We start from the raw sequence: 286,448 nt of genomic DNA, 5'->3' as shown, positions 1-286,448 counted from the left end.
TTAGTTAAAAAGCTTCAAGAATTTTCACATGAGAAATTCGGAGGCATTACTTATCAGGACGCCCTCTAAATGGCCTGACACGGCCTGTGGGCGGAGCTTTAGCTCTTGTGTAGTAGTACTGTAAGCTGTAGACATTAAAATAAGTATGGGAATTATGATTAATTGATCAACGGACGAACGGAAGTATAGTAAAAGTTATAAGCCACAGTGGTTTTAGTGGATGTGATCAAAGAGTGAGTCACTGAACATTAACGTGACACTGGATGCGAAATTTTAAGGCAAAGTATTCCGAAATACTGATGAATCCTAAAAGGGCATGAATCTCTAATGTATCAGCTAGTGTAGTCACAATGTGAGCAGCTGGAAGGCAGTATGTGACACAAAGTTATTTTGCAAATCTGAACTACAGTGTGTGACAAAACAGTGAAGAGCGGCGAAGACATGGTCGGATTTCCATGTAATTTCGTATAGGTATGCACCATCAATGAGTATGTTAATGATTACAGTTAGAATTCTCTGTGATAGGGAGAGTGGACACCAGAGTGCATCAATGTTGTTTGTGTTTGGGCGTGGCAAGGTATGAAACAGGCGTGAACAGCGTCAGATAACTGTGAAGGACACGGTGATGTATGAAGAAGAGAGAAATTAATGTTAATGGGAGAGTAAGTCAAATCCAACATTGCTTGCATACTACAAAAAACACTGTAGTGAAGTCATTACAATGTCCAGAAGTACGCATGTCCTGACAGACACAAATAATGCGGATAATAAGATTACCACTATATGGGATATTATCAAACAGGAGATAAGACAGTAAGTCAGTGTACAAGATTCCATAACAATTAGACCAAACGACAATGTTGTGACTGGTAATCCACAGGTTGCAAGTACTTTTAAGAATTCTTTTCTACACTTATCAGTAAATATACGATTAGATGGTTCTGTTGAAGAAGCAAGAGAATATATTGAAAATACCATTTAACAGAACTTTAAGCAACTAGAAGTAGTACCAACATCCTTCTCCATAATTAATAAAATTATAACAATACTAAAAAGCAAAAGCTCTTGAAGACATTTCACATAGAATTCCGGAAAGTTATTCCAACTTAATAAGTAATATCCTTAGTGATATATGCAGTGCGTCACTGGCACAGGGACGTTTTCTAGGCAGGTTAAAATATGCATTTATTAAAACACTCCATAAGAAAAGTTGCTAGACAGATTTCAACAATTATCGTCCACTGTCCTTGCTGACATCTTTTTCCGAAATACGCGAGAACGTAATGTACTCTAGAGTAGTCGCACACTTAAGTTGCAACAATTTACTTAGCATATCACAGTTTGGATTCCAGTAATGTTGATTGACTAAGAATGTTATTTATACATTCACTCATTAAACAGTACAAGGCTTAAATAATAATGTATGGCCAGTTGGTATTTTTTGTGATCTCTCCAGGGCCTTCGATACTATAGATCATGACACTCTCCTAGGAAAACTCAAGTTTTACAGAATGCAAGAGTTTGTGCTGAACAATTCATAAAATATCAGAAAGGTAGAAAATTTCAGTGAGTGGTGTAAAGTCACAAAGTGAGTCACACAGGGTTCAATTTTGGGTCCATTCCTAGTCCTTATATATGTGAATGACCTTCCACTTAATATTCAACAAGCAAAACTGATACTTTCTTGCAGACGATACTACTGGTATGATAAATCCCATTAGAGAGAAAGCTACGGAAGAGTTAACAAATGATATTCTCTTAAGAATTATTAAGTGATTCTCTGAAAATGGACTGGCCCTAAATTTTGAAAAAAAGAAAACATTGCATTCAGTTCTGTACGACAAATAGTCATACCAGTAACTGATGCAGCATATGAGCAGGAGTCAGTAAGTGGGATAGAATGCTCCAAATTGTAGGATGTAGATATTAATGAAAACTAGAACTGGGAGAAGTAAATTACTGAGCTTCTCAAACAATTAAGTTCAGCTACTTTTGCTCTTCGAATAATTGCCAATCTTGGAAACAAACATACCATGCTTCTGACATATCTTGTATATTTCCACTCAATAATGTCGCAGAGAATAAATTTTTCTGGAGTAACTCATCGCTAAGAAAGAAAGTACTGATTGCCAAAAAGCGAGCGGTAAGAATAATATGTGGTGTTTGCCCACCGTCGCCATGTAGGTGCCTCTTCAAGTGACAGGGGATTTCAGGTGCAGAGTCAAAATACATATTTTCGCTAACGAAATCCGTTATAAATAATCCATCACAGTTTGAGAAGAATAGTGATGTACATATTTTTATTACCCATTGTTAAACCAATCAGTGGCTCAGAGTGGGGTTCAATATGCAGCAGTAAAAATTTTTGATCATTTGTCCAATAACATAAAATATATGACAGGTAGCGAAGCCAGTTTTAAATCCAATTTGAAATAATTTCTCCTTGACAACCTCTTCCATTCAGTTGACAAATTTCTACTTAAAACTGGTAGCCCGTAAAAACTAAATCAAAAATAAGCAAAGAACTCGTTTTTAAGTGTAGATGCATGATTGGAAATACAATGATAATGTGCTGATTACTGGTTAACACTGACCATGCGTACATATCCTGTAAACTGACTCGTTCCACATCATTTCGATAAAACAATCGTTCAAATGGTCTATGGAACATGTAACTGACTAAGTTACCGTCCCACGCCTAAGCGACACCAGCACCACAGAAAGACTGCGTCTGGAGTTGTGCTCTGAATGGGAAGCGTAGACTGCTGGTGAATGGGGCTGCATTTTGTTCATCGGTGATCGCGATTCTGCGCTACCCTGGATAACCCATCGTGTGCGAGACTGGCAGCGACATGGGGAGAGGTTTCATTGTGACCGTGTTTTGGAGAGGCACAGCTGTGTCCGTCCTGTCGTCATGGCGTCGACCTGTCGGGGACGACTTCAGTTCCTGGTTGGTAGTGAATAAGGGATTTCTGACAACAGAACCGTACGCCACGGACACCTTTTGCCCTCATGCGTTACCTTGATGCGATATTATCGTGGTTCCATTTTTCACCCTGCAAAAGCCCACCCACACGAGATACATGTCTCTATGATCTTCACGCGTTATGTTGAGGTACTTCCGTGGTCAGAAAGACCCACAGAGCTAGTGCGGGATCAAGTCGAACGTAACTCCGTCCCAATGCTAGTATCCAGGATATCAATGACCAATCACAAAAGTTGTGGGCCAGCTTGCCTCAGGACGGGATGCAACAGCCTTCCGAATTGAAACAATGGATGTATCCAAACCAGAGGGGTGAAACAACATATTCATGAGTGAACTTCTCCTGCCAAGTTCTTTCTAAATGTGACTCGATATTGTAATCACTGCAGTAACATGAAATACACCACTGGCCATTAAAATTGCTACACCAAGAACAAATGCAGATGATAAACGAGTACTCATTGGACAAATATATTATAGTAGAACTGACATGTGATTACGTTTTCACGCAATCTGGGTGCATAGATGCTGAGAAATCAGTATCCAGAACAACCACCTTTGGCTGTAATAACGGCCTTGATACGCCTGGGCATTGAGTCAAACAGAGCTTGGATGGCGTGTACAGGTACAACTGGCCATGCACCTTCAACACGATACCACAGCTCATCAAAAGTAGTGACTGGCGTATTCTGACGAGCCAGTTGCTCGGCCACCATTGACCAGATGTTTGCAGTTGGCGAGAGATCTGGAGAATGTGCTGGCCAGGGCAGCAGACGAACATTTTCTGTATCCAGAAAGGAACATACACACCTGCAACATGCGGTCGTGCATTATCCTGCTGAAATGTAGGGTTTCGCAGGGATCGAATGAAGGGTAGAGCCACGGGTCGTAACACATCTGAAATGTAACATCCACTGTTGAAAGTGCCGTCCATGCGAACAAGAGGTGGCCGGGACGTGTAACCAATGGCACCCCATACCATCATGCGGGTGATATGCCAGTATGGCGATGACGAATACACGCTTCCAATATGCGTTCACCGCGATGTCGCCAAACACGGATGCGACCATCATGCTGCTGTGAGCAGAACCTGGATTCATCCGAAAAAATGACGTTTTGCCTTTCGTGCACCGAGGTTCGTCGTTGAGTACACCATCGCAGCCTCTACTGTCTGTGATGCAGCGTCAAGGGTAACAGCAGCTATGGTGTCAGAGGTGATAGTCCATGCTGCTGCAAACATCGTCGAACTGTTCGTGCAGATAGTTGTTGTTTTGAAAACATCCCCATCTGTTGACTCAGGGATCGAGACGTGGCTGCAAGATCCGTTACAGCTATGCGGATAAGATGCCTGTCATCTCGACTGGCCGTTGGGATCCAGCACGGCTTTCAGTATTTCCCTCCTGAACCCACCGATTGAATATTCTGCTAACAATCATTGGATCTCGACCAACGCGAGCAGAAATGTCGATAACGATAAACGGCAATCGCAATAGGCTACAATCCGACTTTTATCAAAGTCGGAAACGTGATGGTAGGCATTTCTCGTCCTTACAGAAGGCATCACAACGTTTCACCAGGCAACGCCGGACAACTGCTGTTAGTGTACGAGAAATCGGTTGGAAACTTTCCTCATGTCAGCACGTTGTAGGTGTCGCCACCGGCGCCAGCCGTGTGTGAATGCTCTGAAAAGCTGATCATTTGCATATCACAGCATATTCTTCTTGTCGGTTAAATTTAGCGTCTGTAGCACGTCATTTTCGTGGTGCAGCAATTGTAATGGCCTGTGTACCTTGCAACCCGTGAGGTTTCATATCGTGTGCTCCTTCCCTTGTGGGAACTTCATCTTTTTTCTTCTCGAGCAGTGTACTATGCCTGAAGCGTGATGCTGTGTAAGCAGCCGTAACGTGTATGACCATTATACACTCCTGGAAATGGAAAAAAGAATACATTGACACCGGTGTGTCAGACCCACCATACTTGCTCCGGACACTGCGAGAGGGCTGTACAAGCAATGATCACACGCACGGCACAGCGGACACACCAGGAACCTTGGTGTTGGCCGTCGAATGGCGCTAGCTGCGCAGCATTTGTGCACCGCCGCCGTCAGTGTCAGCCAGTTTGCCGTGGCATACGGAGCTCCATCGCAGTCTTTAACACTGGTAGCATGCCGCGACAGCGTGGACGTGAACCGTATGTGCAGTTGACGGACTTTGAGCGAGGGCGTATAGTGGGCATGCGGGAGGCCGGGTGGACGTACCGCCGAATTGATCAACACGTGGGGCGTGAGGTCTCCACAGTACATCGATGTTGTCGCCAGTGGTCGGCGGAAGGTGCACGTGCCCGTCGACCTGGGACCGGACCGCAGCGACGCACGGATGCACGCCGAGACCGTAGGATCCTACGCAGTGCCGTAGGGGACCGCACCGCCACTTCCCAGCAAATTAGGGACACTGTTGCTCCTGGGGTATCGGCGAGGACGATTCGCAGCCGTCTCCATGAAGCTGGGCTACGGTCCCGCACACCGTTAGGCCGTCTTCCGCTCACGCCCCAACATCGTGCAGCCCGCCTCCAGTGGTGTCGCGAGAGGCGTGAATGGAGGGACGAATGGAGACGTGTCGTCTTCAGCGATGAGAGTCGCTTCTGCCTTGGTGCCAATGATGGTCGTATGCGTGTTTGGCGCCGTGCAGGTGAGCGCCACAATCAGGACTGCATACGACCGAGGCACACAGGGCCAACACCCGGCATCATGGTGTGGGGAGCGATCTCCTACAATGGCCGTACACCACTGGTGATCGTCGAGGGGACACTGAATAGTGCACGGTACATCCAAACCGTCATCGAACCCATCGTTCTACCATTCCTAGACCGGCAAGGGAACTTGCTGTTCCAACAGGACAATGCACGTCCGCATGTATCCCGTGCCACCCAACGTGCTCTAGAAGGTGTAAGTCAACTACCCTGGCCAGCAAGATCTCCGGATCTGTCCCCCATTGAGCATGTTTGGGACTGGATGAAGCGTCGTCTCACGCGGTCTGCACGTCCAGCACGAACGCTGGTCCAACTGAGGCGCCAGGTGGAAATGGCATGGCAAGCCGTTCCACAGGACTACATCCAGCATCTCTACGATCGTCTCCATGGGAGAAATAGCAGCCTGCATTGCTGCGAAAGGTGGATATACACTGTACTAGTGCCGACATTGTGCATGCTCTGTTGCCTGTGTCTATGTGCCTGTGGTTCTGTCAGTGTGATCATGTGATGTATGTGACCCCAGGAATGTGTCAATAAAGTTTCCCCTCCCTGGGACAATGAATTCACGGTGTTCTTATTTCAATTTCCAGGAGTGTATGTGGAAACAATGCGTTACGCGCTGTAGATGTCGTAAGTGAAAGCGCGCGAGGACGCTCCGCGACGCGGCAAATCGCCAGCAGAAGGAGGTGTGCACGCCGCGCGTGACGGCCGCCGCCCGTGTTTCGAGACGGAGGACTCACCCGGCGCCGGCGCGTCTGCTGCTGCGGCTGCTGCTGTTGGTGGCGCGCCGCGTCCATGGCGTGCTGTGGTGCGGCGAGCTGTGTGGGCGGGCAGCGGGCACTGGGGCAACAGGTGCGGCGCGCCGCCTTATGAAGTCAGCGTCGGTTAGGGGGGGGGGGGGGGAGGTGGAGGCAGCGGCGCTAGGCCGTCCGTCCAAGCCGCGTGGGCCCCTGCGCTGCCCAACTGTGCCAAGTGCGACCACCTCACACCGTCCGACCAGTGTTGTCACCGTGGCGCCAGAGGCCGACAAAGCACTTGCCGATCTTAACGTGAGATACGACCGAGGAGAACAGCAAGGGCTTGCTGTTCTGCTGGTCTTCAGTCCGAGGACTGGTCCCGTGTGATGTCTCCGCGCTAGCCAAGCCTGCCCAACTCTCCTCGTACCTGCATAACTTCTGCATTCTACGGCTTTTAAACCGTGCTATTGTAATCAATCCTTGATCTCCCACTATTGTTTTAACCTCCCCTACCCACCCCCATTCATTTCTCTCCATTATCAAATGACGATTCCGTCGTACCTCGAGCTCGTCCTGTCAGCAGATAACTTATTTTAGGCAAGTAGCTGCGGCTGATCCCGGCGGGGGTTCGAGTCCTCCCTCGGGCATGGGTGTGTGTGTTTGTCCTTAGGATAATTTAGATTAACTAGAGTGCAAGCTTAGGGACTTATGACCTTAGCAGTTTGAAACGTCCCCTTTGGACAATTTATACAAGACTGTGCTTATAAACCTCTTACACTATTTGCTTTTCAAACAGCTGAGCAAAACTGAACGTACTCAAACATTCACTAAAGTGACACACAATATTTTTAGCGCAACGCAATCTATCAACAATCCCTACAAAAGAATGTCTCTGACAAACATTAAACTCACTGCACACGTTTCTGTTGGTCATAGTATATGGACAATATGTGAGAAGTAGGGACTGTTAGTGTTTGCACGTGTGTTGATAATTCAGCAAGGGACTGGATAACAGCATTGCTGGTTCTAAGGACAATTCCAAAAACTTTGTGAGTGCACAAGTGGTGGTTATGGACTTGCTATATTCTCCGCAAGACTCTTCGATGGTGATTGTACACCTGCACAGTCGCAGCAGATGGCTGCTGGCCATCTCTACAAGGACTACAGTGGGTCAACACCTTTGATGACTCACCAATACCATTATTTCTACAAGGACTGCAGTGGGTCTACACCTCTGGTGGCCCACCAATACCACAATCTCTACCAGGACTACAGTGGGTCTGCTCTGTGATGACCTACCTACGAATATTCTTCAAAACTTCGACTGACTCTGCTGTGGGTTTGCTCTGTTGTGGCCCATTACCTGTCAGCATGTCAAGAGTCAGCACTGTCTTTCCGTTGGAAGGACACCACTACTTCTTCAAGACTGCATGGAAATCCACTACTTCTGTGTTCAATTTTTTTACTAATGAGACTTTGTTAAAAAAAACTGTAATTACTATTATGATGAATGATCAGGACTGTCTTTATGGACTGTGAGAAAATTTTAGCTTTTGACCAACATTGTATTAATAAGTGTGTGCATTGGATATCTTTGTTAGTGTAATTACGAAAAATTTTATCAAATCATTATTGGCCACTGCCCAAAAATATTTTGTAAAATTTTTTTTTTGGGGAGCATGGGGGCTATGTAAGTAGGCTGTTTATGTTTTCTTATTGGCAACGTTACGTAGCGCTCTATATGAAAATCACTGGCTGTGCTGTGTGCAGTCTGTGGCTAATTTGCATTGTTGTCTGCCATTGTAGTGTTAGGCAGCGGCAGCTGGATGTGAACAGCGCGTAGCGTTGCGCAGTTGGAGGTGAGCCGCCAGCAGTGGTGGATGTGGGGAGAGAGATGGCGGAGTTTTGAAAAATGTCATGAACTGCTGTATATATTATGAATATTGAGGTAAATACATTGTTTATTCTCTATTAGAATCTTTCATTTGCTAAGACTATCAATAGTTAGTGCCTTCAGTAGTTTGAATCTTTTATTTAGCTGGCAGTAGTGGCGCTCGCTGTATTGCAGTAGCTTGAGTAACGAAGATTTTTGTGAGGTAAGTGATTTGTGAAAGGTATAGTTTAATGTTTTGTCAGAGCCATTCTTTTGTAGGGATTTTTGATAGATTGCGTTGCGCTAAAAATATTGTGTGTCACTTTAGTGAATGTTTGAGTACGTTCAGTTTTGCTCAGCTGTTTGAAAAGCAAATATTGTAAGAGGTTTATAAGCACAGTCTTGTATAAATTGTTCAAAGGGGACGTTTCAAGTTAAGTCCCATGTGATTTCACACACATTTGAACATTTTTTAGGCAAGTGGTGGCATAACTTTCCTTCCTCCTCAGTTTGAATAAGAACCCAATCTACTCATATTACCTTTAGCATTTCCCGCGTTTCACTTCCCTACAGGAAAACTTCCAGACAAGCAATTTATTCAGAAAAAATTTCCTAATCTAGAAATTTCTATTCGATTATTAGCGAGACTGTTCGTTTCAGAAATGGTTTTATATCTTCCTCGCTCGGGTATCCCCACTTATTTACGCTGCCACTGTAACAAACTAATTTAGGACAGAAAGAGGAACCGGCCGCTGTGGCCGAGCGGTTCAAGGTGCCGCAGTCCGGAACTACGCTGCTGCTACGGTCGCAGGTTCGAATCCTGCCTCGGGTATAGATGTTTGTGATGTCCTTAGGTTTAAGTAGTTCTAAGTTCTAGGGGACTGATGACCTCCGATGTTAAGTCCCACAGTGCTCAGAGCCATTTGAACCATTTTCGAACAGAAAGAGGGTTAGCGTCAGTCGTAATATCATCTCTTTTTTACTGCAGATTTAGATTTTAGCTGACAGTGCGGCAATCATCAGTGCGTTATAGGTAGTCACAATGTCTCAACGTAATTACAACACTTATTCCAATTTAACTTAGGGTTATACAAGCATAAATCCAACACGATGAAAGGTCGTCTATTTTTAGCGATTATTTTCTTATTTAATTTCATAAGCACTACTTGATTTATTTCTACGACACTACATTACCCTTACTTTTTTTTAATCTCCGTATTCACCAACTAGGATCACGAAACAACTCCAGTTCCTCTTCTGCCTCTTCTGTTTCCTATCTGTTCCAGTACTCTTTCATCTTCTCCCAATATTGTCTTTTCCAGTTCATGTAGCTTCCAATTTTTTTCTTCCGCATTTAAAGCCCTCTAATTCTTCTATTTTATTTTTAAAAAGATTTTTTTGTCATTTTCCATTGTTTGATTTTTCTTATTTGTGTTTCTTACGCCCGTGGTACACGTTATCATCGAATTATCTTTCCATAAATACAATACTATTTGCTTCGTTAGTGTGTTCTCATTCACTGAGTGGAGGTGTGCAAAGACGATTACTTCTAATACTTTCTCTGTATTTTTGTATTCTGGCAAATATCTTCCTTACTTCACACTTTCGAACCGACTGTAGTTTGTATTGCACCCATTATTTTTGTAATAATCCGTCTTTTTGTCTGTTCTGTGCAGCTTGCAGTCCATCATTTAGCATTCGCATTCATTACCCTTGTTTCACTGATTATGATGTTCATCTTACGTCATTTCGAGATACTGCCCATTACGTTCCACCGATGCTCCAAATCCTGTCATCCCGAACAGAATTGCAATGGAGGTGGAAAACCGCAAACTTTTAATTCATCATTCCATTCATAAAGCTGTTGCACTTAGTGAATGATATGCTGACTTGTAAATTATAGATTGCAGCGGTCAGTCGTCCTTTTTAAATTTTACTGGCCAGATCTAGATTTCGGCTAGAAGCTAGCCATTCTCAATGCTAAGTATGCAAGAAATACATAGTTAGATGATGTCCTAAAAAGTTACAAGTAATGGCTTAACTCATATGGTTTGTATATTACATAACACTATTATTTTTCGCTCAGTGCATGTAATGCCCTGTCGGTCGGGCTTCATCCACAGTTCATTGAATACTACTATTCTGACCGATATCTAGATCTGGACAATAAAATTTAAAAAGGACAACTGATCGCTGCAATATATAATTTACAAACTTTTAATTTCTTCTTGCTGAATTTATATTCCCCATCTGTATCCCTCACTGCTTTCTTAAAGTTCACAGTGAATAACAGCGGGGACGGCCTACAGCCCCATCCCAATCCCTTCTTGACTGCTTATTCCCTTTCACGACCTTCGACTCTTACAACCGCAGTCTGGTTTCTGTAGAAGTTGTAAAAAGCCTTTCGCATCCTGCATTTCATTCATGCTGCCATCATAATTACAATTATTTTTTGGAATCAATTCTGTCAAAAGCTTTAATCTAAATTTACAAATGTTATAAACGTAGGCTTACTTTTTGCCTTACGCTTTAGTAGACATTTCCAGAACCAAAATCGATCTTGGGTAAAATGGTTTGCAGAAAATTTGGAAACACAGAGTCCCCCAAGGTTCTGTATTAGCCACTTTGTTATTCGTTGCATTTACACGTGATGTGATATCACACTAACCACCATCAGAGGCATTATTGTTTACAGGTCATAAAAACAATTTTACTAAAGAACACTGAAACTGGTCGATAGTTAAAGACGGCTTGAATTTATTTTATGATACATGTATGTATGAGGTGCAGATACACAAAAAACAAAATCAATACGTTGTTGGGATTAGGACTTCAGTATTCTAGAGCCACGTTTCAGTGATCATTTCCGATGGGAGCAACGCTTGTAACTATTCATCATAAGACACGAAATTTTCTTGACAGCAATATGTGTTAAGATAAGTTGCACTGTTATACAGAAATACAATACTTGCTGATCAATCATTCATATGAGAATAAAAATCAGTAACTACGATTGAGTGATTTTGCAGGGAAATAGTGAAAGAAAACTATTAAAGAATGTTGGATCTTTATTATATTTATGTGAATAGTAAATTTTCTAAGACCGCAGAGAAAAGTCTCATCTTTTCAGTTTTCCATTTCAGAATTATGAAATGAAATAGGAATGATTCGCATAGAGAGGTGTATAGCAAGTTTCTTACTGGAGTCGTTAGTGTAATCCAAATTTAGTAAAACACATGAGAGAAAGTCATTTAAGAAAAGATAGGAAACAAGTAGTATCTAATAGCACATATGAAAACATGAATTTCTATCAGTGATACAAAGCTGCTGTATTGCCAAAGATTGTTTTCTTTGTGTGTTAGTGTAAGAACGTAGATTGAGGAGTTCCTAGATAACAGGACGCAGCATGTCATTCTCAATGGAGAGAAGTCTTCCGAAGTAAGAGTGATTTCAGGTGTGCCGCAGGGGAGTGTCATAGGACCGTTGCTATTCACAATATACATAAATGACCTGGTGGATGACATCGGAAGTTGACTGAGGCTTTTTGCAGATGATGCTGTGGTGTATCGAGAGGTTGTAACAATGGAAAATTGTACTGAAATGCAGGAGAATCTGCAGCGAATTGACGCATGGTGCAGGGAATGGCAATTGAATCTCAATGTAGACAAGTGTAATGTGCTGCGAATACACAGAAAGATAGATCCTTTATCATTTAGCTACAAAATAGCAGGTCAGCAACTGGAAGCAGTTAATACCATAAATTATCTGGGAGTACGCATTAGGAGTGATTTAAAATGGAATGATCATATAATGTTGATCGTCGGTAAAGCAGATGCCAGACTGAGATTCATTGGAAGAATCCTAAGGAAATGCAATCCGAAAACAAAGGAAGTAGGTTACAGTACGCTTGTTCGCCCACTGCTTGAATACTGCTCAGCAGTGTGGGATCCGTACCAGGTAGGGTTGATAGAAGATATAGAGAAGATCCAACGGAGAGCAGCGCGCTTCGTTACAGGATCATTTAGTAATCGCGAAAGCGTTACGGAGATGATAGATAAACTCCAGTGGAAGACTCTGCAGGAGAGACGCTCAGTAGCTCGGTACGGCCTTTTGTCAAAGTTTCGAGAACATACCTTCACCGAAGAGTCAAGCAGTATATTGCTCCCTCCTACGTATATCTCGCGAAGAGACAATGAGGATAAAATCAGAGAGATTAGAGCCCACACAGAGGCATACCGACAATCCTTCTTTCCACGAACAATACGAGACTGGAATAGAAGGGAGAACCGATAGAGGTACTTAAGGTACCCTCCGCCACACACCGTCAGGTGGGTTGCGGAGTACGGATGTAGATGTAGATGTAGAACGTCCCTACTTCTGTTTTTCGTATTTGTCTATGTCCATACAAGATTCACACTAACTTGAAGCAGGTGAAGTGAGTCTGGCGGAGGAAGAAACTGAACTGAACTAAGTTAAAAATGAATTAATTAATACGTTAATCGAACTTCCTGCATAAATGCACATACAATGAACATATGAAGGGCTTATTTCAATAGTGGTACAAGTCCATTACCTCCACTGACATTAATGGCCCAAACAAACAGAAAGAAAGGGTCATCTCTAGCAAGAAGCCATATGCTTGAATATTTCTGGTATCTCAACTGCAGTTTTTTCAGCACTCATTTAACTTCAGGACTCTGTATCTCAGAATGAACAAAAATGGACTTGTACCACTATTGAAATAAGCCCTTCATATAATGCCAGTCCGTATGTATGGTGCTACATTTTTCCGTTGGTTCCTCAGTATAAGGTAGGAAGGAATAAGAGAAGAATACGGTTTAATGTACCGTCTACATCGAGGTCATTAGAGGTGGGCCACATGCTCGGAATGTTTCAAACGAAATCGGCTGTGCCGCTTTCAAAGGAACCATCACGGCAATTGGGTGGAGCGATTTAGGGAAACCATGGAAAACCAGAATGTGGAAAGCTGTACTAGAATTTGAAGCGTCGTCCAGTCTGGTGTGCTGACCACTGCACCATGTAACTCGGACGCTCAGTGTAGCAAATAACTGAGCACTGTGAGAGGCTCTGTTGCGAAAGCTGTCGTATTTTCTGCTGATTACCTTTGCCATCTTGTGACTGTACATCTCGCATGTATAATTGCATAGAGCGCCTACTTCTAATGGATGCATGTAAGGTGAAGTGTCGGCGTATGGACGAGCTTTGGAAAAAAGACAATTGCGATGACGACACATAGATTCGGCGGGTAACTTGCATCACACCAGTTGACGTACGGATTAGTGTGAAGATGGTGAATAATGATCGGGATTTTGTATTCAGTACAGCGTCACTGCATCTGCTGGGCAGCTGTTTCGTCTTCTCTCCTTCACTTCTGCTCTGAATATCTACCGTGCTCTGCATTCGGATGAGCTACGTTCAGTTTGAGTGCTTCGGGATCGTCGTGTCTTAGCGATCTCGACTGCAGATGCGAGGCGATGAGTAAGGCGCTGAAAACGCTACGCCGTAGCACAGCGTTTCCAGTCTTTGGGAAGCGGCCTGCTTGCTCTGCGGTTGTCAGACACATCGTGTGGCAGCGTTTGCATAACACGGCTTTTTGCTGCTGCAGGAGGCGGGGCAATGCCGGGAAGACCGCGGAATCACGAGTTGTCCGTCAAGGGCGCTCCCAAGACCGACGGACTCTGCTCGCGTTCCAGCGCAGGGGGAAGGCGGCTCCGACTGACGTCAAGTGGCTGGCGATCGCTGCGACACAGAGAGCGGTTGCAGGATACACTGTACAGCTGTGTGGCAGGGCGAGGGCAGGAGGCAGTGTCGAGCGACAAGAGTCTCACAGTCTAGTGTGTGTTGTGGGACTCAGCTCTCCAAACTGACGTTTTCCAGTCAGGAAAGGACTCCTAGAATAGGGCAGAACATGGCAGTCGTAATTGGAAGATTCACCAGAGCCTTGAGACATGCTGATCAATTAGGAAACTGTCGTATAGTCTCCCGCGTCCTCAGGCGTTTGTTACAGCCGTCCTTATGGAAACGCCTCTTCATTTGTATAAAATCGAAAAGTAATGGAATGTGAGACAGCAGAACGATTTTGTTTCCATCGAGCAAGCAGAAAATTCAATGTAGTTTAAAGAGTATGAATGTGACTTATGAACTTTTTCTGCAAGGTTCGCTGGAGAGCTCCTGTAAAGTTTAGAAGGTAGGAGACGAGGTACTGGCAGAAGTAAAGCTGTGAGTACCGGCCGTGAGCAGTGCTTCGGTAGCTCAGATGGTAGAGCACTTGCCCGCGAAAGGCGAAGGTCCCGAGTTCGTGTCTCGGTCGGGCACACAGTTTTAATCTGCCAGGAAGTTTCATATCAGCGCACACTCCGCTGCAGAGTGAAAATCTCATTCTGGAAACATCCCCCAGGCTGTGGCTAAGCCATGTCTCCGCTATATCCTTTCTTTCAGGAGTGCTAGTTCTGCAAGGTCCGCAGGAGAGCTCCTGTAAAGTTTGGAAGGTAGGAGACGAGGTACTGGCAGAAGTAAAGCTGTGAGTACCGGGCGTGAGTCGTGCTTCGGTAGCTCAGTTGGTAGAGCACTTGCCCGCGAAAGGCAAAGGTCACGAATTCGAGTCTCGGTCGGGCACACAGTTTTAATCTGCCAGGAAGTTTCATATCAGCGCACACTCCGCTGCAGAGTGAAAATCTCATTCTGGAAACATCCCCAGGCTGTGGCTAAGCCATGTCTCCGCTATATCCTTTCTTTCAGGAGTGCTAGTTCTGCAAGGTCCGCAGGAGAGCTTCTGTAAAGTTTGGAAGGTAGGAGACGAGGTACTGGCAGAAGTAAAGCTGTGAGTACCGCGCGTGAGTCGTGCTTCGGTAGCTCAGTTGGTAGAGCACTTGCCAGCGAAAAGCAAAGGTCCCGAGCTCGAGTCTCGGTCGGGCACACAGTTTTAATCTGCTAGGAAGTTTCATATCAGCGCACACTCCGCTGCAGAGTGAAAATCTCATTCTGGAAACTTTTTCAGCGTTTTCCCATTAGAAACAACATATACTATGATAGTACATAACGAACTTGTTTCAGACATCGTCGTCATTTTGTATCGTCATCCTAAATTGGTTCACCCAAAATATACTATTTGATCAAAAGTGTCAGAACCCCCCTATGATTAGATTAGATTAGTACTTGTTCCATAGATTGTGAATATGACACTTCGAAACGTGCAACGTGTCAGGTTAATAAAAGGTGTCCATACAAGATATTACGTTACACAAAATATTACATGACACTTAATATTTATAATTTTTTTTGGTTGGGGGGGGGGGGGGATTACCCACTTACTATGTCCAAAAATTCATGTAATGAGTAGAAGGAGTTGCCATTCAGAAATCCTTTTAATTTCCTTTTAAATGCTGTATGGCTATCTGTCAGACTTTTGATGCTATTAGGTAAATGACCAAAGACTTTTGTGGCAGCATAATTTACCCATTTCTGAGCCAAAATTAGATTTAACCTTGAGTAGTGAAGATCCTTTCTCCTAGTGTTGTAGCCATGTACACTGTATTACTTTTGAATTCGTTCGGATTGTTAAAAACAAATTTCATAAGTGAATATATAATATTGTGAGGCTACAGTGAAGATCCCTAGCCATTTAAATAAGAGTCTGCAGGATGCTGTTGGATGAGCTCCAGCAATTGAACTGATTACGCGCTTTTGTGCAATGAACACTCTTTTACTCAACGATGAGTTACCTCAGAATATGATGACATACGAAAGCAGACAATGAAAATAGGCGTGGTAAGCTAATTTGCTGAGATATATATCGCCAAAATTTGCAATGACCATAATAGCATAAGTAGCTGAACTCAAACGTTTCAGCAGATCTTCAGTGTGTTTCTTCCAGTTCAACCCCTCATCAATACATACACAGAAGTTTTGAATATTCTACCTTAGCCACCGATTTCTGATCGAAGTCTATATTTATTAATGGTGTCATTCTATTTACTGCGTGGAAATGTATATACTGTGTTTTGTCAAAAGTTTAATTAGACCCCATTTGCAGAGAACCACTTAATGATTTTCTGAAAAACATCGTTTAGAATTTCACCAGTTAATTCTTGTCTGTTGGGTGTGATAGCTATACTTGTATCATCGGCAAAAAGTACCAGCTTTGCATCTTCGTAGCGCAGAACTGACCACTACGTCTCATGGAAGACGGACCCGCCAGTACAGAGTGAAATTTGTCGTACTGTGTCGTACTGTGCCGTCAGTAGAGATGCAGTAATAGAAGAGGGGTCTTACGACGTCGCCCGAGTAACAGATCGAACGGGAGGAATTCAACCTTTCTAAAACTACACAAGTGTACTATTGGTGATGTGATTATGAAGTAAAAACGCGAAGGAACAACCACTGCTCCACCAAGGGCGGTTGGGCTTCATGGTCTGACAGACAAGGATCATCGGACATTGCGGAGGATGGTTGTAAAGAAAAATGGCGCGAAATGAACAGCACGAACCGCCTGTGAGTTGCAAAGTGATGTCAGCAGTTCAGCTCGCACAATGATGGTGTGTAGGGAGATAAGAAGACTGGGGCTTAATGGTCGAGCAGATCCTTATAAGCCACATATTTCTGTACTCAAAGCTAAGCGGCCCTTGTGGTGATGTAAAGAGCGGCGCAGCTGGAAGCAAACGACTGGAGACAACTGGTGTGAAGCGATGAATCATGCTGAACCTCTGTGGTTATCGGATGGAACCGTTTGGGTTTCTCGAATGCCTGGAAAACTTTACTTGATCATGTGTTGTGCCAACAATGAAGTATTGAGGAGGCAGTGTTACAGTACAGTGGAACCTCGTTTAACGAACACCTCCGATAACGCTCAATTCGCATAACGAGCAAAACAAATAGTAAAAAAATGACTCGCTTAACGAGCAATGTTTCGCATAACGAGTGACGACGATACAGTGTGGCGTCACCAGACGTTCGCACGCGGCGGGGGAAATGTTCAGCAAAATGAACACCTCTCATTGTCGGCAGCGGTATATCCACAATCTCTTTAGTACGTACTGCAGTCTGGGTTTAGCGCTCTTTCTGCTACCATCTTAGTGCAGCTAGTGATCACACATTTTTCTAAAATTGTGTTCACACAATGTTTTTTTTTTTTGCGTGCAAATTTTACTGTCCTTCGTAGAAATGTCCCTGAAGATAAAGTCGTAAGAGAGCACTTGCCCGCGAAAGGCAAAGGTCCCGAGTTCGAGTCTCGGTCCGGCACACAGTTTTAATGTGCCAGGAATTTTCATATCAGCGCACACTCCCCTGCAGAGAGAAAATCTCATTCTGGAAACGTAAAATCATTGAGAAACGGGAACCTGATGCGAGCCTTGCCGATTCAGCACACACATACAATCGGTGCACATCAACTATTTGCGCTGTTCTCAAGGACGAGGACAGGAGATATTCAAAGTGAGTGACAAGGGTATCTAAACAACGGTTTCGTATCCTGGACTACGTCGAAAGGTTGCTCCTTATATGGATAAGTGCAAAACAATTGCAAAACGACCCTATTAACGAGAACATCGTTCGTGAGAAGGCGAGAATGATTTTGTCGACGTCGTTAAGAAGACGCAAGGATCATCAGCGGCCGAAGAAGTGCTTAAGGGAAGCCGTGAATGGTTCGAGAGTTTTAAGAGGAAGACCGCCATCCAGAGCGTTGTGAGGCACGGCGAAGCAGCCAGTTCCGACGCGAAGGCAGCAGGGAGCTTCGTCAGAAACTTCAAGATGTTCGTAGATTCTGAGGGTTGCTACTGCAACAGATTTTTAGTTGTAACAAGACGGGACTATTCTGGAAAAAGATGCCGAAACATACCTTTATAGCAGCAGAGGATAATGCATTGCCCAGACACAAACCAATTAAAGACCGTCTCACGCTACTATTCTGTGTCAGTACAAGCGGCGATTCGAAAATTAAACCGTCGCTTGTTCACCATTCAGGAACTCCACGAGCCTTCCAGTAGTGTAAAGGTCAGAAGACCTCGTTAAATGTGGAGGTTCAACAACAAGGCTTGGGTGGCACGTGAACTTTCTTGTGATTGGATCAATGAAGAGTTTGGGCCTTCGATGAAAAAATATTTGTTTGAGATGAATCTGCTACGCCATGTCTCGCTTCTTATGAACAACGCTCCTGCCCATTCTCCAGGCCTACAAGACCACCTCCTTGAAGAATTTCAGTTAATCAAGATCCAGTTTCTGCCTCGTGACACCACTCCGTTACTCCAGCCTATGAACCAGCAGATTATTTCTAAGTTTGAGAAGCGTTACACTAAACCACTCGTTGAGCATTGCTTTGAGTTGACTAAAGCTACCGACCTCCTTCTCGGAGAGTTTTGGAAATATCACTTCAACATCGTTACCTGCATCAAGAAGCTTTAGCCGGAGTGCGTTGTCGAATGTGACTCTGAGTCATTAGAGTGAGTTAAGAATTTTTAACACGTTGCAGCCCTGTCAGCAACTGTGATAAATTAGTATGTCAAAAATCCGCCTCAGTTGCAAAATGTTACTGGTCTTCCCCAGGTTTCAGCTGGAGTAGTCTTCTTCAGAAGCTGAAACCTGGGTAAGACCAATAACATTTTGCAACTGAGGCGGATTTTTGACATATCAATTCGAGTGAGTACCTATGCAGTCTGTAGTCAACGAGAGTGTGTCTTTGGCCAAGAGGATGGGACCAGAAGTGTGTAACAACGACATTGATGAGCTTTTGTAACATCACAGCCAAGAAATGACCACCGAAGATCTTACGGAGTTGCAGTGTGTTTCATACCAGGAAGTTGTGGAGTGGAGTTCTTCAGAGGAGGTGGAGGAGGAGGTAACAGCAAACCAGCAATCTTCTGGCGCAACAAGGGAAATGCTGAAACGATGGTAATCGGCTCCATCGTACACTGAATACCATCACCCCAACAAAGCATGGCTACTCGCGCTACAAATTTGTTTGACGATAATGCTACGAGCCACATTCTCGCTAAGTGTTGAAGTGTCGACAGAAATAAACGATTATAGATTCGTAGCAAAAAAAGAGTTATCTGTCGTGGATAATAAAGTACGTAATACTGTATGTATTGTTTTCTTTGAATAAATGGCATGAATAAGATAAAAGTTTTTGTACTTTTTCTGCATGGAACGCATTATCGTATTTTACATTAATTTATGCGGGATTAATTGTTTCGCTTAACGAGTGTTTCGCACTACGAGTAAGATTCTGGAACGAGTTGTGCTCTCTATGCGAGGTTCCATTGATGGGGATGTTTTTCGTTTTTGGGGAGTGGTCCCCTTATTGCGGTTAAGAAAACGCTAAACGCGGAACGATGGGAACACATTCTTAGGCATTGTACAGAGAAGCAGTTCGGTGACTCGTGTCAGCATGACAATGCACTTTGTCATAAAGCAGCATGTGTCAGGAAATAGTCTGCAGACAAAAACATTCCTGGAATGGACTGGCCTGCCTAGAACTGCGACCTGAATGAAATGGAACACTTTTGCTTTGAGTTAAAACGTCGACTTTACTCCAGATCCCAGCCCCAAACAGCAATACATTCTCTGGTTTCTTCTTCAGATATTCAGTCATATTACTGAAAGTGCTTCCACTAGAGGCCAAGCCGTCATAAAGGCGAAGAGTGGATACACCCCAAATTAATTTCCTCCAACAGATGTCGAGATATTTTTAATGAGACAGTTTACCTTCATAAATTACTTGTTCTACAAACCACTACTCCAAGCCGCCATTTAGTCCAAAGTCTTCTCTGCAAAATTTCTTCTTCATCCTCAATTATACAAATTTTACGGTATACCCTCAAATAATTCTTCGAAGAAACAGTTTGTTATGCACTTTTCCTGCGGAAATGAAGGATATTGGGTCATTACATTACGACACATTCAATAGCAATGCCACTGCGCACAATTTGTACTGTATGTTTCTTAAGTGAATTACAAACATTTACGCTGCTGCTCAGTGTATATACATTAGTTATTAGGATATTGCTCGTTAGATACCTCATTTGTGATTACGTCGAACTTCGTCTTAGCAACTCTGTTAACCTATGACATACACTCCTGGAAATTGAAAGAAGAACACCGTGAATTCATTGTCCCAGGAAGGGGAAACTTTATTGACACATTCCTGGGGTCAGATACATCACATGATCACACTGACAGAACCACAGGCACATAGACACAGGCAACAGAGCATGCACAATGTCGGCACTAGTACAGTGTATATCCACCTTTCGCAGCAATGCAGGCTGCTATTCTCCCATGGAGACGATCGTAGAGATACTGGATGTAGTCCTGTGGAACGGCTTGCCATGCCATTTCCACCTGGCGCCTCAGTTGGACCAGCGTTCGTGCTGGACGTGCAGACCGCGTGAGACGACGCTTCATCCAGTCCCAAACATGCTCAATGGGGGACAGATCCGGAGATCTTGCTGGCCAGGGTAGTTGACTTACACCTTCTAGAGCACGTTGGGTGGCACGGGATACATGCGGACGTGCATTGTCCTATTGGAACAGCAAGTTCCCTTGCCGGTCTAGGAATGGTAGAACGATGGGTTCGATGACGGTTTGGATGTACCGTGCACTATTCAGTGTCCCCTCGACGATCACCAGTGGTGTACGGCCATTGTAGGAGATCGCTCCCCACACCATGATGCCGGGTGTTGGCCCTGTGTGCCTCGGTCGTATGCAGTCCTGATTGTGGCGCTCACCTGCACGGCGCCAAACACGCATACGACCATCATTGGCACCAAGGCAGAAGCGACTCTCATCGCTGAAGACGACACGTCTCCATTCGTCCCTCCATTCACGCATGTCGCGACACCACTGGAGGCGGGCTGCACGATGTTGGGGCGTGAGCGGAAGACGGCCTAACGGTGTGCGGGACCGTAGCCCAGCTTCATGGAGACGGTTGCGAATGGTCCTCGCCGATACCCCAGGAGCAACAGTGTCCCTAATTTGCTGGGAAGTGGCGGTGCGGTCCCCTACGGCACTGCGTAGGATCCTACGGTCTTGGCGTGCATCCGTGCGTCGCTGCGGTCCGGTCCCAGGTCGACGGGCACGTGCACCTTCCGCCGACCACTGGCGACAACATCGATGTACTGTGGAGACCTCACGCCCCACGTGTTGAGCAATTCGGCGGTACGTCCGCCCGGCCTCCCGCATGCCCACTATACGCCCTCGCTCAAAGTCCGTCAACTGCACATACGGTTCACGTCCACGCTGTCGCGGCATGCTACCAGTGTTAAAGACTGCGATGGAGCTCCGTATGCCACGGCAAACTGGCTGACACTGACGGCGGCGGTGCACAAATGCTGCGCAGCTAGCGCCATTCGACGGCCAACACTGCGGTTCCTGGTGTGTCCGCTGTGCCGTGCGTGTGATCATTGCTTGTACAGCCCTCTCGCAGTGTCCGGAGCAAGTATGGTGGGTCTGACACACCGGTGTCAATGTGTTCTTTTTTCCATTTCCAGGAGTGTAAATAATTATGGACATTCTCAACGACTTAGCAGCAGGGCAATGTCTACGGCTTAATGTCTTTATAGTTAAGCTGCAGATCTTTCTCTGTTATTTGGATACATAAACCTATACGGCATTTTGATCAGGCAAAGTTGTGGAGGTTTTTCTTCAGCAAGAGCTGAAAGATTGTGAAATTTTCGGTTAACGTAAACACAGCCACAACTGTAATCTAATGGGATTAAAGTTACTCATTTATGAAAATATTTGCTTTTCTATTTAGGTCACAGAGAAAGCTTTTTGGTTCGACACCATGGTTGTCCGGTATTTAGCTGTATAGTGGCCGTTAAGTATAACGAGACCTTGCTCGTGTTTTGCTTGCGTTGTTGGTTTGCAAATTGTTTTGGGGTGTTCCGAGCAATATGTGTGGGGAGCGCCTTGAGTGTTGTCCGAAACAAAATAGAGAAAACTTTCTGTCCATCACCAGCACGACATCAACAAGCAAATTCTAGCTGATGAACTCGTATGGCGTCTTCTGCCAAAGCTGACTGAATACTGGGCAACATAGCTCCTTCGACTGCTAGTTTTGGATCACCATTTTGATAATATATATCATCATATATCATACTTGGTAAATATGTAACAGATCGATAAAAGGTTGAATATTTTTTGTATGGTTTTGTTGTTGTAGGGTATGTTCACTGATTCGAAAATTATTCACGGTAGTTACAGAGAAGAGGTTCAAATGGCTCAGAGCACTATGGGACTTAACATCTATGGTCATCAGTCCCCTAGAACTTAGAACTAAATCAAATGGCTCTGAGCACTATGGGACTCAACTGCTGTGGTCATAAGTTCCCTAGAACTTAGAACTACTTAAACCTAACTAACCTACGGACAGCACACAACACCCAGTCATCACGAGGCAGAGAAAATCCCTGACCCCGCCGGGAATCGAACCCGGGAACCCGGGCGTGGGAAGCGAGAACGCTACCGCACGACCACAGAGAAGAGGAACGCCATCTGATTTAATGTAATGCTTTTTCTATTGATCACAGCGTGAGGTGTACGTTAGACTCGCAATGGAAAAAGAACAAGGATAACTGTTAAACAACTCATGTTGCAGCGTCTGGACTGAATTGTATGTTTGAACAAGTTTCTGATTTCATGTAGGAAGTAATTTACACTTTTCCTCATGTGGAATTTTTTGAGGACTGTAAATTACGTACCGATATTTAGTATCGACTCTGATCATTGGTGGCTCTTGTTAGAATTCTATGGAATTAAATGATGTATGTATTAATTATGACACTGAAGTTTCTTACCTTAAACGAAACAAATGAATGTTAAAAACATCTATGTCTATGAGATAACATTATTTTGTTCTGTCAGATAAGTGTTCCTTACGACACAAACTTTACGAATCTTGTAGACTGTGTAGATACGTACGAAATCTGCTAAGTGCACTACCATACCACAGCGCAGATTGTTGGCATTTGTGGTTATCCTGTTGATTCATTGTTGGATACCACAATCTGAGTTGAGTGAGGATCGTAGTGCATTGTGGAGCTCTGTGGGTCGCAAGACGAGAGCGAAATCTGATAATTACCACAAATAGTTCTTTGCCTGTATAGGTTGATATTGGCTGTGAGCTCTGACGTTACTTCCCACCCAAACAAACGGAGTGGAATAATGCATAAAAATGAAATAACTTTGCTAATAACGTAATGTCTATTGGACTTACGACAGAATCAGAATCCTAGGGCTAAAACCGTTGGACAGTCGTAACTGACGTAATTACTTATTCTGACTCTGAAGTAGTGAAGTGGACCGTCTCTAATTCTGACATTGCTCCTTGCAATCGGGACAGACATCCACCAGAGAAAAAGAAATCATCTTCTGCAGTGTGTACTTCCCCGGCATCTAATAACACGTTTCTGTACTTCTATGAAGCGAGATTTCTTTATGCAGAGAATTAGTAGACAGCACACTGCTTGATATACACTCCTGGAAATTGAAATAAGAACACCGTGAATTCATTGTCCCAGGAAGGGGAAACTTTATTGACACATTCCTGGGGTCAGATACATCACATGATCACACTGACAGAACCACAGGCACATAGACACAGGCAACAGACCATGCACAATGTCGGCACTAGTACAGTGTATATCCACCTTTCGCAGCAATGCAGGCTGCTATTCTCCCATGCAGACGATCGTACAGATGCTGGATGTAGTCCTGAGGAACGGCTTGCCATGCCATTTCCACCTGGCGCCTCAGTTGGACCAGCGTTCGTGCTGGACGTGCAGACCGCGTGAGACGACGCTTCATCCAGTCCCAAACATGCTCAATGGGGGACAGATCCGGAGATATTGCTGGCCAGGGTAGTTGACTTACACCTTCTAGAGCACGTTGGGTGGCACGGGATACATGCGGACGTGCATTGTCCTGTTGGAACAGCAAGTTCCCTTGCCGGTCTAGGAATGGTAGAACGATGGGTTCGATGACGGTTTGGATGTACCGTGCACTATTCAGTGTCCCCTCGACGATCACCAGTGGTGTACGGCCAGTGTAGGAGATCGCTCCCCACACAATGATGCCGTGTGTTGGCCCGGTGTGCCTCGGTCGTATGCAGTCCTGATTGTGGCGCTCACCTGCACGGCGCCAAACACGCATACGACCATCATTGGCACCAAGGCAGAAGCGACTCTCATCGCTGAAGACGACACGTCTCCATTCGTCCCTCCATTCACGCCTGTCGCGACACCACTGGAGGCGGGCTGCACGATGTTGGGGCGTGAGCGGAAGACGGCCTAACGGTGTGCGGGACCGTAGCCCAGCTTCATGGAGACGGTTGCGAATGGTCCTCGCCGATACCCCAGGAGCAACAGTGTCCCTAATTTGCTGGGAAGTGGCGGTGCGGTCCCCTACGGCACTGCGTAGGATCCTACGGTCTTGGCGTGCATCCGTGCGTCGCTGCGGTCCGGTCCCAGGTCGACGGGCACGTGCACCTTCCGCCGACCACTGGCGACAACATCGATGTACTGTGGAGACCTCACGCCCCACGTGTTGAGCAATTCGGCGGTACGTCCACCCGGCCTCCCGCATGCCCACTATACGCCCTCACTCAAAGCCCGTCAACTGCACATACGGTTCACGTCCACGCTGTCGCGGCATGCTACCAGTGTTAAAGACTGCGATGGAGCTCCGTATGCCACGGCAAACTGGCTGGCACTGACGGCGGCGGTGCACAAATGCTGCGCAGCTAGCGCCATTCGACGGCCAACACCGCGGTTCCTGGTGTGTCCGCTGTGCCGTGCGTGTGATCATTGCTTGTACAGCCCTCTCGCAGTGTCCGGAGCAGGTATGGTGGGTCTGACACACCGGTGTCAATGTGTTCTTTTTTCCATTTCCAGGAGTGTATAAAAAAAGATCAAATAGGGTACTGTCAACTAATTCTCTGCATAATGTTTTAAGTGGCATAATACAGTATATGCTGCAAGTCCTACAGTAAAGAAATGAGATTTCTTTGTTAGTAATACACCCACGAAAAAAGTTTTGACTCGCCCCGGTTCCCAGAACTCCTGAAGATAGACGTTAACTGTGGATACTGTATCAGAGATACAGCCCCATTGAATGTTCACACGGCCAAAGACGTAAACAACCATGTCTGAGGAGCGCCTATTAGACGGAGGGCGTCCGACAGCCGATCAGTTCCAGTCATTCCACCATGAAGGAGGTACACGGCTCGTGTTGTCGGTACGAGGTGCGTTCATGTTCTAAGGCATCCGATTTTTTTTCTCCGGACTGGAAAGAGATCGAAACATGCGCATTGTTTTAAAATGAGGCCGTGTTCATTGTCAATACGTCCCAGAGATGGCAGCACCGTACGACAGATGGAATTTTACCGCCAGCGGCGAGAATGAGAACTGTTTTAAATACTTAAAATGGCGACGTTTTCCTTACTCGAACAGCGTGCAATCATTCGTTTTCTGAATTTGCGTGGTGTGAAACCGATTGAAATTCATCGACAGTTGAAGGAGACATGTGGTGATGGAGTTATGGATGTGTCGAAAGTGCGTTCGTGGGTGCGACAGTTTAATGAAGGCAGAACATCGTGTCACAACAAACCGAAACAACCTCGGGCTCGCACAAGCTGGTCTGACGACATGATCGAGAAAGTGGAGAGAATTGTTTTGGGCGATCGCCGAATGACTGTTGAACAGATTGCCTCCAGAGTTGGCATTTCTGTGGGTTCTGTGCACACGATCCTGCATGACGACCTGAAAATGCGAAAAGTGTCATCCAGGTGGGTGCCACGAATGCTGACGGACGACCACACGGCTGCCTGTGTGGCATGTTGCCAAGCAATGTTGACGCGCAACGACAGCATGAATGGGACTTTCTTTTCGTCGGTTGTGACAGTGGATGAGACGTGGATGCCATTTTCCAATCCAGAAACAAAGCGCCAGTCAGCTCAACGGAAGCACACAGATTCACCGCCACCAAGAAAATTTCGGGTAACCGCCAGTGCTTAAAAAATGATGGTGTCCATGTTCTGGGACAGCGAGGGCGTAATCCTTACCCATTGGGTTCCAAAGGGCACTACGGTAACAGGTGCATCCTACGAAAATGTTTTGAACAATAAATTCCTTCCTCCACTGCAACAAAAATGTCCGGGAAGGGCTGCGTGTGCGCTGTTTCACCAAGACAACGCACCTGCACATCGAGCTAACGTTACGCAACAGTTTCTTCGTGAAAACAACTTTGAAGTGATTCCTCATGCTCCCTACTCACCTGACCTGGCTCCTAGTGACTTTTTGCTTTTCCAACAATGAAAGACACTCTCCGTGGCCGCACATTCACCAGCCGTGCTGCTATTGCCTCAGCGATTTTCCAGTGGTCAAAACAGACTCCTAAAGAAGCCTTCGCCGCTGCCATGGAATCATGGCGTCAGCGTTGTGAAAAATGTGTACGTCTGCAAGGCGATTACGTCGAGAATTAACGCCAGTTTCATCGATTTCGGGTGAGTAAATTAGAAAAAAAATTGGAGACCTTAGAAGTTGAATGCACCTCGTAGTTCAACCATGACTAGACGGCCAGTACCGCGGTTCAGTCGCGTCCGCATTGTTACTTCGTGCCAGGAAGGCTTTTAACAAGGAAATAACCAGGCGCTTCGCAGTGAACCAAAGCGATGTTGTTCGGACATGGAAGAGATACAGAGAGAGAAGAACTATCGGTGTCATGACTCGCTCAGGCCGCCCAAGGGCTCCTACTGCAGTGGATGACGGCTACCTACGGATTATGGCTCGGAGGAACCCTGACAGCAACACCACCACGTTGAATAATGCTTTTCGCGTAGGCACAGGACGACTCAAACTGTGCGCAATAGGCTACATCACGCTCAACTTCACCTCCGACGTCCATGGCGAGGTCTACCTTTGCAAACCCGATACCATTCAGCGCGGTACAGATCGTCCCAACAACATGCCGAATGGACCGCTCAGGAGTCGCAACTTTCTCTTTTCATCGATGAGTGTCGCATATGCCTTCAACCAGACAATCGTCGGAGACGTGTTCGGACACAACCCGATCAGGGTGAACGTCTTAGACACACTCTCCAGCAAGTGCAGCAAGGTGGAGGTTCCCTGCTGTTTTATCTACATCTACATTTATACTCCACAAGCCACCCAACGGTGTGTGGCGGAGGGCACTTTACGTGCCACTGTCATTACCTCCCTTTCCTGTTCCAGTCGCGTATGGTTCGCGGGAAGAACGACTGTCTGAAAGCGTCTGTGCGCGCTCTAATCTCTCTTATTTTACATTCGTGATCTCCTCGGGAGGTATAAGTAGGGGGAAGCAATATATTCGATACCTCATCCAGAAACGCACCCTCTCGAAACCTGGCGAGCAAGCTACACCGCGATGCAGAGCGCCTCTCTTGCAGAGTCTGCCACTTGAGTTTGTAAAACATCTCCGTAACGCTATCACGGTTGCCAAATAACCCTGTGACGAAACGCGCCGCTCTTCTTTGGATCTTCTCTATCTCCTCCGTCAACCCGATCTGGTACGGATCCCACACTGACGAGCAATACTCAAGTATAGGTCGAACGAGTGTTTTGTAAGCCACCTCATTTGTTGATGGACTACATTTTCTAAGGACTCTCCCTATGAATCTCAACCTGGTACCCGCCTTACCAACAATTAATTTTATATGATCATTCCACTTCAAATCGTTCCGCACGCATACTCCCAGATATTTTACAGAAGTAACTGCTACCAGTGTTTGTTCCGCTATCATATAATCATACAATAAAGGATCCTTCTTTCTATGTATTCGCAATACATTTCATTTGTCTACGTTAAGGGTCAGTTGCCACTCCCTGCACCAAGTGCCTATCCGCTGCAGATCTTCCTGCATTTCGCTACAATTTTCTAATGCTGCAACTTCTCTGTATACTACAGCATCATCCGCGAAAAGTCGCATGGAACTTCCGACACTATCTACTAGGTCATTTATATATATTGTGAAAAACAATGGTCCCACAACACTCCCCTGTGGTACGCCAGAGGTTACTTTAACGTCTTTAGACGTCTCTCCGTTGATAACAACATGCTGTGTTCTGTTTGCTAAAAACTCTTCAATCCAGCCACACACCTGGTCTGATATTCCGTAGGCTCTTACTTTGTTTATCAGGTGACAGTGCGGAACTGTATCGAACGCCTTCCGGAAGTCAAGAAAAATAGCATCTACCTGGGAGCCTGTATCTAATATTTTCTGGGTCTCATGAACAAATAAAGCGAGTTGGGTCTCACACGATCGCTGTTTCCGGAATCCATGTTGATTCCTACAGAGTAGATTCTGAGTTTCCAAAAACGACATGATACTCGAGCAAAAAACATGTTCTAAAATTCTACAACAGATCGACGTCAGAGATATAGGTCTATAGTTTTGCGCATCTGTACGACGACCCTTCTTGAAGACTGGGACTACCTGTGCTCTTTTCCAATCATTTAGAACCTTCCGTTCCTCTAGAGACTTGCGGTACACGGCTGTTAGAAGGGGGGCAAGTTCTTTCGCGTACTCTGTGTAGAATCGAATTGGTATCTCGTCAGGTCCAGTGGACTTTCCTCTGTTGAGTGATTCCAGTTGCTTTTCTATTCCTTGGACACTTATTTCGATGTCAGCCATTTTTTCGTTTGTGCGAGGATTTAGAGAAGAAACTGCAGTGCGGTCTTCCTCTGTGAAACAGCTTTAGAAAAAGATGTTTAGTATTTCAGCTTTACGCGTGTCATTCTCTGTTTCAATGCCATCATCATCCCGGAGTGTCTGGACCTGTTTCGAGCCACTTACAGGTTTACCGTAAGACCAGAACTTCCTAGGATTTTCTAGCAAGTCGGTACCTAGTATTTTACTTTCGAATTCACTGAACGCTTCACGCGTAGCCCAACTTACGCTAACTTTGACATCGTTTAGCTTGTGTTTGTCTGAGAGGTTTTGGCTGCGTTTAAACTTGGAGTGAAGCTCTCTTTGCTTTCGCAGTAGTTTCCTAACTTTGTTGTTGTACCACGGTGGGTTTTTCCCGTCCCTCACAGTTTTACTCGGCACGTACCTGTCTAAAACGCATTTTACGATTGCCTTGAACTTCTTCCATAAACACTCAACATTGTCAGTGTCGGAACTGAAATTTTCGTTTTGATCTGTTAGGTAGTCTGAAATCTGCCTTCTATTACTCTTGCTAAACAGATAAACCTTCCTCCCTTTTTTTATATTCCTATTTACTTCCATTTTCTTATGATCACTGATTCCCTGTTCTGCACTTACAGAGTCGAAAAGTTCGGGTCTGTTTGTTATCAGTAGGTCCAAGATGTTATCTCCTCGAGTCGGTTCTCTGTTTAATTGCTCGAGGTAATTTTCGGATAGTGCACTCAGTATAATGTCACTCGATGCTCTGTCCCTACCACCCGTCCTAAACATCTGAGTGTCCCAGTCTATATCTGGTAAATTGAAATCTCCACCTAAGACTATAACATGCTGAGAAAATTTATGTGAAATGTATTCCAAATTTTCTCTCAGTTGTTCTGCCACTAATGTTGCTGAGTCGAGAGGTCGGTAAAAGGAGCCAATTATTAACCTAGCTCGGTTGTTGAGTGTAACCTCCACCCATAGTAATTCACAGGAACTATCCACATCTACTTCACTACAGGATAAACTACTACTAACAGCGACGAACACTCCACCACCGGTTGCATGCAGCTAAACAGATAAACCTTCCTCCCTTTTTTTATATTCCTATTTACTATTTACTATTTACTATTTTCAGGGATGCTGCAACGGCCTTATGATCACTGATTCCCTGTTCTGCGCTTACAGAGTCGAAAAGTTCGGGTCTGTTTGTTATCAGTAGGTCCAAGATGTTATCTCCACGGGTCGGTTCTCTGTTTAATTGCTCGAGGTAATTTTCGGATAGTGCACTCAGTATAATGTCACTCGATGCTCTGTCCCTACCACCCGTCCTAAACATCTGAGTGTCCCAGTCTATATCTGGTAAATTGAAATCTCCACCTAAGACTATAACATGCTGAGAAAATTTATGTGAAATGTATTCCAAATTTTCTCTCAGTTGTTCTGCCACTAATGCTGCTGAGTCGGGAGGTCGGTAAAAGGAGCCAATTATTAACCTAGCTCGGTTGTTGAGTGTAACCTCCACCCATAATAATTCACAGGAACTATCCACATCTACTTCACTGCAGGATAAACTACTACTAACAGCGACGAACACTCCACCACCGGTTGCATGCAATCTATCCTTTCTAAACACCGTCTGTACCTTTGTAAAAATTTCGGCAGAATTTATCTCTGGCTTCAGCCAGCTTTCTGTACCTATAACGATTTCAGCTTCGGTGCTTTTTATCAGCGCTTGAAGTTCCGGTACTTTACCAACGCAGCTTCGACAGTTTACAATTACGATACCGATTGCTGCTTGGTCCCCGCATGTCCTGACTTTGCCCCGCACCCGTTGAGGCTGTTGCCCTTTCTGTACTTGCCCAAGGCCATCTAACCTAAAAAACCGCCCAGCCCACGCCACACAACCCCTGCTACCCGTGTAGCCGCTTGTTGCGTGTAGTGGACTCCTGACCTATCCAGCGGAACCCGAAACCCCACCACCCTATGGCGCAAGTCGAGGAATCTGCAGCCCACACGGTCGCAGAACCGTCTCAGCCTCTGATTCAGACCCTCCACTCGGCTCTGTACCAAAGGTCCGCAGTCAGTCCTGTCGACGATGCTGCAGATGGTGAGCTCTGCTTTCATTCCGCTAGCGAGACTGGCAGTCTTCACCAAATCAGATAGCCGCTGGAAGCCAGAGAGGATTTCCTCCTATCCATAGCGACACACATCATTGGTGCCGACATGAGCGACCACCTGCAGATGGGTGCACCCTGTACCCTTCATGGCATCCGGAAGGACCCTTTCCACATCTGGAATGACTCCCCCCGGTATGCACAAGGAGTGCACTTTGGTTTTCTTCCCCTCCCTTGCTGCCATATCCCTAAGGGGCCCCATTACGCGCCTGACGTTGGAGCTCCCAACTACCAGTAAGCCCACCCTCTGCGACTGCCCGGATCTTGCAGACTGAGGGGCAACCTCTGGAACAGGACAAGCAGTCATGTTAGGCCGAAGATCAGTATCAGCCTGAGACAGAGCCTGAAACCGGTTCGTCAGACAAACTGGATAGGCCTTCCGTTCAGCCCTCCGGAATGTCTTTCGCCCCCTGCCACACCTTGAGACGACCTCCCACTCTACCACAGGTGAGGGATCAGCCTCAATGCGGGCAGTATCCCGGGCAACCACAGTCGTAGTCCGATCGGGGGATGCGTGGGACGGGCTGGCCGTCCCCGACAAACCCCCATCCGGGCCCCCACAGTGATGCCCATTGGCAACAGCCTCAAGCTGTGTGACCGAAGCCTGAAGCTGGGAGCGAAGGGATGCCAACTCAGCCTGCATCCGAACACAGCAGTTGCAGTCCCTATCCATGCTAAAAACTGTTGTGCAAAGAACGTCTGAACTATTCTACAGAGAGCGCAAACAAATCGACACAAAATTTAAACGGTTATTAAAATACAAGATTGCCTAGTTAATGCAGTAATGCTGCCACTTGTGCACTGCTGACACACTTTCGGGTGGCATTATGTGGGGCCGACGTACGCCGCTGGTTATCATGGAAGGCGCCATAACGGCTGTTAGGTACGTGAATGTGATCCTCCGACCGATAGTGCAACCATATTGGCAGCATATTGGCGAGCCATTCGTCTTCATAGACGATAGTTCGCTCGCCCATCGTCTACATCTTGTGAATGACTTCTTTCAGGATAACGAAAGTGGCCAGTATGTTTTTCAGACATGAACCCTATCGAACATGCCTGAGATAGCTTGAAAAGGACTGTTTACGAACGACGTGATCCACCAGACACTCTGAGGGATCTACCCCGAATCCCTGTTGAGGAGTGGGAAAATCTGGACCAACAGTGCCCTGTATAGTATGCCACGATGCATTAATGCAAGAGGACGTGCTACTGGGTATTAGACGTACCGGTGCAGTCTAAACCACCACCTCTGAAGGTCTCGCTGTATGGTGATACAACATGCAATGTGTGATTTTGATGGGCAATAAAAAGGGCGGAAATATTATAAAAACGACAAAAACAATAAAATCTCAACAATGGGTTGCTTCTGTGTTTATTTGAAGTTAAAATGTAGTTTCAGCATATTGCTTCGTATTCACATTTCCTGTATTTACACTTTTTTCGGGAAAGAGAATTTCAGCTTATTAAGAAATAAGCTTACAGGCAATTTTTGTATGAAATTATAATCTGTCTTTCCCTATTTCATAATCGCAACTGCCATGTAGGTAACTACATTGAAAACGAAGGAGGTATGGGAAACAAGGGGAAACTACTGACGTAATTTTTCCCTAGGGCACGCAGCTTTACTGTATGGTTAAATGATGATGGCGTCCTCTTGGGTAAAATATTCTGGAGGTAAAATAGTCCCCCATTCGGATCTCCGGGCGGGGACTACTCAGGAGGACGTTGTTATCACGAGAAAGAGAAAACTGGTGTTCTACGGGTCGGAGCGTGGAATGTCAGATCCCTTAATCGGACTGGTAGGTTAGAAAATTTAAAAAGGGAAATGGATAGGTTAATGTTAGATGTAGTAGGAATTAGTGAAGTTCGGTGGCAGGATGAACAAGACTTCTGGTCAGGTGAATACAGGGTTATAAATACAAAATCAAATAGGGGTAATGCAGAAGTTGGTTTAATAATGAATAAAAACTAGGAATGCGGGTAAACTACTAACCTAAGGATATCCCGACTAGCTCCGTAGATGACGAAGAGATTGATAAAATGTATGACGAGATAAAAGAAATTATTCAGATAGTGAAGGGACACGAAAATTTAATTGTCATGGGTGACTGGAATTCGATAGTAGGAAAAGGAAGAGAAGGAAACGTAGTAGGTGAATATGGAATGGGGGTAAGGAATGAAAGAGGAAGCCGCCTGGTAGAATTTTGCACAGAGCATAACTTAATCATAGGTTGGTTCAAGAATCCTAAAAGAAGGTTCAAAAATGGCTCTGAGCACTATGGGACTCAACTGCTGAGGTCATTAGTCCCCTAGAACTTAGAACTAGTTAAACCTAACTAACCTAAGGATATCACAAACATCCATGCCCGAGGCAGGATTCGAACCTGCGACAGTAGCGGTCTTGCGGTTCCAGACTGCAGCACCTTTAACCGCACGGCCACTTCGGCCGGCAAAGAAGGTTGTATACATAGAAGAAGCCTGGAGATACTGACAGGTTGCAGATAGGTTATATAATGGTAAGACAGATTTAGGAACCAGGTTTTAAATTGTAAGACATTTCCAGGGGTAGATGTGGACTCTGACCCAATCTATTGGTTATGAATTGTAGATTAAAACTAAAGAAACTGCAAAAAGGTGGGAATTTAAGGAGATGGGACCTTGATAAACTGAAAGAACCAGAGGTTGTAGAGAGTTTCAGGGAGAGCATTAGGGAACGATTGACAAGAATGGGGGAAAGAAATACAGTAGAAGAAGAACGGGTAGCTTTGAGAGATGAAATAGTGAAGGCAGCAGAGGATCAAGTAGGTAAAAAGACGAGTGCTAATGGAAATCCTTGGGTAACCGAAGAGATACTGAATTTTGTTGATGAAAGGAGAAAATACAAAAATGCAGTACATGAAGCAGGCAAAAAGGAATGCAAACGTCTAAAAAATGAGATCGATAGGAAGTGCAAAATGGTGAAGCAGGTATGGCTAGAGGACAAATGTAAGGATGTAGAGGCGTATATCACTAGGGGATACTGCCTACAGGTAAATTAAAGAGACCTTTGGAGAACAGAGAACCACTTGCATGAATATCAACAGCTCAGATGGAAACCCAGTTCTTAGCAAAGAAGGGAAAGCAGAAAGTTGGAGGGAGTATATAGAGGGTCTATACAAGGGCGATGTTGTTGAGGACAATATTATGGAAATGGAAGAGGATGTAGATGAAGATGAAATGGGTGATACGATACTGCATGAAGAGTTTGACAGAGCACTGAAAGACCTGAGTCGAAACAAGGCCCCGGGAGTAGACAGCATTCCATTAGAACTACTGACAAAACTCTACCAACTGGTGAGCAAGATGTATGAGACCGGCTTAATACCCTCAGACTTCAGTTTAAAAATCTACGGCTGCAAAATACTAACACGAATTCTTTACAGACGAATGGAAAAACTGGTAGAAGCCGACCTCGGGGAAGATCAGTTTGGATGTTGCAATACGTGAGAGGCAATACTGACCCTTCGACGTATCTTAGAAAACAGATTAAGGAAAGGCAAACCTAAGTTTCTAGCATTTGTAGACTCAGAGAGAGCTTTTGACAATGTTGATTGGAATATTCTCTTTTAAATTCTGAAGGTGGCAGGAGTAAAATACAGGGAGCGAAAAGCTATTTACAATTTGTACAGAAACTAGATGGCAGTTATAAGAGTCGATGGGCATCAAAGGGGAGCAGTAGTTGAGAAGAGAGTGAGACAGGATTGTAGCCTTTCCTCGATGTTATTCAATCTGTATATTGAACAAGCAGTAAAGGAAACAAAAGAAAAAATCGGTGTAGGTATTAAAGTCCATGGAGAAGAAATAAAAACTTTGAGGATCTCTGATTACATTGTAATTCTGTCAAAGACAGCAAAGGGCTTGCAAGAGCAGTTGAACGGAATTATCGGCAGAGCTTAGCCATCTCCGCTGTGTGTTTGCCCAGAACGGGTACTCCGAGAAGCAGATCCGGAACGCATTTCGACCAGCACGCTCCAAACCTCAAGAACAGCCTGAAGAAGCAGAGAACACGACGGGGTTGGTTTCTCTACCGTATGTCGGTGGCGTGTCTTTTAAGATGGGCAGAATTTTCAAGAAATACCGGATTAAATGTGTTTTGCGGCCTCCAGCAAAAGTGCAATCAATGCTGGGTTCTGTTAAAGACAACCTCGGCCTGAGGAGACCAGGAATATACAAAATCCCATGCAAATGTGGGAAATCTTGTATTGGCCAGACGTGTCGTACGGTCAAAGACAGATGCGACGAACATAAAACGTCACACGAGGTTGGGTCAGCCAGAGAAATTGAGGTTGCTGAACACTGCTTTGACACGGGACACGGCATGAAGTATGAAGAAACCTAGATCCTTTCGCATGCTTCCACTTACTGGGACTCCATCATCAAAGAGGCGGTCGAAATACGTGTAAGCAGTGACCTAATAAACAGAGACACGGGGTTTCACCTGAGCAAAGCCTGGGAGCCATCCTTGGCGGCACTAAGGAATCGTCAGCCACAGATTAGCAACCGCACCGGGTCAACGCAGATGGGAAGCCTTAGCGCAAATGGTTAAATCGCGCGAACGAGGTCCGTCGCTCCCGGCCGCATTTTCCCGCGCCGCGGCGCGCTTCCGCAGACCGCGACCCGTTTCTCCAGCAGAGGGCTCTGGTATTCGACGCTGTCTACGATTGGTCTTCGATGACATTATGCCCCGCTGGCGCCTGCACTGTTGTAGAAAGCCAGCATATAAATTGGCGAGATTCTCAGCGACGCGATATCGTCCTATCTGTCTCACATCGGTGATCAGCAAGCTCTTGGAATCTATCCTTTCCCGGCGCATCCATCACCACCTCCGCCAAAACCACCTCCTCCCAAACACCCAATGTGGCTTTCGACCTTCCTTCTCTGCCGATGACCAACTCCTCCGCCTCACTCATCTCCTCTCCCTCCAGCTTAACTCCCGTCGCTCCGCCATTTTTGTCTCCCTTGACCTCGGAAAGGCCTACGACCGTGTCTGGCATCCCGGTCTCCTGTTTAAACTCCAAACCTACGCCCTTCCTATCAACCCAGGCAATCATCGTAGGTCGTACCACTCGCTCCTTCCGGCTCCTGGATTTCTCCCTTACTGTCTGCGCACGTCCTGTCCGCCTCACCCCCACCCTCACCTACCTTGGCCTCACCATTGACCATCACCTCACCTAGATCCCTCATCTCCGCTCCATCCAATCCAAAGCCCACAACCGCCTCTGACCTCAAACTCCCCTCTGGCCGGACATGGGGGTTGCACCCCTCTACCATCCTCCACACCTACAAATCCTTAATCTGTCCCATCCTCTGTTATGCCAGTCCTGCTTGGATATCTGCCTCCCCCCCCCCCCAAATTCTATAAGTCCCTCCAGATCCTTGAGTGTCATGCATTCCGCCTCGCCTTCCATATACACCTCTCATCCCCCATGCGGATCCTCTATGATCTCATTCCTTTCCCCCATCTGCTCCTATTCCTCGAACATATCCGCATCCTCTACAACTCCCGCCGCCTTGAACCCCCTCTCCCCCTGGTTGCTCCTCTCCTCTCCCATCCTCACCCCCTGCCACGTCTTCACTGTTGTGTCCCCCCTACCCTCCATCTCTACACCCTACATCTCCTTTCCCAAGGTGGCTTCCAATAACTCCCCCTCCAAGATGATTCCCTCTCTCCATTTATCCCTCCTATCCGCACTCCCCCCTCCTTTCCTCTGTCCTTTACCTGGGCTCCCTTTCCCCCCCCCTTCCATCCTCTTTCTTCCCAACCTCCACTCTCTTTGCCCCCTTCTCTCCCCCGAGTCCTTTTACATTTCCCTCCTCTGCCTCTTCTCATTCCCTCTCGCGTCTGCCCTTCTCCCCCTTTATTAGTCCTCCTTGGTTGCCCCCCTTTTCTTCGTTTTTTCCTTCCTCCCTCCTTGTTCCTCCCCCTCCTCCAGGTCCCGCCCCCCCTATCTGCCTTTGACTCGGGAGTGTCATCTTTGTGTCGCCACTTTCGTGCAGTGTTCTACAGCGAGTGTTCTACAGTGAGCGTTCTACAGTGAGTGTTCCGTGAAGTGTTTCTTGGGAAGTGTTGCGAACGGCCATCATACTGTCGCTGGGTGTGCCTTTTATCTCTTGCGAACAGAAACCAGACTGTCGACGTGTTTTTTTTTTAATTGTGTGTGTACTATGTTACTTGTCTGATTCCTGTGTCTTTTATTAACGTTGCCAACCCCTTTTGCTTTCTGTTTTAACTTTCCGCATTTTTCCGCCATTTTACACTTGACGTCACCGTTTTATCGTCTGTTTCTCTTGTTTCTTTTCTTCTTCCGTTTTTTTTTAAATAAAAGTCTGTAGGCTGTAGAGCAGCGTACTAAGCTGCTGCCAGCCCGCCCCCTTCGGGGGCATTGAAAATCAATAAAGGAAAAAAAAAAAAAAAAAAAAGCAGCGACGCGACAGTAGCACCTGAAGATGGCGTGCAGTTGTCTCGCTGAAATATTGTGCGGTTTCTACAATATTATCCTGCGTAATTCCCGGGAACCTATCAAGCACATGCAGCGCCGGGAAAGCCTCAAACAGCACAAAAACTTGTATTATTTGCAGTAAACAAAGAAAAGTGCGTAAGTTCTTGAAAGTCAGAATGCGGACATGATCCAGTTTTTTTACTCAACCCTCCTTTTTACTTCGACGATTCCCTTCTACTTTAACATCCTGTGTCACTAATAGGTGATATTTCTCTAAAAAAAAAAAAACAGTACTTATGTTCCTGCTCGTTTCTTCTCAAAACTAGGGCTCACAAGGAACCCCTTGAATGTGAAGATATTGTCTACCATGCAACCACAATATTGACTGCTAACGGCAACAGGGAGCGGGACTGGAGATATCTAATGGTGAGTGCAACATGAGGCTACGGAGCGTAGTTGAACCGCTTTGTCGACGAGTAACTCACAACAGCGCTACAGTGTTCGTGGTGACGATACAGAGCAGAGCAAGGGCAACGATGTACACTCCTGGAAATGGAAAAAAGAACACATTGACACCGGTGTGTCAGACCCACCATACTTGCTCCGGACACTGCGAGAGGGCTGTAAAAGCAATGATCACACGCACGGCACAGCGGACACACCAGGAACCGCGGTGTTGGCCGTCGAATGGCGCTAGCTGCGCAGCATTTGTGCACCGCCGCCGTCAGTGTCAGCCAGTTTGCCGTGGCATACGGAGCTCCATCGCAGTCTTTAACACTGGTAGCATGCCGCGACAGCGAGGACGTGAACCGTATGTGCAGTTGACGGACTTTGAGCGAGAGCGTATAGTGGGCATGCGGGAGGCCGGGTGGACGTACCGCCGAATTGCTCAACACGTGGGGCGTGAGGTCTCCACAGTACATCGATGTTGTCGCCAGTGGTCGGCGGAAGGTGCACGTGCCCGTCGACCTGGGACCGGACCGCAGCGACGCACGGATGCACGCCAAGACCGTAGGATCCTACGCAGTGCCGACACCCGGCATCATGGTGTGGGGAGCGATCTCCTACACTGGCCGTACACCACTGGTGATCGTCGAGGGGACACTGAATAGTGCACGGTACAACCAAATCGTCATCGAACCCATCGTTCTACCATTCCTAGACCGGCAAGGGAACTTGCTGTTCCAACAGGACAATGCACGTCCGCATGTATCCCGTGCCACCCAACGTGCTCTAGAAGGTGTAAGTCAACTACCCTGGCCAGCAAGATCTCCGGATCTGTCCCCCATTGAGCATGTTTGGGACTGGATGAAGCGTCGTCTCACGCGGTCTGCACGTCCAGCACGAACGCTGGTCCAACTGAGGCGCCAGGTGGAAATGTCATGGCAAGCCGTTCCACAGGACTACATCCAGCATCTCTACGATCGTCTCCATGGGAGAATAGCAGCCTGCATTGCTGCGAAAGGTGGATATACACTGTACTAGTGCCGACATTGTGCATGCTCTGTTGCCTGTGTCTATGTGCCTGTGGTTCTGTCAGTGTGATCATGTGCTGTATCTGACCCCAGGAATGTGTCAATAAAGTTTCCCCTTCCTGGGACAATGAATTCACGGTGTTCTTATTTCAATTTCCAGGAGTGTATTAGCGTTTCTGCAAGATGAGTCAGCGGAATGTGTGGTGTCGTACTCGCTCGGCTGGGGGGACAATGTACATGAGAAGGAAAATGGTAACGAAACGTGCTGAACATGTGAAAGTGATACTGAAACAGGTGTCGTTATTCTTGTAGGACAGAGAACCACAAATCCCGTCTCCAGTGAAACGTAGCAAACGACAATCACTGTTCAAGGAGAGTTTGTGTGTATTGTGTATTGAATCAGGGACGTAGAAACGATGGAGAGTGTTAGTCACGCCGTAGCCTTCAGTTGACCACAACCCCACAACAGGCCACAGCAGTCCACCCACCTCACCGCAACCCCACACTGAACCCATGGTAATTTTGCAGTTCGGCCCCCAGTGGACACCCCCCCCCTGCCCCCGGGAACGTCTCATACCAGACGAGTGTAACTCCAAATGTTTGCGTGGTACAGTAATTGTCAGTAATTGTGATGTACGCGTACATGGAGACAGTCTTTGCCCAGTAATCGCCGACATTGTGTAACTGAGGCGTAATAAGGGGAACCAGCCCGCATTCTCCGAGGCAGATGGAAAACCGCCTTAAAAACCATCCACAGGCTGCCCGGCACACCGGACCTGGACACTGATCCGCCGGGCGGATTCGTGCCGGGGACCGGCACGCCTTCCCGCTCGGGAAGCAGTGCGTTAGACCGCACGGCTAGCCAGGCGGGCTAAGGAGAGCGTACTAAACATAACTGCGTACATGGAAGACCATCCGCAGCATAAAAAAAGAAAAAAATATTAACAGATTTCGAATAAGTCCGCAATAATATGACCGTATAGCGTATAAGAAAAACTCTGGATATTCCAGGGGAATAAGGCGCACTTGTTACAAAAACTGGTGTTCGCGTGTTTCAAGGATGGTTGATACATTTTACAGGATGTGCATGGTAGGAACCTACTATGTTATGCACATCAAATAGCGCGCGATATACACTCCTGGAAATTGAAATAAGAACACCGTGAATTCATTGTCCCAGGAAGGGGAAACTTTATTGACACATTCCTGGGGTCAGATACATCACATGATCACACTGACAGAACCACAGGCACATAGACACAGGCAACAGAGCATGCACAATGTCGGCACTAGTACAGTGTATATCCACCTTTCACAGCAATGCAGGCTGCTATTCTCCCATGGAGACGATCGTAGAGATGCTGGATGTAGTCCTGTGGAACGGCTTGCCATGCCATTTCCACCTGGCGCCTCAGTTGGACCAGCGTTCGTGCTGGACGTGCAGACCGCGTGAGACGACGCTTCATCAAGTCCCAAACATGCTCAATGGGGGACAGATACGGAGATCTTGCTGGCCAGGGTAGTTGACTTACACCTTCTAGAGCACGTTGGGTGGCACGTGATACATGCGGACGTGCATTGTCCTGTTGGAACAGCAAGTTCCCTTGCCGGTCTAGGAATGGTAGAACGATGGGTTCGATGTCGGTTTGGATGTACCGTGCACTATTCAGTGTCCCCTCGACGATCACCAGTGGTGTACGGCCAGTGTAGGAGATCGCTCCCCACACCATGATGCCGGGTGTTGGCCCTGTGTGCCTCGGTCGTATGCAGTCCAGATTGTGGTGCTCACCTGCACGGCGCCAAACACGCATACGACCATCATTGGCACCAAGGCAGAAGCGACTCTCATCGCTGAAGACGACACGTCTCCATTCGTCCCTCCATTCACGCCTGTCGCGACACCACTGGAGGCGGGCTGCACGATGTTGGGGCGTGAGCGGAAGACGGCCTAACGGTGTGCGGGACCGTAGCCCAGGTTCATGGAGACGGTTGCGAATGGTCCTCGCCGATACCCCAGGAGCAACAGTGTCCCTAATTTGCTGGGAAGTGGCGGTGCGGTCCCCTACGGCACTGCGTAGGATCCTACGGTCTTGGCGTGCATCCGTGCGTCGCTGCGGTCCGGTCCCAGGTCGACGGGCACGTGCACCTTCCGCCGACCACTGGCGACAACATCGATGTACTGTGGAGACCTCATGCCACACGTGTTGAGCAATTCGGCGGTACGTCCACCCGGCCTCTCGCATGCCCACTATACGCCCTCGCTCAAAGTCCGTCAACTGCACATATGGTTCACGTCCACGCTGTCGCGGCATGCTACCAGTGTTAAAGACTGCGATGGAGCTCCGTATGCCACGGCAAACTGGCTGCAACTGACGGCGGCGGTGCACAAATGCTGCGCAGCTAGCGCCATTCGACGGCCAACACTGCGGTTCCTGGTGTGTCCGCTGTGCCGTGCGTGTGATCATTGCTTGTACAGCCCTCTCGCTGTGTCCGGAGCAAGTATGGTGGGTCTGACACACCGGTGTCAATGTGTTCTTTTTTCCATTTCCAGGAGTGTATATATACAGTGATTTCAAAGGAAGGAGTGGATACTTGCATAACTACAAACAGTGCTACAGAACTGGAAGACGTTAAGACAACGAAAATTCAAACGCTTCAACTTGATGAAGCACAGAAAACTGCCGAATCGGGCCAAAAATTTATAGATCAGATAAATTTGTTTTCAACTCCGACCATTCGGGGTTTGGAAAGAAAATGCATATGAAAGGAACCCTCGAAATTAGACGTACCAAGGCAGTTTTATCTGGATCAATTAACGTCAGTACCCTAACGCATTCGTTTACAGTTACGCCGCTTGTTACTCTACACGGTAAATTGGTTGGGAAGTTACTTATTGTGCTACGAGAAGTTGGAGATGCTCTGTCCCTACGATTCTTTCTTGTGTGCGTGGTCTTGCAATGGCAGTAGGAATGGTGACATTGGTGTAAGAGAACTACCACTTAGGTATGAGCACTGCGTTAGCCAATAGCTGATAAAAATAGCTTGGCTTTGCTTGATTCCTGGTCTCTGAATAAAAATTGTATTCCTTTAGAGGAAACTATCGCTTCTGAAAAGTGTGTGAGATTGCAATTCATACCACCTACAACCGCTAGACAAGTACAGCCTCTGGATTTTTGGTTTTCCGTGAGCATGAAAAACACGTATTATCGCAGTATCTGCAGCTACGCCTTTAAGGACAGCCAGTTTTATCATAAGCTCCACAACAGACTGTTTCGAATTCGGTTGCCTACATCATTCCATTAGTTCTCATCAGCCCGTTACGCCTATATAAATTTACATGCGTTCTGTACGACAACATACCTAACTGGATGTCCTGGACGGTTTGTAACTCGCAAGGAGTTCGCCTTCGATCTTGAGGATGAGAACGTTTATGATCACTGTGGGCGCCATTTGTCATTCGGTGTCCATGATGCAAGTCAATGGTTCGTTTTTAACATAGCTAATATTGTTCCTGCCATAACTGTTAACACAACACTTTCAAATGAGTCTCACTACAGAACGCACTAGCGACCTCGCACTGAAGTGGTTCCTTGTCGCATTTCTGTGTTCTTAAAGTCAGGAAATTATTTCTTTTCTATTTCTTACATCCACACAATACCGAAGACGGCAAGAGCTGACAAGTGCGAGAATTATCGCACAATCAGCTTAACAGCTCATGCATCGAAGCTGCTTGCAAGAATAATATACAGAAGAATGGGAAAGAAAATTGAGAATGCGGTAGGTGACGATCAGTTTGGCTTTAGGAAAAGTAAAGGGACGAGAGGGGCAATTCTGACGTTACGGCTAATAATGGAAGCAAGGCTAAAGAAAAATCAAGACACTTTCATAGGATTTGTCGACCTGGAAAAAGCGTTCGAGAATATAAAATGGTGCAAGCTGTTCGAGATTCTGAAAAAATTATGGGTATGCTATAGGGAGAGACGGGTCATATACAATATGTACAACAGCCAAGAGGGAATAATAAGAGTGGACGATCAAGAACGAAGTGCTCGTATTAAGAAGGGTGTAAGACAAGGCTGTAGCCTTTCGCCCCTACTCTTCAATCTGTACGTCGAGGAAGCAATGATGAAATAAAAGAAAGGTTCAGGAGTGGAATTAAAATACAAGGTGAAAGGATATCAGTGATACGATTCGCTGATGACATTGCTATCCTGAGTGAAAGTGAAGAAGAATTAAATGATCTGCTGAACGGAATGAACAGTCTAATGAGTACACAGTATGGTTTGAGAGTAAATCGGAGAAAGACGAAGGTAATGAGAAGTAGTAGAAATGAGAACAGCGAGAAACTTAACATCAGGATTGACGGTCACGAAGTCAGTGAAGTTAAGGAATTCTGCTACCTAGGCAGTAAAATAACCAATGACGGACGGAGCAAGGAGGGCATCAAAAGCAGACTCGCTATGGCAAAAAAGGCATTTCCGGCCAAGAGAAGTCTACTAATACCAAATACCGGCCTTAATTTGAGGAAGAAATTTCTGAGGATGTGCGTCTGGAGTACACCATTGTATGGTAGTGAAACATGGACTGTTGGAAAACCGGAACAGAAGAGAATCGAAACATTTGAGATGTGGTGCTATAGACGAATGTTGAAAATTAGGTGGACTGATAAGGTAAGGAATGAGGAGGTTCTACGCAGAATCGGAGAGGAAAGGAATATGTGGAAAACACTGATAAGGAGAGGGGACAGGATGATAGGACATCTGCTAAGACATGAGGGAAGGACTTCCATGGTACTAGAGGGAGCTGTAGAGTGCAAAAACTGTAGAGGAAGACAGAGATTGGAATACGTCAAGCAAATAATTGAGGACGTAGGTTGCAAGTGCTACTCTGAGATGAAGAGGGTAGCACAGGAAAGGGATTCGTGGCGTGCCGCATCAAACCAGTCAGTAGACTGATGACAAAAAAAAAGTCTTACAAATAATTGAAACTTTTGATAAGAATGTAAAATATTTAACAATAATACGTTTTATTTATATGAGTCTGAACAGATGTAATACTAGTGAATGCAGTTTGTATTGTGCCTCACTGATTGCTGAAGAATTACAGTGCACAGTGAGATGCATCCAGATCACAGGTAACTGAAGATTACCTAGAAACGTTGCCTCATACTGGGAAAATGAGCACCCCATGCAAAGAAAAAATGTCAGTGTGGAACATTTCTAGCCGGACACATCGCTGAAACTCATCCTCATCCTGAAGGCCACCTAAAACTTTCGAAACTATGCACATAGTTTGAAACCCACTATCGTTTTCAAACATATGTCTGGACGGATTTTGTAACATTTGTGCTGCAGATTCACGAACACTGTAAAGTTCTCTTTCGACGTCGTGAACAATCTGAACTGCGGCTGACAGAAGAATCCCTCCCTTAAGAACTTTGCCAATTTTCGTGCTAAGGAATACAAGTTAACAAATGTATATGCTGATCCATTTTTAACACTGTGTCATTTAACATTTCTGAAGGATCACAACCGACAATTCGTCATCTTTGTCCAGCACACTAACTACTGAGGCAAAAACATCAATTTCTTCTGGACTGCAGCAAACCAACTCACCCATCGCGTTATTACAGGAGTGGGTGACGGTAGTAGTTGGGAGTTTTAGTCATGATTGTGCGAATTTATCTCGGCGACTCAATCGACACTCTGTTCCCATAATAAATCAATTTATTCAAGTTACGATGTACTACTCTAAATCTCTCAAATAGTCTATGTAAACCATATGCTCTGAATGTAACATGCATCATTTTAGGATATCATGTAACACGACCTGCTGATACCTACTTCATATATGCTGCAGCAACTGTTATTGACAGCAAAACACTGTCACACTTGGCACCGACCGGTCACAAAATTTACATTGTAACGTCAAATAATCTTACAACCGCCACTTGGTTCCCAGTAGTCATTTACTGGCTTGTTAGCACAAGGCAGTGTTGGCTTCGGTCACACAGCTTGAGGCTGTTGCCGATGGGCATCACTGTGGGGGTCCGGATGGGGGTTTGTCGGGGACGGCCAGCTCGTCCCACGCATCCCCCGATCGGACTACGACTGTGGTTGCCCGGGATACTGCCCACATTGAGGCTGATCCCTCACCTGTGGTAGAGTGGGAGGTCGTCTCAAGGTGTGGCAGGGGGCGAAAGACATTCCGGAGGGCTGAACGGAAGGCCTCTCCAGTTTGTCTGACGAACCGGTTTCAGGCTCTGTCTCAGGCTGATACTGATCTTCGGCCTGACATGGCTGCTTGTCCTGTTCCAGAGGTTGCCCCTCAGTCTGCAAGATCCGGGCAGTCGCAGAGGGTGGGCTTACTGGTAGTTGGGAGCTCCAACGTCAGGCGCGTAATGGGGCCCCTTAGGGATATGGCAGCAAGGGAGGGGAAGAAAACCAAAGTGCACTCCTTGTGCATACCGGGGGGAGTCATTCCAGATGTGGAAAGGGTCCTTCCGGATGCCATGAAGGGTACAGGGTGCACCCATCTGCAGGTGGTCGCTCATGTCGGCACCAATGATGTGTGTCGCTATGGATCGGAGGAAATCCTCTCTGGCTTCCGGCGGCTATCTGATTTGGTGAAGACTGACAGTCTCGCTAGCGGGATGAAAGCAGAGCTCACCATCTGCAGCATCGTCGACAGGACTGACTGCGGACCTTTGGTACAGAGCCGAGTGGAGGGTCTGAATCAGAGGCTGAGATGGTTCTGCGACCGTGTGGGCTGCAGACTCCTCGACTTGCGCCATAGGGTGGTGGGGTTTCGGGTTCCGCTGGATAGGTCAGGAGTCCACTACACGTAACAAGCGGCTGCACGGGTAGCAGGGGTTGTTTGGCGTGGGCTGGGCGGTTTTTTAGGTTAGATGGCCTTGGGCAAGTACAGAAAGGGCAACAGCCTCAACGGGTGCGGGGCAAAGTCAGGACATGCGGGGACCAAGCAGCAATCGGTATCGTAATTGTAAACTGTCGAAGCTGCGTTGGTAAAGTATCGGAACTTCAAGCGCTGATAAAAAGCACCGAAGCTGAAATCGTTATAGGTACAGAAAGCTGGCTGAAGCCAGAGATAAATTCTGCCGAAATTTTTACAAAGGTACAGACGGTGTTTAGAAAGGATAGATTGCATGCAACCGGTGGTGGAGTGTTCGTCGCTGTTAGTAGTAGTTTATCCTGTAGTGAAGTAGAAGTGGATAGTTCCTGTGAATTATTATGGGTGGAGGTTATACTCGACAACCGAGCTAGGTTAATAATTGGCTCCTTTTACCGACCCCCCGACTCAGCAGCATTAATGGCAGAACAACTGAGAGAAAATTTGGAATACATTTCACATAAATTTTCTCAGCATGTTATGGTCTTAGGTGGAGATTTCAATTTACCAGATATAGACTGGGACACTCAGATGTTTAGGACGGGTGGTAGGGACAGAGCATCGAGTGACATTATACTGAGTGCACTATCCGAAAATTACCTCGAGCAATTAAACAGAGAACCGACGTGGAGATAACATCTTGGACCTACTGATAACAAACAGACCCGAACTTTTCGACTCTGTAAGTGCAGAACAGGGAATCAGTGATCATAAGGCCGTTGCAGCATCCCTGAATATGGAAGTTAATAGGAATATAAAAAAAGGGAGGAAGGTTTATCTGTTTAGCAAGAGTAATAGAAGGCAGATTTCAGACTACCTGACAGATCAAAACGAAAATTTCTGTTCCGACACTGACAATGTTGAGTGTTTATGGAAAAAGTTCAAGGCAATCGTAAAATGCGTTTTAGACAGGTACGTGCCGAGTAAAACTGTGAGGGACGGGAAAAACCCACCGTGGTACAACAACAAAGTTAGGAAACTACTGCGAAAGCAAAGAGAGCTTCACTCCAAGTTTAAACGCAGCCAAAACCTCTCAGACAAACAGAAGCTAAACGGTGTCAAAGTTAGCGTAAGGAGGGCTATGCGTGAAGCGTTCAGTGAATTCGAAAGTAAAATACTAGGTACCGACTTGACAGAAAATCCTAGGAAGTTCTGGTCTTACGTTAAAGCAGTAAGTGGCTCGAAACATCATGTCCAGACACTCCGGGATGATGATGGCATTGAAACAGAGGATGACAAGCGTAAAGCTGAAATACTAAACACTTTTTCCAAAGCTGTTTCACAGAGGAAGACCGCACTGCAGTTCCTTCTCTAAATCCTCGCACCAACGAAAAAATGGCTGACATCGAAATAAGTGTCCAAAGAATAGAAAAGCAACTGGAATCACTCAACAGAGGAAAGTCCACTGGACCTGACGGGATACCAATTCGATTCTACACAGAGTACGCGAAAGAACTTGCCCCCCTTCTAACAGCCGTGTACCGCAAGTCTCTAGAGGAACAGAAGGTTCCAAATGATTGGAAAAGAGCACAGGTAGTCCCAGTCTTCAAGAAGGGTCGTCGAGCAGACGCGCAAAACTATAGACCTATATCTCTGACGTCGATCTGTTGTAGAATTTTAGAACATGTGTTTTGCTCGAGTATCATGTCGTTTTTGGAAACTCAGAATCTACTATGTAGGAATCAACATGGATTCCGGAAACGGCGATCGTGTGAAACCCAACTCGCTTTATTTGTTCATGAGACCCAGAAAATATTAGATACAGGCTCCCAGGTAGATGCTATTTTTCTTGACTTCCGGAAGGCGTTCGATACAGTTCCGCACTGTCGCCTGATAAACAAAGTAAGAGCCTACGGAATATCAGACCAGCTGTGTGGCTGGATTGAAGAGTTTTTAGCAAACAGAACACAGCATGTTGTTATCAACGGAGAGACGTCTACAGACATTAAAGTAACCTCTCGTGTGCCACAGGGGAGTGTTATGGGACCATTGCTTTTCACAATATATATAAATTACTTAGTAGATAGTGTCGGAAGTTCCATGCGGCTTTTCGCGGATGATGCTGTAGTATACAGAGAAGTTGCAGCATTAGAAAATTGTAGCGAAATGCAGGAAGATCTGCAGCGGATAGGCACTTGATGCAGGGAGTGGCAACTGACCCTTAACATAGACAAATGTAATGTATTGCGAATACATAGAAAGAAGGATCCTTTATTGTATGATTATATGATAACGGAACAAACACTGGTAGCAGTTACTTCTGTAAAATATCTGGGAGTATGCGTGCGGAACGATTTGAAGTGGAATGATCATATAAAATTAATTGTTGGTAAGGCGGGTACCAGGTTGAGATTCATTGGGAGAGTCCTTAGAAAATGTAGTCCATCAACAAAGGAGGTGGCTTACAAAACACTCGTTCGACCTATACTTGAGTGTTGCTCATCAGTGTGGGATCCGTACCAGATCGGGTTGACGGAGGAGATAGAGAAGATCCAAAGAAGAGCGGCGCGTTTCGTCACAGGGTTATTTGGTAACCGTGATAGCGTTACGGAGATGTTTAACAAACTCAAGTGGCAGACTCTGCAAGAGAGGCGCTCTGCATCGCGGTGTAGCTTGCTCGCCAGGTTTCGAGAGGGTGCGTTTCTGGATGAGGTATCGAATATATTGCTTCCCCCTACTTATACCTCCCGAGGAGATCACGAATGTAAAATTAGAGAGATTAGAGCGCGCACAGAGGCTTTCAGACAGTCGTTCTTCCCGCGAACCATACGCGACTGGAACAGGAAAGGGAGGTAATGACAGTGGCACGTAAAGTGCCCTCCACCACACACCGTTGGGTGGCTTGCGGAGTATAAATGTAGATGTAGATGTAGATGAAAATATCTCTTGGAAATCACTTCGTCCTCTTTTAATACCTCAACAATGACATTTCCAACTTTCTTGCCAGCGGAGTCTTAAGCTTCCTATAACGTAACCCAGATTTTCTCATTTTCACACACGCAACGGAGCTGTGGTAGAGTTTGTTAGTACCACTCTGGAAGACACTTTCCTCTCAACGTTGATCCTTCAGGAGGAAGATTTGAATATTCGGAGAGTAAAAATTTCAGGACACTCGGTTGTTTATCTTAGACAGAGGCATGTCGCCTGACATAAATGCTTTGCGTAAGTCTTCACAATGAACAGAAAATGTATCTGGTCCTGGAGAACCTGAAACTGCATCAATAATTAGCGGATGTTTCTTCAGCAGTAGCGAAACTGCATCCGTACATTTTTAACCTCCCCATCACCCCCATTCCCCCACAACCAGCTGTTGTGTAAATTGAGATCGCTGTTCAGCTTTTCTGCCTTCCCACGTGGTTGACAGAACAGGATGCGCCCATCTGAACCAAAATTATCCTTAGATTCTGCAGCATTATGCTGCAGGTGGTAATTAGTTGTTGCTTTTACTTTAGGAATTGTGGTATTGCCTTGCATTCCACACCACCGGAAATGAAGACCATGTGAGTGAGTTGGAAAGGCGAGTCCGTGGTCCAGTGTAGCTACGAACAACAAATTTTCACGCTTCTATGATGAGTGCGACTGATAAGGTGATAAACACACAACTGTAAGCCGATACAGAGAAACAAAATAACATAAACTCCACAATTAAGGCAGCCGAGCTTTATAATAAGACTAAGTAGCTCACAAATTCTTCCTTGTTTAAGTAACACAAAACAGAAATGAAATAAACTGAAAGATCTAGTACATTGATAAAAAACGTAAATATTGTTTGTTAGTAACTGAAAAAAAAGAATTTGTGTAGCTATTGACAAGTATTTAAAATATGTATTTGCGTAGAAAAGTATTTCCCTCCCTGAACCACGAACCTTGCTGTGGAGGGGTGGCTTTCGTGCCTCAGCGATACAGACAGCCGTACCGTAGGTGCAACCACAAAAAAGGGCTCTGAGCACTATGGGACTGAACTGCTGAGGTAATCAGTCCCCTAAAACTTAGAACTACTTAAACCTAACTAACCTAAGGACATCACACACATCGAAGCCCGAGGCAGTGTAACAACACTAACGTTATCCTACTGTATATGTAATAAAATTTTGTCTTCTGAATTTCGATAAATTAGTATAATCGATATTCTGGTTTCATTTCTTTTTTGTTTCATGACATTATGTTGAAAAAGCTATAAACAAATTTCGATGTAAATTTTAATATTTATGTCAAATTTCAAGTAATGTTGTAATCGAAGGGAAGTGTACCTAATGTTGAAACTATTGTAAGATGTGAAAGTTGTATTTGTACGCCTGGTCCATACGTAGGCAATGTATTAGACTATGTGGAATGTAAAACCTTTGGTGAATACCCTGTCTGTAGGGGAGCAGGAAAAGGTGGAGGCAGGCGAGCGCGGGAAAATGCACACGGGCGCTGCATGGCATAACGGGCTCAGCAGAGTTAGTCGGAGTTGGGCATCGATCTGAGAAACACGTGCTAGGTCGAGGAGGCTCTCCTGGAAAAAGTGGTTTCGTTGAGGCTCGGATGCGCTGTTTCCGACGCCTATACAGCATGACAATATTCCATAGGCACTAAATGGAAAAGCATTGCGACGCCAAGAAGAAGTAAAGTGCCGATATTTCATGAGCCATTGCTGTAATTGCACATGTGCTTTGTGCCTCGCCGTCTCGCCACCTGCCGACCGCCTCATCGATACGAACAGGTTGAAACTTTCAGTACTGTATTCGTGTGGACCAGTGTTACTTTTGCTACGTACTGTTCAATAACAGCTTAAATTTTACCAGAACTGTCCTATCAATTAATTATCCTCACAACTAACCTGGACAGGGTCCTTTTCACATGTTGTGCAATCCGAGTATCCCAAGATGATGATTTAAAGTCTATGTTAATAATAATTACCTGCAGACCTATCTATGTTAGGATGATGTTTAAAGAACTTTGTTGTTAATGAAATCCTGGACGAATAATATAGGTCTGACCAAGTTGGAAGATAATTTTGAAATTGGTTTAGTAATGAAGTTTATTTAAATTGAGACAAAAACAACAATAGTTAAAGGAGCAGGAAATAAGACAAAAAGAGTGGTAAATCATATATTGGAAATCTAGAATGCTTAAGGCTCTCAATGATTAAACTTTCACTACAGTGATCATAACAGTTTCAGGGTCCCCCCTCCCCACCCCGCCCTTCTCCTTTCTTTGTTTTCTATTCATTTGAATCCTGAAGTGTACTGAACTGCTTTGACCAGCAAAGTAAAAGTCAATATAAAACCTAAATTTATCAGTGTTTTACCCTTCTTAAAATTGACATTGTATGTGTGTTTCAAAAGTGCCGTTTCTAGGGTAACCTATGCCCGATTTCAGTCGGATCAATAGACAAAACGCAGTTTGTAGTAATCATAATAGTGTAATGCTGTGTATATATAGCTTGTCCAAATTAGTACAGAAAGTGAAAATATTAGTTCAGTAGATTTTTCTGGTTCTAAAATTTACCATATAATGCAGTATTACTACGTGTTGTTATGCTTGTACGTACATCCACTTGTACAAGGAAAAAACTCACTTAATGCCTAATTAGGCTGGCGACCGTATTATTATTAATTGGTAGCATCTACTGTGTATGTTTCTTGCCCGTCCTAACGTGTAGTTGCACTTTAGGCTTGCTTGACGTATCATTGTTGTTACTGAGTGGGTGTAAGTCTGATTTTGCCTCCATTCAGGTACACGCGGTCAACATATTTACTAAAATCCTTTCTTACAAGGTGAGGCCCGTCAACTTACCATAGTACAGGCTTTAAAGCGTTAACGTGCGCGAGAGCGGACACGTTACAGCAGGATTCGAACTTGCGACCGCAGTGGTCGCGCGGTTCCAGACTGTAGCGCCTAGAACCGCTCAGCCACTCCGGCCGGCGGTGCAACCACAACGGACGGGTATCTGTTGAGAGGCCAGACAAACGTGTTTTCCCTGAAGAGGGGCAGCAGCCTTTTCAGTAGTTGCAGGGGCAACAGTCTGGATGACTGGCTGATCAGCCTTGTAACATCAGCGAATGTGGCCATGCAGTGCTGGTACTGCGAATGACGGAAAGAAATGGTGAACTACAGTGGGCATTTTTCGCGAGGGCATGCATCTCTGCTATATGGGTAAATGATGATGGCATCCTCCTGGGTAAAAAAATATTCCGGATGGAAACTAGTTTCTCACTTGGATCTCCCAGAGGACGGCGTCATCAGCAGAAAAAGTTATTCGAGATGAAGAGGCTTGGACAGTACAGAGTAGCATGGAGGGCTGTATCAAAAACCAGACAACAACAAAAACAAAAAATATATTTTTACCTGAAAATCCTAACGCCACACGTAAGCTTATTCTAAATTATCAATCTTTGTTTCTTCATCAGACGCGTAGCAGCAACGATAAAATTTTTACCCCTGCACGCCCCTCCCCCCCCCCCACCACCAATCCCCGCTGAGACTGTGTCTCTTAGTGAGTAAACTATGTCATACATTAAATTATTAAATCCGGTCAATAACTAAATGAAAAACTGAAAATCAAGTTTTAATTCTCACTGGAGCTCGTTATGTAGCCAGTCTGGGACCAGGTGACTTTATGAGCGTCTTAGTCGCTTTATAATATACACTCCTGGAAATTGAAATAACAACACCGTGAATTCATTGTCCCAGGAAGGGGAAACTTTATTGACACATTCCTGGGGTCAGATACATCACATGATCACACTGACAGAACCACAGGCACATAGACACAGGCAACAGAGCATGCACAATGTCGGCACTAGTACAGTGTATATCCACCTTTCGCAGCAATGCAGGCTGCTATTCTCCCATGGAGACGATCGTAGAGATGCTGGATGTAGTCCTGTGGAACGGCTTGCCATGCCATTTCCACCTGGCGCCTCAGTTGGACCAGCGTTCGTGCTGGACGTGCAGACCGCGTGAGACGACGCTTCATCCAGTCCCAAACATGCTCAATGGGGGACAGATCCGGAGATCTTGCTGGCCAGGGTAGTTGACTTACACCTTCTAGAGCACGTTGGGTGGCACGGGATACATGCGGACGTGCATTGTCCTGTTGGAACAGCAAGTTCCCTTGCCGGTCTAGGAATGGTAGAACGATGGGTTCGATGACGGTTTGGATGTACCGTGCACTATTCAGTGTCCCCTCGACGATCACCAGTGGTGTACGGCCAGTGTAGGAGATCGCTCCCCACACCATGATGCCGGGTGTTGGCCCTGTGTGCCTCGGTCGTATGCAGTCCTGATTGTGGCGCTCACCTGCACGGCGCCAAACACGCATACGACCATCATTGGCACCAAGGCAGAAGCGACTCTCATCGCTGAAGACGACACGTCTCCATTCGTCCCTCCATTCACGCCTGTCGCGACACCACTGGAAGCGGGCTGCACGATGTTGGGGCGTGAGCGGAAGACGGCCTAACGGTGTGCGGGACCGTAGCCCAGTTTCATGGAGACGGTTGCGAATGGTCCTCGCCGATACCCCAGGAGCAACAGTGTCCCTAATTAGCTGGGAAGTGGCGGTGCGGTCCCCTACGGCACTGCGTAGGATCCTACGGTCTTGGCGTGCATCCGTGCGTCGCTGCGGTCCGGTCCCAGGTCGACGGGCACGTGCACCTTCCGCCGACCACTGGCGACAACATCGATGTACTGTGGAGACCTCACGCCCCACGTGTTGAGCAATTCGGCGGCACGTCCACCCGGCCTCCCGCATGCCCACTATACGCCCTCGCTCAAAGTCTGTCAACTGCACATACGGTTCACGTCCACGCTGTCGCGGCATGCTACCAGTGTTAAAGACTGCGATGGAGCTCCGTATGCCACGGCAAACTGGCTGACACTGACGGCGGCGGTGCACAAATGCTGCGCAGCTAGCGCCATTCGACGGCCAACACCGCGGTTCCTGGTGTGTCCGCTGTGCCGTGCGTGTGATCATTGCTTGTACAGCCCTCTCGCAGTGTCCGGAGCAAGTATGGTGGGTCTGATACACCGGTGTCAATGTGTTCTTTTTTCCATTTCCAGGAGTGTATGTTCGATAGGAATCATGACAGGCGATCTGGGTGGCCAAATCATTGGCTTGAATTGCCCAGAGTGTTGCTGAATCACGAACAAATTTGGTCCGGTGTCATGGCGCACTGTTATTCATAAAAAATGTATCGTTGTTTAGGAACATGACGTCCATGAGTGGCTGTAAATGGTATCCAAGTTACCGAACATACAGAGGACCCGATTCATTCCATCTCAAGTCTTTTCACACCATGATGGAGCCACCAACAGCTTGCACAGTACCTTGTTGAAAAAAATTGGATTCATGGCTTTGTGGGGTTTGCGCCACACTCGAACCCAAGCATCATCTTTTACCAACTGAAATCAGAACTCATCTGAAGAGGCCACGTAAGTTCCAGTCATCCAGCGTCCAACCGGTTTGGTTAAGTCCACGAGAGGCGCTGCAGGCGACGCCGGGCTGCTAGCACAGGTACTTGTGTCGATCGTCTGCTGCCATACCTCGTTAACGTCAGATTTCGTCGCACTATGCTAACGGACACGGTCGTCGTAAATCCCATGTCGATCTCTGCAGTTTTTTCATGCAATGTTGCTCTGCCTTGCTGCGAAAGGTGGATATACACTGTACTAGTGCCGACATTGTGCATGCTCTGTTGTCTGTGTCTATGTGCCTGTGGTTCTGTCAGTGTGATGATGTGATGTATCTGACCCCAGGAATGTGTCAATAAAGTTTCCCCTTCCTGGGACAATGAATTCACGGTGTTCTTATTTCAATTTCCATGAGTGTATATGGGACGTAGCGAAAAGGTCATTTCGTGCACAAAATCCTGCACCGGTAACGCTTTCGCAGTTATGGACTGCTTTAGAGGCAGCATGGCACAGTGTTTCTGCAGGGAACTTCCAACAACTTACTCAGTCCATGCCACGTCGAGCTAATGCACATCGCACATCGCACATCGCACATCGCGGTCCGACTCGATATCATGACGTATCGCATGACTTTTGTCAGCTCAGTGTAGATATGGCAGGAAAGTCCCCAAACTAGGTGAACGTTGCATACTGAGGTTGATGTTGGACGTTAGTTGCGTACTGATGAAAACTTAATCATTAATAAACATTATGTGATGGACACCTCCAAAGAGTTTCGTAGATATCGAAATGGTGACTTACGGGCTAACACATTCTATTGTCGTCTGTGTATTTAGAAGAAACCGAATGCAAATAACTAAAAAAGATTTAATTACTAATTGAAAGTGTTACTACACAGAATAAACTGAATTAATTGATTGATGTGCCAAAATTTTTGCATAATCCGTAATCATTTACCCGTCACAATTCAAAATTCTGATAAACGATTTATTCACTTTTCTTACTTTATTTTGATAGAATGTGTAATTTTTTCTAACTTCCATTTCAATAGCTTTGGTGATATTTTGTCTCAATTTCGTTCAGATGAATTGTCAAACGATCACGAACGGTGGATGGCTGGAATCTGAGTAGTGTGTATGACATCACTTCCTAAATTTCATCCAGTTTTAAGAGGCATATAGCGTACAAGGAACGTATGCATGATAACAAAAGTGGTAATGAGTTTTTACTATCACCTTAGCGAACACGATACACACAAAGCAACGTTTTAATTTGACTGAGGATGATCTCAATTGGCGCTTGGGTAATAACCGAAATTTCAGTTTTTGCAAGAAGTTACACATCTCCATGGTGAACAAACTTTTTAGAGCCAATATCACATAAGCTAATATTGATTACAGTTGACACTGTCATCTTCTAACCTTAAAAAAACTTTTGCTTCGGAATCGTGTTCTACTTCGTTTTCATTATTCATGCCATTTCGTTATTATAATGGAGGATATACTGCACATTATACACAGGTTTGTTAACAGTAAAACGGCATCCATATAAAACGCGTCTTGTGCTAATGGGCATGCTCACACACGTAATACTCCGCTCAGGATTGTTAGTTCTTACAATGCACGATATATAGTAAAAATCTAGATACACAGAAATATTTACGTTTTCATGGCATGTTGTATACATCATGGATACATCTCAGTCGAAGAATACGGTGCTAAATTGCAATCTGCACACAGTTCAGTGCTCTGTTACAGTTTTTAAAAAAATGAAGCGGTGTCTTTTGTCAACATTATAACTTTTCCCTACAAAGTTAACTGAAACGCACTGCTGTTTCCCTCTACCAAGCAGCAAAGCTGATGCTCATGTTTTCTTCCAATTACATTTCTTTTTCTTTTCCTTTTTCATTGAGTAACGCCACTTTCTTGTCATCTTTTTCCACGTGTTCTATCACTTTCCCCATTCTTTTTCTATTCCACTCCATGAACCTCCCCCCCTCCCCGCCCTCTCACCCCGCCATTTCCCTTATGTCCATTACTCCCAGTGCCCACAGTTTATATTTTCCTGCCTGAAATAATTTATATCTATTATTCTACTTTTCACAAACACGTATAAATTTTAAGTGTAGGCTTCCGGGGCCGTTGTCACTGTCAGTAAAATTCTCCTGGGATGTTGACCGCTTCGTCAGTATTAAAAAAAAAAACATTCTGTTTCATTCAGCAGTCAGCTCAGCTCAAAGCCGTGAGGAAGGCCACTTGCAATAGTAACTGAAACATCGAACAATTTTATATATTGACAATGCGGTCAATGGTGCAGAAGAATTTTGTTGACAAATATAATTTGTGTTTTTTCTTCTTCCTTAGCTACTGCTGTTTCCATAATACACTCCTGGAAATTGAAATAAGAACACCGTGAATTCATTGTCCCAGGAAGGGGAAACTTTATTGACACATTCCTGGGATCAGATACATCACATGATCACACTGACAGAACCACAGGCACATAGACACAGGCAACAGAGCATGCACAATGTCGGCATGAGTACAGTGTATATCCACCTTTCGCAGCAATGCAGGCTGCTATTCTCCCATGGAGACGATCGTAGAGATGCTGGATGTAGTCCTGTGGAACGGCTTGCCATGCCATTTCCACCTGGCGCCTCAGTTGGACCAGCGTTCGTGCTGGACGTGCAGACCGCGTGAGACGACGCTTCATCCAGTCCCAAACATGCTCAATGGGGGACAGATCCGGAGATCTTGCTGGCCAGGGTAGTTGACTTACACCTTCTAGAGCACGTTGGGTGGCACGGGATACATGCGGACGTGCATTGTCCTGTTGGAACAGCAAGTTCCCTTGCCGGTCTAGGAATGGTAGAACGATGGGTTCGATGACGGTTTGGATGTACCGTGCACTATTCAGTGTCCCCTCGACGATCACCAGTGGTGTACGGCCAGTGTAGGAGATCGCTCCCCACACCATGATGCCGGGTGTTGGCCCTGTGTGCCTCGGTCGTATGCAGTCCCGATTGTGGCGCTCACCTGCACGGCGCCAAACACGCATACGACCATCATTGGCACCAAGGCAGAAGCGACTCTCATCGCTGAAGACGACACGTCTCCATTCGTCCCTCCATTCACGCCTGTCGCGACACCACTGGAGGCGGGCTGCACGATGTTGGGGCGTGAGCGGAAGACGGCCTAACGGTGTGCGGGACCGTAGCCCAGCTTCATGGAGACGGTTGCGAATGGTCCTCGTCGATACCCCAGGAGCAACAGTGTCCCTAATTTGCTGGGAAGTGGCGGTGCGGTCCCCTACGGCACTGCGTAGGATCCTACGGTCTTGGCGTGCATCCGTGCGTCGCTGCGGTCCGGTCCCAGGTCGACGGGCACGTGCACCTTCCGCCGACCACTGGCGACAATATCGATGTACTGTGGAGACCTCACGCCCCACGTGTTGAGCAATTCGGCGGTACGTCCACCCGACCTCCCGCATGCCCACTATACGCCCTCGCTCAAAGTCCGTCAACTGCACATACGGTTCACGTCCACGCTGTCGCGGCATGCTACCAGTGTTAAAGACTGCGATGGAGCTCCGTATGCCACGGCAAACTGGCTGACACTGACGGCGGCGGTGCACAAATGCTGCGCAGCTAGCGCCATTCGACGGTCAACACCGCGGTTCCTGGTGTGTCCGCTGTGCCGTGCGTGTGATCATTGCTTGTACAGCCCTCTCGTAGTGTCCGGAGCAAGTATGGTGGGTCTGACACACCGGTTTCAATGTGTTCTTTTTTCCATTTCCAGGAGTGTATATGTGATAACTGTTTAAATGTATTGATTTACGTATTAGATGGACGGTGTCTTATAACGTACATATCGTATCGAATTGAATGCAAAATGAGAAGACTCAAGAGAGAGTCGTATAGTCCTAATCTTGCCAGGGTAAATAAGTAAATAAACTTTGAAAAAGCGTGTCTTGATCATCAGTCGTTACTCTTAATGATACAGTGTATCAAGTTGTCATCGCTGGGAACTGTAAATTTTCTGCAATCCATCACTTAACGGTAGTAATTTGTATCCGGGTTCGTCCCTTGGAGGAATTTAGTCATGTCAAAAGCATTGTAGCATTCGTTAGTACATGCAAAATGGTTCAAATGGCTCTGAGCACTATGGGACTTAACGTCTGAGGTCATCAGTCCCCTAGAACTTAGAACTACTTAAACCTAACTAACCTAAGGAGATCACACACATCCACGCCGGAGGCAGGATTCGAACCTGCGACCGTAGCAGGAGCTCGGTTCCGGACTGAAGCGCCTAGAACCGCTCGGCCACTCCGGCCGGCTTAGTACATGCATTTTGATGCGGTCCTGTCATGCAGGCTCCCGATCATCTTCTAAAAGCTTCGTAAAATGAAGCCACTGCGGCGAACAGAATAAGAGCTTGTGGAACACATATATGCCTTTCGCGTGTGCGGGTCTTCTGGGTAAGGCAGCAGTGAGCGGTAATTACATATATACGCTCGCTTGTGAGCAAAAACTTTTGACAGTTCTGCAGTATCTTATAATTTGGTCGTACCATAGTAATCCAGGGGAAAGAAAATCTTCTTACGATGATACTGACAGACCAAACCACATAAATTCCTATCCCGTTGGTAAATACCCACAACATATGAAAGTCATTATGAATACACAGAACATTTCCATTAATTACCAGGTGTTAAAGTAAGAAACCGGAATTACCCTAAAGATGGTGCTAGCCGTCAGTGTAGGGCCCATGAGACCGTGTCTGCAGCGCCATCTGCTTCCTGTAACGGCTGACGACGAATGTTGACACACAGTAACCCATGTTCCATAGGTCGGTATCTGTTTCAAACCCCTAAACATGTCGAGTTTTGTGCCTACGAGCTACGACTTGCGGACAGCATTGGTTTTCTGTTATCGTTTGAAGAAATATGCTGCAGAATCTCATCGAATGTTCGTCGAAGCATTCGGCAAACGTGCTCTTGGTAAAACACAGTATTTCGAGTGGTTCAAAAAATTCAAAAGTGGTGATTCTGACCTGAGAAAAGACGAGCGCGGGAAACCACCGAAAAATTTCAGAAACAACGAACTGCAGGCCTTATTGATGAAGACGATACTAAAACTCAACAGGAACTCTCGGAACAATTGAAAGCAGATGATCGATTTAAATCGAGCAATACGCGAAAAACGACCGGAGAATGGAAAAAGGCAACACAAAGTCAGATTGGTCCATGTTAACGCCCCAACGCACACAGCAAAACGGGTCAGGGGACAGTTCGAGGCGCTCAGTTGGGAAATACCAGGGCAAGCTGGCTTATTCTCCAGACTTGGCTCCCTCCGATTATCATCTATTTGCATCACTGGGACACGGTCTCGCTGAGTAACGCTTCATTTCGTATGAAAATGTACGAAAATGGCTCCCTGACTGGTTCGCTTCAAAAGAATAACTGTTTTTCTTTTTGGGATGGCGTTCATAGCCTGCCGGTGGGAGAAATGTGTAAATAGACGTGGAGATTATTTTAAATAAAATATTCTTATCAGTTTCAAACAACAGACGTGTAATGCTTACAACCAGATTCCTGTGTCATACTTATAACCTGGTATTTTTTGGCATCCTGTTTTCAGACATAGTTATTTCTGCTTAGGGCCAAAGAGTAACTAAGTATATAAAATTTAATAAAAATTCTCGATGAACGTCATATGTAATCTCTTCATTGTTTCGCGTGTATTCACTATTTTCTCAGTAGGAAAGAGGCTATGGGTTTATATTGTTTAGCCCACTTATGTCTTAGGAGATGCTATTCTACATCTGCTTGTTAATGAAAAATTTAAGAGCGTAACTGATTTTATCACTACTAGAGTAAGATATGTATAATTTATCCCACAGTTTCTAGCATTGTGTAAATGCTTATTACAAAGTATAGGATTATTTTTGAGTATATTAACTGTTGAAAATTGCAGGGTACTATTTAAATCAGTGTCAAGTGAAGAGTAACACATTAAAAAATTGTGAGTAAATATACACTGTAATAAACACACGGATGTCCAGGCTGGTGGTGGAATGTTTAACATATAGCCAAACAATGATTTGCAGTCAGCTCAAGATGGCAATAGCACACCACACCACGGTGAGTGTTTTGTTTGCAAGAAGAGCAAAAGGAATTTCAAACACAGAACATCACTTTCAGAACTGGTAGCAGTGTATTATTTATGATAAAAGCAATAACACAGATTACGGGCGGACAGTTCACGGTTCAATGACGAAGGCCCTCGACCATTCACCTGTCCGCACCGTGCTGACACAATACAAAAGCAACAACTATACAAATAAATAGACAAAAATCAAAAACAAACAAATAACAACGAGAAGTGGCTATAGGAAAACTGTAGGCCTAATCAATATTCATAAGAATAAGTACAGTTGTTTGGAGTACAGTTACTGTGTTTCGTTAACGCTCTTTGTAGTAGCTAGTTTGGGAAAACACGTCTAAAACTGAAAAAGTGCTGATTTGTCGAGTACGACAAAAATTTCCCAGTAAACAAAAACAAAAGGGTACAATATCACAAGTACATTCTCGGGAGAGCAATGGTGTATAAATAACTACATGTATTAACAACTGATTTCGCTGAACCTTCGATAGCGACTGCAAGGAAAGTTGCATTTGATGTAAACATATTTTATGGTTTGTAAATATGAAGATTTTATACACAATCGTATGTAACCAGTGGTGGTTACAATCGCCTGATTTTCTGCTCATTGATAACCAAGTTTCATATCGTATCAAGTCACTATAATTACAACTTCACATACGGCCTTGTTACATTTCGGTATATGGTATGTAGCTCGCGGGAGACGATAAGTTGCCGCTGGAATGGGTACTTGTACGAGTAAACTTGTGTTACTGTCGTTCCGCGTTGTGAGTCGAAATTAGCTCTACTGGATACTAAGCTTAAATCAAGCTCCCGAAATTTTATACTTTTGGTAGTTGAACGTGACACTGAAACGAACTGAAGCTCGTTTTATCCTCGACATTGTTTAGTTCACTACCTCAAGAAGGAATTGTTGTTGATGAGGGCTGTTGAAGATCAGGGTGCATTTCATGTCCATACAATTCTTTAAATGCTACGAGACAGTCGGCGCAATTGATGAATTTGAGACAGAAGACGTAAAGTCCAGTTACAGTATCTTTCTGATATTAAAAACCACATTGATTAACAAATTAGTGAAACAAAAATGTTGATCTGATAGCAACTCTCTGACGCTTTGTTGTCACGTTCACTCACTCAGAGTCTCTAAATTTTCAGGAGTAAAGAAATGTAAAGTCAGAAAGTGAGGTACAGAAGTTAATGACAGCAGAGTTATTCATATTTGTAAGCTACTGATAAATTCCTTTTCCGTGAATGACAGCGTCCTTGCAATACATTTCGTGCGATATCTCAACTGTCCGACAAGCTGTGTCCATAAAAAAAATTGAGATATTTGCTTAGAGTTCCAGTTTAGCCACTCCTCTATCAGGCGAATTGCTCGTGAGCGTTCTCTGCGTTGTACCTTGGATAGTATCTCGAGATTATATTCCAAAACACTGTCTTCTTTCTCTGCATAAGTTTACTGTGCAAGTTCTATGCCTGGAGGCGTATTAGAGCAAAGCAAATTTAAGCTGACTGTACGACTAGAGTCCACGAGCAATTTGCCTGCGTAATGGGTGTAACAAGTGAGATTGTCACCAATTCCATAACAGATAACTGGGATGTACGATGCCTGGTGTGTCTTTGTGGCCTAACTGTGTTTAACACTATGTCAAACTAATTTTTTTTTTCAAACATTCTTTTGTTCGTTCAGTATTGTGGAGAGTGGGAGAGGGAGAGAGGGGGAGAGGTCTTCAGAGGGCGAGCATCTGGGCCACGGCGCAGGCGAGCAGGCTGGCTGCCGCGGTGGCGACGGCCGCTCCGCTGCTGACCACCTGGTCCAGGTCGTTGGCGCTCGTCTCGTACTTGGTGCCGGCGCCGAGCCCGTTGCTGTTTCCGTTGCCGTTGCCGAAGGCAAAGTGGAAGCCGCCGGTCGGCTTGACGCCCTTCTCCACCCCGAAGGCGTGGTGGTCGAACGACTCCTGGCGGCGGAGGTTGGTCGACACCTGGTAGGTGCGCAGTACGTCGGCCTCGCCGCCGTTTCCACCACCACCACCACCACCGCCTCCACCATCAGCACCGGCACCTCCATGTTGGTGCGGTGGTGAGCCCGAGCTGCCTCCACTCACATCCTTGAAGTTGATGAAATTGTCGACTCCGCCGCCGCTTCCGTACCTGCAATGAAAATAAACATCTCATGAGACGCGGCACATTTCCTGTTTTTCGACAGCTGTGGACAAAGTATTAATCGTCCTCTCGTAAGAGCTCAGTGGACGCTGAAAGGGTCCTGTAGCCATCTTTCATTAGTCCGGTAGCCCATCTTCACTACCATTTCTCTTTCTCTTCGTTCTTTCTCTTTTCTCATAACTCTCATAGTGGTGTGTTTGAATGAATGTGTTCGTGTGTCACGTTGCTAGACGGTGGCGTAGTCTGCTGCAGAAAGTCTGCGATAGTCATACAGATTCAGCAGCAGTTGTGCAGAATAGCCAACTCTTGTAGCGGTCAAGTAGGCAAAGAGGTTTGCGCTACTTGTGGGAAATCCACCTGCGTTAGGTTGGTAGTAGAAATGGCATCTTCGGGTTTCCCGGGCCACGCAGAGTGTGGAAGAGGCTGGAGATAAAAAAGGGAGGCAGTCTGCCGCCGGTACTGGAAGCGTCCACAGCTGTGCTCCAGTCGAAGAAGGGCGAGCTAGACTGACCGCGTGGCGCGCTGTTACTTGGCGAGGGGAGAGCTGTTAGCTTTTGGTCTCGCTTTTCAACTCTGAAAGATTGCTTTGCCTTGTCGCAGCGAGGAATGCAAAACTTTGGCAGATTTTTCTTTTAGTAAATTTCTATAGCAGACTTGGATCCGCCGGAAGAGCGCCACACAAAGATGTCGCACCTATAAGAAGTGAGTACTCGCTTCTGTATGAATGTCTGTTTGCCTTCAGCTGTGCCTGTATAAGCTTTCATTTTTCTAAATGTTAATAGCTTTGCTTTCTCGTAAATTTTCCTGGCTTTTTGTATCTTTCGTCTGTGGGAACCCAACCACGTTGTTGAACATTACAGTTTGTTATGTTACCGTCATCACTAACTGTCTGATCTCATGTTTGTTTTTAAGGAATGTTAACTGTCCATGATTGCGTGATGTGATATTGTTGCAACTTGGCCACGATACCTAGAAATCGCGTCTCCACAAACCACGCCGGTAGCCCAATAAACTCTAATGTTCAACCGTGTGGTTGGCTTCCCACGGACGAAAGATACATAAAGCCAGGAAAATTTACGAGAAGACAAAGCTATTAACATTTAGAAAAATGAAAGCTTATACAGGCACAGCTGAAGGCAAACAGACATTCATACAGAAGCGAGTACTCACTTCTTATCGACACCTTTGTGTGGCGCTCTTCCAGCGGATCCAAGTCTGCTATAGAAATTTACTAAAAGAAAAATCTGCCAAAGTTTTGCATTCCTCGCTGCGACAAGGCAAAGCAATCTTTCAGAGTTGAAAAGTTAGAGCAAAAGCTAACAGCTCTCCTCTCGCCAAGTAACAACGCGCCACGCGGTCAGTCTAACTCACCCTTCTTCGACTGGAGCACAGCTGTGGACGCTTCCCGTACCGGCGGCAAACTGCCTCCCTTTTTCATCTCCAGCCTCTTCCACGCTCTGTGTGGCCCGGAAAACCCAAAGATGCCATTTCCGCCACCAACCTAACGGAGGTGGATTTCCCACAAGTAGCGCAAATCTCTTTGCCTACTTAACCACTGCGAGAGTTGGCAATTCTGTACAACTGCTGCTGAATCTGTATGGCTATCGCAGACTTTCTGCAGCAGACTACTCCACTGTCTAGCAACGTGACACACGACCACATTCATTCAATCACGCCACTATGACAGTTATGAGAAAAGAGAAACAAGGAAAACAAAGAGAAATGGCAGTGAAAATGGGCTACTGGACTAATGAAAGGTGGCTACAGGACCCTTTCAACGCTTCGGAACAATGAAAATGGCGTAGAACTGGTACCGAGTGGTCATGTGACCCGCCACACCTGACATAAGTCTCTACATTGAAATGGTGGGTGTCCGCCGCACGGTTGTAAGGAAACAGTGCAATAGTACAGTAATGAAATGAAATGATGGTAAGGGCTTATTGGTCGGAAGACCCAGTCAGGGGTTGTTCTGCCACCTAGTCAAGTCGTCTTATTTAACGCAACTTTGCAGACTTCGATGGTAATGAAATGATGATGAGGACAACGAAACACCCAGTCCCCGAGTGGATGATATCTCCGACGTGGCCTGGAATCGAACCACCCGCCCCCACTCTCAATATACGACAGTCAGATACAGAAGATGCATCGACGTGTGACAGAAGGGCAGAATGGAGCTATGGTGCCCATGCCCACACGACGATTGTTGGCAGAGCTGTTGTTGTATCAACTCAGACTCCCCAATGTCTCACCAACGACGGAGGTATCAGCACAGGTAAGAACGGTAGGGATAAGAAATTTCTAGCCGGCAGGTGCTGCAGGCGAGGATCACGTTTTCAAACACAGAGGGAGTTGCTGCTGACCCTGAATACAGGTCCATTTCAAGCTGTTTCCCAGCGAAAGTTTGAACGAATCTTTAGACTGGGGTAGCTCAGAAAAGGCCTTTGCTTGCAACAGCACGCAAAGCTGTACAACACTGAATCTCGACAATAGTTCACATGAGTTTTGTATTGTGGTTCGAAGGCGCGAACTTGCCGCTTGTAAGGAAATAAAGTGCAGCGACGGCTCAAATGAAGCGCTCAACCCGCAGTGTGTGGACGGTGTGGTTCATACTGTAGTTGGTTCTGTGATGTTCTGGGAGTGATTTTCGTACCATGACTTGGCCACAACCATTCACGTTACTGTGAACATGAAGATGGACGCTTATTTCAGCATTTTCAGCGACTAGGTGTTGTCCTTCCTGCTCTACGGAATCTGGTCACAAATGAGTGGCTTCAGCTGAATATAGTGTATCCAGGGAAATTCGTGGACTCTCTTTCTCATCAAATTGAGGCAATTATCGTCGTTAGAGGCGATGTTACACGGTATTAGTGTGATGCCTCCGGGGGAGACTAACGATTTTGGTCCAGTGTGCTTATCAGAATCGGAAAAATAAAGATTTATCCTATATCCATTATCAAACACGCAATAAAAATTAAAACTCTGGAAGTGACTTAATAGCAATAGTGTCTACGCTCTCTTTGTAGGTTTGATCAAGTATACTGTTGTCCTAAAATGTGAACGAGTACATGATTGAGCCTAGAAGAAACCATGTGCATTTTTAATGAGCACTAAGAAAAGGTGTTCAGTAATTCCGAAAGTCTGTTTCGTAACCATTAATCACGGACGTACAGCTGCGGCAAATGTTATAAAAATACTGTTTACGTGGAGGTGACGTTTTGTCACAGGAAAGGTCAGAGCTCACGTTTTACTAATTTATGAACAAAAGATTGTAGATCGTGGTCTTGCTTTAGTTTCATGAAAGATTACAGGCGAAACATGGTGTCATCACATCAAAGACTAGAGCGGAGAGAATAAAATAATTAGTTATTTATAATAATTAGTTATTTGTCATAATAATAATATAACAAAATAATTAGTAATTAATGTTGTATGGCATGAATGGCTGGGAGAACACGAAGGGCAGCTTCAGTCACATGATTGGAAAGGTATTCCTCATCCATCGTGGCAGCAGGCACCATCCCTTTGAGAGTTGAGTGCGTAAGTGTATCTGTGAAGTGTAGGCTACTGTAATGGTGTGTACGTAATGTAGTGTCTTGCTCGTGTTGGACAAATGGTTCAAACGGCCCTGACCACTATGGGACTTAACATCTGAGGTCATCAGTCCCCTAGAACTCAGAACTACATAAACCGAACTAACCTAAGGACATAACACACATCCATGCCCGAGGCATGGATGTCTTTTTCCAAAGTTGTTTCACAGAGTAAGATTGCACTGTAGTTCCTTCTCTAGATTGTCGCACAGATGACAAAATGGTAGATATCGAAGTAGACGACAGAGGGATAGAGAAACAATTAAAATCGCTCAAAAGAGGAAAGGCCTCTGGACCTGATGGGATACCAGTTCAATTTTACACAGAGTACGCGAAGGAACTTGCCCCCTTTCTTGCAGCGGTGTACCGTAGGTCTCTAGAAGAGCGTAGCGTTCCAAAGGATTGGAAAAGGGCACAGGTCATCCCCGTTTTCAAGAAGGGACGTCGAACAGATGTGCAGAACTATAGACCTATATCTCTAACGTCGATCAGTTGTAGAATTTTGGAACACGTATTGTGTTCGAGTATAATGACTTTTCTGGAGACTAGAAATCTACTCTGTAGGAATCAGCATGGGTTTAGAAAAAGACGGTCATGTGAAACCCAGCTCGCGCTATTCGTCCACGAGACTCAGAGGGCCATAGACACGGGTTCACAGGTAGATGCCGTGTTTCTTGACTTCCGCAAGGCGTTCGATACAGTTCCCCACAGTCGTTTATTGAACAAAGTAAGAGCATATGGACTATCAGACCAATTGTGTGATTGGATTGAGGAGTTCCTAGATAACAGGACGCAGCATGTTATTCTCAATGGAGAGAAGTCTTCCGAAGTAAGAGTAATTTCAGGTGTGCCGCAGGGGAGTGTCATAGGACCGTTGCTATTCACAATATACATAAATGACCTGGTGGATGACATCGGAAGTTCACTGAGGCTTTTTGCAGATGATGCTGTGGTGTATCGAGAGGTTGTAACAATGGAAAATTGTACTGAAATGCAGGAGGATCTGCAGCGAATTGACGCATGGTGCAGGGAATGGCAACTGAATCTCAATGTAGACAAGTGTAATGTGCTGCGAATACACAGAAAGAAAGATCCTTTATCATTTAGGTACAAAGTAGCAGGTCAGCAACTGGAAGCAGTTAATACCATAAATTATCTGGGAGTACGCATTAGGAGTGATTTAAAATGGAATGATCATATAATGTTGATTGTCGGTAAAGCAGATGCCAGACTGAGATTCATTGGAAGAATCCTAAGGAAATGCAATCCGAAAACAAAGGAAGTAGGTTACAGTACGCTTGTTCGCCCACTGCTTGAATACTGCTCAGCAGTGTGGGATCCGTACCAGATAGGGTTGATACAAGACATAGAGAAGATCCAACGGAGAGCAGCGCGCTTCGTTACAGGATCATTTAGTAATCGCGAAAGCGTTACGGAGATGATAGATAAACTCCAGTGGAAGACTCTGCAGGAGAGACGCTCAGTAGCTCGGTATGGGCTTTTGTCAAAGTTTCGAGAACATACCTTCACCGAAGAGTCAAGCAGTATATTGCTCCCTCCTACGTATATCTCGCGAAGAGACCATGAGGATAAAATCAGAGAGATTAGAGCCCACACAGAGGCATACCGACAATCCTTCTTTCCACGAACAATACGAGACTGGAATAGAAGGGAGAACCGATAGAGGTACTGAAGTTACTCTCCGCCACACACCGTCAGGCGGCTTGCGGAGTATGGATGTAGATGTAGATGTAGATGTAGGCAGGATTCGCGCCTGCGACCGAAGCGTCGCCATTCGACTGATGGATCACTGTCAGCAGTGTCACACGCCCTCATTTCATGGAGATGCCTGGAATTTAATGTAGGACATTGGCACGAGGAGTGCGTGACCAGGGGCTTTATGCTACCACTCTCAGGTCCACTCTGGTGTAAAGGCAAGGCGAAAATTGTCACTGGCCCACAGCGCGCCGGCTGGTGTGCCCGAGCCTCTCTAGGCGCCACAGTCTGGAACCGCGCGACCGCTACGGTCACAGGTTCGGATCCTGCCTCGGGCATGGATGTGTGTGATGTCCTTAGGTTAGTTAGGTTTATGTAGTTCTGAGTTCTAGGGGACTGATGACCTCAGATGTTAAGTCCCATAGTGGTCAGGGCCATTTGAACCATTCTGAAATTGCGGCGTAAGTGGACGGTCATCCAACAGCGTAGAGGCCACGCCCGACGGCGCTTCTACACCTGTGATCGGGTGGGAAGCGATATATCCACTTCGGTACGACCGTTAATGTTAACTATTTATAATAACGTGCGAAACAGGTAAATACGTAGTTGTGCCATGTTAGCGTACAGGACTGATGCTGCCTGTAGCGTCAGGTGGTATGCGTCGTTACGACTTTTTCATGTAACAATGTCTCTGAAATTATTGTTGAATTAACTGTTTTTGTTTAACGTTGAAAGTTGATTCCGGTTTGGCCTTTACATTTTCGATAATTTCAACTTCTTCTCACAGGTACTGCAGGGTGTTCTTTTGACCGTAATGCGCAACTGCGTCTCTACTCAGCAAGCCACCTTGCAGAGTGTGTACCACTGTCAGTACACTTCTCCTCCTTCCTGTTCCAGTCCCGAATGCTTCCCGGGAAGAACGACTGCTGGAAAGCCTCTGTGTGAGCTGGAATGGCCTACACTCTACCACAATGGTCTTTTTCTATGTTATACGCAGGAGGAAGCAATACATTGGTTTACTCTTCCAGCAACTGAAGCTCTCGGAATTTTGACAGTCACGCAGACCGTGATGCAGAACGCCTCTCTTGCAACGTCTGCTACTGGAGTTGGCGGAGTATCTCTCTGCTGCTTTCGCGCTTCCTAAACTAAATCGTAACGAAACACACTGCTCTTCATTGAACCTTCTCTATTTCCTCTATCAGTCCTACACTCCTGGAAATTAAAATAAGAACACCGTGAATTCATTGTCCCAGGAAGGGGAAACTTTATTGACACATTCCTGGGGTCAGATACATCACATGATCACACTGACAGAACCACAGGCACATAGACACAGGCAACAGAGCATGCACAATGTCGGCACTAGTACAGTTTCGCAGCAATGCAGGCTGCTCTTCTCCCATGGAGACGATCGTAGAGATGCTGGATGTAGTCCTATGGAACGCCTTGCCATGCCATTTCCACCTGGCGCCTCAGTTGGACCAGCGTTCGTGCTGGACGTGCAGACCGCGTGAGACGACGCTTCATCCAGTCCCAAACATGCTCAATGGGGGACAGATCCGGAGATCTTGCTGGCCATGGTAGTTGACTTACACCTTCTAGAGCACGTTGGGTGGCACGGGATACATGCGGACGTGCATTGTCCTGTTGGAACAGCAAGTTCCCTTGCCGGTCTAGGAATGGTAGAACGATGGGTTCGATGACGGTTTGGATGTACCGTGCACTATTCAGTGTCCCCTCGACGATCACCAGTGGTGTACGGCCAGTGTAGGAGATCGCTCCCCACACCATGATGCCGGGTGTTGGCCCTGTGTGCCTCGGTCGTATGCAGTCCTGATTGTGGCGCTCACCTGCACGGCGCCGAGCACGCATACGACCATCATTGGCACCAAGGCAGAAGCGACTCTCATCGCTGAAGACGACACGTCTCCATTCGTCCCTCCATTCACGCCTGTCGCGACACCACTGGAGGCGGGCTGCACGATGTTGGGGCGTGAGCGGAAGACGGCCTAACGGTGTGCGGAACCGTAGCCCAGCTTCATGGAGACGGTTGCGAATGGTCCTCGCCGATACCCCAGGAGCAACAGTGTCCCTAATTTGCTGGGAAGTGGCGGTGCGGTCCCCTACGGCACTGCGTAGGATCCTACGGTCTTGGCGTGCATCCGTGCGTCGCTGCGGTCCGGTGCCAGGTCGACGGGCACGTGCACCTTCCGCCGACCACTGGCGACAACATCGATGTACTGTGGAGACCTCACGCCCCACGTGTTGAGCAATTCGGCGGTACGTCCACCCGGCCTCCCGCATGCCCACTATACGCCCTCGCTCAAAGTCCGTCAACTGCACATACGGTTCACGTCCACGCTGTCGCGGCATGCTACCAGTGTTAAAGACTGCGATGGAGCTCCGTATGCCACGGCAAACTGGCTGACACTGACGGCGGCGGTGCACAAATGCTGTGCAGCTAGCGCCATTCGACGGCCAACACCGCTGTTCGTGGTGTGTCCGCTGTGCCCTGCGTGTGATCATTGCTTGTACAGCCCTCTCGCAGTGTCCGGAGCAAGTATGGTGGGTCTGACACACCGGTGTCAATGTGTTCTTTTTTCCATTTCCAGGAGTGTATGTGGTACTAATACCAGACCGAGGAGCAATATCAAGTAGTCGTCTAGTCGCCGAGCGAGGGCTGGATTCATCTTCCTGAGGATTCCTGCAGGGAATCTTAGTCTTTTATCTGCGTTACCTGTCATCAGTTTTACGTGAAACATCCTGCAGATTAAAACTTTGTGCCGATCGAGACTCGAAGCCTGGACGTTTGCCTTTTGTGGCCAAGCGCTCTAGCGACTGAGCTACCCCTGCACGTCCTCACAGCTTCAATATCTCATCTCCTACCTCCCAAACTTCAAAGCAGTTCTTCTGAGTACCTTGAGAGACTAACACTCCTCTAAGAAGTTTTATGTGGTCGTTCCACCTTAAACCGCACCGACCGCACGATCCTAGATATTTCGTGCGTATGGCTGCTTCCAGTGACTGTTCTGTAATCCTGTAATCATATAATAAAAGGTGTTGCTCCATACGTACGTGCCATACGCTACATTTGCTAATGTTGAGGTTCAACCGCCAGTCTCTGCACCAAGTGTGTTTTACCTACACACCCTATTTTTCCACGTAATCTCCATCCCGTTAAATGGCCTTCCTCCAGCGCGAAGAAACAAGGGCTTCTACATCTACATCTACATTTATACTCCGCAAGCCACCCGACGGTGTGTGGCGGAGGCCACTTTACGTGCCACAGTCATTGCCTCCCTTTCCTGTTCCAGTCGCGTATGGTTCGCGCGAAGAACGACTGCCGGAAAGCCTCCGTGCGCGCTCGAATCTCTCTAATTTCACATTCGTGATCTCCTCGGGAGGTATAAGTAGGGGGAAGCAATATATTCGATACCTCATCCAGAAACGCACCCTCTCGAAACCTGGCGAGCAAGCTACACCGCGATGCAGAGCGCCTCTCTTGCAGAGTCTGCCACTTGAGTTTGCTAAACATCTCCGTAACGCTATCACGCTTATATGCCCTGTCGGTGCCAATCCTTGCCCTGGAGGCGGATCTAGTGCCTCACTGTGTGAATCACCTCATCACCGTCCTCAAAATGTATTCCACGAATCCCATCGTGTAATCGCCCAAACAAGTGGAAGTCCGAGGGGGCTAGGTCAGCTGCGTCAGGTGTGACAGCAGTGAATGGTCTTCCCGACCGCTGCACACCGTGAAGCGCCGCCAAAACACCTTATGATGACTTCACCGTCCGTGCCCACCGACTAACTGTACTTCAGTCGACAGCAGATGCACCACAGACTTTGCATAAACGTTTATGAATATTTCCCCAGACTTTGTTTCTCTCCAGTGAGAAATTCAATGACGGCACGTTGCTTGTAACGTACCTCACCTAGAGAGGCCATTTTGAAAGTCCTGAAGCTACACTATGTATCGGAAGTGACGGAAACTTGACGCGGTCACTCAGGGGATTTAAAATAACGCATACGTAACGTTTCGCATTCATAACATTGTTCTCGGCTGAGAAAAAAATGCGTTGCAGTGATGTAAATCTTCAGTTTTTGGCGGCGCAAAGACTGTTCCATTAAGTTTCGGGTGTGCAGCCGCAAGATATCTCCTTCTTCTTCTAATATTTCGGCTGTATAACGTTCAGCCATCTTCAGAGTGAGCCGCAAGACTGCCGCTCCAGTTTTTTTTTTTTTTCCTTTATTGGGTTTCGATTCCCCCTAAAGGGGGCGGGCTGGCAGCAGCTTATTACGCCACTCTTCAGCCTACAGAAGTTGTTTTAAAAAGTTGAAGATAATAAAAAATAATAACAGTTGGCGATAAAATCGGTGACTTAAAGGTAAAAATGGCAGAAAATTCTGGAGCATAAAACATAAAACACAGGGTCGATGAAGTTAATAGAACACACAGGAAGCAAAAAACAACAGACAGACAATTAAAAAAACACGGCGACAGTCTGGGTTCTGTTTGCAAGAGATATAAAAAGCACACCCAGCGACAGCATGATTTCCGTTCGCAACACTGTGGAAGGACGCACAACACTGAACACTCACTTAAACACTGCGCTAAAAGTTGGCACAAATAGAATATACCACACCCGACAGCAGGTGGGGAGAAACTGGTCAGATGACGGGAAAAAGGGGGGGGGGGAAGGAGAGGAAAAATGAAGGGGGAGGGGGGAAAGGAGCCAATGGAAGTGGAGGACCCATAAGAGGGGTGGGGGGTGCGGAGCAGACGGGCCAGGGAGTGGGGAAGGCAGAGGAGGGGAGTACAAAAGTACTCGGGGGAGGGGGAGAAAGGAGATGAGAGGCGGGGAGAAATCACAGGATGGAAGGGGGGGAGGAAGAGGGAGCCCAGGGAAAGGACGGAGGAAAGGAGGGGGGGTTGAGGATCAGAGTTGAGAGGAAGGATAAATGGAGGGAGAGAGGGCATCATCCGGGAGGGGGAGCTGATGGAAGCCACCTTGGGAAAGGAGATGTTGGGTGTAGAGATGGAGGGTAGGGGGGACACAACGGTGATGACGTGGCAGGGGGCGGGGCCGCTCCAGTGCTTGCTTCGTCCCTTTATACTGTTGTACCGCGCGACTGCGCATGCGGCCACAGATGCAAATGCGCCAGAGACGTTGGTCGGCGGCAGAGACGTGCATAATGCGCGAGTTGTATCTATGACTCCGCAGTTGATCTTTGTTGGCATATCGATATATCATTGTGGGCTGCACTGTGACGACGTCTTTGTGAATTTATTACAGCAAGTGCCGTATTCCAGGATTTATCAAGATTGAAACCACTGTCTCTATTAATTAAGTTCGTCGTCAAGCGAATTTCAATTGCCTCCTTTACTATCGAGTCCCAAAATGACGATGTAGTTGCCAAAATTTTGACGTTGTCATACAACATACTGTGGCCATGATCAATACAGTGATCTGCCACGGCCGACTTGTTAGGTTGTAAAAGCCGTGTGTACCTCTGGTGTTCTGTACATCTTTCTTGGACAGTACGAGTTGTTTGTCCGATGTAAGAGAGGTCACATTCACATGGAATTTTGTAAACTCCTGATTTTCGGAGCGGGAAATCATCTTTGACGGAGCCCACGAGTGCAGCTGTCTTAGGTGGAGGACGAAAAATCACTTTTATTTTGTGTCTGCCGAGAATGCGTCCTATTTTTGATGAGAGGCTACCCACATATGGCAGGAAGGCCATCGATTTAAAGGTTTCTTCATCTTCTTCTGGTTTCTTTGTGGCCTCTTTCGGTTTCATTTTCAGTGCCCTCTGTATTTGTTGTGGAGAGTACCCATTGTCTTCACTCTTTGTAAGTGGGAAAGTTCATCTTGCAGACTGCTTTCGTCAGAAATAATATGCGCTCTGTGAGTCAAAGTTCGGAGAACACTCATTGTCTGGGCAGGATGGTGGCAGCTATTTGCACGTAAATACAGATCGGTGTGCGTCGGCTTCCTATAAACTTCATGTCCCAAAGTGCCATCCTCTCTGCGCCGAACCAAAACATCCAAGAATGGAAGGCATCCCTCCTTTTCAATCTCCATTGTGAACTTTATTTGATCGTGGAGGGAGTTCAGATGTCTTAAGAAGTCTTGCAAGTTGTCTTCACCATGGGGCCAAACTACAAAGGTGTCATCAACATACCTCCAGAATACCGTGGGTTTCAAGTCACCAGATTCAAGCACCTTCTCCTCGAAGTCCTACATAAATAAATTATCCACCAGAGGGGATAAGGGGCTACCCATGGCGACTTCGTCCGTCTGTTCAAAAAGTTCGTTGTTAAATAAGAAATATGTGGAGGTCAGAACATGTTTAAATGAAGCTGAAATCTCTTTGTCAAAACTTCTTTCAATAAGTTGTAGAGATTCTGGAAGGGGAACCTTTGTAAATATAGCCGCCACATCAAAACTAACTAATATATCAGACGGGTTCATTTTCAATGATTTCAGTTTACTAATGAAGTCATCCGAGTTTCTTATGTGGTGAGTACATTTTCCCACAAGAGGCCTCAACAATGATGCCAGATGTTTGGCAACGTCATAGGTCGGAGAGCCTATGTTACTCACTATGGGGCGTAGAGGAACATCTTTCTTGTGGACCTTTGGTAGACCATAAAGTCTAGGAGGCACCGGACCACTTGGTTTCAATATCCGAACAACTTCTGGTGGAAAGGGAGAATCATTCAGAAGCGAAACAGTTTTCTTCGCCACTCGATTAGTGGGATCCCTGCTGATCTTGCAGTACATGCTATCACTCAATAAACTGTACATTTTATCATGGTATTCGTCCCGAGACAATAAAACAGTAGCATTACCTTTATCTGCTGGGAGTACCACCGTCTGAGTATCCAGGCGAAGCTTGCGTAGAGCAGCCCTCTCTGCCACAGATACATTGCTCCTTTGTGGGCGAGCCCTCATAATTGCACGGCATGTTTCACGTCTTATTTCCTCTGCTGAATCAGAGGGAAGTGGTGGAACAGCTTCTTCAATGGCGCTGATAAACGAAGGCAATGGAAGAACCTGTGACGTGGGTGCAAAATTCAGTCCCTTACTCGAAACCATCATCGTCGCATCGTCCAAACGTCTACCTGTCATATTAATAACAGGGCGTCGAATAACAGTTTCTCGCTGCGATGTCGTCTTCAGTCGACTAAATTTTGCAGTCTGTCGGGATGTGGCCAGCTCACGGATCCAGTCTGATTTGGCCCAAGTTGTACCATCAATCCAATTCCAAGAATCATAGGGTATCTCCACAGACATCTTCAGGTGCAGGCGATACAGTTCTTCAGAAACCAGGTCTAATTTTCGGCGAGTAAAGTGGATCCTCACCTTAACAATAGCAGAGCCAGCTTTTGTTACAAACTTATTCATAGACGTTGTTTTTATAAACGTATAAAGGGACGAAGCGAGCACTGGAGCGGCAGTCTTGCGGCTCACTCTGAAGATGGCTGAACGTTTTACAGCCGAAATATTAGAAGAAGAAGGAGATTTCTTGCGGCTGCACACCCGAAACTTAATGGAACATGCGGTGCATTATTTTCTGGGCAACCCTCGTATAACATTCACTTGGTTGTACACTCGAAGCTAAAGTTATGTCTAAAGATGTTGCTCTGGTGAAAATGACTGCCGCGTCTTGTCTGCTAGAATCGCTTCACTCCAGTCGGGTAATGTAAAGTATTTAGGTTTTCTTCTTCGGAATCGTTGTTATTTAAGAGGTGCACTCTGAAAACAGTTTTGTTTTCTGCATGCGTGAATGCTCCTTGTAGCGTGAGAGCTTCTGTTAAGTTTGGAAGGTTGGAGACGAGGTACTGGCAGAAGTAAAGCTGTGAGGACGGGGCGTGAGTCATGCTTGGGTAGCTCAGTTGGTAGAGCACTTGACCGCGAAAGGCAAAGGTCCCGAGTTCGAGTCTTGATCCGGCACACAGTTTTAATCTGCCAGAAAGTTTCTCCTTGTAGCGTGTTTGAGAATTTCTTCCTGTTCGTTCGACATATAGCTTACTGCAGTTTCCACATGTAACTTTGTACACACTGGGCGCATATTTCGATAACTTATTATCGGCCAGCTTGTGTCGCATCTTGATTTCAGCGTACCATGGGCACTAGGTGACGATAGAGTTTGTAGCAGTCCTTTATTTTACGTAATATGATACAGTTACCGATTTATCTCTTTCACATGTTCTTCTTCTTCCTGTGAGTTTTCTACGCCATGTGACGTCCCTCGCATCCCCTGTCCTGTCACTCTTCTCCCTGCATGGACCTCTCCTGCATCGCACACCTCACTCCAGCGTTCCAGCGTTCCAGGGGTCTTCCTATTTTTCTGTGTCGCGCAGGTCTCCAGTGCAAAGCGCCATCTTTCCTCTGGCATTCTTCTAAGACGAGCCGCGCGGCTCCCCCCCGTAGGAGGTTCGAGTCCTCCCTCGGTCATGGGTGTGTATGTGTTGTCCTTAGCGTAAGTTAGTGTAAGTTAGATTAAGTAATACGTAAGCTTAGGGACCGATGACCTCAGCAGTTTGGTCCCTTACCACAAATTTAAAATTTTTTCTAAGATGTCCATACCATGTTAGTTGTTTATTCTCAGTTGTGTCTACAATATCTTCAATAACTCCCATCTGTTCCCGTAACACGTCATTTCTTATTTTGTCTATTCTTCTTACTTCATAATTTCGTCTTAAAAATTCCATTTCCATCGCTTATAATTTCCTCTAATTGATCCGGCAGACTTTCCACAGTTCGGCACTACACGCAGGAATGCTCTCAACTACAGTATCCTATACTTTTCGAATTTTTTGACATCGTTTCATTTCAAATAACGAAGTATACATGCTTAATTGTCACCTTTCCCTTTCCCATTCTGTACTTTATTTCCTCGTTACTTCCATCTTTACCCTAAATGGCTGTCCCTAAAAATCTATAGGAACTGCTACATATTACTACACTCCTGGAAATGGAAAAAAGAACACATTGACACCGGTGTGTCAGACCCACCATACTTGCTCCGGACACTGCGAGAGGGCTGTACAAGCAATGATCACACGCACGGCACAGCGGACACACCAGGAACCGCGGTGTTGGCCGTCGAATGGCGCTAGCTGCGCAGCATTTGTGCACCGCGCCGTCAGTGCCAGCCAGTTTGCCGTGGCATACGGAGCTCCATCGCAGTCTTTAACACTGGTAGCATGCCGCGACAGCGTGGACGTGAACCGTATGTGCAGTTGACGGACTTCGAGCGAGGGCGTATAGTGGGCATGCGGGAGGCCGGGTGGACGTACCGCCGAATTGCTCAACACGTGGGGCGTGAGGTCTCCACAGTACATCGATGTTGTCGCCAGTGGTCGGCGGAAGGTGCACGTGCCTGTCGACCTGGGACCGCACCGCAGCGACGCACGGATGCACGCCAAGACCGTAGGATCCTACGCAGTGCCGTAGGGGACCGCACCGCCACTTCCCAGCAAATTAGGGACACTGTTGCTTCCGGGGTATCGGCGAGGACCATTCGCAACCGTCTCCATGAAGCTGGACTACGGTCCCGCACACCGTTAGGCCGTCTTCCGCTCACGCCCCAACATCGTGCAGCCCGCCTCCAGTGGTGTCGCGACAGGCGTGAATGGAGGGACGAATGGAGACGTGTCGTCTTCAGCGATGAGAGTCGCTTCTGCCTTGGTGCCAATGATGGTCGTATGCGTGTTTGGCGCCGTGCAGGTGAGCGCCACAATCAGGACTGCATACGACCGAGGCACACAGGGCCAACACCCGGCATCATGGTGTGGGGAGCGATCTCCTACACTGGCCGTACACCACTGGTGATCGTCGAGGGGACACTGAATAGTGCACGGTACATCCAAACCGTCATCGAACCCATCGTTGTACCATTCCTAGACCGGCAAAGGAACTTGCTGTTCCAACAGGACAATGCACGTCCGCATGTATCCCGTGCCACCCAACGTGCTATAGAAGGTGTAAGTCAACTACCCTGGCCAGCAAGATCTCCGGATCTGTCCCCCATTGAGCATGTTTGGGACTGGATGAAGCGTCGTCTCACGCGGTCTGCACGTCCAGCACGAACGCTGGTCCAACTGAGGCGCCAGGTGGAAAGGCATGGCAAGCCGTTCCACAGGACTACATCCAGCATCTCTACGATCGTCTCCATGGGAGAATTGCAGCCTGCATTGCTGCGAAAGGTGGATATACACTGTACTAGTGCCGACATTGTGCATGCTCTGTTGCCTGTGTCTATGTGCCTGTGGTTCTGTCAGATGTATCTGACCCCAGGAATGTGTCAATAAAGTTTCCCCTTCCTGGGACAATGAATTCACGGTGTTCTTATTTCAATTTCCAGGAGTGTATATTTCCATCATCTACAGCAAGCTCCCTTCCTATACCTCAGACAGCCAAGTATTCAGTCTTTGTCCAGTTAATTGTCATGCCCCACTGCTCATATTCTTCTTTAAGCTTTCTTAACATGTAAGACATACATGTATTGGGTACAACCACAAATCACAGTTGGTGCGTGTCCAGGTCGCTGTGAGCAGTGTGACCTACGTGAATGACATCCTGCGACCGGTAGGCGTATTCTCTCTGCACGACACGCCAGACGTCATTTTTCAGCAAGATAGCGTACGACCACGTGAAGTTGCACGAGCACGTGCCTTCTTGGTGTCAGCTTTCAGTCTTGGCCCGCAAGATCACCAGACTTGTCGTCAATCGAAATTACGTGAGATGTGGTGAAACGACGGGAGCAGTGCTGTGATCTAGTGCGAGTCACTACAAACAGGAAATTTGTGGTAAGGACTATGGCACCAGACTGCTGAGGTCTTCGGTCCCTAGGCTTACAAACTACTTACACTAACTGAAACCAACTTAGGCTAAGGACTACACACACACCCTTGCCCGAGAGAGGACTCGATGCTCCGACGGGCAGAGCCGTTCCATAGGCCCCCCCATAGACCGCACGGCTGCCCCGCTTGGCCCAATCACCACAGATGAACTTTGAAGCCAGGTGAATGCAGCGTCAATGGTTATACCACAGGACGCCGCTCGTGGCTTGTACGCGTCGATGCCAGCACGCATCGAACAAGTTGTCAGGACTCATGGCGGATCCTGTACGTACAGGGTTATTACAAATGATTGAAGCGATTTCACAGCTCTACAATCACTTTATTATTTGAGATATTTTCACAATGCTTTGCACACACATACAAAAACTCAAAAAGTTTTTTTTAGGCGTTCACAAATGTTCGATATGTGCGCCTTTAGTGATTCGGCAGACATCAAGCCGATAATCATGTTCCTCCCAAATCCGGCGCAGCATGTCCCCATCAATGAGTTCGAAAGCATCGTTGACGCGAGCTCGCAGTTCTGGCACGTTTCTTGGTAGAGGAGGTTTAAACACTGAATCTTTCACATAACCCCACAAAAAGAAATCGCATGGGGTTAAGTCGGGAGAGCGTGGAGGCCATGACATGAATTGCTGATCGTGATCTCCACCACGACCGATCCATCGGTTTTCCAATCTCCTGTTTAAGAAATGCGGAACATCATGATGGAAGTGCGGTAGAGCACCATCCTGTTGAAAGATGAAGTCGGCGCTGTCGATCTCCAGTTGTGGCATGAGCCAATTTTCCAGCATGTCCAGATACACGTGTTCAACCGTTTCTTCGCTCACTGCAGGCCGACCCGTTGCGCATACAATCGCCGAATGGAGTTAGCAGTTGGTGGATCTTTGTTGAACTTCGCCCTGAAGTGTCGTTGCACTGTTATGACTGACTGATGTGAGTGCATTTCAAGCACGACATTCGCTTTCTCAGCTCCTGTCGCCATTTTGTCTCATTGCGCTCTCGAGCGCTCTGGCGGCAGAAATCTGAAGTGCGGCTTCAGCCGAACAAAACTTTATAAGTTTTTCTACGTATCTGTAGTGTGTCGTGACCATATGTCAATGAATGGAGCTACAGTGAATTTATGAAATCGCTTCAGTCATTTGTAATAGCCCTGTACTTGGCAACAGGACACATGCTCTACCGAGGTGACTGAAATGCTAATCGTATCTGCAGAACAGACCAACATACATGTTCTGTGAATATGAACGTCCTACATATAGTCCTTAAAGACGTCTATTTTGTATGAACATGACTAGTACTATATACAGTTTCGATAAGGGAGAATAACTAGTGATTTTGCCTTCCTGTTTCCTACGTAGTTTTCATCCAGGTGTATTCCTACGGACAGACAACGTAGCAGGTACTGACCCGTACCCGCCTCCGGGCCGCGGCAGCAGCACGTCAGAGATCTGCCCTCCGCCGCCACCTGCGCCGCCGCCGCCGCCCGCGTATTCGAAGCCGCCGCCTCCGACGCCGCCGCCGCTGAGGGAGACCCCTTGGACGGGGTAGGGCAGCTGCGGCAGCACCACGTCGCCCACGTGAAGCCCGCCGCCCCCGGCGCCGCCCACGCCGTACTGCGGGTACTCCGGGAAGTGGGCGAGCGTCATGTCGTGGTGCGCGCCGCCCCCGCCGCCGCCCCCGCCGCCGCCGTCGCCCTCGTCCTGGCGCACGCTGGTCACCACCACGCAGCCCGGCGGCACCGCCGCGTCAGCAGAGAGCCGCAGGTCCCGCCCCGACCGCTGCACCGACTCCACCACGTCCTCCTGCACAGGCAGCAGCGCGGAAACCAGTCGCACACTACCAGCATCTCGCACATAGCCACACCGCAACCCAACTCTACCAGTCTACTGCAGGCGGTACTGCACTTACATTACTTCAGCTTTTATCTGAAGCTACGAGGTGAGCCGTGCCGGCTCGTATCGATTGATCGATCGGGTCGGCAAGGTGTGATCTTTGGGCTGGGCCGTTTGACGTGGCTTTTGGCCGCGGCGGGCGTGTGGCGCTAGAGAGGGACAGCCGGAGAGCTGCGCGGCGCGGGACAATCGGAGGCGAGCGTGGTTGAACAGGCCGGAGCACGACGCAGAGGTTGGGGTGTGTTTGACCCGTTTGCAAGACCGATCCTGGCTTGTAGTGAGGGAAGTGGACTTGGCCACATTACCCGAATCGAGTTGTGCGGCCCTGATGTGCATCTGTAAAGGATTTCATAAACCATTTGGTCTATCTGGATTTTGGTTATGTGATACAGTCCGGGCAAGCGAGGTGTATTAATTGGTACTATTGCTGAAACTTCCTGGCAGGTTAAAACTGTGTATCGGACCGAGACTCGAACTCGGGACCTTCGCCTTCCACGGGCAAGTGCTCTACAAACTGAGCTACCCAAGCACGACTCACGCCCTGTCCTCACAGTTTTACTTCTGCCAGTACCTCGTCTCCTACCTTCCAAACTTTGCAGAAGCTGTCCTGCGGACCTTGCAGAACTAGAACTCCTGAAAGAAAGGATATAGCGGAGACATTGCTTAGCCACATCCTGGGGGATGTTTCCAGAATGAGATTTTCACTCTGCAACTGAGTGTACGCTGATATGAAACTTCCTGGCAAATTAAAACTGTGTGCCGGACCGAGACTCGAACTCGGGACCTTTGCCTTTCGCGGGCAAGTGGTGTACCAACTGAGCTACCCAAGCTCGACTTACGACCCGTCCTCACAACTTTAATTCCGCCAGTACCTCGTCTCCTACCTTCCAAACTTCAAAGAAGCTCTTCTGCGAACCTAGCAGAACTAACACTCCTGGAAGAAAGGATATTGCGGAGACATGACAGCCACAGTCTGGGGGGGGGGGGGGGGATTTTCCAGAATGAGATTTTCACTCTGCAGCTGAGTTCTGTTAGGTTCGCAGAAGAGCTTCTGTGAAGTTTGGAAGGTAGGAGACGAGGTACTGGCGGAATTAAAGCTGTAAGGACGGGTCGTGAGTCGTGCTTGGGTAGCTCAGTTGTTACAGCAGTTGCCCGCGAAAGGCAAAGGTCCCGAGTTCGAGTCTCGGTCCGGCACACAGTTTTAATCTACCAGGAAGTTTCATATCAGCGTACACTCCGCTGCAGAGCGAAAATCTCATTCTGGTACTATTGCTGTTCGGAGTGACGGACGCCATAAGCCAGTATGGTGAAACTGTAATATTTTTCCTGGTACAGTGAGCTGTGTGGACGTTGGTATAGTTGGTTCAAAGCACAGGCTTACCATTGAATCTGTCTGTTCTGTAGTACCTAATTGCATTACTTGATCACTCGTAAACAGTGAAATGGTAACCTTATTTGACTGTTTAAGTTTATCAGCATCCTGTTAAGGGTTAATTTAAATGAGCTCTTCAGTTTCAGCGAGCATATGTTAACCTACCAGTGTTCTTTAAATTTCTAAACTGACTTGGTATTATGCTATTCGCCGTCGTCCTTTAAGATCACGTCAAGAGCATTAGTTATTGATTCACCATTGACTATTTTATTTCAATGTTTGTGAAATAGGCTAACATTTTATACATCGCAGTTACTGTATTTTACATTTGAGGAATTAATGTTTGCTGATCTCTCCCCCCCCCCCCCTTTATCTGGAATTGTATAGTAGCACGGGCTCTAAGACCTTTTCTTACCGTGTGTTTTAGTGTACTGTGTGCGGCGCCCTGTCCAGCTCGCCCGCTTGCTGTGGGTTCTGGGTCTAGCCGCCTCTGGTTCAAAAATGGTTCAGATGGCTCTGAGCACTATGCGACTTAACTTCCGAGGACATCAGTCGCCTAGAACTTAGAAATGATTAAACCTATCTAACCTAAGGACATCACACACATCCATGTCCGAGGCAGGATTCGAACCTGCGACCGTAGCGGGCGCTCGGCTCCAGACTGTAGCGCCTAGAACCGAACGGCCATAGCCGCCTCTGGTCTGGGTCCAGTGGGCCCCCCTTCTGCTACTTGAATTAGCTCGTGCCTATGTGACGTCACCTGTTTTGAAAATCTGTCAGGAAGGGGTGTATCTGTTTGTTAAAAAAATTATATCCATTATTGGTTAAACTTTATCTCATTATTGTAGTCTGCTTTTGGAAGCCTTACTGTGTATATAATTTAATTAACTTGCAAGTCACTTGATGCTTGGTTAAAGATTAATGTTGTTGTTTGAATAGGGCGATTGGCAGTGCTTGTAAGGATTTTGAATTTTAAAGATAAAATTTTATTTGGCGAAAGAAAAGTTAATAAAATTGTAGTTGTTAACTGTGAATGTTGCTTATGTGGCCCGGCCTCCAGCTCAACAGCAACTGTCTGATTAGGGTGGATTAACCACCACAAGAGGGACAACGAAGACTGACAAGTTACTAGCTTTCGAAAATTCCAGTTGGAAAATTATGAGAAAGCAATTTGCAACCACACCAAAGCTTGGTATCTTGTTGTGTAAATGCCCAGATAACACATGTTTCCTGTTCTTACAACTACTCTCAGTTTCAGGCAGAGTCTGAGATATCAGGGGTGTTTGTTCCTCCAGGTAAAGTCTGTCGACAACAATCATACTGAGATCTCGCAAACACTGGGGGAGTAGAGTTCTTCCTGAGTATCTCGTTTTGAGACTAGGCATTTCATACTTGAACCCTGCAGTGGGTAGCCCACGACATCAACTGCACTGTCCACACGCTGGCTCTGCAGGCCCGGCAAGTATCCATCAGAAAGGTATCCAAGGTACAGGACATCTCCTGAGAGCGTGCTGATTTGATTATTAATCGTGTTCTACACGTGAGGAACTTTTCAGCGAAGTGAGTCCCGAGATGACTGAACAGCTAGCCCAAGAAGCCGTAACTTGAGACATGCAGAGTTTATTTGGCCTGTCTCTAATCTTTATAACATTCTTTTGCCTAGATTAGTGGCTCAGATTGAAATATAGCTCCATTGGCGCCATAGTCTGTCCCCGCGGACGAAGAAATTCTGCACCCAGAAACCGGCAAAAGCATAGGTGGCTTCTACTTTCAAGGACAAAAACGTCATTCAGATTGTGGACTACCTACCTAAGGGCTGTAGTAGAACTCGAGCCTTATCGATAAGCTGGATGCAATTAACAAGAAATTGGAAAACTGACCAAAGGTATCTTTTCTGGGCCGGCCGCTGTGGCCTAGCGGTTCTAGGCGCTTCAGTCCGGAACCGCATGACTGCTACAGTCGCAGGTTCGAATCCTGCCTCGGGTATGGATGTGTGTGATGTCCTTAGGTTTAAGTAGTTCTAAGTTCTAGGGGACTGATGACCTATAGGGCTCAGAGCCATTTGAACCATATATTTTTTGGTGTAGGACAATACACCTTTACATGTATCTCAAGTCGTGCCTGTCCTGCGTTTCCAGTTAGTCGACCATCACCCATTCGCCTGATCTAGGCCCTTAGATCTTCGGTTTACACCGTCGGTCCAAAAAGTAACGATAACGATTTTTTGGCATAATATCGACGTCAGAGCAGTAACTACGGTGGCAGCTTGAAGTAACAAGTGTCGACAGCAATTTGTCCATTGGACCAGTCAGCTGTGAGCAGGCTGTGTTAAGTAGTGGACGTGCGGCCGTAGGGACTCAATGTTCCTGTGCCACAGACTTCAGTGTATTAACATCAAGTGTTGGAGATGTTCTCCACAGTATTTTGAAGAAGGGAGAAGTGTGTGCAAAGCTTTCCACACAACGTGACTCAAAAAATAAAACAGCATACACGCCTGCCGCGACTTGATTGAAGCGGAAAACGTGGACAATTATTTTCCGGAAAAAATTAACTCGGGTGACGACACGTCGTGTCACAATACGAACCCACCACAAAACGAAACATCCAGGAACTGACACGAAGCGTCAACGCTTTGGCGGTGAGACTGACAACATTCAAGCGAATGTGGCGCGAGTTGAACAACGTACCACACATAAAAATTACTGACGGTTTCACGTAGTTGTGCGAACCTGCTATTTCAGGGGGTGGAGTTAGGGTCGAAGAGACTGTGTAGAACAGCTAAAGCATTAAAACTATCGTGTTAAATTTTCTATATCTTTTATTAATCGAATCTCGAAACTTTCTGAACTGAAAGGCTGTGTTTAAATGGATTAGAAAAGCTACAACAAGGATGTAGCGATTGCATCATTATGATTCGGAGGGGTGTGAATATTTTGAACAGTTGAGTACTGTAAACAGTCATACTGTATTTCAATCCAGGAACCTATCAGCCCCTTCTCCTTCTGCCGGTACGAGAAACAACGCGGCCTCGCTAAAAAATTTTGATGGACGTACAGTTTATAGTGACGGACAACTGCTTCATTACAATCGAGTGTTATTTTATAGTTTCCATTAACTATGGAACAGGAAACTCAGAAGATTGTGAAGTCTAGACATCTACAGGTTGTTACAAAAAGGTACGGCCAAACTTTCAGGAAACATTCCTCACACACAAAGAAAGAAAATGTGTTATGTGGACATGTGTCTGGAAACGCTCACTTTCCATGTTAGAGTTCATTTTATTACTTCTCTTCAAATCACATTAATCGCGGAATGGAAACACACAGCAACAGAACGTACCAGCGTGACTTCAAACACTTTGTTACAGGAAATGTTCAAGATGTCCTCCGTTAGCGAGGATACATGCATCCACCCTCCGTCGCGTGGAATACCTGATGCGCTGATACAGCCCTGGAGAATGGGTAGTGTCACAGCCGTCCACAATACGAGCACGAAGAATCTCTACATTTGGTACCGGGGTTGCGTAGACAAGAGCTTTCAAATGCCCCCATAAATGAAAGTCAAGAGGGTTGAGGTCAGGAGAGCGTGGAGGCCATGGAATTGGTCCGCCTCTACCAATCCATCGGTCACCGAATCTGTTGTTGAGAAGCGTACGAACACTTCGACTGAAATGTGCAGGAGCTCCATCGTGCATGAACCACACATGTTGTGTCGTACTTGTAAAGGCACATGTTCTAGCAGCACAGGTAAAGTATCCCGTATGAAATCATGGTAACGTGCTCCATTGAGCGTAGGTGGAAGAACATCGGGCCCAATCAAGACATCACCAACAATGCCTGCCCAAACGTTCACAGAAAAATCTGTGTTGGTGACGTTATTGCACAACTGCAACATTACCTTCCTTCGATTGGGCCAACTGGCGGTGAATCGAGGAAGTACAGTACATACTGACGAAACTAAAATGAGCTCTAACATGGAAATTAAGCGTTTCCGGACACATGTCCACATAATATCTTTTCTTTACTTGTGTGTGAGGAATGTTCCCTGAAAGTTTGGCCGTACCTTTTTGTAACACCCTGTATATGATACGGCATGCATTTTTTACTGTGGATGGTACAGGCAGAGAAGAAACAGACAGCTGCAATTGTAACGACACTGTGTGATGAAAGAGTGTCATTGTAATGTGCATGCGAAGAGATGTGTGAGGAATATACGAGTATCGGACAGCAGAACCCGATACGCGACCGCTACGGTCGCAGGTTCGAATCCTTCCTCGGGCATGGATGTGTGTGATGTCTTTAGGTTAGTTAGGTTTAAGTAGTTCTAAGTTCTAGAGGACTGATGACCTTAGAAGTTAAGTCCCATAGTGCTCACAGCCATTTGAACCATTTGAAGAACCCGATACAAATCTTCCCGCTACAATGTCACAAGGGTGGTGGAATGTCTTGTACGTATGTTGCACTATTTTTCCTGCACTGCGATTCGCGGGATGCAATGGTCCAAGGTGATAGCAACCTCTGCGCAATCACCGGGTATGACATCAGCCCACAGCTGGTAGTGACTGGGTATGGTATGGTATGGTATGTCACAGTTATCCTGTGTCTCCACGTGTTATTCCTTATGAGACACTATCATGGCGTCATTTTTCAATGCTCATCCACACATGATACGTGACTCTATGAACTGTCTGCATGATGTTGATCCCTAGATACGGTCCCCACAGACCATGTGTCCATCTCTTCGGACGTAAGCTGCATCTCAGAGCCAGTATCGAGGAAATCAAAGACCAGTTACAATTGCCGTTGCGGGGCTTCTTGCCTCACGGGAGAATATAACGGGTTTGTGACAACCATGCCAACTGAATCAATGCATGTATCCAGGGAAGACAAGTTCCAATGTCGTTCTGATATGTGGGCTCGTATTGTCAACTTCCTTGTAAATTTAACTCGATTTTCTAATGACAGAAATAACATCACGTATCCTCCCAAGCCGTGAAGTTTCGTTTCCTCCTCCACTTATCGGTTTTTCTCTTCTTTTTTTTGTCAGGGAGTGTATCTTTGTGGCATTTAATGTCGTACTGGAATATTTTAAATAAATCATCGAAATATTTCGACAAACAACAATCTTAACATTGAAATCGTCGTAATTTTGACCTAAGTTAGATAGATCAATCTTGCCTTATTTTTGAAATATAATTGCACTTTAAGGCACCACAAGTGAAGTTCGACTGACAAGTGAATGCAAATCGAAATTTAATTACCTACTGCTTACGAAACTCAAGAATTTGTCGTATTATTTCTGTTCGTCCGTTGTAATTGTCACATTATGGTCTGCTTTTCGGGCACTGATGCAGCCCTTGTTTCTTCACACCAGGGAAAACTGACAACCTGTCTCCATACTTGAATGGAATCCATCTCTGGGTATCATTCGGGTCCCATACCGTTAGTGTTCTAAACTCTGCTGTATTTTGGCGTGCTGCCTTTTTGAGTTCTACTACAGTTTTGCGATTATCGCCAAACCGACACGAGCTGAGTTCTTTCATGAAATGATCTCACTTGGACCCCTGTAAGAGGCCAATTGAACTGATAATCTAAATAAACTGAAGAATCCACAATCTTGTTCACATTTTGGTGTATTTAAACGGATAACCAGTTCGACTTCTGAACTCTATAAAGAGCTACGACTCAGGACGACTACATGTCCTCAGATTTGCTGCTCTTTTAGCGGATCTGTTGATAATTCCAAAGATAAAACTCATTGCCTTTTTAAATATACCGCAATGTGACCATGACTTTGAATTTCTGAGTTTATTTCGTAAATATGAAAGTGATCCAGATACGCTTTTCATGTCATTTAAATGCAAATTAAGGGCGTACATAAAGTCCTAGAACACTTTCAATTATTTATTGCACAAGAACTAAACATTGCACTGATGTCGTACATATTGGATTTTGAGGAGAAACACTGAACGTTTTTTTTACAAACATTCGATATGCGAACCATGAGTGACCCGGCAGACGTCAATACGGTCATCCAAATCTTGCCATACCCGTCCCAGCATAGCATCGTCGACTGTGGCAGTCGCTTCCCGTATTCTCTCCCGGAGCTCTGCTACATCACGTGGTAGAGGCGGTGCATACACCAGATCATTAATGTGTCCCGACAGGAAAAAGTCACACGGAGTGAGATCTGGTGATCAGGGAGGGCATTTCACGAAACAGCTCGCTCCGCACCTGAACTCGCCATGTTTTCGACTAGCGCTGACTATCGGCAAATTATCTAACTACACTGTGGCGGTACACATGAGAAAAGAAACTTTCAGGGTTTCTCTCCAAAATGACATGTATAATATCTGTACAATGTTTGGTTTTTGCATAATAAATAATTTAAAGTGTTCCCGGACTTTATGCACACTCTGTACTGTTATTAGTATACTTAGGGAATTAATATTTCCGTTGCACTGCAGCCGGCCGCAGTGGCCGTGCGGTTCTGGGCGCTACAGTCTGGAGCCGAGCGACCGCTGCGGTCGCAGGTTCGAATCCTGCCTCGGGCATGGATGTGTGTGATGTCCTTAGGTTAGTTAGGTTTAACTAGTTCTAAGTTCTAGGGGACTAATGACCTCAGCAGTTGAGTCGCATAGTGCTCAGAGCCAATTAAACCATTTATTTGTTGCACTGCAAAACAATACCATTGAAGTTATCGAAAAAGGAATTAAGATTAGGGTTTGAAGTGTCACTGACGATAACGTCATGTGGGACAGCTTACAAACTCATTTTTGGCAGCTATGGTGAAGGAAGGTTTAAAGAAAACCATCACAGCATTCACATTATTTGACTTAGTAAAACCTAGATTTTGATGGCCAGACGGAGATTTGAACTTCCGTTCGTTTGAATGTGAGTCCAGTGTCTCATAAACTACATCACGCCATACGACTGATCATGTTACACATTTCGTTTAGTGACCCTCGTGAGAAGCGAGACTAAAGAAAGTGCTGACCGATATTGATTCTCCCTATCTTATGCACTAACAGATTCAAACCGGGCTACTACTGCAAAAGTTAAGTGCGGAATTCGATGTAGCTTATTCGAAGTGTAGAACATAAGACAAGATATAAATGATGTATGAAAATTTAACGTGATAAAGTTGTGGTCGAACAGAAATCCTATTGAAACGTACGAAATGATCGTGTTATTTTGTACAGAACCAGTGACTTCTCAGTGCTGGATGATACCCAACGAAGTATTACAGCACATGCGTTGGCATGTTGTGTTGTTGATGGTGGTATCTTCGAGTTACACGTAACGTGCCCATCAGCCCACACAGGATGAGTGCCATTCGTCTCCAAAAAATGCTCTGCAGACGCCAACCTGCCCCGGAAAGATCAATACGAGCACGAACATTTACTGTAATACACCCCAAATATGTTACACTTCTTGGGGAGCATGTCAAATGATTCACATTATAACATAAACTGAGGAAATCTATCGATTAGATGACTTTTATTGGAGTTAACATCCTTAAGTGGCTGTAGAAAAAATCCTGTAAGTGAAACAAACGTTTTCGTAAAGTAAGCGTGAGCTTAATAGTTGTGCTCTTGTGGAATTACTAGTATTCAAGTGTAATTCCACCACAGCGGAAGGAAAAAAATATTAGCTCACTATGTTTCAGGAAAGATTGTGGAAATAAAACGATGCACTTCTTTGTGTGACGAAATTACTGAAAATCTTTTACGACAATCCAAGACATAGCTTACGAACTATTTTACTGTGCACTGCACACTATCTTAGAATGGATTTGGAACTGTTTTGTGGTGCACGACAAGCCATTATAGATTGTTTAACTGCCCCCTGTGCATACAAACAAACACGTAATATCTGTAAAATCATGAAGCCGGAATGTGCCCATAAAATAAATTTTCAATGGCTGGAGCACTGATTATAGAGGAGAGGTTGAACGTTCTTCCATCTTATCTTCAGAGCAGACCGGAGGACACCAGCTGTTACTATGAATGAATCCTTCAACTGCATTAAACGAATTCCTTATTTACCTTCGATTTGAGCACAACAATGCACCGTCCCCTGTCTACGGTTAACTGAGTAATCGTGTAGGTAACTAGGTAAAAGCCATAAAACACATAGATAGAGGCTACAACTAAATTTACGTCGCCTATGATGAACTACTACTTTTCTGTCTGCGACACTGACAGCGCCAGCACGTAAGCTACACAGCAAAGCAAAATTCATTCAAACACCGAAAAATAATTTTTTTAGTGGATTTATACTGGAGGGACAAAACAATACTGATTTGGAAAATACGGGGTGTTCAAAAAGTCTGTCCATAGTGCCGTATGATTGTTAGCCGCGCATGTCGTATGCCGCAGTGAATATATCGAAATTAAACTCAGTGAAATACAAGTTATTAATTTATAGAACATTCATTTTTACTTACAAATCTTCGTCTAATTATGTTTCCAAACACAACTGTAACATTGCGCGCTTATTCAAATGGTTCTAAGCACTATGGGACTTAACATCTGAGGTCATCAGTCCCCAAGACTTAGAACTACTTAAACCTATCTAACCTAAGGACATCACACACATCCATGCCTGAGGCAGCATTCGAAACTGCGACCGTTCGTTCCGGACTGAAGCGCCTAGAACTGCTCGGCCACAGCGGCCGGCCTGTGCGCTTATTGTTTCGTTGAAAAATATGGGACCCACAATCCGACGTCTAGACATTGCAATCCCGACTCCGGCACTGCTGAGAGACTTTCTGAACACCCCGTATTTCATTCACCTGAACATAAGCAACCAGTATTTTGATTTGCAGCTCCTTGTATTGACCGTGTTTACAGTTAAAAATTGTTGGATGTAAGGTCCACCAGTTATGCAAAACACCGTTTTTGTCAGTACCCAAACATGTTTCGGCACCACTGTACCATCATCAGTGGGTTTCCGTTTTTATTTATTATGCAATGTGAACATTCTTGTTAAATGATTATACAATTTTGTGCATTTTAAGTTCAAACAAGAGATCGTTTCTTTTTGTAAATACCTTTACAAAAAGAAACGATCTCTTGTTTGAACTAAAAAATGCACAAAATTTTATAATCATTTATCAAGAATGTTCACATTGCAGAATAAATAAAAACGAAAACCCACTGATGATGGTACAGTGGTGCCGAAACATGTTTGGGTACTGAGAAAAACGGTGTTTTTCATAACTGGCGGACCTCACATCCAACAATAAGCAACTCAACTCCCACCTCCCGCCAGGGCAGATGATGTAGGCTGGGTTGCCGACCTGGAAAGTACACCTATTATTTCTCTTGTTGGGATTGTTTTACTTACAAAGAGACCTCACCCAGTGAGTGAGCAGGGGCAGAGAGAGAGAGACTGAGGCGATACTCACGTTCTTGCGTATGTGCTCCACCTCATAGTTGCGGCCGTCGTCGCGCAGCACGTTCTGCTTGAAGCAGCGCACAGTCTTGCTCTTGGTGAGCGGCTCCGCCGTGGGCGCCACGCCGTGGCCCGCCGCCTGCAGCAGCGAGTCCGTCTCCGCCGCCAGCGGCAGCTCGCCGGTAAACACCAGGCAAAACAACAGGTACAGCACACAGTCGCCTCTCAGCGGCAGCAGCTCGCCAGTAAACAACACCATACATAACAACAGGTACAGCTGAAAGTTGTCTCTCAGCGGCAGCTTGCCAGTAAACACCACACAAAACAACAGGTACAGCAGAAAGTTGCCTCTCAGCGGCAGCTCGCCAGTAAACACCACACAAAACAACAGGCACAGCAGAATGTTGTCTCTCAGCGGCAGCTTGCCAGTAAACACTACACAAAAAAACAGGTATGTTTTCTCTCAACGGCAGCTTGCCATTAAACACCACACAAAACAACAGGTACAGCAGGAAGTTGTCTCTCAGCAGCAGCTTGCCAGTAAACACCACACAAAACAACAGGTACAGCAGAAAGTTGCCTCTCAGCGGCAGCTCGCCAGTAAACACCACACAAAACAACAGGCACAGCAGAATGTTGTCTCTCACCGGCAGCTTGCCAGTAAACACCACACAAAACGACAGGTATGTTTTCTCTCAGCGGCAGCTTGCCAGTAAACACCACACAAAACAACAGGTACAGCAGGAAGTTGTCTCTCAGCGGCATCTTGCCAGTAAACACCACACAAAACAACAGGTATGTTGTCTCTCAGCGGCAGCTTGCCAGTAAACACCAGGCAAAACAACAGATACAGCGGCAGCTCGCCAGTTAACACCACACAAAACAGCAAATGCAGCAGAAAGTTGTCTCTCAGCGGCAGCTTGCTAGTAAACACCACACAAAACAACAACTACAGCAGAAAGTTGCCTGTTAGCAGCAGCTCCTTATTGAACACCAGCGAAACAAACTGGCACAGCAGGAAGTTTTCTCTCAACCGCAGCTCGCCAGTAAGCACCAAGCAAAACAATAGGTCTTACAGAAAATCTCAACAAAATAGCTGACAGTGAGATGTAAAACCCTATTCTTCCTCATCTGAGGTTGATAGGAAGTAAAAATAGCAAAAGAGGAATAAATATCGGAGATATACGAATCTATGGTAAACACCACACAAAACAACAGGTATGTTTTCTCTCAGCGGCAGCTTGCCATTAAACACCACACAAAACAACAGGTACAGCAGGAAGTTGTCTCTCAGCGGCAGCTCGCCAGTAAACACCACACAAAACATCAGGTACAGCAGAAAGTTGTCTCTCAGCGGCAGCTTGCCAGTAAACAGCACACAAAACAACAGGTATGTTGTCTCTAAGCGGCAGCTTGCCAGTAAACACCAGGCAAAACAACAGATACAGCGGCAGCTCGCCAGTTAACACCACACAAAACAGCAAATGCAGCAGAAAGTTGTCTCTCAGCGGCAGCTTGCTAGTAAACACCACACAAAACAACAGCTACAGCAGAAAGTTGCCTGTTACCAGCAGCTCCTTATTGAACACCAGCGAAACAAACTGGCACAGCAGGAAGTTTTCTCTCAACCGCAGCTCGCCAGTAAGCACCAAGCAAAACAATAGGTCTTATAGAAAATCTCAACAAAATAGCTGACAGTGAGATGTAAAACCCTATTCTTCCTCATCTGAGGTTGATAGGAAGTAAAAATAGCAAAAGAGGAATGAATATCGGAGATATACGAATCTGTGGTAGCCTGCGTGACTGTGGGAAAGACAGACGATGCATTTAAGTAATTCGAAAACACTTTTGGAGAAAAGAGAGAATGGCTGCAGAAAGGTAAATAGCTTAATGGTAATTTTGTGGAAAGGGAAGAGGAAGTATATGAAGGAGATTTGGGAGATACGACAATGCGAGGAGAATTCGACAGAGAAACTAAATTGAAATCATTCACCTGCAGCACCTGGAATTACTGAGATCCTTGGGAGAACATAGCACGAAAAAACTAGCTCTCTCCTGGGGTGTAATAAACTCGTATGTGAGACAGGCGAAATACCCACAGGCAGCGAGCGGAATGTAGTAATCGGAATTCCAGCGAAGGCAATGCTGGCAGTTATCAATATGGGGCTATTCAGTTCAGTTCAGTTCAGTAAGTCACTAACAAGAATGAAAAGACTAGTAGAAGCGGGCTTCAGAGGAGGTCATTTTGGGTTCCGCAATAATGTTGCAGTTCTCGAGACATTACAGACCTTACGACTCAGCTTAGTAGGTAGACTAAACAAAAGTAAACTTACGCTGTTGACATTTGTAGAATTAAAGAAATGTATCGAAAATGTTGATCGGAATGCAGTCTTTCGAATTCTGGAGGTAGCAGGAATAACATGCAGGGAGCGAGTTGATATTCACAACTTGTACAGGAACCAGAACACAGTTTAAGAGTCGAAGTATAGGAGAAAGAAGCCGTGCCTGAGAAGGGAGTGAGACACAACTGTAGCTTATCCCTGATATTAAACAGTCTGTAGTAGTAATAGAAACGTATGAGAAATTTGGTGAGGGACGCTAAGTTCATGGAGAATAAATAAAAACTTTTTGGAATACTTATCGTAGTTTAAGCTTACTTGAGGAGCTTTTATCAAAGTGGGCCATGAACTACTGTAGAAACGTGGACTACATCGAAAAGAAGCCATCATATCTACATAGCCACCATACCAAACACTGCATTCGTTTTAGTGTTGAAGCTCCTTTTCAAGATATTTTTCTGTAATTCGTTGAACTGATCAGGAAGATGTACGTTGTGAATTTCGTGTTTCAGAGAGTTCCAAACATTTTTTGATTAGATAAACTTCTAGAGATATCAAGTCAATATTTACAAAGAAGTGAATCGCCTTTGAGCTCGGACTTCCTGGCGAGAAATTAGCAAACTAACGATAGGCTTCCACACTTAGGCTACTTGAGGGAAAATACGTGTCTTTATGATCAGTGGCATCTCATTAGCCGGCCGCGGTGGTCTAGTGGTTCTAGGCGCGCAGTCCGGAACCGCGGGACTGCTACGGTCGCAGGTTCGAATCCTGCCTCGGGCATGGATGTGTGTGATGTCCTTAGGTTAGTTAGGTTTAAGTAGTTCTATGTTCTAGGGGACTAATGACCACAGAAGTTAAGTCCCATAGGGCTCAGAGCCATTTGAACCATTTTTTAGCATCTCATTATGTACGTTTCCCGTCGTGTGCAACATACGATAAATTTATTTATTGTGCTTCTGCTACAACCAATCCTTGTGGGAATTTCACTGCAACATCACAAATACGTCACGACATACATCACAGTGAGCTGTGCAAATTAAGAACTTGACTGCATCGTACTTCGTGGGTTGTGTGCAATGACGCCCATCAGCTTTTGTGTTGCTACTTGTGTTTTCACAGCCCAATTTCTAAGTATTACTGGAATGTAGAAGTACCAGTAATGAGGTGACGATCCGTCAAATGTTTCACAAAGACCACGTGAAATATAAGATCAAACGAAGATCGCAGTAACAGATTTATAAACATCAAGCAGTAGGGCGGCCTCAAAGCTCCACTGCGTGCTGTATGTAGTGGTCAAAACTGTCTCATCAGAAAGGACATCTTCATACAGGGTGTTTCAAAAATGACCGGTATATTTGAAACGGCAATAAAAACTCAACGAGCAGCGATAGAAATACACCGTTTGTTGCAATATGCTTGGGACAACAGTACATTTTCAGGCAGACAAACTTTCGAAATTACAGTAGTTACAATTTTCAACAACAGATGGCGCTGCGGTCTGGGAAACTCTATAGTACGATATTTTCCACATATCCACCATGCGTAGCAATAATATGGCGTAGTCTCTGAATGAAATTACCCGAAACCTTTGACAACGTGTCTGGCGGAATGGCTTCACATGCAGATGAGATGTACTGCTTCAGCTGTTCAATTGTTTCTGGATTCTGGCGGTACACCTGGTCTTTCACGTGTCCCCACAGAAAGAAGTCACAGGGGTTCATGTCTGGCGAATAGGGAGGCCAATCCACGCCGCCTCCTGTATGTTTCGGATAGCCCAAAGCAATCACACGATCATCGAAATATTCATTCAGGAAATTAAAGACGTCGGCCGTGCGATGTGGCCGGGCACCATCTTGCATAAACCACGAGGTGTTCGCAGTGTCGTCTAAGGCAGTTTGTACCGCCACAAATTCACGAAGAATGTCCAGATAGCGTGATGCAGTAATCGTTTCGGATCTGAAAAATGGGCCAATGATTCCTTTGGAAGAAATGGCGGCCCAGACCAGTACTTTTTGAGGATGCAGGGACGATGGGACTGCAACATGGGGCTTTTCGGTTCCCCATATGCGCCAGTTCTGTTTATTGGCGAAGCCGTCCAGGTAAAAATAAGCTTTGTCAGTAAACCAAATGCTGCCCACATGCATATCGCCGTCATCAATCCTGTGCACTATATCGTTAGCGAATGTCTCTCGTGCAGCAATGGTAGCGGCGCTGAGGGGTTGCCGCGTTTGAATTTTGTATGGATAGAGGTGTAAACACTGGCGCATGAGACGATACGTGGACGTTGGCGTCATTTGGACCGCAGCTGCAACACGGCGAACGGAAACCCGAGGCCGTACGCGGTCGCCCTACCTTTCCAGCACGTTCATCCGTCACGTTCCCAGTCCGTTGAAATTTTTCAAACAGATCCTTTATTGTATCGCTTTTCGGTCCTTTGGTTACATTATACCTCCGTTGAAAACTTCGTCGTGTTGCAACAACACTGTGTTCTAGGTGGTGGAATTCCAACACCAGAAAAATCCTCTGTTCTAAGGAATAAACCATGTTGTCTACAGTACACTTGCACGTTGTGAACAGCACACGCTTACAGCAGAAAGACGACGTACAGAATGGCGCACCCACAGACTGCGTTGTCTTCTATATCTTTCACATCACTTGCAGCGCCATCTGTTGTTGAAAATTGTAACTACTGTAATTTGGAAAGTTTGTCTGCCTGAAAATGTACTGTTGTCCCAAGCATATTGCAACAAACGGTGTATTTCTATCGCTGCTCGTTTAGTTTTTATTGCCGTTTCAAATATACCGGTCATTTTTGAAACACCCTGTACTTGTATCATCCGGAACCCGTCTAGGACGGGTGAAGTACACCAAGTAAGTGAAACTGTAGGAAGGACTTAGTTTTCTGGGTACATGTAAAAGTTACGTTATATTTTAGAAAAATGATTTGCGGGAATTGTGACACCAAGGTGAGTCGTAGAAAACTTAATTTCACGACTGTGGCAAGTGTTTGAAGAAAATCCGGGAAAGATCTTCCATGAGCAACTGCAGACAGATTCTTAACTCTTCGTCATGAGCAGGCTCCCAGACTGCGAACTATCAAACCATTAATACCGTAAACTCAGCGGGCGTAACAACATGCTGTTGTGACTACACGGAGTTGTGTTGTCGAAACACGTCGACAGGCACCTCTAACGGTTGTTCCAGAGCTAGACAAGCTCGAGAATCGATGCCAAGGTCCGATTAGCCATGTCATTTAACTAATGGCAAACAGGTGTGATGTAGCGTTCATTCGTAGTGGTGATCACAATGGACAGAGCTGACGCCTACTTTGTTGCGGATGAATTTCACTAATACAAAAATTATAATAGTCTTCTGATGTCTCGATCCACCTCTGTAGGTGAGCGGTCAATTTGGCTAATTAATTGCCTTGTTTGGGATCCTATCCCAGTTCTCTTGACTCCCGAAAATTCATTTCGAACCTAGACGAGTGGAAAATAGTGGCCAGTCCCGATTTCAGTTGATAAGAGCTGATGCTACGGTTCGAGGGTGGCGCAGAGCCCACGAAGCCAAAGACCCAAGTCATCAACAATGCACTGTGCCAGCTGGGGGTGTCTCCATAATGGTGCTGGCTGTGTTTGCGTGGAATGTACTGGGTCCTCTGGTCAAACTGTGCCGATCGTTTACTGGAAATTGTTATTTTCAGGTACTTGGAGACTACACTCCTGGAAATGGAAAAAAGAACACATTGACACCGGTGTGTCAGACCCACCATACATGCTCCGGACACTGCGAGAGGGCTGTACAAGCAATGATCACACGCACGGCACAGCGGACACACCAGGAACCGCGGTGTTGGCCGTCGAATGGCGCTAGCTGCGCAGCATTTGTGCACCGCAGCCGTCAGTGTCAGCCAGTTTGCCGTGGCATACGGAGCTCCATCGCAGTCTTTAACACTGGTAGCATGCCGCGACAGCGTGGACGTCAACCGTATGTGCAGTTGACGGACTTTAAGCGAGGGCGTATAGTGGGCATGCGGGAGGCCGGGTGGACGTACCGCCGAATTGCTCAACACGTGGGGCGTGAGGTCTCCACAGTACATCGATGTTGTCGCCAGTGGTCGGCGGAAGGTGCACGTGCCCGTCGACCTGGGACCGGACCGCAGCGACGTACGGATGCACGCCAAGACCGTAGGATCCTACGCAGTGCCGTAGGGGACCGCACCGCCACATCCCAGCAAATTAGGGACACTGTTGCTCCTGGGGTATCGGCGAGGACCATTCGCAACCGTCTCCATGAAGCTGGGCTACGGTCCCGCACACCGTTAGGCCGTCTTCTGCTCACGCCCCAACATCGTGCAGCCCGCCTCCAGTGGTGTCGCGACAGGCGTGAATGGAGGGACGAATGGAGACGTGTCGTCTTCAGCGATGAGAGTCGCTTCTGCCTTGGTGCCAATGATGGTCGTATGCGTGTTTGGCGCCGTGCAGGTGAGCGCCACAATCAGGACTGCATACGACCGAGGCACACAGGGCCAACACCCGGCATGATGGTGTGGGGAGCGATCTCCTACACTGGCCGTACACCACTGGTGATCGTCGAGGGGACACTGAATAGTGCACGGTACATCCAAACCGTCATCGAACCCATCGTTCTACCATTCCTAGACCGGCAAGGGAACTTGCTGTTCCAACAGGACAATGCACGTCCGCATGTATCCCGTGCCACCCAACGTGCTCTAGAAGGTGTAAGTCAACTACCCTGGCCAGCAAGATCTGCGGATCTGTCCCCCATTGAGCATGTTTGGGACTGGATGAAGCGTCGTCTCACGCGGTCTGCACGTCCAGCACGAACGCTGGTCCAACTGAGGCGCCAGGTGGAAATGGCATGGCAAGCCGTTCCACAGGACTACATCCAGCATCTCTACGATCGTCTCCATGGGAGAATAGTAGCCTGCATTGCTGCGAAAGGTGGATATACACTGTACTAGTGCCGACATTGTGCATGCTCTGTTGCCTGTGTCTATGTGCCTGTGGTTCTGTCAGTGTGATCATGTGATGTATCTGACCCCAGTAATGTGTCAATAAAGTTTCCCCTTCCTGGGACAATGAATTCACGGTGTTCTTATTTCAATTTCCAGGAGTGTATTTGCAACCATTCAGCTATGAATGCGCTATGTCACCGGGCGACCGTTGTTCTTTATTGGTTTGAAGGACGTTGTGGACAATTCGAGTGAATGATTGAGCCACATAGATCAGCTGATATGAATCCCGTCATAAATTTATGGGACATAGTCTAGAGGTCAATTTGGCACCAGCAACACGTTAGCAGTTGTGGATGCCTATATAGGCAGCATGGTTCAGTATTTCTGCAGGGGACTTCTCACGAGTTGTTGAGTCCCTGTCACGTGGAGTTGCTGGACTACGCCGCGCAAAAGGAGGTCCGACGCGATATCGAGGGGTATTGGTTGGTTGGTTGTTTTGGGGAAGGAGACCAGACAGCGAGGTCATCGGTCTCATCGGATTAGGGAAGGACGGGGAAGGAAGTCGGCCGTGCCCTTTGAAAGGAACCATCCCGGCATTTGCCTGGAGCGATTTAGGGAAATCACGGAAAACCCAAATCAGGATAGCCGGACGCGGGATTGAACCGTCGTCCTCCCGAATACGTCGAGGGGTATTGCATGGCTTTTGTCGCCTCAGTGTATGATAACAGAGTAGCCCTGTGGGGCGATGTATAGCACTGCCCACTATCAGCCGGAGTAGGATCGACAAGCCCGGCCACTGCACGCGTGGCGAGGTACGTCATCTGGTGACGCCTGCTGTTCAACGTTTGTCACACACTTTTGGAGTATTTTTCGGCATTAACGACCCCATCTGACTTATATCAAACTACTCGTCTCGGCGCCATCCAAGTCACTTCGGGCGTTTTTAAACGCGAATAAGAATCAAAGTCTCGAATACTTTGAGAGGTGGTATGACCCATAGAAACAAAAAAAGGCAAATATACATGGGTCCGGAAAGGCATAATTTTCGAGATAAACACGTGTTTATAGGAAGGACTGCGCAATGCTTGGTTGCAGATATAGGCACCTGATGTAAAAACTTTCAGGTTTGCCGATGACATTGTAACTCTGTCAGAGACAGCAAAGGACCTAGAAGAGCAGCCGAACGGAATGGACAGCGTGTTGAAAGGAGGATATAAGATGAAAACCAACAAAAGTAAAACGAGGGTGATGGAATGTAGTCGAATTAAATCGGGTGATGCTGAGGGAATTAGATCAGGAAATGAGACACTTAAATCTGTAAATGAGTTTTGCTATTTGGGAGGCAAAATAACTGATGATGGTCGAAGTAGAGAGGATATAAAATGTAGACTGGCAATGGCAAGGAAAGCGATACTGACGAAAAGAAATTTGTTAACACAAAGTATAGATTTAAGTGTCAGGAAGTCGTTTCTGAAAGTATTTGTATGAAGTGTAGCCATGTATGGAAGTGAAACGTGGACGATAAATAGTTTAGACAAGAAGAGAATAGAAGTTTTTGAAATGTGGTGCTACAGAAGAATGCTGAAGATTAGATGGATAGATCACATAACTAATGAGGAGGTATTGAACAGAATTGGGGAGAAGAGAAATTTGTGGCAAAACTTGACTAGAAGAAGGGATCGGTTGGTAGGACATGTTCTGGGGCATCAAGGAGGGCATCTTGGAGGGTAAAAATCGTAGAGGGAGACCAAGCGATGAATGAACTAAGCAGATTCAGAAGGATGGAGGTTGCAGTAGGTACTGGGAGATGAAGAAGCTTGCACAGGATAGAGTAGCACGGAGAGCTGCATCAAACCAGTCTCAGGACTGAAGAGCACAACAACAACAACAACAATAACAAGAGACATTTCTGGACTGCTGGATTGATCGGGTTCCACAACTTGTCCTGCTCGTGTCCTAAACCTCAATCCTCTTGAGGTTTGGTTGTGGCGACACTTGAAGGAATTGGTCTACGCCACACCAACCAGCGATGTGCGGACGCGTCTTCAGTGCGTGCCAGCAGGTACAACAGCGACCGGGTATACTTCAATGGGTGCGTCATTGCTTACTCGGGCGGGCAGACGGCTGCATTGTCCGCGCCACGTTGGTTGAACACCTCGTGAAAACTAGTGATGACCGCAGAAAGCATTCATTTCTAGACCCATGTTTGTTGACCTTATCTTAATAAGTATGCATTTCTGGACTCATGTTACTGGACTTATTTTTCTTGTGCCTGTGAGTACTACCACCTCTCAATGTATTTGACACATTTTTTTGAACACCCTGCATACAAGGTATACCGCTGGTAAGCGCACATATTTTTATATTTGGCACCTTAATATGTACAAACATCAGTGTGTTAATTTTTTCTCTGCATCGAGCAGTCTTCCCTCAAACACACCATTGAAACCTGATGATTTCTGCAGGTCTTAAGTACACCTGTCAGTACAGAGTAACCGTTCTTCGTTCGCGCATCCACACTTCAACACCTGGCCTCTTGTCCAGGGGAAATAAACATTAACAGCTTGCAACAGCTACAATTATTAGTCTGCAAATGTCGTAAATACGAGTAGTATTGTTATGTTGTTCAGGGTGGGACAAATAAAAGTGGCTCGGAGAACAGAGTTCCAGGGTACACATCAGAAGAAAGGCCGTTATTACGGCCACAGGTGGTTGTTCTGGGTACTGATTTCTCAGGATCTATGCACCCAAATTGCGTGAAAATGTAATGAAAATGGTTCAAATGGCTCTAAGCACTATGGGACTTAACATCTGAGGTCATCAGTTCCCTAGACTTAGAACTACTTAAACCTAATTAACCTAAGGACATCACACACATCCATGCCCGAGGCAGGATTCGAACCTGCGACCGTAGCGGTCACTCTGTTCCAGACTGAACTGCCTAAAACCGTACGGCCACACCGGCCGGCGAAAATGTAATCACATGTCAGTTCTAGTATAATATATTTGTCCAATGAATACCCGTTTATCATCTGCATTTCATTTGGTGTAGCAATTTTAATGGCCAGTAATCTATTAATGTGACCACCGAATATGTTCGATTTCAGTGTACAATAACCACTCACGGCAGGTGGCAGCACTAGGGGTGGACAGTGTATAAAGCGTGTCGGGGCGATGCAGAAAACAGTGATGCTGTTGTTGTGTTGTAACTGAACTATTTATCTGATGTCCAAAAGCGCATGATCATAGGGTTTTGGGCGAAGGTGGAAACATGTCCGAAATTGGTAAGTTAGTTTGCTTGCCGCTCTGCTTAAAGCATACCGTGCATGGAAAAATGGGCCTTTCCAAAACCGGCCCTGATGGAATTGTGGTGTACTCTGGGCCATAGATCACAGGAGTGGACGACAGTTGCGGTGCTGCGTATGGGCGAACAGACCTCCAGCTGTTGAGCAACTGGCCACCCAGATGAACTGAGGGGCTACCAACAGCGTCTCGTCAGCGACCGTTCAGCGGACGGTGCTGGGTGTGGGCCTCCTCCCATGCTGATGGCTGTTCATTAGCGACCAAGTCTGGAATTTGCACGCCTGTACTGCGACTGGACATCCACTGATTGGCGTCAGGTAGTCTTTCCAGATGAATCACGTTTTATCCTCCATCGAACACATGCCTGTTAGCTGGTGAAATGTCTGAAAGCCAACGCCCTGCCACAGTTACGTTCTGGGAACGTTTTCGTGGCATTCCCCTGAAGATCGCGCAAATTGTGGAACGCACAGCGCATCAACACAAGTATACACCTTTCCCTGGGGGCCAAATCCACCCCTACACACAGTTTGTTTTTCCTCAGCACGATGGCATCTACCAGCAGGACAACGCAACGTGTCATTCCGCTTGCAGTGTACGTGCATGGTTCGAAGAGTACCAGGCTGACTTTACTGTACTCCCGCCTAGCCACCAGACTGCCCGGCTTTAAACCCACTCGAGGATCTGTGGGACGACCGCGATCGGGCAGCGATTCCACACTGCAAGAGGTGGCTACTCAGGCTTCTGACAGGTGATCACATTAATGTGACTGGGCGGTGTATACCTTATATCATTCACTCCGTCTTCAGGCCACGAGTGGCCTACCGGGACCATCCGACCGCCGTGTCATCCTCAGAGGAGGATGCGGATAGGAGGGGCGTGGAGTCAGCACACCGGTCTCCCGGTCGTTACGATGGTATTCTTGACCGAAGCCGCTACTATTCGGTCGAGTAGCTCCTCAATTGGCATCACGCGGCTGAGTGCACCCCGAAAAATGGCAACAGCGTATGGCGGCCTGGATGGTCACCCATCCAAGTGAGGACCACGCCCACCAGCGCTTAACTTCGGTGATCTCACGGGAACCTTTTATCATTCAGGTAGAAAAAATAATATAAACAAAATATATTTATTTAGGCATGGCGAAGCGGCAAGTTGTAAGACAAAAGAGCTAAGTAATCAGCAGGTCAGCAGGTAGTGCGCAAAGAACCTCACAGCAGGAGGGCATCACAGTAGCGAGGTGTGACGCAGCTCGCCTACGCCTACGTCTGCGACTGCGACTGCGCCTGCGCTTACCGTTGATACGCGCCGGCGTCGCGGCCACCAGAAGCAGCACGGTGACCACCAGTAGAGAGGCCATGGCGCTCCGGCCCTGCTGCGACCTGCCTGCCGCGAATGTCGGTACGAGTAACCCTGCAACATATAACGGATCTTTTACGTTGGGATAAATTTATTTTACTTTTTGTTAGATGTTTTCGTTAAATAGGTGAATAAATTGTAATTAGGAATAATTTAATTAAACCTAGTAGAAAAGATGAAGTCAAAGAGATGTTCACTGGGCGGACATTGTCGTAATGTAACGTCATAGCGTTGTTCGGTTGTTAAAACATGTCGTTTGTGTTCCGTTCTGCAGTTCGGTCGTGCGCGTATCTGAAAGGAATTAATTCGGGGAGTAGAATAAACTTTGACATAATACACTCCTGGAAATTGAAATAAGAACACCGTGAATTCATTGTCCCAGGAAGGGGAAACTTTATTGACACATTACTGGGGTCAGATACATCACATGATCACACTGACAGAACCACAGGCACATAGACACAGGCAACAGAGCATGCACAATTTCGGCACTAGTACAGTGTATATCCACCTTTCGCAGCAATGCAGGCTGCTATTCTCCCATGGAGACGATCGTAGAGATGCTGGATGTAGTCCTGTGGAACGGCTTCCCATGCCATTTCCACCTGGCGCCTCAGTTGGACCAGCGTTCGTGCTGGACGTGCAGACCGCGTGAGACGACGCTTCATCCAGTCCCAAACATGCTCAATGGGGGACAGATCCGGAGATCTTGCTGGCCAGGGTAGTTGACTTACACCTTCTAGAGCACGTTGGGTGGCACGGGATACATGCGGACGTGCATTGTCCTGTTGGAACAGCAAGTTCCCTTGCCGGTCTAGGAATGGTAGAACGATGGGTTCGATGACGGTTTGGATGTACCGTGCACTATTCAGTGTCCCCTCGACGATCACCAGTGGTGTACGGCCAGTGTAGGAGATCGCTCCCCACACCATGATGCCGGGTGTTGGCCCTGTGTGCCTCGGTCGTATGCAGTCCTGATTGTGGCGCTCACCTGCACGGCGCCAAACACGCATACGACAATCATTGGCACCAAGGCATAAGCGACTCTCATCGCTGAAGACGACACGTCTCCATTCGTCCCTCCATTCACGCCTGTCGCTACACCTCTGGAGGCGGGCTGCACGATGTTGGGGCGTGAGCGGAAGACGGCCTAACGGTGTGCGGGACCGTAGCCCAGCTTCATGGAGACGGTTGCGAATGGTCCTCGCCGATACCCCAGGAGCAACAGTGTCCCTAATTTGCTGGGAAGTGGCGGTGCGGTCCCCTACGGCACTGCGTAGGATCCTACGGTCTTGGCGTGCATCCGTGCGTCGCTGCGGTCCGGTCCCAGGTCGACGGGCACGTGCACCTTCCGCCGACCACTGGCGACAACATCGATGTACTGTGGAGACCTCACGCCCCACGTGTTGAGCAATTCGGCGGTACGTCCACCCGGCCTCCCGCATGCCCACTATACGCCCTCGCTCAAAGTCCGTCAACTGCACATACGGTTCACGTCCACGCTGTGTTAAAGACTGCGATGGAGCTCTGTATGCCACGGCAAACTGGCTGAAACTGACGACGGCGGTGCACAAATGCTGCGCAGCTAGCGCCATTCGATGGCCAACACCGCGGTTCCTGGTGTGTCCGCTGTACCGTGCGTGTGATCATTGCTTGTACAGCCCTCTCGCAGTGTCCGGAGCAAGTATGGTGGGTCTGACACACCGGTGTCAATGTGTTCTTTTTTCCATTTCCAGGAGTGTAGTTACGATTCGATGTTCCGACAAAAGGGGTTAACGTCAGTGTTAATTTTAATTTCGGGCGACAGGATTAGTTTCGACAGATACGTGAAAACGGACGTAACGAAAGTTGTTCGCATATCATCCTTGAACGCGACTTTTTATTTAATTAACAATTGAGGGCTCATTAAAAGCTATTTTCTCATGATTAGGATCCTTTCCTCCTAGATAGTGATCATTCATTAACATTTACTTCATAAGAAAAAGGATTATTAATAAAAGTGATGTTAAATGACAATTACGTGTTATTTCGTTAGTGTGGAACCGACGTAATATCTCTGAAACGACATTGATATATAATTTGTGTTAAATAATGAACTGAGACAGGAAGTAAATTGAAATTAGTGAACATTTGATACTGACACTATAGAAGCAGAAGCGCTTAAGGTTTCTCTTCTCTAAAATGGCAAAATAGGTACGAACTTTAACTCAATAGTCGACATTATGTATTGCAAAGACATTAGCGTTTCATACTTATTTCGACGACGCACTGTTAAACAAAGGAACGTTGAGTCTCTGTACGAGTAATAAAATTAAATCTAAAAACATAAGTAACAACGGCGAACTCCGCTTTAACAAACTGTATTGCGTGTCGTCATCGGGCAATAACTGCTCAACCCTGGAGACTTGTGTGGTGAAATTAGAAGTCAGGCATACAAAAGAAACTTAGAAATCCATTAACCTACAGTGGAGTCGGCACACAACACGATGTGAACAGTTATAAACACAAACGAGAGAATTTGGATCCACCCGATGCTGACTGTGTCATCTATGGTATAACTCCATTGCCTCACCAGATAGTTTTTCAGAAATACATTTTCGACGAGGATATCACCATCGTCAAACTAAGGTCCAAATACTTTATTCTGTTTTGAACCACAATAATTACATAAGCACAATTTGGTAAACAGTTTACACCAAACAAATCTTATCGTTGGAATACACATGATGAATTACTTAATACCTAACACCTCTAATATTTCGTATCAGTTCCAGATGTAGTAACTATGTCTTAGACGAATGACAATACCCAAGCCGGCCGGTGTGGCCGAGCGGTTCTAGGCGATTCAGTCTGGAACCGCGCGACCGCTACGCTCGCAGGTTCGATTCCTGCCTCGGGCATGGATGTGTGTGATGTCCTTAGGTTAGTTACGTTTCGGTAGTTCTAAGTTCTAGGGGACTGATGACCTCAGACGTTAAGTCCCATAGTGCTCAGAGCCATTTGAACCATTTGAACAATACCCAAAAGGGGGTAGTTTTCTAAATCCTTAATAGTCGTAATATTTTTGTTAACTGAGGCTTTCGTGAGTAGGGTTACTTTTTAATGAAGTGACACACATTTTTAAACCGAATTCAATAGGTAGCGATAAAACGATCCAGCTCTAAAACCATGTCCAACAGTACACCGAAACCAGATGAGAAAATGGTCAGTATGTGTACTAAATGTAAGGTGAAAGCCTCTTAGCACTAAGTAAATTAACGTTAATTTAGCTTGTAAAAATAGCTCAACATAGCTGTAACTGCTCTACGCCGGCAAATTTGGGCCTAATATATCCCCAATTTTTGTTTTTTTTCGAAACTTTATATTTTGATCGTAGATACACATAATTTCACTCTACTCATCTAATCACGAACAAGTAAAAACTCAAAGGATAGTTCGATATTCCTGCAGAAACAAAAGCTATGAGTTTACTCGCGCAAAATGGGTGTAAAACATAATACACTCCTGGAAATGGAAAAAAGAACACATTGACACCGGTGTGTCAGACCCACCATACTTGCTCCGGACACTGCGAGAGGGCTGTACAAGCAATGATCACACGCACGGTACAGCGGACACACCAGACTTTGAGCGAGGGCGTATAGTGGGCATGCGGGAGGCCGGGTGGACGTACCGCCGAATTGCTCAACACGTGGGGCGTGAGGTCTCCACAGTACATCGATGTTGTCGCCAGTGGTCGGCGGAAGGTGCACGTGCCCGTCGACCTGGGACCGGACCGCAGCGACGCACGGATGCACGCCAAGACCGTAGGATCCTACGCAGTGCCGTAGGGGACCGCACCGCCACTTCCCAGCAAATTAGGAACACTGTTGCTCCTGGGGTATCGGCGAGGACCATTCGCAACCGTCTCCATGAAGCTGGGCTACGGTTCCGCACACCGTTAGGCCGTCTTCCGCTCACGCCCCAACATCGTGCAGCCCGCCTCCAGTGGTGTCGCGACAGGCGTGAATGGAGGGACGAATGGAGACGTGTCGTCTTCAGCGATGAGAGTCACTTCTGCCTTGGTGCCAATGATGGTCGTATGCGTGTTTGGCGCCGTGCAGGTGAGCGCCACAATCAGGACTGCATACGACCGAGGCACACAGGGCCAACACCCGGCATCATGGTGTGGGGAGCGATCTCCTACACTGGCCGTACACCACTGGTGATCGTCGAGGGGACACTGAATAGTGCACGGTACATCCAAACCGTCATCGAACCAATCGTTCTACCATTCCTAGACCGGCAAGGGAACTTGCTGTTCCAACAGGACAATGCACGTCCGCATGTATCCCGTGCCACCCAACGTGCTCTAGAAGGTGTAAGTCAACTACCCTGGCCAGCAAGATCTCCGGATCTGTCCCCCATTGAGCATGTTTGGGACTGGATGAAGCGTCGTCTCACGCGGTCTGCACGTCCAGCACGAACGCTGGTCCAACTGAGGCGCCAGGTGGAAATGGCATGGCAAGCCGTTCCACAGGACTACATCCAGCATCTCTACGATCGTCTCCATGGGAGAATAGCAGACTGCATTGCTGCGAAAGGTGGATATACACTGTACTAGTGCCGACATTGTGCATGCTCTGTTGCCTGTGTCTATGTGCCTGTGGTTCTGTCAGTGTGATCATGTGATGTATCTGACCCCAGGAATGTGTCAATAAAGTTTCCCCTTCCTGGGACAATGAATTCACGGTGTTCTTATTTCAATTTCCAGGACTGTATTTGGCCAGAGATATTGACTTCACAATACGTATGTTGATAGAAAAGGAAATGAAAATAGAGTGTGAAATGTAGTCAATCAAATACACAAAGTACAAAATTGAGGGCCTTATTTTCATTACACTGAAATAAACTTGGCAGACCAGGTTATGCCGCAAGCCTATGTTTAGATGACGTCCGCATCCCTACAGCATGTTACATCGTTACAAAATCATTGATCATGTAGGATGTTGTTGCGATGACATACTTACCAAATATGATTTTTGCAGAGACTGCAGCTGTGTCATTCATAATTTAAGTAATATGACACAGCAACAGTTGCGTTTTATGCACATAAAACACATTACTAAGAAAATGGATAATGTAGATAGTAGTAGTATGATGGGATTTACAAGCGAGAAATCGAATTAATAATAAAATCCACGGAAAATCGAACACCTCTAACGGTATCTGCACTCTCTGAGAAGACATACTGTCGTAGCATCTTTGTACCATACTTTGATTTCACATAAATAAAGAGTGGGACTAATCTTTAGCATGTATGTAGATTCCTGCACAACGAAGGAGGCGTAGTACCTGTCAGCAGACAGACGAAGAAACATTATTTTCTAACATTAGCACAAAAAAACACAAGATGCATAGTTTCCGATTGTCCGCTTGCAGTAGTACCACAAAAAGATGCCTGCACGGTAAGAAAGGAAGAAAACACACATGAAAAAAATCACAAAAAAAATTCCACTTTAAATATTTCCAGTCGAGAACGAATACCCGAAACGAGTTGCGTCTAAAAAAGAGTACTTGGAACATTGTTTTATTATTTAGATCATGGAGACACTTCGCTATGAACAATATCTATTCATACGGTTATCGATGACTGATAAGAGACTGGTTGAATTACGACCACAAACAATCTACGAGTATCAACGCAAAGAAAGTTAAGGTGGAGAAATTACAATGCTGTGAGGTTAGACAGAAGACTTACTGGAAGAATCATGTGGAACAGCAATTTGTCCATGAAGGACACAGGTTGCAGGCCAATTATCCGACCAGTTATTGAGAACTGTTTGTTGATCCGAGAACCTTACCAACTCAGATTTACGGAAGAGGTAGAGACGCTTCAAAGAAGACTTCGGTCATTCACCACTGCCATGCCTAGTCTGTGTGAGAGCGTCACAGAAATGTTCAACAGGCCTCTGTGAGACATGGAGGACAGACGCATTGTTCATGGTGAAGTGTCTCACTCTCAAACTGTGGACAACCACTGTTCCAGTACGAGTAAGAGGTGAAAGTTACGGGTCGATGTGCATAACCTGTGCCCGGGCTGCTGGCCTGACTATAGGCGGAGTACAGTCTTTTTGCACCAATGGCACTAAGAGGGGGAGGATGGTGAGTTCGAAGACCCGACTGCCTTTTGCCCTGCGGGTGATCCACAGTCCTCATTTGATCCAGGCTAAGTGGTTCCGGGGCCATCCACGAGAGACTGGAAAGAGGAAACATTCTAGGCTTATCAGGGATTGAACTGAGGACGTCGATGGCCAGAGTCAAGCGCTCTACCCCCTAGACCTTCACAGCCATTCCAATGCGAGTACCAGGAAAATATTATTTCTACTACACACATCTCGGGTAATGATCGCAACGCCAAATCAGAGAAATTCGAGACATGGTGAGTATTCTACCACCGATCCACATTCACGAGTAACCCTTGGTGAAAATTCAAAGGGGAAAATGATTCTGAAACATCATGTACGGAGGCTTCTGGGGAACTTGTATACTGAAACCTTATAACTAGGAGCAACTGGCAGAAACGTCGGTGATTCATATGCCGCTGCTAACAGAAAATAATTCGCGGTTAATGGGTTCATCTCAGATAGATATGCATCTGATGATGCCGGTATGACGTAGAAACACCAGGGCTGCACGACTGTGGAGCTGGATTCCACACGTGTCTTGTGCTGAAAATTTGATCGCTATCGAAGAGTTCACGCATATTTCCCACCATTTTCACTTTTGTCCTTCTTAACGACAGTACAGTTTCACAGTGGCATACCACAGTCTGTCTTGGTTTCACGGGAATTACACTGCCTGAGAAAAAGATTGAAGCACCGAGAAGTCGGAGAGGAAATTAAATGAAAGTTAACGGGTTGAGATGGTATGTCATGTCATGTTATTTCAGCAATTTCGAAATCAAGTCTAATTGCCAAATAACTTCGCAGTAGTCAGTATGACTTTGTACCTGGTCTGGCCTGGAGGTATCATAAAGCCATCGTATCCAATCCTGAGATATGCCGGCCCACAAACCACAACTCTTGTAACTGGTGCTTCACACCCCGGATACTGGCACTGCGACGTCGGCTCCACACCTGTTCAAGTGGGCACACACCTGGGGATTTTGCTGGGCGTGGGAGCACCTCAATATCACTCCGACAGTTCATACAGCCACGCCCCTTCTGTGGACGGGCGTCGTCCTGTTGAAAAATAGCATCACGAAACTGTCGCATGAAACAGGTGAGGACGCAGTATGTCCATGACGCACTGCTGTGGCGTCAGAGTTCCCTGAATCCTTACCAGCCGTGACTTGAAGTGATATCCGGCGGCTCTCCCCACCACGACGTCAGCAGTAACGCCACTGTACCTCTCCAAAACACTGGAAGAAGTGGACCTATTTCCACATCTCTGCGGTACTCAACGACAGTGGGCTTCGGGGTAGTGCGTAACCGCGTTTCTTTGCTGCACAAAGTGCGACGCCATTCGTCAGCATTGCATGCTTCCCGGTCACGTCTGTGTCGTGAGGTTAACGGCACCCTACACACGGGGCGGCCTGTACATTGTGACATACAAATACATCTCTGTATATCACAAGATTCGTCCAGCCAGCCAAATGGCGACCCACAATGAGGTCCCTTTCAAACTGTGTCAGGTGCTGATAACGCTGTCTCGTAAGAGTATGCGGCATCTTCACGTTCTGCACAGGAATCACTGAACATCTGTCGCTGTCGACGTCCATAATGTACCATACACAGCACAAAACACGAACAACGCTATCACAGTCTGGTGGCCATTCAACTTGTCGCACAGAAATGGAGCTCTAATCACTTACACACCTGCCGACAATATGTATGTGAAAGAAATTACGTCCACATCCGAACATACACTCCTGGAGATGGAAAAAAGAACACATTGACACCGGTGTGTCAGACCCACCATACTTGCTCCGGACACTGCGAGAGGGCTGTACAAGCAATGATCACACGCACGGCACAGCGGACACACCAGGAACCGCGGTGTTGGCCGTCGAATGGCGCTAGCTGCGCAGCATTTGTGCACCGCCGCCGTCAGTGTCAGCCAGTTTGCCGAGGCATACGGAGCTCCATCGCAGTCTTTAACACTGGTAGCATGCCGCGACAGCGTGGACGTCAACCGTATGTGCAGTTGACGGACTTTGAGCGAGGGCGTATAGTGGGCATGCGGGAGGCCGGGTGGACGTACCGCCGAATTGCTCAACACGTGGGGCGTGAGGTCTCCACAGTACATCGATGTTGTCGCCAGTGGTCGGCGGAAGGTGCACGTGCCCGTCGACCTGGGACCGGACCGCAGCGACGCACGGATGCACGCCAAGACCGTAGGATCCTACGCAGTGCCGTAGGGGACCGCACCGCCACTTCCCAGCAAATTAGGGACACTGTTGCTCCTGGGGTATCGGCGAGGACCATTCGCAACCGTCTCCATGAAGCTGGGCTACGTTCCCGCACACCGTTAGGCCGTCTTCCGCTCACGCCCCAACATCGTGCAGCCCGCCTCCAGTGGTGTCGCGACAGGCGTGAATGGAGGGACGAATGGAGACGTGTCGTCTTCAGCGATGAGAGTCGCTTCTGCCTTGGTGCCAATGATGGTCGTATGCGTGTTTGGCGCCGTGCAGGTGAGCGCCACAATTAGGACTGCATACGACCGAGGCACACAGGGCCAACACCCGGCATCATGGTGTGGGGAGCGATCTCCTACACTGGCCGTACACCACTGGTGACCGTCGAGGGGACACTGAATAGTGCACGGTACATCCAAACCGTCATCGAACCCATCGTTCTACCATTCCTAGACCGGCAAGGGAACTTGCTGTTCCAACAGGACAATGCACGTCCGCATGTATCCCGTGCCACCCTACGTGCTCTAGAAGGTGTAAGTCAACTACCCTGGACAGCAAGATCTCCGGATCTGTCCCCCATTGAGCATGTTTGGGACTGGATGAAGCGTCGTCTCACGCGGTCTGCACGTCCAGCACGAACGCTGGTCCAACTGAGGCGCCAGGTGCAAATGGCATGGCAAGCCGTTCCACAGGACTACGTCCAGCATCTCTACGATCGTTTCCATGGGAGAATAGCAGCCTGCATTGCTGCGAAAGGTGGATATACACTGTACTAGTGCCGACATTGTGCATGCTCTGTTGCCTGTGTCTATGTGCCTGTGGTTCTGTCAGTGTGATCATGTGATGTATCTGACCCCAGGAATGTGTCAATAAAGTTTCCCCTTCCTGGGACAATGAATTCACGGTGTTCTTATTTCAATTTCCAGGAGTGTATTTTACGTGCTACGCTGTTTGTCAGGCAATGTATTATTCACAAGCAGATTTTTGAAGGTGGTCACTCTTTGCAAGTACGCACTTCAACAAAAGTTTGGAATATCGTAGAGTTTACTATAATGACTTTCAACAATACACCCAATGTAGTTTGTACAGTACCTTATTGACAAAACAAACATAATTCTTCCTGAAAACAACAACGATTTTGGTTAGTTACAAGATATCGTTGCAAAACGAAGCAGGCTCTCACCTAGGTGTACACATTGAAAACAAAAACAGCGAAAATGTTTATCTCGTGATGACGGTTATCAGTTTTGAGAAGTGAATATGTCTTCCTCACTCACGGTTGAGTTTTTGCCCTCCGCGAGGCATGCTCTGGATAAGATTCTCAAGTTTATCTTGAGGTATGAGGTCCCACTCCTCAATGGCAGCTTCCGTGATGTCCTGAAGATTGACAAGTGGATTCGGGCACTGTGCAATGGCCACCTTCAACAGGTGCCATGCATGCTCAACTGCTTTCATGTCTGCGGCTTGTCCTGGCCAATGCATTCGGTTGCTGTTGCATCTTTGAAGATACCGAGATACGGCTAGAGTCTGGTGCGATCTAGCATTGTCATCGACTAGGATGAAGTTGTTACCGACTTCACGTCTGTTGGGCCTCTTGGAGGTATTGGGAACCAGTCACATTGCCGTGGATGAGAATCAGAGGGGTCCTTCGTCCCATCATTATTGCTGCCCGGAACATTACACTTCCACATGCAAACGGAAGACTTCCTGAACATATCGGCATTCCTGGTGTCGTCTAGCGCTTCTCCAAACCCTCATACGTCTAGGGTCTGGTCACAAACCAATCCTGGTCTCGTCAGCAAAAACCACGTAACTCCATTCTGCAACAGTCGAATGTCTATGTGCAAGAACCCAGGTCCTCTGATTGCGTCGGTTCCGTTAGTTCAGTGCAAAACTTCTCATTGGTCTTCTGGAATGAAGACCACCCTGGTGCAATCCTGTATGTACAGTCTGGACTGAGATACGAATCCCTGTCGCCCGAGAGAAGACATTTCCAATATTTCAGGCAGTTGATGCTGGGCGCCTGCGAGCCAACAGTTGGAGCAAAGTATCCTGCACTGGAGTTGTCATACGTGGACGACCACTCCAGGCGTATCCTTCACACTTCCTGTCTCTTTGTAGTTCTTCCACGTCTTAGACACACCACAATAAATGACGTGTAATCGATCGACAACATCTCGCTGTGTATGCCGTGCTGCAAGTAAAGCCACTATCCTAACCCTATGAAAGTGTTGTATGCTTTTACGTTGCATGTTACTGCAGTGCTGAACACAAACTGAATGAAGCTGTTGTTGATACTGTACTGCTCGCGGTAAGTTTACACGACTGAAAAACGATCACAGAGCATGCCAGTAGTAAACATCGTCCAGTGTATCGGCTCTAACTGGATAATGCAAGAAGTGCACAGGTTAATGGGATCTCTAGTATCGTAGATTACATTTTACGATAGTATTTCAAACTTTTGTTGAGGAGTGTATTTCTTAGGAGTCGTACGAGCCCAAACTTGAAGGTGAAGAATATTTCCGTACCGACTCTGGACTTCTCTCACAGCGTGCCGCTGTATTTTTCTCTTCCCAGTGCTCCGAACACTTAACTTGTAGAGCTGTGAACGGCAGCGCAGCAAGCGTGTTTCGTGACCGTAGCAGGGCTGGATCGCACACACCAGTCCCACGGCTTCTCTCGGGTTTATGATCCCCCGGAGCATGCGCCTTTTCCCAAGGACGTTCGTCTCTTCCTCCAGGTTCTCACGTGATGTTCTAGCATTATTTATTCCAGAAGCTAAACGGCAGGCAAAGAAACAGACTTTCGAGAATCCATTATCATCTGTACCAGAAGATAAAGAGTAGGAAATCTGTCGAAGTGGTGCTTCAGAAGGATTCTGACGTGAGAGAGGATCTGCAGCGAATTGACGCATGGTGCAGGGAATGGCAATTGAATCTCAATGTAGACAAGTGTAATGTGCTGAGAATACACAGAAAGATAGATCCTTTATCATTTAGCTACAAAATAGCAGGTCAGCAACTGGAAGCAGTTAATACCATAAATTATCTGGGAGTACGCATTAGGAGTGATTTAAAATGGAATGATCATATAATGTTGATCGTCGGTAAAGCAGATGCCAGACTGAGATTCATTGGAAGAATCCTAAGGAAATGCAATCCGAAAACAAAGTAAGTAGGTTACAGTACGCTTGTTCCCCCACTGCTTGAATACTGCTCAGCAATGTGGGATCCGTACCAGATAGGGTTGATAGAAGATATAGAGAAGATCCAACGGAGAGCAGCGCGTTTCGTTACAGAATCATTTAGTAATCGCGAAAGCGTTACGGAGATGATAGATAAACTCCAATGGAAGACGCTGCAGGAGAGACGCTCAGTAGCTCGGTACGGGCTTTTGTCAAAGTTTCGAGAACATACCTTCACCGAAGAGTCAAGCTGTATATTGCTCCCTCCTACGTATATCTCGCGAAGAGACCATGAGGATAAAATCAGAGAGATTAGAGCCCACACAGAGGCATACCGACAATCCTTCTTTCCATGAACAATACGAGACTGGAATAGAAGGGAGAACCGATAGAGGTACTCAAGGTGCCCTCCGCCACACACCGTCAGGTGGCTTACGGAGTATGGATGTAGATGTAGATGTAGAGACTAATGCTTCATTCAGCCGAGAACAACTTTTCTCCTGCAACAAATTACCATGACTTACACCCAAAACTCCAGATGTCAGGTGCTCGGATCGGTACGAAATATTGTGTCGATAGAGTATCAACTAAAACACCGAATTAGTTCGTTCTGTGTGCTGTCGTCCAGTACAAGATGCGTAAACGCTAATTAAAAGTAACACCAGAGCTACCGAGTATAGGTAAACCATATCTGAGAGCACACACCGTGGAAGTCTGTGGTAGGTGAGTTGGTTGCCTGCACGGTTGCTCAGCATGTCTGGTCATAGGGTTAGCTGCCCTCTGTAACTTATTTTATTAAAAAAAAGAACAACTGAGTGAATGGATCAACTTTGAACTTCTTTGAACTTCAGCACGTGTCATGGGACGTCGGCCCGTACAAATATAACGAACCATAGCGAACAAAATGAGATAAAAAAACGTAATGGCCGTATTGAAAGTGTCTATTTTTGTAATTTCTCGCCGTACATAGCTCTACTACACAGTAGTAAATGAAAGTTACTAACTGTTCGTAGTAAATACGTAACACGAGTGATGATCACTCATTTTGAATTTTTTACCTACCGTCATAACCACACATACACTCCTGGAAATTGAAATAAGAACACCGTGAATTCATTGTCCCAGGAAGGGGAAACTTTATTGACACATTCCTGGGGTCAGATACATCACATGATCACACTGACAGAACCACAGGAACATAGACACAGGCAACAGAGCATGCACAATGTCGGCACTAGTACAGTGTATATCCACCTTTCGCAGCAATTCAGGCTGCTATTCTCCCATGGAGACGATCGTAGAGATGCTGGATGTAGTCCTGTGGAACGGCTTGCCATGCCATTTCCACCTGGCGCCTCAGTTGGACCAGCGTTCGTGCTGGACGTGCAGACCGCGTGAGACGACGCTTCATCCAGTCCCAAACATGCTCAATGGGGGACAGATCCGGAGATCTTGCTGGCCAGGGTAGTTGACGTACACCTTCTAGAGCACGTTGGGTGGCACGGGATACATGCGGACGTGCATTGTCCTGTTGGAACAGCAAGTTCCCTTGCCGGTCTAGGAATGGTAGAACGATGGGTTCGATGACGGTTTGGATGTACCGTGCACTATTCAGTGTCCCCTCGACGATCACCAGTGGTGTACGGCCAGTGTAGGAGATCGCTCCCCACACCATGATGCCGGGTGTTGACCCTGTGTGCCTCGGTCGTATGCAGTCCTGATTGTGGCGCTCACCTGCACGGCGCCAAACACGCATACGACCATCATTGGCACCAAGGCAGAAGCGACTCTCATCGCTGAAGACGACACGTCTCCATTCGTCCCTCCATTCACGCCTGTCGCGACACCACTGGAGACGGGCTGCACGATGTTGGGGCGTGAGCAGAAGACGGCCTAACGGTGTGCGGGACCGTAGCCCAGCTTCATGGAGACGGTTGCGAATGGTCCTCGCCGATACCCCAGGAGCAACAGTGTCCCTAATTTGCTGGGAAGTGACGGTGCGGTCCCCTACGGCACTGCGTAGGATCCTACGGTCTTGGCGTGCATCCGTGCGCCGCTGCGGTCCGGTCCCAGGTCGACGGGCACGTGCACCTTCCGCCGACCACTGGCGACAACATCGATGTACTGTGGAGACCTCACGCCCCACGTGTTGAGCAATTCGGCGGTACGTCCACCCGGCCTCCCGCATGCCCACTATACGCCCTCGCTCAAAGTCCGTCAACTGCACATACGGTTCACGTCCACGCTGTCGCGGCATGCTACCAGTGTTAAAGACTGCGATGGAGCTCCGTATGCCACGGCAAACTGGCTGACACTGACGGCGGCGGTGCACAAATGCTGCGCAGCTAGCGCCATTCGACGGCCAACACCGCGGTTCCTGGTGTGTCCGCTGTGCCGTGCGTGTGATCATTGCTTGTACAGCCCTCTCGCAGTGTCCGGAGCAAGTATGGTGGGTCTGACACACCGGTGTCAATGTGTTCTTTTTTCCATTTCCAGGAGTGTATAATAAGCTGTATGTTTATTCAGTAATCTTTCCTTCTAATGAAGGATTTTTAAGTGAACATTTTCTCGTATTAATAAATTCTTCCGTCTGGGTGAAAAGCAAAGAAAATACATTTTGTTTCACTATACACTGAACAGAAAAAAGTTGTCCAAATATCGTGTTGGACCTCCTTTTACCCGGCACAGTGCAGCGACTAATCGTAGCGTCGACCCAATAAGTCGCTCGAAGTCCCCTCGAACAAGTACTGAGCCATGCTGCTGCCACTGTAGCCATCCATAGTGTTGCCCGCGCAGGATTTTCTGCACCAACTGACCTCTCGATTACGTTCGATGGGACTCATGTCGGGCGATCTGAGTGGCCAAACTGGAACCGAGCGACCGCTACGGTCGCAGGTTCGAATCCTGCCTCGGGCATGGATGTGTGTGATGTCCTTAGGTTAGTTCGGTTTAAGTAGTTCCAAGTTCTAGGCGACTGATGACCTCAGAAGTTAACTCGCATAGTGCTCAGAGCCATTTTGAGGGGCCAAACCATTCGCTCGAAATATCCAGAATTTTCTTCCAATTGCAAACAGTTTTGCCCCTGTGACACCTTTGGGAACATGAATGGCTGCAGATGGTCTCCAAGCAGCTGAGCGTAACCATTTCCAGTCAACGGTCTGTTCAGGAGGACCGGAGCACCCAGTCCATTACACGTAAACACAGCCCACCATGGCTGTGTGCGCCACCGTCTAGGCGGCTGACCTTGAACGAGTTTCGCTCGGTCGCCGCCAGGGCGCTGCGGATCGCGCTTAAGTTTTAACTAAGCGCGATCCGCTGGAAAAGTGTACTTCCTGTGACGCCATTGCGCTACTGAGAGGGCTTACCTCCAGCCACGCCCAAATAAGATTATCGCTATGACGTCACTGGACTGTGTATCTCGCTCGTGAGGCAACAGCATGCTCATTCGACTCGAGGCAGCCGCACAGCCATGCCGTACAGGAGGAGAAGATATGGAAGGAAGAGCAGAATGCCTGTTTACAAGAGTGTGGACAGCTTTTATATTACTCCAAACGAAACAGCACAACAAGAGCTACTTCAAGGACCAATTACATTTGTTCGTTGCAATATTCAATTTTCTTGTACTACTACAGAGGTTGTTAGTGGCAATTCGTGGTTGACGATTGCTATATTACGAGGAGGTGATTCACCACTAGGAGGACTTGAGAACTACAACGAGAGAGGTAATATATCTTTTCGTACGTTTGCAATTGGAGTATGGCACAGGAGCCACCACCAGCTTGTACAGTGCCTTCCTTGTTGGCAACTTGGGCCCACGGCTTCGTGGAGTCTGCAGCACACTCGAATCCTACCATCTGCTCTTACCAACTGAAATGGAGACTCATCTGATAAGGCCACGGTTTTCCAGTCTAGGGTCCAAGCGATATGGTCGTGACGCCAGGAGAGGCGCTGCAGGCGGTATCGTGCTGTTGGCAGAGGCATTCACGTCGGTCGTTTGTTGCCATATGCCGTTAACGCCACAATTCGCCGCACAGTCCTAACGTACATCGTACGTCCCGAATTGATTTCTACGATTATTTCACACATTGTTGAGTAACTGTCAGCAATGGCAACTCCACGTAAACTCCGCTTCTTTCGGTCGTTGGCGAACTCCTTCGGCCACTGTGTTGTCCATGGTGAGAAAGAAAGAAATGGTTCAAATGGCTCTGAGCGCTATGGGACTTAACATCTGTGGTCATCAGTCCCCTAGAACTTAGAACTACTTAAACCTAACTAACCTAAGGACATCACACAACACCCAGTCATCACGAGGCAGAGAAAATCCCTGACCCCGCCGGGAATCAAACCCGGGAACCCGGGCGCCGGAAGCGGGAATGCTACCGCACGACCACGAGCTGCGGACCCGTGGTTAGAGGTGATATTCTGGGCATATTCTTAGCACTGTGGATCTCGGAAAACTGAATTACGTAACGGTTTCCTAAATGGAATGTGCCATGCTTCTAGCTCCAACAACATTCCGCGATCAAAGTCTGTTAATACTCGTCGAGCGGCCATAGTAACATCGGAAACTTTTTCGCATAAATCACACGAGTACAAATGAAGGCGCCGCCAGTACACCGCTCTCTTCAGCCTTGTGTACACGATGTTACCGCCATCTGTATATGAGCGTGCCGTTATCACATGACTTTCATCACCCCAGCGTTTTTGTTTATTATTAACCAGTATTCGGCTTCATCACGTAACAGATGTAAAGTGTCTACAAAAGGCAGTAGTGTACAAGAAACAATGCCTTGAAAGCCTAAACTACACTCCTGGAAATGGAAAAAAGAACACATTGACACCGGTGTGTCAGACCCACCATACTTGCTCCGGACACTGCGAGAGGGCTGTACAAGCAATGATCACACGCACGGCACAGCGGACACACCAGGAACCGCGGTGTTGGCCGTCGAATGGCGCTAGCTGCGCAGCATTTGTGCACCGCCGCCGTCAGTGTCAGCCAGTTTGCCGTGGCATACGGAGCTCCATCGCAGTCTTTAACACTGGTAGCATGCCGCGACAGCGTGGACGTGAACCGTATGTGCAGTTGACGGACTTTGAGCAAGGGCGTATAGTGGGCATGCGGGAGGCCGGGTGGACGTACCGCCGAATTGCTCAACACGTGGGGCGTGAGGTCTCCACAGTACATCGATGTTGTCGCCAGTGGTCGGCGGAAGGTGCACGTGCCCGTCGACCTGGGACCGGACCGCAGCGACGCACGCATGCACGCCAAGACCGTAGGATCCTACGCAGTGCCGTAGGGGACCGCACCGCCACTTCCCAGCAAATTAGGGACACTGTTGCTCCTGGGGTATCGGCGAGGACCATTCGCAACCGTCTCCATAAAGCTGGGCAACGGTCCCACACACCGTTAGGCCGTCTTCCGCTCACGCCCCAACATCGTGCAGCCCGCCTCCAGTGGTGTCGCGACAGGCGTGAATGGAGGGACGAATGGAGACGTGTCGTCTTCAGCGATGAGAGTCGCTTCTGCCTTGGTGCCAATGATGGTCGTATGCGTGTTTGGCGCCGTGCAGGTGAGCGCCACAATCAGGACTGCATACGACCGAGGCACACAGGGCCAACACCCGGCATCATGGTGTGGGGAGCGATCTCCTACACTGGCCGTACACCACTGGTGATCGTCGAGGGGACACTGAATAGTGCACGGTACATCCAAACCGTCATCGAACCCATCGTTCTACCATTCCTAGACCGGCAAGGGAACTTGCTGTTCCAACAGGACAATGCACGTCCGCATGTATCCCGTGCCACCCAACGTGCTCTAGAAGGTGTAAGTCAACTACCCTGGCCAGCAAGATCTCCGGATCTGTCCCCCATTGAGCATGTTTGGGACTGGATGAAGCGTCGTCTCACGCGGTCTGCACGTCCAGCACGAACGCTGGTCCAACTAAGGCGCCAGGTGGAAATGGCATGGCAAGCCGTTCCACAGGACTACATCCAGCATCTCTACGATCGTCTCCATGGGAGAATAGCAGCCTGCATTGCTGCGAAAGGTGGATATATACTGTACTAGTGCCGACATTGTGCATGCTCTGTTGCCTGTGTCTATGTGCCTGTGGTTCTGTCAGTGTGATCATGTGATGTATCTGACCCCAGGAATGTGTCAATAAAGTTTCCCCTTCCTGGGACAATGAATTCACCGTGTTCTTATTTCAATTTCCAGGAGTGTATTAACGCTGTTTCGAACACTAAAGAAGAGTCGTCGAAATTGAGAGCGCAAAAATAGTTGCTTAGTTTAAAGCAAAGATAATGGGTGGCTGGAAAGATTACATTGAATGCATCCTGCTGGAATCGCCCAAGTCTGTCGGAATGCACAATGGACATGAGTTAATGCAGGTGCTCAGACAGGATGCTTACGTACGTGTCACCTGTCGGAGTCGTATGTAGACTTAACAGTGATCACATGCCACTTAGCTTGCCGGCCGGGGTGAACGAGCGGTTCTACGCGCTACAGTCTGGAACCGCGCGACCGCTACGGTCGCAGGTTCGAATCGTGCCTCGGGCATGGATGAGTGTGATGTTAGGTTTAAGTAGTTCTAAGTTCTAGGGGACTGATGACATCAGAAGTTAAGTCCCATAGTGCTCAGAGCCATTTGAACCATACCACTTCAGTCATCAACAGTCCAATGTCCGTGTTGACGGGCCCTCGCGAGGCGTAAAGTTTCGCGTCGTGCAGTCATCAAAGGTACACGCACGCTGACAGTTGTTGATGGCCCAGCATTGAAACCGGGAGCAATTTGCGTAAGGGTTGCAGTTCTGTCACGTTGAACGATCCTCTTCAGTCGTCGTTGGTCCGGTTCTTACAGGATCTTTTTCCGACCGTAGTAATGGAGTTTTGATGTCTTACCGGATTCCTGATATTCACTTTACGCTTCATAGCTACCTCGGAGATGCTGTGTCCAATCGCTCGTGCGCCGACTGTAACACCACGTTCAAACTGATCGAAATCTTGATAACCTGCCATTGTAGCAGCTGTAACCGGTCTAACATCTACGCCAGACACTTATTGTCTTATACAGGCTTTGCTGACTACAGCGCCGTATTCTGCCTGTTTACGGACCTCTGTATTTGAATGACAGTTTCTCTGGCGCTTCAGTGTAGGAACAGCTTGGTATTATCATTTTCAGAAGGTGAGTCGAGTTTGAATTTGTGATTTATTTCTACCGCCCGTGCCCATTCTTTAAGGTGTATTGTTGAGCACCTCACGGACCGCGCACGCGCACACAACCTGGATTTTCGACGCGAAGTAAATGCGGGGTACTGCCGGCGGAAGCCGCCGATGCAGCCATGCGCAGCCCAGACGGTGTTCGTCCGACGTTTTTCGTGCGCAGCCGAGAAAGCGGCTGGGCAGTGGATCCTTCTAACTGGCCGTAGCTGGCGCTTCACGAGAGCGGGCTTGCGTTCCCACGACTGGTCCGCATGGCGAAGCAGCGGCAGGCGTGCATTATTAGAGCTGGCGATGACCGGCTCAACCAGCAGCTGGAACTGTCTTACCCGTGTAACCGCGGAGTCTTGTCTGCGACATTCACACTGAGCGAACAGTTCCTCTTGGCGGGCCTTACCGCTCTTCGATATCCTTTGAAGTTCGGTACACTTGTTAATTTTTGCGGCTGAATCTCATACGGTCTTTCTCCCATTCTCTTCTACCCTCACTCCTTCCTCACACAGACTGGATATGCTACAGATATGAAAAGATTCTGCTTAAATAACTTCTGCCTGGAATAGACGACATTCCCTCAGAATTACTGAGATCCTTTGGAGACCTAGCCATGACGGAAGTGTCCCACCGGATGAGTAAGATACGTGAGACAGGGGAAATACGGTCAGACTTCAAGAAAAATGTACTCATTTCTGTTTCAAAGATGGCAGGTGCTGACAGGTATGAACTTCTCCATTCTTATTTACATAAGAATGGAGTAACTGGTAGAAGCACACCTCGGGTGACATTAGTTTGGATTTCAGAGAAGTGTAGGAACACGCTCTTTTGTCCTGGAAGATAGTCTGAACAAAGGCAGACATATGTTCATAGCATTCGTAGATTTAGAGAAAACTTTTGACAGTGTTGAGTGGAGTACGCTTTTTGAAACTCTGAAGGTAGCGGGGATAAAATAGAGAAAACGACATGTTATTTTCAACTTACACAGAAACCAGAATGTATTTATAAGATCCTGAGGACATGAGAGGAAAGCAAGAGTTGAGAAGTTGAGAAGTGACAGAGACAGGGTTGTAACCTACCCACGATTTTATTCAGTCCGTAAATTGAACAAGCTGTGAAAGAAAATAAGGAAAAATGTCGAAAGGAAAATTCGGGAAGAGAAATAAAAACTTTTGAAGTTTGCCAATGACGTTGCAGTTCTGTCTAAAAAGGCAAGGAACTTGAAAGAGTAGTTGAACTGAATGAAGAGTGTCATGAATAAAACAAGGGAAATGGAATGTACTCGAATTAAATCGATGCTGAGGGAATCAGACTAGGAAATGAGGCACTAAAAGTCATAGAAGAAATCTGTTATTTATGAAGCAAAATAATTGAAGATGCCCGTAGTGGAAAGGACATAAAATGCAGACTGACAATTGAAGTAACGCTTCACAAAGCAGTATTTTATTCTTCAGGTAACTTTTCCAATTTCTTTTCACAAAAAGTGCATATATTACACATTCTTTTTATCGCTGAGGTGGCTTAGGCGCCTGACATTTGTTCTTAAAAATGACTGGGTGTTGTGTGATGTCCTTAGGTTAGGTAGGTTTAAGTAGTTCTACGTTCTAGGGGACTGATGACCATAGATATTAAGTCCCATAGTGCTCAGAGCCATTTGAACCATTTGTTCTTAAAAACATATGAATTATTACTACTATTCCATTGTACCTTCTCCTCAACCAATTCAGAAGAGCAAATACTGCAGAAAATTTCTATTTGTGTTGAAATAATAATTAACACTTTAATTTCTGCGGTGTCATTAATTTCTAGCTTGTACCCTGTAGTTAACTGTCTCAGTTTGACTAAATATTTTCGTCGCATTTAAGGTGAACCTTAGCGGCTGATTAGGTGTTTGCGTGTGAATCATCACTGATAATTCGTCACAGAGGCACTGATTTAAAATTGTCAGTAGAACCCACTACTCGTTCCTTAAGTTTATTCTGAAATAATAAAGCTTGATTAGTATCCCGTCAGCCAGGTTTCTCACTTGCGACTGGTTTATATTCCCTACCTAACGGAACATCAGCTACTAGCTACACATCATGGCGCCTATTGATGATCTTTTGAAGCTAACCTGATCTTATTTTCTTCACAGAGCAGATAAAATTATACGATAAACTGCTCGCTAATGTATACTGCTTATTCTGGTACAAACTGAATTTTGCTCGCATCTACACTCTTTGCGCCCCAGAGAACGCAGTATCACCTGTGGTGCCCAACTTGGTGCCAAAATTAATTAAATATAGTATGTACTCCACTGGCCATTAAAATTGCTACACCACGAAGATGACGTGCTACAGACGTGAAATTTAACCGACAGGAAGAAGATGCTGTGATATGTAAATGATTAGCTCTTCAGAGCATTCACACAAGGTTGGCACCGGTGGCGACACCTACAACGTGCTGACATGAGGAAAGTTTCCATCCGATTTCTCATACACAAACAGCAGTTGACCGGCGTTGCCTCGTGAAACGTTGTTGTGATGCCTCGTGTAAGGAGGAGAAATGCGTACCATCACGTTTCCGACTTTGATAAAGCTCGGATTGTAGCCTATCGCGATTGCGGTTTATCGTATCGCGACATTGCTGCTCGCGTTGGTCGAGATCCAATGACTGTTAGCAGAATATGCAATCGCTGGGTTCAGGAGGGTAATACGGAACGCTGTGCTGGATCCCAACGGCCTCGTATCACTAGCAGGCGAGATGACAGGCATCTTATCCGCATGGCTGTAACGGATCGTGCAGCCACGTCTCGATCCCTGAGTCAACAGATGGGGACGTTTGCAAGACAACAACCATCTGCACGAACAGTTCGACGACGTTTGCAGCAGCATGCAACATCAGCTCGGAGACCATCGCTGCGGTTACCCTTGACACTGCTTCACAGACAGGAGCGCTTGCGATGGTGTACTCAACGACGAACCTGGGTGCACGAATGGCAAAACGTCATTTTTTTCGGATGGATCCGGGTTCTGTTTACAGGATCATGATGGTCGCAACCGTATTTGGCGACATTGCGGTGAACGCACATTGGAAGCGTGTATTCGTCATTGCCATACTGGCGCATCACCCGGCATGATGGTATGGGGTGCCATTCGTTAGACGTCTCGGTCAGCTCTTGTTCGCATCGACGGGACTTTGAACAGTGGACGTTACATTTCAGATGTGTTACGACCCGTGACTGTACCTTTCATTCGATCCCTGTGAAACCCTACACATCAGCAGGATAATGCACGGTCGCATGTTGCAGGTCCTGTACGGGCCTTTCTGGATACAGAAAATGTCCGACTGTTGCCCTGGCCAGCACATTCTCCAGATCTCTCGTCAATTGACAACGTTTGGTCAATGGTGGCCGAGCAACTGGCTCGTCACAATACGCCAGTCACTACTCTTGATGAACTGCATGGGCAACTGTACCTGTACACGCCATCCAAGCTCTGTTTGATTCGATGCCCAGGCGTATCAAGGCCGCTATTACGACCAGAGGTGGTTTTTCTGGGTACTGATTTGTCACGATCTATGCGCCCAAATTGCGTGGGAATGTAATCACATGTCAGTTCTAGTATAATATATTTGTCCAGTGAGTACCCATGTATCATCTGCATTTCTTCTTGTTGTAGGAATTTTAACGGCCAGTAGTGTATGTGTCTGAAATGAGCACATAATCCCATAGTCACGTACGCTAAATTTCTCTGATGCATCCTCACTTTAAGATGTTCTGAACGCAATTGTATTTCCATCAATTGAAAAACACCAGGAAGTGGTAATATCACACGACTATGTTTCCCCAGAAATGTCCAGTAATTCATATAAAACCAGAGATACTAAGATCATTCTAATTGGAATAATCAATCCCCATTGGTAAATGAGGCGTGTATCATTTCTAGTGATTGATAGTATTAGATTGCCTCGTTCACCTAAATAAGCGGCCACTAGGTAACCATACTGAGCTGAGCTGTAAATGAGCAAGTGAAGAGCAGGTCACACAGGCAGACAGGGGAGGTTGACCCCAGGAGAGTTCAGATTTCCTTAAGGACTCGCTGGCAACAGCAGTGGTCAGTACTACTTCATCAGCAGGCCCTTACTTTGAGGAGCTGCCTCCTGGGCGCCGTTCGCCAGAAAGTCCCAATGCGGATAAAGTCTCCCATATCGCACGGGGTGAAACACAACAAAAACGAAATGCTTAACACAATGTACAGTGTGACAATTCTCGACTATACGAAAGAAAATCGTCATAACTCCTGAACGGTTTGCGTTAGGCCATTCAAACTGCACGGTTGGCCGCAGAGCATGATGCGAATCAGTATGATTTGGTTTAGCGACGAAGCCCAATTTCATTTGGATGGGTTCGTCAATAAGCTAAATTTACGCCTTTGGGGAACTGAGGATCCGCATTTCGCTATCGAGAAGTCTCTTCACCCTCAACAGGCGTCTGTGTGGCGTCGAATGTCAGTTACGGAGTAATCGGTGCGATATTCGTTGATGGAACGGTGATTACCGAACGGTATGCAGGTTCTGGAAGATGCTTTCATGCCCCTTACTGAAAGTAATCCTGATTTCGACAAGATGTGGTTCTTGAAAGGCTGAGCTGGACCCCATCGAAGCAGGAGAGTGGTTGATGTCCTGGAGGAGCACTTTGGGGACCATATTCTGGCTCTGGGGTAACCAGCGGCCACTGGCAAGGGCCTCGATTTGTTGCCATATTATGCGGATCCAAACACATGCGTCTCCTTTTTGTGAAGCAATGTTAAAGACATGGTGTACAGCCGTTGCCGAGCTGCAAACAGCCATCCAGGAGGTCATCAACAGCGTCGATGTTCCGACACTTCTGCGGGTCACGAAGAATTTCGCTATTCGTCTGCACTACATCATCGCCAATGATGCAGGCATTTGGAACATGTAATAACCTAAATCCGAATATCTGTAGTGACGCTTACATCTTGAATAAAGTGTGTGTACATCCTAGTTTGCAACTGATTTACGTTTTTTTTCATATACACTCCTGGAAATTGAAATAAGAACACCGTGAATTCATTGTCCCAGAAAGGGGAAACTTTATTGACACATTCCTGGGGTCAGATACATCACATGATCACACTGACAGAACCACAGGCACATAGACACAGGCAACAGAGCATGCACAATGTCGGCACTAGTACAGTGTATATCCACCTTTCGCAGCAATGCAGGCTGCTATTCTCCCATGGAGACGATCGTAGAGATGCTGGATGTAGTCCTGTGGAACGGCTTGCCATGCCATTTCCACCTGGCGCCTCAGTTGGACCAGCGTTCGTGCTGGACGTGCAGACCGCGTGAGACGACGCTTCATCCAGTCCCAAACATGCTCAATGGGGGACAGATCCGGAGATCTTGCTGGCCAGGGTAGTTGACTTACACCTTCTAGAGCACGTTGGGTGGCACGGGATACATGCGGACGTGCATTGTCCTGTTGGAACAGCAAGTTCCCTTGCCGGTCTAGGAATGGTAGAACGATGGGTTCGATGACGGTTTGGATGTACCGTGCACTATTCAGTGTCCCCTCGACGATCACCAGTGGTGTACGGCCAGTGTAGGAGATCGCTCCCCACACTATGATGCCGGGTGTTGGCCCTGTGTGCCTCGGTCGTATGCAGTCCTGATTGTGGCGCTCACCTGCACGGCGCCAAACACGCATACGACCATCATTGGCACCAAGGCAGAAGCGACTCTCATCGCTGAAGACGACACGTCTCCATTCGTCCCTCCATTCACGCCTGTCGCGACACCACTGGAGGCGGGCTGCACGATGTTGGAGCGTGAGCGGAAGACGGCCTAACGGTGTGCGGGACCGTAGCCCAGCTTCAAGGAGACGGTTGCGAATGGTCCTCGCCGATACCCCAGGAGCAACAGTGTCCCTAATTTGCTGGGAAGTGGCGGTGCGGTCCCCTACGGCACTGCGTAGGATCCTACGGTCTTGGCGTGCATCCGTGCGTCGCTGCGATCCGGTCCCAGGTCGACGGGCACGTGCACCTTCCGCCGACCACTGGCGACAACATCGATGTACTGTGGAGACCTCACGCCCCACGTGTTGAGCAATTCGGCGGTACGTCCACCCGGCCTCCCGCATGCCCACTATACGCCCTCGCTCAAAGTCCGTCAACTGGACATACGGTTCACGTCCACGCTGTCGCGGCATGCTACCAGTGTTAAAGACTGCGATGGAGCTCCGTATGCCACGGCAAACTGGCTGACACTGACGGCGGCGGTGCACAAATGCTGCGCAGCTAGCGCCATTCGACGGCCAACACCGCGGTTCCTGGTGTGTCCGCTGTGCCGTGCGTGTGATCATTGCTTGTACAGCCCTCTCGCAGTGTCCGGAGCAAGTATGGTGGGTCTGACACACCGGTGTCAATGTGTTCTTTTTTCCATTTTCAGGAGTCTTGCATGCTTGTCGCCTTAAAGGCATTCTTGACTAACATCAACTCACAATATCGAATCTCAAACGTAACTGCCGATAACGATTCTCGGAGCGTGTATTTGCGAGCTCATAGTTGCTTTAGTAGCGCCACTGTTATGCAACTGGTGCGAAATTTAATAGACAACATCTTGTAGAAATACGGCTGCCAAATTTTGTTGATGTCTAAAAATCCGTTCTTGGTGCTGCGATTTTTTTCCGTCAGTTTGTATGTTGTTTACCGCTATTCGTACTGTTATTTTGGCAATCACGGCTCGACTTGACAATCACAACTGTCTTGTACTGATATGCAGTTATTAGCATCAGACCCCAGATCTTTTTCCAGATCTGCGAGGCTGTTTCTCTAGTTTTGTCAGTTAATTGTGGTTCTTGTTTAATTTCGTACATAGCGACTTCCTTGTTCATTGCCCTGTTGCGCAAGGGCAACGATTAATTTATCTCTACCCAACAGGTCTACTTAGGATTCCTCAAATCAACATACTTTTCCGTACCGTTACTAAGAACTGCAAACGAATTCCTGGGAGTGGGCGTGGAGCTGTGTTTAGTTCTATTCTGGTTTTCTAGGTGACTTTCATTATAGTTTTACAATAGATAAAGAAAACAAAAATGGCTCTGAGCACTATGGGACTCAACATCTGTGGTCATCAGTCCCCTAGAACTTAGAACTAGTTAAACCTAAGTAACCTAAGGACATCACACACATGGATGCCCGAGGCAGGATTCGAACCTGCGACTGTAGCGGTCACACGGCTCCAGACTGAAGCGCCTAGAACCGCACGGTCACGCCGGCCGGCAGGTAAAGTCATCTTATATGAGAGCATGAAGTAATTTGTTAGTTGAAAGTAATATAAAACACTGGTATTAATTTGAGAAGGAATTTGTAAGAACGTATGCCTGGAGCAGGCATAGTATAAAAGGAGATGGTGGAATTGGGAGGAGCTGAGACGAAGAGAATCGAGATGTGGCGTGATGTGTGATAAGAAATGTGGAAAACATTGACAAGAAGGAGTGACAGAATGGCAGGGCACATTTAAAGACAGCTTCCGTGGCATTGGGGGGAGATGTACAAGGTGAAACCTGCAGGTGAATACCGAGATTGGGATATACGCAACAAATAGCCGAGGACGTTCAGTGAAAATGCTACTATGAGATGAAGTAGCTGGTACAGGAGGGCAAGCTATCGTGGGCCGCATGAAACCAGTCAGACGACTGATGAGCAAAAAGAAAGTTGTAGTTTTTCGAGTATATTGACCCACTGACTCTGTTGTTGTGAGCAGTGTTAGTGGAATTTGGTAGGAGCGATGCGCGAAGCATACAACAACTACCACCGTCATACCTTAGCAAAAGATCTTGCTGAAAACCCAAGGAATTTCTGGTCTTACGTAAAATCGGTAAGCGGGTCGCAGGCTTCCATCCAGTCACTCACTGATCAGTCTGGCCTGGCAACGGAAGACAGCAAAACGAAAGCTGAAATTTTAAATTTAGCATTTGACAAATCTTTCACGCAGGAGGATCGTACAAACATACCGCCGTTTGAGCCTCGTACAGATTCTCGTATGGAGGACATAGTGATAGACATCCGTGGGGTTGTGAAGCAGCTGAATGGGTTGAAAATAAATAAATCGCTAGGTCCTGATGGGATTCCAATTCGGTTTTGCAGAGGGTACTCAACTGCATTGGCTCCTTACTTAGCTTGCATTTATCGTGAATCTCTTGCCCAACGTAAAGTCCCGAGCGACTGGAAAATAGCGCAGATGACACCTGTATATAAGAAGGGTAGAAGGACTGATCCTCAAAATTACAGATCAATATCCTTAACATCGGTTTGTTGCAGGATTCTCGAACATAATCTCAGTTCGAATATAATGAATTTCCTTGAGACAGAGAAGCTGCTGTCCGTGCATCAGCACGGCTTTAGAAAGCATCGCTCCTGCGAAACGCAACTCTCCCTTTTTTCACATGATATCTTGCGAACCATGGATGAAGGGTATCAGACGGATGCCATATTCCTTGACTTCCGGAAAGCGTTTGACTCGGTACGCCACTGCAGACTCCTAACTAAGGTAGGAACATATGGGATAGGTTCCCAAATACGTGAGTGCTCGAAGACTTCTTAAGTGATAGAACCCAGTACGTTGTCCTCGATGGTGAGTGTTCATCAGACGTCAGGGTATCATCTGGAGTGCCCCAGGGAAGTGTGGTAGGCCCGCTGTTGTTTTCTATCTACATAAACGATCTTTTGGATAGTGTGAATAGCGATGTGCGGCTGTTTGCTGATGATGCTGTGGTGTACGGGAAGGTATCGTCGTTGAGTGACTGTAGGAGGATACAAGATGACTTGGATAGGATTTGTGATTGGTGTAAAGAATGGCAGGCAACTCTAAATATAGATAAATGTATATTAATGCAGATGAATAGGAAAAATAATCCCGTAATGTTTGAATACTCCATTAGTAGTGTAACGCTTGACACAGTCACGTCGATTAAATATTTAGGCGTAGCATTGCAGAGCGATATGAAGTGGGACAGGCGTGTAATGGCACTAATACGGCCTATTCTTGAGCACTGCTCGAGCGTTTGGGATCCCTATCAGGTCGGATTGAGGGAGCACATAGAAGCAATTCAGAGGCGGGCTGCTACATTTGTTAGTGGTAGATTTGATCATCACGCGAGTGTTACGGAAATGCTTCAGGAACTCGGGTGGGAGTCTCTAGAGGAAAGGAGGCGTTCTTTTCGTGAATCGCTACTGAGGAAATTTAGAGAGCCAGCATTTGAGACTGACTGCAGTACAATTTTACTGCCGCCAATTTACGTTTCGCGGAAAGACCACAAAGATAAGAGACATTAGGTTTCGTACAGAGGCATATAGGCAGTCATTTTTCCTTCGTTCTGTTTGGGAGTGGAACGGCGAGAGAAGATGCTAGTTGTGGTGCGAGGTGCCCTACGCCACGCACCGTACGGTGGATTGCGGAGTATGTTGTAGATGTAGAGGTAAATGTAGAGCCAGTTGGAGGTACTGCATGATCTGTCAGCAGTGCACGTACTCGACTCTAATGGTGGGATCTCGAAATCTACCTGAATGATGTTATATACACTCCTGGAAATGGAAAAAAGAACACATTGACACCGGTGTGTCAGACCCACCATACTTGCTCCGGACACTGCGAGAGGGCTGTACAAGCAATGATCACACGCACGGCACAGCGGACACACCAGGAACCGCGGTGTTGGCCGTCGAATGGCGCTAGCTGCACAGCATTTGTGCACCGCCGCCGTCAGTGTGAGCCAGTTTGCCGTGGCATACGGAGCTCCATCGCAGTCTTTAACACTGGTAGCATGCCGCGACAGCGTGGACGTGAACCGTATGTCCAGTTGACGGACTTTGAGCGAGGACGTATAGTGGGCATGCGGGAGGCCGGGTGGACGTACCGCCGAATTGCTCAACACGTGGGGCGTGAGGTCTCCACAGTACATCGATGTTGTCGCCAGTGGTCGGCGGAAGGTGCACGTGCCCGTCGACCTGGGACCGGACCGCAGCGACGCACGGATGCACGCCAAGACCGTAGGATCCTACGCAGTGCCGTAGGGGACCGCACCGCCACTTCCCAGCAAATTAGGGACACTGTTGCTCCTGGGGTATCGGCGAGGACCATTCGCAACCATCTCCATGAAGCTGGGCTACGGTCCCGCACACCGTTAGGCCGTCTTCCGCTCACGCCCCAACATCGTGCAGTCCGCCTCCAGTGGTGTCGCGACAGGCGTGAATGGAGGGACGAATGGAGACGTGTCGTCTTCAGCGATGAGAGTCGCTTCTGCCTTGGTGCCAATGATGGTCGTATGCGTGTTTGGCGCCGTGCAGGTGAGCGCCACAATCAGGACTGCATACGACCGAGGCACACAGGGCCAACACCCGGCATCATGGTGTGGGGAGCGATCTCCTACACTGGCCGTACACCACTGGTGATCGTCGAGGGGACACTGAATAGTGCACGGTACATCCAAACCGTCATCGAACCCATCGTTCTACCATTCCTAGACCGGCAAGGGAACTTGCTGTTCCAACAGGACAATGCACGTCCGCATGTATCCCGTGCCACCCAACGTGCTCTAGAAGATGTAAGTCAACTACCCTGGCCAGCAAGATCTCCGGATCTGTCCCACATTGAGCATGTTTGGGACTGGATGAAGCGTCGTCTCACGCGGTCTGCACGTCCAGCACGAACGCTGGTCCAACTGAGGCACCAGGTGGAAATGGCATGGCAAGCCGTTCCACAGGTCTACATCCAGCATCTCTACGATCGTCTCCATGGGAGAATAGCAGCCTGCATTGCTGCGAAAGGTGGATATACACTGTACTAGTGCCGACATTGTGCATGCTCTGTTGCCTGTGTCTATGTGCCTGTGGTTCTGTCAGTGTGATCATGTGATGTATCTGACCCCAGGAATGTGTCAATAAAGTTTCCCCTTCCTGGGACAATGAATTCACGGTGTTCTTATTTCAATTTCCAGGAGTGTAGTTACGGGGCTTTACTTATTGAGTTTGCAGTAGACAGAAATTCAACCACGTCTCACGAGTCAAACAGAAGCTGGCGATTTGACAAATGAAGCAACGCACAGAATCCGCTCCTGCCGATCAGTTCACACGGAGCAGTTTATCCTGCTCGGTGGACATCGCTTGGAGTCCGTCGCCGCTGCCGTTCCACTTCGCTCGAAGCTCCCAAAGCTCTAGGGACGGACGATGAGATAGTTTCAGACAGAGCTTTATTTTTTTTTAAGTTTACCTGCCGTTTCGAGTTGAGCAGTGTGAGTCTGGTGGGGTGGAGACGCGCTAGGCGAGGGCCCTCTCCGGTGTGACGGCGCGCGCCGTTAGGGGGGCAGCGGGCGGCGGGCGGAGGGCCCCGGTGTGTCACAAGCGGGGGCGGAGGTGGAGGCGGCGGCGGCGTCCGCCCATTGTGGACCGTCCACCGGGTCAAGGAGGGCCGGCTGCACATCTCGGCTGCGCATCTCGAGAGCGCTTCAGGGACCGCACGCGACCGGGAGCCGCCGCCGCCGCCGCCTCCCGCCGCCCCTGTGTCCGATGTGCGCACTCAGGTCGAGCACCAGTTGCGTAGCGCCCTCTACCAGCGACTCCGAAACGCACCTGACAGTCTCAACTTTTTTCGGGAACGAAATTTACAATTCTTGAGGGTATTTTTATTCCGTCGTTGCAGCTACAAAAATGTGCGATTTTTTTTTCACCACGCGTTTCGCTTTATTGACGTAAAGCATCATCAGTGGTCTGTAATTAGGTTTTTTTCATTGTGATTTGCTTTTGAATCGAGAAACAGTTCGTTAAGAATATGTTGATTTGTACTTACGATGATTTACGCTTGATATATCGCTTACATCGGGAAATGCCGTTTGCTAGCACATCTTTGCTTTTCTGCATTAGATATTAATAATTTTGGTATAATTTTTAGTTGTTCTACAGCGCTATGCATTTCGTACGTTTTTTCACAGCACACTTTTATGCACACCACTGCATTCTGTCTTTTTTTTGTACTTACAAGTAATGTTGCCAGTTTAGTGGATTTTCCACTAAAGTTGGTGGTTTTTACCCTCCTTTTACTGGCGAAATCTTGCTTCTAGTGGCTCGTGGATTTTATAGAGGTTTAGTTTCAGTTAGTGAAAATGCGATCTCTCAACCACTAACCTATTTATATGTTTCGAAATATGTTATTTCTGCTTTATTTGATTTCAGGAGTATTTAACGTTTATTGCGAAGACAACACTGATTTATTACAATGTGACATCAAACGAACCATCAGACTGGACAGACTACATGTGGGGATTCCCTGTGGAATGAACGGTATTTAGTAGCACAGTATTTATACACTCATTCTCATAAATTAAGAATAATTGCAGAATGTGGTGCCACACAACGTTGCACCACACAAAACTGGCGCTAATAGTACAGGCACATAGGGAACACACACGACACAGATTTGTAAGTCCACGGTATTAGTGATAAGTTGAGAAAATCGTCTCGAAACACACTTGATACTGTTTCCTGCGCATGTACCCCGACATCAGTGTGGGATATGATCACCATGCATACGTACACAGGCCGCACAAGGGGTCGGCATACTCTGGATCAGGTGGTCGAGCAGCTACTTGAGTATAGCCTCCCATTCTTGCAACAGTGCCTGTCGGAGCCCCTGAAATATCCTAGGGGTTTGAAGACGTGAAGCGATACGTCGACCGATAGCATCCCAGACGTGGTCGATGGGGTTTAGATCTGGAGAACAGGCAGGCCACTCCATTCGCCTGATGTCATCTGTTTCAAGGTACTCCTCCACGATGGCAGCTCGGCGGGGCCGTGCGTTATCATCCATCAGGAGGTACGTGAGACCCACTGCACCCCTGAAAAGGCGGACATACTGGTGCTAAATTACGTCCCGATACACCTGACCTATTACGATCAAACCATGACCTCCATACAGGTCCCTTTGAAGGGCGTTAAGGGGTTGGTATCTGGTTGCTGGTTCACGCCAGATGAAAACCCGGCGTGGATCACTCTTCAGACTACACCTGGACTCTTCCATGAGCATAACCTGGGACCACTGTTCCAATGACCACGTACTGTGTTCTTGACACCAGGCTTTACGGGCTCTCCTGTGACCAGGGGTCAGTGGAATGCACCTTGCAGGTCTCCGGCCGAATAAACCATGTCTGTTCAGTCGTCTGTAGACTGCGTCTCATGATCAACGACATGAGGATGCAGAAGGCAATGGAAACCACTGCATTAAAGACACGTAACGTGTATCCACAGGACATGTGGCCTGTAATTGAAGAAGTGTCATGATGATCTCTCCATCGGCAAAAGATTCCGGAATAGTCCCCCATTCGGATCTCCGGGAGGGGACTGCCAAGGGGGAGGTTACCATGAGAAAAAGATTAAATAATCAACTCCCGGGTTCCCGCCCGGGTTCCCGGGTTCGATTCCCGGCGGTGTCAGGGATTTTCTCTACCTCGTGATGACTGGGTATTGTGTGATGTCCTTAGGTTCGTTAGGTTTAAGTATTTCTAAGTTCTAGGGGACTGATGACCATAGCTGTTAAGTCCCATAGTGCTCAGAGCCATTTGAACAATTTTTTGAATAATCAACGAAAGGATAACGTTCTACGAGTCGGGACGTGGAATGTCAGAAGCTTGAACGTGGTAGGGAAACTAGAAAATCTGAAAAGGGAAATGCAAAGGCTCAATCTAGATATGTAGGGGCCAGTGAAGTGAAGTGGAAGGAAGACAAGGATTTCTGGTCAGATGAGTATCGGGTAATATCAACAGCAGCAGAAAATTGTATAACAGGTGTAGGATTTGTTATGAATAGGAAGGTAGGGCAGAGGGTGTGTTATTGTGAACAGTTCAGTGACCGGGTTGTTCTAATCAGAATTGACAGCAGACCAACACCGACAACGATAGTTCAGGTATACACGCCGACGTCGCAAGCTGAAGATGAACAGATAGAGAAACTGTATGAGGATATTGAAAGGGTAATGCAGTATGTAAAGGGGGACGAAAATCTAATAGTCATGGGCGACTGGAATGCAATTGTAGGGGAAGGAGTAGAAGAAAAGGTTACAGGAGAATATGGGCTTGGGACAAGGAATGAAAGAGGAGAAAGACTAATTGAGTTCTGTAACAAGTTTCAGCTAGTGATAGCGAATACCCTGTTCAAGAATCACAAGAGGAGGAGGTATACTTGGAAAAGGCCGGGAGATACGGGAAGATTTCAATTAGATTACATCATGGTCAGACAGAGATTCCGAAATCAGATACTGGATTGTAAGGCGTACCCAGGAGCAGATATAGACTCAGATCACAATATAGTAGTGATGAATAGTAGGCTGAAGTTCAAGACATTAGTCAGGAAGTATCAATACGCAAAGAAGTGGGATACGGAAGTACTAAGGAATGACGAGATAAGTTTGAAGTTCTCTAGCGCTATAGATACAGCAATAAGGAATAGCGCAGTAGGCAGTACAGTTGAAGAGGAATGGACATCTCTAAAAAGGGCCATCACAGAAGTTGGGACGGAAAACATAGGTACAAAGAAGGTAGCTGCGAAGGAACCATGCGTAACAGAAGAAATACTTCAGTTGATTGATGAATGGAGGAAGTACAAACATGTTCCGGGAAAATCAGGAATACAGAAATACAAGTCCCCGAGGAATGAAATAAATAGGAAGTGCAGGGAAGCTAAGACGAAATGGCTGCAGGAATCCATCAGAATTTCTAAAATCCTTGGGGGAAGTGGCAACAAAACGACTATTCACGTTGGTGTGTAGAATATATGAGTCTGGCGATATACCATCTGACTTTCGGAAAAGCATCATCCACACAATTCCGAAGACGGCAAGAGCTGACAAGTGCGAGAATTAACAGTTCATGCATCGAAGCTGCTTACAAGAATAATATAGAGAAGACTGGAAAAGAAAATTGAGAATGCGCTAGGTGACGATCAGTTTGGCTTTAGTAAAAGTAAAGGCACGAGAGAGGCAATTCTGACGTTACGGCTAATAATGGAAGCAAGGCTAAAGGAAAGTCAAGACACTTTCATAGGATTTGTCGACCTGGAAAAAGCGTTCGACAATATAAAATTGTGCAAGCTGTTCGAGATTCTGAAAAAAGTAGGGGTAAGCTATAGGGAGAGACGGGTCATATACAATATGTACAACAACCAAGAGGGAATAATAAGAGTGGACGATCAAGAACGAAGTGCTCGTATTAAGAAGGGTGTAAGACAAGTCTGTAGCCTTTCGCCCCTACTCTTCAATCTGTACATCGAGGAAGCAATGATGGAAATAAAAGAAAGGTTCAGGAGTGGATTTGAAATACAAGGTGAAAGGATATCAATGATACGATTCGCTGATGACATTGCTATCCTGAGTGAACGTGAAGAAGAATTAAATGATCTGCTGAACGGAATGAACAATCTAATGAGTACACAGTGTGGTTTGAGAGTAAATCGGAGAAAGACGAAGGTAATAAGAAGTAGTAGAAATGAGAACAGCGAGAAACTTAACATCAGGATTGATGGTCACGAAGTCAATGCAGTTAAGGAATTCTGCTACCTAGGCAGTAAAATAACCAATGACGGACGGAGCAAGGAGGACATCAAAAGCAGACTCGCTATGGCAAAAAAGGCATTTCTGGCCAAGAGAAGTCTACTAATATCAAATACCGGCCTTAATTTGAGGAAGAAATTTCTGAGGATGTACGTCTGGCAGTGAAACATGGACTGTGCGAAAACCGGAACAGAGGAGAATCGAAGCATTTGAGTTGTGGTGCTATAGACGAATGTTGAAAATTAGGTGGACTGATAAGGTAAGGAATGAGGAGGTTCTACGCAGAATCGGAGAGGAAAGGAATATGTGGAAAACACTGATAAGGAGAAGGGACAGGATGATAGGACATCTGCTAAGACATGAGGGAATGACTTCCATGGTACTAGAGGGAGCTGTAGAGGGCAAAAACTGTAGAGGAAGACAGAGATTGGAATACGTCAAGCAAATAATTGAGGACGTAGGTTGCAAGTGCTACTCTGAGATGAAGAGGGTAGCACAGGAAAGGGATTCGTGGCGTGCCGCATCAAACCAGTCAGTAGACTGATGACCCTACAAAAAAAAAAAAAGACTGTGTGTCTGGAGACAACTGTTCCAGTGGCTGCAGTAAGGTCCCGAGCAAGGCTACCTGCAGAACTCCGTGGCCGTCTGCGGGCACTGATGGTGAGATATCGGTCTTCTTGTGTTGTAGACTGTGGACGTCCCGTACTGTAGCGCCTGGACACGTTTCCTGTCTGCTGGAATCGTTGCCATAATCTTGAGATCACACTTTGTGGCACATGGAGGGCCCGTGCTACGACCTGCTGTGTTTGACCAGCCTCCAGTCGCCCTAGTATTCTACCCCTCATTACGTCATCAATATGTGTTCTTTGAGCCATTTTCAACACACAGTCACCATTAGCACTCCTGAAAACGTCCGCACACTTACTCACTACACCGTACTCTGACATGCACCAACACACCTCTGCTTATGTGGACTGATGCCTGCGCCACCGTGCGACTACCGCAGGTCAAATGCACCGGATGGTCATACGCCGAGGTGATATAAACCTGCAAACCGCCCACCAGCGCGTTGTTTCACCATGTATCAGCATTATCCTTAATTTATGAGCACGAGTGTAGTTCATTTGACGAGCAAAGACGGCTTGCGCAAGTGCAGGGAACGCAGCAACCGGTTTCAAACAATGGGTGCTCACTTACTTGACTATCGCTTCGAATAACCACTGAGCGCTTGTTCGCATACTCAGGGTGCGTCACGTCAGATGCGCAGAAAAAGTAGCTAGACTTTGGTCGTTCGAGGTGTGCACTAAACAATTGTGATTCTCAGTGTATGGTATTATTTCTCGACACCCTACGTGTATAACAAAGCCGAAACCACAATATACGCAAACGTTTCGGGATCCTCGGCTTTAAGACCCACATTTAAAAGATTGGATTCACGTTATTGGAAGTACTACGGGTCAGGCAGCGAAGTTCAAATTTTGTGGTGCAGTTTTAAGGAGTCACTACGGAGATTTGAGGTCTCATGGGATGTCAAAGAGGCATCTATAAAATAAAAAGGTAAGCAACTTTTTTATTTGAATAAACATTCATTCATCACCACTCTTTGACTAAGTAAATTGTTGCAGGTTGTAACTATGCAGCCTAAAATGGCTTTTAAGTCAGAGCTCACTGGGAATAAAAAAATAGGAAGAAGCAAGACTTGCATTATTCACAGCCATGCATACTAGTATACGTGTACTCGACCATTTGTAGAGGTAATTAATCACAGTCATGAAAAAGATATCGAAAAAGTTCAGCTGCACCAAACTACGTGCACCTCAGTTATAAAAGACGAGCTAGCACCGCATTTTACTGACGTTCTAAAATAAGATTGCAAAGATCAACCATATAACTTAATAATTGATAAATCTACTGATATTGCTGCACACAAATACTTGGGATTGAATATGGTTAATTACAGTAAATGACACCAAAAAGTAGTATCTACATACCCTGACCTGGCTGAACCGCTCGAATGTAATGCTGAAACTATTGTTTCTGCTATAAAGAAGAAACTTCAATGATTCGATTTGCGACTTGAAAATTTAATGAACGTTGTTACAGATCTGTCATCGTTGGAATACATTACAGAGCGAAATTGAAAGAACAGGTGCCACACCTGATTTTAGTACGTTGCTTGTGCCATCAATCTTAAACCGACGATGATGATGATGATGATGATGCTGTGGACAAAACTGGTTCATCTGAAGACGACAAATTCATTTAAATAATTAGCTGTTGTTATAAAATTTTTTGTATGTTCCTGACGTTGACTTGCTGATTTATTTATTGGATCTTCATTTAATGATTGTGAATATTTTATTCCTTAATGATAAAGGAAACTAATTACTAATGTACTTATTGTTTTCTTTCATAATAATTTTAAAACATTTTAGCGGTTATGAGAGTAGGGGCATTTTTGTCAGTGGTTTTGTGGTGATTTTGCCCTTGAAACTGGTGGGAAGCTTACTTTAACTGTTGGCAGCACTGCTTCGAAATATGTGTTGTGGTTTATGTGTTTTAGTGTTGCCAACGTAACCTTTCCACTACTTTGTCTTTGACCTACAACCTTTCTTTTCTTTCTTTATTACATTATTGTATGTGTAAAATTCTATTTAATAATGTTGCTGTGTATTTATATAGTGTGTAAGAGTAGAAAAGAAATAGTGATGGGGGGACTTTTTTCGGTGTAGGGGAAGGAGAAACCATGATGAGTGGACATAAGTGTGTAGCACTGTGATGGAGTGTGAGTTAGAGGTGAAGGTGAGGAGCAAGAAATGAAATGAAATTGTGAGTAGGCAGGAGGGGGAGGGGTTATGGGAGAGTGGGAGGGGGTAAAGAATGGAAAAGGCTCTTTTCTTTTTCGTATAATTTCATCAGTTATTTAATACAGAGTCTGGTTTCCAATATTTATTTGGTCATTGAGCAACTGTTTATTTTGTGTTAATGCATTTTATATGTGGAAATTTTCTTGGAAAGGGAGCAGGTGTCTGTCTATACTGATTTTCATGATATTTATATAATTTTCAATAGAACATCATATACCAAGCAATATTGAGAAAGATATGAATATCATAAAAATCAGTAAAGGCAGACACCTCGTCCCTTTCCAAGAAAATTTCCACATGCAAAATGCATTAACACAAAATAAACAGTTGCTCAATGACCAAATAAATATTGGAAACCAGACTCTATACACAATAACTGGTGAAATTATATGAAAAAGAAAAGAGCCTTTTTCATCCTCCACCACCTCCCACTCTCCCATAACCCCTCCCCCTCCTGCCTACTCACAATTTCATTTCATTTCTTGCTTCTCACCTTCACCTCTAACTCACACTCCATCACAGTGCTACACACTTATGTCCACTCATCATGGTTTTTCCTTCCCCTACACCGAAGAAAAAGTCCCCTGCTCCCATCACTATTTCTTTTCCGCTCTTACACAATATATAGATACACAGCAACATGATTAAATAGAATTACACACATACAATAACGTAATAAAGAAAGAAAAGAAAAAGCAAAAGGGTTGTAGGTCAAAGACAATGTAATGGATAGGTTATGTTGGCAACACTACAAAACACAAACCACAACACATACTTAGAAGTACAAAAACAAACAGAATACAGTGGTGTGCATAAAAGTGTGCTGCAAAAAACATACGAAATGCATAGCGCTGCAGAACGACTAAAAATTAGACGAAAATTATCCGTGTCTAATGCAGAAAAACAACGACGTGCTAGAAGACCGCATTTTTCGATGTAAGCGGTAAATCACGCGAAAATCATGGTAAATACGAATCAACATATTCTTAACGAACTGTTTTTCGATCTAAAAGGAAATCAAAATGTGAATAACTTAATTACAGACCACTGATTATACTTTACCTCAATGAAGCGAAACGCGTCTGTTGAAAAAATTCTCGCATTTTTGTAGTTGCAACGACAGAATAAAAATACCCTCAAGAACTCTCAATATGTAGAATTAAGTAAACTCTAAGCCCCTCTCATCGAATACCATGATGAATAACACTGGTTGCAGACCATTCCAAGAGACTGGACCGTGGGCTCGCTTGTGCTAGAGGTGACACGGTCTGCGCATTAACAAGTGAATTGCCACAGTGGTAACAGCGGTTACCATCAGATCACCGATGCAGGACTTGCATGGGTGGCCATGCAGTCTGCAGAGCGCTATTGGCAAGCGGGGTGCACGCGTCCCTTGTGAGGCAAACTGAGGAGCTACTTGATTGAGACGTAGCGGCTCCGGTCTCTTAAACTGACATACGGCCGGGAGAGTGGTGTGCTGACCAAATGTCCCTCCATATTCGCATCCAGTGACGCCTGTTGGCTCAGGATGGCACGGCGGCCGGTCGGTACCATTGGGCTTTCATGGCCTATTCGGGCGGAGGTTTTTTTATTGACAGGAGAGTAGAAACATTAATTTACAGTACGTGGCTCATCGGTAAACACCGTTCACGGAATTCGCAGTTTACAACATCTACAATAACAAAATGTCGGCTATGTTGTTTCAGAGTTGCGAACTTAATTTTGGCAGACAGTCACAGCCAAATAGACATATAAGATCAAAGTGCAACCATAACAAAAGAAATTTTATATACTGTGGCTTGCATAATCACTTATTGACCATGGCCTTTTGGTACGGAGTTCTGTATGGTAACTTTTGCTTATCTGATGATACAGTATACGCTCACGCATTGCGTTTGATTCATGATATGACGTGTTGCAGCAAATAAGGTGGTGGAAACCATGGACTGCCATTCTGGTGATCACATGTCTCATTTAGAAGTTTTGCTTCGTCGATGTTCGGTCAATCATGGCCCCTATGCTGAAAAATTCTGGAGGTACGTCTCCCCTTCTTTCCTTCAATGCTTTCAGTAGACTTTCCCAGGGGCCGGTGTTGGGCAGCATCAAGTTTGTTTTTTATCTTCAGTGAGAAAGGGTTCCCACGCCAGCAGGTATACAAGTCTGGATCGTGTTGTTTTGGAGACTTCAGTTGCTTCCTTTATGTAGGTCGCCTTTAATATTTCTACGGTGGTTAGGTTCTTCACAGTGAGATACCATCTGATAACGTCTATGCCGTACGTCAATACACACAGTACGTATATACAGACATGCCTCTCCCCACCAGACTACCGGGTGTGATGTCACGAAAACTGTATAAATATGTACTTCATAGAAGCAATGAGGTTCCTGGTGGCAGGCAGTATTAATACAAAGAAGATTGTCACTTACAAATTAAAACTGTTTCAATGCATGCAGATGTGGTACCAACAATATTTAAGTCATTTATTCATTCTAAACGTCGCTCAGCCATCTTACTAAAATTAAATAAATGTAAATTTGCGAAAGTGAAAATAACTATAAATTGTTGTGTTAAGTATCTCACCTTAAACCATTTGCTCTGCTGATTCCAAAACTGGTCCTAGGTTTGGCTTAACAACCGTATTTCTAAAGTTGTGGATAGAAAAATGTTGAGATTAACATGTCTACAAATTTTGCTCCGACAACTGATGTTTTTGCAATCCCTTTGCAGGTGTAAAACATTGTCTTTTGTCATCTAACATTGTTTCAATGATCTGCGTTTTTAAAAACTTCGTTTAGCTGAATTTTTATATTGCGCAGTTCATTCCTTTGTCCATATGTGATACCGTTTTGTGATAAGCAAAAACAATAGGTCCGCGTTAAACCTATTCCCCTGTCGGGAACTCTAGTTGTTATAGATCCTCAATAAATGGTAGCACCATATTGGTTAACGGGTTTATCTGGTTTCAACAGACCAAGTATGGATTTCTTACAGGTATGTGAAAATACAATTTCAGACGGTTTGTTTGGTATCTATGGAATCCGCAAACAGTCAGCAATGTTGTAATGATGTTAGAAACATGTGTTGTGTATAACAAAATTAGAACTTACACAGTTTCAAGTTAAGTTAGAATCAAAGAGTCTCTTGCAAGATGCTGCGATCGACTTTCTTCCACAATCGATAATCGATAACATATATATTACGGTTATGCAGACAGTGACTGATTAAAAGTTTTATTTATTTTTCAGTCAATAACTTTCATGGCAGAATCGCAACCAGTTTTGGTCCACAATGGCCATCTTCGGGTGCTTCAGTTGGAATATGGTGAACAAAACTTCATCTGTTTGCCAAACTTTGAGGATGCATTGACGTTTATTCTCCAGATGCCGACCATAGCATCTCAAGATGACCATTGTGGGCCAAAAACGGTTATCAGTGCGTCATAAAATATGATTGTGTCAGCAATAAATAAAACCTCACAGTCTCAGCGTTACCTCACTTACAATGAAGACGTCCACATTTTTACCGATAGCTGGCGTTAGATACGTGATGGTGAAACTAAGACAGCCCTCCAGAGCGAAACGTTATATCGATGAGAAGTTTCCGTCGAATTACGGCAGACAGTGTGGCAAATTTTCTGATATGCGCAATTAAATTGAAAAACTTGTAGGTACGGAATTATGACACTGACTTAGTCTCTTTAATATAATTGTACATAGCTGCGCAGGCTTTCGAGACCACAGTCAGCGAATTAGAAAGTTTTGTGAGTATGGTGCCGTGTCATATCGTAAATAACAATCACAGACAAAAGCAACGTGTCGGTAACGGTCACAGTGGTCTTCTCCTTGGTCTAATGGGATATTATATTGTCCACTTTGTCACGACTCCTCTACTGAGCATGAGTTTATATTACTACACTCCTGGAAATTGAAATAAGAACACCGTGAATTCATTGTCCCAGGAAGGGGAAACTTTATTGACACATTCCTGGGGTCAGATACATCACATGATCACACTGACAGAACCACAGGCTCATAGACACAGGCAACAGAGCATGCACAATGTCGGCACTAGTACAGTGTATATCCACCTTTCGCAGCAATGCAGGCTGCTATTCTCCCATGGAGACGATCGTAGAGATGCTGGATGTAGTCCTGTGGAACGGCTTGCCATGCCATTTCCACGTGGCGCCTCAGTTGGACCAGCGTTCGTGCTGGACGTGCAGACCGCGTGAGACGACGCTTCATCCAGTCCCAAACATACTCAATGGGGGACAGATCCGGAGATCTTGCTGGCCAGGGTAGTTGACTTACACCTTCTAGAGCACGTTGGGTGGCACGGGATACATGCAGACGTGCATTGTCCTGTTGGAACAGCAAGTTCCCTTGCCGGTCTAGGAATGGTAGAACGATGGGTTCGATGACGGTTTGGATGTACCGTGCACTATTCAGTGTCCCCTCGACGATCACCAGTGGTGTACGGCCAGTGTAGGAGATCGCTCCCCACACCATGATGCCGGGTGTTGGCCCTGTGTGCCTCGGTCGTATGCAGTCCTGATTGTGGCGCTCACCTGCACGGCGCCAAACACGCATACGACCATCATTGGCACCAAGGCAGAAGCGACTCTCATCGCTGAAGACGACACGTCTCCATTCGTCCCTCCATTCACACCTGTCGCAACACCACTGAAGGCGGGCTGCACGATGTTGGGGCGTGAGCGGAAGACGGCCTAACGGTGTGCGGGACCGTAGCCCAGCTTCATGGAGACGGTTGCGAATGGTCCTCGCCGATACCCCAGGAGCAACAGTGTCCCTAATTTGCTGGGAAGTGGCGGTGCGGTCCCCTACGGCACTGCGTAGGATCCTACGGTCTTGGCGTGCATCCGTGCGTCGCTGCGGTCCGGTCCCAGGTCGACGGGCACGTGCACCTTCCGCCGACCACTGGCGACAACATCGATGTACTGTGGAGACCTCACGCCCCACGTGTTGAGCAATTCGGCGGTACGTCCACCCTGCCTCCCGCATGCCCACTATACGCCCTCGCTCAAAGTCCGTCAACTGCACATACGGTTCACGTCCACGCTGTCGCGGAATGCTACCAGTGTTAAAGACTGCGATGGAGCTCCGTATGCCACGGCAAACTGGCTGACACTGACGGCGGCGGTGCACAAATGCTGCGCAGCTAGCGCCATTCGACGGCCAACACCGCGGTTCCTGGTGTGTCCGCTGTGCCGTGCGTGTGATCATTGCTTGTACAGCCCTCTCGCAGTGTCCGGAGCAAGTATGGTGGGTCTGACACACCGGTGTCAATGTGTTCTTTTTTCCATTTCCAGGAGTGTATTTTAGAGTGGTTGATATTATTGTTCTCTTGTGGCGGAATGAGTCGGAGACTTTATTGTAACTGGTTTGGAGTGGTGGATGGAGTGGGGGTCTGCTGCACTCTTTTGCCTGGACAGCGCGCACCACGACTCGTGGTCAGCACTCGCCAACAGCTCTCGCGCCTCGGGACGCTGGTGAGGCCTCTGGGGCTCTGGTGGCTGGTAGCCGGGACGGCGCAAGTGTGAGGGTATCCTTCCTATGTGGGTGGCATTGCACACAACCTTCAAAGAGGGCTCCGACGACGTAATATGTGTGGAACTGTATCAGACAGTAACAAGATAATACCGTCGCAAACTTGGTCCCTACGTCAGGAGAAGGGAAATGTTGCATGTACTGTTGAAGGCCACTTGGTTATAGACGGACAACATTGTACAACAAGAGGCGCTCGGGGAACGAGAATAATTGAACGGAAACTAACTTACGAGTGGGACGCTCCTACTAGTCATCACCGATTTGGTCGAAATTTGTTATATATACAGGACTTTGTAGAAACGAAAATGACAGAATTTGGAGCTTCAGGTCGCGAAACGTGTAGAAAAAATAGCATTTATGACGCGGATCGGGCGACGGATGGGCCATTTATGTTAGCAGATAAGGAACAGGGAACGGTAATCCGAGGGTCGTCGGGTCGAGCCACAATGAGGAAACTTCTTCATTTATAATTTTTACATTACTTATGTGGCAAATGAGCCGAAATAATCCTCAGTATTTCTTATTTAATAATACTTCCATAAAATGCATGAAATCGAAAATACATAGGAAAACTTGGGACTGTAAATCAATTTCCAGGCGTACACGGAACTTTGTATTTAAAACTGTATGCTTTTATTATTTCACAGTTGTGATTTCAACGTGGCAAAGTGACATTCAGTGCAACAATCGGGGAAGCAGTAATTTTCTTGTCATTTTGCACACGTTATAAACGCCGCATTTTTACAATTACATGGTTGTTTTAAATTTCCAACAGAAAAACAAACATGGTTTGCATTCACAAAAGGTTCGGTCTTATGACACAGTTTACCTGTAAACCACGAGAAACGCACCATTTCGCCAAATATTGGTGAGTATAGTTGTCGACGTACAATGGAACGCATTTAAATGCGTCTTTTCGGGGCGTGATTCCTTTAATCAGATAAGAGCAGTTTTGAAGCTTTTCGATCAGATTCTTTACCTGACAGTAAAAACAGACGTTACAGATTTGCATTAGCTGCCGCGACTTGCTTGCAGGTCAAAATGAAACTGCTGGAATACGGACTCCTGTGCGCTTAATTACCGTCCCTTCTTGGAAAGTTATTTGCAGAATTCTCGTAGACGCTCAATACTGAGGTGATAGAAGTCATGGGATAGTGGTATCCACATATACAGATGGCGGTAGCATCGCGTACACAAGCTATAAAAAAGTGTATCGCCAGAGCAATCACATGTGCTCACGTAGTTCACGTGAAGATGTTCCCGACGTCATTACGGCCGGACGACGATAATTCACAGATTTTGAACGTGGAGTAGTAGTTGGAACTAGGTGCATGGGACATTCCACTTCGGAGACCATTAGGGAGTTCAGTATTCCGAGGTCCACAGTGTCAACAGTGTGCCGAGAATAACAAATTTCAGGCATTACCTTTCACCACAGGCAACGCCGCGGTTTTTTTTTTTTTTTTAAATCTCATTTTGTTCGTTTTTGTTCGTTGCATCTGCACGGGGCGGACGTCGTAAGACGTCCAGTGAAGTTCGTTGTTGATCGATTAACTCAGTTTTTTTGTTACAGACGGCACGTAACCCTCTGGCCGAACACGCTGAGCTACCGTGCCGGCTGGCGGTCCACGGCCTTCACTTAACGACCGAGAGTGTAGAATTGTCAGTGCTAACAGACAAGCAACAACGAGTCAAACGTAGAACTCCATGTGGGACGTATCCGTCACGACAGAGCAGCGAAATTAGGCCTTAATGGGCTATGACAGCGGACGATAGACGCGAGTACCTTTGCCAGCAGCACGACATCGCCTTTTCTGGGCTCGAACCATATCTGTTGGACCATAGACTACTGGAAAACCGTGGCCTGGTCAGATGAATCTCGACTTCGGTTGGTGAGAGCTGATGGAGGGGTTCCAGTATGGCGCAGACTCCACGAAGTCATAGACCCAAGATGTCAACAAGGCGCTGTGCAAACTAGTGGTAGCTCCATAGTGATTTGGGCTGTGTTTACGTAAAACGGACTGGGTCCTCTGGTCCAATTGAACCGATCATTTACTGGAATTGGTTACGTTCTGCTACTTGGAGAGCATTCACAGCAATTCGTGGACTACATGCTGCTAAACAATAACGGAATTTTTGTTGTTGACAATACTCCATGTCACCGGCCACAATTGTCCGCGATTGGTTTGCAGAACATTCTAGACAGTTCGACCGAATGACTTGGCCACCGAAATTGCCCGACATGGATCCTGTCGATCACTTAGATAATAGAAAGGTCAGTTCTCGCACAAAAACCTGCACGGCTACACGTTTCCAGTTATGGACGGCTGTAGGGGCAGCACGGCTCAACAATTCTGCAGAGCCCTTCCGGTGACCTGTTGATACCATGCCACGCCTAGTTGCTTCCCATACGAAGGGAAAAAGGAGGTATTCCATGACTTTTGTCACCTCACAGTCCTTTCTCGTGAATATACACTCCTGGAAATGGAAAAAAGAACACATTGACACCGGTGTGTCAGACTCACCATACTTGCTCCGGACACTGCGAGAGGGCTGTACAAGCAATGATCACACGCACGGCACAGCGGACACACCAGGAACTGCGGTGTTGGCCGTCGAATGGCGCTACCTGCGCAGCATTTGTGCACCGCCGCCGTCAGTGTCAGCCAGTTTGCCGTGGCATTCGGAGCTCCATCGCAGTCTTTAACACTGGTAGCATGCCGCGACAGCGTGGACGTGAACCGTATGTGCAATTGACGGACTTTGAGCGAGGGCGTATAGTGGGCATGCGGGAGGCCGGGTGGACGTACCGCCGAATTGCTCAACACGTGGGGCGTGAGGTCTCCACAGTACATCGATGTTGTCGCCAGTGGTCGGCGGAAGGTGCACGTGCCCGTCGACCTGGGACCGGACCGCAGCGACGCACGGATGCACGCCAAGACCGTAGGATCCTACGCAGTGCCGTAGGGGACCGCACCGCCACTTCCCAGCAAATTAGGGACACTGTTGCTCCTGGGGTATCGGCGAGGACCATTCGCAACCGTCTCCATGAAGCTGGGCTACGGTCCCGCACACCGTTAGGCCGTCTTCCGCTCACGCCCCAACATCGTGCAGCCCGCCTCCAGTGGTGTCGCGACAGGCGTGAATGGAGGGACGAATGGAGACGTGTCGTCTTCAGCGATGAGAGTCGCTTCTGCCTTGGTGCCAATGATGGTCGTATGCGTGTTTGGCGCCGTGCAGGTGAGCGCCACAATCAGGACTGCATACGACCGAGGCACACAGGGCCAACACCCGGCATCATGGTGTGGGGAGCGATCTCCTACACTGGCCGTACACCACTGGTGAACGTCGAGGGGACACTGAATAGTGCACGGTACATCCAAACCGTCATCGAACCCATCGTTCTACCATTCCTAGACCGGCAAGGGAACTTGCTGTTCCAACAGGACAATGCACGTCCGCATGTATCCCGTGCCACCCAACGTGCTCTAGAAGGTGTAAGTCAACTACCCTGGCCAGCAAGATCTCCGGATCTGTCCCCCATTGAGCATGTTTGGGGCTGGATGAAGCGTCGTCTCACGCGGTCTGCACGTCCAGCACGAACGCTGGTCCAACTGAGGCGCCAGGTGGAAATGGCATGGCAAGCCGTTCCACAGGACTACATCCAGCATCTCTACGATCGTCTCCATGGGAGAATAGCAGCCTGCATTGCTGCGAAAGGTGGATATACACTGTACTAGTGCCGACATTGTGCATGCTCTGTTGCCTGTGTCTATGTGCCTGTGGTTCTGTCAGTGTGATCATGTGATGTATATGACCCCAGGAATGTGTCAATAAAGTTTCCCCTTCCTGGGACAATGAATTCACGGTGTTCTTATTTCAATTTGCAGGAGTGTATATGCACTCCCTAATTTTCCTTTGACTTTTCTTTTTATGCCTCATGCCTTTTATGGAAATATTAATACACACTTTGTATTGAGCGTTATTTAGGTTTATTTGTACTGCAACTAACTTCAATCCATGCTAACATAAATGAATCATGTCTCGTCGGACCCATGCCAAAGATACTATTTTTTTTAATCGCGGAACTCCTACTTTTGCCATTTTCATTTATGGCCAAAGATTGTATATACCATAAAGTTGGACGAAATCGGTGATGACGAATAGGTGCGGTCCCCTTGTTCACTACATCGGGTAACGAAATTTATAAGACGAAGGCTACTGCAATATCCCTGTGCCACACAGTACAAGACAGATCAAGTCCTCCACATAAATTATTCAAAATGTCGACTACTGCGACTTCCACGCAGTGTTCAGTACCACACCATTGACTGTCTGAGACATCCAAGAAGCTCAACAATTGGTGTACAATTTCGTTTGCGACGATTATAGCCACCACATCCATGCAAATATTCTCTTATGGTTTGTGTCCAGATAGTAACTCAAACTGTTTCCGTATTTGTTTCAAATTCCTCCAGAATTTTCGGAGTTATTTTGACTACCGAATTATTACACTGATTTTTTCTTTAAATTATGTTTTTCGAAGACATAATATGTGTGAACTTGGTGAAATAGTAAAAGGATAACAATGCCGTAAACCATTGTCCCGTTATCAGAGGATGTTTTTCGAAGACATAATATGTGTGAACTTGGTGAAATAGTAAAAGGATAACAATGCCGTAAACCATTGTCCCGTTATCAGGAGGAGAGGTCACACAAACCCTGACATAACAACGCAAACTACAAACACCACACATACTTACATATTTATGTTTGTTTTGTCACATGTCTCCTTTATAATCCTTTTTTTTCTTTTGCTGAAACTAACTGAGATAATCTTGAAGTGATGTAATGACTGTAAAGTTGTTTTGTCACTATGTTTTCTTTAGCTTCGATTTGCAGCAGTAGAACTGTGCAGAAATATGTCAAAGAACCTATCACTGTAAAACATGATATAGAATCTCACAATAGGTACAATTAATACAAATGTATCCTCGGATAGAGTATCACCGATGACGTGGAAGGGCAAGACAGGTTAGCACACGTCAAAAGCTCAGTATTCAGTCATAGCCTTCGTGTGAGTAATCGAATGGACAGTGCCGTATGCTCTAATAAAGGTGTGGCTATTCTAAAATGTGTATTCTTTCTGCTCTCAAACGCGATTTCCACCCTCAAAAGGAAGTTTTTACTGGATGGTGCAATACTGATTTCGCGTAATGGTGTATCCAGAGAAGAAGAAGAAAGTGCAAAAAGTACGTGACATATGCAGAATAGAGCCTTACCTCTAATCACGTTCATGCTGAGCACGAAATTAACTTCGATCACCAAAGGCTAGATCTACATACGGCATATATTACTTTGGTTGTAGCGCGTTAGATTCATGGTTCCACTAACTTTCAACACTATATAGAGAAAACAAAAAACTAAGTGTATGTTACTGACTAAAGACTAACCTCCTGGAAATTGAAATAAGAACACCGTGAATTCATTGTCCCAGGAAGGGGAAACTTTATTGACACATTCCTGGGGTCAGATACATCACATGATCACACTGACAGAACCACAGGCACATAGACACAGGCAACAGAGCATGCATAATGTCGGCACTAGTACAGTGTATATCCACCTTTCGCAGCAATGCAGGCTGCTATTCTCCCATGGAGATGATCGTAGAGATGCTGGATGTAGTCCTGTGGAACGGCTTGCCATGCCATTTCCACCTGGCGCCTCAGTTGGACCAGCGTTCGTGCTGGACGTGCAGACCGCGTGAGACGACGCTTCATCCAGGCCCAAACATGCTCAATGGGGGACAGATCCGGAGATCTTGCTGGCCAGGGTAGTTGACTTACACCTTCTAGAGCACGTTGGGTGGCACGGGGTACATGCGGACGTGCATTGTCCTGTTGGAACAGCAAGTTCCCTTGCCGGTCTAGGAATGGTAGAACGATGGGTTCGATGACGGTTTGGATGTACCGTGCACTATTCAGTGTCCCCTCGACGATCACCAGTGGTGTACGGCCAGTGTAGGAGATCGCTCCCCACACCATGATGCCGGGTGTTGGCCCTGTGTGCCTCGGTCGTATGCAGTCCTGATTGGGGCGCTCACCTGCACGGCGCCAAACACGCATACGACCATCATTGGCACCAAGGCAGAAGCGACTCTCATCGCTGAAGACGACACGTCTCCATTCGTCCCTCCATTCACGCCTGTCGCGACACCACTGGAGGCGGGCTGCACGATGTTGGGGCGTGAGCGGAAGACGGCCTAACGGTGTGCGGGACCGGAGCCCAGCTTCATGGAGACGGTTGCGACTGGTCCTCGCCGATACCCCAGGAGCAACAGTGTCCCTAATTTGCTGGGAAGTGGCGGTGCGGTCCCCTACGGCACTGCGTAGGATCCTACGGTCTTGGCGTGCATCCGTGCGTCGCTGCGGTCCGGTCCCAGGTCGACGGGCACGTGCACCTTCCGCCGACCACTGGCGACAACATCGATGTACTGTGGAGACCTCACGCCCCACGTGTTGAGCAATTCGGCGGTACGTCCACCCGGCCTCCCGCATGCCCACTATACTCCCTCGCTCAAAGTCCGTCAACTGCACATACGGTTCACGTCCACGCTGTCGCGGCATGCTACCAGTGTTAAAGACTGCGATGGAGCTCCGTATGCCACGGCAAACTGGCTGACACTGACGGCGGCGGTGCACAAATGCTGCGCAGCTAGCGCCATTCGACGGCAAAAACCGCGGTTCCTGGTGTGTCCGCTGTGCCGTGCGTGTGATCATTGCTTGTACAGCCCTCTCGCAGTGTCCGGAGCAAGTATGGTGGGTCTGACACACCGGTGTCAATGTGTTCTTTTTTCCATTTCCAGGAGTGTATGTCAAAGAAACTATCACTGTAAAACATGATATAGAATCTCACAATAGGTACAGTTATACTTATGTATCCTCGGGTTAGAATATCACCGATGACGTGGAAGGGCAAGGCAGGTTAGCAACGTCAAAAGCTCAGTATTCAGTCATAGCCTTCGTGTGAGTAATCGAATGGACAGTGCCGTATGCTCTAATAAAGTTGTGGCTATTCTAAAATGTGTATTCTTTCTGCTCTCAAACGCGATTTCCACCCTCAAAAGGAAGTTTTTACTGGATGGTGCAATACTGATTTCGCGTAATGGTGTATCCAGAGAAGAAGAAGAAAGTGCAAAAAGTACGTGACATATGCAGAATAGAGCCTTACCTCTAATCACGTTCATGCTGAGCACGAAATTAACTTCGATCACCAAAGGCAAGATCTACATACGGCATATGTTACTTTGGTTGTAGCGCGTTAGATTCATGGTTCCACTAACTTTCAACACTATATAGAGAAAACAAAAAACTAAGTGTATGTTAGTGACTAAAGACTATATTGATTTATGAACCCCTTTGAGTAAACATTTGAAGTGTTTTCAATATCAGGGGGAAAATGCTCCTATCGGAGCACAAAAAAGGAGAATATGCGCATTTTTAAAAGACTGGCTGAAAAGTGAAGTACCAGGTGTGTCACTCTACCTTCCTCAGCACTTTTAAAAATTTTCCCAAAAATTTTGTCGTGCGAAGGTATTCGCCCTCTTTTTAATATGCAACTCATCTTTGTCTCCCAAAAGCCTCTCTAATCGTGACCACATTAGTCCATGCTGTAAGTCGCTCGTACCCGTCCACCAGTCATTCTCACGCACTAATTCAACCCAACTCAGTAAGTTTTCGTGTCTCTCTGTCACTGTCTCCCGTGTCACAGGCACAGTCCTCTTCGTTCTGTCTACCACTAAAGTCTGCTCTCACTCTCACTGCTTTCCTCTTCTTCTCTCTTACTGCTGCTATCTCATTAATTCCTCCCCCCCCCCCTCCTACTGCTGTCTCTTCTCATTGTCACTGTCTCCCTGCACGTCTGTTGTACTGTGATATTTCACGTCGTTTTCGTGACATATACTGAAGATGCAGCGTTTTTCTTTGGAACGTTAGAGTAAAAGAGGACGCAAAATCATCTGAGTGGCAAAATCCGTGCAGTTCGCACATTCATTTACTTACACTTACGTATGTAAGCCGACTCCTGCCATTTACTTTGTCTTAGAGTAAAGTCTAGAGGGTTACATAAACTCGCTTCGATAACATAGGCACAACAACTTGGTGAAGAATTTGGACATAATTTTCGTGCTGATTTTATCAAAAATCGTGCGGATATTTGGTAGTATAAAATAATCAACTGTAAACGTTATCTGTCCTTCTCAGGAACGTGGTACATTGTGTACTGTTTTACCATCAGCTGTAAGATTAGCTGTGTTTTTCAGAAATCTTGGCCGCAGTATCATCGTCTACAACTAAGAGTTCTCAATATTTACCTGAAAAAGTGACAAATTTCGGACGCTTGCAATGATTTCAGCAATTTATGGGTGTCTTGTATAACCTGTTTCGTAATAACTTGGTGCTTGTGGTTCACAGTTACTGTGAATAAGTAACTTATCGTGTCATGTAAGTTCTCCCTTTTAATGGGAGTGTATATTGTATACATACATAGTCAAATAACGCTACTGTCGAACTTTCTGAGCAACCATAACCTGAAAAACGCTTCTCAGAAATAGAAAAAATTGTACCAAGTGTTCTGTTATTATACGTATCTCGTTTTTGGCTATAAAACTGCTTAAATTCCAAAATACTGCTGACAATATTGGCGGCATATCAAATTCGTAAATTAAAATAGAATCAGCAAGCTAAGTGTAAAGTTATTTACTATTCCGTAGTATCTGCACTGAGCATAAATTATTTATCGTACTGTAAAAAAATGCACCAGGTATAATGTAGCCCCACTGTGTTTGCTATTCTCCGGCAGCGGATGAATAAGTTACTATTCGTAAGCAGCTGTAGATCGCCCTTACTGGTGCCAAGCGATTGCAAGATGCCGCGAATGGGTGTCTTGGCGGGGGTACCACGTGTTATGTGACAGAGGTACCAAAGACACCTCAGGTACCACCCGCTCCTGTGGGCACCGTCTCTCCTGTACGAAGTACAAGCCGCACCGTTACTCGACCACTTGACTGCGAGTGGGTTATCAATGTTGAGTTTAGGCGTCCTGCATAGGGTAGACAGGGACCAAGAGGGACTCAAGGTGCTGTACCGATTCCTCTTACGAACAAGTTCAACGTTCTGCCTTCCACTGAAACAGAAACTGAGGCAGTAGGACTGACTTCACCTGTTTTGAGGAAACTGATTTGTCTCATGTCAAAAGGAGGCAAACACAAAAGGGCAGGGTATATCAACATCGGTAGTTCAAACGAACGGCGAATAACACACACATCAAAAAAAATTTTGCATTACCCCGGTTCCCAGAACTCGGGAAGACAGACGTTCACTGTGGATGTTGTATCACAGACACAGTCCCTTTGGCTGCTCAGAGATGGCACTAAACCCGCCCAACGACGTAACCAACCACGTATTAGCAGTGCCTATTAGACGGAGGGGGTCCGACAGCCGGTCAGTTCCAGTCATTCCGCCAGGAAGGAGGTACACGGCTCGTGTTGTCTGTAGTTCAGCCATGCCCAGACGGTCAGTACCAGGGTTCGATCGCATCCGCATTATTACTTTGTGCCAGGAATAGCTCTCAACAAGAGAAGCGTCCAGGCGTCTCGGAGCGAAACGAAGAGATGTTGTTCGGACATGGAGGAAATACAGAGAGACAGGAACTGTCGATGACATGCCTCGCTCAGGCCGCCCAAGAGCTACTACTGCAGTGGACGACGGCTACCTAGGGATTGTGGCTCGGAGGAACCCTGACATCAACGCCATCATACTGAATAACACTTTTCGTGTTACGACTCAAACTGTGTGCAATAGACTGCATGATGCTCAACTTCACTCCCGACTTCCATGGCGAGGTCCATCTTTGCAACCACGACACCATACAGCGCGGTAAAGATGGGCCCAGCATGCACCTCTCAGGATTGGCATCACGTTCTCTTCACCGATGAGTGTCGCATATTCCCTCAACCAGACAGTCGTAGAGACGTGTTTGGAGGCAACACGTTTAGGCTGAACATCTTAGACACACTATCCAGCGAGTGTAGCAAATGGTTCAAATGGTTCAAATGGCTCTGAGCACTATGGGACTTAACATCTATGGTCATCGGTCCCCTAGAACTTAGAACTACTTAAACCTAACGAACCTAAGGACATCACACACATCCATGCCCGAGGCAGGATTCGAACCTGCGACCGTAGCAGTCGCGCGGCTCCGGACTGAGCGCCTAGAACGGCTAGACCACCGCGCGAGTGTAGCAAGGTGGAGGTTCCCCGCTGCTTTGGGTTGGCATTATGTGGGGCCGACGTACGCCTCTGGTGGTCCTGGAAGGCGCCGTAACGGCTTAACGATAGGTGAATCCCATTCTCCGACTAATAGTGCAACCACGTCGGCAGCATATTGCCGAGGCTTTCGTCTTCATGGACGACAATTCATACCCCTGTCGTGCATATCTAGTGAATGACTTTCTTCAGCATAACGATATCGCTCGACTAGAGTGGCCAGCAATTTCTCCAGACATGAAGCCTATCGAACATGCCAGGAATAGATTGAAAAGGGCTGTTTATGGACGACGTGGCCCACCAACCACTCTGACGGAGCTACACTGAATCGTCGTTGAGAAGTGGGACAATCTGGACCAACAGTGCCTTGATGAACTTGTGGATAGTATGCCACGACTAATACAGGCATGCATCAATGCAAGAGGCCGTCCAATTGGGTATTAGAGGTACCGGTGTGCACAGCAATCTGGACCACCACCTCTGAAGGTCTCGCTTTATGGTGGTACAACACGCAATGTGCGGTTTTCATCAGCAATAAAAAGTGCGGAAATGATGCTTATGGTGGTCTCTACTCCAATTTTCTGTACAGGTTCCGGGACTCTCGGAATCGAAGTGCTGCAAAACTTGTTTTGATGTGTGTAGTATCCATTAGAGAAATGGCAGCAAGCGATGGGAAGTAGCACCACATATACCCAGCGTGTATTCCTCGAGGGCTCATTCTGCATTTTGCACAGGCATTTTGTCTGGGTTTCCGTGGTCATACTTGCATCAATCAGGCGAGTAGCAGAGGGTTGAGAATACTAATCTCGCAGACGAAGTTTTAACGAAACTCACAACCTGCAGCGTTGTCCCCAGAACAGATCGTGCTCCGATGGTTCCTAGTTAAGTGAAAGGCTTCAACCAGAGACTTCGAGCGTTCTGTGACAAGCTAGCCTTTGACTTCATAGACTTGCGCCATAGGGTTGAGGGTTGCAGGGTCCCCCTAAATAGGTGAGGTGTGCACTACACATCAGAGGCAGCTACCCAAGTGCTGACTGTGTATGGAATGCACACAAGAGCTTTTTAGGTTAGGTGACTCTCGATCTAATCCTTGTAACGATAGCTGTGGAAAAACCCAGAAGCATCAATGTGAGAGCCAGAGAAATGCCTCCTACAGATTAGAGTACAAAGACCCTAATGGTTACCGCCGAAGCAGTCGCAAAAAAGGGCCAGAAATTGAAGCGCTTGTAAAAAACACTGAAGCTCATATAACATTACGCACAGAAAGCTGGTTAAAAACTGAAGTTGATAGTGGTGAGATCTTTTGGCGAAATTTAAGCATATACCGAAACGATTGGAAAACAGGAAATCGAGGTGGAGTACTGGTAAACTTAAGCGTACACCGAAAGGACAGGGAAATGGTAAATCGATGTGATGTATTAGTTACAGTAGATAGGAAAGTCAAAACAACCGAGATAGAAGTTGAAGTTACGTGTGAGATTGTTTGGGCAAGATTGCTTTTATCGACATTAGATTCTCCTCCTGATGTAACAGAAAACTTTATAGAAAACCACAGTTCGCTTGTACATATGTTCCCTAATGATACCGTAATTATTGGAGAACACTTTAATCATCCATCAAGCAGCTGGGTTAATTCTAGTTTTGTTAATAGTGGACGTTACAAGACATACTGCCAAACATTTTAATTACTATTTTGAAAACTACCTAGAAGACACACATAGTTCAGAATTCCACTCATGATGTAAATATGTTAATCTACTGGCAACAAACAGGTCTGATATCTCTGAGGCATTTCACATCGAAACTATCAGGGCGCTGATGACCTCGATGTTGAGCGCCCAGAAGCCCCAACACACACACACACACACACACACACACACACACACACACACACACACACACACACATCGAAACCAGTATCAGTGATTGTGAGGCAGTTGCAGCAACAATGACAACCAAAACACAAAGAGCAACTGAAAGAAGCAGAAAAATTTCTATCTTCAGCTAACTAGACAGAGAAACGATAGTGTCATACCTCAATACAGAACTGGAAACTTTTAGCTCAAGACAGGAGCGTGGAGAAGGACTATGACTCAAGTTTAAAAGAGTTGCTGACCGTGCAGTGGCCATTCAGTTTGTAATGGGAGAGATCCTCCGTGGTATACAGTCGCAGTAAAGAAACTAAAGGTACAGCGACTACTGCTCAGTATGTGTAAAACAAAGCTTGGGACTATAGAGAGAGAGAGATGCTGAATGAAACTTTCGCTATACTGCACATACTCACTGTCAGCTAGGGGCAAAGATGGTTCAAATGGCTCTGAGCACTATGGGACTCAACTGCTGTGGTCGTAAGTCCCCTAGAACCTAGAACTACTTAAACCAAACTAACCTAAGGACATCACACACATCCATGCCCGAGGCAGGATTCGAACCTGCGACCGTAGCGGTCGTGCGGTTCCAGACTGTAGCGCCTTTAACCGCTCGGCCACTCTGGCCGGCTAGGGGCAAAGATGGTCAGTTTATTGGATGGGACAACTATGTCAGTTTACAGCATGGGGCAAAGATGGTCATTTTACACTGTGGGACGAAGATGAGCAGTTGACATGCTGTGTACCATTAACCTAGATAACCTAGATACTATCATACGTTAGTATTATCAACAGAATATGATAAACGTTTCATACTTCATGAAACAGTTAAAACTATAGGATAAAGGGTCACTATATTATTCGGCTAACTGTGATGTCGATTTTAGCCAAACTAAGAAGAGTTTTTGAGAAATAACACAGATAATTTAGATGTGGGAATTGTTTACTTTCGTACAAAGATCTGATTGACAAGTGCACTTTATGTTGTGAATTATATCAGTAGTGCCACCAAGAGAGCAGTGTGGATTGTGATGTGTAATAGAGACAGTTAGGTATATAAACATTAAACTCTAGAGCCCACTTACCTAGCGGTTTAGTCACCGGCATTGATGTGTATGTTTTATCAGTAGTGCGAATAAGTGAGTCCATGTATTTTGATAAGTAATACAGACAATTTACATGTGTAAATGTATAGCTTCAGAGTCCATTGCGGGTAGCAAAGTGTGGTACATGTGCGAAACTCTAACCTTTCACAAGTGCTTGTTAAATTGTAAGTTTTATCAGTCAGTATTGCTATTATGTGTGCCACATGCATTTTGATGACTAACACAAACAATTTAGGTATGGAATTATTTAATTTGAATTTATATTGTGCCTTACTAAGTGTGGTACAGACATCAGATTTTATTCGTCGACAAGTGCTGTTTAACCTGTAAATTTTGTCAGTAGTGTCAATATACACTCCTGGAAATTGAAATAAGAACACCGTGAATTCATTGTCCCAGGAAGGGGAAACTTTATTGACACATTCCTGGGGTCAGATACATCACATGATCACACTGACAGAACCACAGGCACATAGACACAGGCAACAGAGCATGCACAATGTCGCCACTAGTACAGTGTATATCCACCTTTCGCAGCAATGCAGGCTGCTATTCTCCCATGGAGACGATCGTAGAGATGCTGGATGTAGTCCTGTGGAACGGCTTCCCATGCCATTTCCACCTGGCGCCTCAGTTGGACCAGCGTTCGTGCTGGACGTGCAGACCGCGTGAGACGACGCTTCATCCAGTCCCAAACATGCTCAATGGGGGACAGATCCGGAGATCTTGCTGGCCAGGGTAGTTGACATACACCTTCTAGAGCACGTTGGGTGGCACGGGATACATGCGGACGTGCATTGTCCTGTTGGAACAGCAAGTTCCCTTGCCGGTCTAGGAATGGTAGAACGATGGGTTCGATGACGGTTTGGATGTACCGTGCACTATTCAGTGTCCCCTCGACGATCACCAGTGGTGTACGACCAGTGTAGGAGACCGCTCCCCACACCATGATGCCGGGTGTTGGCCCTGTGTGCCTCGGTCGTATGCAGTCCTGATTGTGGCGCTCACCTGCACGGCGCCAAACACGCATACGACCATCATTGGCACCAAGGCAGAAGCGACTCTCATCACTGAAGACGACACGTCTCCATTCGTCCCTCCATTCACGCCTGTCGCGACACCACTGGAGGCGGGCTGCACGATGTTGGGGCGTGAGCGGAAGACGGGCTAACGGTGTGCGGGACCGTAGCCCAGCTTCATGGAGACGGTTGCGAATAGTCCTCGCCGATACCCCACGAGCAACAGTGTCCCTAATTTGCTGGGAAGTGGCGGTGCGGTCCCCTACGGCACTGCGTAGGATCCTACGGTCTTGGCGTGCATCCGTGCGTCGCTGCGGTCCGGTCCCAGGTCGACGGGCACGTGCACCTTCCGCCGACCACTGGCGACAACATCGATGTACTGTGGAGACCTCACGCCCCACATGTTGAGCAATTCGGCGGTACGTCCATCCGGCCTCCCGCATGCCCACTATACGCCCTCGCTCAAAGTCCGTCAACTGCACATACGGTTCACGTCCACGTTGTCGCGGCGTGCTACCACTGCGATGGAGCTCCGTATGCCACGGCAAACTGGCTGACACTGACGGCGGCAGTGCAAAAATGCTGCGCAGCTAGCGCCATTCGACGGCCAACACCGCGGTTCCTGGTGTGTCCGCTGTGCCGTGCGTGTGATCATTGCTTGTACAGCCCTCTCGCAGTGTCCGGAGCAAGTATGGTGGGTCTGACACACCGGTGTCAATGTGTTCTTTTTTCCATTTCCAGGAATGTATTAGCCATATAAAACCACACAAAAAGTCTCACTTCTTCGAAACGCTGTAACTGTCTCTGATTGCAATCCATAAGTTTGGAATTTGGCTCAGATGCTCAACGGCAACCCAACCTATGAGGTGTCAAAGAGATTGCCCGCCTTCAGGAGGTACAGCAGTCGTGAGGCACCACTCAGCTGAATGTCACTGTCAGAAACATTTTTAACGTGCTCCTCAAAGGTACTTGAGTGGCACTGAGGATCTTGCTGAACTGGAAAGTCATAGAGGTACCCAATCTTGCATTCCTCTGTGGTCGTGCCACAGGAGGTCACGAAACAGGAAGTCCACAGCTCATTGTCTAGCGGCTAGTGTTGCTGCCTCTGGACCACGGAGTCACGGGTTCGATTCGCGGCCGGTTTGGGGATTTTCTCTGCCCGGGGACTGGGTCTTTGTTTTGTCCTCATCATTTCCTCATCATCATTCGTGACACCGGACGGAGGACTGTGTAAAAATTGGGACTCTGTACGGGTGCTAATGATCGCGCAGTTGAACGCCCGACGAACTGAACATCGTCTTCATCATGAAACAGGAAGGCTGAAAAAACCTAAACGCCGGTTGCTGCCTCAGATCACGCTCGAATTTCCTCGCTTGGTTTTGAATCGTCTCTAGTGGTTCCATCCTGTGTAGAACAGCAAAAACTGCGGTCGCACTACATTTCTAAGCTGTCAGAACACGTTCAAAGGTATTGGAACTTCACGCTGTGCTTAGAGTAGGGTTGAATCACCCAGGTCGTGTCAGCTATGTCGAATGCTGCCAGGACGACCTCGTGTTGTTCATAGCAGGACCGTCGTTTTCGACCACGAAATGTGTGGAAATCAATGCCCCGAGGAAAGCAGTCGTTTCATGACGCCTCATGATGGCTTTTATTGTCGATTTTAAGCGACGATGTGTCTGAAACGTTTCCCTCGGCCACTCATAAGGAAGTCTCGTGATCTGAACGCTGGGTGCCACGGTTCTGACCTCCATTGCAGAGACGTCAAAAGAAGGGGTCAGATGTCTGTAAGTGGCGCTGTGACGGTCTTCCAATCGTGTGACGCATCCTATATGGCGTTGGGCAGAATTGTGGTGAAATCTAGTGCCAATGTGAAATCATCACCCCTCGTTACATCATACATGAACTTCCGAGATCTGGCCTTTTTTCCGATGTGTCGTCACCTAGTCGCTAGAAGCGGCGTCAGCCAAAGCGTGACGTCAGAAGACGACACGGTTTTGCACCGTTACAGAGGAAAATAGTAGCCACCTTCCAGCCAAATTTCAAACTTCTGCATCGCAACGGGAGACAGTTATGGAATTTACAAAATGTGATACTTTTGCTAGAGAGTATAATTTTTTTAATGACCTGGCATAGTTAAGTTACTTTAATAGTGTCACATGTGTTTTGTACTTAAAGTTATTACATATTCTGATAAATTATTTCATACTGTTGCAAAAATGCAAGTTCCTTTCACGATTAGAGATCTCCATGTGTTTAACAAATAATTTTATTTTGGTGGAAAGACCGTGTTTTCGAAATTTCCTCTATGTGCCGAAATTTTCTCCTTCATTTTCTTTGGCCATGTTATATGTAAAATCTTGTATTTCACGCATTACGGAGTTATGTTTGCATGTTACGATTATGCAGTTTCAGTGATAAACGAATTACAGATCTAGTCAGAATGGATCCTTTTTAGTATTTTTGCTGTGGTATAGCGACAGAAAGAGTTACGTTGGCCTATACGGTACTAGTGGAACATCACTGCAGGTATGAAAACGTAATTAAAACCCTTATTAGCTAGTCAGTGACAGTGATTACATTTTTCTAGTTTACAACATGATGCTTTAGCATTATACTATTCCCCTCTAAAATGGCGCTTCGCAAATTGAAGCATTACTGAAAAAAATTTTAGATGATGATAGTTCAATTTATATTCCATTAGGAAGATAGCCTCAAGTAGTCATAAGACCGCAACGCCAATTTTTTTACGTAGTTCGATAAAATACGGACAATGTAGTTGTAGAATTACCACTGTGGGGCCTAATTTTAGAGTTAACAGTAGTGGTTTAAGAGTCAGGTGAGATGTAGGAATACCAGTTTCACGTTTTACATAAACATTGTTAGTCTGATACAGAAAACTTCGGCACATAGAGGAAAGTTCGAAAAGTTTGCACCAAAACAAAATTATTTGATAAACACAGGGAAATTTCTAATCGTTGAAGAAACTTGCACCAGTATGAAATAAGTTATCAAAATATCTAATAATTTCAAGTACCACACACACACACACACACACACACACACACACACACATATATATATATATATATATATATATATATATATATATATATATATATATATATATATATATATATCATACATACCCTGTATAGGCCGAGCCTCAGGTACAGGGCGGGTCGCAGGTGGCGGATAGCGAACGATCCATCAGATATGGTGGACAGCTGCGAATAAGGGGAAACCCAAATAAGCAGTCCCGGACCGAGGCGGCAGCATCACGAGGGTGTGGGAGGGTGACTTTTGGCAAGGGTCACACTCATTCAAAAACCACAGAACCCGAAGACGTTGCTGTGTCATGGCGAGTAAGTGCCGCCATTACAATAAGCATTGTCAACACCCAAATCCAGGACGCGTCTGAAGTGGGAACCATCGGCATCCTGGTCAGCGTCTGTTCACACAATGTGCGGCTGGTCATAATGTGCCAGGAACTAACAATCCCTGGTTCTAAACACCCAGTGGAAACACTGGACCAACTTGATTACAAGCAAGTATGACTCGTGCAAGTAATAACAACATTACCCCAGGTGGTAACCAATCCACCCATCAACAGATGGCAACCAGGAATTCGGATTCTGGGGAACCTGGACTTACACGATTACATCAGAGAAAGTCGGAGCTCTCTGGCAAACTTCCACTCAAAACACCTACATACATTGGAACCTTTAACATAAATACATTAATCCAACCAGGAAAACTTCTAAACCTTACAACAGAACTTGAAAAGCAAAAGATAGTAATACTAGCTTTACAGGAGACGCGTTTTACAGATGAAGAAACATCAGATTATGGCAACTATCGCATCTTTAAGAGCAAGACGGATAAACGAATCGGAAGAGGAGCCCCCCATCTCGGGATGGCGTTTGTCATACACAAGAGCGTGCTCAGCTCCATCAAGGAAGTTACTCCCGTAAATAATAGGATAATGACGATGCGCTTACAATGTGCCAACAAAACATACACAATGGTTAATGTTCATGCTCCCACAAACGGAGACAACAAGAAAAACCCCATAGAAACAGAAAAGTTCTGGGAAAATTTGGAGAATATAATGGCCAAGATTCCAAAAGATGATACAAAAGTTCTACTCGGCGATTTTAATGCCCAAATTGGTAGAGAGAAAATCCACCAAAAGACCGTAGGCAAATATCCTGCACATAAATTTACCAATAAAAATGGTACAAGGCTCGTCGAACTATGTAAGCAGAATAACCTGAAGATAATGTCAACATCTCTAAGAAAATGTCCAAGAAAACAAAAGACATGGAGATCTCCTATACAACAAATTGGCGAGTTTCAAATAGATCATGTGGCGATTTCATACCCAGTACAAAAAGAAATTTACGACGTCCAAGTACGCAGAGGAGCAAACATTGATTCAGACCATTACCTAACTAGAATTAAAATCAAGTTTACAGCACGAAGAAGTCATCAGAAGAAAACAGAAATACAGAAATATGACACCAAGAAGATTAAAGAATCTAAAGTAAAAGAAGAATGGGAGAAGGAAAAGGCAAACACATGGGAAGAATTTCATTCTAAAATCACGCGAATAGCTAAGGAAACTATTCCCTTGAAAAAGATATTCAAACACCCTTGGTGGGATTCAGACTGTGAAAATGCATTGGAAAGGAGAAAAAAGGCATTTCAAGAATATAACAGTAAAAAATCACAAGAAAGTCTACAGTTATTTAACGAGGTTAGAAAACAGGTTTCAAAATCTATTAGGCAAGCAAAAAGGAAGTACACAAAGGCACAACTGGATGCCATAGAAGAAAATTTCCAAAACTATAATACAAGAGACTTCTACAGAACTTTCGCAGATAAAATACGAGGATATATCCCTCAAAATTTATGTTTCAGAAAACCAGATGGTAAATTAGCCCTAACAAACCAGGAAAACTGTCAAGTATTGGCTCAATATTTTTCTAACCTACTAAATTGCCCAGAACCTAGTTTAAGGTTTCCCAAAGAAATCAGTGCCAACGCTCAACCGGATTCATTACCACCAACACAGGAAGAAATCAAATGTCACATTAAAAACTTAAAAAATAATAGAACATCTGGCGAAGATGGCATTGTTGCAGAGCTATTAAAAAACCTAGGACCAAAGACGTTGCAAGAGCTCACAAAAATAATAACAAAAATATGGGAAACAGAAAAATTACCAGAGGATTGGAAATGTGCCCTTATTCACCCGTTACATAAAAAAGGAGACAGAACAAATGTCAATAACTACAGGGGAATCTCACTTTTACAAGTCACCTACAAAATTCTCTCAACATGCCTGCTGAAAAGAACACAAGAGCAGCTGGAACGCCAAATTGGTGATTATCAAGCAGGCTTCCGCCCCGGTCGCTCATGCATAGAACAAATATTTAATTTAAAGACAATATTAAAACACAAAGCAATTAGAAATGCCCCCATAATTTGTACATTTGTAGATTTTAAGAAAGCCTATGACTCAATAGACCGGCAATCTTTGTTTAACATTTTAGAGGAACTTGGACTTGACTCCAAAACACTAAGGCTTATCAAAGAATCACTGACAGACACTGTATCTAAAGTTAAATTCAGGGGAGAAATCTCTGAACATTTTCTCATAAAAACTGGAGTACGTCAAGGTGACGGGCTATCTCCACTTCTGTTTAATATAGTCCTGGATAAAGTCATTAAGGAATGGGAAAAAGAATTAAAAAATCAATCCTACTGGAAACCAATCCATCTTGGTAGAACCAAAGACAACGTGGAGATATCTTGTTTAGCATTCGCGGACGACTTGGCCATACTTGCAGATGATGAAGAAATCGCCACCAAACAAATAGAGATCCTTAAGGAATGCGCGGATAAAGTAGGTTTACAAATTTCGTTTCAAAAGACAGAATTTTTCTGTACAAAATTACATATACACAGTTTGAACACAAAATATGGAAAAATAAATAGAGTAAAACATTTTAAATACCTAGGTGAAATTTTGGAGCCAACCGGAGGAGAGAAAGTTGCACAGAAGATCAGACAACAGAAAATGAAGAGAGCATATGGTATGACACATGAAATATACAATAAAAAATGCATCTCCTCGAACACAAAAATCAGACACTACTGCGCAGTAATTAAGCCAGCAGCACTATATGCTAGTGAAACGCTCACACTCCACACAAAATGTGATTTAGAAAAAATACTAAAAGAAGAACGCAAAATTATGAGAAAGATTTTAGGTCCAAAATTAACAGAAGAAGGATATCGGATACAATCAAGAAGAACCACAGAAACTATATCAAACCTGGCAGCAGACATAAGAAGGCGAAGATTAAAATTTTATGGACATGTCACTAGACTTCCCCCCACACGACTCACCAACAGAATTCTCACTTACATAGAAAAAGTCAAATCAACAACACCATGGATTAGCCAAGTAAAATTAGATTTACAAAAAGCAAATATTGAACTTAAAGATGTCAAAGACAGAAAAACTTTTAGAAATAAGGTGGAAAAGTGGATTGTATTGTCGGAGAAGGAAGCACTAAAGAGACCAGGAACAAAATGGACAGAAGAAAGAAAAAGAAAACATGGAGAACGGATGAAAGAAGTATGGAAGAAACGACGTCAGAAAGCTTTGCGTGATCCTTCTGGGTCCATTCGCGATAAGTAAGTAAGTATATCATACATATATATAAGTTGAACCCTTCATGTAATTTTACAGACGTTTTAGACTTGCAAACTATATTGTGACAGTTGATATAATCATTGTTTTACTGATAAATCTTACACCTTTTTGACATATGTTTTAGATGTGAAATTACTGTAAGCTACAACTCTGAGATATTTTAGACTAAAATATTGTAAGCAACTCTTCTGTGCTAAAATGATGCTTGTTCAGCTTTGTTTCGTTTAGGCTTAGAGTGGTGCCTGCTTAGCACCGCATTTCAGCAGAGCTCTTGTATGTTGTACAGTTGCAGAACAATTAGGAAGGGAAACACTGAAAGTTACAGCCTTTACACTTTTTAGACGTAAAAATAACACTGTGATACTTAAGCCTTTTTTTTGCTGATGCTTTTTTTGACTTACATTTTGACGTGTAGATGCCGTAAAGTGACCCATTTATGTATTTTGAGGTGGAAATAACGTTGACTTAACCACTTTGTCTTTGTATGTGAGCTTACATAGATTATTAAATAACACATATTTTTTGGTTTATTTCGTTTTAATGGCCTGTAAAATAACGGGTTGTAATTGCGAGAACTAAATGTGTGATTTTGTGTGTGTCTGTTTTTCTTGTGTGTTTCACAGACAAGTCAGAATGTTTGATGACGATACATACTTTCTATAAAAGGTTCATCATTGATCGTCGAAGCAGAAATTTTTATTTGTGTGGCAAATCAATTTCAATCACTGTATGACCATTTGCAGCCCGTATTGTCACTTGAATGACTCACCACTCGACTCTGCTGCACTTGCGTACATTTCCTACACCGCCACAGGGATTAATTACGCAGAACTTTATAGCATTATTACCCAATATGCACTGGTATGCAGAACTTAAGGATGAAAGTAACTTACGCTTGATGTGTCACCATGAAGTAATATACGTCGATGGGACTAAAACCATATATAGGTTGATCTGCTGCAGTATAGTACAGAAGGTAACTGAAGGAGATATACAATGACACGCACAGAAATGAGACGTTTATTCAAAGACAATAAATACACTAAAGTCACTGCGATTTACGATGGTGTGCTGGACATTACACGGAAATCGGGACATGCTTATTGACAGGATTTGAGATCACCACGGACGGCAATACAGTGTGCTGTGAGGGCTGACCACAAGGCTGACAGGGAGTTCTTACAGTGGTACATTCCATTCCCCCCACTGCTGAACGGTCGTTGGTCCACCAGGACGTGCTGCGATACCTCTCGACGACGCATCCCACGTGACCTCTATAGGACTAAGTCCATTAGCCGAATTTCCCCTCGTGAGAAGAGGCTGTTCGGCGCGGTCGCAGATTGTCATCAACGAAATGAAGTCAGAGCCGAATGGACCCAGGAGACGACGTGCGTGGGGAAACAGTACAGAATTTCAATAACGCTTACTGGTGTTTGTACCGTGTTCAGAGTTTTGGTGATCCGTCCGCCCATGCAACGTTATGCCTCACCACACCCTTAACAGCTGGACCACCAAAAGGATCACGTTTGTCAGTACCGGACGTAACCTCACATGGCGAGATGTGGGAACAGATAATGCATCCACAAACATGGTCGAACATGATCATTTACGTGGTATGGGGAGGTATAACGTTGCTTGGACGTACTGACCTCCACATCTTTGAACACGTTCAGCGTTGTTGGGACACTGTACTGTTTCCTCGTGTGCGTCTTTTCAGAGGTGTATTCGACCCTGACTTCATATTTATGCACATCGAATTACACAGGTGCAGAACCTCTTGGAACGAGAGGAAATTCTGTGAACGAACTTGCCTGTCCCTTTCCCCTTTTCCCTCCCTCGAACCTAAATTCCTTCGAGTGCGTATGTGATGCGTCGAGCAGACGTATAGTAGACCTGCCGTCTAGCAGTTGTCTAGTAACTGAACGCTCTACCACAGAAACTACTTGCAGACCTCGTGGCCATCGTGGGCGGACATTGTTGTCTGTGGTGGTGACACGCCCTTTCAACAACCATGGCTCTCTTCTGTAATTTCTAGAGAAGCATGCTAAATCGCGGTGACTTCAGAGTAATTATTGTCTTCGAATAAAAGTATAGTTCTGTTTGCTTCCGTAGATATTTTTTTCAGTTCTCTTCTGTACTATACTGTGCTAGTTCTTTCCATGCACGGCGCAAGTTTCTTCGATCTACACTCCTGGAAATGGAAAAAAAACACATTGACACCGGTGTGTCAGACCCACCATACTTGCTCCGGACACTGCGAGAGGGCTGTACAAGCAATGATCACACGCACGGCACAGCGGACACACCAGGAACCGCGGTGTTGGCCGTCGAATGGCGCTAGCTGCGCAGCATTTGTGCACCGCCGCCGTCAGTGTCAGCCAGTTTGCCGTGGCATACGGAGCTCCATCGCAGTCTTTAACACTGGTAGCATGCCGCGACAGCGTGGACGTGAACCGTATGTGCAGTTGACGGACTTTGAGCGAGGGCGTATAGTGGGCATGCGGGAGGCCGGGTGGACGTACCGCCGAATTGCTCAACATGTGGGGCGTGAGGTCTCCACAGTACATCGATGTTGTCGCCAGTGGTCGGCGGAAGGTGCATGTGCCCGTCGACCTGGGACCGGACCGCAGCGACGCACGGATGCACGCTAAGACCGTAGGATCCTACACAGTGCCGTAGGGGACCGCACCGCCACTTCCCAGCAAATTAGGGACACTGTTGCTCCTGGGGTATTCGCGAGGACCATTCGCAACCGTCTCCATGAAACTGGGCTACGGTCCCGCACACCGTTAGGCCGTCTTCCGGTCACGCCCCAACATCGTGCAGCCCGCCTCCAGTGGTGTCGCGACAGGCGTGAATGGAGGGACGAATGGAGACGTGTCGTCTTCAGCGATGAGAGTCGCTTCTGCCTTGGTGCCAATGATGGTCGTATGCGTGTTTGGCGCCGTGCAGGTGAGCGCCACAATCAGGACTGCATACGACCGAGGCACACAGGGCCAACACCCGGCATCATGGTGTGGGGAGCGATCTCCTACACTGGCCGTACACCACTGGTGATCGTCGAGGGGACACTGAATAGTGCACGGTACATCCAAACCGTCATCGAACCCATCGTTCTACCATTCCTAGACCGGCAAGGGAACTTGCTATTCCTACAGGACAATGCACGTCCGCATGTATCCCGTGCCTCCCAACGTGCTCTAGAAGGTGTATGTCAACTACCCTGGCCAGCAAGATCTCCGGATCTGTCCCCCATTGAGCATGTTTGGGACTGGATGAAGCGTCGTCTCACGCGGTCTGCACGTCCAGCACGAACGCTGGTCCAACTGAGGCGCCAGATGGAAATGGCATGGCAAGCCGTTCCACAGGACTACATCCAGCATCTCTACGATCGTCTCCATGGGAGAATAGCAGCCTGCATTGCTGCGAAAGGTGGATATACACTGTACTAGTGCCGACATTGTGCATGCTCTGTTGCCTGTGTCTATGTGCCTGTGGTTCTGTCAGTGTGATCGTGTGATGTATCTGACCCCAGGAATGTGTCAATAAAGTTTCCCCTTCCTGGGACAATGAATTCACGGTGTTCTTATTTCAATTTCCAGGAGTGTATGTTCCTCTGCAGTGATACTACATGCGGAAGTTACTTGCACGCCAGTGTATTCTATGAGGGACGAACGCGTAAATAATGCGCGCGCTTGTTGGTAGCTACTGTGCGAGGTACGCTTCAGTTGAGATACGCCAGAGCTACAGGTACAGGTGCAGCGCATCGCTGCGGCCCTCGCTTGTCGGCGGGTAGCCGCGTGTTCGACGCCCCGCGACGCTGGCCGGGGAAAGCCGCGGCCCGCTCGCCGGTTTCCCAGATTTCTTCTTCGCAGCCGTTACGGCCGCTGCTGCAACCAGGTGCCCCCCCCGCCTTTCCCCCTCCTCGGTCGCGCTGCACGCCGTGGGTCCCAGTGCGGAAAAGCTGTTGCATACGTCTGACGAGTCAGAAAGAATCAGGTACAAACGTTTATCGTGCTCCACTGTCAAATGTTTCATACTCGTCAATTCCTGAACTTTTTACAGCTGCGAGTGTCTGTGTTCAGCAACAGCTGATCGTTCCGTTTCTCCTCTTCTACAATTTCCCTTGTGCTCTTCCAAACGTTTAGAAACAGTTCTTTTAGTAGTACTCACATAAACATCACCACAGCTGCATGGGATCCTATACACTCCAGATTTTTCCAATGGTTTGTGAGCGTCCTTGGCAGGCTTAAGGTATATAGGATATTAGAAAAGGCTCTACAGGGAGGCAATCGAAATCGCTAAACACCCAAATAATTTCAACCGAAAGGAGGACGGCGTCAAATAAAACGGTATATGGATGCCGGTGTTAAAGAAGATGTGTACCACTCGTCCACTACTGGGTGATGGCAACGGCGATCGACGGCGACGGACAGCGGCCAATTGCACTGACGTTTTCAAAACACGTGACGTCACGCCGCGGCGCGGGGGCGCGCGGACACGGAATTTAGCGGCAGTCAGTAGCGAGCCAGTGTGTGTGTTGGACCTTCCATCGAGCTACGGACCCCCTTGAAGACGTCTCCCGCAGTCGGAGACGAAACGTTGGGAATCACCACAGAATTCATCAACCGACCACGGCATAACAGCCCGCATAATTATAATGGACAATACTTGTTCATGCATAGGGCAAGTAGGTTTGTAATCGTGTAAAACAAGGAGGGGAAGTCCCTCCGCAACGAAGGGGTGCGTTTGGCGGTCGAACTGCAAAACTCCCCTTGTGGTAACAGTCAGGCAGTGGTAGATAGTGAGAGTCGGTGTGTGGCAAGCAAGCAACGTGTTCGCATCTTGTGAATTGAACGAGGCAACAGGAACAGTACTACACTTTAGTAATTTGCCTTATTATTCATGACATACATATGTTAGCACTGTACTTGGAAAATCCAGCGCTAAGAAGAGAATTTTCAGAGCTTGTTACACACCAAGAACCTTGGATACTTTTGCCGCCTGTTTTTAAATAGCCACAGCAGATCAACCAGCTCCATCTCACAGAACCATTTGAGTACTGGTGTAAAGGCGGGGACCAGTTACGTGGTTTCTGAAACAAGTTAATATTGCTTAAATAAACTTGTTGCTGACCTCCCACATTTTATCCTTCCTCATTTACCTTGCTATTCCGTGTGTTGTAATATTTCCGAGTATCCTAATTTATCGAAGGGAAAAGTAATTACTTTCCTTTACATAATGTAATAACTTTTGTGGAGTAGAGAATTTCATAATTACTCAGTGGACCTTATATTGGAAGTACTCCACGTATTTTTCAAAAAAGGATAGTTAAAGTTTCAAGAAAGTGTAATTACAACGAGAAGATTTGAAGTATTCGGCTTACAGATTCTTCGTATTGCAATCTTAGTTCACTATTACAGCTATCTATGAAAACTGTGAGGATTTATAATAATTACTAGCTTATAGATTCCAAGGACCAGCATATGGATTATGTGTACATTTGGAAGTAATAGTGTTTATACTTTCATGTGCATATAGCTAAGTGTTTCTCATATTGTATTGCGACTAAAATGTCCAGTCTTGATCTGAGCCTACTGATGGATTAGTTTCTGACTCCCCATGCCAGTTGGTGAGGGAGATTTACATTTCATATAACAGCTACAGTATCAATGAAGTGCACTTGCCGGTCTCAAACATTTGTGTGTTGTAGTAAGCAACTGGTTATAGCTCTTCAGACTGCACTAGATCCAGTCTCCGCATGTCCCATTTGAGCTGAATACTATAATCAAATTAATGATCCTTGAAAATACAAATAATCATTAGTAAAAATAATATAATTATCTGAAAACTATTTCAGCGACAGTATTTACCAATAATACAACTGATGAAAGAGTCTCATGTCCACATCAGTTGCGCTCCACCATAACCATACCTTTTGTAAGTAGGCTGTTTAGGTTTTTATATTGGTAACGCCACGTAGCGCCCTGTATGAAAATCACTGGCTGTGCTGTGTGCAGTCTGTGGCTAGTTTGCATTGTTGTCTGCCATTGTAGTGTTGGGCAGCTGGATGTGAACAGCGCGTAGCGCTGCGCAGTTGGAGGTGAGCCGCCAGCAGTGGTGGATGTGGGGAGAGAAATGGAGGAGTTTTGAAATTTGTAAGACTGGATGTCATGAACTGCTATGTATATTATGATTTTTCAACACTATTAAGGTAAATACATTGTTTGTTCTCTATTAAAATCTTTCATTTGCTAACTATGCCTATCAGTAGTTAGTGCCTTTAGTGGTTTGAATCTTTTATTTAGCTGGCAGTAGTGGCGCTCGCTGTATTGCAGTAGTTCGAGTAACGAAGATTTTTGTGAGGTAAGTGATTTGTGAAAGGTATAGTTTAATGTTAGTCAGGGCCATTCTTTTGTAGGGATTTTTGAAAGTCAGATTGCGTTGCGCTAAAAATATTGTATGTCAGTTTAAGCAAAGTCATGTATAATTTTTCAAAGGGGACGTTTTACTTTCAAATGACAACCACTTTGCTGCTTTATTATACAGATGATGTCATTGAGAACCAGTTGTTGCAAACACGGTCAGTATTCCTGCCGAGTTGTTCATGTCAAATTACTGTTACATTACTTGCTGATGTGTACTACTGCTTTCTGTCCTAATTGCAAAACAGAATTTCACTTTCAAGTAAAGTGAATTCCAATAGTTAAATTTCTTTATGAATAGTGCCAATATATGGCATAACTTTGCCCAATCAGGCTGGCAACCGTTCTCTTTTAGGTAACTGCAGTTTTCATATAACCGATAGAATCTAGTTTCGAATCCCGTTTGTTCGATTATTGCTTCCTTTCAATTGCGATCTTTCGAGAAAAGAAAAGTCCGATACCTTTCGATCACGCACGATCACGGTCAAATTAAAATCCTTTCACAGGACTAACATTAACGGTCTATTGCTAATTTAGTAGTAGCTGGTAGTGTTGTACTAGGCTTTTTCCCTGACTGGAGCAATAGTACTACCTTTGTGGAAAGACTGATTATTCCGGACCCCGAGATATCTGGGGAACGCGGGGATTAAATATTACCTGAGGTCGAAGATGCTTAATTGTGATTTCGAGATTTCCACCCGGCACCTTGGAGCCCGTCCGAAGTCCGTCCTTCCTCAAGTTATGTCTTTGGATCAAACGTGCCTTGGTGGCACAGAGACAGTGCTCAGACACTATCGTGTTTATCGTCCCAGCCACGACCTCCCACATTCGAGGCCCCTTTCTGTCGGTGGACTTGGACCACACCTTCGATAGGGTCAGCCATAGCTATCTTGTTGAAGTGACGCGACGGATGGCTTTATCCCGTGACGTCATACGAGGTGTCCTAAGTGATGGTGAATAGACGTGCAGCGTGCCCCAATACTGTATCTCGATCTATCAGGCAGGGATGTCCATTGTCGACGATCCTTTTTTCCATTGCTCTTGAGCCCCTATTATACGGATAGCAGAGCTCACGGTGAGGAAACAGACATTAATTTCTCGCGCGTAAGCGGTTGATCTAGACTTTTCCGCTCGGTCAGTTAATGAGGTGCGTTCGGCGCTGGAATGGATCACTCGACATGGAACTTCTGTGGGTAGTCGTATGAAGTTGACAAAGTCTGCTGTTTTTAACATTGTCAAGGATATTCTGGAAGAGAGTGTGGCTCCGTTGTGGTCGATGGACATGCTCAAATGTTTGGGAATTACCTTCATGCGCAACTTACAGGAACGGCTACACCTAACTGTAAACGCCTGCTTCAAGCGATCCGCACCACGAGTGTCCGCAGTAATCTCCTTTGAGCTCTGGACTCGGTCAGTGGATTGGTTCTGTCAGTTCTCATGTGGCATCCAGGATACCACATTTGGACCATGTCTTACCAATGCCGAGGCGATGGCGAACAGTTTGCTGGCAGCGTTTGGCAATTTTGTGCGAGGGGGTCTTATTTTTAAAGTTCGTTATGACATACGTACTCTCCCTCGTCGGGGAAGAGGCCTTGGGCTTGTCAATATTCGTCTTAGGGCGGCTGCCCTCTGGACGATGGTTGTGGGCTCTCTATCAGACCAGTTTTTCGGGAGCCCTGGCTGATGAACTAATTCCCTCAGCATCACCCGACTTAATTCGACTACACTCCATTATCCTTGTTTTGCTTTTGTTGATGTTCATCTTATACCCTCCTTTCGAGACAGTCCCTTCCGTTCAACTGCTCTTCCAAGTCCTTTGCTGTCTCTAACAGAATTACAATGTCATCGGCGAACCTCTAAGTTTTTATCTCTTCTCCACGGATTTTAATACCTACTCCGAACTTTTCATTTGTTTCCTTTACGGCTCAGTTTACAGATTGAATAGCATCTGGGATAGGCTACAACCCTACCTGTCTCACTCCCTTCCCACTGCTTATAACTGCCATCTGCTTTCTGTACAAATTGTAAATAGCCTTTCGCTCACTGTATTTTAACCCTGCCACCTTCAGAATTTGAAAGGGAGTATTCCAGTCAACATTGTCAAAAACTTTCTCTAAGTCTACAAAAGCTAGAAATGTAAGTTTGCCTTTCCTTAATCTTTCTTCTAGGATAAGTCGTAAGGTCAGTATTGCCTCACGTGTTCCCACATTTCTACGAAATCCAAACTGATCTTCCCCGAGGTCGGCTTCTATCAGTTTTTCCATTCCTTTGTAAAGAACTCGTGTTAGTATTTTGCAGCTGTGACTTATTAAACTGATCGGTAATTTTCACATCTATCAACACCTGCTTTCTTTTCGATTGGAATTATTATATTCTTCTTGAGGTCTGAAGGAATTTCACCTGTCAAATACATCTTGCTCACCAGATGGTAGAGTTTTGTCAGGACTGGCTCTCCCAAGGCCGTCAGTAGTTCTAATGGAATGTTGTCTACTCCGGGGGCCTTGTTTCGACTCAGGTCTTTCAGTGCTCTGTCAAACTCTTCACGCAGTATCATATCTCCCACTTCATCTACCTCCTCTTCCATTTCCATAATATTGTCGTCAAGAACATAGCCCCTGTATAGACCCTCTCTATAGTCCTTCCACCTTTCTGCTTTCCCTTCTTTGCTTAGAACTGGGTTTCCATCTGAGCTCTTGATATTCATGCAAGTGGTTCTCTTTTCTCCAAAGGTCTCTTTAACTTTCCTGTAGGCAGTATCTATCTTATCCCTCGTGAGACAAGCCTCTACATCCTTACATTTGTCCTCTAGCCATCCCTGCTTCGCCATTTTGCACTTCCTGTCGATCTCATTTTTTGAGACGTTTGTATTCCTTTTTGCCTGCTTCACTTACTGCATTTTTGTATTTTCTCATCAGTTAAATTCAGTAACTCTTCTGTTGCCCAAGGATTTCTACGAGCCCTCGTCTTTTTACCTACTTGATCCTCTGCTGCCTTCACTATTTCATTCCTCAAATCTACCCATTCTTCTTCTGCTGTATTTCTTTCCCCCATTCCTGTCAATTGTTCCCTTATGCTCTCCCTGAAACTCTGTACAACCTCTGGTTCTTTCAGTTCATCCAGATCCCATCTCCTTGAATTCCCACCTTTTTGCAGTTTCTTCAGTTTTGATGTACAGTTCTTAACCAATAGATTGGTCAGAGTCCACATCTGCCCCTGGAAATGTCTTATAATTTAAAATCTGGTTCCTAAATTTCTGTCTCACCATTATATAAACTGTCTGAAACCTTCCAGTATCTCCAGGCTTCTTCCATGTATACAACCTTTTTTCATGATGCTTGAACCAAGTGTTAGCTATGATTAAGTTACGCTCTGTGGATAATTCTACCACGCGGTTTCCTCTTGCATTTCTTAGCCCCAATCCATATTCACCTACTACGTTTCCTTCTCTTCCTTTTCCTACAGTCGAATTCCAGTTAAATGGTTCAAATGGCTCTGAGCACTATGGGACTTAACTTCTAAGGTCGTCAGTCCCCTAGAACTTAGAACTACTTAAACCTAACTAACCTAAGGACATCACACACATCCATGCCCGAGGCAGGATTCGAACCTGCGAGCGTAGCGGTCGTGCGGTTCCAGACTGTAGCACCTATAACCGCTCGGCCACCCCGGCCGGCCGAATTCCAGTCACCCATAACCATTAAATTTTCGTCTCCCTTCACTACCTGGGTAATTTCTTTTATCTCATCATACATTTCATCGATTTCTTCATCATCTGCAGAGCTAGTTGGCATATAAACTCGTACTACCGTAGTAGGCGTGGGCTTCGTGTCTATCTTGGCCACAATAATGCGTTCACTGTGCTCTTTGTAGTAGATGACCCGCACTCCTATATTTTATGCATTATTAAACCTACTCCTGCATTACCCCTATTTCATTTTGTATTTATAACCCTGTATTCACCTGACCAAAAGTCTTGTTCCTCCTGCCACCGAACTTCACTAATTCCCACTATATCTAACTTTACCCTATCCATTTCTCTTTTTAAATTTTCCATCCTACCTGCCCGATGAAGGGATCTGAAATTCCACGCTCCGATCCGTAGAACGCGTTTTTTATCTGCTGATAACGACGTCCTCTTGAGTAGCCCCGCCCGGAGATCCGAATGGGGGACTATTTTGCCTCCGGAATATTTTACCCAAGAGGACGCCATCATTTAACCATACAGTAAAGTTGCATGCCCTCGGGTAAAAGTACGGCTGTAGTTTCCCCTTGCTTCCAGCCGTTCGCATTACCAGCGCAGCTAGGCCGTTTTGGTTAGTGTTACAAGGCCAGATCTGTCAATCATCCAGACTGTTGCCCCTGCAACTACTGAAAAGGCTGCTGCCTCTCTTCAGAAACCACACGTTTGTCTGGCCTCTCAACAGATACCCCTCCGTTGTGGTTGCACCTATGGTACGGCCATCTGTTTCTGTCTGCACCCATCCGCGTTTCTCACCAGATTTAGCAACATGCGACTTGTAGCTCTTCCCAAAAATTAAAACCGCGTGCGAAGGAAAACGTTTTGACACCATTCCACGAGTCGGCGCACACAGCCAACCCATCAGCAATCGCCAGCCAAATACACGTTGTCTAACAAGTCGACCGACCGACGATCAACCACAGTCGTCCCCGCTCAAACGATGTGTGTCGGCAATCGTCAGGCAAGTGATTGCTATCCGCCTCTTCCTGACGCTGCGTGCCCCACTGGTGTTACGTCGCGACTGTGCCAACCGACCAAATGTTTCACATCAGCACGGAAACAGCACTAAAATAGCTGGGAAGTCGACATCACAAACTACACACAGTATCACAAACACTTGGACGAAGAAAGCGACCAATGGTAAAAGCAGTGACTATACAGTGACGACGACGAACCACGAGTTGAGACACACATATCGTCAACCCATAAACGATCGGCGAGCAATCACGTCGTCCGGTAAGACGACCAACCGACGATCAACCAAGACCGACCCCACTCGAGCCATGTGTGCCGGCAACGGTCGGGCGAGTCATTGCTATCCGAACCTCACTGCCGCTCCAACCCGACCGGTCTTCTGCCGCGTCCCAACTGTCCGACTGCCAGGACCGAACTCCACTGCTGGTGCGTTGCAATTCACTGCCTGATACCAACTGCCACCCAACACACGACAACCGGGATGTCATAGCAGTTCAGCAAAGGTAATACGGCGGGGCATATCAATAAGCGCTGCTGCTGCCGCTCACGGGCAGACAAGGCAGCAACCAGTAACTGAACCGACAAGACGAGGTGGTAGTACAGTGAAACAAATTGTAAAAGAGAGAGATCCACGCACGGCTCACTCAGATCTCCTAATTAGTTTATCTAAAATGTTACATGAAGTAAATTTTATTGTTGGATATTGATCTAGAGACGTCTGTTTCATGATGTAACGTCGCATGTTAATTTTCAGTCTTCGGGAAGCATCTAAACGGCGGGGCGTTACAAATACCCGCAGGCGTTGCACGTACCGAGCGCGCAGTGCACCAAATCGGGTTTCGCCGGCCACTCCGCGGCAGATCGCCTAACTGGTGAAAGCCGGCCGCGAAATGCCACGTTAGCCTCGCTAGCCGGCGGTGGCGGAGGCGGCGGCAGCAGGTAACAAAGCCGACTGGCGCTTAGTCCGTACTGCAGTAACTCGTGAAACTGGGTAAATTCCTGGCGGTCACACTGACAGAAACAAGAGTAACGCAAGGTCCCGAGTTCGAGTCTCGGTCCGGCACACAGTTTTAATCTGCCAGGAAATTTCATATCAGCGTCCACTCCGCTGTAGGGTGAAAATTTCATTCTAGAAACAGCCCCCAGGCTGTGGCTAAGCCATGTCTCCGCAATATCCTTTCTTTCAGGAGTGCTAGTTCTGCAAGGTTCGCAGGAGAGCTTCTGTAAAGTTTGGAAGGTAGGAGACGAGGTACTGGCAGAAGTGAAGCTGTGAGGACGGGGCGTGAGTCGTGCTTGGGTCGCTCAGTTGGTAGAGCACTTGCCCGCGCAAGGCAAAGGTCCCGAGTTCGAGTCTCGGTCCGGCACACAGTTTTAATCTGCCAGGAAGTTTCATATCAGCGCACATTCCGCTGTAGAGTGAAAATTTCATTCCAGAAACAAGAGTAGCCTACCAACTTCAGGCATTCCTTCTTTCCAAAAGTATGCAGTAGCTGTACAAGGGGAACCCGAAACTCTAACAACAAAAATTTCAGTTGTTGTCCGAGACTAATTTCTCAGCAGTTTGGTTCAAGGCACCAGTGGTCTCCGGTGGATTTGTTGCTGAGTGATCATATATAGTTTGCAGTCTTGCCGTTTTTTTATAGTTGTGTCTTTATTACGCTGAAAATGTGTCGACAGTATACACTATGTCTAGTTTGAGAACAAACTTGTTCTATTCACTGACGGTACTTGCTGTTGACAACAGTAAGTCCACTGTACTCTTCGCCCTCAGATTTGCTTTGTTCTCTCCCTGATTTGCTTTTCCGGTAGCTCTATGTTAACAGCGATATTTAGCGCTATGGATAGCCTCACTGATAAAGAGATGGGCGTTATGCACCTCTTATGTTGGTTCTACACTGAAGACACAAAGAAACTGGTACACCTGCCTAATATCTTGTAAGACCTGTCGAGCACACAGAAGTGTCGCAACACGACGTGATTTGTACTCCACTAATGCCTGAAGTAGTGCTGGAGGGAACTGACACCATCATTCCTGCAGGGCTGTCCATAAATCCGTACGAGTACGAGGTGGTGGAGATGTCTTCTGAACAGGACGTTGCAAGGCATCTCAGATACGTTCAATAATGTTCACGGCTCGAGAGTTTGGTGGGCAGCGGAAGTGTTTAAACTGAGTAGAGTGTTCCTAAGTTGGTTCAAAAAATGTTCAAATGTGTGTGAAATCTTATAGGACTTAGCTGCTAAGGTCATAAATCCCTAAGCTTACACACTACTTAACCTAAATTATCCTAAGGACAAACACACACACCCATGCCCGAGGGAGGACTCGAACCTCCGCCGGGATCAGCTGCACAGTCCATGACTGCAACGCCTTAGACCGCTCGGCTAATCCCACGCGACCCTAATTTGGTACTGGAAGGCAGAGCGGAGGGTAAAAATCGTAGAGGGAGTCCAAGAGACGAATCCACTAAGCACATTCAGAAGGATGTAGGCTGCAGTAGGTACTGGGAGAGGAAAAAGCTTCCACAGGATAGAGTAGCATGGAGAGCTGCATCAAACCAGTCTCAGGACTGAAGACCACAATAACAACAACAACAACAACAGAGTGTTCCTGGAGCCACTCTGTAGCAATTCAGGACGTGTGGGTGTCACATTGTCCTGCTGGATTTGCCCACGTCCGTCGGCATGCGCAATGAATCGACGCAGGTGATAAGACAGGATGCTGTCAGAGTCATTTCTAGACGTATCAGGGGTCCCATATCTCTCCACACGCCCCACACCATTACATAGGCGCCACCAGGTTGAAGACTAACCTGTTGCCATGGAAGGTCCATGCAATCACGAGATTGTCTCCATACCCGTACACGCCCATCCGCTCGGTACAATTTGAGACGAGACTCGTCTAACCAAGCAACATGTTTCCAGTCACCAACAGTCCAATGTAAGTTTTGACAGGTCCAACCAAGGCGTAAAGCTTTGTGTCGTGCAGTCATCTAGGATACACGAGAAAGCCTGACCAAGCAACATGTTTCCAGTCACCAACAGTCCAATGTCAGTTTTGACAGGTCCAACCGAGGCGTAAAGCTTTGTGTCGTGCAGACATCTAGGATACACGAGAAAGCCTGACCAAGCAACATGTTTCCAGTCACCAACAGTCCAATGTCAGTTTTGACAAGTCCAACCGAGGCGTAAAGCTTTGTGTCGTGCAGTCATCTAGGATACACGAGAAAGCCTGACCAAGCAACATGTTTCCAGTCACCAACAGTCCAATGTCAGTTTTGACAGGTCCAACCGAGGCGTAAAGCTTTGTGTCGTGCAGACATCTAGGATACACGAGAAAGCCTGACCAATCAACATGTTTCCAGTGACCAACAGTCCAATGTCAGTTTTGACAGGTCCAACCGAGGCGTAAAGCTTTGTGTCGTGCAGACATCTAGGATACACGAGAAAGCCTGACCAAGCAACATGTTTCCAGTCACCAACAGTCCAATGTCAGTTTTGACAGGTCCAACCGAGGCGTAAAGCTTTGTGTCGTGCAGACATCTAGGATACACGAGAAAGCCTGACCAAGCAACATGTTTCCAGTGACCAACAGTCCAATGTCAGTTTTGACAGGTCCAACCGAGGCGTAAAGCTTTGTGTCGTGCAGACATCTAGGATACACGAGAAAGCCTGACCAAGCAACATGTTTCCAGTGACCAACAGTCCAATGTCAGTTTTGACAGGTCCAACCGAGGCGTAAAGCTTTGTGTCGTGCAGACATCTAGGATACACGAGAAAGCCTGACCAAGCAACATGTTTCCAGTCACCAACAGTCCAATGTCAGTTTTGACAGGTCCAACCGAGGCGTAAAGCTTTGTGTCGTGCAGACATCTAGGATACACGAGAAAGCCTGACCAAGCAACATGTTTCCAGTGACCAACAGTCCAATGTCAGTTTTGACAGGTCCAACCGAGGCGTAAAGCTTTGTGTCGTGCAGACATCTAGGATACACGAGAAAGCCTGACCAAGCAACATGTTTCCAGTGACCAACAGTCCAATGTCAGTTTTGACAGGTCCAACCGAGGCGTAAAGCTTTGTGTCGTGCAGACATCTAGGATACACGAGAAAGCCTGACCAAGCAACATGTTTCCAGTCACCAACAGTCCAATGTCAGTTTTGACAGGTCCAACCGAGGCGTAAAGCTTTGTGTCGTGCAGACATCTAGGATACACGAGAAAGCCTGACCAAGCAACATGTTTCCAGTGACCAACAGTCCAATGTCAGTTTTGACAGGTCCAACCGAGGCGTAAAGCTTTGTGTCGTGCAGACATCTAGGATACACGAGAAAGCCTGACCAAGCAACATGTTTCCAGTGACCAACAGTCCAATGTCAGTTTTGACAGGTCCAACCGAGGCGTAAAGCTTTGTGTCGTGCAGACATCTAGGATACACGAGAAAGCCTGACCAAGCAACATGTTTCCAGTGACCAACAGTCCAATGTCAGTTTTGACAGGTCCAACCGAGGCGTAAAGCTTTGTGTCGTGCAGACATCTAGGATACACGAGAAAGCCTGACCAAGCAACATGTTTCCAGTGACCAACAGTCCAATGTCAGTTTTGACAGGTCCAACCGAGGCGTAAAGCTTTGTGTCGTGCAGACATCTAGGATACACGAGAAAGCCTGACCAAGCAACATGTTTCCAGTGACCAACAGTCCAATGTCAGTTTTGACAGGTCCAACCGAGGCGTAAAGCTTTGTGTCGTGCAGACATCTAGGATACACGAGAAAGCCTGACCAAGCAACATGTTTCCAGTGACCAACAGTCCAATGTCAGTTTTGACAGGTCCAACCGAGGCGTAAAGCTTTGTGTCGTGCAGACATCTAGGATACACGAGAAAGCCTGACCAAGCAACATGTTTCCAGTGACCAACAGTCCAATGTCAGTTTTGACAGGTCCAACCGAGGCGTAAAGCTTTGTGTCGTGCAGACATCTAGGATACACGAGAAAGCCTGACCAAGCAACATGTTTCCAGTGACCAACAGTCCAATGTCAGTTTTGACAGGTCCAACCGAGGCGTAAAGCTTTGTGTCGTGCAGACATCTAGGATACACGAGAAAGCCTGACCAAGCAACATGTTTCCAGTGACCAACAGTCCAATGTCAGTTTTGACAGGTCCAACCGAGGCGTAAAGCTTTGTGTCGTGCAGACATCTAGGATACACGAGAAAGCCTGACCAAGCAACATGTTTCCAGTGACCAACAGTCCAATGTCAGTTTTGACAGGTCCAACCGAGGCGTAAAGCTTTGTGTCGTGCAGACATCTAGGATACACGAGAAAGCCTGACCAAGCAACATGTTTCCAGTGACCAACAGTCCAATGTCAGTTTTGACAGGTCCAACCGAGGCGTAAAGCTTTGTGTCGTGCAGACATCTAGGATACACGAGAAAGCCTGACCAAGCAACATGTTTCCAGTGACCAACAGTCCAATGTCAGTTTTGACAGGTCCAACCGAGGCGTAAAGCTTTGTGTCGTGCAGACATCTAGGATACACGAGAAAGCCTGACCAAGCAACATGTTTCCAGTGACCAACAGTCCAATGTCAGTTTTGACAGGTCCAACCGAGGCGTAAAGCTTTGTGTCGTGCAGACATCTAGGATACACGAGAAAGCCTGACCAAGCAACATGTTTCCAGTGACCAACAGTCCAATGTCAGTTTTGACAGGTCCAACCGAGGCGTAAAGCTTTGTGTCGTGCAGACATCTAGGATACACGAGAAAGCCTGACCAAGCAACATGTTTCCAGTGACCAACAGTCCAATGTCAGTTTTGACAGGTCCAACCGAGGCGTAAAGCTTTGTGTCGTGCAGACATCTAGGATACACGAGAAAGCCTGACCAAGCAACATGTTTCCAGTGACCAACAGTCCAATGTCAGTTTTGACAGGTCCAACCGAGGCGTAAAGCTTTGTGTCGTGCAGACATCTAGGATACACGAGAAAGCCTGACCAAGCAACATGTTTCCAGTGACCAACAGTCCAATGTCAGTTTTGACAGGTCCAACCGAGGCGTAAAGCTTTGTGTCGTGCAGACATCTAGGATACACGAGAAAGCCTGACCAAGCAACATGTTTCCAGTGACCAACAGTCCAATGTCAGTTTTGACAGGTCCAACCGAGGCGTAAAGCTTTGTGTCGTGCAGACATCTAGGATACACGAGAAAGCCTGACCAAGCAACATGTTTCCAGTCACCAACAGTCCAATGTCAGTTTTGACAGGTCCAACCGAGGCGTAAAGCTTTGTGTCGTGCAGACATCTAGGATACACGAGAAAGCCTGACCAAGCAACATGTTTCCAGTGACCAACAGTCCAATGTCAGTTTTGACAGGTCCAACCGAGGCGTAAAGCTTTGTGTCGTGCAGACATCTAGGATACACGAGAAAGCCTGACCAAGCAACATGTTTCCAGTCACCAACAGTCCAATGTCAGTTTTGACAGGTCCAACCGAGGCGTAAAGCTTTGTGTCGTGCAGACATCTAGGATACACGAGAAAGCCTGACCAAGCAACATGTTTCCAGTGACCAACAGTCCAATGTCAGTTTTGACAGGTCCAACCGAGGCGTAAAGCTTTGTGTCGTGCAGACATCTAGGATACACGAGAAAGCCTGACCAAGCAACATGTTTCCAGTGACCAACAGTCCAATGTCAGTTTTGACAGGTCCAACCGAGGCGTAAAGCTTTGTGTCGTGCAGACATCTAGGATACACGAGAAAGCCTGACCAAGCAACATGTTTCCAGTCACCAACAGTCCAATGTCAGTTTTGACAGGTCCAACCGAGGCGTAAAGCTTTGTGTCGTGCAGACATCTAGGATACACGAGAAAGCCTGACCAAGCAACATGTTTCCAGTGACCAACAGTCCAATGTCAGTTTTGACAGGTCCAACCGAGGCGTAAAGCTTTGTGTCGTGCAGACATCTAGGATACACGAGAAAGCCTGACCAAGCAACATGTTTCCAGTCACCAACAGTCCAATGTCAGTTTTGACAGGTCCAACCGAGGCGTAAAGCTTTGTGTCGTGCAGACATCTAGGATACACGAGAAAGCCTGACCAAGCAACATGTTTCCAGTGACCAACAGTCCAATGTCAGTTTTGACAGGTCCAACCGAGGCGTAAAGCTTTGTGTCGTGCAGACATCTAGGATACACGAGAAAGCCTGACCAAGCAACATGTTTCCAGTGACCAACAGTCCAATGTCAGTTTTGACAGGTCCAACCGAGGCGTAAAGCTTTGTGTCGTGCAGACATCTAGGATACACGAGAAAGCCTGACCAAGCAACATGTTTCCAGTGACCAACAGTCCAATGTCAGTTTTGACAGGTCCAACCGAGGCGTAAAGCTTTGTGTCGTGCAGACATCTAGGATACACGAGAAAGCCTGACCAAGCAACATGTTTCCAGTGACCAACAGTCCAATGTCAGTTTTGACAGGTCCAACCGAGGCGTAAAGCTTTGTGTCGTGCAGACATCTAGGATACACGAGAAAGCCTGACCAAGCAACATGTTTCCAGTGACCAACAGTCCAATGTCAGTTTTGACAGGTCCAACCGAGGCGTAAAGCTTTGTGTCGTGCAGACATCTAGGATACACGAGAAAGCCTGACCAAGCAACATGTTTCCAGTGACCAACAGTCCAATGTCAGTTTTGACAGGTCCAACCGAGGCGTAAAGCTTTGTGTCGTGCAGACATCTAGGATACACGAGAAAGCCTGACCAAGCAACATGTTTCCAGTCACCAACAGTCCAATGTCAGTTTTGACAGGTCCAACCGAGGCGTAAAGCTTTGTGTCGTGCAGACATCTAGGATACACGAGAAAGCCTGACCAAGCAACATGTTTCCAGTGACCAACAGTCCAATGTCAGTTTTGACAGGTCCAACCGAGGCGTAAAGCTTTGTGTCGTGCAGACATCTAGGATACACGAGAAAGCCTGACCAAGCAACATGTTTCCAGTGACCAACAGTCCAATGTCAGTTTTGACAGGTCCAACCGAGGCGTAAAGCTTTGTGTCGTGCAGACATCTAGGATACACGAGAAAGCCTGACCAAGCAACATGTTTCCAGTCACCAACAGTCCAATGTCAGTTTTGACAGGTCCAACCGAGGCGTAAAGCTTTGTGTCGTGCAGACATCTAGGATACACGAGAAAGCCTGACCAAGCAACATGTTTCCAGTGACCAACAGTCCAATGTCAGTTTTGACAGGTCCAACCGAGGCGTAAAGCTTTGTGTCGTGCAGACATCTAGGATACACGAGAAAGCCTGACCAAGCAACATGTTTCCAGTGACCAACAGTCCAATGTCAGTTTTGACAGGTCCAACCGAGGCGTAAAGATTTGTGTCGTGCAGACATCTAGGATACACGAGAAAGCCTGACCAAGCAACATGTTTCCAGTGACCAACAGTCCAATGTCAGTTTTGACAGGTCCAACCGAGGCGTAAAGCTTTGTGTCGTGCAGACATCTAGGATACACGAGAAAGCCTGACCAAGCAACATGTTTCCAGTGACCAACAGTCCAATGTCAGTTTTGACAGGTCCAACCGAGGCGTAAAGCTTTGTGTCGTGCAGACATCTAGGATACACGAGAAAGCCTGACCAAGCAACATGTTTCCAGTGACCAACAGTCCAATGTCAGTTTTGACAGGTCCAACCGAGGCGTAAAGCTTTGTGTCGTGCAGACATCTAGGATACACGAGAAAGCCTGACCAAGCAACATGTTTCCAGTGACCAACAGTCCAATGTCAGTTTTGACAGGTCCAACCGAGGCGTAAAGCTTTGTGTCGTGCAGACATCTAGGATACACGAGAAAGCCTGACCAAGCAACATGTTTCCAGTGACCAACAGTCCAATGTCAGTTTTGACAGGTCCAACCGAGGCGTAAAGCTTTGTGTCGTGCAGACATCTAGGATACACGAGAAAGCCTGACCAAGCAACATGTTTCCAGTCACCAACAGTCCAATGTCAGTTTTGACAGGTCCAACCGAGGCGTAAAGCTTTGTGTCGTGCAGACATCTAGGATACACGAGAAAGCCTGACCAAGCAACATGTTTCCAGTGACCAACAGTCCAATGTCAGTTTTGACAGGTCCAACCGAGGCGTAAAGCTTTGTGTCGTGCAGACATCTAGGATACACGAGAAAGCCTGACCAAGCAACATGTTTCCAGTCACCAACAGTCCAATGTCAGTTTTGACAGGTCCAACCGAGGCGTAAAGCTTTGTGTCGTGCAGACATCTAGGATACACGAGAAAGCCTGACCAAGCAACATGTTTCCAGTGACCAACAGTCCAATGTCAGTTTTGACAGGTCCAACCGAGGCGTAAAGCTTTGTGTCGTGCAGACATCTAGGATACACGAGAAAGCCTGACCAAGCAACATGTTTCCAGTCACCAACAGTCCAATGTCAGTTTTGACAGGTCCAACCGAGGCGTAAAGCTTTGTGTCGTGCAGTCATCTAGGATACACGAGAAAGCCTGACCAAGCAACATGTTTCCAGTCACCAACAGTCCAATGTCAGTTTTGACAGGTCCAACCGAGGCGTAAAGCTTTGTGTCGTGCAGTCATCTAGGATACACGAGAAAGCCTGACCAAGCAACATGTTTCCAGTCACCAACAGTCCAATGTCAGTTTTGACAGGTCCAACCGAGGCATAAAGATTTGTGTCGTGCAGTCATCTAGGATACACGAGAAAGCCTGACCAAGAACAAGTTTCCAGTGACCAACAGTCCAATGTCAGTTTTGACAGGTCCAACCGAGGCGTAAAGCTTTGTGTCGTGCAGTCATCTTGGATAGACGAGAAAGCCTGACCAAGCAACATGTTTCTGGTCACCAACAGTCCAATGTCAGTTTTGACAGGTCCAACTGAGGCGTAAAGCTTTGTGTCGTGCAGTCATCTAGGATACATGAGAAAGCCTGACCAAGCAACATGTTTCCAGTCACCAACAGTCCAATGTCCGTTTTGACATGTGCAACCGAGGCGTAAAGCTTTGTGTCTTGCAGTCATCTAGGATACACGAGAAAGCCTGACCAAGCAACATGTTTCCAGTGACCAACAGCCCAATGTCAGTTTTGACAGGCCCAACCGAGGCGTAAAGCTTTGTGTCGTGCAGTCACCTAGGATACACGAGAAAGCCTGACCAAGCAACGTGTTTCCAGTCAGTCCAGTGTCAGTTTTGACAGGTCCAACCGAGGCGTAAAGCTTTGTGTCGTGCAGTCATCTAGGATACACGAGAAAGCAACGTGTTTCCAGTCAGTCCACTGTCAGTTTTGACAGGTCCAACCGAGGCGTAAAGCTTTGTGCCGTGCAGTCATCTAGGATACACGAGAAAGCAACGTGTTTCCAGTCAGTCCAGTGTCAGTTTTGACAGGTCCAACCGAGGCGTAAAGCTTTGTGTCGTGCAGTCATCTAGGATACACGAGAAAGCAACGTGTTTCCAGTCAGTCCAATGTCAGTTTTGACAGGTCCAACCGAGGCGTAAAACTTTGTGTCGTGCAGATGATGATGATGATGATGATGTTTGGTTTGTGGGGCGCTCAACTGCGTGGTTATCAGCGCCCGTACAAATTCCCAACCTTTGCTCAGTCCAATTTCGCCACTTTCCTGGATGATGATGAAATGATGAGGACAACACAAACACCCAGTCATCTCGAGGTAGGTGAAAATCCCTGACCCCGCCGGGAATCGAACCTGGGACCCCGTGCTCGGGAAGCGAGAACGCTACCGCGAGACCACGAGCGGCGGACATTGTGTCGTGCAGTCGTTTAGGATACACGAGAAAGCCTTCGGATCAGAAAGCCCTTATCGGTGGTATTTAGTTGAATGGTTCGCACGCTGACGCTTGTTTATGGCCCGGCATTGAAATCGGCAGCAATTTGCAGAAGGGTTGCACTTCTGTAACGTTGAACAATCTTCTGCAGTCGCCGTTGATCCCTTTCTTGCAGCGATGTCGAAGATGTGATGTTTTACCGGTTTCCTGATTTTCATGGTACAATCGTGAAGTGGTCGTACGGGAAAATCCCCACTTCATCGCTACCTCGGAGATGCTGTGTCCGTACGCTCGTGCGCCGACTACAACACGACGTTGAAACCCACATAAATCTTGATAACCTGCCACTGTAGCAGCAGTAACTCATGTAACAACTGCGCCAGACACTTGTTGTCTTGTATAGGTGTTTCCCACTGCTGCGCCGTATTCAGACTGTTTACATACACTCCTGGAAATTGAAATAAGAACACCGTGAATTCATTGTCCCAGGAAGGGGAAACTTTATTGACACATTCCCGGGGTCAGATACATCACATGATCACACTGACAGAACCACAGGCACATAGACACAGGCAACAGAGCATGCACAATGTCGGCACTAGTACAGTGTATATCCACCTTTCGCAGCAATGCAGGCTGCTATTCTCCCATGGAGACGATCGTAGAGATGCTGGATGTAGTCCTGTGGAACGGCTTGCCATGCCATTTCCACCTGGCGCCTCAGTTGGACCAGCGTTCGTGCTGGACGTGCAGACCGCGTGAGACGACGCTTCATCCAGTCCCAAACATGCTCAATGGGGGACAGATCTGGAGATCTTGCTGGCCAGGGTAGTTGACTTACACCTTCTAGAGAACGTTGGGTGGCACGGGATACATGCGGACGTGCATTGTCCTGTTGGAACAGCAAGTTCCCTTGCCGGTCTAGAAATGGTAGAACGATGGGTTCGATGACGGTTTGGATGTACCGTGCACTATTCAGTGTCCCCTCGACGATCACCAGTGGTGTACGGCCAGTGTAGGAGATCGCTCCCCACACCATGATGCCGGGTGTTGGCCCTGTGTGCCTCAGTCGTATGCAGTCCTGATTGTGGCGCTCACCTGCACGGCGCCAAACACGCATACGACCATCATTGGCACCAAGGCAGAAGCGACTCTCATCGCTGAAGACGACACGTCTCCATTCGTCCCTCCATTCACGCCTGTCGCGACACCACTGGAGGCGGGCTGCACGATGTTGGGGCGTCAGCGGAAGACGGCCTAACGGTGTGCGGGACCGTAGCCCAGCTTCATGGAGACGGTTGCGAATGGTCCTCGCCGATACCCCAGGAGCAACAGTGTCCTTAATTTGCTGGGAAGTGGCGGTGCGGTCCCCTACGGCACTGCGTAGGATCCCACGGTCTTGGCGTGCAACCGTGCGTCGCTGCGGTCCGGTCCCAGGTCGACGGGCACGTGCACCTTCCGCCGACCACTGGCGACAACATCGATGTACTGTGGAGACCTCACGCCCCACGTGTTGAGCAATTCGGCGGTACGTCCACCCGGCCTCCCGCATGCCCACTATACGCCCTCGCTCAAAGTCCGTTAACTGCACATACGGTTCACGTCCACGCTGTCGCGGCATGCTACCAGTGTTAAAGACTGCGATGGAGCTCCGTATGCCACGGCAAACTGGCTGACACTGACGGTGGCGGTGCACAAATGCTGCGCAGCTAGCGCCATTCGACGGCCAACACCGCGGTTCCTGGTGTGTCCGCTGTGCCGTGCGTGTGATCATTGCTTGTACAGCCCTCTCGCAGTGTCCGGAGCAAGTATGGTGGGTCTGACACACCGGTGTCAATGTGTTCTTTTTTCCATTTCCAGGAGTGTATATCTGAATATTTATACGCATTCCTATACCAGTTTCTTTGACGCTTCAGTATATCTACCGATACTTTCGCTGCTAAGATCGTAGGGTAAGCAAATTTCTGAGGTGTTAGTGTGCGCGAAAACATAAAAAGAAGTGTAGGAAACATGTGCTTCCTAAGAGCTTTGAGCACTTGTTTATTGGAAGTTTCACAGTAGCGGAGACGAACAAGTGATCCTAGCTTCTAAGGCACGCGCTTTAGAGCGCTTCTTTACTGGACAATTTTTTTTCTTGTTTTGATACATGCTACTACTTCTGATAGTTACATATCCTACAATCACAGCAACAACAGTACCGGTATGTGCATTCCACTGTCAGAGCTACCAGAACGGTTTTCGCTTAAAACTTCCGTCTCGGTCTTTTCCGGTCCTCGGCCTCTTCCTCAAATTCATACATTTACTCTTCTTCGTCGCTCCTGTGTGCGGTCCTAAAGCATCAAGTGCACATCGATCAGCGCAGCGCCGCGAAACAGCATCAAGAAGGCGCTGACCAGCGCACCAATGGAAAGGGCGGACAGCGCCACACGTCCAGGAGGACAGAATTCAGCGCCCCTGTCAACACTGATTTAACCAACCGCCCGTCGCTGGTCGGCCCAGTTCGATCGCCGACTTCTTCGAGAGCTTCAGTACGGAAGCCGACATTTAGCCCGCGTTCCGCGAGCAACAACAGTGAAAAGTACTTGTATGTAAGAGGCGCAGGAATCGAGTCAAGTCCTATTTCATCCCTTAATAGAAATAAAGTTTTCTATTAATTATAGAGTGTTTGGTACAGACAATTTTGGATTCCTGCCACCGGCCATTGCAACTTCTCTCCTGCCTTATTTGAGTCGGTGCTAACTCCCACAATAGCCGATACGATAGTTTTAAATATTACCCTGTACATAAGCAAGGATACACGTGGCGGATGGCATGCGGAAATCGCATTTGACTGTTGATTGGTGAGATCGTGTTATGCTTTTCTTAAAAAGGAGAATCATCTACTAGTACTTGAGTTCGACATCGACACGATCGTGGCCCATCGAGACTGCGGTCTAAAGTTCTGCAGTTTCCATACCCGCGTTGTCGGCACCCGACGAATGTCATAGTAATATGGAAGCGATAGATTCAAGAGGACCACACTCAATGTCGGGGAGGATCTCCACCCAGCTGTGGCGTGGGAGGACAGACTTACGAGTACTGTTATCTCTGCCGCGCAGGATTGTACATCCGTGGCATGAAGTTCACTTGTTTACAGCAGGAAAAGTAGGCACACGGAAGTGAAGTGCGGAGCACCATTGTTCGGCATCACGGTGAGCATTTTTGCGGATTCCCTGAACGCGCCAACAGGGAGAGACACGGCGAGAGAGGAGTTCCCAAAGGGAAAACTCAACACGAGTACTACCACGTCTTTTCAGACGAGTCCCAATTATGTATACAGCACCACCGTAGTCGTATATACAGGCTCAGAGGAGAATGAACGTTGTCAGAGTTCGTTCGCCGTCGTCATGTACGGGCTGAACACCTGTCTAGGCGCTACAGCATTAGCGACACAGTTTAACCGGCAATTTGGAGAGCTGGCATTACATTTACAACGGGGCTCTACTCTATCTTAGAGATCTCCGTGAAGTTCTTTCATCACGATAACGTATGATCGCATGTCGCCAGAGCTATCGTGTACTGACATCGATACAGAGGGAGTGAGCTGTTGCCCTGGCCAGTACCTTCTACAGAAGTGGCGCCTACTGAGAACATGCCGTCGAGAGATCTAACCAACTAAGACTGGTGACAGCACTCAGTAATAAATTTCTTGTACTTCAGATTTAATTATGAATTCTTCCTACCACGCACAATAATAAAAATTTCGCTTTTTTTCTACCTTTCCTGGTGTTTGAATTTAAATATCCAAAGAGGTATCTGTTTCATTTTTTAGATATTACACACATCAAAGAAAGTTTTGCATCACCTCACATCCGAGAGTTTCGGAACCTGTACAGAAAACTGGAATCGAGATCAACATAAGCATCACTTCCGCCTTTTTATTGCTCATGAAAACCACACATTGCATGTTGTACAACCATACAGCGAGTCCTTCAGAGGTCGTGGTCCAGATTGGTGGTGTACATACCGGTACCTCTAATACCCAGTAACACATCCTCTTGCATTGAGGCATGCCTCTGTTCGTCGAGGCATACTATCCACAAATTCATCAAGGCACTGTTGCTCCAGCTTGTCCCACTCCTCAACGGCGATTCTGCCTAGATCCCTCAGAGTCGTTGGTGAGTCACGTCGTCCATAAAGACCCCAATCTATCCCAGGCTTGTTCCGTAGGGTTGATGTCTGGAGAACATGCTGACCACTCTAATCGAACTATGTCGTTGTCCTGAAGTAGACATTCATAGAATGAGCACGATGGGGGAGCAAATTGTCGTCCATTAAGACGAATGCCTCGCCAGTATGCTGTCAATATGGTTGCACTGCCGGTCGGAGGATGGCATTCATGTGCCGTACAGCCGCTACGGCGCCTTCCACGACCAGCGGCGCACGTCGGCCCCACATAATGCCACCGCAAAACAGCAGGGAACCTCCACCTTGCGGCACTCGCTGGTCAGTGTGTCTAAGGTGTTCAGCCTGGCCGGGTTACCTCCAGACACGTCTCCGACGATTGTCTGGTTGAAGGCATATGCGACACTCATCGGTGAAGAGAACTTGACGCCAACCCTAAGCGGTCCATTCGACATATTGTTGGGCCCATTTGTACCGCAATGCGTGGTGTCATGGATGCGAAGATGGACATCGCCATGGACGTCGGGAGTGAAGCTGAGCATCATGCAGCCTATTGCGCACAATTTGAGTCATAACACGACGTCCTGTGGCTGCACGAAAAGCATTATTCAACATGGTGGCGTTGCTTTCAGGGTTCCTCCGAGCCATAATCCGTAGGTAGCGGTCACCCACTGCAACAGTAGCCCTCGGGTGGCCTGAGCGGGGCATGTCATCGACAGTTCCTGTAATTCTATGTCTGCTCCATGTCCGAACAACATTGCTTTGGTTCACTCCGAGACGTCTGGACACTTCCCTCGTTGAGAATCCGTTCTGGCACAAAGTAACAATGCGGACGCGATCGAACGGCGGTATTGACTGTCGGGGCATGGTTGAACTACAGACAACACGAGCCGTGTACCTCATTCTTAATGGAATCAGTGGAACTGATTGGCTGTTGGACCGCCTCCGTCTAATAGGCGCTGCTCGTGCATGGTTGTTTACATCTTTGGGCGTGTTTGGTGACATTTCTGAACAGTCAAAGGGACTGTGTCTGTGATACAATATCCACAGTCAACGTCTACCGTTAGGAGTTCTGGGACCTGGGGTGATGCAAAACTTTTTTTGATGTGTGTAGTTAGCTGGAGCGGCAGTGTGCATTTCATTCACGAAATGTTTCAAGAGAGTCGGCCGAAAACTTCATAGGGCAAAGAACGATAGTAATTGATTGTGGAAGATTACGGGAAACTGACACTGAAGGACAGAATTCAACAAAATGAATGGTTATCAGTGCTGCATATGTGAACCACAGTATTCAGCTATGCACAAAAATACACTCCTGGAAATTGAAATAAGAACACCGTGAATTCATTGTCCCAGGAAGGGGAAACTTTACTGACACATTCCTGGGGTCAGATACATCACATGATCACACTGACAGAACCACAGGCACATAGACACAGGCAACAGAGCATGCACAATGTCGGCACTAGTACAGTGTATATCCACCTTTCGCAGCAATGCAGGCTGCTATTCTCCCATGGAGACGATCGTAGAGATGCTGGATGTAGTCCTGTGGAACGGCTTGCCATGCCATTTCCACCTGGCGCCTCAGTTGGACCAGCGTTCGTGCTGGACGTGCAGACCGCGTGAGACGACGCTTCATCCAGTCCCAAACATGCTCAATGGGGGACAGATCCGGAGATCTTGCTGGCCAGGGTAGTTGACTTACACCTTCTAGAGCACGTTGGGTGGCACGGGCTACATGCGGACGTGCATTGTCCTGTTGGAACAGCAAGTTCCCTTGCCGGTCTAGGAATGGTAGAACGATGGGTTCGATGATGGTTTGGATGTACCGTGCACTATTCAGTGTCCCCTCGACGATCACCAGTGGTGTACGGCCAGTGTAGGGGATCGCTCCCCACACCATGATGCCGGGTGTTGGCCCTGTGTGCCTCGGTCGTATGCAGTCCTGATTGTGGCGCTCACCTGCACGGCGCCAAACACGCATACGACCATCATTGGCACCAAGGCAGAAGCGACTCTCATCGCTGAAGACGACACGTCTCCATTCGTCCCTCCATTCACGCCTGTCGCGACACCACTGGAGGCGGGCTGCACGATGTTGGGGCGTGAGCGGAAGACGGCCTAACGGTGTGCGGGACCGTAGCCCAGCTTCATGGAGACGGTTGCGAATGGTCCTCGCCGATACCCCAGGAGCAACAGTGTCCCTAATTTGCTGGGAAGTGGCGGTGCGGTCCCCTACGGCACTGCGTAGGATCCTACAGTCTTGGCGTGCATCCGTGCGTCGCTGCGGTCCGGTCCCAGGTCGACGGGCACGTGCACCTTCCGCCGACCACTGGCGACAATATCGATGTACTGTGGAGGCCTCACGCCCCACGTGTTGAGCAATTCGGCGGTACGTCCACCCGGCCTCCCGCATGCCCACTATACGCCCTCGCTCAAAGTCCGTCAACTGCACATACGGTTCACGTCCACGCTGTCGCGGCATGCTACCAGTGTTAAAGACTGCGATGGAGCTCCGTATGCCACGGCAAACTGGCTGACACTGACGGCGGCGGTGCACAAATGCTGCGCAGCTAGCGCCATTCGACGGCCAACACCGCGGTTCCTGGTGTGTCCGCTGTGCCGTGCGTGTGATCATTGCTCGTACAGCCCTCTCGCAGTGTCCGGAGCAAGTATGGTGGGTCTGTCACACCGGTGTCAATGTGTTCTTTTTCCATTTCCAGGAGTGTATTTACGCCAGTTTTAAAAAGGATGCACCAATAAGAGAAATGTTCCCGGTTTAAGGCCGACTCATCCGCACAAGAATACCAAGCACGGTTCCGTAAACGATCCCGACCAAAATCGTAACTGTCGCTAGGGACCTACCGTTAATTTATCGCTGTGAGCAGAACAGTGAACTTCTTCTTGCACAGCTGATTCTAAAACATGTCACAAGTGATTTCTTCACCCACTGAGACGGTTTCTGTTATTTGATTCGATATACAACGTAACTGGCGAAACACTGTCTAGTTACGAAGGTAATTTCTTCCCATTTGATTAGATTTGAGTGGCACAGATTTTTTTCCTTAACGAAAAATAACAAAAATAATTCAAAGTATTGCTCAAGGCCATTCAGAGCGATAATTCCGAAAAGCTTTGGCTCCAGGGTATCTCCGAACAGTTCTACAAGAAACGGAAAAAGTTCGAGGAATAAAGCTCATTTCACATCTCTGTAAGTAACGATTTGAATATTTATAAAGAAAGTCTGGTTTCACTACGAAAGCAGGGCGCTATGTCTTTAAGCACGACGTACCACGAAAACAATCTTTCCGCTAGCAGATGTATTTTTACCGACTGGAAGAACACAATGCAATGACCTTTATCTTTAGGCGCTTACAGAATATTTTCTTCCGCGTACCAACCGCACAAAACGAGGACGTGTGGTCTTATGTAATACTTCATTCTGACATTATTGTCGGCTGTCGGTGTGCATAGGCTGTGGCGATACGCGGCGTGCATCTGCGGCAACGTAAACGTTTCCGCTCTTTCATATTCATCCTTCCTGCGCAACGGGGTCCTTGTCTTACAGTCACATTACAGCAGCAGTAGCAGAGGACCTCCACACCCGTAACTGCTACGAAAAATCTGCAGTCACTGTAAAATGCTTTACTACCAGCTATTTAGAGTGTGCTACGTAAAATGTGCATGTTCAGTATTGTGTCAGTAGTTAAATACACTGTAATAACGACGGCAAAGGATGTTTGTTATACACTGTAGAGACAAAGAAACAGGTATAGGCACGCGTATTCAAATACAGAACATGTAAAAAGGCGGAATACGGCGCTACGGTCGGCAATGCCTATACAAGACAACAAGTGTCTGGTGCTGTTGTTAGATCGGTTACTGCTGCTACAATGGCATGTTATCAAGATTTAAGCGAGTTTCAACGTGGTGCTATAGTCGGCGCACGAGCGATGGGACACAGCCTCTCCGACGTAGTGATGAAGTGGAGATTTTCCAGTACGACCATTTCACGAGTGTACCGAGAATATAAGGAATCCGGTAAAACATCAAATCTCCGACATCGCAGCGGCCGGAAAAAGATCCTGCAAGGACGGGAACGGGACCAACGACGAGTGGAGAGAATCGTTCAACGTGACAGGAGTGCATTCCTTCCGCAAATTGCTCCAGATTTCAGTGCCGGGCTATCAACAAGTGTCAGTGTGCGAATCATTCAACGAAATATCATCGATATGGGCTTCCGGAGCCGAAGGCTTTCTCGTGTACCATTGACGACTGCACGATATAAAGTCTTACGCCTTGCCTGGGCCCGGTAACACCGACGTTGGATTGTTGATCATTGGAAACATGTCGCCTGGTCGGACGAGTATCTTTGCAAATTAAATCGAACGGATGAACGTGTACAGATATGGAAAAAGCTCATGAACCATGGACCCTGCATGTCAACAGGGGACTGTTCAAGCTGGTGGGGCCTCTGTAATTGTCTGCTGCGTGTGCAATCGGAGTGTTATCGAACCCCTAATACTTGTAGATATGACTCTGACAGCATCCTGTCTAATCACCTGCATCCATTCATGTCCATTGTGCATTGCGACGGACTTGGGCAAATCCAGCAGGACAAACCGACACCGCACATGTCCAGAATTGCTACAGAGTGGTTCCAGGAACACTTTTCTGTGTTTAAACACTTCCGCTGCCGACCAAACTCCCCAGCCATGAACATTATTGAGCATATCTGGGATGCCTTGCAACGCGCTGTTCAGAAGAGATCTCCACCGCCTCGTTCTCTTAACGGATTTATGGACAGCCCTGCAGGATTCATGGTGTCAGTTCCCTCCAGCACAGCTTCAGGCATTAGTCTAGTCCATGTCACGTCGTGTTGCGGCACTTTGCGTCCTGGTGGGGGTCCTACAGGATATTAGACAGGTGTGCCAGTTTCTTTGGCTCTTCAGTGTAAAAACAACACTCGTGTTTTTGTTTTTAGTCTTCCATTAAACAATGTACTTACGCTAATGATATCTGAACACCCAACTCCGTGGGAGATGAGTGAAGTGGTGCAACGCTTGTTAAAGCACTCTGGCAGGGGATGGTCTGGTGATGTGTCATCGGTGAGGGTTATGGCCGCTCAGGTATCAAAGCGTTTTACGGTTTGAAAATATGAGAAAACTGTTGACATTCAGTTGTTGTTTTGTACACGTATTACTCCTATCGAAGTTAGAAGAAAAGTGAATAGTCGGTTTTGTAGATGTTTTAGAAAATATGTCTAATGCTGGTTTTGGCTTTGTTTGTGTAAATAGTGGTGACAATCAACGATCGATGACAATTGCCTGAGTACGGGATGTGGAGCAGGTGTCGGTTTGATGACAGAGGAGAGGTGGCGTAAATTATGTGTGGGGCGTTGCGTGATTGAAGGAATGGGATGGCTGTGCAGAGGACCCTATACGTATTCTTTGTATGAGGAAGGGGAGGAGTCGCGAAGAAATGGGCCATTATATGGGGAGAAGGGGTATTTTGTTAAGTAGGAAGAAATGTGGAGATCTCTAGGAGCTTTTCATAGCAGGTAGGTGTCGGTCACCCAAGTTTCGTTGGCATAGGATATAGATAGAGTCCACTTGTTTTCTTGGGGAATCTTCTAGTATAAGTGCACTTGAGTTCTGGTACTAGAAATCAGGAGATAAACGATAGAATGATTGATATAAATTAATAAAATCCGAAAATGTTAAATATGGAAGAGGACAGAGGGAAATGCACTCTCCAGTCACATTAGTTTCACCATCTACCAAAAGTGTTAATAACCACCTTACGCAGCGCGGACGGGTGGGAGACATGCAAGAAGAGAGTATGTCAGGTTTGTGGAGTCATGCTGACTCCAGTGCCGTGGTCAGCTGCCCTGGGTTTCTCGGTTGAGGATCCATAGCACCATCATTCTGATCAAGGTCGTCCTACAGATTCTCGATTGAGTATAAATCCTGGGAGTTTCGTGGCCACGCACGTAGACTGCCAACTGTGTGACACGTTACGTTGTCCTGCTTGTAGATGCATGCCGAAAAAAAAAACTACATGTAGGGGTGGATCCCAAGGATAGATGTGATGATACATTGTTCCTTCCCGAATGACGAGCTCACCCAGAGGATACTATAAAAACATTGCCCACATAGTAACGTTGCCTGCTGGTTGTAGGGCGTTTGCTGTAAGACGTTTCATGCCGCCTTACACGCCAACGACCATCTGTCCGATGGAGCATGAAACGGGATTCATCTGGAAAGGCCACCTGTCACCACTCTGTGGACGCCCAGTTGGGCGATTTGTGCGCAAATTCCAGCCTTTGTCACCGATGTACAGCAGTCAGCGTGTTTGCGTGAACCAGGCCCCTGCTGCGTAGTCCAGTTCGCTGAACTGTGGTAGAGCAGACACTGCCGGTGGCCCTACGGTTCATCCAGGCCGTCAGTTGCCCAACAGCTGCACTTACGTTAACCGGCCTACATCTCCGTAGCCGTTGCGTCGCCCACTCTTGTCTCTACGGGCCCCGATGCTTCAGCGCCAGTTTTGTACAGTTCCACCTGCCGACTGTGAGTGGATGTTGCACACTGACGTCGAACATAGGTGATGGTGATAAAGTTAATGGGGGGTAGGACGTGAAAGGGGCCGACTTGGAGAAGGAGAGACAACACAGGACATTTTAATTTCCAATGCCTATACTTTTAAAAATAAATTTATAAAACTTTGTTAGCATGACCAGGAAGGATTCAGGATTCACACTCATAGCAGAGGAAGATCAAGAACATAACAAAACAAATTTTTTTACATGTGAAATTTCATCATTTTTTCACTTTGTACTAGTTGCATTTGTTGCTGTAGGTACACTTTTCTTCATAAGTAAGAGAGATACTAACACCTGTAAGAATGGTTTGTAAGCTGTGCAAAATTCATCGAAGAACCTCTCTTACTTATGAAGAAAAGTGTACCTATAGCAAGAAATGCAGCCAACAGTAAGTGAAAAAATATCATGAAATTTCACATTAAAAAAAATATCATTTTTTCGTGTTTTAGAACTTCCACTGCTATGAGTGTGAATCCTGAATCCTTCCTGGTCGTGCTAACAAAGTTTTATGAATTTATTTGTCAAAGTATAGACAGTGCAAGTTAAAATGTCCTGTACTGCCTCTCCTGCTCTAAGGCCGCCCGTTTCACGTCCTACCCCCCTTAAGCACATACGGAAAGTCTGGCGAAGCGAGAGGCATCTCTTTAAATCACTCCTTAAAATGGTTTATTCTGGAGTGCAATTACATAAAGTTTCAAATGGAAATTACCAGTTTAGGTCGTCACGGACCATCTTCAAAAAGCAAATTCGTTGAAGCAAAAGGCATTCGTGATAAGATTTTGGAAGGGCGCAAATCCAGGAGATATTTTCATAGGACAGCAGGGTTCGGATCAATTATTTTTTGATATCGAAGAGGACGGAGGTATTCTATGTCCGTGTTCTACTACACGACATAACGCCTGAAAAAAGAGTAAAGCACGCAGAAGACATGCTGGTTTGTCCATGTAACTTCGCGTAAGTACACACCAATGGCGAGTACTTAAATGATCGTAATTATCTGTGACAGGTAGACCGGCCTCCGTAGACGTTAGTGTTGCTCGTGTTTAGTGTTATCGGGCCTTGAAGAGAACATACGGGGCCTGAACAGCGTCAGAAGTTGAGTGACACTGCGAGATACACGTAGATGATAATGTTATCAGCACCTGCCATCGTTTAAATGTGTCTCAGTGTGGGTCGAATCGGGCCATATCCTGATTTGCGGGGCACTGAGACGTGATAGTAGCCCCGTATTGGATTCCATGAGAACGTGAGGGCAGGCATACTCTATGTCAAGGTTCTGGTCGAGCAAGTCTGATCTATATCTACATCTACATTTATACTCCGCAAGCCACCCAACGGTGTGTGGCGGAGGGCACTTTACGTGCCACTGTCATTACCTCCCTTTCCTGTTCCAGTCGCGTATGGTTCGCGGGAAGAACGACTGTCTGAAAGCCTCTGTGCGCGCTCTAATCTCTCTAATTTTACATTCGTGATCTTCACGGGAGGTATAAGTAGGGGGAAGCAATATATTCAATACCTCATCCAGAAAAGCACCCTCTGGAAACCTGGCGAGCAAGCTACACCGCGATGCAGAGCGCCTCTCTTGCAGAGTGTGCCACTTGAGTTTGTTAAACATCTCCGTAACGCTATCACGGTTACCAAATAACCCTGTGACGAAACGCGCCGCTCTTCTTTGGATCTTCTCTATCTCCTCCGTCAACCCGATCTGGTGCGGATCCCACACTGATGAGCAATACTCAAGTATAGGTCGAACGAGTGTTTTGTAAGCCACCTCCTTTGTTGATGGACTACATTTTCTAAGGACTCTCCCAATGAATCTCAACCTGGTACCCGCCTTACCAACAATTAATTTTATATGATCATTCCACTTCAAATCGTTCCGCACGCATACTCCCAGATATTTTACAGAAGTAACTGCTACCAGTGTTTGTTCCGCTATCATATAATTATACAATAAAGGATCCTTATTTCTATGTATTCTCAATACGTTACATTTGTCTATGTTAAGGGTCAGTTGCCACTCCCTGCACCAAGTGCCTATCCGCTGCAGATCTTCCTGCATTTCGCTACAATTTTCTAATGCTGCAACTTCTCTGTATACTACAGCATCATCCGCGAAAAGCCGCATGGAACTTCCGACACTATCTACTAGGTCATTTATATATATTATGAAAAGCAATGGTCCCATAACACTCCCCTGTGGCACGCCAGAAGTTACTTTAACGATTGTAGACGTCTCTCCGTTGATAACAACATGCTGTGTTCTGTTTGCTAAAAACTCTTCAATCCAGCCACACAGCTGGTCTGATATTCCGTAGGCTCTTACTTTGTTTATCAGGCGACAGTGCGGAACTGTATCGAACGCCTTCCGGAAGTCAAGAAAAATAGCATCTACCTGGGAGCCTGTATCTAATATTTTCTGGGTCTCATGAACAAAGAGAGCGAGTTGGGTCTCACACGATCGCTGTTTCCGGAATCCATGTTGATTCCTACATAGTAGATTCTGAGTTTCCAAAAACGACATGATACTCGAGCAAAAAACATGTTCTAAAATTCTACAACAGATCGACGTCAGAGATATAGGTCTATAGTTTTGCGCATCTGCTCGACGACCCTTCTTGAAGACTGGGACTACCTGTGCTCTTTTCGAATCATTTGGAACCTTCCGTTCCTCTAGAGACTTGCGGTACACGGCTGTTAGAGGGGGGGCAAGTTCTTTCGCGTACTCTGTGTAGAATCGAATTGGTATCCCGTCAGGTCCAGTGGACTTTCCTCTGTTGAGGGATTCCAGTTGCTTTTCTATTCCTTGGACACTTATTTCGATGTCAGCCATTTTTTCGTTTGTGCGTGGATTTAGAGAAGGAACTGCAGTGCGGTCTTCCTCTGTGAAACAGCTTTGGAAAAAGGTCCATCACTGCACGGGATGGACGCCGCACTGTGCACCAAGCATATCGCTACTGCTTCACGCCTGCGCATGCCGTTCGAGATCGAGTAAGGGCCTCCCCATAACTTCTCGGCACCAAAGGGCGGAAACTAGTAGCAAAAACGATAGCGTGCCGTAACTTCTCAGCACAAATGGCTGCATTTGGAGTGGTACTGCGACTGATAAGCATAGTCTGATGTTTCGAACGGCTGCACAATGTGTTCAGCGGTGGATTGTGGTTCTGTTCTGTCCCGGATGAAGTTTGTCGGCGAGTATGGGAACGACTTGCAGGGAGGTCAAATTCTTCCAGTATTTGGGAGAGCCACATCTGTGTCACACTTGGGGTCGTAGTGTGGGGAGACGTCGGTACGACTTCGGGTCGCCGCTGATGGAGGTTGAGGGCACAGCGGTGCGGCACGTTCATCCTGCGTCCTCATGTTTTGCCTCTCAAGCGACAGTACTGTTGTAGCATTTTTCATCAGGATGACTCTCCTGCACACATGGCACGGGGCTCTGTGAACTATCTGCCTATTGTTGAGGTATTCCTGTGGCCAGCAAAATCTCCAGATCTACTCACAATAAAACATATGTGAGAGCAACTTGGATTTCACTGCCATTATCCAGGTTATAAAAGATCCGGGGAGAATCCAACAACATCATTAAACACTTTCCAACCGAATGAGTGTAGCCATCCAGGGCAGAGGAGGTGCAACGTCATACTGGTAACTCGTTTCATACTGCCAAATTCTTTGTAAACTGAAGCCATTTTGTTAGCCCACGAAACAACATCACATACCATTCTACTTGTAAAATTCACTTTGTTTCCACTTTCCCTTTTGGGTTGGGTTAGGTTTTTTGGCGGGAGAGACCAAACTGCGGGGTCATCGGTCTCCTCGGATTACGGAAGGATGGGGAAGGAAGTCGGCCGTGCCCTTTCAGTGGAACCATCCCGGCATTGGTCTGGAGCGATTTAGGGAAATTACGGAAAACCTAAATCAGCATGGTCGGACGCGGGATTGAACCGTCGACCTCCAGAATGCGAGTCCAGTGTGCTAACCACTGCGCCACCTCCCTCGGTTTTCCCTTTTGGGTACTTCTGTTTATTGGAAGGCTCTAAATATTAAGTTTATCGTGGCTTTCCAACAGCTGCGATTTCCACGTTTATGGCCAAGTGTCAGTCCACGGTATTTTATTGAGATGGGTGATTGAATATAATAGTTATAAGCAGTTGGGTAAAAGCCATAGGTGCTGATGCTATGCGTGGTTAGAAGTGTAGCCATTCCTCGAGATTCTGGTAGGTTTTGTCTCATCGAGTCTAGTTGCACAAGGACACTAAGGTTGAAATGGAGATGGATGTTCCAATGGAATCTCTGGAGAGTACCCTAAGGCAAAAAAAAATGCAATGAGCGTATGGCTTGCCGGGAGGCCCCGTCCTGGGAACTTCGGTCGCAAGTCTTATTTCAGTCGATTTCACATTGGGCAACTTCCATGCCAGTGATGAAAATGAAATGATGATGAGGACAACACAGTGGCCAGTCCACGAGCGGAGAAGATCACCAACCCGGCTGGGAATCGAACCCAGGCCCACTTGCGTGGGAGGCAAGCTCGCAACCACGCAGCTAAGCAGGCTAAACACCCTAAGGTAAAGGGCAGTACAGTGAGGTGCTAAAAGTCATAGGATACCCACCAACAACGCGTCGGACCTCTTTATGCCCGACGTAATGCACCAGCATGACGTGGCATCGACTCCACAAGTCTTTGGAAGTCACTCGCAGAAATATTCAGCCATGCTGCCCCTACATCCGTCCACAATTGTCAAAGTCTCGATTACGTCCCACAAATGTTCGATGGGGTTCATTTCGTGTAATCTGGATGACCCAATTATTCGCTCGAATAGTTCAGAATGTTCTTGAAACCAGTTGAAAACAGTTGTAGCCTGTTGACATGATGAAGTCATCCACAAAAATCACATCGTCATTTGAGAATATGAAATCCATGAATGGCTGCAAAAGGTCTCCAAGTAACCGAATATAACCATTTGCAGTCAATGTTGTTGTTGTTGTGGTCTTCAGTCCTGAGACTGGTCTGATACAGCTCTCCATGCTACTCTATCTTGTGCAAGATTCTTCATCTCCCAGTACCTACTGCAACCTACATCCTTCTGAATCTGCGTAGTGTATTCATCTCTTGGTCTCCCTCTAGGATTTTTACTCTCCACGCTGCCATCCTATACTAAACCGGTGATCCCTTGATGCTTCAGATTGTATCCTACCAACCGATCCCTTCTTCTAGTCAAGTTGTGCCACAAGCTCCTCTTCTCCCCAGTTACATTCAATACCTCCTCATTAGTTATGTAATCTACCCATCTAGTCTTCAGCATTCTTCTGTTGCACCACATTTCGAAACATTATATTCTACTTTTGTCCAAACTATTTATCGTCAGTGTTTCACTTCCATACGTGGCTACACTCCATACGAATACTTTCATAAATGACTTCCAAGCACTTAAATCTACAGTCAATGTTACCAAATTTCTCTCCCTGCCATTGCCAGTCTACATTTTATATCCTCTCTACTTCGACCGTCATCAGTTATTTTGCTCCCCAAATAGCAAAACTCCTTTACTACTTTAAGTGTCTCATTTCCTCATCTAATTCCCTCAGCATCACCCGAGTTAACTAGATTACAGTCCATTATCCTCGTTTTGCTTTTGTTGATGTTCATCTTATATCCTCCTTTCAAGACACTGTCCATTCCGTTCAACTGCTCTTCCAAGTCCTTTGCTGTCTCTGACAGAATTACAATGTCATCGCTGAACCTCAAAGTTTTTATTTCTTCTCCATGAATTTTAATACCTACTCCGAATTTTTGTTTTGTTTCCTTCACTGCTTGCTCAATATACAGATTGAATAACATCGGGGAGAGGCTAGAATAATCGATTCAATTAGATCAGAGGACCCAGTCCATTTCACGTAAACGCAGTCCACACATTTATGGATCAACCACTAGCTTACACAGTGCCTTGGTGACAAATTTCGTACATGGCTTCGTGGGTGTGCGCCGCACTGCAACCATACCATCAGCTCTTACCAACCGAAATCGGGGCTCATGTCTTCAGGCCGTGCTTTTCCAGTCATCTAGCATACAGACTGCATGTTCACGAGCCCGAGAGAGGCGCTGCAGGCGATGTCGTGCTGTTAGCAAAGGCACTCACGTCGGTCGTGATATTTCACGCAGTGTTGCTTGTCTGTCAGCACTGACACTCTGCAGAAGCGCCGCGGATCTTGGTCCTTAAGTGATGACTGTCGGCCACTGCGCCGTTCATGGTGAGACGTAAGGCCTGAAACTTTCTCCATATACTCTTGACACTGTGGATCTTGGAACACTGAATTCCCTAATGGTTTCCGAAATGGAAAGTCCCATGTGTCCAGCTCCAACTGGCATTCCGCGTTCAAAGCCTGTTAATTCCTGGTGTGCGGACACAATCGGTTTCACATGAATGATTTGAGTAAAATGACAGATTCGGCAATGCACTGTACTTTTATCCTAGCGTAAGCGATACTATCGCCATCTCTTTATGCGCATATCGCTATTCCACGTCTTTTGTCACCTCAGTGCAAAATAGATGTTAAGGTACTGCATGAGGTGGATATGAAGAGAATTAATGAAAACTGTTACAAGTGGCATGTCACTACAAGCAACTTTTCAAAAATCTTGAGTGCCATCAAAGAAAGTACGCTACATCAAAAAAAGGGTTCAAATGGCTCTGAGCACTATGGTACTTAAACAGCTATGGTCATCAGTCCCGTAGAACTTAAACCTAACTAACCTAAGGACATTACACAACACCCAGTCATCACGAGGCAGAGAAAATCCCTGACCCCGACGGGAATCGAACCCGGGAACCCGGGCGAAGAAAGTGAGAACGCTACCGCACGACCACGAGCTGCGGACTACGCTACACCGTTCATTACAAAAAGTGTCCACGTTAGTTCATGCATAATACACACTGTGGGATCAAAAGTACCCGGACACCTGGATGAAAATGACTTACAAGTTCTTAACGTCCTATCCGCAGCTCGTGGTCGTGCGGTAGCGTTCTCGCTTCCCGCGCCCGGGTTCCCGGGTTCGATTCCCCGCGGGGTCAGGGGTTTCCTCTGCCTCGTGATGACTGGGTGTTGTGTGCTGTCCTTAGGTTAGTTAGGTTTAAGTAGTTCTAGGGGACTGATGACCATAGATGTTAAGTCCCATAGTGCTCAGAGCCAGCCCCTTCTTAACGTCCTCCATCGGTAATGCTGGAATTCAGTGTTGTGTTGGCCCACCCTTTGCCTTGATGACAGCTTCCGCTCTCGCAGCCGTACGTTCAATCAGGTGCTGGAAAGTTTCTTGGGGAAGGGCATCCCATTCTTCATGGAGTGCTGCACAGAGGAGAGATAGCGATGTCGCTCGGTGAGCCCTGGCACGAAGTCGGAGTTCCAAAACATCCCAAAGTGTTCAAATGGCTCTGAGCACTATGGGACTCAACATCTTAGGTCATAAGTCCCCTAGAACTTAGAACTACTTAAACCTAACCAACCTAAGGACATCACACACACCCATGCCCGAGGCAGGATTCGAACCTGCGACCGTAGTAGTCCCGCGGTTCCGGACTGCAGCGCCAGAACCGCTAGACCACCGCGGCCGGCATCCCAAAATGTTCTATAGGATTCAGGTCTGGACTCTGTGCAGGCCAGTCCATTATAGGGACGATACTGTCGTATAACCACTTCGCCACAGGCCGTGCATTATGAACAAGTGCTCGGTCGTGTTGAAAGATGCAATCGCCATCACCGAATTGCTCTTCAACACTGGGAAGCAAGAAGGTGCTTAATACATCTATGTAGGCCTGCGCTGTGATAGTGTCACGCAAAACAACAAGGGGCACCAGCCCCCTCTATGAAAAACACGACCATACCATAACACCACTGCCTTCGAATTTTACTGTTGGGACTACACGCGCCGGCAGGTGAAGTTCACCGGGCATACGCCGTACCCACACCGTGCCATCGGATAGCCACATTGTGCACCGTGATTCGTCACTCCACACAAAGTTTTTCCACTGTTCAATCCTCGAATGTCGACGCCCCTTACACCAAGCGAGGCGTCATTTGGCATTTACCGGCGTGATGTGTGGCTTATGAGCTGCCGCTCGACCATGAAATCCAAGTTTTCTCACCTCCTACATAACTATCATAGTACTTGCAGTGGATCCTGATGCAGTTTGGAGTTCCTGTGTGATGGTCTGGATACATATCTGCCTATTACACATTACGAACCTCTTCAACTGTCGGCGGCGCTCTTCAGTCAACAGACGAGGTCGGCCTATACGCTCTTGTGCTGTACGTGTCCCTTCACATTTCCACTTCACTATCACATCGAAAACAGTGGACCTAGGGATGTTTAGGAGTGTGGAAATCTCACGTACAGAAGTACGACACAATCACCTGACCACGTTCGAAGTCCATTGAGTTCCGCGGAGCGCCCCATTCTGCTCTCTCACGATGTCTAATGACTACTGAGGTCGCTGATATGGAGTACCTGGCAGTAAGTGGCAGCACAATGCACCTAATATGAAAAACGTATGTTTTTGGGGGTGTCCGGATACTTCTGATCACATAGTGTTTATTGCCGAAACAGATAGTATCTACATATTTCAAAATAAGTGTGCAAACTAGATTTTCAACTTTGTATTATGACTTGTGAGTTTCCACACTATATTCCTACATACATACAGGGTGTTACAAAAATGTACGGCCAAACTTTCAGGAAACATTCCTCACACACAAAGAAAGAAAATATGTTATGTCAACATGTGTCCGAAAACGCTTACTTTCCATGTTAGAGCTCATTTTATTACTTCTCTTCGAATCACATTAATCGTGGAATGGAAGCACACAGCAACAGAACGTACCAGCGTGACTACAAACACTTTGTTACAGGAAATGTTCAAAATGTCCTCCGTTAGCGAGGATACATGCATCCACCCTCCGTCGCATGGAATCCCTGATGCGCTGATGCAGCCCTGGAGAATGGCGTATTGTGTCACAGCCGTCCACAATACGAGCAAGAAGAGTCTCTACATTTGGTACCGGGGTTGCGTAGACAAGAGCTTTCAAATGCCCCCATAAATGAAAGTCAAGAGGGTTGAGGTCAGGAGAGCGTGGAGGCCACGTTATTGGTCCGCCTCTACCAATCCATCGGCAACCGAATCTGTTGTTGAGAAGTGTACGAACACTTGGACTGAAATGTGCAGGAGCTCCATCGTGCATGAACCACATGTTGTGTCGTAGTTGCAAAGGCACATGTTCTAGCAGCACAGGTAGAGTATCCCACATGAAATCATGGTAACGTGCTCCATTGAGCGTAGGTGGAAGAACATGGGGCCCAATCAAGACATCACCAACAATGCCTGGCCAAACGTTCACAGAAAATCTGTGTTGATGACGTGATTGCACAATTGCGTGCGGATTCTCGTCAGCCCACACATGTTGATTGTGAAAATTTAGAATTTGATCACGTTGGAATGAAGCCTCATCCCTAAAGAGAACATTTGCATTGAAATGAGGATTGACACATTGTTGGATGAACCATTCGCAGAAGTGTACCGGCCAATCAGCTGTTGATAGTGCCTGCACACGCTGTACATGGTACGGAAACAACTGGTTCTCCCGTAGCACTCTCCATACAGTGACGTGGTCAACGTTACCTTGTACAGCAGCAACTTCTCTGACGCTGACATTAGGGTTATCGTCAACTGCACGAAAAATTGCCAAGTCCATTGCAGGTGTCCTCGTCGTTCTAGGTCTTCCCCAGTCGCGAGTCATAGGCTGGAATGTTCCGTGCTCCCTAAGACGCCCATCAACTGCTTCGAACGTCTTCCTGTCGGGACACCTTCGTTCTGGAAATCTGTCTCGATACAAACGTACCGCGCCACGGCTATTGCCCCGTGCTAATCCATACATCAAATGGGCATCTGCCAACTTCGCATTTGTAAACATTGCACTGACTGCAAAACCACGTTCGTGATGAACACTAACCTGTTGATGCTACGTACTGATGTGCTTGATGCTAGTACTGTAGAGCAATGAGTCGCATGTCAACACAAGCACCGAAGTCAACATTACCTTCCTTCAATTGGGCCAACTGGCGGTGAATCGAGAAAGTACAGTACATACTGACGAAACTAAAATGAGCTCTAACATGGAAATTAAGCGTTTCCGGACACATGTCCACATAACATCTTTTCTCTATTTGTGTGTGAGGAATGTCTCCTGAAAGTTTGGCCGTACCTTTTTGTAACACCCTGTATATCTGTGAAAGTACAAGCTGTAAACGGCACTAAACGATATCATGTTATTTCAAATACTGTTTGAAACTGTACATCGATTTTGGTCGATTTCAGCAGCTTGATGTTTCATATTGACTGTAACTTCTGCCATCGTCCAGAAACTTTAGAGAAACTTATGGCACTCTTGCGCCACTATGAAATTAGTGTAAGAGGTATGCGTAATGTGATAGCTTCAAATTCTGACGTCTATGAATCTGATTATCATTTTAACTTCATTAGGGTAGAAGTCATGCCTCCCCAGTACATGAAACTCGAAAAATAAAGTTCTGTGTGTGATTCGATTCAACACAAAGTTCACTAGCTTTATTTAATCAGTATTCAAGCCCTCTGAAGATATTGGTGATTGCTGTTTTTGTCACTTATAATTCTAAAGTTCCTTGGAAGTTCTGGTGCTTTATTTTCATTGACATGTCACTTGCTACAAGTAGTGTTTAGCAATCTTTCATGCGTTTTTTTGCAGATATTTTCTTGAATTTCTCATACCAGAAGTGCGTTTCATTGTTTCAAAGTCCATATTATTTTGTTGAGGCACGGTACAGTTTTGCTTCTAAATACCGTTTTTTCCCTTGTCCTGATTTACTATTGGAATTCTACGCCGTGAACTGCAGAGTTCGCAGCGAGACTTCAAGCAACTAAACCTACGTGGAAAGAGAGTTTTTATTCAGCGAAATAGAGAAAATTGCAGTTATCTTCTCGATCAGAGTATTATTACATTAATGATAGTTTCGCACATGTCTCATGCTCTGGTCTATGGACATTCTTCTTAGGCAATTATCACAAATAATTCAGCGGTGGTTATTTTTCTCTAAAAACAGTGATCCAAATTGTCACTTCAATAGTATTACGCATGCGGAGGATTTGCTTCAATTGCAGAAGACCCTAACTACCTCTGGATGAATTTGCTAGATGAAGCATGAGAGCTAATGATCTCCGTTGTAGCAGAGAAGAGAAGTATGCTGATAAGTAATAAAGGAAAGCGAACGCCAATAGACGCTAAAAACCATCACGATAGGGTACATTTATTGTACAGAATAGTTTGAGAACAATCAATAGTTAGTAAACACAGACTGACAGAAATTTGAGAACTTATTTTGATAAAAGTCGAATAGCTAGGAAAAAAAGGAAATTTACGATTAATTGTCCATTTATTAGACAATGATTAGACAATAACACATTGCAAAGACGACAGCTTTCCAATAACTGAAAATTAAATATGATGTGTACGTTATGTAGCGGCGATCGGTGTTTTGCATCGTACAAAATACAAAATGATGTGAGTGATTAATATCCTTCGTATACTTAAGCGTTTATTACAACGGCTGTGCTCACCTGTCTTCATTAACATCTCCGTATAATAAGATTCCTCTCGTAACGATTGACTAATGTAAGGCATTGCAAAAGGCGTTGTGCGAGTAATACAGCTATGAGCACCGAAAGTTCCAGAACTGACACAGCTGTTTAGTCTTCAAAGACGATTTTTGGAGTAGATTCTTTTTCCTTCTTTTTCAGTATACCATTTAACTGTACTCGGATGAGAAACCTAATACAGTTAATCTTAGTTTGCAGAGATTATGTCGAAAATGCTTAATACAGTTAATTGATAATATTGGTTGGAATAATAAAGCCAAAAACAGACAATGATACATAATTTCAGAGAAACGTACATTATCAAGAAGTATTGTCTTTCATTTAGTATGTTAAAATACAGGGTAAATTTTTCTCGTCTAGTTGAACAACATTCATTTTTGAAATTTTTTATCTGTTATGTGAATATTGTGGTTTGGTTTCGTACATGACATCTTTTATTCCAAAGTTAGAAAGTTTCCGCTGCCTTTAAGAAACTGACAATGAAATAAAAAATTATCAAAGGAAGGGGACAAAAAGAATAAGCTGACTTCTGTATTCGACTGTTAAAGATAATCAAAATTATTAAAACTCGTACAATTTTTTTATGTGCGGCTTCATGTATAGTAGAGGAGAGTGCTCTAGCTAGAGATTAGTATACCCTGGAGCACACGACATTTTTGGCCGGTATTTCAGTCTAGTGACTTAATACTCATTAAGTAATGAGTGCTATCGACAGGGGATGTTAAATTAATTCCATATTTTTAGATTTCCTGAAGGCTTTCGACACCGTTCCTCACAAGCGTCTTCTAACCAAACTGCATGCCTATGGAATATCGCCTCACTTGTGCGACTGGATTCGTGATTTCCTGTCAGAAAGGTCACAGTTCGTAGTAACAGACGGAAATACATCGAGTAAAACAGAGGTAATATCCGGCGTTCCCCAAGGAAATATTGTAGGCCCTCTATTGTTCCTGATCTATATTAACGATATAGGAGACAATCTTAGTAGCCGTCTTAGATTGTTTGCAGATGATGCTGTCATTTATGGTGTTGTAAAGTCATCCGATGACCAAAATCAATTGAAAAATGATTTAGATAAGATATCTGTGTGCTGCGAAAAGTGGCAGTTGACCATGAATAAAGAAAAGTGTGAGGTTATTCACATGAGTACTAAAAGAAATTCACTCAATTTCCATTACGCGGTAAGTCACACAAATCTGAAGGCTGTAAATTGAACCAAATACTTAGCGATTACAATTACAAATAACCTAAATTGGAACGATCGCATAGACAATGTTGTGGGTAGAGCAAACCAGAGACTGCGACTCATTGGCAGAACATGTAGACGCTGCAACAGGTCTACTAAAGAGACTGCTTACACCACGCTTGTCCGCCCTGTTCTGGAGTATTGCTGTGCGGTGTGGGAACCGCATCAGGTGGGACTGACGGATGACATTGAAAAAGTACAAAGAAGGGCGGCTGTTTTTGTATTACCGTGAAATAGGGGAGATAGTGCCACAAATATGATACTTGAATTGGAGTGGGAATCATTAAAACAAAGGCGTTTTTGGTTGCGACGGTATCTTCTCATGAAATTTCAATCACCAGTTTTCTCCTCCTATTGCGAAAACATTCTGTTGACACCTACCTACATAGAGAAAAATGGTCATCATGATAAAATAAGAGAAATCTGAGCTTGCACAGAAAAAAATTATGTGCTCGTTTTTCCCGCGAGCCGTTAGAGAGTGGAACGGTAGAGAGATTGCTTGATGGTGGTTCATTGAACCCTCTGCCAGGCACTTTGCTGTGAACAGCAGAGTAATCATGTAGATGTAGATGTAGATGGAATGCATACCAGAGGTCGCCATAAATAAGCAGTTTTCGTCATTTGCTATAGGTTATTGCTAGACATGAGGTTGTGTTTTGTGTAGTATTTGTAAATATTTCATGTTCTGCACATTTATGTGTTGTATAATAAATTAAGGCTTTTCGGAATGTATTGTTAATTCTTGTTGCAGAATTTTATGGCAAGTAAAAATCTATAAATTTTCAAAATTAGCTGTATAATATGGGAGGGCAACGGCCTTGCCGCAGTGGATACACCGGTTCCCGTATCACCGAAGTTAAGCGCTGTCGGGCGTGGTCGGCACTTGGATGGGTGACCGTCCAGGCCGCCATGCGCTATTTTTCGGGGTACACTCAGCCTCGTGATGCCAATTGAGGATCTACTCGACCGAATAGTAGCGGCTTCGGTCAAGAATACCATCATTACGACGGGGAGAGCAGTGTGCTGACCCCACGCCCTCCTATCCGCATCCTCAGCTGAGGATGACACGGCGGTCGGATGGTCCCGATGGGCCACTCGTGGCCTGAAGACGGAGTGCTAAAAGCAATGTCTTACTGAATACTACAGTGACCATCCTAATGTGGTAAATACGAAGACCACCTCCGCATAGACCTATTACAACTGTCTGCCTGTAGGCGGAGTGTTTTTTTTTTTTTTTTTAATATGTGGAGGGCAAAGCGCTACTTCGACAGCCGTACAAGATGGTGCACATTGAAACACAAGAAGGTTTTTCCATGGAACACGGGATATTTGCAAATTAACAGCGTTCCGTTAAGGTCTTAACAATTTTACCTTTGTTGAGAATGGAAACTCATTTTAGTTTCCAACTTGTCACTGGTTTCTGATAATACTTCTGCTTAATTTGATTTCGCTTACGGACTGTTGATATCTAGTCGCGTACTAATCTAACAGATAGGCGACTAAGTTACAGATACGTTTTTCTAGATGTCAACGCTTTGAAATTTCAGTAGAATACTTATTCCTAGACATATGATCATGTGTAAGTTGGAACATGTTTTTACGTTTGAGAATAACCGCAATTTACCTGAGTAATTTTTGTAATTTCATAAAAGGACTGCAGACATTGAGACACAATGAATGCTATGATTTAAAAGTACAATAAGTTCTATTACACAGCTGGTGTAAATAGTGTCCCAAGGTTCAATGCTCTCCCCTACTGAAACTGGAAACAAGAGCAAGAGATCGGCTTCATTTAATATTCACAGGATATGTTTCAGAATACGAATGGCTTAGATTAAAGAGTGAGCTGTTTATTTTTGCAGTTTTTTGCTTAAATGTCAGGGTCTAAAACGTTTAAGAAATATCACGAAAGTTCTTCAAAATATCTGAATGTCGGCATTTACTGTGGAATTAACAATCACTACGGAAGCAAATAAAAAGTTCTCAGGCTAATACGGAAACGGGGTTAGCAATGAAATTTTGTTTTCAAATGGTTCAAATGGCTCTGAGCACTATGGGACTTAACATCTTAGGTCATCAGTCCCCTAGAACTTAGAACTACTTAAACCTAACTAACCTAAGGACATCACACACATCCATGCCCGAGGCAGGATTCGAACCTGCGACCGCAGCAGTCCCGCGGTTCCGGACTGCAGCGCCTAGAACCGCAAGACCACCGCGGCCGGCGAAATTTTGTTTTCATTACGTTGACACAAGCATAGCAATCACATAAGGTGGATGTGAATTCGAACATCATCATTGTCTTTTTTACACGGATTTTTAAAGTTGTTACGTTGAGAACTGGAATACCATGTCGTTCTAAAATCTTTGACTTGAAATTCGGCGTTAGCAGAAATCTATCGAAAGCTGATGAAAGAGTCTGCTCCATCATTTGAAACGATTTATAAATTGGCAACTCATTTCAAAACTTTTCTCGAAATTTTCGTTGCGAAGGACATCCCTTAAAGTGCAACCACAAAGGAAACCATCGGGAATGTGGCTAATTCAGCTGATAATACCTGACATCATGCGTATATCAGAAGAAATGGCGCTGTAAATTTTATGTCGCTGTATGGTTTGTGGCAGAGGATACATTTTGTACCATTGCCATTTTCCCCTTTGCTGTTCCATTAACGAATGTTCTGTTGCAAGTCTGTGTGCGACCTCGAACCTTTCCAGTTTTACCTTCACGGTCTTTACGCAAGATATAAGTAGAAGAAAGTGATATATTGGCTGATTCTTCTAGAAATGTATGCTCTCGGAACTTCAACAGTTACAGTGCAAGGGTCTTGCAGCGCCTGCCAATATAGTTGGCTGGTCATTTCCGTGACGCCCTCGCGCTCACTAAATGAGTAGCCCAAATGCAAAAGCCGCTAACTGCATGATAAGCGAAACTGAGATAATCGCGAAAAATTCGTCTCATATAAACCATTAAAGATACTTTTCTAAAGATAAGTAAATTAAATTAATTACTCGGTATTAATGGCTGAAATCTGCGATTACGTTTTATACGTTAAGATCTTAAAAGAAATATTGAATAAGCGGTTTTTGCACCTGATTTATGGAATTTGCGGGTTTTGAAAATGTATCGATCCAATTACAAAACAAACATTCGGTGGCAATATCCGCTATTTGGTGAAATGTTAGGTATGACAGGGAGGTGGAGTTTAATTATTGCGAATATAAACAGAATACGTTTTATTTCTAAAAAAACTCTGAAAATTCTACAAAATTGGTTTATAAAAAACCAAGGTGTCATTATTTTACCAGAAAAAACTGACTTCCTTAACGTCAAAAAGGGAACAGATATGAATGCTCAACATGAGATTTTTCTTAAAAAATACACAATTGCGTTTTTTGACATCACAAGATACTGTAGAAAATAAAATAAGCTCCAAATTGCATCTTAGTAAAACATCGACAAAATTTTAGAAAATATTAAAATTGCGGAAAGTTGCATCTTAGTTAAAACAAAAAAAAATTGTAGAAAATTAAATAAGCTGAACATTACTTTTAAGTGACATTGGCCTCAACACTGCGCATCAACTCAAAATCGCTTCCGGCGTCTTCAGATGGTTGGCAGCGGCTGGAGCGACTCTTGGAGCGCCTTCCTGCTCGTATAACACCTCGGTGTACAGTTTGAGTTTGTCGTTGCTCGCCCAGTCCTCACCAAAGTGGAGCTCCAAAAGCTTTTCGACGTCTCCGAGTTTGGCTTCTGAAAGTTCTACACCTGCTGTAACTGGTGTTGGGCCGTTTCCTTCGCTCAAAGTTTCCTTCGCGTCTCCAGCTTCAAAGCAATAGAAGCGCTCTCCTCGAACTAGACAAATCTTCTTGGTTTTACTTTTCGTGAACACGATGTTCTTGGCTTTCTGAATTTGGAAATGCCAGTTACCAGTAACTTTCACTAAACCTTCCACAGCCGGCCGGTGTGGCCGAGTGGTTCTAGACCCTTCAGCCTGGAACCGCGCGACCGCTACGGTCGCAGGTTCGGATCCTGCCTGGGGCATGGTTGTGTGTGATGTCCTTAGGTTAGTTAGGTTTAAATAGTTCTAAGTTCTAGGGGACTGATGACCTCCGATGTTAAGTCCCATAGGGCTCAGTGCCATTTGAACCATTTCAACCAATCCTTCCACGTATGTCATAGCAATAAGTGTCAACACAGTACTCATTCCATAACATTGCTTTAATAATACTTTTCATGTTCTCATCTTTCAGTTTTGGAAAAATTTCTTTTCCACTGATCAGGACACCTCTTCCTTTTCCGGAAGGGACCGTCACCCCTCTATCTCGCTCTGGTCATTTGCAAAAACTACGATGGACTCGAATTTTTGTTTCAATTAGTCCCACTTCGTTTCTACCATCTTCTGCGTTTAAACCGTCCACTGAATCAATTATTTTCTTCAAAAAACTGACGCAAATTCGTCAACACACATCCTACTGATCAGAACTGTGCTTACCGCCGAATATTTAGACAACGCATCGGAAGCGAGAGCTTTATTGTTGCGTACACGTCCATTATAGCGCAGCCAGCTGTGAATAAGAAAAGTATCCTTTTGAATCGTAACAAGTTGAAAGGGAGTTTTGAATGTCTGCATTGGTAAGCTGATGTCGGTTGGTGTTCCTCGCAACCGGACATAGCACGGCGACCGCCTTGCCTACTGGACTTGTCGGGTTGGACGTTTAGCTGGCTTTGCACCCAAGGATTATGTGCAGCCAACGGCTTTTGCAACCGAACACAATTTTCTACAGCCAGTTTCAACGGTTTATAGCGAGTTTTGCACCCTGATGCATCTGGGCTGCTCAAATAAACCTGAAACGAAACACGCCACTAGTTTTGGTCCTTCTCCATTTGCTCTGTCAACCCTATCTGGTACGGCTCTCATACCGACGGCAATATTTGAGTATTTTGTCAGATACCTGCTTTGTTGACGTGATTCTTGCAATGTATCTCAGTCTGGCATCTGTTTTTCCTGCGATTAGTTTCATGTGGTCGTTTAAATCGTTCTGTATGCACACTTCTAGACGTTTTATGGAAATAACTGTTTCCAGTAATTTTTCTGCTATTGCAATTGTGTGATTGGATTGAAGAGTTCCTAGATAACAGGACGCAGCATGTTATTCTCAATGGAGAGAAGTCTTCCGAAGTAAGAGTGATTTCAGGTGTGCCGCAGGGGAGTGTCATAGGACCGTTGCTATTCACAATATACATAAATGACCTGGTGGATGACATCGGAAGTTCACTGAGGCTTTTTGCAGATGATGCTGTGGTGTATCGACAGGTTGTAACAATGGAAAATTGTACTGAAATGCAGGAGGATCTGCAGTGAATTGACGCACGGTGCAGGGAATGGCAATTGAATCTCAATGTAGACAAGTGTAATGTGCTGCGAATACACAGAAAGATAGATCCTTTATCATTTAGCTACAAAATAGCAGGTCAGCAACTGGAAGCAGTTAATGCCATAAATTATCTGGGAGTACGCATTAGGAGTGATTTAAAATGGAATGATCATATAATGTTGATTGTCGGTAAAGCAGATGCCAGACTGAGATTCATTGGAAGAATCCTAAGGAAATGCAATCCGAAAACAAAGGAAGTAGGTTACAGTACGCTTGTTCGCCCACTGCTTGAATACTGCTCAGTAGTGTGGGATCCGTACCAGATAGGGTTGATACAAGACATAGAGAAGATCCAACGGAGAGCAGCGCGCTTCGTTACAGGATCATTTAGTAATCGCGAAAGCGTTACGGAGATGATAGATAAACTCCAGTGGAAGACTCTGCAGGAGAGACGCTCAGTAGCTCGGTACGGGCTTTTGTCAAAGTTTCGAGAACATATCTTCACCGAAGAGTCAAGCAGTATATTGCTCCCTCCTACTTATATCTCGCGAAGAGACCATGAGGATAAAATCAGAGAGATTAGAGCCCACACAGAGGCATACCGACAATCCTTCTTTCCACGAACAATACGAGACTGGAATAGAAGGGAGAACCGATAGAGGTACTGAAGGTACCCTCCGCCAAACATCGTCAGGTGGCTTGCGGAGTATGGATGTAGATGTGGATGTAGATGTAGATACGACAATGGATCTTTCTGTCTACGTATGGGCAATACGTTGCACTCGTTTATGTTGACAGCTAGCAGCAAGCGTCGAGGCTCTGCGAGTCTTCCTGCATATCGCTACAGTTTTCTAGCTTTCCGAATTCTCTGTGTACAACAGCATCGTTCACGGAAACTCTCGTGCAACTTGTGACGTTGTCCACGAGTTCACTTGCAATAGAGCTCTGTACAACCTAGTTGCAGAATTTACGCAGTAATGACCATGGTAAAAAATCCAGCTAATTTCTTAAAATCTGAACCATTCTAGAAAGAAAACGACTTTTATGCACCGATTCATGTCGCTTATTACACTGAAGTCTACCATTTCTAACCAGCAACGGAACAGCAACCGAAGGAGTTCCTGGGCACTTCTCGCCTCTCACCAAAACACGCGTAGTCCGTTTTGTCCGCGTTCTGGAATGCAAAAGCTATTCTTCTGATTATCTTTCTAACGGTAAAACAGTAACGGCCAAGCAGTACCCAAGCGCGCTGGACCAAATGGAAGCAAAAAATTACGTGAAGGATGGCCTTGACTGCAGAGGAGAAACACCATTTTTAACGGCCTAAGACAGCTATTCCTAAAAGAATTTCTGGAAGGGGAAAACATTGATTTTATGCGGGAATTAATGGGGCAAAAACTATTTCTCCGGTTTTGCACTCTATGAGTTCCTCAAATTTGCACGTCTGCAGGAATTTGTGGCCGGAAAACTTTCTCAAACGAAAGAAGAAGTAACGGCGACATAAGACGAGAATTTGCATTCTTTCCGGAATCACTTTTCAGGAGAAGATTTTACTCGGTGTGAAAAGTTGGACAATCTGCGGTTCCCTAAACGAAGAATAAATCAGAAAGGAATTGCACTTCTTCTCTGAACTCATAAGCAGTCAAAGAACTTCCCACAAAATCCCCGTACGGCATCAAATCTTTAGTCATCAATTTCATGGAGCTATTTCGCGTGTTCGGAAACTACTTCATTAGGTTTCACGTGCACTGATACCTGATAAAAATAGAAACTTTCGTCATTTATTAACGAATTACTGATGTTGAGAGAAATTAAAGACCTTCAGGGTTACAAATCTATAGGTTGATGTCTTTAGCTGCCTCTAAAGAAAAATGGGCTACGTTGGCGAACGAAAAGACTTTTTGACTTTTCTCAGAAAGCTCCCGATGAGCGTGCAGTTAGTGGATTATCCGTATATTGTTCAGCGATCTTTGGAAAAGTAAAAACCGTAGTCTGCAATATTATGTAATACTTAGAATGAACGTTTTCTGACGCTAGTGACTTAGCTGGAACCTCTGGAAGACGATGCGGGCTCCAGTCCACCGATATACGTCCCGGAACATTTTGTCATTGTTTCCCATTCCATCTTCTGGTAAATGAGGTGACCCTGTCCTAGTAACATGTTCGCAATACACTACCTGTCTATTCGCTTGTCCCTCCCTTTGCCTAAATGGTGAAAATTTCCAACTCGTTTAAACCGGATAGGAGAAAAAAAAAACAATGGTTTCGATTTTCTACTGGGACGGGTCCCTTCAGATATCTTGCTCCGTATTGATACGAAATGAAACCATATTGTTAAACACCGACTATATTCAAACCACTGACGGATCCCAAAAATACACAGTGTATTAATCGCAGTTTTGCAAGGAGTCTGTCAGTTTCCGGCCGGTAACAAGTCAGCAATGCAGGGGGTTTTCCGATGTGACACGTAGTGTGTATCGCAAACACAGTAATGAGAATTTTCAGGTAAAAATATGTGTTTCCGGATAATCAATATCCCTTGATTGTCTTGCTGTTTCGAGTCCCCGTTAATCCGGATAATTGGTTGCTAGCTATGTTTCAAATGGTTCAAATGGCTCTGAGCACTATGGGACTTAACTTCTGAGGTCATCAGTCCCCTAGAACTTAGAACTACTTGAACCTAACTAACCTAAAGACATCACACACATCCATGCGCGAGGCAGGATTCGAACCTGCGACCGTAGCGGTCGCGCGGTTCCAGACTGAAGCGCCTAGAACCGCTCGGCCACACTGGCCGGCCGGCTATGTTTCCAATTCAGATTTCTAGGTTTACATCACTGGTCAGCTGTTGGAGGGAACCTCTTATCTATATTAGCGAGATTCTGCCTTCTTTTGGCCGAGGACTGAGAGAGGGAAAATAGCTATTCATCTCTATGCACCATAAATTCTCTAATCTCGTTCTCATTGTCACCACAGGAAAAAGTAGTGGCCCGAAATTGTCTCCTAAGTCTTTAACATACGGAGAGAATCATAAGCTTCGATTAGAAGCCGTCCCCTTCTGATAATGTTTGTGGTGCTGCCAACATTTCTCGCAGAACATTTGTGACGAGTTAAGATTCTGAAAGAGACCGAAGATACAATCGACGACCATGCCCTACGCTGGCTGTGCGCTACAAATGTTGTTATCTCGCCAGTACTCATGATCCGAAGCGCAGCTTCAGTTTGTCACCAGCTCTCCAGCTGGCTTCTAAACGACCTCTCCTTGTGTACAGATTTACGTGCTCACATGTTGGGTACGAACCCCACTCACTCACCTGCTGGTAGGCACACTCACTCACCTTACTGTAGGGACTGCCGCGTCGGAGCTGCTCGGTCCCGTTGCCCGGACCGTCCTCTGGGTAGCTGTGGCTGGCCGGAAGCGCGCCGTAGGCTGGTGGAAGGTTCCGGGCGGACCGCTGTTTTCTCGCCGCGTTCCGCATCAGTGGAGGCGGCGGCGCGCCTGCGCACTGCAGCCACCCACTGGCCGAGCGAGCCACGGCCGGGCTCTGCGCGATCCTGCCCTCACGTAAACACGGGCTGCACGTACAGTGTGTGGACAACAGTCTACGACACTGGCCGCAAATCTGACTTGTAGCATAATCGTGGGCAGTATCTTGAAGGGAGAATGTAAGACGAACATCAACAAAAGCAAAATGAGGGAATGTAGTGGAAGTAAATCAGGTGATCGTGAACGAATTAGGCTAGGAAATGAGACGCCCAAAGTAGTACACGAGTTCCGCTATTTCGGAAGCAAAATAACTGGTGATCGTCGAAGTAGGGACACTGGCAATGGTAATGGCAATAAAAGCGTTTCTGCTGTTGTTGTTGTTGTTGTTGTTGTTGTTGTGGTCTTCAGTCCTGAGACTGGTTTGATGCAGATCTCCATGCTACTCTATCCTGTGCAAGCTTCTTCATCTCCCAGTACTTACTGCAGCCTACATCCTTCTGAATCTGCTTAGTGTATTCATCTCTTGGTCTCCCTCTACGATTTTTAACCTCCATGCTGCCCTCCAGTGCTAAATTTGTGATCCTTTGATGCCTCATAACGTGTCCTACCAACCGGTCCCTTCTTCTTGTCAAGCTGTACCAGAAACTCCTCCCCAATTCTATTCAATACCTTCTCATTGTTTATGTGATCTACCCATCTAATCTTCAGCATTCTTATGTAGCACCACATTTCGAAAGCTTCTATTCTCTTCTTGTCTAAACTATTTATCGTCCACGTTGACTTCCATACATGGCTACATTCCATACAAATACTTTCCGAAACGACTTCCTGACACTTAAATCTATACTCCACGTTAACAAATTTATCTTCTTCAGAAACGTTTTCCTTGCCATTGCCACTCTACATTTTATATCTTCTCTACTTCGACCATCATAAGTTATTTTGCTCCCCAAATAGCAAAACTCCTTTACTACTTTAAGTGTCTCATTTGCTAATGTAATTCCCGCAGCATCACCCGATTTAATTCGACTACATTCCATTATCCTCGTTTTGCTTTTGTTGATGTTCATCTTATATCCTCCTTTCGAGACACTGTCCATTCCGTTCAACTGATCTTCCAAGTCCTTTGCTGTCTCTGACAGAATTACAATGTCATCGGCGAACCTCAAACTTTGTATTTCTTCTCCATGTATTTTAATACCTACTCCCATTTCATGCCCCTCGACTCTTATAACTGCCATCTGGTTTCTGTACAAATTGTAAATAGCCTTTCGCTCCTTGTATTTTACTCCTGCCACCTTCAGAATTTGAAAGAGAGTATTCCAGTCAACTTTGTCAAAAGCTTTCTCTAAGTCTACAAATGCTAGAAACGTAGGCTAGAATTTCCTTAATCTTTCTTCTAAGATAAGTCGTAGGGTCAGTATTGCCTCACGTGTTCCAACATTTCTACGGAATCCAAACTGATCTTCCCCGAGGTCGGCTTCTACCAATTTTTCCATTCGTCTGTAAAGAATTCGCGTTAGTATTTCGCAGCTGTGACTTATTAAACTGATAGTTCGGTAATTTTCACATCTGTCAACACTTGCTTTCTTTGGGATTGGAATTATTATATTCTTCTTGAAGTCTGAGGGGATTTCGCCTGTCTCATACATCTTGCTCACCAGATGGTAGCGTTTCTGAAGAAGAGAAATTTACTATCGTGGAGTATAGATTTAAGTGTCAGGAAGTCTTTTCTGAAAATATTTGTATGGATTGTAGCCACGTATGGAAGTAAAACACGGCCGATAAACAGTTTAGTAAAAGAAGAGGATAGAAGCTTCTGAAATGTGGTGCTACAGAAGAATGCTGAAGATTAGATGGATAGATCACATAACTAATGAAAAGGTACTGAATAGAATCGGGGAGTAAAAAAAAAAAATCTTTGGTACAACCTGAATAGAAGAATCTGTTGGTAGGACACATTCTGAGGCATCGAGGGACCAACAATTTAGTACTGGAGAGAAGCGTCTGGGGTAAAAATCGTACAGGGGGGCCAGAAGATGAATACAGTAAGCAGATTCAGGAAAATGTAGGCTGCAGTATTTACTTGGAGATGAAGATGCACAGGACAGAGTAGCATGGAGAGCTGTATCACACCCGTGTTTGGGCTAAAGACCACAACCACAATAACAACAGTATACTCTTTGACCCATATCATATTGTGACGTGCGGTGACAGCGCTCTCACCCTTCGTAACCACATTTAAGGTGATCACCACAGGGTAAAAAGGGGGGAGATAATTTTAAAGTAAGTAAAACGCAAAATTTTGTAGTTTTTTATAGGAGCATACTTATGGGAGTAATTTTACATCTTTTTATTTATTATTATATATTTTATAATAACTGCAAAACAAATTACCAGCGAGCGTAACACGATCGTGTTCAAATGCAAAAGGTGGTGGTGGTGGTTAGTGTTTAACGTCCCGTCGACAACGAGGTCATTAGAGACGGAGCGCAAGCTCGGGTTACGGAAGGATTGGGAAGGAAATCGGCCGTGCCCTATCATAGGAACCATCCCGGCATTTGCCTGAAACGATTTAGGGAAATCACGGAAAACCTAAATCAGGATGGCCGGAGACGGGATTGAACCGTCGTCCTCCCGAATAAATGCAAAAGGAGTAATACCAAACGACATTCACAAAACTTTATCATTCCAGACTTTCACATACTTACAAAGACATTAAGAGAATTCGTTTTCTTGTATACTTTCAACGGCTTTACATTATTTAATGTTTCAAAAGAAATACTATATTTCTCATGTGGTAGTGAAGTGACGCAGTCCCTCCCGGCGGAGGTTCGAGTCCTCCCTCGGGCATGGCTGTGTGTGTTGTTCTTAGCGTAAGTTAGTTTAAGTTAGTTTCAGTAGTGTATCTAGGGACCGATGACATAAGTAATTTAGTCCCTTAGGAATTTACACACATTTGAACATTTTTTTGGTAGTGAAGCGAATACCTCATGCCTCTGTAGTATACAGAGAAGTTGCAGCATTAGAAAATTGTAGCGAAATGCAGGAAGATCTGCAGCGGATAGGCACTTGGTGCAGGGAGTGGCAACTGACCCTTAACATAGACAAATGTAATGTACTGAGAATACATAGAAAGAAGGATCCTTTATTGTATGATTATATGATAGCGGAACAAACACTGGTAGCAGTTACTTCTGTAAAATATCTGGGAGTATGCGTGCGGAACGATTTGAAGTGGAATGATCATATAAAATTAATTGTTGGTAAGGCGGGTACCAGGTTGAGATTCATTGGGAGAGTCCTTAGAAAATGTAGTCCATCAACAAAGGAGGTGGCTTACAAAACACTCGTTCGACCTATACTTGAGTATTGCTCATCAGTGTGGGATCCGTACCAGATCGGGTTGACGGAGGAGATAGAGAAGATCCAAACAAGAGCGGCACGTTTCGTCACAGGGTTATTTGGTAACCGTGATAGCGTTACGGAGATGTTTAACAAACTCAAGTGGCAGACTCTGCAAGAGAGGCGCTCTGCATCGCGGTGTAGCTTGCTCGCCAGGTTTCGAGAGGGTGCGTTTCTGGATGAGGTATCGAATATATTGCTTCCGCCTACTTATACCTCCTGAGGAGAACACGAATGTAAAATTAGAGAGATTAGAGCGCGCACAGAGGCTTTCAGACAGTCGTTCTTCCCGCGAACCATACGCGACTGGAACAGGAAAGGGAGGTAATGACAGTGGCACCTAAAGTGCCCTCCGCCACACACCGTTGGGTGGCTTGCGGAGTATAAATGTAGAATGTAGATGCAGAACAGTGGAATTTGACTTCGGGAGAGCAAAATAAGTTACAGTTACTCTTTGAAATTCTTCCGAGGTACTGGTACGAAATCTGAAAACGTATCACTCTTTTCAGGTCTTAAAAATGGCAGCGACGGTTGTAAAATATTACAGAAGTACCTTTTACTGCACTTTGAGGATGCAGCAATTCTTACTCCTAGTGTGTCTTACATCTACACCTACATGGATACGCTGCAAATGACACTTAAGTGCCTGGCATTGGGTTCATCGAACCACCTTCACAATTATTCTCAATTATTCCAGTCTCGAACAGCGTGCGGAAAAGAACGAAAATCTCTATCTTCCCCTGGGAGCTCTACTTTTCCGTAGTAAGATGATGGTTCCTTCCTATGTGGGTCGGAGTCAAATGGTTCAAATGGCTCTGAGCACTATGGGACTTGACATCTGAGGTCATCTGTCCCCTAGAACTTAGAACTACTTAAACCTAACTAACCTAAGGACAGCACACACATCCATGCGCGAGGCAGGATTCGAACCTGCGACCGTAGCGGTCGCGTGGTTCCAGACTGAAGCGCCTATATCCGCTCGGCCACACTGGCCGGCGGGTCGGAGTCAACAAAATATTTCCGCACTCTTGCTGCCGATTCTTCCCGATACAATATTTTATTGTTGTCTTTAGGGAAGCAGTGCATATTACATTACAGGGTGTTACAAAAAGGTACGGCCAAACTTTCAGGAAACATTCCTCACACACAAATAAAGAAAAGATGTTATGTGGACATGCGTCGGGAAACGCTTAATTTCCATGTTAGAGCTCATTTTAGTTTCGTCAATATGTACTGTATGTTCTTCCACCTACGCTCAATGGAGCACGTTATCATGATTTCATACGGGATACTCTACCTGTGCTGCTAGAACATGTGCCTTTACAAGTACGACACAACATGTGGTTCATGCACGATGGAGCTCCTGCACATTTCAGTCGAAGTGTTCGTACGCTTCTCAACAACAGATTCGGTGACCGATGGATTGGTAGAGGCGGACCAATTCCATGGCCTCCACGCTCTCCTGACCTCAAACCCCTTGACTTTCATTTATGTGGGCATTTGAAAGCTTTTGTCTATGCAACCCCGGTACCAAATGTAGAGACTCTTCGTGCTCGTATTGTGGACGGCTGTGACACAATACGCCATTCTCCAGGGCTGCATCAGCGCATCAGGGATTCCATGCGACGGAGGGTGGATGCATGTATCCTCGCTAACGGAGGGCATTTTGAACATTTCCTGTAACAAAGTGTTTAAAGTCACGCTGGTACGTTCTGTTGCTGTGTGTTTCCATTCCATGATTGATGTGATTTGAAGAGAATTAATAAAATGAGCTCTAACATGGAAAGTAAGCGTTTCCGGACACATGTCGACATAACATATTTTCTTTCTTTGTGTGTGAGGAATGTTTCCTGAAAGTTTGGCCCTACCTTTTTGTAACACCCTGTATATTAATCACATTAAATGGCAAAATAGCACACATAATGAAGAACAACACTAAGTTAGAGATTATAACAGGAACAGAGATCAAAACAGCTCTCTGTTTTACCAGGTACAAGTTAGCCACGACGAAATCAACATTCCCACTGTTGGCGTGACTCATTCGACCATAAATATAATAGACTGGCCCTGACGTCATTTTCGTGGCTCCAACATCTCTGGGCTAAAGTCACGTGAATGTTGGCAAAACATGGTTATTTCGTGTTGCACTTATAGCTGTACATTTCACGTGTAAGTTTTTCTATGGTAGTGCAGATGCGTTTATTGAAATCTGCTGAAGCGACTTTTATATGTTTTTTACACTTGAAATAGAGTATCACGTAAATTAAAATGTTGAAAGTGATGCCTGTAAAGTCAGACTAATATTACGTTTTGGAAAGTATCTGTGATAATTCGGTTACAGAAATAAGTATAACTGTTTCTCGTTCCTACTCATAGGTTCCCTAAGGATGAAAACCGAAGGCAGCTTTGGATACAGGCCCTGAAACGGAAAAACTCTAAGCCATCCACACATACGCGCCTTTTTGCATATACAAGTGAGATTATAATGAGGTAAGAGCACCTATAGTCGACAAATGAAGAGAATTTTTTTCTACCTTGTAGTACTATTAAATAAATGTAGGCTCCAAAATTATTTTCTGAAACTTCAAAGTCTCACCTTTCATCTAAAATATCATTTGTTTTTAAACTGATAGTTTTAACTTTTGTAAAAATAGTAGGAACTGAACCTTTGAAGTGCACCTAAAATTGATAATCTAAAATGGACCTGCTCCTAAAGTCGACAATTTTGGCACCTATAGTTGACATAATTCCCATATCCCATTTTCTTTTATAAGTGACTAGAGCTCAAAACGCGGCGAATCCAATGTTTAAAGTTTTGACACGAGCCCACTCTTTCTGTTCAAAAGAATTTTAACGACTTTTTACTTTAATTGATAGTTTATAGTAATTTCGTCCCTCAGCCCACCAGCGATGTATTTGTTGGATTTTGTAAATGGAACTGTCAACAAATCCAGGTCAAATGTAATTCTGACATAATTTTTCGCAAATAAAAAAGTAATTTTTGTTGGAAGCGTTTGGCAGTCAATTGAGAAATGTGGATAAAATACGATACAAACATAGGATGGCAGACTGCTGATTTGAAATCCCGCCACGTTTTGCCAACAGTCACGTGGTTTATGTTGGAGCCACACCAGCCCTAAAGCTCCTGCACAGCAAGGCCAGTCCACTAGTATCTATGGTCGAAGCGTGACACAGTCTGATATTTACGAACGTGTCACTTTCTTCCCCTTGCATGCAGCGCTGGCCCCATTTTACCCCTGTACATATGTATTAAGTCAGTAATTTTTTCTGTGACTAACTTGTTTCATCCCTCAACTATTTGTACACTGTAATACACAGTGCTGAAATTACATGAGTAGAGCATAAATATCTGTATATACACACCTTATTCCACTGAAGTTTTCAAATTTTAATAAAGTCTAAGCTCGATGGGACACGTGCAGCCCAAAAGTGAACATACCACACACATCTTCAGAGCCCATGAAGGTTGAAAACGTCTCTTTCATAAATAGGGGGTCTTTTTCTGTCATCTTTTTCTTCTGCATTTGTCCCACTTCAGCAATGGATCAACATAGTTGTCAACAGATTCGGCATGGATAATATAATGGCGACTGGAGGCCATTTTCACCACCTTGTTAGCCCCAGGTCAGAATATGTGTACTCACGTAAAAGTGAGCCAAAGTTTTCCAAATATTTGTAAATCGTGTAAATGACGTGGGACTTGGGTACCAGTCTGGTATTCATCTAGGGGTGAGTGGGAAACCACATAAAAATCACATCCAGCCTGGTTGGCACTCTGACCCTAGTCGTAATCCGCCTGGAGGATTCAATTCAGGGAAGACGCACCTTCCGATCCCGGATGTGGCGTTTTAATAAGCAGGAATCCGTCAATAGCCACCTTTATTATTAACAGAAGCGTATTTTAAGACCAAATGACTCTTAGCGGTTAAGTAATGTGGATAAGTAATATGTTACCCACTGAGAACAACCTTTATGACAGTGCATCTGCCATGTGGCTGATCCAATGAATAAATCTACTGGCAGAGTCTGTAACAGACGAGATTATCTGTAACACAGTCGAAGAGTGCACAGTTGTGATAGCACTTGCCAGTGTCCTGCAGTAAGGTCTGCACTGGACGTAAAATTGACTGCAAACCATTTTTGAATAAAGTTTTATAATTCATCTCTGCAACCAGTCATTCACTAAGCAATAGAATTCAAGATTATGATTTCAAATACCACTCGAACATCCTCATTCCAAAGGGTGGTTCTGAAGTCCGTTGAATCTGAAGTCCGTTCACAGATTTCAGAGGTTTCTTACTGAGTGCATTGGTCTAAGGTAGACGGTGGCTCCTAACAGAGTAATTGCGTTTGGTTTTAACTGTTCACCCTCATGTACACTCCTGGAAATTGAAATAAGAACACCGTGAATTCATTGTCCCAGGAAGGGGAAACTTTATTGACACATTCCTGGGGTCAGATACATCACATGATCACACTGACAGAACCACAGGCACATAGACACAGGCAACAGAGCATGCACAATGTCGGCACTAGTACAGTGTATATCCACCTTTCGCAGCAATGCAGGCTGCTATTCTCCCATGGAGACGATCGTAGAGATGCTGGATGTAGTCCTGTGGAATGGCTTGCCATACCATTTCCACCTGGCGCCTCAGTTGGACCAGCGTTCGTGCTGGACGTGCAGACCACGTGAGACGACGCTTCATCCAGTCCCAAACATGCTCAATGGGGGACAGATCCGCAGATCTTGCTGGCCAGGGTAGTTGACTTACACCTTCTAGAGCACGTTGGGTGGCACGGGATACATGCGGACGTGCATTGTCCTGTTGGAACAGCAAGTTCCCTTGCCGGTCTAGGAATGGTAGAACGATGGGTTCGATGACGGTTTGGATGTACCGTGCACCATTCAGTGTCCCCTCGACGATCACCAGTGGTGTACGGCCAGTGTAGGAGATCGCTCCCCACACCATGATGCCGGGTGTTGGCCCTGTGTGCCTCGGTCGTATGCAGTCCTGATTGTGGCGCTCACCTGCACGGCGCCAAACACGCATACGACCATCATTGGCACCAAGGCAGAAGCGACTCTCATCGCTGAAGACGACACGTCTCCATTCGTCCCTCCCTTCACGCCTGTCGCGACACCACTGGAGGCGGGCTGCACGATGTTGGGGCGTGAGCGGAAGACGGCCTAACGGTGTGCGGGACCGTAGCCCAGCTTCATGGAGACGGTTGCGAATGGTCCTCGTCGATACCCCAGGAGCAACAGTGTCCCTAATTTGCTGGGAAGTGGCGGTGCGGTCCCCTACGGCACTGCGTAGAATCCTACGGTCTTGGCGTGCATCCGTGCGTCGCTGCGGTCCGGTCCCAGGTCGACGGGCACGTGCACCTTCCGCCGACCACTGGCGACAACATCGATGTACTGTGGACACCTCACGCCCCACGTGTTGAGCAATTCGGTGGTACGTCCACCCGGCCTCCCGCATGCCCACTATACGCCCTCGCTCAAAGTCCGTCAACTGCACATACGGTTCACGTCCACGCTGTCGCGGCATGCTACCAGTGTTAAAGACTGCGATGGAGCTCCGTATGCCACGGCAAACTGGCTGACACTGACGGCGGCGGTGCACAAATGCTGCGCAGCTAGCGCCATTCGACGGCCAACACCGCGGTTCCTGGTGTGTCCGCTGTGCCGTGCGTGTGATCATTGCTTGTACAGCCCTCTCGCAGTGTCCGGAGCAAGTATGGTGGGTCTGACACACCGGTGTCAATGTGTTCTTTTTTCCATTTCCAGGAGTGTATCTGCACAACGGTGCAAATGTCGATGGCAGGCACTGTGTGTCTTGTTTAGAAACAAATTTGCTCCAATCAGTCATGCTACTTGCTGTTGACAACAGTACTGCTAACTCTACTCTTCGCCCTGAAGCTTACATTCAGTACTGTTCAGTTCTGAGTCGACTTTGTTTCTCCAGTAGTGTTGAATGTACATTCACAGTGATAAACAGCTGTATGGCTAGATTCACGAATGAAGAGTTGGCCAATATGCACCTCATGTGTAGGTTCATAGGTTCATTGGCTGTAATGGAAGACTGGCACAGTGGTATTACATTGCGCTGTTTCCGCAGCGACGGCAACCACATCACAGCACTTTCGCAACTGAGGGTTGTTGCATTACTTTGTCTGCTGTGATGTACATTGTGGTGACTGGATATCCAAGCTTTCACACTGTTAGTATTTTTACAGAGGCATAGGTAACTGCGGCAGAAAACCGAGTTAACAGTAATTATATTATTGTTCTGCAACGACCTCCCAAAGAGCAAAGCGCCCTTCTAGTGAAATACTCGGAAAACATCCCTGATTAACCACAGGAATTTTTTCAGTGGAATTAGGGTTTGCCATGTATATATATCTTTGCGGCTATAGCGGCCGTCGATCTGTCCGCGTTTTTCCGTTCTACCTATCTCTGGGACCACTGTTTTCTTTTTGTGCTAGCGAGTTTAGAAGGACTCAGTAATCCATTAACTCTCGAAAGCTATCATTTTCCAACACATCTCGAACCAAACCTCAATTACTTATCAGAATCTGCAACGCATGTTCGTATTGCTGATCTGTAATAACTTTAATTCCGTCATGTATGCTGCATAATTATGTTTTGCTGCTCTTCTTCATTTGATAATACGTTCGTCACACGCAAAACAGCCTGCACTCTCAATGGGATCACTATAGCGTTTAGATTTCGTACCAAACTTTGCTCATAACAGTATATTAATTATATTTAACTACTGTATCTGCTCATTTGTTATGAAACTTCACCAGTCGTTATTCCGTTCACTTTACCCATCCAATTACATTACAACATATTCACAAGCATGGGCTAGGCACAAGAAAAAGTTTGTGTTATATTCTTCCACAGAACCTCGATCACCATGACATTTTCCCTGACTTATTTCTCTGGTAAGGCCCGCATCTCAGCTTCGAGAAGTGCCCTCTGCCTGCTCGATGTATCACTATCATCTGTGGACCTGTCGCCATCTATCGCGAAGTCAACAATTTTCATTTTTCACCCTCTTGTGCAAGACATCTTTTTTACCAACCAATAAAAGTCCTTTAGCTACTGCCCTAAATACTTGCCTGCCAGGTAATTAATGAGGCTGATGGTTGGTCACACATATCACAAAAGAAAACGGAATCTAATTTCATTAAATGAAAAAGTAAATAGTTTTGGAGCACAATGGAGATATGTTAGTTGCCAAGGCGTACACAAGAATGTACCCAAAACAGGAGACTTTTTTTCCCTTCCTGTGAGGATTAATGCATTTTCGACTGTTTTGAGACTGTTACGCGACGAAGGCTACAGCACCAGACGTTACTGGCACTTGCGCTGAGTATAAATATCTTGGTAGCTAGAACATGCCGTGTCTCTTACCGCGTAAGATGCTTAACAGCGGAGCTTCCCGTCACAGTTTCTCATCCTTACCGGTATCTCTGTCGGCAAACCACACTTCCCGTTTTCCTTTTCCTGGCGTTGATTACCCAGTTACGAGACACGAGGAGTCATAACATCCATCAGTGGGTACTTCCTGTTAATACCTCATTCCAGATCAAAACTAATTATTTTTCTAACCAGAGACGCTATGTTGTATGAATGCTTTTAGTCAAAGACACAATAAAGTTATTGACTTGCAATTGGTGACGAACAGTGGAGGAATTGTTTTTACAATCCTACAATCTATTCAAGATTGACAGATGTGAAAATTACCGAACAATCAGTTTAATAAGCCACAGCTGCAAAATGCTAACACGAATACTTTGCAGACGAATGGAAAAACTAGTAGAAGCCGACCTCTGGGAAGATCAGTTTGGATTCCGTAGAAATACTGGAACACGTGAGGCAATACTGACCTTACGACTTATCTTAGAAGAAAGATTAAGAAAAGGCAAACCTACGTTTCTAGCATTTGTAGACTTAGAGAAAGCTTTTGACAATGTTGACTGGAATACTCTCTTTCAAATTCTAAAGCTGGCAGGGGTAAAATACAGGGAGCGAAAGGCTATTTACAATTTGTACAGAAACCAGATGGCAGTTATAAGAGTCGAGGGACATGAAAGGGAAGCAGTGGTTGGGAAGGGAGTAAGACAGGGTTGTAGCCTCTCCCCGATGTTAATCAATCTGTATATTGAGCAAGCAGTAAAGGAAACAAAAGAAAAATTCGGAGTAGGTATTAAAATCCATGGAGAAGAAATAAAAACCTTGAGGTTTGCCGATGACATTGTAATTCTGTCAGAGACAGCAAAGGACTTGGAAGAGCAGTTGAACGGAATGGATGGTGTCTTGAAGGGAGGATATAAGATGAACATCAACAAAAGCAAAACGAGGATAATGGAATGTAGTCGAATTAAGTCGGGTGATGTTGAGGGTATTAGATTAGGAAATGAGACACTTAAAGTAGTAAAGGAGTTTTGCTATTTGGGGAGCAAAATAACTGATGATGGTCGAAGTAGAGAGGATATAAAATTTAGACTGGCAATGGCAAGGAAAGCATTCCTGAAGAAGAGAAATTTGTTAACATCGAGTATAGATTTAAGTGTCAGGAAGTCATTTCTGAAAGTATTTGTATGGAGTGTAGCCATGTATGGAAGTGAAACCTGGACGGTAAATAGTTTGGACAAGAAGAGAGTAGAAGCTTTCGAAATGTGGTGCTACAGAAGAATGCTGAAGATTAGATGGGTAGATCACATAACTAATGAGGAAGTATTGAATAGGATTGGGGAGAAGAGAAGTTTGTGGCACAACTTGACCAGAAGAAGGGATCGGTTGATAGGACATGTTCTGAGGCATCAAGGGATCACCAATTTAGTATTGAAGGGCAGTGTGGAGGGTAAAAATCGTAGGGGGAGACCAAGAGATGAATACACTAAGCAGATTCAGAAGGATGTAGGTTGCAGTAGGTACTGGGAGATGAAGAAGCTTGCACAGGATAGAGTAGCATGGAGAGCTGCATCAAACCAGTCTCAGGACTGAAGACCACAACAACAACAACAGTGAGAGGTACCCTTCTGTAATTGGTGAAGGCGGCCACCATCTCTCGAGGAGTGGGAGCCAAGCTGACGATCTGCAGCGTCGTACCCAGGGTGGACCGGGGTCCTCTGGTTTGGAGTTGAGTGGAGAATCTAAACCAGAGGTTACGTCGACTCTGTGACGAAAATGGTTGCAGATTCCTCGACCTACGCTATGGGGTGGAAGGTTGTAGGACGCCCCTCGATAGATCAAGGGTGCACTACACACAGGAAGCAGCTACATGGGTAGTACAGTACTTGTGGTGAGCACATGGTTTTTTTATCGATTAGCTTCCTCCCGACGGGAAACAAACCGCTGGCCTGAAAAATTACCAGTTCATGACGCTGATGTGGGTATGGCAACTGTAAAAATTGTTAGTTCGCCTAAACAGGTCATTACAAGGGATTTAAATATGATTAATCTCGTGTTAGTATATTGCCGAAGTGTCAGTAGCAAGATTTACGAGCTACTCTCCGAAATAAACAGTAGCAATGCCAATATTGTATTAGGTACCGAAAGCTGATTGAAACCAGACATAAAAATCAGTGAAATTTTGAACTCTGATTGGAAAATGTTTAGGAAGGATAGGACTGATGCATTGCAATTAAAAGCTGTTTAAACGCAGTTGAGATCGATACTGGGTCGGACTGTGAAATAGTCTGGATAAAGCTGTCAATCAGACAAGGATTGACCATTATATTGGGATGTTTTATAGACCACCAGCATCGGCAACAATCGTAGCAGAACGTTTCAGGGAAAGTCTTGAGTACATATGAAGTAAATATCCAAATTATTCTTTAGTTATAGGTGGAGACTTCAATCTAGCAACCATTGACTGGAAAAATTACACGTTTATCATAGGGGGCAGAAGCAAAGATTCGTGTGAAGTTATTCTAGGAGCGCTCTCCACATACAACCTTGAGCAATTGGTTAGAAAACCAACTCGAGATGGGAACATATTGTATATCTTGGCGACAAACAGACCTGATCTTTTTGAGGAAGTTAATCTAGAAGAAGGTATTAGCGACCATAATGTCGTTGTGGCTTCTATGTCAGTGTAAGTCTAAACAAAACCAAAGAAATGGCATAGAGTTTTCTTGTTTGGGAAAGCAAATAGAAGTGTCATTAATGAATATCTTCATAGTCAGCTCCAAGCATTCACAGCGGAACACAAAGATATTGAGCGTTTTTGGTCGGAATTTAAAGGTATTGTCGACCATGTCCTAGAAAAGCATGTGCCTAGAAAAAGTATTGGGGAGGGAAAGGATCCACCTTGGTACAACAAACATAAGACGAAGTTGCTGAGAAAGCAGAGAATTTTGCACAGTCGTTTTAAACTTAATTACTGTCCTGCTGACAAACAGAAATTATGGGAAATGAAAGTAGCGGTTGGAAGGACCATGAGAGACTCTTATAACGAATATGAAAGCAATTTTTATCTGCAGATTCTAAAAGTAACCACAAAAAATTTTGTCGTACGTAAAATCTATGAGCGCTAAAAATAATTCAGTACCTTCTCTTGCTGACAGTACGGGTAATGTAACTGATGATGATAAACAGAAGGCCGAACTTCTAAACCTAGCCTTTCAAAAACTCGTTTACGATAGAGGACTGTAGCACCATTCGACCTTTCAGTTATCGAACAAACGAAAGGATGGCTGACATAGTGTTTAGTATATCTGGGATTGTAAAACAGTTAAGATCCTTAGATCCCAGGAAGGCATCTGGCCCAGATGGTATCTCCGTAAGATTTTATGTTGATTATGCTAAAAATATAACACCATTCTTATCTGTCATCTGTCAGAGATCATTGGAACAGCGGAAAGTTCCACGGGACTGGAAGAAGGCCCAGGTCATAGCAATCTATAAAAAGGGTAGAAAATCGGATGCACATAATTACCGGCCAATCTCACTGACATCGATTTGTTGTAGAAAGATGGAACATATTTTGTGTGCAGACATAATGACCTTTCTACACTCTGAGAAGCTCATCTGCAGAATCCAACACGGTTTTAAGAAACAGCGGTCATGCGAGACACAGCTGGCCCTCTTTGCGCATGATATACAACAGGCTATAGATACCGGCTCCCAGGTTGATGCCATATTTATCGGCTTACGAAAAACGTTCGACTTAGTTCTGCACAGTCGCTTGCTACAAAAAGTGCGCGCTTACGGTCTATCTGGATAGAAAGTTTTCTAACAGACAGGGAGCAGTATGTCGTCCTGAACGGGGTGACTTCAACAGAAACAAGCGTAACTTCAGGTGTGCCTCAAGGCAGCGTAATAGGTTCTCTAAAGTTGTGAACAAGTCAATGAGGATTTGCAGAAAATAAATGCGTAGTGTAACGACTGGCAGTTATCTCTCAATATTAGTAAATGTAGCCTACTGCTTATAACAAGGCGAAAATCCCCATTAATGGAAGAGTACAAAATAAATTCCCAGTCTTTGGAAGTGGTAATGTCCGTCAAGTATCTGGGTGTGACTATTCTAAATGATCTCAAATGGAATGATCAGACTACACAAGCAACGGGCAGGGCGAACTCTAGATTGCGGTTTATTGGTAGAATCATGAAGCGATGCAGTCATTCAACAAAGGAAATAGCTTACATTACGTTAGTTCGTCCAGTCTTTGAGTATTGTTCGTCCGTATGGGACCCTTACCAGTTGAGTCTGATTCAAGAGATTGAGAAGGCGCAAAGAAGAGAGGCAATATTCGTGACTGGTACATTTAGCCATCGCGAGAGCGTTACAAATCTCATAGAAAGTTTAAAGTGGGACACACTTGCAGATAGACGACGCGCTAAACAGAAGGGCCTGCTCACTAAATTCCGAAATCCGATCTTTACCGAGGATGTAGAGCATATATTATTACCACTAACTTTCAAATCGCGCAATGATCACCATTCAAAGATAAGGGAAGTTAGAGCTCGTACTGAGGCAGTCGTTTTTCCTTCGAGCGATCCGCGAGTGGAACAGAGGGGGGAAATATGACTTTGGCGTGAATTGTGCCCTCGACCACACACCGCTTGGTGGCTAGCGGAGTATGTATGTAGATATGTAGATGTAGACATATCACCTAGACGCTAAACTGTAAATTTCCTTCCGTTCTATACTGAGGAGTAGTGGGATACGGAGCAATAACAACAGTAACAAAAGGCCGATATAGCCCTCCAGAGATTTCTTTGTTACTCTTTTTATAATTGTGTTTATTTATTCGTGTTCTTTAACAAAATTGACAGTTTGCCTTTCAGGTTGTAACTCTGGCGTTGGCTGTTATTTGACTAAGGTGTTTCGTTACTCATGATAATTATAACACTAGCAAAACTGGTGGTTCGGCTTTCAATGTATCCTGGTCGATGAACCGCTGCATCAAATAGACATGTACCTGAGAGATGTGCATTGTCGTGTGGCTGTACCATGATAGTATGTTTTACCACTAACATTCTGAAACGTAGATATGAAACTCGCGTCACAGATTTCTTCTAGTTAATTTATGGAGTCTAGAGACATAGAAAAATAAACGAAACAAAAATAAAGAAACGCCGTGGCTCCTTGCACTGATTATTGATACTGAAAGTACTTTTATCTATTCGTAATAGAAAATGAACTTAAAAATGAATATATTTAGTGTGAGCATTATCAGAGCGTAGGTACAATAATGTATTATCAAATATGGAACTAATTTCAATGTAATTCAGTATTCTGGAATGATACTCGTGTGGTGAACAAAGGTCAATGCGAAAGATACTCGGAATGGAAACGGACATTTCTAGAGTGTGAATTTCAGAATTATATCATGAGATTATATGAGACTGTGTCCGGGGAGAATTCTACAATCAAAATCTTGTGGTTTTTGCCCTTTGTCACATCTGCAATCGAGTGAACTCATTGCAAATGCTAATATTGTCTTGTGAAACGTAGTCGGTGAGGGATAACATATTGTTGGTGTCATCTGCTTAGTACTTCGATAAAACGATATGCACAGAGTACTCGATAACGCCACAGCAAGGTACAAGTGTAACTCTACAAGCGGCTGAAGCGAAGGCAGATGATAGCCGAATGACATAGCGATCCCATTCCTTCAAGAACATAGAAAAAAATGTCGTTCCTCTCCTCGCAGCCTTCGGCAGCCACGGTCTGTACATTTTTGACGCAGACACTTTGCTTAGAGATTGTTTCCGCAGTGATTGGACGACACAGTGATACCCATTTGGACTTCTGATCATCTATGCTTGAGTCTGAACTGTCTCTAAAGTATTCGTGCGAGTCAACTACCCCAGCTGACTGCTCTCATTTTCACGGGAAAAGCAGCCGTCCTCCACTCGAAGATAAAGTGCTCTACCACGTACAGATAATTTAAGGGCTATGCAGCGCCCCTGATTGACGTCGATGATTTTTGAAAGACTGCCACAGTAACAACACACCCAATTTCTGTTTGTCAATAGGTTTGCGCTTTCACCAGGTAATGCTGCATCTGATAATACACTACTAACAGAAGGCAGCGCGTACCTCACTGGATGCATGGTTAAGTAAACTTGTCTCCGATACAGATATTGCTGCTGCATAGTGAAACGAGAATGAGAACGAACAACGCTGCCAAAATAGCAAAATGTAAGTGATTAATGTGATGAATCTTGTCTGGTCCATGCTTTCTCAAACTATTTGAAGTTTTAAAAGTACGTAATCACTGCAAAAGTATTTTGGAGTCAGGTAACGTTTGTGAAGTTTCTTCGCGTAACTAGTAATATCTTTGAAACTATTTCTTTTTCACTTTTTCTGTTACTTTATATCATCCTACGTTTCAAGTCACCGATGACCTGTTTTCAGTCCAATTCATGTGTAACTGCCAATGAAGATTTCATTTGCTATTCACATGAAGATTCATTTACATATTTCAAAATAAGAATCAGAAATAAATATATGTAGTGATTTTTGGTATCTGTACTTGCTAATACAAATACATCGTGTATTTGTGTAATCAATTAATGAAGAAGAAAGGAGTGAAATTATCGTGTAAAGGTTGATCGGTAACGACACTAAAGAATGTAAAGTTGAGGTCCTCTACATGAGTACTAAAAGCATTCCGTTAAATTTTGGTTATATGATAAATCATACAAACTTAAAGATTGACGATTCAGCTAAATACTTAGTGATTACATTTACGAACGACTTAAACTGGTTTCATGCCACAGAAAATGTTGTGGAAAAGGCTAACCAAAGACCGCTTTTAATTGGCTGAACACTACCGTGCTGTATTGGATGCTTTCCAGATTAGATTGATGGAATATATCGAAAAAGTTAAAGAAAAAGAAAAGGCAGCTCGTTTACTACTGTAGCGAAATAGGGGAGAGAGTGCCATGGATGTCATACGTGAGATTTTTTTTTTCCTTTATTGGATTTCAATTCCCCCCCTCCCCCCCCCCCCCAGAGTAGGGGCAAGCTGGCAGCAGGGTAATATGCTGCTCTACAGCCTACAGAAAAGTTAAGAAACATAATGAGAATATAAACAAACAAGAAAAACAGGAGATAAAACGGTGACATTGAAAGAAACTGTAAAACGGTGGAAAGTTGTGGAATTTAAAATACACTCCTGGAAATGGAAAAAAGAACACATTGACACCGGTGTGTCAGACTCACCATACTTGCTCCGGACACTGCGAGAGGGCTGTACAAGCAATGATCACACGCACGGCACAGTGGACACACCAGGAACCGCGATGTTGGCCGTCGAATGGCGCTAGCTGCGCAGCATTTGTACACCGCCGCCGTCAGTGTCAGCCAGTTTGCCGTGGCATACGGAGCTCCATCGCAGTCTTTAACACTGGTAGCATGCCGCGACAGCGTGGACGTGAACCGTATGTGCAGTTGACGGACTTTGAGCGAGGGCGTATAGTGGGCATGCGGGAGGCCGGGTGGACGTACCGCCGAATTGCTCAACACGTGGGGCGTGAGGTCTCCACAGTACATCGATGTTGTCGCCAGTGGTCGGCGGAAGGTGCACGTGCCCGTCGACCTGGGAGCGGACCGCAGCGACGCACGGATGCACGCCAAGACCGTAGGATCCTACGCAGTGCCGTAGGGGACCGCACCGCCACTTCCCAGCAAATTAGGGACACTGTTGCTCCTGGGGTATCGGCGAGGACCATTCGCAACCGTCTCCATGAAGCTGGGCTACGGTCCCGCACACCGTTAGGCCGTCTTCCGCTCACGCCCCAACATCGTGCAGCCCGTCTCCAGTGGTGTCGCGACAGGCGTGAAAGGAGGGACGAATGGAGAGTCGCTTCTGCCTTGGTGCCAATGATGGTCGTATGCGTGTTTGGCGCCATGCAGGTGAGCGCCACAATCAGGACTGCATACGACCGAGGCACACAGGGCCAACACCCGGCATCATGGTGTGGGGAGCGATCTCCTACACTGGCCGTACACCATTGTGATCGTCGAGGGGACACTGAATAGTTCACGGTACATCCAAACCGTCATCGAACCCATCGTTCTACCATTCCTAGACCGGCAAGGGAACTTGCTGTTCCAACAGGACAATGCACGTCCGCATGTATCCCGTGCCACCCAACGTGCTCTAGAAGGTGTAAGTCAACTACCCTGGCCAGCAAGATCTCCGGATCTGTCCCCCATTGAGCATGTTTGGGACTGGATGAAGCGTCGTCTCACGCGGTCTGCACGTCCAGCACGAACGCTGGTCCAACTGAGGCGCCAGGTGGAAATGGCATGGCAAGCCGTTCCACAGGACTACATCCAGCATCTCTACGATCGTCTCCATGGGAGAATAGCAGCCTGCATTGCTGCGAAAGGTGGATATACACTGTACTAGTGCCGACATTGTGCATTCTCTGTTGCCTGTGTCTATGTGCCTGTGGTTCTGTCAGTGTGATCATGTGATGTATCTGACCCCAGGAATGTGTCAATAAAGTTTCCCCTTCCTGGGACAATGAATTCACGGTGTTCTTATTTCAATTTCCAGGAGTGTATAAAAGCATTGCGGTGACGATGCAGATGAAGATACACATGAAGAAGATGGGCATAATTAAAAAACACGGCGGCAATCTGTTTCTGTTTGCACGAGATAAAAACAACTAGCGACAGTATGGTGGCTGTTCGAAACACTGGCAGGGGACCCACAACACTGAACACTCACTTAAACCAGCACTATACAGGTGACACAGCGGCAGATATGTGGTGTGGAGGACCCAGACCTATGGGGCTGGACAGACGCGAGAAGGAGTGGGGAAGGCAGTGGAGGGGAGTGCAAAAATGACTCAAGGGGAGAGAAGGGAGGCAGAGAGAGTGTAGGTGGGGGAAAAGCGGGACGGAATGGGAGGTTAGAGGGAACCCGGAGAAAGGATAGAGGAAGTAAGGGGGAGATGAAGATCAGAGTTGATAAGAGGGATCAATGGAGGGAGACAGGGCATCATCTGGGAGGAGGAGTCGACAGAAGCCACCTTGGGAAAGGAGATGAAGGGTGTAGAGGTGGAGGGTATGCGGGACACAATGGTGAAGGCACGGCAGCGGGTGCGGGTTGGAGAGGAGAGGAGCAGCCAGGGGATGAGGGGGATCAAGGCAGCGGGAGGTGTAGAGGATGCGGATATGTTCGAGGAAAAGGAGCAGATGGGGACAAGGAATCAGGTCATAGAGGATCCGTGTGGGGGACGGGAGGTGTATACGGAAGGCGAGGCAGAAGGCATGGCGCTCGAGGATCTGGAGGGACTTATAGAACTTGGGTGGGGGGCGGATATCCAGGCAGGACTGGCATAACAGAGGATGGGACGGATTAAGGATTTGTAGGTGTGGAGGATGGTAGAGGGGTTCAACCCCCATGTCCAGCCAGAAAAGAGTTTGAGGAGTCGGAGGCAGGCTTTGGATTGGATAGAGCAGAGATGAGGGATCCAGGTGAGGTGACGGTCAATGCTGAGTCCAAGGTAGGTGAGGGTGGGGGGAAAGGCGCACAGGAGGGGCGCAGATGGTAAGGGAGAAATCAAGGAGTCGGAAGGAGCGAGTGGTACGACCTACAATGATTGCCTGGGTCTTGGAAGGATTGATTTTCAGAAGCCACAGGTTACACCATGTGGCAAAAGGGTTAAGGTGATTCTGGAGAAGGATCATACGTGAGCTAAGGAGGCAACGATTAAGAGAAAGGTGTTTCTCGCTGCAGTGAAATACTTTCACGAAATTTCGACCACCAGCTTCCTCCTCCGAAAGCGAAAATATTTTTTTCACTCCCACTTACATAATTAAAGTTTCAGTTTCAAAACACTCTGGAAAGAGAACCAATGCTCAGAATGCACAGCATATTATTGACGTAGAGTGAAGCGTTACGGAACAAAAAAGTTTCTACGAAAATTTGACTAAGAGATGGCGGTGTTAGCGTCAGAATGTACAAACCACCAGACTCAGGGCACACGGCTGTTCCTCAGTTTACGTCCGAGAAGCCCGACATGACTGCCTCCATGAAGAATCCAGCGCTGCTGGTCAAACTCTTTCACAAGAACGGTGACTGTGTGCCAGTTACTCTGCAGCAGCTGCGGGCACTGAAGGGTATGAGGAGAGGCATTGATCCGATATCTGTGTAAGGGTCTGGAGAAAAAGATGACACAGTTTGAAACCCATTACAACGAAAAACCAGTCCAAGTTGCAAATATTTTACTTTTCATTCGATGACCAGTTTAGGGCAGAGTTATCTGTCTGCACTGTAAATGTACATTGCAAATTTTTGACGTCTTCGAAAATGCCATTATCGACTTTGTTATGTTGATCTGAAAATGTGTCTCGGCCCGAAACTAGACGTGGAATGAAAAATAAAATATTTGCAACCTAAACTGGTTTTTCGATCTATTGATTAACAGAACTTGCTAATCCAAGTTACTCCAGCATGCTGGAAGTTCGTAAGTAATTCGAAAAGACAGGCTCTTTTGAAGTACATTCTGGCAGAGAGAGAGAAAGCAGTTGATCCGAAGTCTGTCGAAGATGTGGTCCCAGCATTGCAGGAGGAGTCGAGTTGTGGTGTGCAAACATGTATTGCACGGGGAATTGCCTGATTGTTACACATCCCTGCGAGCACAGTGCGTAAAATCTGCACTGCTGTTCATACAAAGTCATCCATGTTCACAAGTTGTTTCCTGCTGACCTGCCAACAAGATAAAGGATCGCTCCGGAATTTCTTGCTCTCGTGGATGTGGGCAAAGAATGTCAATGGAGCATTTTGTGGACAAACGAGGTCCATTTCCATCTCCAAGAACATGTCAATAACGCAGAATTGAAGAATATGGGTAACGGAAAATCCGATACCACTTCATTTTGCAAAGGTAGACTGTGCGGTGCGGGTTAACAGCATCGTTTATTGTTGGACCGTATTTATTCAAGGAGATGAATCCTGCGGGTCCTGTTACCTGTACCGTTGCGAGGTGCCGGGGCTAGCAGTGTATTTAACATTAAATTCTTCTAGAATCTACATATGTAAATGATGCTCTAAGCCCCCCCCCTTTTCTAACTGCGACTTTTGCTGTTGCACAAGGATAAATAAAATACGCGAACTGACTCTAATCAACCCTGCCAGTGGAGTAGAAGAGAGTTTGGCACCTGCAATAATTTAATTTGATAGTTAAGTTAAATAAACGAAGGTTTCATTAACATAGTGAGGAATGATAGGGTTGCTCTACCGATTAACAGAATGAAAGTTCTGTCCAAAATAACAATATGATTTATTAAGACTAAACACAAAATAATAAACAAAAACACTTGAATTCTTTTACAATACATCAAATTGGCTCAAATTGGAGTCTCAAACAAACGCTGTGAATGTGAAGTTGTCCCTAAACTAGATTGTGAGGATTATGACGAAGTGGTATGTGCAGCCAATTCCTTGCAACTCAAATCTTAGAGAAAACACATGGCCAACCCAACATTAATTGCTGCTACCCAAGACAGAACAAAGTTAGAAAAAAGACGAACAGGCGTGCTCTGCTGAGCTCTGATTATCACCTAGGAAAATCCCTATCTGCCGGTGCTGCCGACATACATTACCAAACTGTCTTCTTGACTGCCAGGACACGATCTGGCGTACCGGAGCCTTTGGCTGGTTGCTTCGGCGTCCTCGACCGAAAGGCGAGAGCCGACTCCTCACAAGAGCACCCGTACAAAACCGAACACAAAATCGATTTTTCCCATGCGATGCGGTACGACCTTGCCGTGGTGGATGGGCTTACCTACCTAACAGTGCCACAACTGTTAACAGCCGAATTCGTGCAGGCAGGCACGTTGAACAATATGGATGATGTAATGTTTAACGCAACCACAGCCGTTATACTTTGATTCAGCTATGATTTGCAGCTGACCTCACTTATGTAAACACGTTTGCAACTCCATCTATTGGTAAAATTTTCGTTTTTATTTTTGTTATTTTTAGTTTTTTATTTATTTATTTATTTATTTGTTCCGTGGCGTTTCCCCCTACGTCAGTAATATGCTATTGAAATATGACGTCATTCGGAGCAGTGGCTATTTTTGCACAACATTTTGAAACTGGATTTTTACCTATGGACACCCTGTATGTAGCGATAAATGTCCATGGTAATAAAATAAGAAAAATCAGAGTTCGCACGGAAAGATTAAAGTATTTTTTTTTCACGTGCTATTCCAGAGTGTAACGGTACAGAAATAAAAATTATCCCACTCCATCGTGGCAGGCTGTTACAGCAATCGATTTAAAAGTGTTTCAGGATAGTCTCGGTTGCGAAATTATTTAACGTCAATGACGCGTTTCACCCTTTTGGGGCATAGTCTACAGAAAGAAGAAACCAATCAATTACATACAAATGGAGGAAATGGGCTTGGTCCTATCTTGCGCTGCTATGCAGACAACGTGAACTAAAAGTAATAAAAATTACGTAAAAGTAGCTGGACATGTGATCAACTAGTCATGAAACCACATATAATGTAAAATAACGACCATGGTAACCGGATACATAATCCATGCGTCATGAAACATCTTAAACATGAAGTGGTCCAAGTGAAAGGAGAGAAACAGCGACAACAACACCGAGAAACTACAAATAGGTGGTGGGAAAATTTTTCACGTCTGCCCTACACTACGTGATCAAAATTATCCGCACACTTGGCTGAAAATGACTTACAAGTTCGTGGCGCCCTTCATCGGTAATTCTGGAATCAATATGGTGTTGGCCCACCCTTAGCCTTCATCAAGGCTTCCACTCCCGTAGACATGAGTTCAATCAGGTGCTGGAAGTTCTCTTGGGGAATGGCAACCCAATCTTCACGGAGTGCTGCACTGAGAAGAGGTATCGATGTCGGTCGGTGAGGTCTGGCACGAAGTCGGCGTTCCAAAACATCGCAAAGGTGTTCTATAGCATTCAGATCAGGACTCTGTGCAGTACAGTCCATTACAAGGCTGTTATTGTCGTGTAACCACTCCGCCACAGGCCGTGCATTATGAACAGGTTCTCGATCGTGTTGAAAGATGCACTCGCCGTCCCCGAATTGCTCTTCAACAGAAGGAAGCAAGAAGGTCCTTAAAACATCAATGTAGGCCTGTGCAATGTTAGTGCCACGCAACAAAGGGTCCAAGCCCCCTCCATGAACAGCTGCTCGACCATGAAATCCAAGTTTTCTCACCTCCCGCCCAACTGTCACAGTACTTTCAGTGGATCCTGATGCAGTTTCGAATTCCTGTGTGATCGTCTGGGCAGATGTCTGCATATTACACATTACGGCAATCTTCAACTGTGAGCGGTCTCTGTCAGTCAATAGACGAGGTCGGCCTGTACGGTTTCGTGCTTTGCGTGTCCCTTCACGTTTCCATTTCACTATCACATCGGGAACAGTGGACCTAGAGATGTTTAGGAGTGTGGAGATCTCGCGTGCAGACGTATCACGCAAGTGGCACCTCATCACCTGGCCACGTTCGAAGTCCGTGAGTTCCGCGGAGCGCCCCATTCTGCTCTTTCACGATGTCTAATGACTACTGAGGTCGCTGGTATGGAATACCTGGCAACAGATAGCAGCACAATGCACCTAATATTAAAAACTTATGTTTTTTGGGGGTGTCCGGATACTTTTCATCACGTATTGTACGTTACCTCGAGCACACCAAGTGCAAGATAGGGTCACGCTTAGAAAACCGCCGCACGACTCGCACACGGCACAATGTCTGTATTGGCGAACACAGCACACAAATCTGACTATGACAAACAGAGACACAGGTGCCGCGCATAGTGCGGCGAGAAGTACCCATGAGGCGCGCAAGACCGTTTCAAGGCGCATTCTCGAAAAACAAATGTGCCTAAACTAGCAATTAAGATTCATATAAGCACACGCAAAAATAAAATAAAAGTACTCCCACATGAAGAATAGGTAAAACGATTACATGAAACACAACTAATCACAATATGTCGTTAAAACTCCGCGACAGGGAGTAAAACAGCGAAATTTTAGAATACATTCACAGCGTATGAATTCTGAATTGATAATACTTCAAGATACTAGGATCGGGGGCAGTCTTAAGCAACGCAAACCAAGGGACAAAAATATTCTTACTCGTTAAAATAAAGAAACATGCGTTATAAACTGGTAAAGCCAACTACGATAAAAAATCATTCAAAATTTCCCTTTAAAATATGGTTCCCCGAACTTTCCACATAAAAACCAACAAATTGAGAGCGATGCTGTCGACTTAAAGCTTTTTCGAATCAGAATGTATTCGCTATGAATGCATTCCAAAATTTAGCTGTTTTGCTCCCTGTGACGGAGTTTTAGTGAGATATTTTGATTCGTTGCTTTTCATGTAATCATTTTGCCTATTCTTTGTATGCGTTATGTTTATTTTATACTAATGTTTTCTTAAAAAAATATTATAATTACTTCTAATATGTCTCCTAATAGTTCCAGTATGGCTCCTGATACAATATCGGGTCTTGAAAACTGAACTGCATGAATCCTTCGTAACAGCAATTTGACGAGGCTGCGCACGTAACAGCCATCAGTAGTCGGTGGCATATTAAAGAGGTGTCGAACTGTCACCTGCTGTGTGCGACCCTGGTGCGTGAACTTGGCTCACTTGTCTGGGCAGCATCAAAGGTTTTTGTATTGAATGCAAACATGGGGAATCAGCATGCTTCCCGGCACTGCAGGATGCGCGTCGCGCAGCGGCGTCGCACTGCAATTCCGCTGCACGCCACTGCTGTCTGCTCGGAAGACAGTAACACGAGCGTGGCGTGCATCGCAGAGGCGGGAGCTGCGGGCTGGCGCGTCGTCATGTTGTCCGCATTCGCAAGAGAGGCTTCGTCATCTGTCATCGTCTTTTTCCAGCAGAGTATGACCTAACATAACATCCATCACACCGCACCTGTAGCGTTACATTCTTCGGGAAAACGTTTTTAATCGCAGATTCGGCTTTAGCCCTTAGATTACCATCTTTTAAGCTTTTAATTAAGGAAATTCTGGTCTTACGTAAAATCGGTAAGTGGGTCGAAGGCTTCCATCCAGTCACTCACTGATCAGTCTGGCCTGGCAACGGAAGACAGCAAAACGAAAGCTGAAATTTTAAATTTAGCATTTGAGAAATCTTTCACGCAGGAGGCTCGTACAAACATGCCGCCGTTTGAGTCTCGTACAGATTCCCGTATGGGGGACATAGTGATAGATGTCCCTGGGGTTGTGAAGCAGCTGAATGGGTTGAAAATAAATAAATCGCCAGGTCCTGATGGGATTCCAATTCGGTTTTACGGAGAGTACTCTACTGCATTGGCTCCTTACTTAGCTTGTATTTATCGCGAATCTCTTGCACAACGTAAAGTCACGAGCGACTGGAAAAACCCAGGTGACGCCCGTATATAAAAAGGGTAGAAGGACGGATCCTAAAAATTGCAGACCAATATCCTTAACATCGGTTTGTTGCAGGATTCTCGAACATATTCTCAGTTCGAATATATTGAATTTCCTTGAGACAGAGAGGTTGCTGTCCATGCACGGCTTTAGAAAGCATCGCTCCTGCGAAACGCAACTCGCCCTTTTTTCACATGATATCTTGTGAACCATTGATGAAGGGTATCAGACGGATTCCATATTCCTTGACTCCCGGAAAGCGTTTGACTCGGTGCCCCACTGCAGACTCCTAACTAAGGTACGAGCATATGGGATTGGTTCCCAAATATGTGAGTGACTCGAAGACTTCTTAAGTAATAGAACCCAGTACATTGTCCTCGATGGTGAGTGTACATCGGAGGTGAGGGTATCATCTGGAGTGCCCCAGGGAAATGTGGTAGGTCCGCTGTTGTTTTCTATCTACATAAATGATCTTTTGGATAGGGTGGATAGCAATGTGCGACTGTTTGCTGATGATGCTGTGGTGTACGGGAAGGTATCGTCGTGGAATGACTGTAGGAGGATACAAGATGACTTGGATAGGATTTGTGATTGGTGTAAAGAATGGCAGATAACTCTAAATATAGATAAATGTAAATTAATGCAGATGAATAGGAAAAAGAATCCCGTAACCTTTTAACACTCCACTAGTAGTGTAGCACTTGACACAGTCACGTCGATTAAATATTTGGGCGTAACATTGCAGAGCGATATGAAGTGGGACAAGCATGTAATGGCAGTTGTGGGGAAGGCGGATAGTCGTCTTCGGTTCATTGGTAGAATTTTGGGAAGATGTGGTTCATCTGTAAAGGAGACCGCTTATAAAACACTAATACGACCTATTCTTGAGTACTGCTCGAGCGTTTGGGATCCCTGTCAGGTCGTATTGAGGGAGGACATAGAAGAAATTCAGAGGAAGACTCCTAGATTTGTTACTGGTAGGTTTGATCATCACGCGAGTGTTACGAAAATGCTTCAGGAACTCGGGTGGGAGTCTCTAGAGCAAAGGAGGCGTTCTTTCCGTGAATCGCTACTGAGGAAATTTAGAGAACCATCATTTGAGGCTGACTGCAGTACAATTTTACTGCCGCCAACTTACATTTCGGGGAAAGACCACAAAAATAAGATAAGAGAGATTAGGGCCTGTACAGAGGCATATACGCAGTAATTTTTCCCTCGTTCCGTTTGGGAGTGGAACAGGGAGAGAAGATGCTAGTTGTTGTACGAGGTACCCTCTGCCACGCACCGTATGGTGGATTGTGGAGTATGTATGCAGATTTAGATGTAGATGTAGAGTTCATTTCATTGCGTATACGTTGGGTAGTCTGCGTAGAGCTCATTCATTGGTATAGCCATACGAACAGTGGCATTTTCGAGATGTGACACATACCTGCATGTCACCCACTGGTCTCGTTGAGAGGGACCATATGCCCCATTGACATTATAGCTGGTGGATGAAAGAAAATAACTAGTAGCATATAAAATACATTATTTTCAAAGATGAACACAAACAGTGTATGCAAATATAAACTTCATCATGTTTATATGTGATAAGACGTAAAATAATGTTTGCACATTGGTATTTGGGACAGTGTACAAAGTGTTTAGGTTCTTTTTTCCGATCTTATTTGTTGCACATCTTGCACACCGTCTTCTAGTAGTGTCTACGATGGGCAAGCGGTCACCTACATTAGGCATAAGTTTTGCTGCCTTCAATGCCCTATGTCTGCTCTTCTTTCGCTTTACATGGGTATTTTCTTTCCCAGTTGCCATCATTTTTCCAGCAAGTGGGACGAAAAAGTGCATCGATTTCACATTCTTCCTGGTGATCTCAGTAAACAGAATCCAAGCACAGATAAGAGTCACCATCAGCAATTGGTGGAAGATTTTCTTCCGTCATTTGTTGAAGCGTCGATCAAAGCCATACACAGCAACTTTCTAGTCAAATGGCTCTGAGCACTATGGGACTTAACTTCTGAGGTCATTAGTCCCCTAGAACATAGAACTACTTCAACCTCAGGACACCACACACATCCATACCCGGAGCAGGATTCGAACCTGCGACCGCAGCGGTCTCGCGGTTCCAGACTGTAGCGCCTAGAACCGCACAGCCACTCCGACCGGAAACTTTCTGGTCTGCTGTATCAACTCTCCCCGTGTTCGTTTTATAGAAACACATTCGGTTTCGACAAATTACGTCCACCTTACTTCCTGCCTTTTGCTAACGAGTAGCTTTGCCTACAGTAGCAGCATGACAATTGCCATTTTGGTGCTGACGTTTGTTGTGGGTTCGCAAGAAATTCAGACTCCCCTCTTTTCAATTGTCATTGGAACCTCGCGAAGTTTTTTCTTGACGTGATGACAGTACCCATTGCAGGTAAACTGATAGTATTTAGCAAACTGACACTTGTGAAATATCTGTCAACAACAAGTGTGACATGTTGATTTGCGACTGTGTTTGACAATGTCAGAACAACTCTCTCAACAGGTGCGTTCTGCCCTATAAGGCTTTGTACTGAATAATTACGCGCATGAAGAGTGGGATCACATGGCTACCCAGATACAGAATCACCTCGTTTCCAAATTCTGTAAACTGGCTTTATGGGTTTGAGAGGCGGGTATTGCTTCAGAACAGCTCTCCTTTAGAATTTAGCCATAGATTCATCTGAACACTGATTTCTTCTCCTCGCTTAGAAAAGGTGTGTTTGACACAAGGAATAACCTCATATGTTTCTGAAGAGCCTCCAGGTCGTTGGGTATCGTTGACAACAGAACTGTTGCGTGCAGTTGATGATTTTATTGCCCCATTACCCACAGATTTACTGTGTGACCAATAATCAGAAACAGTGGGTAGTGTGTTATAACTCATTAAAGAATGCAACCAAGCGATAAAATTACATTCCTGGAAATTGAAATAAGAACACCGTGAATTCATTGTCCCAGGAAGGGGAAACTTTATTGACACATTCCTGGGGTCAGATACATCACATGATAACACTGACAGAACCACAGGCACATAGACACAGACAACAGAGCATGCACAATGTCGGCACTAGTACAGTGTATATCCACCTTTCGCAGCAATGCAGGCTGCTATTCTCCCATGGAGACGATCGTAGAGATGCTGGATGTAGTCCTGTGGAACGGCTTGCCATGCCATTTCCACCTGGCGCCTCAGTTGGACCAGCGTTCGTGCTGGACGTGCAGACCGCGTGAGACGACGCTTCATCCAGTCCCAAACATGCTCAATGGGGGACAGATCCGGAGATCTTGCTGGCCAGGGTAGTTGACTTACACCTTCTAGAGCACGTTGGGTGGCACGGGATACATGCGGACGTGCATTGTCCTGTTGGAACAGCAAGTTCCCTTGCCGGTCTAGGAATGGTAGAACGATGGGTTCGATGACGGTTTGGATGTACCGTGCACTATTCAGTGTCCCCTCGACGATCACCAGTGGTGTACGGCCAGTGTAGGAGATCGCTCCCCACACCATGATGCCGGGTGTTGGCCCTGTGTGCCTCGGTCGTATGCAGTCCTGATTGTGGCGCTCACCTGCACGGCGCCAAACACGCATACGACCATCATTGGCACCAAGGCAGAAGCGACTCTCATCGCTGAAGACGACACGTCTCCATTCGTCCCTCCATTCACGCCTGTCGTGACACCACTGGAGGCGGGCTGCACGATGTTGGGACGTGAGCGGAAGACGGCCTAACGGTGTGCGGGACCGTAGCCCAGCTTCATGGAGACGGTTGCGAATGGTCCTCGCCGATACCCCAGGAGCAACAGTGTCCCTAATATGCTGGGAAGTGGCGGTGCGGTCCCCTACGGCACTGCGTAGGATCCTACGGTCTTGGCGTGCATCCGTGCGTCGCTGCGGTCCGGTCCCAGGTCGACGGGCACGTGCACCTTCCGCCGACCACTGGCCGCAACATCGATGTACTGTGGAGACCTCACGCCCCACGTTCTGAGCAATTCGGCGGTACGTCCACCCGGCCTCCCGCATGCCCACTATACGCCCTCGCTCAAAGTCCGTCAACTGCACATACGGTTCACGTCCACGCTGTCGCGGCATGCTACCAGTGTTAAAGACTGCGAGGGAGCTCCGTATGCCACGGCAAACTGGCTGACACTGACGGCGGCGGTGCACAAATGCTGCGCAGCTAGCGCCATTCGACGGCCAACACCGCGGTTCCTGGTGTGTCCGCTGTGCCGTGCGTGTGATCATTGCTTGTACAGCCCTCTCGCAGTGTCCGGAGCAACTATGGTGGGTCTGACACACCAGTGTCAATGTGTTCTTTTTTCCATTTCCAGGAGTGTATTTCACCTGAATCAGTGACCTCTATTGCCTTATTTTTATTTCTGCGTAATATGTCTAAACGTTTGTTGGTACAATGACTAACGAATATTTATCAAGCAATGAGAATTGTAGAAAATAGTAGATTTAATCAGAAGATCTGTTTATTGGTTATAATGATCGTGTTTTTGAGCTTGAGGGGTGGTGTGTCGAGGCACCAAGCACGCGGTTCGGTGTGGACTAAACGCAGATTTGGAGTGGTGGTGGTGCAGAACTGGAACGTTCTTCTGAACTCACCTCACGTCCTTCACTTGAACTTGTTTAATTTTTTTTCATCTTGATTCTGTTCATCACTGCCTAGGATTGTATTCTTCACCTGAGCTATCTGCAGAAAAGTCAGAGAATTCACAGAAGTCATCGTCAGATTCCTCGAACTTCTGCCTCATGACTTCATACTTTAATTTAATTTTATTGTTCATTTCAAATACCAGAACTTTAAAAAGAAGAATAGCTGTAAGAATCAACTTGAAGAAAGTCATGTTTTCAGTACCACTAGGACATACACACAGCAGTGTTACATCACCCAGATATGTCGTGCAAATGTGTTGGTGTTGTGACTGTTCCTCTGCCGATCGGAAGAGTAGCCCTGGCGTTGTCTGCAAACGTACACACAGTAACTATGAGCGTTACCTGCAGGTAGAACGCCGCATTCGAATGGGTTGGAACATTTTAATTGAAAGTACGAGTGACGTATCAGTAGGGATGAATTAGAGACGTCTGGGGAACAGCAGGGTGAACGTCCTTCAAGATACAAAGGACGATCGTGACTAATGATCGTGTCATCATCATCACGTTACGCGCAGAAGGCTCGTCGACCAGGGAAGTTGCTCGATGTTTGCTCTGGGGACAAAGTGATGTGATGTGGACATGGAGTCGATTCCATTTGGCAGGTAGTGTTGAGGAACTGCAATGCGCAGGGTATCAACAGTCGACACGTGCATAGGATGATCTATTTGTACGACTGTTGAGCAGAGAAACCGCGGGCTGAGTGCTCCAGTATTCAATTCGGCGTTTGTAGAAGGCTCAGAACGCCTTCTATCACATAAAACTATTAGGAGACAGTGTCATGATGAGAATCCCCATTCTCGACGACAATGGTAGGCACCACATTGTACACTACAACACCATGACTCCGTTACAGAAGGGCAAGAAATCATGCAGACGGACACCCCAGGACTGCAGTCGGGTGTAGTTTGCGAATGAAAGGGGATCTTTTTCAATCATGACAATCGCAGTAAACGTGTCTGGTGACAACCTTGCAATAGCGAACTTCTTCAACACTGTGTTCCATATGTGCAATAAGGCGGTGGTAGTATCACATAGTGCCATAGTACACCTCACGTGGTCGTTAGGGGGCCTGTCAGTGTTCTAGGGCACAGGGATGACGTTCTGAAACTAATAGTGGCACCGGATCGCCAAAATTTTGCTGCCTGTCGTGCTGTTCTCTTGAACACGTTCAGTCATCGTGATAGGATCCCCAGAATGGAGTGGCCTGCTTGATCTCTGGACATGAACCCAACAGAACATGTGTCGTAGCGACTGAAACGAGTTGTTTATGGTCGTCGACAACGACCACGTACTGTGCTCAGCTCATGCAGAATCGCCGTTGAAGAGTGGGACAATCTGGATCAGAAACTTCCTGGCAGATTAAAACTGTGTGCCGGACCGAGACTCGAACTCGGGACCTTTGCCTTTCGCGGGCAAGTGCTCTACCATCTGAGCTACCCAAGCACGACTCACGACCCGCCCTCACAGCTTTACTTCTGCCAGTACCTCGTCTCCTAGCTTCCAAACTTTACAGAAGCTCTCCTGCGAACCTTGCAGAACTAGCACTCCTGGAATCTGGACCAGGGCTCACGAGATGACCTAAGCGATGGTATGCCACGACGGATTGAAGCTAGGTAAAAGCAATGGGACGTTCCATCTCGTGATGACTTTTCTCAGGGGAGCTGTGAAAAAGGCCGCACCGAAAAAAGACGACTTTGTCGTTAAAAATGGTTTTTATTTGGTGATCTGGATACACTGCAAATGAATATACACGTAGGCATCACAGCCAATTTTTGTTTCCTGTGCCATGAATTTGGAAATAATGGGGTGATGCAAAACTTTTGTTGATATTTCTCTATAATCAGCATCAGAGAAATCCTACGATATATGATGTACTTTATTGCCGGATTATAGTTGTACTATGTGATGATGTGTGAAGCTCTAGAATAAACAAATAAACACAAAATAGTTCAAAACGTACGAAAATCTGTGAGACAAGAAAGATACAATAGTGTAAAAAGCTCTTTACCGCCTCATAACAACGCTAATCCTTCCATCTAAGAGTACGTTTTCAAACTAAACATCGTGAGTTGAGTTCTGAACGAGCGGGACGGCAGCCTGTTGTTTATGGATTAACTTTTGTCCCACTGGTATCAACAATCTCCTTCATGGGTAGTCTGAGGATCAAGCTCTTGCCTTGTAAACATCATTTTAGAGCATTGTTCTCGGCTTCGAATATTTGTTGCCTGCAATATATTGCACTGAAATTACAGACCTTAACACATATATTCTCTCTGAATATTAAAAGCCCATATCTTTGACGCAGAGCAGCATTTTTTACTTTATCTCTCCAATTCTTCACTTTCTCCATTTTGGTGCCCTACTATAACAGATAAGTAGAACTGCGTCGCTGTCAGCGATTAAAACTTACGTATCTCCTGCGCCCGAGATTATTTCTAGTGATATGCGAGGATCGTTCCGTAAATAATGTAACACATTTCCTTTCTGGAAACTGGTTGTTCTTATTCAGACGTTCAATACACCATGTGTTGTTGTTGCGGTTTTCAGACCAGACACTGGTTTGATGCAGCTCTCCATGCTACTCTATCCTGCGCCAGCTTCTTCATCTGCCAGTATCTACTGTAATCTACATCCTTCTGAATCTGCGTAGTCTATTCATCTCTTGGTCGACCTCTACGATTTTTACCCTCCACGCTGCCCTCCAATACTAAATTGGTGATTCCTTGATGCCTCAGAATATGCCCTACCAACCGATCCCTTCGTCTAGTCAAGTTGTACCACAAATTTCTCTTCTCTCCAATTCTGTTCAATGCCTCCTCAGTAGTTATGCAATCTACCCGTGTAATCTTCAGCATTCTTCTGTAGCACCACATTTCGAAAGCTTCTATTCTCTTCTTGTCTAAACTATTTATCGTCCACGTTTCACTTCCATACATGACTACATTCCATGCAAATACTTTCAGAAACGACTTCCTCACACTTAAATCTATACTCGACGTTAACAAATTTCTCTTCTTCAGAAACGCTTTCCTTGCCATTCCCAGTCTACATTTTATATCCTCTCTACTTCGTCCATTATCAGTTATTTGGTCCCCAAATAGCAAAACTCATTTACTACTTTAAGCGTCTCATTTGCTAATCTAATCCCCGCAGCATCACCCGTTTTAATTCGAATACATTCCATTATGCTCTTTTTGCTTTTGTTGATGTTCATCTAATATCCTCCTTTCAAGGCACTGTCCATTCCGTTCAGCTGCTCTTCCAGGTACTTTGCTGTCTCTGACAGAATTACAATGTCACCGGCGAACCTCCAAGATTTTATTTCTTCTTCATGGATTTTAATTCCTGCTCCTAATTTTTCTTTTGTTTCCTTTGCTGCTTGCTCAATATACAGATGGAATAACATCGGTGAGAGGCTACAACCCTGTCTCACTCCCTTCCCAACCACTGCTTCCCTTTCATGTCCCTCGACTCTTATAACTGCCATCTGGTTTCTGTACAAATTGTAAATAGCCTTTCGCTCCCTTTATTTTATCCCTGCCACCTTCAGAATTTGAAAGAGAGTATTCCAGTCAACATTGTCAAAAGCTTTCTCTATGTGTACAAATGCTAGAAACGTAAGTTTGCCCTTCCTTAATCTATTTTCTAAGATAAGTCGTAGGGTCAGTATTGCCTCACGTGTTCGAACATTTCTACGGTATCGAAACTGATCTTCTCCGACGTCGTCCTCTACCAGTTTTTCCATTCGTCTGTAAAGAATTCGTGTTAGTGTCTTGCAGCCGTGGCTTATTAAACTCAATACAACGTATTATTCGCAATCTTTTGGATACCAAGCCCTCTTTTTCATCTTCGTTCAATGCGACTGTCTTACACCACTGTACAGGGACGGCCTGTATACCACTCCAATGGTCGACGTCGGCGCCAAAGTCTTGTTGCTCCAGTAACCCCCACGTCATCCATGTACCGCTTCCTGCTTAATGCATCTTTCATCGGCCCAAACAGATAAAATTCCATAGGTGGAAGATCCGGGCCTTTGGGTGGATGAGGAGGGACAGTCCAAGTAAATTTTGTCGAGTACCTCTCGGGTGGCAGGTGCGTGTGAGGCCTTGCGTTGCCATGGACAAGGAGACAGTCCTTTGTTTTTCTGGCGATGACCACGCTGAAGTCGTTTCTTGAGTTTCCTCAGGGTAGCACAGTACACTTCCGAGTTGATAGTTGATCCATGGAGAGGGACATCAAGCTTAATAACCCTTTCAGAGTGCCAGAAGACCGTCGCCATGATTTTACCGGTTGACGGTGTGACTTTGAACTTTTTCCTCCGAGGAGAGGTTGTGTGGCCCATGTTTCATCGCCTGTGAAGATCATCATCATCATCATTTAAGACTGATTATGCCTTTCAGCGTTCAGTCTGCAGCATAGCCCCCCTTATACAGTTCCTCCATGATCCCCTATTCAGTTCTAACATTGGTGCCTCTTCTGATGTTAAACCTATTACTTCAAAATCATTCTTAACCGAATCCAGGTACCTTCTCCTCGGTCTGCCCCGACTCCTCCTACCCTCTACTGCTGAATCCATGAGTCTCTTGGGTAACCTTGGTTCTCCCATGCGTGTAACATGACCCTACCATCTAAGCCTGTTCGCCCTGACTGCTACATCTATAGAGTTCATTGCCAGTTTTTCTTTGATTTCCTCATTGTGGACACCCCCCTGCCATTGTTCCCATCTACTAGTACCTGCAATCATCCTAGCTACTTTCATATCCGTAACCTCAACCTTGTTGATAAGGTAACCTGAATCCACCCAGCTTTCGCTCCCATACAGCAAAGTTGGTCGAAAGATTGAACGGTGCACAGATAACTTAGTCTTGGTACTGACTTCCTTCTTGCAGAAGAGAGTAGATCGTAGCTGAGCGCTCACTGCATTAGCTTTGCTACACCTCGCTTCCCGTTCTTTCACTATGTTGCCATCCTGTGAGGATATGCATCCTAAGTACTTGAAACTGTCCACCTGTTCTAACTTTGTTCCTCCTATTTGGCACTCAATCCGTTTATATTTCTTTCCCACTGACATTACTTTCGTTTTGGAGATGCTAATCTTCATACCATAGTCCTTACATTTCTGATCTAGCTCTGAAATATTACTTTGCAAACTTTCAATCGAATCTGCCATCACAACTAAGTCATCCGCATATGCGAGACTGCTTATTTTGTGTTCACATATCTTAATCTCACCCAGCCAGTCTACTGTTTTCAACATATGATCCATAAATAATGGAACAACAGTGGAGACAGGTTGCAGCCTTGTCTTATCCCTGAAACTACTCTGAACCATGAACTCAATTTACCGTCAACTCTAACTGCTGCCTGACTATCCATGTAAAGATCTTTAATTGCTTGCAAAAGTTTGCCTCCTATTCCATAATCTTGTAGAAAAGACAGTAACTTCCTCCTAGGAACCCGGTCATATGCCTTTTCTAGATCTATAAAGCATAGATACAATTCCCTGTTCCACTCATAACACTTCTCCATTATTTGCCGTAAGCTAAAGATCTGGTCCTGAAGAAGTCCTGTGAAGATGTTCGACAAAAAATTTTCACGATCGCCTTGTAACGCGCAGCATATCCATGTACGTACTTCTTCATAGCTCTCTATGTTCTTTTATTAGGCGACAAGGGACTCGGAGGGAGCACAGTTTTCACAGCCGTAATTGGCGGACGGGTGTGTCAGCTCTCCGAACAGAGACGTCCAGGTGTTTTATTGCGGTCCGTCTGTCACCTCGGACGAGAGTGTCGGCACGTTCCAACACTGCAATCGCCACAGCCGTGTGCTGCCGCACAGCACGCGGAACATCGGGCAGGTTTGCGCGACCTCTTTGCAATGATGGCAGACGACTCACCGTGCTTTTGTTCACAGCCAGGTCTCGGCAGACATTCCGCAAGCGCCTGTGTATGTATGCGATGCTCTTTTCATTCGCCAAAGGAAACTCAATAACAGTTCCATTCTTGCAACACACCTCCGCTATTTCGAAGGCTACGTATAGCGTCGCCACCTATAGGAACCTCTAGTAATTATAGGGGCTGAAGAAAGAATATTAACAATCACTGTAAATTATAACAGCCATACAGTTGCAGGCTACAGATTTATTAAATTCCTTGACCACGGTTTCGGTATATCTAAATATACATTCCTGGAAATGGAAAAAAGAACACATTGACACCGGTGTGTCAGACCCACCATACTTGCTCCGGACACTGCGAGAGGGCTGTACAAGCAATGATCACACGCACGGCACAGCGGACACACCAGGAACCGCGGTGTTGGCCGTCGAATGGCGCTAGCTGCGCAGCATTTGTGCACCGCCGCCGTCAGTGTCAGCCAGTTTGCCGTGGCATACGGAGCTCCCTCGCAGTCTTTAACACTGGTAGCATGCCGCGACAGCGTGGACGTGAACCGTATGTGCAGTTGACGGACTTTGAGCGAGGGCGTATAGTGGGCATGCGGGAGGCCGGGTGGACGTACCGCCGAATTGCTCAACACGTGGGGCGTGAGGTCTCCACAGTACATCGATGTTGTCGCCAGTGGTCGGCGGAAGGTGCACGTGCCCGTCGACCTGGGACCGGACCGCAGCGACGCACGGATGCACGCCGAGACCGTAGGATCCTACGCAGTGCCGTAGGGGACCGCACCGCCACTTCCCAGCAAATTAGGGACACTGTTGCTCCTGGGGTATCGGCGAGGACCATTCGCAACCGTCTCCATGAAGCTGGGCTACGGTCCCGCACACCGTTAGGCCGTCTTCCGCTCACGCCCCAACATCGTGCAGCCCGCCTCCAGTGGTGTCGCGACAGGCGTGAATGGAGGGACGAATGGAGACGTGTCGTCTTCAGCGATGAGAGTCGCTTCTGCCTTGGTGCCAATGATGGTCGTATGCGTGTTTGGCGCCGTGCAGGTGAGCACCACAATCAGGACTGCATACGACCGAGGCACACAGGGCCAACACCCGGCATCATGGTGTAGGGAGCGATCTCCTACACTGGCCGTACACCACTGGTGATCGTCGAGGGGACACTGAATAGTGCACGGTACATCCAAACCGTCATCGAACCCATCGTTCTACCATTCCTAGACCGGCAAGGGAACGTGCTGTTCCAACAGGACAATGCACGTCCGCATGTATCCCGTGCCACCCAACGTGCTCTAGAAGGTGTAAGTCAACTACCCTGGCCAGCAAGATCTCCGGATCTGTCCCCCATTGAGCATGTTTGGGACTGGATGAAGCGTCGTCTCACGCGGTCTGCACGTCCAGCACGAACGCTGGTCCAACTGAGGCGCCAGGTGGAAATGGCATGGCAAGCCGTTCCACAGGACTACATCCAGCATCTCTACGATCGTCTCCATGGGAGAATAGCAGCCTGCATTGCTGCGAAAGGTGGATATACACTGTACTAGTGCTGACATTGTGCATGCTCTGTTGCCTGTGTCTATGTGCCTGTGGTTCTGTCAGTGTGATCATGTGATGTATCTGACCCCAGGAATGTGTCAATAAAGTTTCCCCTTCCTGGGACGATGAATTCACAGTGTTCTTATTTCAATTTCCAGGAGTGTACCTTCATCAGAAGTAAAATACACTAAAATCACATCCAGCACTGGAGATACGTAAAACAATCGTGCCAAAGCCATCTGTTCATAATTATGTTGTATAAATGGAGATGATGTTTTAACTACTGACGACGCCTTTGGCACGATTGTTTTATGTATGTCCACTGCAGAATGTGATTTTAGTGTATTTTACTTCTGATAAAGGTATATTTAGGTATACCTAACCGTGGTCAAGGATTTTAATAAATCTATACCCTGCAGTTGTTTGGCTCTTATCATTTGCCGCGAAGAATTTCAAGAGTTGCTGTTTCAACCATGTTTAAAATCTTGAAATATTAATCATGTCTTACAGCAAATTCCCCATTTTCAACGGAAATTGGCGAAGCAAAAAATGTGCTGCATTACTTAAGAGTGTATATTTGGGATGAAACTTGTGTTTCGATATACGGAGGCTGGGTTTAGCCTGACATAATCAAAATTTAATCCGTGACTAGTATACCAAAGCATCGGCGGCTGGTGATCAGAGTAAAAGTTGACCCAATCATCAAACTACAAAAAAGGAATTCTTGCAAAAAATATTCTTGGAAAATACGGTAAAATATCGGCAGTAATGTAATGTAACTATGACTTGTTTTTATTTTCCCTAAGATCCGGAGAACGATGCTTTTGTGTCTTAATTGGCTCAGCCGTTCACATTTGTGTTTACGACAGTTCCGTAGCACCTTGCAAATCACTGTTCTACCTTGGTCAATAATAACAGAAGCAAGGTGTCATTGACGTGTTTGCTCCAGTTCGTTACTACTAGGATAAAGCCATTATTGATAAGTGACAGTTTTCTCAAGACGTGATAGACTCCTGGCCATTATTCTCATCATTTCTTGTACAACTGCATGTTTCGTGGGGGATTATATTCCCTCTACGGATAGGTCTGTGTTTTAATTTTTAATTACTTGGTTGCAAACCGCCAAAATTTACAGTGAATGTCAATTGTGAGGCGGAGCAGACCGCTTTCTGTTGTTTCCTTTTTTCTTTTTTGTTTCTTTTTTTGTGGTGCAGGTGTTCTTAACGAGTGCTGAGTAAGAAGCCAAGCGGTGCCTTTTTAGATCAGCACCCCGTTCCCTTCTAGTTCTTGCTGTACCGCATGGAAGGTACGAAACTCCGAACCCGCTCTCCCTGTCGCTTCCAAGTGTCTGGCCTTTGAAACCGGAACTTCTCGATCAAGTATCTCCTCAGCTGACTCCAAAAAACTGAACCAACCCCATTCCAGTCCTCCCGGCAAGGAATAGTCTCCGGTAGAACCCAGAAGTGAAGCTGGGACCTCGCCATGGCATTCAGACACGCTGATCCATCAGCTAAAGAGGCAAATTATATCCAAGAGCTAGCCAACGTAAAATGTGTGAGAGACAGTTATGAAGCGGAAGACTGTCATATGTTTCAGAAGCTTTCGAATTCAGTGTCCCATAATAACAGTGCCAGTCATACTTTTTCGTAACTGGTAGTTGTGTATGACAGCACAGTGAGGGAAAAAAAAAAGGTTGCACCTGTAGGCAGACCAGAGCTTTCGATTTCAGTGGGCCATTTCCGCAACCCGGCGGGCCTTGAGACATGCGCAAAATGAGTTTCTCCACAGGCGCGAGCGAAGAGGCCATTTCGAAAGTAGACTGCTGGCGAAGAAAAGGGCTGAAATGGAGTAACGCGAGAATGTTCTTTCTTTAAAGATATTTTTTTTCTCGGTAGTTTGTAATCCTACTTTTGTACATTAAGTTTGGTATGAAAGTACAGTAGCCGAATTTATTCCAATCCATAAGTTCATTCAAAATACACGGCTGACAGTTAAAAACGCCACTCTACGAAAGCGGCATGCAACAAACGTCAAATAAGCATTAAGTCTATTAAATGATTTGATATGAAAATGATTGGCGGTCCACCGTAGGTAGCAGTAATGAAGCAAGGTGTTCCTTATTTGGAAATCTCACGTGAGTGTTTGTGTTCTATGAGATCATGCTGTGTCTCGTGTAAGAGACACGGCACGTGTCGGAATTGGACCGCCGTAAGATGGTGGTCTAGCAGAGCTGCAGTTAATCGTCCACAAAGTTGCTCTTCGTGTCGATCAGGAACCCGCTACCGACACGCTGGTTAACCCCCTTTCCTGAGGTCATTAGTCATAGTGCATGACCTGTGGTGGATGTGACCAGATCCTTTCAATGGGGGTTATTGGGAGCGTGCTGGCCAGGTCGACATTCGTACACCTTCTGCACCGAGATAGGTGAGGATAGCACTGGCAGCTTCTGGTCTTGTGTCATCTTGCTGAAAGATAACGTTACAAAGATCTCGAAGACAAGGTATAGCCACCAGTCTTAACACGACAGAAAAATAGCGGCTTCTGTCCAAATTAAACCAACGGGGGGCGCATTGTGTAGGCAGTGGGACACACCATCAGGACGAGTGCTGGTTCCTTATGAACGTGATGTGCTCAGTCTGCCGACCTTCGCTCTCCTCAGGGCCTCCTCACACGGTGACGTTCGTCCTTTCTGTGCACAGGAACAGAGCTACAAAAGGCGTGGCGACAGCCCTTTGTGCGGTGCTGTCGGCGGCTAAACCACAAGGTCAGGTCGCCACCGTCTCCACCAGCGCATCCACGGAAGATACCAGGACGGCGGTCGTGGTGACTGTTCGCGGTACTCGAGACGCCTTCCCACTGGCAGTGTTGACACTCACCTTGCAGCATACAAGCTCATTTCCTGACTCAAAGTGCCAGACACGGCTACCCGATCCAGCACAGCCTAGCAAACAGTACGGCCGTCCTCTCGGGCGCTAGTTGCATGGGACAGTTGAAATGCTGCAAGGCTTTGAGTATAGCCCTCCTGAACCCATCGATACAATTCTTGTATCACACATGCGCCGCTGTAGGCACTTATGTGCAATTTCAGGGCGATGCACGTCAAATAACAAGATCCAAACTACCGGGTAAGTAGAACCAAACAGCAATTGTGCCTTACGAAACTTGCGCTCCAAAGAGTTTTTCCTTACCTAACGACAGGAGAATAAGAATAAAGTGTAATACAGTACTCAATCTGGAAATGCAAACATGTGCGTGGTGGGTCAAATAAAAGTGGCCTGCAGAACAGAGTTCCAGGCTTGAAAGAAACACAGCAGACGACAGGAAATGCAGTACTAACTGATCATAGGTGATGTTCAAAGTGACCACCACTCATCTCGTGGCACTTTTGGGCCCTGTGGCTGAAGGCAGCTCGAAGGCTGAACTGCTGGTATTCCTGCAGTCTCATCTACATCTACATCTACATCCATCCTCCGCAAGCCACCCGACGATGTGTGGCGGAGGGTACTTTAAGTACCTCTATCGGTTCTCCCTTCTATTCCAGTCTCATATTGTTCGTGGAAAGACAGACTTTCGGTATGCCTCTGTGTGGGCTCTAATCTCTCTGATTTTATACTCATGGTCTCTTCGCGAGATATACGTAGGAGGGAGCAATATACTGCCTGACTCCTCGGTGAAGGTATGTTCTCGAAACTTCAACAAAAGCCCATACCGAGCTACTGAGCGTCTCTCCTTCAGAGTCTTCCACTGGAGTTTATCCATCATCTCCGTAACGCTTTCGCGATTACTAAATGATCCTGTAACGAAGCGCGCTGCTCTCCATTGCAGCTTCTCTATCTCCTCTATCAACCCTATCTGGCACGGATCCCACACTGGTGAGCAGTATTCATGCAGTGGGCGAACAAGTGTACTGTAAACTAATTCCTGTGTTTTCGGATTGCATTTCCTTAGGATTCTTCCAATGAATCTCAGTCTGGCATCTGCTTTACCGATGATCAACTTTATATGATCATTCCATTTTAAGTCACTCCTAATTCCTACTCCCAGATAATTTATGGCATTAACTGCTTCTAGTTTCTGACCTGTTATATTGTAGCTAAATAATAAAGGATGTTTCTTTCTATGTATTCGCAGCACATTACACTTGTCTACATTGAGATTCAATTGCCATTCCCTGCACCATGCGTCAATTCGTTGCAGGTCCTCCTGCATTTCAATACAATTTTCCATCGTTACAACCTCTCGATATACTACAGCATCATCCGCAAAAAGTCTCAGTGAACTTCCGATGTTATCCACAACGTCATTTATACATATTGTGAATAGCAACGGTCCTATGACACTCCCCTGCGGCACACCTGAAATCACTCTTACTTCGGAAGACTTCTCTCCATTGAGAATGACATACTGCGTCCTGTTATCTAGGAACTCCTCAATCCAATCACACAATTGGTCTGATAGTCCATATGCTCTTACTTTGTTCATTAAACGACTGTGGGGAACTGTATCGAACGCCTTGCGGAAGTCAAGAAACACGGCATCTACCTGTGAACCCGTGTCTATGGTCCTCTGAGTCTCGTGGACGAATAGCGCGAGCTGGGTTTCACACGATCTTCTTTTTCGAAACTCATGCTGATTCCTACAGAGTAGATTTCTAGTCTCCAGAAAAGTCATTATACTCGAACATAATACGTGTTCCAAAATTCTACCACTGATCGGCGTTAGAGAAATAGGTCTATAGTTCTGCACATCTGTTCGACGTCCCTTCTTGAAAACGGGGATGACCTTTTCCCTTTTCCAATCCTTTGGAACGCTACGCTCTTCTACAGACCTACGGTACACCGCAGCAAGAATGGGGGCAAGTTCCCTCGCGTACTCTGTGTAAAATCGAACTGGTATCCGAAATGTTCTGCTACAGTTCTTGAAGACTATGAGGCTTGTGGCGATACCCCTTAGACTTGACGTCTCCCAACACAAAGCAATCGCACACCGACAGATCAGGTGACCTGGGTGGCCAGCTAGCGCCGCGACCAGACTAACTTCTGCTAGCAAGTCACGAGTGAAGACTGTGCACATGTGCTCCAAGGATTGGCCGGCTCTATGGGCAGTTGCTCCAGTCCGCTGGCAGTAAGTGTAGGTCTGGTTATGTGCACACATTCACGTCGAATCGTATCCACTCGTCCGCGCCACCTTTATTTGCCCCACCCCGAGGAAGCTTCGAAAATAAAAAGAAGCAAAAAGCAAAGCATACAGCGTTTTTTTAGTTCCAAGATGACGTTCGCTTTTAGCTACATAGGCCTAACGTCACTTCACTGTACGGTCAGTTCCTATCAACATGTGCGTTTCTATACAAGGCGCATGGCTAAGAAATACATTCACTCAGATTTCTGAAAAAAACTTTTTCCTTCGTGACTCAAAGGGCGTGGAATGGAAATAAGCTCCATTTTTGTTCGGTAGTCACATTCGATTTGCATATTTTGAAATGTTGTCGCCTATTTCCAGGATATCATCAAGATAAATTTATTCTATACATGTATGTGGAAGTGTTATAAGTGATACAATAGAAAATTGGGAATACTTCAAGTTAATAAAATTAATTTTGTAAATGCCTAGCTCCTTCGAAAACCACGGCATATTCTGTTTTCTTGTCTGTCTCAAAACAACAAAACATCTCCTTATACACACGCCAGCAAACTCGGCAATGCTTCGCAGTTACTAAAAGTGTATAGGAATTGGAAACTCTTCCTAATCTCCTCCTGGACCCTTTCTCTGTCCATATTCACCTCTCTCTTCGTCCATCTCCTCATCCTCTCTCTTCGTCCATCTCCTCATCCTCCATCTCATCTCCTCACCTCCTTCCCACTCTCTATACCTCTCCTCCTAATCCTCCTCCTCCACCTCCATCTTCTCTTCCTCTCCCTGTCCTCTCGTCCTACCTCTCTCTCTGTAACTCTCCTCCTCCTACTACTCCTTCTCCTCCTCCTCCTCCTCCTCCTCCATCTCCTCTCTCTCTCCCTCTTTGTGTCCTCACCTCTGCACCTCTCCTCCTCCTCCATCCTTTATCACCTCATCCTCCATCTCCTATCCTCACCTCCATCCCCTCTCTCTGTACCTCAACTCCTAATCCTCCTCCTCCACCTCTATCTTCTCTTCCTCTCCCTGTCCTCTCTTCCTACCCCTCTCTCTGTACCTCTCCTCCTCCTACTCCACCTCCTGGTCCTCATCCTCCATCTCCTCTACCTCTCCATCTTTGTGTCCTCACCTCTGTACCTCTCCTCCTCCTCCCTCCTTTATCACCTCATCCTCCATCTCCTATCAACACCTCCTTCCCCTCTCTCTGTACATCTCCTCCTTATCCTACTCCTCCACCTCCATCTACTCATCCTCTCCCTGTCCTCTCTTCCTACCCCACTCTCTGTACCTCTCCTCCTCCTACTCCAATTCCTCATCTTCCTCCTCCTCGTCCTCCTCCTCCTCCTCCACCTCTCCCTCTTTGTGTCCTCACCTTTGCACTTCTCCACCTCCTCCCTCCTTTATCACCTTATCCTCCATCTCGTATCCTCACCTCCTTCCCCTCTCTCTGTACCTCTCCTCCTAATCCTCCTCCTCCACCTCCATCTTCTCTTCCTCTCCCTGTCCTCTCTTCCTACCCCTCTCTCTGTACCTCTACTCCTCCTACTCCACCTCCTTGTCCTCCTCGTCCTCCTCCTCCTCCTCTATCTCCTCTACCTCTTTGTGTCCTCACCTCTGCACCTCTCCTCCTCCTCCCTCCTTTATCACCTCATCCTCGATCTCCTATCCTCAGCTTCTTCCCCTCTCTCTGTACCTCTCCTCCTAATCCTCCTCCTCGACCTCCATCTTCTCTTCCTCTCCCTGTCCTCTCTTCCTGCCCCTCTTTCTGTAACTCTCCTCCTCCTACTCCACCTCCTCGACCTCCTCCTCCTCCTCCTCCTCCATCTCCTCTCCCTCTCCCTCTTTGTATCCTCACCTCTGCACCTCTCCTCCTCCTCCCTCCTTTATCACCTCATCCTACATCTCCTATCCTCACCTCCTTCCCCTCTCTCTGTACCTCTCCTCCTAATCCTCCTCCTCCACCTCCATCTTTTCTTCCTCTCCCAGTCCTCTATTCCTATCCCTCTCTCTGTACCTCTCCTCATCCTACTCCACCTCCTGGTCCTCATCCTCCATCTCCTCTACCTCTCCATCTTTGTGTCCTCACCTCCACACCTCTCCTCCTCCTCCCTCCTTTATCACCTCATCCTCCATCTCCTATCAACACCTCCTTCCCCTCTCTCTGTACATTTCCTCATTATCCTACTCCTCCACCTCCATCTACTCATCCTCTCCCCATCCTCTCTTCCTACCTCTCTGTACCTCTCCTCCTCCTATTCCAATTCCTCATCTTCCTCTTCCGCGTCCTCCTCCTCCACCTCTCCCTCTTTGTGTCCTCACCTTTGCACTTCTCCACCTCCTCTATCACCTTATCCTCCATCTCGTATCCTCACCTCCTTCCCCTCTCTCTGTAACTCTCCTCCTAATCCTCCTCCTCCATCTCCATCTTCTCTTCCTCTCCCTGTCCTCTCTTCCTACCCCTCTCTCTGTACCTCTCCTCCTCCTACTCCACCTCCTTGTCCTCGTTCTCCTCGTCCTCCTCCTCCTCCTCTATCTTCTCTACCTCTCCCTCTTTGGGTCCTCTCCTCTGCACCTTTCCTCCTCCTCCTTCCTTTATCACCTCATCCTCCATCTCCTATCCTCACCTCCTCCCGCTCTCTCTATATCTCTCCTCCTCCTATTTTTTACCGGTCTTTGTGGCCGAGTGGTTCTAGGCGCTACAGTCTGGAACTGCGCGACCGCTACGGTCGCAGGTTCGAATCCTGCCTCGGGCATGGATGTGTGTGATATCCTTATGTTAGTTAGGTTTAAGTAGTTCTAAGTTCTATGGGACTGATGATCTCAGATGTTAAGTCCCATAATGCTTAGAGCCATTAGAACCAGCCTCCTCCTTTTTCTCCATCCACTTCCTCCTCCTCTCCCTCTCTCTGTCGCTCACCTCCTTCTCCCTCTCTCTGTCCATTTCTTCCCTCCTTCTCTGCAGTCATAATCTTCCTCTTCTCTCTAATCTTGAGCATTGTTTACTACTTTTCCAAATTCAGATTGCGGAGCATTATTCAAATTATAAGCGATAAGCTGTAAAACATCTTTTCTGTTTTCTGCAAAAACTGTCTGCGAGGAAGAAAACAAAACAGCACATTGTTGTGTATACCATTATTATTGAAAAACAGGTATAATGAGAAAGAATATACATGGGATAATCAATTTTTGAAATGATTTGAATATTCTACTATCGTAGATAAAATTGATTGCGGGAATGAAAACGAAACCCCACATATTCACAGCAGAACAAAACGCACCACTTTCTTTGTCGCGAATGGTTTGGACAGAAAAACTATACAGTATTGTTTAAAAAAATATATGGGCTATGTCCATATGAATGTTTGTTCGTGTGTCCAGCAAAAATTTGAAGTAAATCGGTAAAGTAAATTTCGAGATTTTTGTTAACAAATTTTCCCCATTCTACGTTAAATATGTATCTGTATAATAGCGAGTATTCGAATAACATTGTGTTAAATTCCAAAGCAGTCCGTGAAATACTTTCGGAGATATAATATTACGAACAAACGAACCTTTAAATTTTTATTTGTACAGAAAGTGCGACTCGACAGAATATCTTTCAGCCGAAGTGATCCAGTTTCAAGTGACATAACACGTTACTGATAGGAAACGAGCCCAGATGACTGGCATAAAATAACTATAGTTTTGATAATTTTCTGTGAACTCTTAACGCACAGGAGGGTGAAAAAATGTGGACGTTTATCAGTTTTCTAAAAAAGGAAGATTGCTAACCAGTTGCACAAAAACCAAGCAATAGTTACATATTTGGATGGAAATATTCAGTGCTTATTTTACAGCATAAAACTCTTAGCATTATTGGTCCGATGTGTATTATCGATTGTCTCGCAGGGATCCGTGCTTTATTTAACGTTGCAAGAGGCCACATCTTCAGCCCTTGCATAATGAAAATGGACGAACAGTTACAAGCGGAGAGTCGACTTCCTCGAAAGGTTTGGAAAGCTCTTTTTCCTACACGTTCACGACGGCGCTGTGCTAACTCCGACTAATTCGGCGAAGAAAGAGTCGAAAGCGGCAGAAAATACGGCTGTCTGTACTCGGGTCCACTGGAAACGTACCGCATTTTGTCGGCTGCAGCAACCGACGGCTCTTGCAGTTCCTGTCAGCGCAACTTCACTCATCAGGAAGAATTACCTACGCGGATCTCTCCATCTGGTGTTCCTCCACGTAAACCTTGTAATCTGTCTGAATTTCTCTGTCAGGTCTTATTTTCTGTATGCGATGCGCAACTGCAGTAACGCCCGAGTAACGAACAACGCTCTCACATGTTTATGCAGGACGCAGTTCCTCTCGCGCTGTATCTAAGTCTTCCCTATGTCACTTTTTGATGTTTCCAATGACTTGAAGACATCACCAGTCACCACACTATAAATACAACAGAATAATCACCGTCGCTTGGCAGTATCTCGTTATTCACCGAGCACAACATATCAGCAGGGGCGCCGTTGCTCTAGTCGGGTGCCTGGTTACACTGGCCAACAATGAAAATGTTTCGGGCAAAAAAATGGTTAATTCTTATGTATTTAACCTGCTGAATTAAAAAATCACCGTAAAAATGACAGATTAGCTCTTGCTTTGGAGATAAAGTGACATTTCATTTTTACAGTCAACATTTTCAGTTTGGAGGAAATTTTGTTTTCGGAGTTGGCACACCAGTCCAATAACAAAACACAAATGCTCTTAAGCTGTATATAAGTCATAAACATGGATGCCGTTGCTGTAGCTGTGAGTTGCATGTAATTTCTATTGTAATTAAAGCAGAATTTCTGGTTTGAGAGCGAAATTCGTAAAAAAAGTGAATAATTTTTGTTAAATTTGTGATGAAATAAAATTTTCGTCACAGAAACGCAATCTTACGCCTCTTGTGAAAACTATCTATCACTATTATTTCGCTGTGAAACTAGAGAACCAGGGTAAGTCTTGGGCTCACCGGCCGGTGTGACCGAGCGGTTCTAGGCGCTTCAATCTGGAACCGCGCGACCGCTACGGTCGCAGGTTCGAATCCTGCTTCGGGCGTGGATGTGTGTGATGTCCTTAGGTTAGTTATGTTTAATAGTTCTAAGTTCTAGGGGACTGATGACCTCAGATGTTAAGTCCCATAGTGCTCAGAACCATTTGAACCATTTTCTCGGGCTCCACTTACATGTTGCCCCGGATGTTCAGTTACACTGCGAGAATGGCTTTTACTGTGCCCTCTTTTGGCGGGAGCCCAGAAACTATACAGATGACAGCTATTTCTGCTTGACTCCACTTATAAAGGCAGAACTGTCTACGAAGGAAAGAAGAACAGTTCAGCACCCGAATCTTCGATTTGCTAATCGACCTATTCCGCATTCAGATAGTTTACCAGTTCTTACTCCAACCGAAAATTGCGTGTTTGAAGTAGAAAGTAAAGACAGCGTGGAACAAGAAAGAAGAAGAACCAAATAACCTATCCACATCCCGTGTCTCTGATTTTGAGGGAAAAGATGATGAACTGCACAGACTGAGTCAAGTGGAATTGAGTGATCTCATTAGAGACCTTCGCCTATCAAAGGAGAAGGCAGAACTTCTTGGGTCTTGACTACAGCAACGAAATCTTCTTCAAAGTGATGTCACAGTCTCACAGTACAGAAAAGGTCACATGGAACTGCTTTCCTTTTGGGAGAAGAAAAGCAGTCTTGTTTTTTGCTGCGACATTAAAGATCTGAAATCTTTGAATCTGAACCATGATCCTACTGAATGAAGGCTGTTCATAGACTGCTCCAAGCTTAGTATGAAAGCTGTGTTACTTCAGAATGGCAACCGTCTTCCTTCTATTCCTGTTGGTCATGCAGTTCACATGAAGGAGACATATGCCAATATGTCAGCCGTCATGAACACAAATGGAAAATCTGTGGTTATCTAAAAGTCATTGCCATACTCTAAGGAATTCAACTGGGGTACACAAAACACTGCTGCTTCTTATGTATGTGGGACAGTAGGGATGGGAAATCGCATTATATCACGGCCTGCAAGAAATCTTAACCCTAGCGAGAAAAATGTCGTTGCCGAGCATCTTCCACCCCTGCATATCAAGCTGGGTTTGATGAAAAATTTTGTCAATGGCGTGAACGAAGAAGGGAGGGCCTTTAAGTACATAAGAGCGAAATTTCCGAAATTTATGCAAAAGTTAAGGAAGGTATTTTTATCGGAATTCGGGAACTTGTAAAGGATCCTGCATTCGACCAAGTTTTGGAGAGGAAAGAAAGGGAAGCTTGGGAAGCCTTCAAGGGAGCTGTTCGTGGATTTTTAAGCAACAAAAGATGTGATAATTACACTCAGTCGTTGACTGTGCTCCTACAATGATACCATAACCTTGGATGCAACATGTCCCATAAAAGCCATTTTCTCCATTCCCACCTAGATTTTCTCCCTCCCACTTGAAGAGTAGTCAGTGATAAACATGGAGAAATATTCGATCAAGACATTGGAATGAAGCAATGCTTACGGATTCCTGTTGGTCTTTGTGTTGGGACGCTCCGTAGCTCCATTACAAGAGGCAAGCTAAACGAAGACAACCTCATGCAGCCACCAGACCCAACCGTCTGCGAGGTATTCTTCCAAAAAGTTAGAACTCTTAAAATGTAATTATCATTTAAAAAATTCGAATACACTTTCAATGTTGTTGTTGTTGTTGTTGTTGTGGTCTTCAGTCCTGAGACTGGTTTGATGCAGCTCTCCACGCTACTCTATCCTGTGCAAGCTTCTTCATCTCCCAGTATCTACTGCAACCTACATCCTTCTGAATCTGCTTAGTGTATTCATCTCTTGGTCTCCCTCTACGATTTTTACCCTCCACACTGCCCTCCAATGCTAAATTTGTGATCCCTTGATGCCTCAAAACATGTCCTACCAACCGATCCCTTCTTCTAGTCAAGTTGTGCCACAAACTTCTCTTCTCCCCAATCCTATTCAATACCTCCTCATTAGTTAGCAGATGTTGTCAGCAGATGTAATTAAAATGTATCTTTATCTCTTAATACGTTAAGATGAAATACTTCCACCTGGAGTGTATTACCGAAACCGGGGCTAAGGAAAATTTTTCAGTGTCATATTCGTTTTTCTCGTCCCAAAATTAGTGGGAATTCACGCATAAAGTGTACGAAACATTTTTTTTATTGGCCAGTGTGATGGTACTTTTGCCATATAGCGAAATATTGTTCGCACTGGACACCGAGATTCCATCGTATGCCTGAGAATAAATTCTCTTCATCACCACCACAAGGAGTTGAAGTGTCTCAGAAATATACTAATTCTCTATCAACGCCGTTTTTCTTGTCAGTTGATAGATATAAATCAACTCATTCTACCGTTTTGTCCTGTTTATAGCAACAAATAAAAACGCGGGAAGAAAGTAGTTTCCGTACATGAGGGAGCCATTTTCTTTATGAAACGATGATTTGACACCGCTGGAACAGCCGGCGCGTAGTTGTTTTTTTCAGAATTGTTTGGTCGTTAGTGGAGTTCTGTAAAAGCGATAATCGCGAAAACGTATTTTTCAGTGCCGAAAACACATAGCACACAGGGCTGTATCTTTGTATAATGAATATTTCTCTTTTCATGGAACGAATGTTAGCAGACGATAAAATATCACGAAAGAAACTAGGCACGGTGCTCCTTTGTTTGTATTATTTAAAAATACGTATAAGGAGCAGATATTGATTATCTGAGAAACGTGTGGGATTTCACTGTACGCATGAACATAGGTTTGCGTGTAACTCAAAATGAGAAGTGGGTTTGACAAATATTCCGAGGTATCTCTTCCAAAGAGACTCGATTAATGTTCTAAAATTCTCATTGCCGGAAGATAAGACTCACTCAATATTATTCTTAAGTAATTGAGTAGTAGCTTTTGGAATTATGGGGCAAAACGGACATGACAGAATTTTGCTTCAGAAGTCATGATACAAGACTAATTACCTTTTTCTTATTTCCTTCAGCTTTCGGCGACAGAAATAATGGTAATGCCGTCGGTTCCGAATGGCATTACTCAGGTTCGAAACTGTTTCAAAATCACATCTCGGATGTCACTAGTGCTCATGACTCACCGAAATGCATCAAGAGCACAACGATTGTGCCACCAAAACCTGGTGGCAATGACTTTCCACACAGAATATGATCACTTTAGGCTTTCTCGAATTTGACTGCTACCGGTACAGTTATTAATGTTTACATTCCACAGCAATGTTATCACTGTTCATCTCTTCGCCACTGCCCGTGCGTGAAAAAAACGTAACTGTATTTTTCGGTTTTCCACTACATTCGCGCAGAATTTTTTATTTTCGTTATATTCTCATTTCCTTAAAGTGGCATACTACTTTTCAGTCATTCACACTTACAGCACTTGTACACGTTCTTCCACTAACGTAATGGTTGCCACCCTGGTGGTTATTAACCCCTCAGGGGTAAAGCGTAATTTTCTGAAGCGTGAGAGCAAAAGGATTCAACTGTGTTTCGGTCATGAAACCAAATTATTTGTAACATATAACACATTGTTGTAGAGGTTACTGCTTGTGGAACATATGTATGAACATCGTCTTTGTCACACAAACCACCCACTGCACACATTCTTTGTACTGAGGATTGCTCTATCATTCCATAGAAAAAGGTTGTCCAAAATAAGCCGTAAACTAGGGGGGCTACCTGCGTTCTGCCCCACATTCCATTGTTGCTAGATGTATCCAAGATGGCGTCGATGACGTCATACAAGATGGCATAGTGTAGACTTGGCAACAGTGCATAACATCATCAAATATGACGGCTGTGACGTCCTTCAGGAAGGCGGCTTTTAGCGGGAAGATAGGTCCATTGGGCTACTTCCACTAACCTAACGCCCTCCCCCTAGATAAATGGCGGGAAATACAAATTCCAACAGGATAATGCATCACACCACAGTTATCTCTACTAAGCTGAAAAATCGTGGGAAGATAGGTCACTTGGGCTACCTCCACTAACCTAAGTCACCCGACTGCCACTTCCTCCTATGAACTGGCGCCAAGTTAGATTTGGTGGTAAACAAAGGTCACTTGGAGTTTCTCTACTAAGAAACTTGTTTGAAAGAAAGGACAGTTAGACTAACATCAGTCGCCCGACTGCCACCTCCTCGTAAGGACTCGTGGGTAAAGGACTTGGACATAAGTCTTTATCTAAACAATTTCATGCACTATGGCCATCCAGTGTGTTCACCAGAAGGTCCGGATTCCAACTGACTTAGTACACAGCGACCCCAGCAGAGGGCGCTACCATGATGTCAGGTGATGACGCAAGTACCATTATCCAAGATAGAGGCAAACAGTGCATTCGCCACAAGGTCTCGACATAGTACACAGTACCAGCACCAGAGTGCACTGTCGTCCGTGACGTCAATTGATGATGCGACTACCATTATTCAAGATGGCCACATACATTGTCTTCACCATGACGCCTAGTACATATTGACACCACCAGAGGGTGCTACTGTGGAGTTGGAATGAATTTTCGCGAATTCAAATGCATCTGGACTTGGAAGGAAATAGTTAAAAGTCTCCACCACTATCCTCAACCGGCCGCCACGTCCCCTTACCAACCCATGCTGTCGGGCTAATATACACTAACGTGCACTAACGTGTACTAATGTGTTCTAAAGTGTATTAACATGCACTAACGTGTACTAACACGCAGTAATGTCATCCAAGATTATGGAGCGAAATGGCCAGAGAATGACTCTGAATACAATGGACATATTTTTTTTTTTTTTGCAACCATGTCCCCACCACAAGATCTACACTCCAACTGACCTAGTACACATTACTGCCACCAGAGAATTACTGTCATCCCTCTAATGACCTAATCCCAGATGGTGGTCTGTAGGGGGAAAATTGTGCGAAAATGACTCAGGCTGTGCTGGGCTGTTGGGGAGAGTAAGGAAGGAGTGCACTCTATTTATTTTTGAACATTTTATTTAGGAATCGAGTATATTTATCACACTGGTACAAAACACATGCTGGGGTCACGCCAGACAGCCCACAGACCTGTAAACTACTCCTAAATAACGCTGTGCAGACACACAAACAGCTCCTAATTTACCGAAATAATTTCAGGGGAGACTTGCAGACTTCTCCTAAATAATGCAGCATAGTGTTGTGTAAACACGCTTATTACTCGTATACAGTCCAAATAACGCACAGCACAGCCTACAGACCCGCACCCAAAACAATGCAATCAACACGCCACGCCAGCCACTGTCCACTATTAGATCGCACAGGAGCCTACCTACAGCCCCCGGCGCGACCGGGAAGGGACGCTCGCGCTGTCACAGTCACGAGCCACTGCCTTACACTGGTGAAAGTTGCATCTATTTTGAGATATACAGCCACTGTTATACTGATATCACAGAACTCCAAGGCACAGCCCCCATATGTGAGACATCTCCGGACAGCACTTGTCCTTACTGTTGATGACAGAATAGCGCAGGCTGCTTTCCCCCTAATGGAACATAAGAGCTGCGTTCAGCAGTGTGTACCCGCCCCAGCATGACTGATACCTCGCTGCAAAATGTCCGCGTTGCCATCCTCCATCTAAAACGTTCTCAGTGTTATTCCTGCGTCACATATCTTTTATTTAATATCAACTGATGTGTGGGGTGTTATGCTATCCGCCGTAAGAGTATGATTTACGCGGTGCAACATATAGTTTTATGAGAAATGCCGTGAATCAGAACTTCTTAATGTCAGCTTAGAACCAGGCACAGATCTCGAAGTCATGGCAGAAAAAAGAAAATGTGTGGCATTGTACAAAAGCGTGTTAGAAAACAGTGCTTCAAACAGCTAAACAGGACCAGAGGTGCGTCTCATGCAATTTAGTATAGTCTGTGGGATACAATCATTAGCCTAGAGTATAGGTGATCAACTTTAAAGTGGCCTCTTCAGTGCCTGTATATTTAATACGATCGTGCTGCACAGGCAGTAGTAGCAGCCTCAGTTTGAGGTGTAAATTCGGTGAGGGACTGGGTACACCGTTAGGAATGCTTGGATGGCTGCATGCTGCTCTATTCTGGGGAACAATTGTGAAATCTCTTTCTCCATGCTGGACTGCATCGCAGCTATGTGTCATTGCAACAGCATTGGTGCTTAGTTGACTTCTAAATCAGATGAACTTTTATAGTTCATAATTTTTTTTCTCTGTTGGGTGGTAGAGAATAACGATGATAGCATGTTGAACTGATTGATTTGAATGGACGCCGATCTGCTTCGGGCAGTAGTATCTGTATCTAGTTTATAGACATACCACATTGCACCATTTCCACAGAATGGTCAAAACACGGTCCTGTTCCACTAACTCTGGTCATTTTTTTATACATGGGTTGCAGAATGTGGTGGATATGTGTTTCTATGACTACTGCTCAGTTCCAACTTAAATTGTAATGATCACATGGGGAAAGCTGTAGAAATGGAAACAATTGGGAGATGCACAGGGGGAGACTAAAACCACATTGGAATCTTACTGTAGCAGCTAGGTTCGGGAAAGGTGACTCGTTTCGAGATATTGGAGTGCCAGAAATATGACTGAGTTGTAGCTGTAATCATTAGACGAATTGTCAATAAGATCCAACGCAGCTATCTGCTTGAATGGAAAGACCCAATTCAAAATCATGGACATCATTTCTAGCGGATTGCGTAACACTAGAGATCTGGGGAGCTAATCTACATTTTCTTACAACCTTAATCGGTACATCATCTACTACTACTGTATATCTTCCTTCTCAATCAGTCATCGCCTATAACTCAGTGGATATATCGTGGAACCTCTGATATGGTCTCGAGACAGAATGCGCTACAAATGCTATAGAATTATCTACACTCCTGGAAATTGAAATAAGAACACCGTGAATTCATTGTCCCAGGAAGGGGAAACTTTATTGACACATTCCTGGGGTCAGATACATCACATGATCACACTGACAGAAAAAAAATGGTTCAAATGGCTCTGAGCACTATGGGACTCAACTGCTGTGGTCATCAGTCCCCTAGAACTTAGAACTACTTAAACCTAACTAACCTAAGGACATCAACACACCCATGCCCGAGGCAGGATTCGAACCTGCGACCGTAGCAGCAGCGCGGCTCCGGACTGGAGCGCCTAGAACCGCACGGCCACCGCGGCCGGCTCACACTGAGAGAACCACAGGCACATAGACACAGGCAACAGAGCATGCACAATTTCGGCACTAGTACAGTGTATATCCACCTTTCGCAGCAATGCAGGCTGCTATTCTCCCATGGAGACGATCGTAGAGATGCTGGATGTAGTCCTGTGGAACGGCTTGCCATGCCATTTCCACCTGGCGCCTCAGTTGGACCAGCGTTCGTGCTGGACGTGCAGACCGCGTGAGACGACGCTTCATCCAGTCCCAAACATGCTCAATGGGGGACAGATCCGGAGATCTTGCTGGCCAGGGTAGTTGAGCTACACCTTCTAGAGCACGTTGGGTGGCACGGGATACATGCGGACGTGCATTGTCCTGTTGGCACAGCAAGTTCCCTTGCCGGTCTAGGAATGGTAGAACGGTGGGTTCGATGACGGTTTGGATGTACCGTGCACTATTCAGTGTCCCCTCGACGATCACCAGTGGTGTCCGGCCAGTGTAGGAGATCGCTCCCCACACCATGATGCCGGGTGTTGGCCCTGTGTGCCTCGGTCGTATGCAGTCCTGATTGTGGCGCTCACCTGCTCGGCGCCAAACACGCATACGACCATCATTGGCACCAAGGCAGAAGCGACTCTCATCGCTGAAGACGACACGTCTCCATTCGTCCCTCCATTCCCGCCTGTCGCGACACCACTGGAGGCGGGCTGCACGATGTTGGGGCGTGAGCGGAAGACGGCCTAACGGTGTGCGGGACCGTAGCCCAGCTTCATGGAGACGGTTGCGAATGGTCCTCGCCGATACTCCAGGAGCAACAGTGTCCCTAATTTGCTGGGAAGTGGCGGTGCGGTCCCCTACGGCACTGCGTAGGATCCTACGGCCTTGGCGTGCATCCGTGCGTCGCTGCGGTCCGGTCCCAGGTCGACGGGCAGGTGCACCTTCCGCCGACCACTGGCGACAACATCGATGTACTGTGGAGACCTCACGCCCCACGTGTTGAGCAATTCGGCGGTACGTCCACCCGGCCTCCCGCATGCCCACTATACGCCCTCGCTCAAAGTCCGTCAACCGCACATACGGTTCACGTCCACGCTGTCGCGGCATGCTACCAGTGTTAAAGACTGCGATGGAGCTCCGTATGCCACGGCAAACTGGCTGACACTGACGGCGGCGGTGCACAAATGCTGCGCAGCTAATGCCATTCGACGGCCAACACCGCGGTTCCTGGTGTGTCCGCTGTGCCGTGCGTGTGATCATTGCTTGTACAGCCCTCTCGCAGTGTCCGGAGCAAGTATGGTGGGTCTGACACACCGGTGTCAATGTGTTCTTTTTTCCATTTCCAGGAGTGTAGCTTGGGCAATGTGAGTGAGTAACAAATACCGCTTACATACCACGTTCATTAGCTGAATCACTTAAAAATGCTTTATTTTATCATGACGTTGCATCGTGGGCTGGTAATACACATTCCTATGATCACCGTCACGATATCTGTCCAGAAAAAAATGAACCTCATACAGAGGTAATGTCCTACCTCGATTCGTAAAGTGGGTATAGCTATTAACATGGATACTTGTGTGCACCTGTAGAACCAAGTTCGCTTGTGACAGTAACAAGCAGTAGTTGTTGAGATCTTTTTTTTTTTTTTACATATGGCCGATTACATGTCGATTTCTAAGACACAGTGGTTGCACTGTACAACACCCTCAGTGGCATTGTAGCGAGAACGAAGTACTTCTCTGGACGGTATCACTAACCTGGTGTCCTGCTGCTTCGTTAAGTCCCTCGTAGCACAGGAGTAGCGCTCAGTCGCCAGGTTCCATGTAGGTGGTGATCCTGCTGAAGTGGAGAGTTCAGGGATGCCAGGTGTCAATTGTCAACAACGTTTGTACAATACTCGTTTTAATACCAAAATTGCTTTGTCACACACATCACAGAATCAGAATTTACACACATTAATTCCGTTTCCTGACTTTACATAATGATAGACACTGCCCACGACACATGGCGTTCTTATAAGTAATAACTTCACTTTATCTCTTGTTTAACATCTGAAATATGCACTCGCGACCGTTCTTTTAGAGCCTCCCCGGTTACTCGTCCGTGCGTCTTGAGTGACTCCTTGCGACTGACTCGCCCTGTCTTCCCGAAGGACAAGAGAGACCACCCCACCTTCCTCGCTCAGCCAATGAGGACACTTCTCTTGTTTCCTACATATATATGTATATATCCAAACCTTCAGCCAATGGGCGTTCTGATCGCTGTTGCTAGGCAGATCTGATGTCACATTTGCCGACATTGTGACGGAAGTTTGTCTCGGAACACTGTCTCAGATTGTAAGATCCTACTCCCAAATAGTCGGATCTTGTCCCTACTAAGGTTGCACAACATTGTCTCCTATGATTCCATCACTAATGCTCCTTGCTGACGCTTATTTGTCAAATGTACATGTAACCTAGCTGCTACTGAGCACTCCCCATCGCATAAATATGCATAATACTTCACGCGAAGGGAATGCACATATGGATTACAACTGGCATGAAAAACATAGGAGACATGTTCACCCATCGTTGATTTTCGGTCAATATTATTTCGTATCATAGGCAGTCGGTTATTGACGAAGTACTATTCTTAGTAGTAATGGTGGGTGCGTGATATGTTGGCATTTAAGCATCAGGTTTACAAAGTATGTGTTTATGGAAAGGAAATGACCATGTCCAGCCGTAAAGAGGATACGGATTTGACTTGGAGTACTGTGATAGCAAAGGGAAGAGTACATAGAGTCATAAGAAAGGTAGTGATATTTATATTTCCAGAGCCACTGCCGACAGCAGGGCGTATTTACGATACTTCACCCATTGTCGAATGCCATTCATTTGAGATAGCGATTATAACATTTAATTGTAAGTATAATGATGAAAGATATTATTTGACCGGTTTTCTGGAATGATTCCGTGTATTATGGCCTGTGGTGTAAGTGATTCACGTTTCCTGTTAACGGCAGCAGCTGTCCGAATGCAGAGGCCTGTTGGAGTGCAGGAATGTATCTGAGTTAACTTTGCCGTCCTCTAGAGGACCGAATAGCGAACTAATACTTACTATGTGTTGGGCAGCTTTCGTGATCAAGTGGAAATTTGAGAACATTTTGTATGGAAGTGCGTTTGCGCTGGACTGTTATTCCCTCCGCGGTTCTGGCGCTGCAGTCTGGAACCGCGAGACCGCTACGGTCGCAGGTTCGAATCCTGCCTCGGGCATGGATGTGTGTGATGTCCTTAGGTTAGTTAGGTTTAACTAGTTCTAAGTTCTAGGGGACTAATGACCTCAGCAGTTGAGTCCCATAGTGCTCAGAGCCATTTGAACCATTTTTTTGTTATTCCCTCCCATGTAAATTGTTTGTTTGACTACTTCTGCACATTTCGCGCCTTTATTTAGTTCAGAGAAGATCATTTGTGATGTGTGAATCTAGCATGTGGAAGACACGTTTGCCTGTTATCTAGACATTAGGAAGACCTTACTTGGCTTGTAAATTATAGGAATGATTTGGAATATGTTACATCACCGATTCCGGCATTCGAGAGTGGAAACATCAGTTTGCTCTATTTGTTTCTAGTTACTTAGTGGTTTACAGCACGCTGCACCTGTCTAAAGTTTAAGGTTTGTAGAGAAATATTTTCCAGTCTATATCTTTGGAATTATGTTGCGCTAGCGATCGTTAGGATGCTGCCTAGTGCTTGATGTCGGGAAGTACCGCAAAAATGGTATAATATTATGGTGATCCATGCGAAAATACGTGTGTTCTTGTAATCCCTGAGTCTGGAGATGTGCGTAGAAAAGCGAGCAAGAAAGGAATCAAGTTCAGAACAGAAACAATAACGCATTTGTGTCGAGAGGAAACGAGTGCACGTTAGTACACGTTAGTACACGTTTATGTACATTAATTTATGTGACACCCTTCCCTTGATACATACCACTTGGAGCTCATTCCGTCGTGTAGCCGTTGTAGTTCAATATTCAAGCTCCTGTCCTCAGTGTGAGAGCAGTGTAAGTGAGTACGAGTCTTTCCGTATTTGACGATATGTATGGAACTTTGCGAGAACTAGTTGACGGTACAATATGGTGATCAGTGTAAAATAGCCACTGAAAGTCTCTTTCTGCAGAAGGAAAAAAAAAAGGCGGACGGTGCTTTGATACTGGTTGCATCAGCAATTCGGCGGGTAAAGTCGATACGAGCCAATCACATCCTTTGTGCTCGGATATAGGGGCCTCTACATAGTGGTGAGAACATTTGTGTACGTAGAGAGCAGGAAGGCTATCACGTTAGGAGCGCTGGGAAGAGTTATTTTCGTAAACAGGTTCTGTTAGGGCAAGAATTTCCGTGCATACAAGCTCAGACATCAAGAATGTGAGCGTTAAATACACTCCTGGAAATTGAAATAAGAACACCGTGAATTCATTGTCCCAGGAAGGGGAAACTTTATTGACACATTCCTGGGGTCAGATACATCACATGATCACACTGACAGAACCACAGGCACATAGACACAGGCAACAGAGCATGCACAATGTCGGCACTAGTACAGTGTATATCCACCTTTCGCAGCAATGCAGGCTGCTATTCTCCCATGGAGACGATCGTAGAGATGCTGGATGTAGTCCTGTGGAACGGCTTGCCATGCCATTTCCACCTGGCACCTCAGTTGGACCAGCGTTCGTGCTGGACGTGCAGACCGCGTGAGACGACGCTTCATCCAGTCCCAAACATGCTCAATGGGGGACAGATCCGGAGATCTTGCTGGCCAGGGTAGTTGACTTACACCTTCTAGAGCACGTTGGGTGGCACGGGATACATGCGGACGTGCATTGTCCTGTTGGAACAGCAAGTTCCCTTGCCGGTCTAGGAATGGTAGAACGATGGGTTCGATGACGGTTTGGATGTACCGTGCACTATTCAGTGTCCCCTCGACGATCACCAGTGGTGTACGGCCAGTGTAGGAGATCGCTCCCCACACCATAATGCCGGGTGTTGGCCCTGTGTGCCTCAGTCGTATGCAGTCCTGATTGTGGCGCTCACCTGCACGGCGCCAAACACGCATACGACCATCATTGGCACCAAGGCAGAAGCGACTCTCATCGCTGAAGACGACACGTCTCCATTCGTCCCTCCATTCACGCCTGTCGCGACACCACTGGAGGCGGGCTGCACGATGTTGGGGCGTGAGCGGAAGACGGCCTAACGGTGTGCGGGACCGTAGCCCAGCTTCATGGAGACGGTTGCGAATGGTCCTCGCCGATACCCCAGGAGCAACAGTGTCCCTAATTTGCTGGGAAGTGGCGGTGCGGTCCCCTACGGCACTGCGTAGGATCCTACGGTCTTGGCGTGCATCCGTGCGTCGCTGCGGTCCGGTCCCAGGTCGACGGGCACGTGCACCTTCCTCCGACCACTGGCGACAACATCGATGTACTGTGGAGACCTCACGCCCCACGTGTTGAGCAATTCGGCGGTACGTCCACCCGGCCTCCCGCATGCCCACTATACGCCCTCGCTCAAAGTCCGTCAACTGCACATCACGTCCACGCTGTCGCGGCATGCTACCAGTGTTAAAGACTGCGATGGAGCTCCGTATGCCACGGCAAACTGGCTGACACTGACGGCGGCGGTGCACAAATGCTGCGCAGCTAGCGCCATTCGACGGCCAACACCGCGGTTTCTGGTGTGTCCGCTGTGCCGTGCGTGTGATCATTGCTTGTACAGCCCTCTCGCAGTGTCCGGAGCAAGTATGGTGGGTCTGACACACCGGTGTCAATGTGTTCTTTTTTCCATTTCCAGGAGTGTATTTCTGGGAGACTATACAATTCCTGAGAGGTCGACTTGGACGTTATTTTTTTAAAAAGACATGTTACATATGAATATCATTGAGAACGTTTTAGATGGCGGGTCGTGACGTGCACTCTTCGCCGCGAGAACGCTGGGACGGCTATGCACATCTGAACGCAACTCGTATGTTCCATTAGGGGGGAAGCGGCCTGTGCTGTTCTGTCATCAACGGTAAAGACAAGTGCTGCCGGAGGTGTCTCGCATAGTGTCGTCGTAACTGCCGTCTGCTTCACGTCTGCTGTGCAGCGAGCTACGTTAATGTAAGTATTAACTGTATTTTTCTTACTTGTCACTTCTTCTTCCACGTGTTTTTGGTTTTAGGAAGCTTTAATTTTCGAGTACTAGTAACACTGTTCCATAGATTTCGTGTTTGTTTTGAATACAGTCCAGAGACAGGTAGTGCTTATTTTCATTGTTTTCAACTAGAAGTGTCTAGTAACCACAGTTTAGTCAGCTATCAGCCGCCTTTAGTGAATTAGTAGTCTAGTTAAAAGTTGATTAACTCTGTACAGTAAATTGATTTCTTAGGATGGATAGGATGTGTGACTGCTGTGTACGGACGCAGGAGGAGCTGGCCACTGTTCGCGAACAGCTGAACGTGTTGATGGCCGCGGTCAGCCGTCTTCAGGCTGCTGCCTCGGAGTGTAGCGGCAGTGGTGAGTCTGGTGCGTCGCAAGGTACACCCCAGGTGTTACATGCTTCACCCACTGTCCCTGCTGTCGAGACATCTTCGCGGGTACCGGGCGCGGTTGGGCCACCCTCTCCCCAAGGGGAGTGGCGGGTTCAGCGGCGTTCGCCGCGCACGAGGCGGAGGGTCAATGTGGAGGCTGGCCGTGTGGCATCGCCCGCTCTGCCTGTGAGTGGACATGTCGCCGCTCCTTCAGCAAGGTCCGAGCAGGCACACGGGGGGAGGGGTTTTTTAGTTATTGGGAGCTCCAACGTTAGGCGGGTGATGGAGCCCCTTAGGGAAATAGTGAAAAGGTCGGGGAAGAAGGCCAGTGTTCACTCTGTCTGCTTGCCGGGGGGATCTCATCCGAGATGTGGAGGAGGCCCTGCCGGCGGCGATAGAGAGCACTGGGTGCACCCGACTGCAAATTGTTGCTCATGTCGGCACCAATGACTCCTGCCGTCTGGGTTCAGAGGTCATCCTCAGTTCATACAAGCTGCAGGCGGAATTGGTGAAGGTGGAAAGCCTCGCTCGCGGGTTGGAATCTGAGCTAACTATTTGTAGTATCGTTCCCGGTACCGATCGCGTTCCTCTGGTTTGGAGCCGAGTGGAAGGCTTGAACCAGAGGCTCAGACGATTCTGCGGAGATCTGGGGTGCAAATTTCTCGACCTCCGCTATCGGTTGGAGAAATGTAGGGTCCCCCTGAATAGGTCAGGCGTGCACTACACGCCGGAAGCGGCTACAAGGGTAGCGGAGTACGTGTGGAGTGCACATGGGGATTTTTTAGGTTAGAGAATCCCCTCCCTAGGCCCGATAGGACGCCTCCTGAGACGCGGCAAGGTAGGAGTAGGCAAAATGCAACAGGGAATAACAATATTAATGTGCTAATAGTAAACTGCAGGAGCGTCTATAGAAAGGTCCCAGAACTGCTCTCATTAATAAACGGTCACAACGCCCACATAGTACTAGGGATAGAAAGTTCGCTGAAACCAGATGTAAACAGTACCGAAATTATAAACTCAGATTGGAATGTATACCGCAGAGACAGGCTGGACAGTGAAGTTGGAGGCGTCTTTATAGCGATAAAAAGTACAATAGTATCGAAGGAAATTGACGGAGATCCGAAATATGAAATAATTTGGGTAAAGGTCATGGTTAAAGCAGGTTCGAACATAGAGATTGGATGTGTCTATAGGTCCCCTGGCTCAGCAGCTGTTGTGGCAGAGCACCTGAAGGAAAATTTGGAAAATATTTCGAGTAGATTTCCCGACCATGTTATAGTTCTGGGTGGAGATCTTAATTTGCTGGATATAGACTGGGAGACTCAAACGTTCATAACGGGTGGCAGGGACAAAGAATCCAGTGAAATTTTTTTAAGTGCATTATCTGAAAACTACGTTGAGCAGTTAAACAGACAACCGAATCGTGGCGTTAACATATTAGACCTTCTGGTGACAAACAGACCCGAACTATTTGAAACAGTTTACGCAGACCAGGGAATCAGCGATCATAAAGCGGTTAGTGCATCGATGATTTCAGCCGTAAATAGAAATATTAAAAAAGGTAGGAAGATTTTTCTGTTTAGAAAAAGTGACAAAAACCAGATTTCAGAGTACTTGACGGCTCAACGCAAAAGTTTTTTCTCAAGTACAGATAGTGTTGAGGATCAGTGGACAAAGTCCAAAAACATCGAACAGTATGCATTAATGAGTATGTGCCAAGCAAGATTGAAAGAGATGGTAGAGAGCCACCGTGGTACAACAACCGAGGTAGAAAACTGCTGCGAAAGCAAACGGAACTTCACAGCAAACATAAGCACAGCCAAAGCCTTGCAGACAAACAAAAATTACGCGAAACGAAATGTAGTGTGAGGAGGGCTATGCGAGAAGCGTTCAATGAATTCTAAAGTAAAGTTCTATGTACTGACTTGGCAGAAAATCCTAAGAAATTTTGGTCTTGTGTCAAAGCGGTAGGTGGATCAAAACAAAATGTCCAGACACTCTGTGACCAATATGGTACTGAAACAGAGGATGACTAAAGGCCGAAATACCAAATGTCTTTTTCCAAAGCTGTTTCATAGAGTACACTGTAGTTCCCTCTCCAGATAGTCGCACAGATGACAAAATGGTAGTTATCGAAATAGA

At 46.1% G+C, this 286,448-nt stretch overlaps 1 protein-coding gene across 1 annotated transcript; it reads right to left on the bottom strand.

Annotated features, from left to right (window-relative positions):
• Positions 1-60,593: 60,593 nt before the first annotated feature.
• LOC126188341 (uncharacterized) lies at positions 60,594-221,909 on the bottom strand. The gene is made up of 5 exons (XM_049929939.1): positions 221,823-221,909; positions 103,544-103,658; positions 91,645-91,813; positions 80,377-80,771; positions 60,594-62,775 (listed from the first exon to the last, which is right to left on the bottom strand). Exons 2-5 carry the CDS (start codon positions 103,603-103,605, stop codon positions 62,355-62,357), a joined length of 1,047 nt encoding a protein of 348 aa, XP_049785896.1. The 5' UTR covers positions 103,606-103,658; positions 221,823-221,909; the 3' UTR covers positions 60,594-62,354.
• Between the last annotated feature and the right edge of the window lie 64,539 nt (positions 221,910-286,448).

The sequence above is a fragment of the Schistocerca cancellata genome, chromosome 5 (genome assembly GCF_023864275.1).
Source record: "Schistocerca cancellata isolate TAMUIC-IGC-003103 chromosome 5, iqSchCanc2.1, whole genome shotgun sequence".
Classification (NCBI taxonomy): domain Eukaryota; kingdom Metazoa; phylum Arthropoda; class Insecta; order Orthoptera; family Acrididae; genus Schistocerca; species Schistocerca cancellata.
This window is presented reverse-complemented; position numbering and strand designations above follow the sequence as displayed.

Excerpts from the sequence above, each read along its gene's own strand:
- LOC126188341 (XM_049929939.1), bottom strand. The coding sequence starts at position 103,605 with ATGGCCTCTCTACTGGTGGTCACCGTGCTGCTTCTGGTGGCCGCGACG. Across the intron at positions 91,814-103,543 it reads GCGACGCCGGCGCGTATCAA|CGGCGAGCTGCCGCTGGCGG; the intron begins CGGTAAGCGCAG and ends CCTGGTGTTTAC. Across the intron at positions 80,772-91,644 it reads TGGAGCACATACGCAAGAAC|GAGGACGTGGTGGAGTCGGT; the intron begins GTGAGTATCGCC and ends CTGCCTGTGCAG.